This window comes from Bos indicus, chromosome 5, assembly GCF_029378745.1.
Source record: "Bos indicus isolate NIAB-ARS_2022 breed Sahiwal x Tharparkar chromosome 5, NIAB-ARS_B.indTharparkar_mat_pri_1.0, whole genome shotgun sequence".
NCBI lineage: Eukaryota > Metazoa > Chordata > Mammalia > Artiodactyla > Bovidae > Bos > Bos indicus.
Genome location: NC_091764.1, coordinates 113968148 through 114202925, shown reverse-complemented (window position 1 = coordinate 114202925; position 234778 = coordinate 113968148). Strand labels below are relative to the sequence as shown.

General features: G+C 49.5%; 4 protein-coding genes, 2 long non-coding RNA genes, 1 other non-coding gene and 1 pseudogene across 9 annotated transcripts; 5 read left to right on the top strand and 3 right to left on the bottom strand.

Moving 5' to 3' along the window:
• The first annotated feature begins 12186 nt into the window (after positions 1 to 12186).
• LOC139183264 (histone deacetylase complex subunit SAP18 pseudogene) lies at positions 12187 to 13123 on the top strand (annotated as a pseudogene).
• A 1249-nt stretch (positions 13124 to 14372) lies between these two features.
• Positions 14373 to 64417, top strand: ARFGAP3 (ARF GTPase activating protein 3). Of its 2 annotated transcripts, XR_011566886.1 has the most exons (17): positions 14373 to 14547; positions 22789 to 22907; positions 28260 to 28332; positions 31041 to 31172; positions 32763 to 32846; positions 34113 to 34197; positions 36312 to 36374; positions 37683 to 37729; positions 38229 to 38371; positions 44612 to 44740; positions 45708 to 45830; positions 52279 to 52410; positions 56136 to 56259; positions 57239 to 57329; positions 61995 to 62116; positions 63309 to 63612; positions 63650 to 64417. XR_011566886.1 is itself a non-coding variant. In XM_070790531.1 (16 exons), the coding sequence occupies exons 1-16, from the start codon at positions 14479 to 14481 to the stop codon at positions 63324 to 63326; spliced, it is 1554 nt and encodes a 517-aa protein (XP_070646632.1). In that variant the 5' UTR covers positions 14373 to 14478; the 3' UTR covers positions 63327 to 64417. The 2 variants fall into 2 exon arrangements, 1 of the variants encoding a protein (XP_070646632.1); XM_070790531.1 differs by having other exon boundaries at positions 63309 to 64417.
• A 44821-nt stretch (positions 64418 to 109238) lies between these two features.
• LOC139183263 (uncharacterized) lies at positions 109239 to 124740 on the bottom strand. The gene is made up of 2 exons (XR_011566885.1): positions 124537 to 124740; positions 109239 to 110546 (listed from the first exon to the last, which is right to left on the bottom strand). It is a non-coding gene; the product is annotated as an uncharacterized lncRNA (long non-coding RNA).
• A4GALT (alpha 1,4-galactosyltransferase (P1PK blood group)) lies at positions 122730 to 146020 on the top strand. The gene is made up of 4 exons (XM_019961932.2): positions 122730 to 122818; positions 128032 to 128109; positions 143079 to 143153; positions 144676 to 146020. Exons 2-4 carry the CDS (start codon positions 128036 to 128038, stop codon positions 145781 to 145783), a joined length of 1257 nt encoding a protein of 418 aa, XP_019817491.2. The 5' UTR covers positions 122730 to 122818; positions 128032 to 128035; the 3' UTR covers positions 145784 to 146020.
• A 3695-nt stretch (positions 146021 to 149715) lies between these two features.
• On the bottom strand, positions 149716 to 164132 carry LOC109559886 (uncharacterized). The gene is made up of 3 exons (XR_002180855.2): positions 163970 to 164132; positions 153404 to 153498; positions 149716 to 149954 (listed from the first exon to the last, which is right to left on the bottom strand). It is a non-coding gene; the product is annotated as an uncharacterized lncRNA (long non-coding RNA).
• Positions 164133 to 183009: 18877 nt separating this feature from the next.
• Positions 183010 to 207794, top strand: CYB5R3 (cytochrome b5 reductase 3). The gene is made up of 9 exons (XM_070790529.1): positions 183010 to 183162; positions 192526 to 192657; positions 196084 to 196156; positions 196525 to 196631; positions 198773 to 198902; positions 199353 to 199436; positions 199639 to 199724; positions 203121 to 203220; positions 206665 to 207794. Exons 1-9 carry the CDS (start codon positions 183142 to 183144, stop codon positions 206835 to 206837), a joined length of 906 nt encoding a protein of 301 aa, XP_070646630.1. The 5' UTR covers positions 183010 to 183141; the 3' UTR covers positions 206838 to 207794.
• Positions 207795 to 210699: 2905 nt separating this feature from the next.
• On the bottom strand, positions 210700 to 210849 carry LOC139183379 (U12 minor spliceosomal RNA). Its single transcript, XR_011566970.1, has one exon. It is a non-coding gene; the product is annotated as a U12 minor spliceosomal RNA (small nuclear RNA).
• Positions 210850 to 211132: 283 nt separating this feature from the next.
• Positions 211133 to 234305, top strand: POLDIP3 (DNA polymerase delta interacting protein 3). Of its 2 annotated transcripts, XM_019961929.2 has the most exons (9): positions 211133 to 211290; positions 223331 to 223721; positions 224475 to 224561; positions 225522 to 225617; positions 227447 to 227626; positions 228217 to 228294; positions 229799 to 229928; positions 231000 to 231066; positions 232045 to 234305. In XM_019961929.2, the coding sequence occupies exons 1-9, from the start codon at positions 211232 to 211234 to the stop codon at positions 232220 to 232222; spliced, it is 1266 nt and encodes a 421-aa protein (XP_019817488.1). In that variant the 5' UTR covers positions 211133 to 211231; the 3' UTR covers positions 232223 to 234305. The 2 variants fall into 2 exon arrangements, with proteins under 2 accessions (XP_019817488.1, XP_019817489.1); XM_019961930.2 differs by lacking the exon at positions 224475 to 224561.
• The last annotated feature ends 473 nt before the right edge of the window (positions 234306 to 234778 follow it).

The window sequence follows — 234778 nt, the reverse complement described above, 5'->3', positions numbered from 1 at the left end:
GGTTTTCCCTCAGCCGAGCGGGCAGTGACCCCTGGGCTGACTTGTCTCTGGAGGGAGCGAGCAGAAGGGGTGGGGCCAGGCACAGCACCTTAATGGACAGACCTGGGGCTGCCTTTGTGGGGAGGCTGAGGCTGGGGAATAGAAGCTGCTGAGGTCTGAGGCTCATCCCCCGCCAGGCAGGGCCACTGCCAAGCACAGGGCCAGAGGACCCAGGCTGACCCCGCACTCCTGCGGGACAGGCAGCTTCTCAGCCTGCTGTTCGCAACCAGCCTGGGGCTAAACATGAATCAGCTACACACCAGGCCCTGTGCTGAGCACCCCTCCCTGCAAAGGACCTTAGAGACCTCCTCACGATGATGAGCCCCATTTTATAGACCAGAGAGCTTGAGTGGCTTGCATCACACCACACAGCAAGTCAGGGGCAGACGTGGGGTCCAAACTCCAGTGCCCGGCTCCAAAGGGCACTTGTTCTCAAACATCTAGAGGGCTTGTTGCAGCCTAGCTTGCCAGGCTACATTCCAGAGTTTCTGAGGCCCAGAGTCTGCATATCTAACAAGTCCCCAGGGGACGCTGACCTGGGGCCACACTCTGAGCAAGACAGAGCTGCCCTAAGTACCCGTATCTGTGCGCTCCGTGATTTGTTCACATGACCAGCAGATGCTCCTAAGCCAGCTCTAGGCCACAGGACCTGGGCCCTGGGGACCTAGAGATCAATCAGCCACAGTCCGGGCCAAGGAGGCAGGGACAGTATGGACAAAGAGAGCCAGGGAGGGGACTTCCCTGGTGGTCCAGCGGTTAAGGATCCGCCTTGCAATGCAGCAGATGTCGGTTTGACCCTTGGTTGGGGAACTAAGGGCTTCCCGGGTGGCTCAGCTGGTAAAGACTCCGCCTGTAATGCAGGAGACCTGGGTTCGATCCCTGGATTGGGAAGATCCCCTGAAGACGTGAAAGGCTACCCACTTCAGTATCCTGGCCTGGAGAATTCCAGGGACTGTATAGTCCATGGGATTGCAAAGAGTTGGACACGACTGAGCGATTTTCACTTTCACTTTGGGGAATTAAGATCCCATATACGGCGGGGCCACTGAGCACACGCACCACAACTACTGAGCCCAAGAGTCACAGCTGGAGAGTCCGTGCGCCCCAGTGAGAGACGCCCATGGTGCAGCCAAGACCCAAAGCAGCCAAAGAAACAAACAAGGAATCTTTTTTTTTTTATGTTAAAAATTGTTCTAAAAAAGAGAGCAAGCCCAGGGAGCAAGGGACACCAGGCCAGCGGGACCTCCCATCCCTGGCAAGGGGCAGGGAGGGCTCGGTGGCAGCTGGGTAGTGGAGAGAGAGGTGCCCCCCAGGGTCGATGGGCACCTTGCGTCTGCAGGCAAGTCCCTTCGTATCTCTGACCCTCAGTTTCCTCATCTGGAAAGTGGGGAAATGGTTCCCATCTTTTCTTTTTCATCATCATCTGGGGTCAACAGTGTTAAAGGGCTTGTTAAAATACACAGATATAAGGCACCACTTTATGAAAGTGGTCTCACCCCCAAATACCATCCCAACTCAAGTGGATAATAATCAAAGTATGCAGACCCCTGATGGAGATGCCAGATCCTCCCCAACCAGACGCTGGGCATGAATGCTTCCTCCAAGCCATATATTCATTCATATACGAAACTGTATATAAGAAGGCTGGACTTCCCACCCCAAAATCTGATAAAATATTTTTTTCTTCTCTGAAACTTGAAGTCTTACAAAGGTGAAAAGTTGAAGCCAGTGGTCAAGAGCATGGACTGTGAGGTCGTAGTCCCTGCACTCGAACTTGACTCTGATAGTGGGACCTTAATTAGTTATGTTACCTAGAACAAAATACTTAATTTCTCTGAGCCTTGGTTTGCTCGTCAATAAACGACAATCGTATTCTGGGGTTTTTGGTTACTTAAAATGGCAATAGTAAACGTTTGTGCTTCACTCCATGCCAGACCTTGTTCTAAGATTTTTGACATCTATTAACATTTAACACAGCAACACTCTGAACTACATAAATATTGTTATTCCTGTTTTCATAGGTGAGGAACCTGAAGCACAGAGAGGTTAGGTAACCCGCTCAAGGTGCAACAGCTAGGCTCAGACGTGGGTGGTGCAGTGCCGTCCCTGCCCACTAGGTGGCGCTGTTGGACTACGAGAGCGCCGGCCTCGGCCGGTGAGGGCGTGCCTGCCCCCAGGGCCGCTCAACCGCAGTTACCTACCAGGATGAGAGTCATCCCGAATCAGAGCCACCTGACCTGAGAGGACCCCCTATGTACTCTGGACACCACGCTGTCACTGCTGGCGTCAAGTTCATTGGTTCAGGGATGGCGCCTTACCTTCTCTCTAGCCCCAGTGCTTGTGGAACGAAACTGAAAGGAAACCAATCTATCTTGAACCATCCAATATAACACAGAGTACACTGTTTTAGACTTCTTCTTTGAATCCTCAGTGGGAAAGGCTAAGAAATGAATGAAGGAAGGAACAGATGAACTGCATAAATAACATCATTCTCTGGAGATTTCCCAGGTGATAGCTCAGTTGGTAAAGAATCTGCCTGCACTGCGGGAGACCTGGGTTCGATCCCTGGGTTGGGAAGATCCGCTGGAGATGGGATAGGCTACCCACTCCACTATTCTGGCCTGGAGCCAAGAGTTAGACACGAAGGAGTGACTTTCGCTTTCACCTTCCAGTGGCTAAGCTTCCACATTCCCAATGCAGAGAACATACGTTCAAGCCCTGGTCAGGGAACCAGATCCCATGTGCCGCAACTAAGACCCAGCACAGTCAAATACATAAATACTTTTTAAATTAAAGTAATACTAATAACATCACTATCTGAGGAAAGGATAACTAACACCTGGCTTGGTGAGCAGGCTACAGCCGTGACACGCAGTGCGGCAGCTGAAGGCCACAGAAACCCGAGTGCCTGGCCCAGAGGCCTGAGAACAGACAGCCCCCAGCTCGTGGCATTTGATCGACAAGGGGCACCTGACTGCACGCGAACCATGTGCAGCTTATCGGCCACTTCCCGGTCAAGATAGCCAGGCTGCTCCTGCCCCTCTACGAGGTTTTAAAATAACAATGTTGTCCTTGTAAAAGGAGCAAAGGTTCAGATGAAAATTTGGAAACTAAGCAAAAAATATCCAGAAAAACATTACAGGCCTAACATCCAGAGGTAATACCGCTGATATCCTGGTGCGTTTTTTCTAGTCTTTTCTCTGTACGCACACACACGCACCTGTTTCATTGTCCTTCCGTTAACGTGTGTGTGCTTTACAGAATTGGGATCGTACTCTACATGTGGTTTGGTACCCTGCTTCAATCTTTTAATATTTGATCATGAACTTTCCTCATGTCCCTAAATATACTTCCACTAAAAACTTGTTTGGGGATCCTCCCCAGTGGCTCAGCAGGTAAAGAATCCACTTGCAGTGCAGGAGACACAGGAGACGTGGGTTCCATCCCTGGGTTGGGAAGATCCCCTGGAGGAGGAAGTGGCAACCCTCTCCAGTATTCTTGCCTGGAGATTTCCATGGACAGAGGAGCCTGGTGGGCTATGGTCCGTGGGTCACAAAGAGTCAGACAAGACTGAGTGACTAACACAAAAACATGCTTCATGGCTGCGTGATATTTCCTGTGTTGTCGTTCAGTCACTCGGTCGTGTCCGACTCTCTGTGACCCCATGAACTGCAGCACGCCAGGTTTCTCTGTCCTTCACCAGCTCCCGGAGCTTTCTCAAACTCATGTCCATCGAGTCAGTGATGCCATCCAGGCATCTCGTCCTCTGTCATCCCCTTCTCCTGCCTTCAATCTTTCCCAGCATCAGGATATTTTCCAGTGAATCAGCTATTCGCTTCAGGTGGCCAAAGTATTGGAGTTTCAGCTTCAGCATCAGTCCTTCCAATGAATATTCAAGGTTGATTTCCTTTAGGATTTAGGATTGACTGGTTTGATCTCCCTGCAGTCCAAGGGACTCTCAAGAGTCTTCTTTCAGCAGCACAAAAGCATCAATTCTTCGGCTCTCAGCCTTCTTTATTTCATGTGTTATAAGTCCCATATCACTGAGCACTTCTTTCCCATTTTTTTTCCTTTTTTAAGGCATAATTTACACACAGTAAAATGCACTCTGTTTAGTGTATAATTTGACAAATTCATCTAGTCATGTAACCATCACCACAATCAAGACGTAGAACTGTCCCCTCACCCCTCAGATTTCTCCCTGCTCCACTGTAATCAACCCCTCCTTGTATTTCCAGCCCCTGGAAACCACTGATGTTTTATTTACATAGTTTTGACTTTTCCAGAACGTCATATGAATAGAATCATACAACATATAGCCTTTTGAGATTGTCTTATCTTTCACTTCACATGATTCATCTGAAATCCATCTGCATGGTTACATGGATCGATACTTTATTTCTACTTACTGTGAGCAGTTCCCATTGAGTGGATGTGCCATGGTTTGCCAGTCCAACTGAAGGATATTTGGCTGTTTCTCTAGTTTCTGATGATTACAAATAAATGTGTTATAAACGTTCATGTATAGGTTTGCAAGTATAGGTTTTTGTGTTAACGTAAGTTTTCATTTCACTTTTCAATTATTTTCTATAATATTGTAATGTTATAAATATTACAGTAATGAGGCTGTATATTGTCACCCTGCTTATTTAACTCGTATGCAGAATACATCATGTGGAATGCTGGGCTGGATGAAGCACATCTCAGATGTGCAGATGACACCACCCTTATGGCAGAAAGTGAAGAGGAACTGAAGAGCCTCTTGATGAAAGTGAAAGAGGAGAGTGAAAAAGCTGGCTTAAAACTCAACACTCAGACAACTAAGATCATGACATCCGGTCCTATCACTTCATGGCAAATAGATGGAGAAGCAATGGAAACAGTGACAGACTTTATTTTCTTGGGCTCTAAAATCACTGCAGGTGGTGATTGAAGCCATGAAATTAAAAGACGCTTACTCCTTGGAAGGAAAGTTATGACCAACTTAGACAGCATATTAAAAAGCAGAGACATTGCTTTGCCAACAAAGGTCCACCTAGTCAAAGCCATGGTTTTTCCAGTAGTCATGTATGGATGTGAGAGTTGGACTATAATGAGAGCTGAGCACCAAAGAATTGATGCTTTTAAACTGTGGTGTTGGAGAACTCTTGAGAGTCCCTTGGACTGCAAGGAGATCCAACCAGTCCATCCTAAAGGAAATCAGTCCTGAATATTCATTGGAAGGACTGATGTTAAAGCTGAAACTCCAATACTTTGGCTACCTGATGTGAAGAACTGACTCATTGGAAAAGACTCTGATGCTGGGAGGATTGGGGGCAGGAGGAGAAGGAGAGGACAGAGGATGAGATGATTGGATGGCATCACTGACTCGACAGACATGAGTTTGAGTAAGCTTCGGGAGTTGGTGATCGACAGGGAAGCCTGGTGTGCTACAGTCCATGGGGTCACACAGAGTCAGACACGACTGAGTGACTGAACTGACTGAGGATTTCAAATCATTTAACCCATTAAAGAGGTAATGGCATCAGCTTAAATTTTTATTTAAAAAAATAATCAATCAAGGGGAATCCCCTGGCAATCTATTCGATAGGAACCTGTGCTTCTACTGAAGACAGCACAGGTTCCATCCCTGATGTGGGAACTAAGATCCTGTAAGCTGTGCAGTGTGGCAAAAAAAAAAAAAAAAAACCCAAAAGGACACTTCTGTGAATTTCCAAAAGTGTGAAATCAAGAAGGACCCTACAGGGTCCTCCTGGGTACAAAAGCCCCTCCGTGTCCCCTGTTTCTTGTTTGTGAAAAACAAGTTTAGTTTCCCAGGACTTCCCTGAGTTCCAAAGACCAGACTCAAGCATTTAGTCATTAAGGAGATGAGGGAATGCAGAAACAAAGGAGAAGCAGTCAGAAAACTAACTCATCAATAAAGCAGAGACCTAGTTCCTCCTCACAACAATTATCATAACAATCTGATGCATATCTTTGAGTTGTTCTGCAGAAACTAAGACCTGGCCCCTCTCCCCACCCACCCCAGGTGGAGGATGTTGATGACATGCTGACCCCAGACTGGTTGGAAGAAGGTTCCTGAAACATCACCCTGTTAACTCACCACCAACCAATCAGAAGGAAGCCCATGAGCTGAAACCTTCACCTGAATGTTGTCTTTAAAACCTATTATTCCCCTGTTACTCTGCGACACAGGGAGCTAAACCCAGTGATCTGTGACAACTTAGAGGGGTGGGGTGGGGTGGTAGGTGGGAAGGAGGTTCAAGAGGGAGGGAAAGATTTGTATACCTACGATTGATTCATGTCGATGTACGGCAGAAACTAACACGATATTGTAAAGCAATGATCCTCCAATTAAAAATAAATGAGTTTATTAATTAAACAAACAAACATTCCCTGAAAGCCATTGAAGAGTCTGGGTCTTTGAGCATGAGCTGCCCATTCTCCTTGCTTGGTGCCTGCAATAAAGGCTGTGCTTTCCTTCACCACAGCCCAGTATCAGTTTGCCATGGCAGGCAAGCAGACTAAAGTCTCTTCAGTAACAAGTGCACTGCCTGAGCATATAGAGGTTGGTGGAAATCAGATAAGGCTGCTCCTGATTCCATGAAGTCATGTTCAAAAGTATCTGCCCTGTACAGAAATGGCATGTCGAAGAGCCAGTGTTCGCTTTGTAAAGAAAAAATACGCTGCCTGCCATTCCAGTGCTACAAGGCTCAAGCCAGTACCCACTGCGGTCACCCTCTGACAGTGCACTGAGGGGGATTCAGAATGGAGACCAGCAGAAAGCATGTGCTTTGGATACTGGCCCCTAGATAGTTAAGATACACAAGTAAGGAAACACTTCAGAGACTGCAGATTCTTGTGTCTTCCCATAAAGAGAAAAGTGCTAAAATCATTGAGATGTCTGTTATTTGTGATTTGCAATGATCTTTGGATGTTCAATGACCACTTTTTCCGGGAAAAAAAAAAAATCATATATATCCAGGCTCCTCCCTTACCTCTTTGAAACAGTACCTCAAGGTAATGTGAGAGGTTGTCTCCTGGGCTCCCGTCCTCAGTAAGGCACTGAACAAACGCCACTCGCAGCTCTTATGTTGTGCCTTTGTAAGTCAGCGATTTGTTCTCAGCACAAACGAAAGTCCACAGGGGCAATGATAAGGTCTGTGTTTATTCTCACTTTGTGATCCATCATATGACTGTCTAAGCATGTCTAGTTTTTCCTAGAGTGGCACTGGGCTTTCAGCAAGGTCCTGTTCAACGGAATAAACGGAATATTGGGTTGGCCAAAAAGCATGCATGCACGCTCATCCATGCCTGACTCTGCAACCTCAGGGATTGAACCCGCATCTTTTGTGTCTCCTGCATTGAGCAGGCAGATTCTTCACCAACTGTGCCACCTGGGAAGTTGAAGTTGAAGCCTAAGTCACTCAGCCATGTGCAACTCTTTGTGAGCCCATGGACTGTAGCCTGCCAGTCTCCTCTGTCCATGGGATTCTCCAGGCAAGAATACTAGAGTGCATAGCCATTCCCTTCTCCACAGGATCTTCCTGACCCAGGGATCGAACCTTTACCAACTACACCACCTGGAAAGCCCCTGGCCAAAAAGATCATTGGAGTTTTTCCATAAGATATTACCTGGCTACAGGTAACATGGCTGTTACGTTACCTGTGAGTAAACCAGATGTGAACATCTGGTATACCATGGCATACCAGGCTCTCTTCATAAAAGGTAGAGAGCAAGGACAGTACCCAGAAGGCAATGTGGACCTGTCTATTGACTGGGCCCTTCTATTTCTCTCAGATCTGAAGCAATGAATTTCTGCCTAGACTCTTTTGAGAGCAGGAGGACTTCCTATCCTCTTCAGGATTTGGGATTACTGAATTCGGCTTCTACCCCTGGCAGCCGTGGCTCTTTGCCTATAGCCCAAGGAAAACTGAATTTGATGCTTTTGCTTTCTAGGAGAGAAGGAAGTGGGTGGGCTTCTACGTCCATGCACCAAAAGTTGGATCCTTGCCCAGCAAGGGGTTTCTTTCCGTCTCTCTTGTCTCCATCTTTCTTGTGAAGAAAGACTTCTGATGGAGGTTTTATAGAAAAGACGTGAATGAAGACAGTAAGCTCTCTTTGTTTCTGAGGCCCCTAGCTATTCTAAACTGACATGCTAGTGCACGCTTGGCCTCGAAGAATTCATTAAACTTTTCACTGATTTCCTTTTGCCCACCTGTATGGCAGCCACCTCTTTCCCCTGTTCTTCGCCAAAGGTGACAGCATTCTGTGTTCCCTCTGTCTTGGGGAGGTGCGTCTCTCTTTGGAATTCTGTGTGCTTGCTTGCTTTGCAACCCTAGTTCTCTGATGGGCTCAAGTTATAATTTTAAACGTTATCCAGCTGTTTCTCATTATTATGCTGAATCACATTCTTCTCAGCTTTCTACATTCTAAGCCTTTTCCACACATCCTTACTGAATATATTCTGTGTGTCAGGCTTTGTTTTAGGTGCTGGGGATAGAAAGATAGACACAATACATCTGATCTCAAAAACTTACACTCAGTTGAGAGGAGTATGACATATTAAGGCATAAGGTGTAATAATGAATGAACACTTAAGCGGATGAGAAAAAACACTGATGATATTTTTTTTTCCCTTAGTCCTTTTATGCCTCAGTTAGTGTAGATACTGTCTACATTTCATTGTACATTTTTTTCTTCTCAGAGTAGACAATACCCTGAATCTGATACATAACTTGGTAAGAAGTTATTCTCATCAGAAAGGGTATTCTGTGTCGGGCCAAACCAGTACCTAAGGACACAAAGTTCAGGGGCTTCAGCAGTGTTGTTGTTCAGTTATTAAGTTGTGTCTGACTGGAGCCCGCCAGGTCCTCGGTCCATGGGATTCTCCAGTAAGAATCCTGGAGTGGGTTGCCATTTTCTCCTCCAGGAGATCTTCCCGACCCAGGGATCAAACTTGTCTCCTGCATTGACAGGCAGATTCTTTACCACTGAGCCACCAGGGAAGTAATACTTCGATTCAATACAAGGAAGAACTTTCAGTCAGAGCTGAAACTTACTGCAAAAGTAACTTACTGTTCTGGAAGGTGATATATTTCCCTTCCTTGGAATACTTCCAGCCCTGAAAGCTTCCAACTTCCCTGAGGGTATCTAACCAGACTGGCTGAGAGAACACACCTCACGGAGCCTCAAAAGCAGAAAGACAACTGCTCAAGCCTTTCCCTGGGTTCACTGGGAGGCTGCTTTCCTGCACTGCCCAGCACTGATTCCCCAGCCCTAACCCCATGGTAGGGAGGAGCATCCCAGCTTCAGAGAAGTGATCTGACCAAGATCGCAAAGCTGGGAGGGAGCTGGCTGAACCGGGCCTGGACTCCAAAACCTGTTATCTTTGTCCTGACCCGTGGGCGACACTTACCTAGTGGCTCCAACCCACTAAGCCAAAGAGATGCCCTTCCCCCAGCGCTTAAACCCTCCAGGTAGTAATGTCAGCCAAAGGGTAGGGAAAAGCCAGCTTCTCTTCTTGTCTGCTTTCATCATATAAGACCAATAAGCATCTTTTGCCTCAGGAGAATTGTTATCTCTCACTGATTTACCCTGACACGGAATAATGAACTGGTTCAAAATCAGGAAGGGAGTACAACAAGGCTGGATATTGTCACTCTGCTTATCCAACTTATCTGCAGAGTTCAGTTCAGTCACTCAGTCGTGTCCAACTCTTTACGACCCCATGTACTACCGCACACCAGGCTTCCCTGTCCGTCACCAACTCCTGGAGCTTGCTCAAACTCATGTCCATCGAGTCGGTGATGCCATCTAACCATCTCATCCTCTGTCCTCCCCTTCTCCTCCTGCCTTCAATCTTTCCCAGCATCAGGGTCTTTTCCAGTGAGTCAGTTCTTCGCATCAGGTGGCCAAAGTATTGGAGTTTCAGCTTCAGCATCAGTCCTTCCAATGAATATTCAGGACTGATTTCCGTTAGGATGGACTAGTTTGATCTCCTTGCAGTCCAAGGGACTCTCAAAAGTCTTCTCCAACACCACACTTCAAAAGCATCAATTCTTCAGCGCTCAGCTTTCTTTACATTCCAACTCTCACATCCGTACACGACTATACATGCAGAGTCAGTCAGTTCAGTTCAGTCGCTCAGTCGTGTCCAACTCTTTGCAACCCTATGAATCGCAGCACGCCAGGCCTCCCTGTCCATCACCAACTCCCAGAGTTCACTCAGACTCATGTCCATCGAGTCAGTGATGCCATCCAGCCATCTCATCCTCTGTCGTCCCCTTCTCCTCCTGCCCCCAATCCCTCCCAGCATCAGAGTCTTTTCCAATGAGTCAACTCTTTGCATGAGGTGGCCAAAGTACTGGAGTTTCAGCTTTAGCATCATTCCTTCCAAAGAAATCCCAGGGCTGATCTCCTTCACAATGGACTGGTTGGATCTCCTTGCAGTCCAAGGGACTTTTAAGAGTCTTCTCCAACAGCACAGTTCAAAAGCATCAATTCTTCGGCATTCAGCTTTCTTCACTGCCGGGGACCAGCCCCGGCTGATCCAGGGTATTCGAAGCGGGGACAGCGTCAGCGAGGATCAGGAAACAAGTGCTTAATTAAACGTTAATTAAGGATATAAAAAGTAATAGAATGAGGATAGCTCAGTGAGGAAATTCAGTGGAGAAAAGAGGCTGAGTAGCTTGGTTTACGCGGGAGACCAATAAAACTTCAAGACAAGAAGTTTGCACCACTTACGTAGGCCGCAGGCGTCCTTCCGTTCTCCCGAAGGAGAGGAGACACTGAGGCCTCCCCGGTCGGATCTTAGAAGCCCAGGCATAATTAGTAAGCATGGTGGGTTCTGCGCTCCAGATGGAAACTCAGCCGAAGTGAGAGACAGCGACATGGGGAGACCAAGTTTCGGTGAACAAGGCCCGCACTTTATTTTCCAAAGTAGTTTTTATACCTTAAGTTGTGCATAGAGGATAATGGGGGAAGGAGTAGAGTCATGCAAGGACAGCAGTTCCTGATCCTAATCAAAGCCAGACTTTCAAACTTATCATATACAAAAGTTCAGGTGATTTACATCATCTTCGGCCAGGAGGCCTGTTAACATTTTAAGAAACTTATCTTTCTCTAAAGGTGATTATTCCAAAGTCAGGAGCCACCCACCAAAAGCATTAGACAAAGTTGCATTCCTATAGGGCAAAGGTGTGGTGGGCTCAATCAAGAAAAGAATTAACTCAAGGGTCCAAGGTTACAAACATTAAAGCTACTACTTACACCAATTATATTAATCAATACACTGCCAGGGACACAGCAGGTAAGGGATATGGAGACTTAGCAGCAAACATTGGCCCAACAAGTGAAAAACCCTTCACCAATACAATTTCTAATCAATCTTTTAACTACTCAAAGGAATCTGTGTTTAGACAGTTTAGAACATCTCCCGCCTCTCACAGTTGGGAGGCTCTGAGCAATCACATGTGGCTGGAAAAACCTATTCAGGCAGGCTAGAGGATTTCCAAAGGAGTTTGTAGGTTGAAACACTGTCACACCCAGGAATTATTAACTGGAGCTGTAAGCTAACTCTTTTTTCAGAGAGAGGTAGTGGGGGACAGCCCCCCGTAAAGTCAGAGGTGTAGGTGAAAGCACAAAGCAGAAAGTAGGCAGACTCTGGTTTTGGGGGTAGATGCTCGAGAATTTCCAGGGGGACTCCTGAGGCTCGATCCCGCCTTTGCATATGCCGAGCCTCCTTCCTCATGACCTTTGTCATGGGCGGAGTTCCTCACGCTGGCTCCCGGCAGTGATAGAATTCCAGTTGAGCTATTCCAGATCCTGAAAGATGATGCTGTGGAAAGTGCTGCACTCAATACGCAATATGCACTCAATATGCAATATGCCGGCTCCCGGCACTTCACAGTCCAACTCTCACATCCATACGTGACCACTGGAAAAACCAGTGATGTACATGCAGAGTACATCATGTGAAATGCCAGGCTGGATAAAGCACAAACTGGAATCAAGATTGCCAGGAGAAATATGAATAACCTCAGATATTCAGATGACACCACCCTTATGGCAGAAAGTGAAGAGGAACTAAAAAGTCTCTTGATGAAAGTGAAAGAGAAGAGTGAAAAAGTTGGCTTAAAACTCAACATTCAGAAAACTAAGATCATGGCATCTGGTCCCATTACTTCATGGCAAATAGATTGGGAAAAATGGAAACAGTGACAGACCATTTTCTTGGGCTCCAAAATCACTGAGGATGGTGACTGCAGCCATGAAATTAAAAGATGCTTGCTCCTTGGAAGAGAAGCTATGACAAACACAGAGTATTAAAAAGCAGAGACAGGCTTTGTTCTCATGCTCGCTGCCGGGGTCGGAGGTCAGAGTGAGTGTCTCGCAGGCTGGAGAAGGAAGATGGTGGTGCAGTCGAGCGTTATGCAGGAGGAAATTAAGAAGGAGCCGGAGAAGCCCATCGATCAGAAGACCTGCCCGCTGCTCCTGTGCGTCTTCACCACCAACAACGGCCGCCACCACCGCATGGACGAGTTCTCCCGCAGAAACCTGCCGTCCAGCGAGCTGCAGATCTACACTTGGATGGATGCAACCTTAAAAGAATCGACTAGTTTAGTAAAAGAAGTCTATCCAGAAGCCAGAAAAAAAGGCACACACTTCAATTTTGCAATTGTTTTTACGGATCTTAAAAGGCCTGGCTATCGAGTAAAGGAGATTGGCAGCACCATGTCTGGGACAAAGGGGACTGATGACTCCACGACCCTGCAGTCGCAGAAGTTCCAAATAGGAGACTATCTGGACATAGTGGTCACTCCTCCAAATCAGGCACCACCTCCTTCAGGGCGCATGAGACCGCATTAAATTGTACTTGCTTTTTCTTGAATTTATTTTCCAGTCAGTTATATAAAATAAACTTTCACTTCTTCCTCCCCTCCTTATTGCCATTAAGCCTTTAAACTCTATAAACAAATTGTAATGCATCCATTTAGGAATTAGATTTGGCTTTGCTATGGTATATTAATAGAAAATCCAAATATTTCAAGTTCTTCTGTAAAATATGAGAAGTGCTCTTAGCATTCTATGTAAAACTGTATTGTTAAATATATGTTGCAATCATCCTGGAAAAAAAAAAAAGAGACATTACTTTCCCAACAAAGGTCTACACAGTCAAAGGTATGGTTTTTCCAATAGTCATGTATGGGTTTGAGAGTTGGACCATAAATAAGGCTGAATGCTGAAGAACTGATGCTTTCGAACTGTGGTGTTGAAGAAGACTCTTGAGAGTCCCTTGGACAGCAAGGAGATCAAACCAGTCAATCCTAAAGGAAATCAACACTGAATATTCATTAGAAGGACTGAAGCTCCAATACTTTGGCCACCTGATGAGAAGCGCTGACTCATTAGAAAAGACCCTGATGCTGGAAAAGATTGAAGGTAGGAGGAGAAGGGGGCAGCAGAGGATGAGATGGTTGCATGGCATCGCCAACTCAGTGGACATGAGTCTGAGCAAATTCCAGGAAAGCGTGAAGGACAGGGAAGCCTGCCCGTGCTGCAGTCCATGGGGTTGCAGAGAGTCGGACACGACTTAGCTACTGAACAATAACTGATATACCCAAAGTGAAGTCGCTCAGTCGTGTCCGACTTTTTGCGACCCCATGGACTGTAGCCTGCCAGGCTCCTCTGTCCATGGGATTTTCCAGGCAAGAGTACTGGAGGCAAGTGGCAAAGGAGAAAACTTGCAGGGCGAGGGCCTCCCTTCCGTCTCCCGATGCCCGAGGGCAGGATTTTCTCTAGTCGCCTTTTAACATAATTATTTTGCCCCAAGCTAAAGCTGAGGCCTGGGTGGGAAGCGTCCTGTGGCAAAACTGCTTTTCTTAAAGTATCAGTACCAGTTTCGCTACCGGACGTTTCCCACCCAGGCCTCAGCTTTAGCTTGGGGCAAAATAAATAAATATGTTAAAAGGCGACTAGAGAAAATCCTGCCCTCGGGCATCGGGAGACGGAAGGGAGGCCCTCGCCCTGCAAGTTTTCTCCTTTGCCACTTGGAGTGGCAGGTTCTGCCGCCTGACTGTGGCCGAGGAAGGAGTGCGTCATCCGAGGCGGTGGTGCCTCGGGCAGCCGTGAGCGCCCGCATAAACTCGGCCCAGGTCGGCCTGAGACAAGCACCGCCCAGAGACAAAACCAGGTAGGGCCCTGGAGGCTTGCGAGCTTCCCTGCGCATGCGCGTGCCGCTCCGGGGCGGGGCTTAAGCGAGCGGCGCGTGCGCTGCGGCGGTGGGCGGGGCCAGGGCGGGGCCGTCGAGAGGCGGGGTCTGATCTTCCCGGGCAGCCCCGCCCCTCGGTCGGCGTCTACCCCCGGGAGGCTGCAACCGCTGCAGCTCTGCCCTTCCCGGTTGGCGGGGCCAGCTGCGCCCCGGTTCTTGGGTGATCATGGGGGACCCCAGCAAGCAAGACATCCTGACCATCTTCAAGCGCCTCCGCTCGGTGCCCACCAACAAGGTAACGGCCGCCAGGAGTGTTCAGGCTCGCCTGGCATCCCTGCGGGATCCCGCGGGCGGCCCCTACGGCGCCAGTGGCCGCGGCCGCGGGGAGGAGGAGCCGGCCCGGCCTGTGTGACACGTCGCACTGTACGGCCGCAAAGGCTGGGCCTGGCCTGGGTCCCGTCGGTGCGCTGCCCTCCCCGCTTCAGCAAGGGAGAGGGGGGCAGGGGGCGCACGCTTAGGTCCAAGGCTGGGTGGACACCTGGGAAGTCCTGGGGGCGGGAGGCGGGAGCATCTGGGGGTCCCAGGGGCGTATGGGGCCTGGGAGCTTACGGGGAGGCAAAGGGGGCTTTGAGGGGGCTGCAGAGTGGACACTTGAGTTCCTGAGAGAACTAGGGGCGAGCTTGGGGACCTGAGAGAGGGCTGGAGGGGAGGGGGGCTCCCGCGATTGGGGGCGGACCCCGCAGGCCACCTGTGACCCAGCCAGGAAGCATGCACCGGGTCAGAAACTCCAGCTGGTAGCTCTGGGCAAGCTGAGCATGCCCCCTCCCCACCTTCGAGCTCACCTCTGAGTCTCCCCAGAGGCTCCAGTTGGAGGCTGGTTGGTGCTGTGTCCTTTGGTGGGAGCCTCAATCTCCGTGTCTCATGAAGCTGCTAAGTAGTTGCTGCTAAGTGACTTGGAGCTCTTAACTCTTGCTAAGAAAGCCCAGCACAGACCCTTTCCCTTCCTTCCCTTTGGGTGTCCTTGGAGATTGGGGTTTTCCTTTTTTTCTTCATCTCAGGGGCCGTTTCCCACCCCTATGACTCTTAGCACTTATTGCGACTGGCTAGAGATGGATGACACATCAGGCTAAAGTGATACCTCGGTGAGGATCACAGGTTGGCGTGGAACCTGGCCAGTGCAAAGGGCGGTCATGTCAGCATGGACTCTCCCCTCTTCTCCGTGACTGTTCTGCCTGGCCCCCACTGCCACCTCCAGAGTGAACAGCTGTTAAGCAGCATGGTCATGAGCCTCGACAGGGTGGCACAGAAAGTCCCAGAGTTTTACAACATGTAGATGTCTTTCAGTCCAGGTGGAGGGGAGCCAGTATTTTTACAGCCTGAGAGAAATACGAAAGGAAGCCATTTATTGGAGGTGGTATCTGATGAATGTAAGAAAGACTGGAGGAGAAAGGTTCCAGGAATTCTCCAGTGCCAATTTCTTTGCTGTTTTCTTGATTTTCAAATTTCCGTGAATCTGTTTATAAAGAGTGGTTGCTGTAAACTAGACGAGATAAGGATCTAGAGTTAGCAGAGTAGAAACCATATATTTTTGTCTGCTTTATCTCAGAAACACAACATATGTTCTCATTGACTGAACTCATCAACAGGAAGGTGCCCCTTTTAAATAAGAAGTCAGTGTCTTTATACCAAGAACACTTTTGAAGGACACGTGTGGGCTTGCCTATAAATTGTTGTCCAGACCCCATGACTTCCTGTCACTTTGGGCAGATTACTTGACCATTTTGTGTGCCTTTTTTCCTCATCTGAAAGTGGGGCATGAGCCGGGTCTAATTCAGAGAGTTATTGTGAGGATTAAATAAGAAAATCCAAGAAAAACCCTTAGAGTAGTACCTGTATATATTGGCCATTGATATATATCAGCTACTTTTGTTATTATTTAATTATGAACAACACACCTGTAAAAAATTTATATTCTGTAGTAGGGTTAATAAAAGTATTGAGCAAAATTAGTTTGTGGTAGTGTTCCACAGTATGATGCTATGTTCCTTGACTAAGACTTTTTATTTATTTGAGTGTTAGTAATAAACAGTGTCAGACTTTATGTTTTTGGGCTCCAAAATCACTGCAGATGGTGACTGCAGCCATGAAATTAAAAGACGCTTACTCCTTGGAAGAAAAGTTATGGCTAACCTAGATAGCATATTGAAAAGCAGAGACATTACTTTGCCAACAAATGTCCATCTAGTCAAGGCTATGGTTTTTCCAGTGGTCATGTATGGATGTGAGAGTGGGACTGTGAAGAAAGCTGAGCGCCGAAGAATTGATGCTTTTGAACTGTGGTGTTGGAGAAGACTCTTGAGAGTCCCTTGGACTGCAAGGAGATCCAACCAGTCCATTCTGAAGGAGATCAGCCCTGGGTGTTCTTTGGAAGGAATGATGCTAAAGCTGAAACTCCAGTACTTTGGCCACCTCATGCGAAGAGTTGACTCATTGGAAAAGACCCTGATGCTGGGAGGGATTGGGGGCAAGAGGAGAAGGGGACGACAGAGGATGAGATGGCTGGATTGCATCACTGACTCAGTGGATGTGAGTTTGAGTGAACTCCAGGAGTTGGTGATGGACAGGAAGGCCTGGTGTGCTGCGATTCACGGGGTCACAAAGAGTCGGACACGACTGAGTGACTGAACTGAACTGAACTGAATAAACCGTTGGGCTTCTCTTGTGGCTCAGCTGGTAAAGAATGCGCCTGCAATGCGGGAGACCTGGGTTCAATCCCTGGGTTGGGAAGATCCCCTGGAGAAGGGAAAGGCTACCCACTCCAGCATTCTGGCCTGGAGAATTCCATGGACTGTATAGACCACGGGGTGGCAAAGAGAATAAACCATAGGACTTCCCAGGTGGCGCTAGTGGTAAAGAACTACCTGCCAAGGCAGAAGACATAAAAGACGCAGTTTCCATCCCTGGGTCAGGAAGATCCCCTGGAGGAGAGCATGGCAACCCACTCCAGTGTTCTTGCCTGGAGAAGCCCATGGACAGAGGAGCCTGGTGGGCTATGGTCCATCGGGTTGCACAGAGTTGAACACAACTGAAGCGACTCAGCATGCACACACGCACAATAAACCTTTACCTAAGCAAAGATGGAAACTAGTTATAATGATGTGGAAGAATTAATAAGCATTTTTAAAATGAGAAGGTTAAAAAGAGCTCTACAGGAAAGGCACTTAAAAACACTTTGGTTTATTTTTAGAATGCGGCATCCAACTGCTCCCTCTCTGTGTATGGTGAATATTTACTCTGGATCAAAGGTTTGCCTCAAAGGGTCAGTTTTCTAGTTTGTGAAATCCTTCCCATCTCAGCTGTTCCTTGATGTTACATTGATTGTTTGAGTTATTCATTCAACAAATACCAGTTAAGCACCTGCAGTGTGCGTGCCGGGCACTGCAAAGCACTGAGGATGCGCCGACGGGAAAGGCACAGGTTGCTGCCTGTTTGGAGCTAGTGGCCCAGTGTCTAGAGGACAGATCAAGGGCTGCCTGGCCTGGAGAGAGGCAGCACAGTGAAGGGATGAAGACTGCGCTCGAGGGCAGACTGCCTGTCCGGGCTCTCATCCCTGGGATACTACTTCCTGGCTATGGCCCTTCACTTCATATTTCCTTAGTTTTCTCTAACATGGGGATAAGACTGGCTTTATAAACTTTGCAGGGAACTTGAAACATGCGAAGTGAACATGGAGGGCTCTTGTTGGAAAAGTATTAAGAATTTCAAGATGGCACAGCAGAGCATTAACCACTCATGGGCCCTTCTGCGTGCCATGCAGGGCCCCGTGTGAGTGAATGCATGGATCACACACACGCCCAGAAGCTGGCCCTGATGGGGATAAGAAAAGTGCCTTCTTATACAGTTGTTAGAAAGATTCCGTTGACCAGCAACAATGCCTGGCATGGAACGTATTAGCTGTGATTTCTATAGTAATTATTCTTCTCACACAAGGCAAAACGAACTGCTAGTCCAAAATTAGTTTTATTACCACGAAAGCTGATATTTTGTTTAGAAAACCACATGTCCACTTTGGTTTGTTACTGTTGTTCAGTCGCTAAGTCATGTCCAACTCTTTGTGACCCCATGGACTGCAGCACTCCAGGCTTCCCTGTCCTCCACCATCTCCCAGAGTTTGCTCAAATTCATGTCCGTTGAGTCAGTAGTGCCATTCAACTGTCCATCCTGTCGTCCCCTTCTCCTCCTGCCTTCGATCTTTCCCAGAATCAGGGTCTTTTCCAATGCGTTGGCTCTTTGCATCAGGTGGCCAAAGTATTGGAGCTTCAGCTTCAGCATCAAGTCCTTCCAATGAAAATTCAGGGTTGATTTCCTTTAGGATTGACCGGTCTGATCTCCTTGCTGTCCAAAGGACTCTCAAGAGTTTTCTCCAAGACCACAATTCAAAAGCATCGATTCTTTGGCATTTTGGTTTACGGTTGCATATCAAAGGACAGTGGAGTCCCCGTTCCAGCAGGAGAACCAAGGCAGCACTTGCGAGAGCCAGGCTGGGATTTCTAGCTGCCCTCTGACTTCAGCCTCCCTAGGTCACAGTCTTGGCTCAGGAGCTCTTCGACCACCTGTGTTTGCATTTGGTCCGTGCTTTGTATCAGGCTCAACGCTCAGAGCTCAGCTCAAGCGAGCAAGGCCCCAGCTCTCATGGAGCTACATTCTTAGTTGGTAGGTCAGAAAGATGCTGAGGCCTCTTGTTAGAAGCCCTGATGCTGTCTTTTCACAGCCAGCCTTGCAACTACCTTGGGAGTGGTTTTCGGCCTTGCCTGCTCTGGGCTGTGTGCTCCCAGCCTCTGGGTCCTCTCCCTGCACAGGGCCATTTCCCGCAGAGGCTTTTGCCACTTACTGCCCTTTTAGACTATTCTTGATGTCCCAAATGCCACTTGTACCCTGTCTAGAAAACTTTGCATCCTATCCTTGCGTTCTGAGGTTCAGCATTGTAACTGGTGCTGTCTTCCCCGCTAGGACTCCTAGACTGCTGTGAGCTTCACAGGCCACCTTTGTGCGTCACTCCACGTGTGCCGGGGGCTTCCCCATAGTGGCAGCTGTTGGCTGAGTGAATGAGGAATTACAGTGGCCTCTTGCAGGGGGATGGCACCTTTGGCAGAGTCAGTCCCACTGTATGGCAGCCCACTAGAGGGGATTCCTTACTCTAATGGCCGTTACCCTGGGGCATCTTCATTTTCATGTCCTGGGTGGTCCTGCTGCTGCTAAGTCGCTTCAGTTGTGTCCGACTCTGTACGAACCCATAGACGGCAGCCCACCAGGCTTCCCCGTCCCTGGGATTCTCCAGGCAAGAACACTGGAGTGGGTTGCCATTTCCTTCTCCAATGCATGAAAGTGAAAATTGAAAGTGAAGTTGCTCAGTCGTGTCCGACTCTTCGAGACCCCATGGACTGCAGCCCACCAGGCTCCTCCATCCATGGGATTCTCTAGGCAAAAGTACTGGAGTGGGGTGCCTTGCCTTCTCCATGGGTGGTCCTAGTGGTAAGGATTCTGCCTGCCAATGCTGGAGACATAGGAGACTTGAGTTTGATCCTTGGGTCAGGAAGATCCCCTGGAGGAGGGCCTGGCGGCCCACTCTGGTATTCCTGCCTGGAGAATCTCCATGGACAGAAGAGCCTGGCAGGCTCCAGTCCATGGGATCGCAAAGAGCCAGACAGGACTGAAGCGGCTTAACGTGCACGAGTTTGTCCTACATTAGTGGCCTGTTGGGGGGAAGGGGGAGGGACTCAGCAAGTGTTTGTGGACTCAATGCCACCGTCCATTTCTTAATACCTTAGGCTCTGCCGCGGCGTCTGGCATACAGCAGGCAATCAACAAACACCGAAGTGGATGACTGGTGTCTCTCATGTCAGCTGTTACCCTCCACCACTATTCCCATAGGCTTCATGTGAGCCTGTCACCCTGAAGGGCTTTGGAAAATCCACGTGTGTTTTCATGTATTGCCCTCAAGAGGCCAGAAGCCAGATCTGTCTTCTTGGTTAAAGTTGGACCAACCTTCACAGAGGGGGCTCTGCCTGACAAGCATATCTGAAATTTGGGAGCTTTTAAAAAAACCTCCTATTCATGGAGTTTTTACTGTTCTGTTGTTCTGGTTTTAATTCATTACAAATATTAATTCCATGACAAGCACTGTGTATTTTAGAATACTCTTATGTCTCATTATTAGATGAAGAATGTTTGACTCCAGTCAGTGTTGAGAGGGCTGGCAATAATTTTTGAGCTGGTGCTATTTTCTACAAATTGGTCATTTGATTAATATATTTACTGAATGCTTAGTGTGGGTATGTCACTATTTTTCAGGCTCAGTGGGAGATAAAAAAATACACAGAAAACATTGATTGAGCTCTCACCATTCTGGGCTGTGTGCTGATGAGGGAGGAGGGGTCCCTAGGACCCCGTAGGAGTGCCAGGCACCCTCTGTGCAGGAGGGGGCATGCTCCATGGGCGTGAGCTGTGTGTCTGTTATAAAAGTGGCCTGCAGAGAGTGGAGGGGGCGGAGGTGGTGAAGGACACAGCGTTCCACGCAGCGATAGCTCTCTGGATCAGTGTCCACTGCAGAACTCAGCATCTTAAAACAACAAGCACAACTTGTCTCACACAGCTTTTGAAGGCCAGGAAAATATGGGTTTCTTTTTTTCTTTCCTGGAAAACAATTCTATTATTAGTGGAATTCTTAACAGTCCTGTTGTTGCGACTCTAATCAGTAGTGTTAATTTCCATGACAAGCACTGTGTCTGTGCTCCTGTTATCAGATAAGGAATGTTGACTTGCGTCATCATTGAGGCTGGCAGGTTCAGGGCCTCTCACGAGGCTGCAGCCACTGAAGGCCGGGGCCTCTACTCCAGGCTCACCCACTTGGCGGGCAGCCGGCCTCCGCTTCCCACTGGCTGGCTGTTGGACTGAAGGCCTCGGTTCCTCCCCACGTGGGTCTCTCCACTAGGCTGCCCAGTGACCTCTGGACATGGCAGCTGCTGTCCCCCAGAGCCAGGGATCCAGGGGAGAGGGAGCTGGAGAGAGAAAGGAAGCCGCAGGGCCTTTTAGGACCGAACTGGGAAATGACGCAGTAGCATGTCATTTGCCGTATCATTGGTCACACAAGTCTCCTGAGCTGAGTGAGGCTGGAGATTACATGAGGGTTTAGGACCAGGATTTGGGATTCCCTGGTGGCTCAGATGGTAAAGCATCTGCCAAAGCATCTGCCCGCAATGCGAGAGACCTGGGTTCGATCCCTGGGTCAGAAAGATCCCCTGGAGAAGTGAAGTGAAGTGAAAGTCGCTCAGTCGTGTCTGACTGACTTTGCGATCCCATGGACTATATGGTCCATGGAATTCTCTAATCCAGAATACTGGAGTGAGTAGCCTTTCCCTTCTCCAGGGGATCTTCCCAACCCAGGGATTGAACCTAGGTCTCCCACATTGCAAATGGATTCTTTACCAGCTGAGCCACAAGGGAAGCCCCGCCCTGGAGAAGGAAATGGCAACCCACTCCAGTACTCTTGCCTAGAAAATTCCATGGATGGAGGAGGCCTGGTGGGCTACAGTCCATAGGGTTGCAAAGAGTCGGACACAACTGAGTGACTTCACTTCAGTTAGGACCAGGAGGGCAGGATCCCAGGGGCATCTTGGAGTCTGGCTACCACGCTCTCGGCCTCCTGTGGCTGAGGAGGAAAGAAACATGCATGAACGCCTGCCATCTAGTGGAGAGCAGGGGACCATAAGGCGTTGGGTGTTTCCCCAGGATGTTCCTGTCTAGCGTTTGTTCATGCGATGGGGCAGGAGCCCTGTTGACGCTTCGTGCATGCGTCATATTTGAGATGATAAACACATCTGAGTTCACTACACATACCGCCGAGTGTTATAATAACCTGTATGTGTGCTTCAACTCTTTGTGACCCAATGGACCGTAGTCCACCAGGCTCCTCTGTCCATGGGATTTTCCCAGCAAGAAATACCAGAGTGGGTTGCCATTTCCTCCTCCAGGGGATCTTCCCGACCCGGAGGTGGAATTCGTGTCTCCTGCATCTCCCACCCTACAGGCAGATGCTTTACCACTGAGCCACCAGGGACGTGTTATAATAGATATACAGTAATACGTAATTTATTATGTAATTAATGCATTGTATTAATATTTATATTTATATATAGTATGTGTAATATAATAATATCATAAATGAAGTAGAAATTTGAGCCTTTTTAAAAAAAATCGAGGTGAGATATTTTCTAATAGCCAGTTTGTTTATTTATTTATTTTTGGCTGTACCGCACTGCTTGTGGGGTCTTAGTTCTCTGACCAGGGCTTGAACCCAGGCCCCAGTAGTGAAAGCACTGAGTCCTTATCACTGCACCACCAAGGAATTCCCTCTAATAATCAGTTTAAATTGTGAGGCTTAAGCAGTTTTCAAGCCAAATCCTGTTATCGTCCTATAGGATGGCTGATCTGGCAAATAAGAATCAATTGGTGACTGAGTGTTGAACTTTTCTTTCAGGTGTGTTTTGACTGTGGTGCCAAGAACCCCAGCTGGGCCAGCATCACCTACGGGGTATTCCTGTGCATCGACTGCTCAGGGAGCCACCGGTCCCTGGGCGTCCACCTGAGTTTCATCCGGTAAGGCGGCCTCTCTCCTGGGGGGCGGGGGTGAGTACAACATTCCACGGGCCTCTCTCCCCATTTCCTTTATGTTTGCTTTGCCATCAAGTAACAAGAGAGTAGATTGAATCACGGAGATTTAAGTCTATGGGTAACTGAGTACACTGGGGAAATGCGTAATTTTCTATTCAGTTGCTGTTCTGTAGACCCCGGCCCAAGAGCCGAGGCAGTGGTGTTGAAGACACAGTCAGTGTCTAGGGTCTGAGGCAGCGTCTCAGGGTCTGGGGTCCTTTTCCTTTGCTGCTCTTGTTGAGTCTCTCAGTCGTGTCCGACTCTGCGACCCCACGGACTGCAGCACGCCAGGCCTCCCTGTCCTTCATCCTCTCCTGGAGTTTGCTCAAGCTCATGTCCATCGAGTCGGTGATACCATCCAACCATCTCATCCTCTGTTGCCCCACTTTCCTTTTTTGTCTTCTGATAATGAGCAGCACATGGGAGTCTTGCTCTGACCCCTCCTGGGAGAAGGGGGGTTCTGTCTGTCCATCACTCCTTCAGCTTTAGTTACTTAAGTCAGGGAGCACATAATTTCAGAGCATCTATCAGTTTCCCGTCTTGTCTTTTCTTTTTCCTTAGACGCAGGATATTTTTAACACACTCTCCGGTCCTCGTATCTTTTTTAAATGTGGAGGGATGTGGTTGCCAGGGCAAGTTTATCTGCGTGTACTTTTCCCCCCGGGTCGATTGTCACCAGGTAACACATGGTGACCTACTCTGCCCAGAGCTCGAGATGCCCAGACTCTGTGTGCAATTGGCTGTCTTCCTCTCTGCTCGGCCCTGCCCAGCGGAGCGGGCCCTCCCTTTTCCCCACCACCCAGCACACTGCCACTGTAAACCATCCCAGGAAACGAGGTGGCTTTCTGACGTGTCCCCAGCTGAGGGAAGGGCTGACTGAGAGCCTGATGAGACTGGGCAGCAGGGTCTCTTTGGGCTGTTGCAGGTTTAATCACCACCCTTGGAAAAGTTAGATAAATATAACCGGGTGAATCACAATGCTTGTACATGATTCAAAAACAGCCATTAAGGGAAAAAAAAAATCTCTGTATATATAACTGAGGGCAGCAGTCGAGGGTTTGGGCAGGAGAAAGTCAAGGATGATAAGGGTATTTAAGGATGTTTTTTTTCAGAGGTGGAGGGCTGCTCTTTAAACATTTTTCATTGATTTAAAAAAAAAATTACAAACATTAGTTCATTGGGGAAAAAGAATCCAAACAGTCCTAGGGTGGGAAGTGAAAGTCCCTCCTCTAGAACTCCCTTCCCTCTTTCTCTCCCTCTGCAAACCGGCCACACATCACATGCGTGCGCACACGCGCACACACACACACACACACACACACACACACACACACAAAGTCCCATTTCCTGGGCATGAACATATTAACAGTTTGGCATGGGTGGAATGTTTAATAAGAGCTGTGTTTTGGGTTTTTTTAAAGTAGAATTTCAAGTCAATACATTTGCAAAGGAAAAAATCATGAACTCTGGCTTTTGCCAAGCAAAAAGGGAAAGGGAGGTTAGGCATCTGCGGAAGTGGCCAACTGCTCCGGGAGCCACCAGCAGAATGGACCTGGCGGTGTGGCCCTGCCCCAGAGCTCTCCCCCCAGGGCCTGCGACACCAAGTCTCCCCGAGCTCCTCTCTGGCTCTGTTTCTTCTCTAGTTCACCATCAAGTGTTTGACAAGCCATGAGAGGTGCAGGGGGTCTCAGCCTTAAGTCCCCGTTGTTGGGCTGGGGCTACAAATACAACGTAAATAGTAAGATGGTCTGTACAGAGCACTGACAGAAACAGCGTCTCCTTCTGCTTGGAAAATTCGGCAAAGTTTAAGCAGAAGGTAGCAGTCGCAGCGAACTTCAAAGGCCTGGTCCAGTTTTGGTAACGGAGAGACAAGGAGGGCAGCACTCGGACAGTAAGAAAAAGTCTAGAGGGACTTCTCTGGTGGTCCGGCGGCCAAGACTGTGCTCCCAGTGCAGGGGGCCCAGGTTCAACCCCTGCCGGGAACTGGATCCCACAGGTCACAGCTAAGAGGCTTCCCTGGTGGCTCGGTGGTAAAGAATCGGCCTGCAATGCAGGAGACATGGGCTGGATCCCAGGGTCAGGAAGATCCTCTGGAGAAGAGAAATGGCAACCCACTGCAGTATTCTTGCCTGGGAAGTCCCACGGACAGGAGAGCCTGACCGGCTGCAGTTCATGGGGTCGCAAGAGTCGGATGTGAGTTAGCGACTAAATCACCACCGCCACCACTGCAACTAAGACCCATAGCAGCCAAATAAATAAGCAAAAGAAAAAGTGTAGAGACGGGAAAAAAGTGAAATGTCTGGTAGCTAGTTTTTAAAGCATAGGAAAATGAAGAGACGTTAGATTCAGAGGGGAAGGTCTCTGTGACCTTGGCAAGGTCTTGATTGACTGCCAGGCTGGGAGCTGAAACTTGATACTCCTGAGGCCCATGAGGGGTGCACTCGGGAGGGGAAGAGTGACGTGGGCCTGGGCACAGTGGGCGCCCCCGAGGTTCACGAGGCAGTGCTGGGTGGGCCCTGAGAGTGAGGATGCTGGAGCTTGGCTGCCGGGGGTCTGAATCCTGCTGCCATCCCTTACAAGCTCCGGGTGTGCTCCTTACCTCTCTGTGTCTCCATCTCCTTCCCTTGAAAGTGGAGACAAGAAGGCTTATAGTCTTCCTAGGGCTTTGGCAGGAGTGAGCAAATGAACTCGCAGGGATCCTGGCATGTGGCAAGCCGCCAGCTTGTTGACAGTGATCAGATCTGAATTATCTGGGTGCCGGCTTAGTGGACGCAAGAGGAGAACCTTTTTATGATGTTAGCTTAGAAAAGCAACACCTCTCATGACCTTGAATTAGCCCATCAAGCCAGTTATAAACAAATGGCTGCCTGAAAGCCGTTGCTGGGCTTGTCTGTGAGAGTCTAGATTACTAGTTATGGTGTAATTTACTCCACTTAAAATTTTTGATTCCATGATAACTTTGTCATGTTTATTTGTGAGATTCATTCTGATTTCATAAGGTTCTGAAATCCATTTAAATGCTCTACTTACAAAAAAAAAAAAAAAGAACACTGGCTACAGCAGGCATCAGTGAAGCTAATTCATGCAGTTTTTAAGGCAGTTATGTTGACATATGAGGATTACAGAAGTTGTGGGAAACCTGTTTTTTCACTGACCTGATTTGTTAACAGAAGCTATTTTGTTGAAGTGACACTAATTCTCCAACTTCTCTTGCTTTCCTTGCTTTCCTTTTTATTAGCACTGTCATAGACTCTTTTCCACTTCTCTTAATCTAAATTAAAGGTGAGATACAGCCTACAGGGAGTCATCTCCTCCTATAGGAATGGGAACCGACAAGCAGTTCGAGCGGCCTCTTAAGGTTGACTATATTCAGAGTCCAGTACCATCAACCTTTTATTTTGAAATTCCAATGTTAGCAGAGAAAATCTCTGTCAGGTCAGTTTAAACACAATCAATTCTTACTTTTATTTCTAAGAAATATAGATATAGAAATATTTGGCTTGGGGACTTCCCTGGTGGTTCAGTGGTTAAAACTCCGAGTTTCCAGTGCAAGGGGTGCGGGTTTGATTCCTGGTCCAGGAACTAAGATCCCACATGCTATGAGGTGCAGCAAAAAATAGATAAATAAAATACAAACACCTTTGTATAAAAAAAATGAAATACTTGGTGTTTTTTTTTTAAAGATAGTTTACGATTAAAAGTTGTGAGGCAGGTTAGCAAATCTGAGTACTTATAGCCTCAATTTTAGGACTTTTAAAAATATGTAAAGCGAGGTACCTATTATGTGCCTGTGCTAGGAGTTGAGAGAAAAATATGGGGTGTTCCTGTCCTCTGGAGCTTGCTGCTTATAACAGTGTGACAGAGTCACCACAGTGATGGTGGTGGTGATGGTGGTGCTGGTGATGGTGGTGCTCGTGATGCTGGTGGTGATGGTGATGATGGTGGTGGTGGTGACAGCGATGCTGTGACTATAATGATGGTGGCATGAGAATTTTAGCCATGTGGTATTGACCATGAGCCAGCACCTTTCCAATATTAGCTTATTTAATTTCTATAAGAGTGAAATAGATACTACTATAATTATCCCTACTGTACAGATGAGGAAAGTAAGATGCAGAGGTTGAGTGATTTCCCCAAGGCCATGCAGCTTGTAATGACAGAGTAGAGATTTGCACTTTAAAGCTCCCTCCAGAGGTTGTGCTGTTGACTGCCACCTTGCGTCCCAGGAGGTGGGGATGGCACCTAACTCAACCTGGGGGAATTCATGAAAATGTGGTGACTAAGCAAGATCTTTCAGAGAAAGAATTTCAGAACAATATACATAATTTAATCACCTTGCTTGGTATTCAGATTCCAAAGAAAGATTTTTTTTTGTCTTTATAAGAAATCTGTTTCTTATAAAGTAGGGTTTAATTTTTTACTTTTCATGTGTTACCATGAAGTCAGTTTGTCCTATGCATATTTAATAATAATATGTATTAGTATTAATCTTAAGGTAGCTATTGGCTTCAAAATAACATCCTAATATTTACAAAAGTTAAATGATACCAATAGGCAGAGAAATAAGAGAAACAGGGAAGGCAGCATAAAAGGATATTTTCTGATGAATATGGAGCTTCTTTTCTTTCTACCTTGCCCATTTAGTAAAGGATGGAGGTTCAACCTGTACCCGTTTCAAAATGCCCACGTTCCTTACCAGTTAGTGCGGGAAAAGCTGGTGTTGAATGTGGGGACGGCCTGTTTTTTGCTCATGTCTATGGATTCAATAGGAAGATTTCTCATATTGTCTACAGTGATCACTTGGTAAATTCTTATAGTTAGGGCCTATAGTTCCTGCTTTTGCCTTGCTCTTAGATTATAAACACGTCAGGTACAACGTACGGTGGCGATAGGAGGCACACAGTTTTCGCTTCAGCAACATTAAATCCTGGGTTTTCTCCCCTCCCTGATGGTCGTGATGTTGAGTGGGTCCCTTCTACTTGATAAGACTGTGAGCATCCTCCAGGCTGCTGTTAAGGGTCAAACTGGACAAATCAATAGCTGACCTGGAAAAACTCCAAACAGTACATCGCTTTTCCGAGCCTTGGCTTCTAGGAAGGGTGAGAGGGTCCCGAAGCAGCTTGTACCGACTGTCCTTCACCCGGGAGCCCCAGCATCCCAGAAGCATGTGTCACTGTTCACGGAAACTTAGACTTCTTCAGGGTCCTGCAGATTGAGGAAATCTTATCCTCAAGAGACAAGTGGCTTGATTCTGGGGACGAACAGTATTAACATTTCAAAATATTTTTTTTCATTTAGATCTACAGAGTTGGATTCTAACTGGTCTTGGTTTCAATTGCGATGCATGCAAGTTGGAGGAAATGCTAATGCAGTAAGTCCATCTTAGGTTTCTCGTTTTCTTCTTGTACACATGTGTGTTGCACTCGTAAAGAAGTCCAGCATTTGCATGCAAGAGTTCAGGAGGCTCTGCTGGACGGTGGGAAGACGTGGTGGGCTTATGAGCTGGATGACCCAGATGGCTTGTTTATCCAGAAATCTATTAGAAACCTGTGAAACAAGAAGCCCTGGGCTAGGATACAATGATGGACAAGATGACTGAGACTCCTCCCTTCCCGTCAGAGACAGAGAGCAAGTAAAGAAGTAAAAAGCCAAGAAAGTAACAGGTGGTAGTGCTTTGAAGAAAAAGAAAACAGGAGTGATGATGCAGAGGAACTGGGAGGCTTCTTTGTGATAATACAGTTTTTTAATATCTGAGGGTGTCTTTTGTACTCGGATGGAATGCTTCGAGGTTCTTTTATCTCAATTTTATTTATTAAATCTACAAATTAGAAAAAGCCATTTTCCAAATCTTCAAATATAGTACGTAAATATCATGTGTCAATTTATAAACTTAGTAATTTCTCTGTAAAAGTAGCTTTTGAAGTGTTCAATTAACTTGTAATAAAAGAGCAAGTTTCCTTAACCCCACTTACAAACCTAGCTAAGGATCCTCAAGCATTTTAAATTTCATTTACAAATTCAGTATATCTGATTTCTAAAACACTAAACTGGCAGCCTTACAAATCTAGCCAGCAAAATCTCCCTTTATATAAAATACCATTATATGTTTATAGCGGTATGCCAAAATGATATAGGTTGAGTAAGTAGAATTCCCTGAGACATACCATTAAATGTTCAAAGCATTAGAAATCAATAAATACAAATAAATGTATATGCATTTTTTTTTAGAAAGGGACTTCCCTGATGGTCCAGTGGCTAAGATTCCTTGCTCCTAATGCTGGGGGTCCCAGGTTTGATCACAGGTCCAGGAACTAGATCCCGCATGCTCCAGGGAAGCTCCCGTGTGCGGCAACTAAGTCCTGGTGTAGCCAAGTAAATAAATAAAAATATATACTCAAAGTATTAGAAATCAAATTGGTGTCCATTTCAAGTACAATTTATATTGAGCTTCAATTAAGTATTCAAAATTAAAATAGTAAATCTAAAAGAATAATTTTCAAAATACCGGTTTCCTTTGGATCAGTATCTCAGCCTTTTTCTTAATTACTGTTCCCTAAGCAGAAAAATGGAGAAGGCAATGGCACCCCACTCCAGTACTCTTGCCTGGAAAATCCCATGGATGGAGGAGCCTGGTAGGCTGCAGTCCATGGGGTCGTGAGGAGTCGGACACAACTGAAGCGACTTAGCAGCAGTAGCAGCAGCAGCAGCAAGCAGAAAAATGAAATTTAAATTCATCAGTTAGCTTGTTTTAAATTTAAATTGGATTTAGTTTTCCCTAGTGAGAGAAATTAAATACCAAGGACTATGATTTTTGACAGGTAGGGGTGATCTTTGGAAGGCTACAAAGTATGGTAATAACTAAGTTGGGTTTTTTTTTTTTTCAGTTTCCAAGAAACATTCCCCTGTTGAGAATGTAAGCCTTCAGTATTTCAAGCATGTGATTAGAAAACCATGCCCATGTTCATTATGTCCGCAAACTTGTTCTTCACGTTAATACTGTGGATTCGATAGTCTCTGTCCTTATTTCTTACTTCGTAAGGATGTAGGGTCCCCACCCAGCTCCAGAGAGCAGTTTCCTGTCCCAGCCAGCTGATGTGGGGGAGTGGAGCGGGCAGGTCAGTCGGTGGTCGCTCAGCTCAAGCAGAAGCTTGGGTGTGAATGCCAGCTCTGCGCCTTGCTAGTCTGTGTGACGCTGGGCAGCTCGTTGGACCTCTCTGCTTCTGGCTCGTCTGTAAACAGCATGTGTCTGAGAGTGTGACCATGAGGGTTTGATGCGATGGTATCCACCAAGAACTTAGACAGGACCCGGTACGTGTGGGTGCCCGTTGAATTCACAAAAGGATCACTCACACAGGCTTTTAAAACACCCGCTTTAATTAAGCTGTGAATGCTGTAATTCACATCTGTACAGAGATCCTTCAGAGGTGCTGCAAGCAGAGTCCTCTAACTGTCCAAGTACCTGCTTCATCACCTTGTCTGTGCTGTGGTCTCCACCCATGAGGAAATAGTGCTCAACAAGGAGAGGGTTAGCTTGGCTCTTACTTAACTGGTTTATCAGACATTCCAACTTAGGCGGCCCCCGTGGTTAGGATTCTGAGTGCTTCCTGCTATGGCCCAGGTTCAGTCCCTGGGTGGGGAACTGAGATCCTGCAAGCCACACGGCAGAGCCTAAACACATAAATAAATCATCTCATATAGATGCAAAGACAAGAAAGTTCCAACTTAGTAGGACTCTAAGCTAAGGTCGATTGCTCAAGTTAGACGCAGTCCTTAGTTGAAAGTGTGCACTCAGATAACGTTCAGAGCGATGGAGATGCTCCAGTGGAGCAGTGAGGGCCCAGTTATTTCATTCTGTGAGGCACGTCTCGTGTCTACTTTTACCAGAATATTAATGTTACGTCTGTGGAAGGTATTACTCCTTCTACAAGGAAAAATTTTATAAAAATCTTTCACGGTTTAAACTATTTTGGATTTCACTAGTATTTTCAAAAGGGCCCCTCATGGCGTGCAATAATGGTTTTGGTCACCCCGTTGGATTTAGCGGAGCCCTGCCGTTAACCCGAGTCCTCTCCTCCGCAGTCTTCCTTCTTCCATCAGCACGGGTGTGACACCAACGACACCAACGCCAAGTACAACAGCCGTGCCGCCCAGCTGTACCGGGAGAGGATCAAGGCGCTGGCCTCCCAGGCCACCCGGAAGCACGGCACTGACGTAAGCACGGGGGGCGGGTCTCCATCCTGCGAACGTTCGTTTCAACAGAAAAGCCCTTTATACCCCAAACCGCAGAACTTCCTGGCCAGATTCTCTTCCAAGGAAGCAGCATGGAGCGGGTTGTCATTATTCACCGTCCTGCTCAAAAACGTTGCCGTGAACACTACACAACAGTCCCGCAGCATCGCTTTTATTTGTCAGCTGATCAACACTGACCTCGTTTTACATGCTTTTTGTTGAAAGACACCTCTTTCAGGGAATTCCCTGGCTTTCGATTGTTCTTTATATCTATTTCTAATTATAAAAGTGTGCCAATCGACTTAGGAAGAAAATAATCCATAAAGTGAAAAGTTGAAAGCTGTTTAACATTATAAGAATTATATGTTCAAGATATAACAAATATTTATAAAAAAGAGCTAGCTGTATCATATGACCTAACATTTTTATATTATGACTAAATATATATGTTCATTATCTTCCCTTCCATCATGCCCCCTTTCCAGCATTTCCTAGCTCTAATAATTGGCATCATCATCATCTACCAGGTTGCCTAAGTCAGAAATGTGGGCATCATTCTTAATTATTACCACTTTGTTGGGCTTCTCTGTGGCTCAGCTGGTAAAGAATCCGCCCACCGTGTGGGAGACCTGGGTTCAATCCCTGGGTTGGGAAGATCCTCTGGAGAAGGGAAAGGCCACCCACTCCAGTATTCTGGCCTGGAGAATTCCATGGACTGTATAGGCCAGAGGGTTGCAAAGAGTCGGATACGACTGAGCAACTTTCACTTCACTTCCGTTAGTTGAGACTTCACCTTCCATTGCAGGGGAGGACGTGGGTTCAATCCCTGTTTGGGGAGTTAAGATCCCACATCCTTTGACCAAAACATGAAACAGAAGCAATATTGTAATCAGATTAAATAAAGACTTTAAAAATGGTCCACATTAAAAAAAAAAATTCTTAAAAAAATGAAGATAGCTTCTTACTGGATATTGTTGACGCATTGACTCTGAGCCCGTGGCCAAGGGCACTGTGGCTTGAGCTGAGTGAAGCTCATCTAACTGCGTCTCTGTGCTTAGTTACACGAGGTGGCACTTAGCACTGAGATCGGGGCATTGTAAATGACATACGCTAATGCAAAGCACAAAAGCATGTCAGTCAATAGACCGTGAAAAGCACCCGTGCTTGCAACTGGAGCTGAAACAGGGACCCGAGCATCGCACCGTGGCTGACACGTTCTCTGCATTTCTGCACGTGTTCAGGCAGGGCGGCAGATCTAGGGTCACAAGTTAATTGCAGAGTAGGCGAATTCACAAATGTGGAATCCACAAAGCATGGAACGTGCGCCTAGACGTGAAGTCCTCGATCTTCCCCTTTCAGAAATGGCTTGGGGAACTGCCTTTTGTCTTCCACGGGGCTTGGCAGCACAAGTTACTAAATCAGTGCATTGCTAAAATGTGCTCAGGAGCCCTGACTTTACAATACTGGAAAGTACGGATCTTTAGCGACAGGCCTCTGGAAAGGGAGGGAACTGTATTAAATAAACCCTCGAAAGCAGGTGAAGCGCTGAGCTGTGCATGTGTTCTGTTCCAGCTCTGGCTTGATAGCTGTGTGGTCCCGCCTTCGTCCCCGCCACCGAAGGAGGAAGATTTTTTTGCCTCTCATGCTTCTCCTGAGGTATGTGGTATGCTTTACATAGTTTTAAAGTGTGCTCCTCTGACATAAATTTTAAAGGGCACGTATTTAAAGTGTTTCAGTTAGGACAGCGTCTAAGCTGCTGTAACCAACAGCCCTGACACAGTCACTTACGGGAGAAATAAGTTTCCCAGCAGTAGTTCAGGGTCATCCAGGGCTGCTCATCTCGTTGTGTGGCTCCGCTCCAGTCCATGACCTTTCCCGGCCAGTGGGAGGAGGACAGACATCCACATCCAGGGAAGCAGTGCCCCGGCCTTTTACAGTCTATAGAGGTAGCATTGCTTCTGCTCACATCCTACCATCTAGAATTCAGTCCCACGCCCTGTACCCAGCTTCCTGGGAGGCAGAGGAGGTCTTACCAGGGGCCTGCCCAGTGCATTTCAGAGCTTTGCAATTGACAAAGAACAAAGACAGTTTGGGGAACCTCCCTGGCTGTCCAGTGGTTATAACTCTGCGCTTCCCATGGGGGGAGTGCAAGTTTGATCCCTGGTCAAGGAACTAAGATCCCACAAGCTGCACAGTGTAACCAAAAGAAAGAATGAAGACATTTGTTTAAACCCAGATTTGAAAAGGGATTTGAATCGCATTGCCCCTGTTAGCTGTGTACATAGAGCACCTCTCAAGGCTGTTGAGAGAATGAACATGTGATGGAGAACTAGCTGTAGGTCTGTGTGCACGTGTGGGTTGGTGTACACACAGAGGGTATATGACCTAGCTCTGTCCACTGTGAGGCCTAGAGACAGAGACGCCCCAGGGCGACAGGCACACCCCGCACCCACACCCTCATTTCTAAATGCTGTTCTCCAATAAGAGGAACCAGGGCTACCTTTGGAGAGGCGACCGATTCTAGGACTGGAGTTGCATGGGCAACCAGAGGTGCTGGAAGTAAGGGAGCGCTAGGAGGCCAGGGCGGGGGATTGGATGAGGATGTGGCTGGAGGTGGTCAGAGCTGGATCCATTTGAACAACAAAAGAAATAAGATAGTACTGAGCTGTAACACAAAGCACTGACCAATAGCCATGAGTCCGTTACTGATGTAAATGGATGATTGCCTAAAGGAATGGAGGGAAGGCACAGTCTTCCTTACAGAAAATTCTAAATCACACGTATACTTTCCACCCTTCAGGACGTGGGGCTTAACCCGCTCCCCCGGCATGTGGACCGGACTTGGTGACTTACTTTTTTTGAAGTTTGTTTTTTATGACTTTCCTTGCTTTGCTGTTCACGACTTTTCTCCCCTGGCTTCAGGTGAGCAGCACAGGGTGGGCATCAGCACAGCCAGAACCTTCTTTAACGCCGAGGAACGTGGACGCACCTGCAGCAAGCAGTGAAGGTAAGACTGAGACTCGTGTTGCAGTGCCGGCCCGTGTGCCCCGGGCCTCTGCAGAACTCCTAGAAAATGAGGCCCCTGCATTTACCAAGAATAGGGGAAGAGGCCCGTGGTCCAGTATAAAACGGGGAGAGAGGATTACTGAACATGGAGTATGTATGACCTCACTTTTGTAAAAAACAAGTAGCCAAATTCACATATTCAGTTAATACTAGAAAATGAAATTGCTAAAGGTTCGTCTAGTCAAGGCTATGGTTTTTCCTGTGGTCATGTATGGATGTGAAAGTTGGACTGTGAAGAAGGCTGAGCGCCGAAGAATGGATGCTTTTGAACTGTGGTGTTGGAGAAGACTCTTGAGAGTCCTTGGACTGCAAGGAGATCCAACCAGTCCATTCTGAAGGAGGTGAAACTTTGGCCACCTCATGCGAAGAGTTGACTCATTGGACAAGACTCTGATGCTGGGAGGGATTCGGGGCAGGAGGAGAAGGGGACGACATAGGATGAGATGGCTGGATGGCATCACTGACTCGATGGGCGTGAGTCTGAGTGAACTCTGGGAGTTGGTGATGGACAGGGAGGCCTGGCGTGCTGTGATTCATGGGGTCGCAAAGAGTCAGACACAACTGAGCGACTGAACTGAACTGAGGAGTTTTACTTTCAACTTGATACAATTTTGAAGTGACTGAACTTTTATCATGAGTATATGTTACTTTTATAATCAGAAAAGTGAAAGTAAAAGTCACTCAGTCATGTCCCACTCTTTACAACCCCATGGACTATACAGTCCATGGAATCCTCCAGACGAGAGTACTGGAGTGGGTAGCCGTTCCCTTCTCCAGGGGATCTTCCCAACCCAGGGATCGAACCCAGGTCTCCTGCGTTGCAGGCGAATTCTTTACCAGCTGAGCCACAAGGGAAGCCCAAGAATGCTGGGGTGGGTAGCCTAACCCTTCTCCAGAGGATCTTCCCAACCCAGGAATCAAACTGGAGTCTCCTGCATTGCAGGCGGATTCTTTACCAACTGAGCTATCTTTTAATCAAAAAAAAAAGATTCCAATTTAGAAAACTATGGGCTTCCCCAGTGGCTCAGCAGTAAAGAATCAACCTGCTATGCAGGAGACATGGAGACATGGGTTCAATCCCAGGATCAAGAAGATCCCTGGAGGAGAAAATGGCAACCCATTTCAGTATTCTTGACTGGAGAATCCCGTGGACAGAGGAGCCTGGTGGACTGGTCTATGGAGCTGCAAAGAGCTGGACACGACTGACGCAGCTGAGCACACGTGGACACGACTGACGCAGCTGAGCACACGTGCACATGTTCTGTCAATGGTTGGTGTCTAATAATTCACGTTTGGTGATTTTGTTTTAGGATTATATTTATTGTAAATCTACTTACATCCCTTGCTTATGTTTAAAAAAAACACCCGTGGATGAAAACATCAACATTTTCTGTTTTAAAATTGAGCATTTTTTGTAGCCAGAAAATTAGTGTAAATTAACAACAACAAGGAATCATTTTTCACCTAATCAGTGAACTGCTGGCGGGTGGGCCCCTCAGTCGTGCTGGTCTGTGAGAGTCAAGCCTGGAACTGCTTTAAGGAATTTAGTGTAACAGGAAGGACTAAAGAGTAAGCAACCTCAAGATCAGGTGATGGTCCTGAGAAGCCTTAATGGAATTCCTAACCAGGATCAGTGTTTTAAATCAACTAGAAAACTCAGCAGATTTCTTGGCAACTGAAAATTTAGGTTTTCTATCATTGATGTGATTCACATTAGACTTGCCAAATGTTAACATCTGTTGGGGTATAGTACACATATGTACTAGGTATCTCAGAACGGTTTACTTTAAAACACCAGACCATAAGGTAGGATTCCAGATTATAATGATTAGGGAGACCACTAACAAAGCAACTGGATACAAAATACACTTCTATTTTAATGGACTTTTAAATTAAAATTCTTAGAGTGATAAAATATGGAGCTAAAAAGAAAAGACAATCATTGATCTACCTGGATAAAATTTGTAGTACTGAACAAGTTGGATGTGTTACATATTCAAAAGCACATTTGATGAATCTGTTTTCTGCACTGATACCAATATTTTTAACTTTCAGGTGTACCAGAGCAAGGACCAAGTGTGGAAGGTCTTAATGTACCAACAAAGGCTGCTGTAGGTGGTATGTGTTACCCTGCAGTCTGCTTTAGAGGTTAATTAAGAAAAAATGAATCCTGTGTGTACATTGTGCCTAGAACTTTCCGTGTAATGAGATCTATTTAAACGAAAAGTGCTGTTCACTTTTGGCTGCTTGGTGGCTGGGAAACGCATTGGCCTGTGCACCTGGCCAAGGCTGCTCTTGATGCTTTTGGATTTGCTGGTTTATGTCCCGGCATAGGCAGAGGGCAGAGCAGCCACGTCAGTCCTGGTTACTCAAGAACTCTTAGCGTGTTCTTTCTGAGTTTATTGTAGGTGAACTTAATCTCTAAGTTTTCAGTATCAGGGAAATGTAATCTGAAATTAGTGCATATCACACTGCATTAATTGGAAAGCAACAGCTTTGGTGAAAAATAACCGAACTATTAGACATGTTCCAGGTATTTCCATCATGCATTAATAGAAGTGTGGGAAGCTGGAAGCAGGTTATATGACTACTCCAGTGCATATCTAAAAGAAAGTGAAGAAAAGGAGGATTTCCATGAATGTCTTTTTTTTGTACTCAAAATATAATAATGTTATTCTCCCATTAAGGACTAAAAATTTTTAATCTTTGTGGTTTTATGCTATCTTTTCCTGTTAAGTCACATTCTCATGTTTGTAAGAAAAAAAATAAGATTTTATTGTTATTGGGTCTCTTACACATAATTCTAAACAGAGTATATAATCTATGGTTAAAATTTACCCAGAAAACAATTTTTAAGAAACTGTATCTAAAAGCGTCATATATTTTTGTACAATTTAGTAAGTAATGCTACCAAAATTATAGAATGTTTTCTATTTCTGATTAGTTAGTGTGATAAAATCTGTACATAAATCAGGGTGGAAAAGCACTTCACTGGCTGCTTTAGTTGTATACATAATGCCTGGCTAACTTTATATTTTAAAACAATTTTGCAAGTTTTTGAAGAGTAGAGATTACTAGGCGAGTTTGTTCTAATATACAAAATGCTCCTGAAGACAGTGGTGAATGAGGCAAGCTCAGGCTGTTTATTTCTCTGCAATATGGTGTTTCCCCCACTCTCCCCAAAATACATATACTCTCTGAGTGTGGATGCAACCTGAAAACACTGAGGACTCTATTTTGGTGAAGCTCTGTTCATCGAAAACACATTGAGGTTCTTGAGCCTCTGGATGACGAACTAATGTGGAAAATGTGATCGTCCCTTAAATAATAAAATGCAGTATCTTAAGATTTTTTAAAAAATACACTAAAAATAGGAAAATTATGTATTTCCAGTGGTCTGACTTTCTACCTTTTGTCTTTTGACAGAGGTTTCTTCTATCATAAAAAAGAAACCAAATCAAGCTAAAAGAGGAGTGAGTATTACGTATAAACTGTCTGCTGATTGAGCTCTGAAATGGCTTATGGGCTTGAGGAAGCCCCCTTTGTCATTTTTGTTTCTATTGTTTTTGAGCCACAATCTGATAAATGTGGCTCTGATAAAAAGTTCGTTTTGTTCAATGGAGTGACGTTATACGCGGTGAAAATTTTCTGCAGTGAGTGTTTCACATTTCTCTGTCGGCGTTAAAGCTCTGAAAAAAAATCAGCCGAGACTCCCTGGGATCTCTGTCACACAGCGAGGCTGGGAGGGTTGTCAGCCCTGAATCCTGACCTCGTCACTTGCCAGCTGTGTGACCTTGGTCAAGTCTCTTTACTGACAAGAGCTCAGGTCCTCCTCCGTCACCTGGAGACGATGACCGCGCCGGCCTCACAGAGGCGTGAGGACTAAGTGATAACCCTCAGTAACTGCCAGCTGTCGTTGCAAATGTTTTCAAACAGTTTGGGTAAAACGTAATCTTCTACTGTATCCTCCAGCTTGGGGCCAAAAAAGGAAGTTTGGGAGCCCAGAAACTATCAAATACGTGTTTTAATGAAATTGAAAAGCAAGCCCAAGCCGTCGATAAAATGAATGCACAGGAAGACCTTCTGTCCCGGGCAGCACCTAAGGAAGAATCCATGTAAGTGTGATCAAATCATAATACGATTCTAGTGACGACAGTTATTAACTGGGCTTCCCAAGGTGGCACTAGGGGTAAAGAACCCGCCTGCCAATGCAGGATCCCTGGGTCAGGAAGATCCCCTGGAGGAGGGCATGCAACCCACTCCAGTATTCTTGCCTGGAGACTGTCCCATGGACAGAGGAGCCTGGCGGGCCACAGTCCATGGGGTCGCAAAGAGTCAGACAGGACTGAGGTGACTTAGCACGCATGTAACACGCAAAGCTGTTAACTAAGTGACTCAGATTTGCTTTCCAAATGCCATTTATTTTTACATCTGTGTGTGAGGAGGGAAATGCAAATTTTGGTTTTATGAGAGTTAATACCACACGGACGTGTAGATGAGAAGGAGAGAGACCAGTATTTAGGGAGGGCAGCCACCGTTTCCAGTTGAAGTTGTGTGGACAGGCTTTGGGTGGGGTCAACAAGAAGGGAAGGACAGAGATGTGTCAGGAGGTACTGCCACAGGAAAGACGCTCAGCGTCGTTAGTCATCAGGGAAAAGCCACAGGGAGACACCTCCTCACTCTCAGGGAGCTGTGATCAAGAAGAAGGAAAACAAGTGTTGGTGAGAATTAAGAAACTGGAGCCCTCATGCTTTGCTGGTGGCAAAGTTACCATATGACCCAGCAGTTCCACTCCACAGTATATTCTCAGAGAAAAGTAATGTATATGCCCACAAAGCCAGACAAAAACTTGTACACATGTTCATAGCAGTATTAATCCCTATAGCTGAAAAGTAGAAACAACCCAGATCTCTAGCAACTAGTGAACAGATGAACAAAATGTAGTGTCCATACAGCAGAATATTATTTAGCCATGAAAAGGGATAAGGTACTGGTACATGATGCAGCATGCACAAATCTTGAAAAATTTGTGCTGAGAAAGACACTGGCCACAAAAGACCACATATTTTATGATTGCTTAGATGTGGGCTGTCCAAATCAGGCAAATCAAGAGACAGAAGCGGACTGGTGGTTTCCAGGGGCAAGGGCAGAGGGGAGAATAGGGTGGACTGTGGCTGGGTGGGATTTCTTCTGGGGTGGTGAAAATGTTCTGGAATTAGTAGAGGTGATGGTGACAGCCTTGTGAATATGCTAAACTGAATTGTGCATTTTAAAAAGGTGAATTTTATGATACGTGAATTTTATCTCAGTAATGAAAATGGTGTTTATAACGTGAAGCCCCATTGGACCTGGCGACTAAATTCTAATTGTACGATGGAAGGTTTTGGGTATGGTGGTATCTCCGGAGGTATTGAGCCTGGATCTTGAAGAGGTCTCAGAGTCAGACTTGAGGGTGGTGGCAGAGAGAGGAAGGAAGAGCCTAGGAGGATGAGGAAGAGGGAATCCAGGCGGGGGCTCTGGGGTCCTGCCTGGATTGGAGACGTTGGAGTGATGGCGTGGGTTGCCCTGAAGTCAGACCAGCCGGGGGTTTTGCATCACATCTGAGGAGAGTGCCATGAAGCAGGGGTGTGTTTTGGAAAGTTCGTTTGGTCATGATATCCAGGGCCAAAAGAATGGGGGAAAAACTGGAAGCCAGGAGGCCAGACCAGGGACTTAAGTAGCTCCTTAAGGTTCTTGAGAGGATGTCATTGTGTTGACAACAGAAGGGACACACGGCTGTCTGGAAAGGCTGGTGACTGGGCATAAGGGTCCAGGTCATAAGGAGAGAAGAGAGGAAAGGTGTCTTGGATTCCCGTTCTGTACACGTGTGCGTTTTATTTATATGGTGTTTCTCTTGTTGTCATGAGTATCTCGTGTGTGTGTGTGTGTGTGTGTGTGTGTGTGTGTGTGTGTTAGTCACTCAGTCATGTCTGAGTCTTTGTGATCACATAGACTGTAGCCCACCAGGCTCCTCTGTCCGTGGGGACTCTCCAGGCAAGAACACTGGAGTGGGTTGCCACGCCCTCCTCCAGGGGATCTTCCCGACCCAGGGACTGAACCTGGGTCTCCCGCATTGCAGGCTGATTCTTTAGGATCTGAGCCACCAGGGAAGCCCCTATCTCTTTTAGCGTGGCTTCATTACTACAGGCTGTATAATGAAGAAAACACTGCTACTTACTTTACAAGATTGTTAGGGGATTCATTTAGTTAATGCTCAGTAGAGTGCATCGGACAGTGCCTGGTGCAAGGTAGGTGCTCAGTCAGTGTAGCTTCTTGCTATTCACGCTCACACTTTCCTCAGTGGGCTTCCTACCATAAGCCTGGATCATTTGAAACGGGTGGTTACTCCTCATTGTCATTCAACTCACAGCACCTAGGGGGCAGCACTAAACTGTTATTTAGGTTAAATATTTGCGATGTCAAAGAGGCTTCCCTGGTGGCTCAGATGGTAAAGAATCCGCCTGCAATGCGTGAGACCTGGGTTCAGTCTCTGGGTTGGGAAGACCCACTGGAGAAGGGCATGGCAACCCATTCTTGCCTGGAGAATCCCCCTAGCGGGTTACAGTCCATGGGGTCGCAAAGAGTCGGACATGACGGAGCGACTAAGCTCACAGCACACAAAGGTGGCTCAATAGTAAAGAATCTGCCTGCCAAAGTAGGAGGCACAGGAGACTCGGGTTTGATCCCTGGGTCAGGAAGATCCCCTGGAGGGGGGAAATGGAAACCCACTCCAGTATTCTTGTCTGGAAAATTCCATGGTCAGAGGAGCCTCATGGGCTACAGTCCATGGGGTCACAAAGAGTCAACACTACAGTTGGTTGTGATCCACACAGCCAAAAGCTTTAGCGTAGTCAGTGAAGCAGAAGTAGATGTTTTTCTGGAATTCTCTTGCTTTTTCTATGACCCAGTGGATGTTGGCAATTTGATTTCTGGTGTCTCTGCCTTTTCTAAATCCAGCTTAAACATCTGGAAGTTCTCCGTTCATGTGCTGTTGAAGCCTGGCTTGGAGAATTTTGAGCGTTACTTCGCTAGCATGTGAGATGAGTGCAATTGTGTGGTAGTTTGAGCATTCTTTGGCATTGCCTTTCTTTGGGATTGGAATGAAAACTGACCTTTTTCAGTCCTGAGGCCACTGCTGAGTTTTCCAAATTCGCTGGCATACTGAGTGATTTGAGATGCTCTGTGTAAGACTCACTCTGAGCTGTCACAGACTTCACTTTGATGTCTCTGACTTAGCTAGCTTTCTTGACACTGAGAAAGGGGGAAGGTTCAATCTGAGTGTGTTTAGGAGTGGACTCCATGCAGATCACTCGTGCGTGAGGTTTTCCCAGAGAACCAGTAAAATCCTCGCCTGATGAGAACAGGAGATGGGGAATCAGAAAGCAGCAATCTCCTCTCTGCAGGTCAGGGGGGACAGGGACTAGTGCGTTAATATTAGAGACAGCACCAGCCTTAATCAGGACTGCTCGATATAACTAAATGCAAACATGCAGATTGTGGGGTGTTTATGAACTGGTGTTTATGAACCCAATGAATCCCTTTGTTCAGAAGAGCTGCACTCCAGGCCCTGACCACCACCCTGCTGCTCAGACACATCACAGCTCAGTTTCACCAAACCAGTGCTGTGCCAGCTGTGAGAAAGTAGCCAGGCTTTGTTTGTTTGTTTACTTTTTAATATTTACTTATTTATTTGGGGCTTCCCTGGTGGCTCAGTGGTAAAGAATCTTCCTGCAATGCAGGAGATGCAGGTTCAGACCCTGGGTCTGGAAGATCGCCCGGAGAAGGAAATGGCAACCCACTCCAGTATTTTGCCTGGAAAATCCCATGGATAGAGGAGCCTGGTGGGCTATAGTCCATGGGGTTGCAAAACAGTTGAGACAACTTAGCGGCTAAACAACAATGTATTTATTTGTCTGCACTGGGTCTTAGCTGCGGCATGTGGGATCTTAGTTCCTCAACCAGAGATCGAGCCCAGGCCACCTGCATTAGGAGTGCAGAGTCTTAGCCGCTGGACCACCAGGGAAGTCCCCAAGAGTGCCCGCACTTTATGCTAGTCTTCTGCAACTTCATTTCTTAAAATGGCCGTACATAAAGTTAGTTCAATCAGCTGTCAGGAGCAGTATCGATTATTCCTGTGTGTTCTGAGTGTGAACTAAACTATCCGGGCCGCAGCCTCATCCTTACCAGGCATTTCGTCCTCAGAGAGGTCTGTGCGCACAGCTGGTAGGAGAGAGAGAGGAGCCAGGAGCTGCTCCTGGGCTCTCCCTGAGTCCTGAGGTCGTGGCCAGCCCTCCTCCATGCCGGTCCTGGAAGGGCTCCTCTAGGTCTGAGAAGCGGGGAGTCCCAGCTTCTTTGTTCTGTTAGTGCTTCCAGAGCCTGCATGCTGAAGTGCACGCTTTTAATGAGTGATAGCACCAGTTCCATGGCAGGTACCCCAAAAGAGAAAACTTCCCCATCTCATACTCTCTTGAAATTCTTCATCCCAATCCATTCATCTCCAGAAGACTGTTACCACAGTTATAGCTTTTTGTGATTTTAAACAGATCTACTGTTTTCTCCCCAAAATTATATTTGAAAGAAGATTGCTTATTTTCCTCCATCGAGTACAATTTGGCTGGGGGTGGGGGTGGGGGGGGAAACAGTAGATGTGTTACCATTCCCTGATCTGACGGAATAACAGTAGAGAAAGCAAATGGCCGCATTAAACCAGAATAGAGGGACTTCCCTGGTGGTCCAGTAGTTAAGACTCCAAGTTGCCAATGAAAGGGGCCTGAGTTCCATCCCTGGTCAGAGAACTAGATCTCACACGCCGCAACTAAGAATTCACATATGGCAACTGCGGATCCTGTGTGCCGCTACTAAGACCTGGCACCGCCAAATTAAATATAAAAAGAATGAAGGCATCCATTTCTTTAATGCCAGCTTGTGTTAAACAATGTTCTTGCTGTAAAGAAATGTCTAGCGGGAGCAGCATATGTACAAGCAACAAAAAAACCAGAATAGGAATCCTGCGTGACTCATTAAGAAGGGAAACAGCAAAAGCAAGATTATCTTCTCCTAGTAAGAAGTTCTGTTATCACTTCCTTTCACTACAGAGAAATGTATTTATATTATTAGGGAGTTTATATAGTACCTTTCTCATGAGGAATTTGTGACATTTTATATAATTTTCTGAAATGGACAGTATCTTAGAAATCTTGATAATGTAGGTATATCATTTTTCAAGTCCCTAAAATTTTGTTGCTATTTACTAATATGATAATATACTCTTGTGAATATAGGCCTGGTTTTCTTCATAAGAAAGTAAGTATATATAGCATTTTTGGAAACGTAGGAGTAGGGGACAGTGTTTCATTCCTCTCCCCTCCCTCCCCCCTGCTGGGTGCGTTATTTGTCACACGTATCTGTAGATGGGTGATGAGTATCTGGTGGTGCAGAGGAAACTGTTGACAGGAATGGCAGCTCCATTTTGAATTCTCTCAGAGCCTGGTTCCATAAAGAGACCTTGTGGGGGACTTCCCTAATGGTCCAGTGGCTGAGACTCCGTGTTCTCAATGCTAGGCAGCCTGGGTTCGATCCCTGGTCAGGAAACTAGATCCCACACGCCGCAGCTAGAGATCCTGTGTGCCGCAGCTAAGACCCATTGCAGCCAAATAAATAGTTTTTTAAAAAAGAGAGAGAAACCCTATGGGAAATTTTCTTGTAAACTGAAGAATTCTTTTGCAATGCACTAATGCCTTCTTAATGTATCTGTTAAGTCAAATATATTTATATATATATATGAAAAGTGAAAGTGTTAGTCACTCAGTCATGTCCAACTCTTTGCGACCCCATGGACTGTAGCCCGCCAGGCTCCTCTGTGCATGGAATTCTCCAGGCAAGAATATTGGAGTCATTCCCTATATATTTGGACTTCCCTGGTAGCTCAGCCAGTAAAGAATCCGCCTGCAATGCTGGAGGCCTGGGTTTGATCCCTGGGTTGGGAAGATCCCCTGGAAGAGGGCATGGCAACCCACTCCAGTATTCTTGCCTGGAGAATCCCATGGACAGAGGAGTCTGGTGGGCTGCTGTCCATGGGTTGCACAGAGTCGGACACAACTGAATTGACTTAGCAGCAGCAATAGCGGCATGCACCTTTTCTTGAGCATCTACTCAAAAGAAATCTTTATGCAAAAAATGCCAGCTTGCCTTTATAATCATTAATCATGGAAAGCTGCAGCAAGCTAACAGCATGTGACATGTTTAACACTGTTGGTATTTTAACTTAAGAGCACAGAATTAGCGCTAAGTTAAGGAGCATTCGGTTTTCCTGGCAGCGTTTCATCATTACGATTAGCCTATAAAGATCTTGAAATTCAGATGAAGAAAGATGAAAAGATGAACATGAGTGGCAAGAAAAAGGCAGAATCAGAGAGACTTGGCATGGGATTCGGAAATAGCAGAAGGTAAGACTCTGCTTTCTTGGATTTCACAATTTAAGCTAATTTGCTAGTCACACGTGGACTTCCCTTGTTAATTTCCATTTCAGGAATGTCTTCTCCTTGTTCACGTCCTTCAGTTGTTGTGGTCTAATACAGTCGGCCCTCAGCGCTCTCTGTCTAGGGGTTCTGCCTTTGCAGACTCAACCAATCTGGGATTTGAATATACTGGGATAGGGAGAATTCCAGAAAGTTCCAGGAAGCAAAACAAAATTTTCTGCATGTACTATACTTAAGGACAATGATTTACATTGTTTTTACAATTATTTATATAGCATTTCTGTGGGATCAGCAAAGAGACACAACTTAGCAACTAAATACCAACAGGTGTAGCGCTTACATTGAGTTTGGTGTTATTAGTAACTAGAAATGATTTAAAATACAAAGGAATAGTAAGGATTTTTTGCAGGGGTGAAGTAGAGAAGGATAGCTTCCTTACTTTGCCAAGCAAAGGGGAACACGTCGGGCCTCTGCCTTGAAACATTATGTGTCCCTGAGGATTTATGTGTCCCTGAGGATTGTGTGTCGGGCCTCTGCCTTGAAACATTATGTGTCCCTGAGGATTGTTTTTGTTGGCTGGGGTCATGGAACCAGTCCCCCTCAGATACCAAGGGACAGCTGTGTTTACGACACTACAGAAAATTCCAAATTTGATTATTAGATTAAATGAAATAGGTCTGATTGTCATTAAGTGGATGCCATAAACATAACTTTCATATGTGACTGTATTTTCTATAATTAGTTACAGCCCCCACTAAGGTCCAGTATTTTTTAGCACTTGTACCACAAAAATATTTTTCTATTGTTCATGTTTGTAACCCCACAAATAAAGTATATTTTTGTTGAGAGTATAAATTAAAGGCATTCTTTGATGAACACACGTATCTTCATGAACTAATATTTTTTTTTCCATCTTATTCTCTATTTTCTAAAGTGGTATTTCACATTCAGTGACTTCAGACATGCAGACCATTGAACAGGAAACACCAATCACAGCGAAACCGAGAAAAAAGTATGGTGATGACAGTGATGACTCGTATTTTACATCCAGCTCCAGGTAACCTGTTAAAAATCATCCTGAAAGTATTGTTTTGAAAAGATCAATACAGACTTACTAGTTTTAGGGGTTTTTACATTAGGAGCAAATACAATTAAGTTTTCTTCATTGTTTTTCTTCAGCTTCAGCTGGAGTCAAGGATGTCCTTTGGGAAAAAATTGGGGTGCCCTTCTTTAGTGGATGATATTTGCTAACATTGAAATATTTGAAAATAAAATCAGCAGCCAGGAATTAAAATCAGAGGTGGGAAAGTTGTATTTATCTAAAATGTGAAATTGGAGAAATACACAAAACCCCAAAGATATATGTTAAGTCGTTTAGTCTTATTCCAACAGTTGGAATATTTCCCAGCTGCGCCTTTCGCAGATTCTTTTGTTTTCATACCACTGGCTTCTGGAGTCCCCGATTGGCAGGATATAGAATTTTAAATGAATGCTATTTGTGTGTGTTTATGTATGAATGAAAAACACTGTTGCCGTCTGAGGGGTTCCCAGGATAAAGCCTAGGCCCCATCCTTCAGCCCTCACCCTCCGACAAGGACAGGTTACCTAACTCCAGTGTGAAGCGACCGTGGAGAGGCCGAGGTTCAGGTTCAAGCCGCCCGCAGAGACCAAGAACAAGTTTAACTTGAATTGACTCACTCTGTGCGGTTCCTCCAAGAACCTGATCAGCACCAGGGCGGGGGAGGCCTGCTGAACAGCCACCAGGTAAACCAGGGGCGTCAGGAAGTGGGCACTGGCTGGGACGCGGGCGGCCTGGACGTGGGTCCTGGCCCCACCACTTAATGACCGTGTGACCTTGGCTGCCCGTCCAGCCTCCCGTGCCGCCGCCTCTTATCTGTGAGGGAGTGACACCAGCAGTGGCAGCCTCTCAGCGTGGCGTGAGGGCTTAATGAATGAACACACACGGGGCATTGTGGCTTCACTGTTATTCACGTCATGTTTAGCTGTTATTTTTATATAGAAACTCAGTTCAGGAGACTCAGTTCAAGTGACTCAATCTGAATGCTTAATTACTATTGTCGTGCACTTAAGTTAACCATGTGGAGGGCCACCTTCAGGTGTGGGCTTTGGGAAGGTCGACCGTGTGCCCGTCAGTGTGGGCAGTCCTTACAGGAGGCCCCCTCACTCACATCTCAGAGGGCATCACTGTCGACTGGCAATTACACAGCTTAGAAGCAGTTGCATATGCATAACAGATAGACATGTATGTTAACTAATTAGGCTCTAATTCTGAAATTCTGTATTTTCCTATCAAAGTTCACAGGTAAGGAATTATAACACAGAGAACTGTCTTTAAATCATTCAGTTAGCGTCACTTCAAATTGCTTCAAGTCCAGATTTTTACCAGAAAAAAAGTAGTTTAGAGGTGTTCCCCATCAGTGCTTTCACAGACAGGGTGATTTTGTGTTTGCCTCTCAGGCTTTCCTGGGAGCTCAGTTGGTAAAGAATCTGCCTGCAATGCAGAAGACCCCGGTTCGATTCCTGGGTCGGGAAGACCAGCTGGAAAAGGGATAGGCTACCCACTCCAGTATTCTTGGGCTTCCCTTGTGGCTCAGTTGGTAAAGAATCCGCCTGCAAAGTGGGAAACCTGGGTTCGATCCCTGGATTGGGAGGATCCCCTGGAGAAGGGAAAGGCTACCCACTCCAGTATCCTGGCCTAGAGAATTCCATGGGCTGCATAGTCCGTGGGGTCACAAAGAGTCAGACATGACTCAGTGACTTTCACTTTCACTTTTCCTGTGAGTAACCTGTATTTCAGGTTAATTGGAGGTAACTCCCAAATCATGCCTTTTTAAAATAATTAATTAATTAATTTGGCAGTGCCAGGTCTTAGCTGCAGCCTGCAGGATCTTTTATTAATAGGTGTGGCATGCGGGATCTAGTTCCCCAAGCAGGGATCTAACCCAGGCCCCCTGCACTGGGATTGCGGAGTCTTAGCCACTGGACCGCCAGGGCAGCCCCCCAAATCATGCCTTTTAAAATACTTAAATACATTTTCTACAAGATAGAATGAAACCTCTAGCTTGATTTGAAGGCTGCCTACGTGTCAGATCACTTTAGATGAGGGAGTACATCTGTGTTGGGGAAACTCCCGGTGGTGCAGGGTCTACGCTCACCCACGTGGCTTCTCCACAAAAGCCTGTTTGATTCTTTCACTGCTCATTATAGCTCCTGCAGAGACTGTAGGGTTTCCAGCTCCACCAGTGGCGCGGAGTTGGAAGGAGAGGGGGCTGCGACTGAGGATGCCCCCTGGGAAGCTGTTGGGGAGCCTCGCCCACCCCAGGCCACTGCCTGGCTCCTTCCTGGGGGGCTCCATCCACCTGTCAGGAGCTTCAGGAATCCCGTCAGCCTTTCTCTCCGCAAGCTTAGTCCTGAGAGTCAGCCCGAAAGGCCTCCGTTTCTACAGAGCAGTTATTTACGGTTTGAAACCGGGGAGCAGATGGTGTTTTTATATTGACCACACTGGCTGGATTCCTGCCAGAGACCTCGGTGTTGTTTGTCTTCACCTGCAGCTTGGCTGATGGGAACGTCAAAGCTGGTCCTCCTCGGTCATAACCACTGCAGGTAGAACAATCCTTACTTTGGCAGATGAAGCCGGGTAAACATGGCCTCTGGGAAAGCGGGCGTTTCCATGAAGAGCTCTCACTGCTTCCAAATTATTCATTACCCCATTAGAACTTGAATACTATTGAATTATAAAAGAGTGCTGTTTCTATTAAAAATGAGTCCAGCCGTATCTTTGGGCTTTTTTTTTTTTTTTGAGTTCCATTATTTCCAGGATATAAACAATGTAATTATATACTGAGTACAAAATAATGAAACTAGAACAATTAGTTCAGCCTTACAAAGCCAGCGTGGCCTTCAGTGGAAGAGGCAGCTGTCTACAGCTGCCTATCCTAAATTGAGTAAGGATCCAACCAATGTCTCCTACATCGCAGGTTCTCTCCCACTAGTGCCCCCGGGGAAGCCTATGTAAGGAATGTTTTCAGGTTGAGTGAAACCAGAGTGAGAGGGAGAAAAACATAAGTGAAAAGCATTAAGAATTGGGATCTAGAAGTCAAAACATTAGAAAATCAATAAAAGCAATTCCCTGGCGAGCCAGTGGTTAGGACTCAGTGCTTTCACTGCCGTGGCCCTGGATTCAGTCCTTGGCTGGGGAACTGAGATCCCGTAAGTCATGTGGCCAAAAAAAAAAAAAAAGTCAATCAGGCCTTGGGGATCCGGGGGGACTTGCGTTTCTGAGGAAGCTGTGGGAAGCAGGTAGCAACTTGCTGGGGGAGGATGGGGTGACAGAACCCACACTGTGCCCTGGGTCAGAGCTCAGGGAGCCTCACTGGTGAACCGTGGGAAGAGCCCCCACCACCCTCCCTGCCCCCCACCCCCTCCCTAGCTTGGAGAACACAGTAGAACATGTAGATCCAGTGGCTGATCAGCAGGGAGCTAGCAGAATGGCTTTCTCTCTCCTTCTGATTCTTGAATTATCCAGCCATTAAAAACAAAAAAAATCTGATGCCCCTATATTCCAGGATAAGCACTTTGGCTTACATGGATGAAGAATGTTTCCTTAGAGTGACACTAAATTCAAAAAACCCCAAGTCCCAGTACCTAAGACTTGTGAAGGGCCTGGAAGTTCTACCCACCGCCATTCAGTCCTCACCCCCACCCCCAAGCCCAGAGCCTCTGGGGGACCATGCAGCCCCTCGGCATTCCTCGTCCTTCAGTCCCAGGGCCGCTCCCTGAGAAACACTGCCTTGGGCATCCACGTTGTCGCCCTGGGTTTCTGAGCTCAGATCGGGTTTCTGAGCTCAGATCGGCCAGCCCCATCCGGGCAGGGACTGAGCATGTCTCCTCCCTCCACCAGGGCCTGGTCCCTCACAGATGCTTATTAAGTAGTTTTAAATTCCTGATTGGATCAGTCTTCATTCTTTCACTGGGACCCTCACAAATATGTCCTTGAACATTTGGAGGGCTTCCCTGGTGGCTCAGAGGTTAAAGCGTCTGCCTGGAATGCGGGAGACGCGGGTTACATCCCTGGGTTGGGAAGATCCCCTGGAGAAGGAAATGGCAACCCACTCCAGTACTCTTGCCTGGAGAATCCCATGGAGGGAGGAGCCTAGTGGGCTACAGTCCAGGGGATTGCAAAGAGTCGGACGCGACTGAGCGACTTCACTTTTCCAGGTGAGGAGGGGTTGGTTGTTCCTGTTCCTCCGAGCAGAGCCTGCTCAGCTTCTAGCTGAAATCCAGATACACTTTGAACACAGCAGGTTTTCCTTCCTGGAGAGAGAAGGCTGGTGTAACAAGATTTGTTGTTAATGACCTCCTTGCCAGAGAATGCGGAAACCACGTTTGGAAATTCTGCTTTTTTTTTTCAATCATTCATATAAGGCCATACCAACTGCTTCAAACAGCAGATTTATCCACCCTCCTTTTGTTGTTATTGTTGTTTGTTTGTTCGTTTCCTGCAAGGAAAAAAGAGTACATTCAGTTTTATTCCACCACCACCCTCCCATCTTAGCTCATCTCTGGATGACTCCTCATGCCCTCGGAGTTTGGCCCTCACTTGCCTCCCATGCGCGCTTCTGTTCTTACCCTCCAGAAACATCTTGGCAACATCTCTAAAGTCTCTGCATCCTCCTTCATCCTCCTTCCTTTCCTGAGACCTAAGCATTAGAATCTGCATCTCTCTTCTGAACTTCTTGAACCACCTTTATGAGGAGTGCGGGTCTGGCTGGGCTTTTTTCCATCCTAAGCTGTCACTAATTCTGAGATGGCCCAGTCACTTCTGAGTACGTCTCTGGCACATCCCCTCACCAGTCTATTTCTGTCCTGTCCCAGGCAGAGCCTGCTGCTCTCCGTCAAAGATCTTTCTCCCCCGACATAGGACCTGAATCTGCCATTGAGTTTTGCTCTCTGAGCCACTCCCTGCTCAATGATGATCAGCTAACGAGAGTGTAAACTGACCCAGCAGGCCAGCGTCCCCTTTGAGACGCTTACCAAGTCCACTTCCGGCTCCAGTCTGAAAGAGCATCTGCGTGATGGTCCGGTGATCAACAATCGTAGCTCTGCATCTGACTCCAGAATGAGGCCAATTAGCATCACTTATGCCATGAAATTAAAAGATGCTTACTCCTTGGAAGGAAAGTTATGACCAACCTAGATAGCATATTAAAAAGCAGAAACATTACTTTGCCAACAAAGGTCCGTCTAGTCAAGACTATGGTTTTTCCAGTGGTCATGTATGGATGTGAGAGTTGGACTGTGAAGAAGGCTGAGCGCCGAAGAATTGATGCTTTTGAACTGTGGTGTTGGAGAAGACTCCTGAGAGTCCCTTGGACTGCAAGGAGATCCAATCAGTCCATCCTAAAGGAGATCAGTCATGGGTGTTCATTGGAAGGACTGATGCTGAAGCTGAAACTCCAATACTTTGGCCACCTCATGCAAAGAGTTGACTCATTGGAAAAGACTCTGATGCTGGGAGGGATTGGGGGCAGAAGGAAAAGGGGACGACAGAGGATGAGATGGCTGGATGGCATCACCGACTCGATGGACATGAGTCTGAGTGAACTCCGGGAGTTGGTGATGGACAGGGAGGCCTGGCGTGCTTCGATTCATGGGGTCGCAAAGAGTCGGACACGACTGAGTGACTGAACTGACTGACTAATACTAAGTGGTGATTTCTGTTAGGAGTGATGTCTTATCCAGGGCTCACATGGCAGGGTTACCAACAAGGGACTCCTAGAATGGGGTCAGTTCTCCAGGTCCTGAAGCATTGATGGTGGTTTACTTGCTAAATCATGTCCAACTCTTTATAACCCCATGGACTATAGCCTGCCAGGCTCCTCTTTCCATGGGGTTTTCCAAGCAAGAATACTGGAGTGGGTCACTGTTTCCTTCTCCAGATCTTCTCCACCCAGGGATTGAACCTGGGTCTCCTGCATTGCAGGCAGATTCTTTACCTACTGAACCACCAGGGAAACCCTCCTGAAGCATCATGCATGACCAGCCTATAGTCAGGTAACCCTCAAGGATGTCCTGGGCTGTTGGGATAGGCTAGGTTATGCTGCAGTGATAAATACCAACCGCCGCCCCCCTCAACCCCAGATCTTAAGGGTTTAGCGCAGTGATGGTTTATTTCTTTGTTCACTGAAGTCAGCTAAGGATATAGATGATCTGTCCTTCTGGTGGCACCTTGATTGTCCAGCTGGATGGTGGTGTCACCTGTCTGAAGCTACAGCACCTGGAAAACACGACCCCTTCCACTCGGGAGGGAAGAGAGGACTGGGCACCCGAAAGGCCTTGGGAGTGATTCGCCTCGTGTCTGCTCCTGTTGCACACGGCCGCCCCCAGCTTCAAGGGGGGGGTCTGGGAAGTGCAGTCCCCATGTACCCAATGTGAGTGGACATCAGTAAGGTCCTCCAAAGTCTCTTCTGCTCTCTCCCATACAGGTTCTTTGACGAGCCCATGGAGCTGAGGAGCAGTTCTTTCTCTAGCTGGGATGACAGTTCAGATTCCTATTGGAAGAAAGAGACCATCAAAGACACTGACCCAATTCCGAAAAACACAGGCTATACAGACAGGTACGGACCCCAGAGGGGTGGGACTGTAAACTGTGACTCGACATGCGTCTCCAGGGACATTCTCTAACCCTAGTAAATGAATGTGTTGTACTATTTCAAGAATATTCTTTGTATCCTGGTCTGTCTCCTGAACTTACAGCTTTGCCTTTCCCAGAAGGTCGTCTCCTGGAGTTGAGCAGTACCTGGCTTTGTTAGACTTCTTTAACAGTCCATAGCGCGCTTGAGACTCGTGTGTGTTGCTGTGTTCACCCCTCTTTATCATTGAGTCTGTTTATCCATTTACCTGTCGAAGAACTGTCTCCAGCTTCTGGTGATCATGAATGAAGGGCTGAATGACGTGTCGTCTAAACCAGGGAAGTGCTGGGAGTGTAGGGGGACAGTCCTAGCACGCTGGGACAATAAGTGTGGCCTGGCATTGTCCTCGGTGACTGGGATGTACTGCCGCCCTGCTCATTTGTATCCTGTGCAGCATGGAGCGGTGCTTTGTGTGTGTCACAGCGTACTCAGTATTTACTGATTGATCCGTGGAACTGAAGTCAAATTACAGGCCTATTTTAAGGAGCAGAATTCCTTCAAATGTTGTGTGGTTTGGATATTTATTCATTTTTTTCTAAATAGAATTTACAGGCTTTTTAAAGTGGCCTAAAATCCCTTTACAGAATTACTGCTGTTGGCTTTTTAAAAAGTAAAATGGCATGTGCTTACATTATACATGAGAAATACATTTGCCTTACCTCAAATTAGTTTAACCTATTTTGGCTGTTTTTGTTCTTTGTGCTGAGCACACTTCAGATCTACTGTCTTCCCACAGTTCAAGTAACACTACAGGTTATTAACTAGTCAGGATGTTGGGTCCCCAGAACTTACTCTTCTTATTGTAAATGATGAAGAGTTTGTACCCTCTGACCAGCGTCTACCCATTTCCCCCACCTCCTTGGAAACCACTGTTCTAGTTTCTGTTTCTTTGAGTTCAACCTTTTTTTAAAAAATTTTAGATTCTACCCACAAGTGAGAACATGCAGTATCTGTCTTTCTCTGTCTGACTTCGTGTAATGTCCCCCAGGTTCATCCCTACTGTCGTTTAGTGGCAGGATTTCCTTCTGTTTTATAGCAGAATGTTATCCCATTGTGTGTGTGGGATAATATTTTCTCTAGCCATTCACCCACTGACAAATACGCAGATTGTTTCCACGACTTGACTGCTCTGGAAACCTTGGCCATGAACATGGGCTGCAGAGATCTCTTCATGCTACCGACTTTGTTTCCTTCAGATTTATACCCAGAAGTGGGAGCAGATGGCAGTTCCAATTTTAACTTTCTGATGAACTTCTGTGCTGTTTCCGTGTGGCTGTGCTGATCTCCTTTCCCACCATTGCTGTACCAAGTTTCCCTGTTCTCCAGTCTTTACCAGCGCCTATCTCATATCTTCTTGACAATGGCTGTTCTAACAGGTGTGAGGTTTTGATTTGCCTTTCCCTGATGATTACTGATGTTGATCACCCCTCATACACCTGTTGGCATTAAACTTCCTTCTTAGTATTGCTTTTGCTGTATCCCATAAGTGTTCCCATTTTCATTTGTTTCAAGATATTCTTTCCTTCTTTTTTTTTAAATTGAAGTACAGTTGATTTATGATGTGGTGTTAGTTTCTGGTGTACACCAAAGTGATTCAGATACACACACACACATATATAGTTGTTGTTGTTGAGTCACTCTGTTGTGTCTAAGTCTTTGCGACCCCATGGGCTGCAGTACATCAGGCCTCCCTGTCCATCACCAACTCCCGGAGCTTGCTCAAACTCATGTCCATTGAGTTGGTGATGCCATCCAATCATCTTGTCATCTGTCATCCCCTTCTCCTTCTGCCTTCAATCTTTCCCAGAATCAGGGTCTTTTCCAATGAGTCAGTTCTTTGCATCAGGTGGCCAAATTATTGGAGCTTCAGCTTCAGCATCAGTCCTTCCAGTGAATATTCAGGGATGATTTCTTTTAGGATTGACTGGTTTGATCTCCTCTCAGTCCAAGGGACTCTCCAACTCAACAGTTCAAAAGCATCAATTCTTCGGCGCACAGCTTTAATTCTCACATCCGTATGTGACTGCTGGAAAAACCATAGCCTTTGACTCTACGGACCTTTGTTAGTAAAGTAAGGTCTCTGATTTTTAATATGCTGTCTAGGTTGGTCTTAGCTTTTCTTCCAAGAAGCAAGTGTCTTTTAATTTCATGGCTGCAATCACCATCCGCAGTGATTTTATAGCCCAAGAAAATAAAGTCTGTCACTGTTTCCACTGTTTCCCCATCTATTTCCCATGAAGTGATGGGACCAGATGCTATGATCTTAGTTTTCTGAGTGTTGAGCTTTAAGCCAGCTTTTTCACTCTCCTCTTTCACTTTCATCAAGAGGCTCTTTAGTTCCTCTTCACTTTCTGCCATAGGGTGGTGTCATCTGCATATCTGAGGTTATTGTTATTTCCCACCTCCCCCCGCCACTCCCCCACCCACCCACCCAAACCCCGGCAGTCTTGATTCCAGCTTGTGCTTGAAGCTAGAAGGTTGATCAGCTTCCTTAAAGCAATTATTTTGAATTCTTTGTCAGGAAATTATTTGGGGTCGGTTACTAGGAAATTACTGTTTCCCCTTGTGGTATCACATTTCGTGTTCCTTGGAGTCGTGCTGCAGTCTTTGCATTTGAAGGAGGAATCACGTCTTCCAGTCTTTCCTGCTCAGCTTTGGATGAGAAATGCCATCAACTGTCCGCCCTGCTGGAGACTCTGGGGTGTTCTCAGGCCTTTTCTATGGATGCACTCTCTCCTCCCCGCTTACCCCTTTTGGGGGGTGAAGTCTTAAGATGGCCTGTCTTCTCTCCGTCCCACACACAGGGATGAGAGCCTCCTGCTTGCTTCCCCTAGGATGGTGCCCTGGAAGGTTGAAGTCAGTGTACTTTTCTGCCAGCCCAGAGTCAGGCACACTTACCAGGGTGTGTGCAGGAGGGAGGGTTCATGGGTCAGCCCTGGCGGCCCCATGGGCCACTGGGGGCTCCACAGGCAAAGTGCACCCAGTGGTTTGTGAGCAGGCCTGCCGTGGAGCCCAGGAAGTGGTTAGTAGAATCCGCATGCCTTTGAGTTCTCAGCCCTGGCAGCCCCTCCCAGCGCCTCAGCCAGGTAGATCCCCTCACTGTTCCGGGTGGATGAGGAAGCCCTAGGCATCCTTGGAAACCGGGCACCCTGCCACCCGCCTCGCGCCTTTCCCCCTGGCAGGCCGAGTGGACCCCACCTGGCCCTGAGCAGCGCTGCCTGGGAGGAGGAATAGCGTGAGCAAGTGAAACTCTTCCTCTTACCTCTTCGGTGCAACCAGTCTTGGATTCTTTTTGCTCCAACAGCGTGTTGGAACCTCGCTGCTGGACTCCTGGACTCCCACAAAGGCATGCTCATCTGTGGGTGATTGTCAGAACCAGTATTCTCAGGAATTCCCTGGTGATCCAGTGGTTAGGATTCTGCACTTTCATTGCTGAGGGTGTGGGTTCAATCCCTGGTTGGGGAACTAGATCTCGCACGCTGCACCTAAGACCTGGTGCAGCCAAATAAATAAAAACAAAAATCAACCAAATTACACACACACACACACACACACACACACACACCAGTGTTCTCTGGGGGATAATGTGAAAAACTCCTGCTCCACCACCTTGCTGACGTCATTCCTGCCTTGGCTGTTTCTAACTGCAGACCTACCACTCGCCGCAAGCCAGACTCTGAGCCAGCTGAAAATACAGATGAGGCCCAGAAGAAGTTTGGCAACGTCAAAGCCATTTCTTCAGATATGTACTTTGGAAGGCAAGCCAAAGCTGATGTAAGTGTCCAGAGAGGTTCTGTGTGGTCCCCACAGAGCAGAAAGCAAGCCAGGGGCATGGAAGGAGTGGGAGGAGGTACTGGGTACTAAGTGAGATGGACTCAGGCTGCAAGGTTCCCCTGTCCCCAGGGCAGGACTCGAACCCACGTCCTTCTGCCTAGTGGTCCCACTTGGCTGCTCCAGCTAGAAGAGTGATGGAAAGGTAGGGCCTGTGTTATATTTCCTCTTATTCCTTTCCCAGTGCTTTGAATAGCTGTCCATTCAATATCTTTTGAATAAATTTCAGGAATTTTTGATACACCTGTAATGTCCTTAGTAGTTTTCTTAACCATAGCTAAATGTAGTATATAGCTGTTTCTCGAAGGTAGGTATATTTATTTTCAGAAGAGAGATTGTTGCCTCTTTTCTCAGAGATATTAATGAGCTTATCTCAGTGGAGTCTGGCTAAACAGTAAGACTCAAATGGAAATGGGGAGCCTGAAATGTCCCTTCTCCTTGTGGAGTAGTTGTGTGCTTACATGAAATTCTTAGCGATGCGGGTTATCACTAGGCTTCTTGCATAACGCAGAGAATTATTTCCTGAGGTGTACTGAGTTTATTTTGTAGCAATAGAAATTCCACCAGCATTTTGAGAGTATTTAGACCCGACATCTGGTTGTTCTCCACCCCCTAAATGTGGCCTTGTCTTAAAGTAGACAGCACTCAAGTTCAGTCAGCGAATAACAGAAGGCTGTCGGGAGAGAGGCTCGTGGAGCGGCCTTTCCTGGCAGCTGGGTGGCGGCAGCACCGAGACAGAGCCGTCACTGTCACCCTCCCTCTGGGCCCCCCCACTGACCGACCTTGGCCATGGCTTTGGGCATTTATCTGTCTACTTGTGACTGCGGAACCCCAGCGCCGTGATAGCTCCTCAGTGATCCTTTCTGCAGAATTGCTCATGATTTTGGAGCCTGATTTTCCTTTTCTTGCTGCTCTCCTCTAGTACGAAGCCAGGGCTCGGCTGGAGAGGCTTTCGGCAAGTTCTTCCATCAGCTCAGCTGACCTGTTCGATGAGCAGAGGAAGCAGACGGCAGGTAATAGGCAGGGCAGGCGGGTGGGAGATGAGGCTGGTCTCCATCGCGCCTCCATCTTCTCTGCATAGGACTTCTTACCTTTCCAAGACTGTTGGCAGCCGTTATTTGATGCTCCCAGGGCTTCCCAGGTGGCGCAGTTGTAAAGAACCTGCCTGCCGATGTAGGAGATGCAAGAGATGTCATGGGTTCAATCCCTGGGTCAGGAAAATCCCCTGGAGTGGATCCAATCCACTCCAGTATTCTTGCCTGGGAAATCTCATGGACAGAGGAGCCTGGCAGGCTGTGGGAGTCTCAGGAAGTCAGACACGACTAAGGGACTGAGCACGCGCGCGTGCACACACACACACACACACACACGGCCCCTATCAGTGAGGCAGAGCAGAAGTTGTTGTTCCAGGCTTTGCATGTGAAGAGGTCAGGTCATGACATTTAAGCAACCTCCCCAAAGTTACCTGCAGTTTCAGGAAGTTGTCTTCCTGAAGTGTTGTCATGGCAGCAGGGGGTGTGGGGGGATGGGTGGGTTTCCTAGCATAGTGTGAACATGAGATCTAGTTTGTATGGTGTTACAGCCTTGGAGGGGACAGCCCTGGGCTCTTGTGTGACGTGACCCACTCCCTAACTGTGAATCCTGGAGTATTTCAGGTTGCCTTCGGCCTCAGTCTCCTCCTCTGTAAAGTGGGTGGGTAATACCTGCCTCACAAGCATGTACTGGGGCATAAGTGGGGTACTTTTTATCAAGTGCCCCCTAAGCACTGGGACAGATATCAATGGGAGCCCCCTGGGATCTGGACACGGCAGACCCCCAGGGGCCCCTCCCAGGCCCCAGGAGTAGGCAGGGCAGATGGAACAGGTGACTCCACCAGCCTCGGCCTTCCCTGGAGACAGATGGACTTTGGAACCAGGGAGGTGGAGAGGAGGGTCCAGACCCAGATGAGGAGATGTCTGGGCACCCCAGGTAGTGAGCCTCAGTGCACAGGCCCGTCACGAACATTGAGAAGCATGTGCCTCTGCTTGGGCCTCTGACCCTGAGCTGTCAGTCTGCTCCAGTCCTGCTCAGTCAGGCCTTGGGGGCAGGGAAAGGGCCAGTGTCCCTCTTGAGTCACAGCCAACCTTCCAGGGGCAGGGTCCTCTGAGGTCCTTTCAGGAGCCCATTCATCAGCAGGAACGCCCAGGGGAGGGGGCTCTCCAAGGCCTTCAGGGCCCAGCACTGCCTGCACCCTCGTTTCCAGCCCTGGAGGAGCTGGGCGCGGGCAGGGAGGGACCCACACGGGCGGCCCTGCAGCCATAGAGAAGGCCATGGGGGGAGAAGGCCATGGCCGGAGACCCCAGTACCTCGGACCTTCTGCGATGGGGTTTGGGGGGCGTATCAAGAGCCACTGTGGCCCTCTGGGTGCAGCGGGCACTGCCAGGCTGCTGTGCTATGGCGAGAGGGGAGAGAGGGTTCTAGCTGTCCCCCAAGTCTACCCCCCAAGCACCGACCCGGAAACAGGCAGAGCAGGGCCGCCCTCTGGCCTCCAGCAGGAGAAGCTGCGTTCTCATCTGTGAACTTCCGGTGTCCCGGCCTCTCTTCCGGGAGATTTCCTTGTGTGGCCGCCCCACCCGCCGGCAGAGGGGTGCTCGGCTGACCCATGGGTCAGGCCTGCCTCCTTGCAGGCGCCCTGGCACGGAGGTAGGGCAGCCAGAGAACCTATCAGGTTTGAAAATCACCCCCAGCTGTATGTGTTTTTGTAATTTTAGTTACTGGAAGTCTCACTCTGAAACATTGTTTGTTAAAAAAAAAAAAAAGCCTTCAGAGATCAAATGAGCAGCCTTTTCCAGTTGTTGAAGGCGGGCTCTGGCCAGCCTATGTTTACCTTCCTGTCCCCTTTCAGAGAACAAAGGTCCATTAATTTTCTTGGCCCTTGTGGATCCAAGACAACTCCCGCGCTGAGGACTCGAAGTCACCATGGGGGTGCCCTGGGGTTATGCAAGGCCGCCCAGGGACCCCATCCCCTCCCCAGTGGCCAAGGGCCTACTCCCCTCTCCATTTCAGATCCCCCAGATGGTTCAGACCACGAATCCCCTCTCATCTCTGCATCTCTCATCAGATGCCTTTAATAACTGCTCTAAATGGGAGCTCATTGAACAACTCTCATTAAATATTTACCCGTTTATTTAGAGTGCATTTCAACAAAGGGCAAACGCTGGTTTTAAGAGCGTGTTCTGTGCTCCTTATCTTAGACTGTTTCCCCGTCTATGAAGTATCAGCACACGGGGTGGGTCACAGTCACCTTTATAATCTCTTCAGCGTTCAGGGAAAGACAGTTCCAGACTGGAAATGCCTCCTTGTGAAGCAAAAATACTTCCTGGGGGTGTGGCTTAACCCTGGCATTTGCAGGGGCACCATTCCCTTCCAGGATCTTGGAGGGACTGGCTGAGGAACACACACAAGCAGCCACGGTGGTCACTCTAGAGCAGGGTCAGCCGGGGCCCGCCATCCCCGGGCACTGCCTCGGAGGTCGCCGCTCAGCACACGGATGACAGAGCAGAGGTGGCTCTGTGAGAGCAGTGCTGGAACAAAAGAAACTGCAAACCCAGCCTGCCCCTCTAGGGTATTTCTTTCCAGAAATGATTCCCATCATCTGAGTCTGAATAGGGCCCCGTGGGACTGCCAGGGCACTGCGGACCCTGTGTCCAGGCTCTGTGCGCACTTGCCCGGCATCACAGGGGGACCCCCAGCGTGTTTGCCCTTGCCCCGGATCTTGAGGTTCCTGCAAGGCCCCTCAGCCACCCTCCCCTGTCCTGGCTCTGGCTCACCGAGCCCAGGAACCTGGCCTCTTGGGGTCTGCCAGCCTCCAAAGCACGGACCTCAGTTGGCCGTCGGGAGGTTTTGCTTGGCGACTTGCTGAACGTGTGTGTCACACGTCACAGCTGTGCGGTGGGGTCACTGGCAAGTTCAGCTGCACAAACTGGAGTCGCGCCAGCCTGAGCGAAGGGAAGTCCGTGCACCCAAGGGGCTCTGGTTCCAGCTTAAACCTCCCACCTTGGCCTTGCCCTCCCCTTTAAATGCTGCTGAGTAGGAAACTTGTAACTGGAGGCTCTGGTGCCAAGGTCACCTCCGCTGACCTCTGGAAAGCGGCTGTGACTTGGGCCCTTTGGGCTCCAGGTCTTGCACGAGCTCTTTGCTTCTCCTAAGACTCATCCCACAGGCTGACAGCCCTGCCGTGCTGGGTTTCGAACCCAAGTCCTGCCCCTGGGCTAGGCTGCCGCTCTGTCATCGGCAAGTAAAGTGAGTGCAAGTCGCTCAGTCGTGTCCAGCTGTTTGCGACCCCATGGACTATACAGTCCATGGAATTCTCCAGGCCAGAATATTGGAGTGGGTAGCCTTTCCCTTCTCCAGGGGATCTTCCCAACCCAAGGATCGAACCCAGGTCTCCCGCATTGTGGGCAGATTCTTTACTAGCTGAGCCACATGGGAAGACATGGCAAAGGGCCACCAAATTTTAAAAAATCACCTGGAGGCAGAGAGGGGGAGGTGGCCGCCCCTGGGCCCATCCCCCAGTGGTCAGTGTGGGAGCAGTACTGTGGGAAACACAGGGTCTCTCCCGGTGGCCCCTGTGCTGGAGGTAAACGTGTATCTTCCATTTAGTTCCTGGCAAGATACCTGGCTTCTGCTTAAGGGGCAGGCGGGTGTAGACGGGTCACATGTGGAGCCAAGGGCAGCTGGGCTGGCTCCCTGGGGGACCCCAGGTTTGGGGTCACTCAGTCTCTGAGCCCCTCCAGCGCCCGATCTCAACTGAGTGGCAAGAGCACGCCACCAAAGCCTACTTGTTGGCTCGGAGACCCTTGATGGCTGATGACTCGGACGTGCGTCACTTGGGCTGGTGGCCACGTGTGCGTGTCTGTGCTGGGACGAACCAAAACCTAGGCAGCAGAGAGACCCAGCTGACCCGGGCCTCAGTGAAGGTGAGGGGTCAGCCTCTGCCTGGGAGCTGGCCATCAGGAGCCTTCCCCGTCTGGCAGCCTCCTTTTGTTGCTCTGAGACAGGCTTCCTCCTCCTCCTCCTTGAGGGGTGGGTGGGAGGGGGGCAGCCCTTGCCACAGACAGCTAGAGCAGCTCACTGTCCCACCAGTAACCCCAGAGCAAGCAGACGGTCCCCTCCCTTGAGTAGATGGGAATCCCTCTGATTGGCCAGGTCTGGGTCACGTATCCACCGTAGTTTCGGGAGGGATCAGGGGAGAGACCTCGCAAAGAAGGGAGGAGGGCTTTCACCAGAGGGGGAACTGATGCTGAGCCCGAAAAACCTACTGATGTCCGCCCATCTGCCACGTACCGAGTTCTTACCTGTCAGATCTTGTGTTAAGTGCCTGGAGGAAACGGGGGCCCAGAGAGGCTAAGGAATCTCTCCAAAGACACACAGCTTGGAAGTGTCAGTGCCAGTATTTGAGCCCCTAATGGTCCTAAGACCTAATGCCACATCCTCTCTCACTGTGGGGTCTTGCAGCTGGTTCATGGTGGGGCTGGCACTGAAACCCATCCCCGGGTCCTGTCCCTTAACCACAGCTGCTGCCCGTGGGCATTGGGGGCGGGGGGCGCATCCCCCAAGCTCTCCAGTCCCTGGACGCTGGCTGCACTGTTGCTGCGGTGGAGTGACGAGTGACAAGCCACCATCTGCTCTGTGTGCAGGAAGCTACAACCTCACCAGTGTGCTGCCCACAGCTCCCGACATGGCCCAGTTCAAGCAGGGAGTGAGGTCGGTTGCCGGAAAGCTCTCCGTCTTTGCTAACGGAGTCATGACTTCCATTCAGGTCAGTGAGATGGGGACTGCGGTAACTGAGTTTGGTGGTGGGTTCGTAATTTCGAAAATGAGATTTGGACCACTCTTTAATTGCTAGAAAATTAGGTTTTATATTCTCGATTTATGTGTTTGCTACAGTGTAACCCAGGACATCATGAAAACCAGAACTTGTAATTTCATATTTGTTTAAATTTTCTAGTTTATGACTCCAGAGGAATTGTTACAGGAATTGTCATGATCATTACTACTTTTCTCTTATGTTAAAAAACAAAAATAAATAAGAACAAAGTTAAAAATTGCCCATAACCCCACCCACCTCCCAAGGAAAACGTTCATTAATATTTTGGTTTATTCTAATTCTAGATTTCTATGCATACCTGTTTAAAAACGTTAAAGGATTATATTGTATATGTGATTTTATATCCTCTTTTTCTTCCTGATGTTTTGTTATGAGCATTTGCATGTAATTCAAAATTCTTTGGAAGCTATTCAGTACATTCTGTTGAGCAAAAATGCATGTAATTTATTTAACTATTCCCCAAGTTGAGCATTTAGATTGTGTGTTTCAATCTTTTAAACGAGGCGAGGGTGGAACACACTTGTGTATAACACTTGAAGGCCAGCTCTAATTATCTGAAGGCTATTCCGTGAACCTTCCTGCTTACATCAAGTTATTTTAGGACACTCATGAACGGGAAACGCAGCCACAGAGAGCAGGACCTGATAGGCGTGAACTGATGCCTCTAAGGGGGGGTCTTCCAGGTGGGGAGGCACCCCTGCTATGGAAGCTTCCTCCGCCCTGGGCCAGCAGCTGCTGTCGGCACAAGCTTGGGTTAGAATTCCCAGAGCTCTTACATGTCCCTTAGGTCAGCCGGGCCCACCTCAGTCCTTCCAAGGAAGTGACATCCCTCTTTATAGATGATCATCCCCATTTTGTAGATGAAGAAACAGAGGCACAGAGGTTAAGCTGCTCCTGGTGAGACCACTCAGCTGACCCAGAATTTCGGGGTTCAGACTCCACGTGTGTGCCTCTGTCCCCCCGCGCGGCCTCGCGCCCCTCACGGCCCCTCCCGCCGCCCAGGGGCTCCGGTTCCCGCTTCCTCGGCCGCGGGCCCCTGTCACCGAGGCATCTGTTTCGCTGATACTGAGAATGCGGAGCCGATGCCGACGCCGATGGACTCCCGTGTTGGTTTTCTCTGCAGGATCGCTACGGTTCCTAACACTGATGTTTTCGGTGCGTGTTTCCTGGAGAAATTCCTCTTTTCGTGAACCAGTGACCACATCACAGGCTGCAGTGAAGACCAGCTGGCTTTGGGCAGATTGTTTTGCTACTTTTTCTCGTGGTATATATGTATTCATGGCTGATTTTTAATATTTCTTTTGAGAAATTCTCATTTTTGATATAGTAGAAGCTTCATTGTAATTTCGGTTTTGTGTTACTTCTGTCTGGCACATCCATGCACATCCCTGCTTTATTTCCTTGGACTCTGGTTCTAAGAGCAGGAGGTCTGGAGTCGAGGGACTCTGGTTCTAAGAGCAGGAGGTCTGGAGTCGAGGGCTCCTCGGCCTCTCTTCACTGGGGGAGGGGAGGGTGTCTCACTGCGGTGAGACTCATGGGCTAAAGGCTGCCCGAATCAGCTGATATGAGAAGGGCCTGGAGAAACAAAACTTACAACACACACTTCATTAAAAAGGGAACAAAGAATAAAAATAAAAGACCAAAAATAGCTGGTGTCTAATTTGATAGATTGATTCATCGATACTTCCACATCTTAAGGTAATTTCAAATAATGTCTGAAGACGTCTGTCCCTTTGAAATTGTTTGTTTTATATGATCTATAAATTTAAAAATAATTTTCAGTGAGTGCTTTTAACAGCCCAAGCTTCTGCGTTGCCAAGCAAATTAATCTTTTGACAAGGTGTCACTGTTTGAATTTATGAGAAATGGAAGATGAGAACTCCCTAAGTGCATTTATAAATCAATATGGTATACAGAAGTAAAAAATGAATAAGGTGAGAAGATACACCCACAGAAAATATTTCAGTTTATGGGGAAACAGTAGTTGTAATTGGATAGTTTTCTTAATATTTTTTATCTTAATTTTGGTTTTCAAAAAATGACAGAATGTGTACAAATGAATGAAAAATAATTTGGCTGTGTTTTAGACAGCATTAGAATATATTGTTCAGCACAGTAAAATATATTCGAAATTTGATGAACCAGATATGTGGTTTCAACTGAGTATTTTGTGAATTTTTCTTAAAAGCTCAAATTTGTAGACTTCTGAATATAATAAACAGTTGCAGCAGATTGCGTTCCCTACTTTTTGTTTTTTTACAAAAGTTTTTGTGATGAGTCTAGAGTCAGGGCTCGTGGTATAACATTAGTGTGCATTTGATTAGGATGTAATTCCAGATGGATCTGTTTTTCCTGTGTGGGTCTGGGGCTACCCTGGGGGCTCAGATGGTATAGAATCTGCCTGCAATGTGGAAGACCTGGGTTCGATCCCTGGGTTGGGAAGATCCCCTGGAGAAGGGAATGGCTGCCCACTCCAGTAGTCTGGCCTGGAGATTTCCATGGACAGAGGAGCCTGGTGGGCTACAGTCCATGGGGTCGCAAAGAGTCGGACACAACTGAGCAGCTTTCACTTTCTTGACTTTCTTGACTTGACTGGGGCCCAAGGTGTGCCTTCCCTGCACTGGGGTGTTGTCCAGAGTGCAGGAGCAGGGCAGGAGCCCTTGTTGAAAGCGAGGGTGTGCAGAGTGGCGCTTTCAAGCCCAAGGCGCTGCCCTAACAAGGTGCTGCCCTAACACAGTGCCACAGCCAGGGCGGCTTAGACAACAGAGTGTACTTTCTCACACTTCTGAAAGCGAGACGTGGAGGATCAAGGTGGCGTCGTGGGTGGGCTTGTAGACGGCTGCACCCCCCGCTCCCACCGCCCCACTCTGCTGTCTCTCCCTCTTATTATAATGCACCAGTCCTATTATAAAGGGACTTGCGCCATTATAATAAGGATCTGGGCCCCTTTAAGCTTAATTGCCTCCTTAAAGGCCCCACCTCCGAATGCAGTCATGTTAAACTCTAGGGAGACACAGTTCAGTCCGTAACAGTTCATGAGATGCTCCCACACTGGGTCAACCCTCTCCAGGCCAGGGCCAGGGCTCAAACACCTCCAGGAGACCCTCCGAACAGATTATGGTCCCATTTTACAGAGGAGGCGAATGAGACTTAGCAGAAGGGCCTCCCTCGACTCTGGCCATGCTTCTCCCCGTCACTGACCCTCTGCACGTGGAAGGGCCCGGGACTGCAGGGCCAGGCTGGAGGAGCCCCCTCTGGTGGGCTCACCCCACCCCACCCCACCTCACCCCAGCATGTGTGTGTGTCTGTGTGTGTGTGTGCGCGAGAGACACTTGAGTTTGTGTTCCTTGTCCACTTACCCTTGGGACTTGGTGTTTTGTTTTGGAATCAGTTTGCATGAGTGCCTCAAATAGTAAAGATGTGAGTTAATAATTGTTCTAACAAATCACATTTGGGATCTATTGATTAAAAAAAAAATGGTGCTATGACGACCCAGGGACCCGGAGGAAACTGGCTAAGACCGGTCTGAAGGGTCAAGCAGTGGGGCTTTGGAAAAGGTGTTTATTATGCTTTTGCTCCTGAGAGCAAAGCCTGTGAGGACCAGGTATTTCTGTGAAACAGAAAACAAAGGAGGCATGTGGGGACGGGAAGTGGGGAGTGTTTTACCAGAACAGGTTCTCTTTGAAAATGCAGTACTTTTTGATCACTTCGAGAGCTATTGGAAATGTAGGTATATGGATGTGGACGGTGAGACCACGGGGCTCGGCGGGGGCGGAGGGTGCTGGGTGATGCTGGGGGCCAAGCAGAGCCGACTTGAAGGCCTTAGATGGATGCCAGGACTTGGGCTGAAACCTGCCCACCCCCACTTGCACATGGGCAGTTTGAGGGTCTAGGACACCTGTGTCCTTACCTCTGGATGCTCAGCCTGAACACCTAGTGCAAATATGACCCTGCCCCAAAATCCTGGGGCGGCACCTCGGGATCCTGGGTCTCCTTGCTGGCCCCTTCCATCTGTCAGTGCCTCTGCCTGGACCTCCACTCTGCAGGATGCTTTTCTGACGTGGGTGGGCCTCCTGGGTGCTGGCCAGGGAGCCCCTCACTCCCACCTCCTGCCCACCCCATCAGGTCGCTTCCCTTCTCAATGACCCTGACCTCCCTTCTAAAAATTGCAGGGACTTCCCTGGTGGTCCAACGGCTAAGCCTGCACTCCCAATGCAGGGGACCCGGTTGGATCCCTGGTTAGGGAACTAGATCCCATGTGCCACCGCGAAGACTGAAGAGCCTGTGTGCCGCAGCCAAGACAGTGCAGCCAAATAAATATTTAAAAAAATAAAAATAAAACTTGCAGCCCACTGCCAGGCACTTCTGTGCCCCAGTCCTGCTCTCCTTTTGCTTTCCCCAGGGTCCTGCCCGAGGCCCCACCCAGCTCCTGCTTCAGTGGCTTCTCCTGTCATCCCAGAGGTGCTTCTGTGCTCAGGATGTGGGGTCACTGACCTCCCTCCCAGACCCAAAAACTGCCCTGCTCTCCTGGTGGTGCGCTCAGACACCCTTGTTTGCACTGAGTCACGTGATCCATTTACAAAGGCACCTGTGCTTTCTCCCGTCCCCTCCATCCCAGGCCCGTTTTCCTCTGTTTGTAGTTCTTATCATCTGCTTGCCAGGTCCTTTGTCTCACGAAAACAAGAGCACAGTGGCAGGAACGCCAGCTGTGGGCCTGGCACAGACAGATGGATGGACAGACAGAAGGAGACACCAGGGTCCCTCTTGTGCAGGTCCCTCTCCAGGAACCGAGGTGCGGGGTCCTGGAGCCCCTCTGCCTGCTGAGTGTCCCAGCTTCACCCTGAGGCTTGGTGCCCCCTCCCTGCACCTGATCACCCACCTCCTACCCCATCCAGCCCTGCCGCCTGCCCCAGACTTGACCTTGGTCGCCTGAGCCCCCAGTGCCTCTCTCACAGCCTCTGATCCTCCTACCTGCTGGTGAGCAGTGCCCATGTCTCACCACACACCTCAGGCGTGGGCGCTGGCCTCCCTAGGGGCTGTACCCCGGGCAGGTGCCGGTGGCCTGGAAAGGCCGGGAAGAGAGACAGAGCTAAGGCCTGCAAGGGGCCACTGAGTCCAGGACTCAAGAGGAGCAGAAAGGAGCTGTGGAAGGTGTGGACTGGGAGGACAGGAGCCCCTCTGCGTGAGCGGGCAGCTGGAGGAGGGGTCCCCAGGCTTCAGAGTCCCCCCAGGCTGGAGACAGCAGCCGTGCGTGGGGCTCAGGCACCCGGTCATCACTGCCGGGCATTCAAGTCCAGCTCTGGAGGTTCCTGTGGAACGTCCAGAACGCCCTTCCCTCAAACACATTCCCCCGAGACCTCACACGTGCAGGCAGCCTCTTCCTTGGCCTCCCCACCTCACCCCTTCCTGGTCCTCCAAGGACCACCGGGGCCTTAGGGAGAGCAGCACCCGCCAGGCCCCTGCCCAGTGACTCAGGCCACCCTTTGGCCCCCACCTTCAGCATGCGAAGAGCCGGTGGGCCTGCAGAGGCTTCTTCCTGGGTGTTCCCCCCGACACAGCCTCCCACCCTGAGGCCCTGCTGTCTCCAGTTTCAGGGGGATGCTGCAGCCCAGGATCCCTCCTATGCAGCCCCCACACGCAGAGGGGCTCCTGTCCGCCCAGCCCACAGCCTCTACAGCTGCTTTCTGCTCCTCTGAGTCCTGGACGCAGAGTGGCCCACAGACCCTGCAGGTCTCCTCCCCGTCAGCCCTTTGCGGGCCCCAGGGCTGCCAGGCTCGTCTCTCCTCCAGGCCTTTCCCCAGAGGTCGTTTCTGCCAGGAAGGAGCCCTCACGGGTGGTGGTTGAGAGCTAGTTCAGGGCTATGAGGGGCGATGACAGTCTCATGGCGTCGTTGTGGAAATGGGGAGAGGAGGGGACTTCCCTGGTGGCCCAGTGGCTAAGACTGCTTTCTCAGTGCAGGAGGCCAGGGTTCAAACCCTTGTCCGGGAACTTAAATCCCACATGCTGCAACTAAAGATCCAGGGCAGACAAATAATGCTTGTTTTTTTTTTTTTAAGTAAAAGAGCAGGGTCCATCATCTCACAGGGGATGAAGGGAACCATGGGAAGGGCAGGAGGTGCCTAGTGGGGCCCCCGGCACACCGCAGGCCTGGGGCTTGGGCCTTCGAGTGAGGCAGGGTGAGGCCCCCTGCAGGCAGGCTTTCACAGAGAGAGCACAGAGGCAGGCAGTGTCAGCTCACACAGGTAAATGGAGGGGTGCCAGCCTGGGGCCCCACGTTCAGGGCGGCCTCGCTGTAGCGGTCTCACTGAAGCTTCTGCATGTGCTCTCAATACACCCCCGTACGACCATCCTCCAGCAGGCTCCCTGCGGCTGTCCTGTCCCCTTCCTGGCCTCTGTCCTGCTCATCTGAGGCTCCAGAGGGGAGGTCCTGAGAAGCCCAACCTGGCTTCAGTGCAGTCAGTGTAGGGGAAGAAAAATTCTTTTTCCTTCTACCCTCCTAGGTTCGCTGGCCCAGGCCCTGTAAAATTAGAGTAACTAAAGGCAGACTAACATGAGAAAAACAAACAAGTACTGACATGTACATTGCGCATACGCATGGGAGCAGGTGTGGTTAGAACCGGGCTTCTGTAGCATCTTAACAAAAGTATACTAAATCCTCAGAGAAGTGACAAGACAAAGGAAGGGGAGGACTTCCCTGGTGGTCCAGTGGTTTAAAATCCACCCACCAGTGCAGGGGGGACACGGGTTCGATCCCTGGTCGTGGAAGATGCCACATGCCTTGGAGCAACTAAATCCGTTTGCCACAACTATGGAGCCTATAGTTCCAAGTCTATGCCCCAACCAGTAGCGCTGAAGAAGCTGAAGTTGAACGGTTAACCAGTAATCCAAGTAATCCAACCAGTAATCCAAGTAATCCAACCAGGAATCCAAGTCTATGCCCCAACCAGTAACGCTGAAGAAGCTGAAGTTGAACGGTTAACCAGTAAAGCTGAAGTTGAACGGTTAACCAGTAATCCAAGTAATCCAACCAGTAATCCAAGTCTATGCCCCAACCAGTAACGCTGAAGAAGCTGAAGTTGAACGGTTAACCAGTAAAGCTGAAGTTGAACGGTTCTATGAAGACCTACAAGACCTTTTAGAACTAACACCCAAAACAGATGTCCTTTTCATTATAGAGGACTGGAATGCAAAAGTAGGAACTCAAGAAACACTTGGAGTAACAGGCAAATTTGGCCTTGGAATATGGAATGAAGCAGGGCAAAGGCTAATAGAGTTTTGCCAAGAGAACGCACTGGTCATAGCAAACACACTCTTCCAAGAACACAAGAGAAGACTCTACACATGGACATCACCAGAAGGTCAACACCGATATCAGATTGATTATATTCTTTGCAGCCAAAGATGGAAAAGCTCTATACAGTCAGCAAAAACAAGACCAGGAGCTGACTGTGGCTCAGACCATGAACTCCTTATTGCCAAATTCAGACTTAAATTGAAGAAAGTAGGGAAAACCACTAGACCATTCAAGTATGACCTAAATCAAATCCCTTATGATTATACAGTGGAAGTGAGAAATAGACTTAAGGGACTAGATCTGATAGACAGAGTGCCTGATGAACTATGGATGGAGGTTCCTGACATTGTATAGGAGACAGGGATCAAGACCATCCCCATAGAAAAGAAATGCAAAAAAGCAAAATGGCTGTCTGGGGAGACCTTACAAATAGCTGTGAGAAGAAGAGAAGAGAAAAGCAAAGGAGAAAAGGAAAGATATAAGCGTCTGAATGCAGAGTTCCAAAGAATAGCAAAGAGAGATAAGAAAGCCTTCCTCAGTGATCAATGCAAAAAAATAGAGGAAAACAACAGAATGGGAAAGACTAGAGATCTCTTCAAGAAAATTAGAGATACCAAGGGAGCATTTCATGCAAAGCTGGGCTTGATAAAGGACAGAAATGGTATGGACCTAACAGAAGCAGAAGATATTAAGAAGAGGTGGCAAGAATACACAGAAGAACTGTACAAAAAAGATCTTCACGACCCAGATAATCACGATGGTGTGATCACTGACCTAGAGCCAGACATCCTGGAATGTGAAGTCAAGTGGGCCTTAGAAAGCATCACTACGAACAAAGCTAATGGAGGTGATGGAATTCCAGTTGAGCTCTTTCAAATCCTGAAAGATGATGCTGTGAAAGTGCTGCACTCAATATGCCAGCAAATTTGGAAAACTCAGCATTGGCCACAGGACTGGAAAAGGTCAGTTTTCATTCCAATCCCAAAGAAGAGCAGTGCTAAAGAATGCTCAAACCACCACAGAATTGCACTCATCTCACACGCTAGTAAAGTAATGCTCAAAATTCTCCAAGCCAGGCTTCAGCAATACGTGAACCATGAACTTCCTGATGTTTAAGCTGGTTTTTGAAAAGGCAGAGGAACCAGAGATCAAATTGCCAACATCTGCTGGATCATGGAAAAAGCAAGAGAGTTCCAGAAGAACATCTATTTCTGCTTTATTGACTATGCCAAAGCCTTTGACTGTGTGGATCACAATAAACTGTGGAAAATTCTGAAAGAGATGGGAATACCAGACCACCTGACGTGCCTCTTGAGAAATCTGTATGCAGGTCAGGAAGCAACAGTTAGAACTGGACATGGAACAACAGACTGGTTCCAAATAGGAAAAGGAGTACATCAAGGCTGTATATTGTCACCCTGCTTATTTATCTTCTATGCAGAGTACATCATGAGAAACGCTGGACTGGAAGAAATACAAACTGGAATCAAGATTGCCAGGAGAAATCTCAATAACCTCAGATATGCAGATGACACCACCCTTATGGCAGAAAGTGAAGAGGAACTAAAAAGCCTCTTGATGAAAGTGAAAGTAGAGAGTGAAAAAGTTGGCTTAAAGCTCAACATTCAGAAAATGAAGATCTTGACATCTGGTCCCATCATTTCATGGCAAATAGATGGGGAAACAGTGGAAACAGTGTCAGACTTTATATTTTGGGGCTCAAAAATCACTGCAGATGGTGATTGCAGCCATGAAATTAAAAGACGCTTACTCCTTGGAAGGAAAGTTATGACCAAACTAGAAAGCATATTAAAAAGCAGAGACATTACTTTGCCAACAAAGGTCCGTCTAGTCAAGGCTATGGTTTTTCCAGTGGTCATGTATGGATGTGAGAGTTGGATTGTGAAGAAAGCTGAGCACTAAAGAATTGATGGTTTTGAACTGTGGTGTTGGAGAAGACTCTTGAAAGTCCCTTGGACTGCAAGGAGATCCAACCAGTCCATTCTAAAGGAGATCAGCCCTGGAATTTCTTTGGAAGGAATGATGCTAAAGCTGAAACTCCAGTACTTTGGCCACCTGCAGCGAAGAGCTGACTCATTGGAAAAGACTGATGCTGGGAGGGATTCGGGGCAGGAGGAGAAGGGGACGACAGAGGATGAGATGGCTGGATGGCATCACCGACTCGATGGATGTGAGTTTGAGTGAACTCTGGGAGTTGGTGATGGACAGGGAGGCCTGGAGTGCTGCAATTCATGGGGTCGCAAAGAGTCGGAGACGACTGAGCGACTGAACTGAACTGAACTGAACTGAAGCAGAATTAAAATATTTATCTTTTCTTTTGATCTGCTCCCTGAAAACATTGGAAACTCATAGGTTCCCAGCAGCTCTATCAGATAAAATATTTATCAGGAAAACTACCTCCGAACAGGGCTTCCCCAATAGGCTCAGTGGTAAAGAGTCCTCCTGCCAATTCAGGAGACCCGGGTTTGATCCCTGGTCCAGGAAGATCCTCTGAAGAAGGAAATGGCCCTACTCCAGTACTCTTGCCTGGAAAATCCCATGGATGGAGGAGCCTGGTAGGCTGCAGTCCATGGTGTCACTAAGAGTTGGACATGACTGAGCAACTTCACTCTCACTTTTCACTTTCATGCATTGGAGAAGGAAATGACAACCCACTCCAGTGTTCTTGCCTGGAGAATCCCAGGGATGGGGGAGCCCGGTGGGCTGCCGTCTACGGGGTCACACAGAGTCCGACACGACTGAAGCGACTTAGCAGCAGCAGCAGCAGGGTAATTTTAGAGAAAAAAGATTATATTTCAATGATTGTTAAAGCCCACCTTTGTTAATGGAAGTGGAAGTGAAAGTCACTTAGTCATGTCTGACTCTTTGTGACCCCATGGATTACACAGTCCATGGAATTCTGCAGGCCTGAATACTGGAGTGGGTAGGTGTTCCCTTCTCCAGGGGCTCTTCCCAACCCAGGGACTGAACCCAGGTCTCCCTCATTGCGGGCTGATTTTTTTTACCAGCTGAGCCACCAGGGAAGCTCATCCTTTATTAATGGTGGTCTGTATATACTAAGTCTCACCTCCCGGATAGTTCCTTGCTGTTACATTACCTTAATATAAAGTTTAACTGGATTATTAAACGGAGACTCAAAGTTTCTGAAACTTATCTCAGTAATATATCTTTGGGTGAAGATCAGATGTCCCATGACCAGCAACCAGGGGATTATACATACTGGAAAAGACATAATTTAAAGGACTGTCTCCAACCTAAAAGGAAGGATCCTTATCAGATACTCTTGACTACTCATGAACTGCAAAATTGAAGGGAATTGACTATTAGGTTAATTACCACTTACAAAGGGCCTCCACACTAGACTGGTCTATACAGAGCATGTCTAACCTCAAACTCACCTTAAAACAATCCCAAGGGCTTTCCTGGTGACTCAGTGGTAAAGAATTCGTCTGCCAGTGCAGGAGACAGAGGTTCGATTCCTGATCCCGAAAGATTCCACATGCCATGGAGCAACTAAACCCACACACCACAACCGCTGGCCAGTGCTCTAGAACCCGGGAGCCACAACGACTGAGTCCACATGCCCTGGGGCCCCTGTCGCTAGAGAAGCCACCGCAACGAGGGGACCGCACACCACAGCTAGAGCAAAGCCCAAGTGCCGCAGCGAAGACCCAGCACAACCAGTAAACAAATAAAATTATTAAAAAACAGTGCTCAGAGGAGAAACTGCATTCACAGTAGGGAGAGCAGACATCAGAAGTAGACAGCTAACCTAAGATCTCACATAGCCCTGTATAATGCTTTCTTGACTTCTTGGACCTTTGCATATGAATCAATGTTTTTCTGTCACGAGCATGATCCTATACAAGTTTTAAAAATCAATCCAATTGCTGTGTTTGTGGCCAATTACCTGTGTCTAGTACTTCTGGATTACCTCGGTGGGTTTCTCCACTCCAAGGGTATAACTGGGAGGTCCTTAGAAAATTTATTCTAAAAGAAAGAAATTGTAGTCCTGTTTAGGCTACTACTGGTATCTTAGATGGGATCCCCTCAAATTGCCAACTAATAATACCTGCTCTGACCCTGGCCGTAAATATGAATTTTCCTCTAAAGTTACTCAAGCTTAATTAGAGCAACAAGCCAAATTTCAGCCAAGGAATAAAACTTCCTACAATTAGGGGATAGATTTAGGTGGTCAACACTAGGCTATGGTCATTTAAGTTGTTTTTTTTTTTTAATATTTATTTATTTGGCTGCACCAGGTCTTAGTTTAGGCACACAGGATCTTTGTCGTGGTGCCCAGGCTTCACTCTAGTTATGGCACATGGACTTTGTTGCCCCACGGCCAGTGGGATCTTAGTTCCCGGACCGGGGATCGAACCCACGTTCTCTGCATAGTAAGGAGGATTCTTAACCACTGGACCACCGGGGAAGTCCCAGTCATTTGTTTTAAGCCGCTCCCCTCTCTTTATCTTAGGAACAATTAAATTATGCTAAGGACAACTATTCTAGTAACTCTAGAAAAGTGGATTGGGAGCCTTACGGACAGTGCCAATGTATAATTTCCCTGAAAGATAAGGATTTGGACAGAACAGATGTAGTCCGGCCACGTGAGGATGTACTGGGCTGCACCTGAAGGAAGTTCTCGGCTTAATTCTTACGACATTGATAATACTGCTACCTATATTATTTGTATTTTGCCTGTTTCACAAGATTGCTGTTTCTTGCATTACCAAATGTGTGACTGAGTCTCTGACAAAAGTATATAGCTTTACATGAGATCAAAGATTGTAACAGTGTAATTCTAGATATAGGAAGATGTAACAAGAGTAACCTTCACAAGACGAGCAGAAACTTTCTGCAGAAAAATAAATGTGCTTGGGCTAAGATGTTTTTCTAAAAGCATGATTTCAAATAGTAATTTAATTGCCCATTAATAAAGAAAGAAGTAAGCTATGAGTTATGATTTATGTATCTAATGGAATATTTCAAGCGTTTAGTGGATTTAATGACTCGGTATTCTGGAACCTGTTGTATGACACTATCCGATAGATGAAATACACAGGCTCTATATATTTAGATGAGGCACAATTGGTGTGATTATGGTTATTTAATTTTTGGTCTCTTTGTGTAAAAACAAATGTGCTGGAGGGCTTCCCTGGTGGTCCAGTGGCTAAGACTGCACTCCCAACGCAGGGGCCCCCGTTTGATCCTCGTTCAGGGAACTAGATCCCACATGTCAGAACTGAGAGTTTGCATGCCTCAATTAAAGACCCACACACCACAGGGAAGATTGAAGATCCCACGTGCTGCGACTAAGACCTAGTTAGGCTCTGTTGCAACAAAATCATTAATTAATTAAAAATTAAAGACGTAAAATAATTGCTTGATCGCATGTGTTCCCCTCTCACCAAAATCACTTATATACTGACCTTACCCACTACCTCTTTGGAACAGTTTCTCAGAGCTATCCAAAATGCTGTCCCCCCCAAGCTAGAGTCCTCATTTTGTCCCAAATAAAATGTAACTCTTAGGGCTTCCTGGTGGTCCAGTGGCTAAGATTCTGCACTCTCAGTGCAGAGGGCCCAGGTTTGAGCCCTGCTCAGGGAAATAGATCCCACATGCTGCAACTGAGACCTGGAATAGCCAAATAAATAAATAAACATTTTTTTTAAAAAAAGAATATAGGGTATAAATGTAAAACAAACAAACGGTTAACTCTCAACGCTCACGTTGTGTGTGTGTGTGTGTATGTGTATGTGTGTGTTTCCAGTCAACAGCCTCTGGGAAGGACTGGGGTCTCTGGGGACTCAAAGTCACGAAGCCCTGTCCCTGGGGCCCCATGCCTGACAGCCCTTGAAAAGACACACCTGCGTTGGAGTTAATCGGATGCATGGGTTTTTCTTTCTGTCTTGAGCTGCCCACAGCAGGAGCCGGGGCACCACCTACAGAGACTTCCCAGGCTCTTCTGTTCAGTTCGGTCGCTCAGTCCTGTCCAACTCTTTGTGACCCCAAGGACTGCAGCACACCAGGCTTCTCTGTCCATCACCAACTCCCGGAGTTTACTCAAACTCATGTCCATCGAGTTGATGATGCCATCCAACCATCTCATCCTCTGTCGTCCCCTTCTCCTCTCACCTTCCCAGGCTCTGGCAGGCGAGAAACAAACTCAAGGACAAGAAAGGGCTCGAGCTGCCAGGATGTGGGGCCAAGACTGAGTCCAACTGCACTTGACTCCCCAACAGAGGCCTGGCTTCTGTTCTCTGGTGGCCAGCCCTTCCCCCACGAGTCTTCCCTAGAAGACTCAGCATCAGCACAGCTCTAGCTATCAGAGCGGGAGGGCCACCAGTGCTGGAAGGAGCACTGCAGTCTCCCTGGGTGGAGCCAACACCCCCAAACTGGATTCCACTGAAGACACAACCAAGCCAAAGATCTGGTGAAGGAAGGATGTGTTATTCATATTTGCAACAAGTATGAAAAACCCAGGATCTCTCCCAAAGCAGTGTCTCCTCAAACAGCAAAACTGGGGAACTTTTAAGCTAAGTTGCAGGGACATGTTCATGACGTGGGTTTGGTGGGTATATGCATATTCATGGAGGGGCTTGAGCAAAGAGTTCAGCCTAGAATCGGGACAAAGGTCAACAGAGTCCAAGCTTTAACAGAGTCAGAAAAAGTCAACATCATCATTCCTTAGGTTCCAGTTGATCTGGTAGTTGATTTCTTGAGGGTGATTGGATCCACAGCTTAAGAAAGTGTTTCAGGCTAATCTTTATATTGAAACAGAACTTATTACCTTTATACAACTGACCTATTTCCTCTGCTACTGTTACTTCTGTGGGCTTCCCTGGTGGGCTCAGACGGTAAAGAATCTGCCTACAGTGCAGGGGATCTGGGTTGGATCACTGGGTTGGGAAGATCCCCTAAAGAAGGGAATGGCTGCCCACTCCAGTTCCCTCCAGTATTCTTGCCTGGAGAATTCCATGGACCTGGTGAGTTACAGCCCACAGGGTCTCAAAGAGTGGGGCACGACTGAGCGACGAACACTACTTTACTTTTGCTTTTTCCTGGTATTACTTCTGTCTGACGAGGGTCACTTGTTCCTGCTTTCTTTTGTTCATTCCCTTATGGAGCCAGCTTCCACTTTAAGACTATCATTACTGGACCTGATCAAGGGCAAGCGCTGCAGCCAAGCTTAGATCACAAAACAGCTCAAGCATAAGATGGCTTCTCTTCTGCCAGCAAAGCCAGGCCTGGTTCTCTTCCTCCGGGAACCCTCTACGCTGCGGCTCACAGAGCCTCCCAAGTTCCTCCAGGTTTGAGTACGATGGGGACCCCAGGGACCTTTTGCAGAACCACAGAGGGTCACTGTGAGCACTCTGGGTTTGTGCAGACAGATTGCTGCCTGTGGACACAGGCAGTGAGTTTGAGACAGGGCTTGGTGAGGTTGTGGGCTGGGGACTGCGGGTGTCGGAACGAGAAAGAGAAGAGGAAGTTGGAGACGTGCTGGGGGGCATCTCACTTTGTGACTCTCCTGCAAAACCAACAGCATTCACCAAAGTGTTTGCTTTGTTAACAGGGTTGGGGAGGAAGATTGCGATGAATGCTGAGTGACCCGCAGGTGGGGTGAGTGAGAACAGAGGATGTCAGAGGGTCCTGTGAGAGCCCACGGAAGGGGTGGGCAGTGAAACCTCAGCACCAGCAGCATATCCTCCCCAGGTCACCCTCCACGCGGCTCCATCCTCTTTGATCACAGATGGCTTGTTCACTAGATAGGAGTAAGACGCCCAAAGGCTCCGAACACTGCATCTCCTTCTACAGGACTGGCTCCAGGCTGGAATAAGCTCCCAGGAAAGGGCTCTGATTGGCTTTTCTCTGGTCAGGACCAGCCTTCTTGACCCATCAGGGGCAGCCTGAGGGTAGTCCCAGAAGAACTAGGGCTCAGATGCGAACCAGAGAGTCTGATGGGAGGGGTACATGACACAGCTAGTAAATGGTGGAGCTGGGATTAGAACCCAGGTCTTGGGGTGCCAAAACCTGGGCCCAACGCCTTGCACCAGGGGCTCATCATTTTTTTTTTTTTTTTCAGGGGCTCATCTTTACGGCCGCCCTCTTGCAGTGCTGCACACCTTCATGATAGATAGTAAGGCTCTGAAGGCAGAGACCAAGTTTCTCCCATCGTCAGAGCACAGCGTTTCTCCAAGTTGAATCTGGGAAGATCGCTGGTTGCTCATCCAGGGATTTGGGTGGGGGTGGGAGGAGTTTGTGCTGATAGAAAAGAGAGCAATGAATTCATTTGTTACATAAATTTCACAAATGTGTGAGGCTGGGTTGTTGGCACTCCTAACCCCAGTACCTTAGAATGAGACTGTAATGCAAGACAGGGTGTTGAACGAGGTGGTTAAATTAAATGAAGCCATGGGGTGTGCCCTAATCCAGTATGACCAGTGTCTTTACAAGAGGAGGAGATTAGGACTCAAAGAGGAGATTCAGTTCAATTCAGTTCAGTTCAGTCGCTCAGTCGTATCCAACTCTTTGCGACCCCATGGACTGCAGCACACCAGGCCTCCCTGTCCAACACCAACTCCCGGAGTTTACTCAGACTCATGTCCATTGTGTCCGCGATGCCATCCAACCATCTCATCCTCTGTCGTCCCCTCCTCCTCCCACCTTCAATCTTTCCCAGCATCAAGGTCTTTTCAAATGAGTCAGTTCTTCGCTTCAGGTGGCCCAGATTAGGACACAGTTAGACACAATGATGACTCTCCCCATGTTCTTTCTTTTTTCTTTTAAAATTATTTATTTATTTTTGGCTGCACTGGGCCTCAGGCTTTCTCCATTTGCAGTGATCAGGGGCTACTCTCTACTTGCGAGTACATGGGCTTCTCACTGCTCTTGTTGGAGAGCGCAGGCAGTAGGGTGCACGGGCTCAGGAGTCAGAGTACGGCCTTGGTTGCCCTGCTGTGTGTGGAATCTTCCCGGATCAGGGATCAAACCCGTGTCCCCTGCATTGGCAGGTGGTTCTTAACCACTGGACCACCAGGGAAGTCCTCCCCATTTCTTAACCATCATCATGACCTCAAAGGTTGCACATGAGCCACGAGGACAGTCCAAGGCAGATCACCTCGGGTGACACATTTTCATATCATTTACCTGTTAGAGTTCACATGTGTTAAATTTGCGTTTTCTTTGTTACCATGGCATTGCATTGTAGCCCCCCAACTCAGAGCTGGAATCCATGACTCAAAGCGACTCATTAAGGCATAAGTGTGGGGCACCCCACTCCAGTACTCTTGCCTGGAAAATCCCATGGGCGGAGGAGCCTGGTAGGTTGCAGTCCATGGGGTCGCTAAGAGTCGGACACAACTGAGCAACTTCCCTTTCACTTTTCACTTTCATGCATTGGAAAAGGAAATGGCAACCCACTCCAGTGTTCTTGCCTGGAGAATCCCAGGGACTGGGGAGCCTGGTGGGCTGCTGTCTATGGGGTCGCACAGAGTGGGACACGACTGAAGCGACTTAGCAGCAGCAGCAGCAGTGGGGCTGCAAGGAGATATGTAAACATGCAGAATGATGTTGTAAACATAAATATGGGAGCAGGTGGTGGTGCTGGTTTAGTCACTAAGTCGTGTTCGACTCTTGCAACCCTCATGGACTGTAGCTTGCCAGGCTCCTCTGTCTATGGGATTCTCCAGGCAAGAATACTGGAGTGGGCTGCCATTTCCTTCTCCATGGGATCTTCCCAGCCCAGGAATCAAACCTGGGTCTCCTGCATTGCAGGCAGGTTCTTTACCCACTGAGCTACGAGGGAGGCCCTCACGGGAGCAAGAGAGCAACGCAGATGCAGAGAGTGGATCTGCCCGTTCCCGACCAGCAACTCTGCAGGTGTGATGTCACCACAAAGAAGCTGGAAAAGGACGAGCAAGAAGGCATGACCCTGAGGGCCTGACATGGTTCCATTGGCTCCATCTAGCCATGGCTCCAGTGCAGTGACTGATGCAACTTTGCCAGTCAGTGGGGCGAGAGCTCCTTTTCAGAGAGAACATCACAGCATCACTAGGTAAAACCACAGGTTATTTCTGGAACAAGAAAAATAATTCTTTCAAGCAGAAAACTGACTTTTTTTTTTTTTTTGCATACCACGCAGCATGTTGGAACTTCCCTGACCAGGGATCATGACCCCAGCAGTGGAAGCACAGAGTTTCAACCACTGGACCACCAGGGAAGCCCCAAAATGTTTAATTTTGACACTAAAGGCAGGAAAGATCTCCAAACCATAGAGACATCATTCAACACTCCCTTCCTTCCAAGAAGAAAAGAGAAGCAGGTCACATTGCTGCTGAGAAGGTAGCCCGCTTTAGGTTGAATTGTCCCCACCCACCTCAAAAGTGGTAAGTTGAATTCCTAACCCCAGTACCTTAGTATGAGATTGTAATGTGAGACAGGGTGTTGAACGAGGTGATTAAGTTAAATGAAGTCATGGGGCGCACCCTAATCCGATATGACCTGTTGTCCTTACAAGAAGAGGAGATTAGGGCACAGACAGGCACAGAGGGAGACCAGAAGGGTGGCTGTCTGCCAGCCAAGGAGAGAGGCCTCAGGAGAAACCACCCTTGCCAACACATTGATCTTCAACTCCTGGCCTCTAGCACTGTAGGAATATAAATTTCTGGGACTTCCCTGGTGGTCCAGTGGTTAAGAACCTGCTTTCCAATGCAGGGGACACGGGCTCAAACCTGGCCCAGGAACTAAGATCCCAGATGTCACGGAACAACTGAGCAAGTGTGCTGTAACTAGTGAGCCCCTGCACCACAGCTAGAGAAGCCTGTGTGCAGCAACGAAAGATCGTACATGCCACAAAGGCTCCATGCAGCCAAAAATAGGCAAGTCTTTTTTTAAAAAAAAGAATATAAATTTCTGTTGTTTAAGCTTCCTGTTTTATGGTATCTTGCTTAGGCAGCCCCAGGACATGAGTATACTGCCCAAGACATTGTGGTCAGAAAGTACAATATGCAGTTGGCAGGATGGCTTGATCAACAGACCAGGTTGGCAGTCAGAGAATAGAAGCTGCACACCAGCATGTAGGCAGGTTTCATACCAGGGTGAAACCCACATGAAGAGACTTGTAGCTATTTTTGATGTTCGAACAAAACCGTTGATGTCTTTCTCCAGGCAATCCGTGCCTGAGGAAGAATGCTCATTCATTCTTTGTCCTGTTTATCAGTGAAAATCCAAGCTCGAGAGAAGAGATGCTGTGTGGTATTGTGCGTGTGTGTGTGTGTGTGTGTGACCACCCTATCACCCCATTGCTTTTTGAACATGGAGAGGAAAAGCGTATTGATGTCACTTTTGAGCGAACACCGATGTATGCGTGGCATCCATGCGGTAGCAGAGTTTGTCCACAAATGCCTCTCCGCCCTTTCCATCACTCAGAGACCTACTGGGGGTCAACAGAGTGTTCCTTGCTTTGATTTGGTGAAGAATGAGATGGGGAACATTAAGAATGAAATCTAATTCAGTTCTCAACTTAGTAAAGAGAGAAAAAAAAAATTATATGCTGAGGTTGCTAACATCTCCAGTGTGAAAAAAGTCTACTACACATGAAATTGCAAAGAAGGAAAAAGACATTTGTGTTAGTTTTGCTGTCCCACCTCAAACTGCAAAATGTATGCCCACAGTGCATGCACGCTTAGTTAGGCTGGAAAAGGCACTACATTTGTACAACCAGGTATTTTGAGAGAGACCACAGTCACATAAGTTTTACTGCAGAATATTGTTATAATTGTTCTCTTTTAGTAGTATTGTTGTTAAACTCTTACTCTGCTCAATTCATAACTTATGACAGGTGTGTACGTATGGATAGGGAAAAACACAGCATACATATTCTTACTTTCTGTGGTTTTGAAACAGCAGGGAAAGGGGCAGGGCACAACCTTCAAAAGAATGACGTGGCCCAAGGACATGACAAAAACTGACGTAGAACCAAATAGGTCCAAGATGGCAGATGAATCAACTTCCACCAGACCTTGAACGTCATTATATATTCATTGCAACACACTCTTGTTCAGTCACTAAGTTATATCCGATTCTTTGTGACCCCATGAACTGCAGCACATCATGCTTCCCTGTCCTTCACCATCTCCTGGAGTTTGCTCAACTCATGTCCACTGAGTCAGTGATGCCATCCAACCATCTCATCTTCTGTCTCCCCCTTCTCCTTCTGCCCTCAATCTTTTTCAGCATCAGGGTCTTTCCCAGTGAGTTGGCTCTCATCAGGTAACCAATGTACTGGAGCTTCATCTTCAGCATCAATCCTTCCAATGAATATTCAGGGTTGATTTCCTTTAAAATTGACTGGTTTGATCTCCTTGCAGTCCAAGGGATTCTCAAGAGTCTTCTCCAGCACCACAGTTCGAAGGCATCAATTCTTCAGCACTCAGTCTTCTTTATGGTCCAACTCTCACATCCATACATGACTACTGGAAAAACCATAGCTTTGACTATATGGACCTCTGTTGGCAAAGAAATGGCTCTGCTTTGAATATGCTGTCTAGGTTTGTCATAGCTTTCCTTCCAAGGAATCAGCATCTTTTAATTTCATGGCTGCAGTCACCATCCACAGTGATTTTGGATTTATTTGCCCAAGCAAATAAAATCGGCCACCCTTTCCACTTTTTCCCCATCTATTTGCCATGAAATGATGAGACCAGTTGTCATGGTCTTTGTTTTTTGAATATTGAGTTTTAAACCAGCTTTTTCACTCTCCTCTTTCACCTCATCAAGAGGCTCTTTAATTCCTCTTCACCTTCCGTCATTGGAGTGGTATCTGCATGTTTGAGGTTGTTGATATTACTCCCGGCAATATTGATTCCAGCTTGTGAGTCTTCCAGCCCAGCATTTTGCATAATGTACTCTGTGTATAAGTTAAATAAGCAGGGTGGCAATATACAGCCTGGACTTATTCCTTTCCTGATTTGGGACCAGTCTGTTGTTCTATGTCCAGTTCTAACTGTTGCTTCTTGTCCTGCATACAGGTTTCTCAGGGGACAGGTAAGGTGGTCTGATATTCTCGCCTCTTTAAGAGTTTTTTCCACACATTAGCAAGCTTAATACACACCCACAGGTACTATGACAGCTCCAAGGCCAATCTTAAGGGTCAAAAAGTGGGTGATGGTCCAACTCCAAGAAATCCCCAGCCCTTTCATAAGTATATGGAACTCTCCCACTTATTAGCCTATGAAATTATTCTATAAAATTACCCACTCCTATAAAAACTGAAAGGCTTCCCAAGTGGCTCAGTGGTAAAGAACCCACCTGCCAAGCAGAAGGTGCAATTTTGACCCCTGCAGTAAGATCCCCTGGAGAAGGAAATAGCAACCACTCCAGTATTCTTGCCTGGGAAATCCTGTGGACAGAGGAGCCTGGTGGGCTACAGTCCATGAGGGTTGTGAAAGAGTCAGACGCGACTTACCACCTAAATAACAACTCAATTAGGCTATGAAAAAAACTGACAACCCCCATATCTTGTGGCTGCCCTCTTCTGGGATGGCCCACACTCTGTCTGCGGAGTGTGTTTCTCTCTAAATAAATCCACTTCTTACCTGTTGCTTTGCTTCTCACTGAATTCTTTCTGCAGTGAAACATCAAGAACCTGAACCTCATTAAGGCCGGAGACCAGCTGTGATCTCAGCTAAAAGACCACAATTGCGAGTCCCGACCTGAGTTGCACAGTTTCGGCCTCAGGGACTCACTGGGGCTTGTGGAAATGCAATCCCATGGATAAGGGGGACTAGTGCAGTAGAAACAAAATAAATAAGCATTTCAGCTCACATTTAGCAAAGCCTCCCTTCCTGTGTGCCGCACACTGTCTTACGCACCTTCCATTTCACACTCTAAGCCTTACACTGAGTTCTGAGGCAGATACTCTTATCTGGATTTCCGGGACAGGATGCAAAGGCCACAGAGGTACACAGTGAAGTGGGGACCAGGACAGCACCCTGCCTGTCCGGCTCCACCAGCAGGAGTGAGACCTCTTCCTTTTGTTCATTGAGCCGAGGATTAAGTCAATGACGCGTCAAGAGCTGTCTCTAAATATGCTGTCAGAATTTGCACAATCTTCGCTGAAGCCAAATGCCAGCAGAGAGACATTTGCCAGAGACCTCCCAGGTCCAGAGGGTAATGTGTCACCAATGTGTCTGGGGACTCGCTGCAGCCTCCAGGGGAAAGATCCCCAGTTTCTGAGCCCAGATTTGACCTGAATGCCCAGATGGCTCTGTATGAAATGTTCAAACAGAGGGCCCTGTGTGAAATCTACAGGGCAGGTCTCCAAGGAGGACAAGCAGGAGACTCTCAGGGATGGGGCTGACACTGCTGCCCACAGGCAGATTTGCTTCTTCCTGGGGGAAACCCCAGTTTGGCTCTTCAGGCCTTTTGATTGGTAGGATCAGCCCCACCCACTTTATACAAGATAATCTCCTTTATAGAAAGTTAACTGATCACTGACATTAATCATAATCTGCAAAATACCTTCATAGCAGCACCTGGATTAGTATTTGATCGGATAACTGGGTTCTGTAGCCTGGCCACGTGGACATAAAACTGAGCACCACAGGTCGCAGTCAATCCCAATGGGCTGTGTGTGCTCAGATGCTCAGTCCTGTCCGGTTCTTTGTGACCCCATCCTCTGTCCACGGGATGCTCCCATAAAACCAGCACCAGAAAGCCTGCTTGGCCCCTTCCGCAGTGGCTGTCTCCCATCGTGAGGTCTTCTCAGACTCCCATCAGCATTGCCGGCTTTGTTCTTTCCTGTGTGTCTAGTTCTTCTCAGTCAATATTGTCTCGGTGGGTGGGCTCTGTCCACATTGCTGTGGTGATGCTGTGACTTGCTCATTGGCAGTGCGGTCTGTCCTTCCATTCTGTGGATACACCACAGGTGTGTATCCGTTCTCTTGCTGAGACTTTGGGGTGGTTTCTGATTTAGGGTTATTATGAACGAAGCTGCTATGAACACTCAGGTGCAAGATTTGGGGGCAACACCTGTGCGCTTTGTGTTGTATGTGCTCAGGGAAGGAATTGCTAGGACGTGTGTCTTCGGAAGATATCGTCAAAAGGTTTTCCAAAGAGGCTGTAACCAAGAGCACAGGTACCCGCAGTGGGATCACATTCCCTCCACCATCTCGCCGGCAGTGAGGGGTGCCTGTCGCTTCAGGAGCCCTGCTGGCGGCGGCTGGCCTTTAATCTCCTTCCCTGGTGACTAACACACCTGTGTGTCTACGCTTTTATTACTGACCATTTCCAGATCCTCTTCTGTGAAGTCATTCATTCCTGTTTGGATCCTCTTTATCATATCAATGTATAGGAATTTCCTATATATTCTAGATACAAACCTTTGTTATAAATTTATATTTCAAATGTCTTTATATAAATATAAATTTATATTTCAAATGTCTTTCAAAGGTAACTCTGTGGGTTACCTTTTTCTCTTTCTTGTGTACTCAATTTTTCAGTCATGTCCAACTCTTTGCAACCCCATGGGTTACATATAGCCTACCAGGTTCTGTCCGTGGGATTTCCCAGACAAGAATACTGGAGTGGGTTTCTATTTCCTCCTCTAGGGGATATTCCTGACCAAGGGATCTTGCATCTCCTGCCTTCACAGGTGGATTCTTTACCACTAACACCACCTGGGAAGCTCCTTTCTCTCTCTTAATGAATAGAGAACACTAAAATTCTTAATTTTAGTCTTGCCTAACCTTTCAATCTTTTCCTTTATGGTCAGCACAGTTTGTATCCCCTTTAAGAAGGTTTTGCATAACCCAATGAAAATATTCCCTTGTTTTCTTTTAGAAGCTTTGTTTGTCTTTCTCACTGTTTGATTCTCAGTACCCTGAGAAATATATTTGTATTGTGTGGGTGTTACCAAATTCATGTTTGGTTGCTCCTCTCTCAATAATCCAATACTGGGGACTGCCTTAGTGGTCCAACAGATAAGAATCCACTTACCAAGGCAGGGGACATGGGTTCAATCCCTGGTCAAGGAAGATCCCACATGCTTTGGAACAACAACTGAAGCCCATGCATAGAACCTGTACTCTGTGCCAATAAGAAGCTTCACATTGCAATGAAGCATAGCCTAAGCCTGTTACAACTACAGAAACCCTGAGTGCATCAGTGAAGACCCATCATAGCCAAAAATAGAAATAAATAAATAAATGAAAAAAATTTTAAATTCTGTATAAAAAAAAAACAATCCAATCCTGAGAGACAAGTGTTAGGTAAAAGGAAAGACAGCTTTATCGAGGAACCTGGCAATCCTGGGGAGAATGTGGACTCGTGCCCCAAAGAACCAACTTCCTGTTGCTGATCAAGGGACAAGTTTTTAAAGGGGAATTTCTGGGGTGCTTAGGTGGGGGAGGGGGGGTGGGTATGTACAGAACAGCACAGTCAGCTCTGACAATCATCTTGAAATCAGCTATGTGGTGTCTGACCAGCATCATCTTGATTGTTTTAAGTACAGTTAATCTTTGGTTCCAAGGTCAGTTTGTTCCCATTTCCTTGAGGCCAGCTCCCTGAACTGTGTAAGATGGAACACAATATGTCATGGCTACAATCTGGTCATCGTGTAGTTAACTTCTTCCACTTGGTGAGGGTTTCAGTACCTGCAAAACAGCTCAAAGGACACCCCAGAATATTATCTATAGTCCTTGAAGGAAAACTAAAGCTCCTTGACTTTGTTTAAAGACTAACTTACTATTTGTCTTGTTTGACTATTTCCCTTTGCTTCTGTGTTTTTCTCCTTTTTCTGATTAAATGTATTATCTGACTAAGATTTTTCTACATACAAAAGGCAGGCAGAGGACATGAAGGCAGGGGCTGGACTGGGGAAGGGGGCATTTTATGCTGGGGAGGCACCATAGGGTCTTGCTCCATTACATTGGGAATGGGGTAGAAATTCAGTTACATCCATACGGATATCCCACTGACTTAACACCATTTATTAGAGACGTGTGTTGTTGTGTGTGGCTGGCACTGCTCGGGCTGTGTGCTCGCCTTCCTATTAAAAGCTCACCTTGCCTATGGCCGACTACCGTCCCCGTTCCGCAGGGGAGAAGACTGAGGCTCAGGAGCCCAGGGGCCTGCCCACAGCACACAGGTGGTGCCCACACAGCAGAGCCAGAATTCAAATCCAGACAGATTCAGCTCTAAGGCTGTTTTGAAGGAAAATGGTGGCAATAGTGATTGATGATGGTGATGACAATGCTGAGCCTTTGGGGTGACTACAGTTCAGGGCATCCTGCATCCAGAGAGGGGCTGTGACTCTGGTCCATTGTTGCTGGTTGGCCCCAGCTGGAGGAGAGGGTCTCGGACGAAAGGACAAGCCCACCTGAGGAAGGGGTGTACTCCAGGATGGCTGTAGCTGAGACATTCCTGGGGCTTCCTGGAGGAGATGTAGACAGGGTTTGGGGTGGGATGTGGGGACAGAATCTTCCTGGAACTCACCCAGAACACAGACAGTACTTCGGAAATTGCAGGAGTCTGCCTCTTCGAGTTCTTCCTCTCACTCAGAAATCACATCAGGCCAGGAAAACCTAGTGATGGATTGTGGGGACCTAATTGGGATTTAATCTGCTGGCCTTGTCCATTTGGAGAGGGTGGAGCAGCGAGGAAATCTGCCAGACCTGGAGCCAGATGCCGGGATAATTTGGTTAGCGCCAAGGCTGTGTGGACAGATGGCCTGACAAGTGTCCTGGGAGGACCGAGGGAGGGAGGCACGGGCCACAGAGGCACAAACTCTCATGGCAAGGGAGTCATGAGATCCGCTTCCATGGTGCCCCCGTCCCCAGCACAGGCATGCAGGTAGCCAACTCTTCACCCTGAACTTGGGAGGGAAGGATGAGTTTTATTTCTGGTTTGACAATGAAGAATCTGAGGCTCCAAGTGGTCCACAGTCTCCTGGAGGATGAACAGCTGAGGGATGAGACGCCCGGACAAGCCCAGGGTAGGGAGGACCATGGTGGGTGATGAGGAATCTGCCAGGGCTGCCAGCCCCTTCCTCCTCTGGCCTAGAGGGACAGAGGGGCCCTAGCATTTCTGCTCTCCCTCTCTCCCTTTGCCCTCACGCCCCACCCAGAGGACCCAGGACAGGTTCAGGCACAGGGAACCTGCCTCTCAATGCTGCCTGAGTACAGGGCATGCCTGTCACCCCCTCCCACGTGTATTTGTGATTCTGGGGACAATTTATTTTACTTTAAATTTTTATTTATTTATTTTTGGCTGCGCTGGATCCTGGTTGCTGCGCATGGGCTTTCTCTAGTTGTAGCAAGCGGGGGCTGCTCTGATTGAGGTGCACAGGCTTCTCATTGCAGAGGCTTCTCCTGTCGCACAGCATAAGCTCTGGGTGCAGGAGCTTCTGTGGCTGTGGCACACGGACTTAGTCACCCCACAGCGTGTGGAATCTTCCCAGACCAGGGATTGAACCCGTGTCCCCTGCACGGGCAGTTGGATTCTTTACCACTGGATCACCAGGGAAGTCCCCGGGGACAATTTAAAGTCCTCTCTTTGTTCCTATATTGTTGCCACAACTGTCTAGCTTTTGGGGGAGCTATTTTTAAGCTGGTTAAGGGACAGAGTAGCCTGGTGTGCTGCAGTCCATGGGGTTGCAAAGAGTCAGACACAACTTAGGGACGGAACAACAAGGGACTTTTTCTTTCTTTCTTTTTTTGGCCATGCCTCAGAGTTAGCCGGATCTCGGTTTCCTGACCAGGGACTGAACCCAGGCCGCAGCACTGAAAGCCCAGAATCCTAACCACGAGGCCACTAGGGGACTCCCTAGGGGTCTGTTTTTATATCCTGTTTTGTTTTATTTCAACTGACAGGTCAAAGCACCTCTGAGTGTGGTAGTCAGAGAATCAGATGTGACCTGGGGCAGCCTAATTCTGTGGACGGAGGAGACAGTGGCGGCCCCGCGGAGCTGTGGGCTCTGTGTGAGGCCCCCCACAAAGACTAACGGGGTTCTGAGCCCGGACAGCAGGCCTGGGGCCAGCGGTGCCCATGGCTGGCCTGGTCCCCACTCTCCACTCCTGCTGGCTTCACCCTTTGGGAGGCCCCACCCCCATGGGAGCAGTTTCCTAATATGAGTGCTGGCTGTGGGGGATCTGGTCTCAGTCCTGCGGAATCTGGGCCCCACTGCACAAGGAAGAAGGTGAAGAAGCAGCTCTGGCCCTTGGCTTTCTCAGAGCCCTGGGCCCAAAGCCTGACTCAGCCCCAGTTGCTAGCCCCCCTTTCTCTTCCTCATCTGCAGCCTGGAGACCGTTGTCCGGTCCCACCTCCTGAGGCTCTGTGAGGGCAAAGCGACCTGGTCATCATGCTCCCTCATCCGGTATGTTCTTGATTTTGCCTCCCGGAGACTCATTTGTTTGGAAAACAGAGGCCCAGAAGGCCTTGGAGCCCAGCCACCTGACCTGAAGAGCCGACTCATTGGACAAGCCCCTGATGCTGGGAAAGAGTGAAGGCAAAAGGAGAAGGGGGCGGCAGAGGATGAGATGGTGAGATAGTATTACTGAGTATTCGAATTTGAGTGAACTCAGGGAGATAGTGCAGGACAGAGGAGTCTGGCGGCTGCAGTCCACAGAATCACAAAGTTGGACATGACTGAGCGACTGCACAACAGTTAAGAATCTGGCTGACGGCAGAACTCTCGGGGCTGTAGTTGGTAGTGATGACATGAAATTCTTATTTTATGGCAAAAGGAGACACATTTAAACATAAACATTTTCTTTGCCCATTTGGACTTCCTCCCTCCCATTCAGTGTATGTTCTGCGTCCACCTTAACCAGGCCTTCTTAGTATCGAGATAGCATTCCTTCTTAATCTCACTAAAGGTCACAGCTCCCTTGGAGATAACCTTTCTTCTTAATCTCCTAAGAGGCCACAGTGACCCAGGACTCACATTTGCTTTCCACATGTAGACCTAGATTAAGCAAACAGTCAACACGTCATCTGACGTATAACCCTCTTTGTCTCAAACATGTGTATCACTGTGCTTTGACCTCTAAGGGGAAGAACAGTCCTCAGAGCTTTTTGTAAGATGTTTCCTGTGTTATAATCCTCTGCATGTGTGTGTGTGTATATGTGCCCGCGTGCTCATTTGCTCAGTCATGTCCGACTCTTTGAGACCCCATGGAATGTAGCCCGACAGGCTCCTCTGTCCATGGGATTTCCCAGGCAAGAACACTGGAGTGGGTTACCATTTCCTACTCCAGCAGATCTTCACGGACCCAGGGATCAAACCAGCATCTCCTGCATTAACAGGCAGGTTTTTTTTACCACTGTGCCACCTAGGAAGCTCTAAAATCTTCAGGTTGCCTCCAATAACCTTTTCCATTTCTTTCTTCGATGGACTATTGATTGATTTTTCATCAACAATAGTGATGAAGGACCTGGGTCTGGGCAGAGGCCATTGGTCACCGGCCACCCACAGGCCTAGCCTCAGGGCGCCCAAGAGGGGCTTGGCTGGGCCTGTGCCTAGCCTTTGACAGGAGCAGTCAAGCACCTGGAGAAACCAGCCTGCAAGATGGGACATGCTGGGGACTCACTGGTCATCCAAAGAGAGGGGAAGGGGCAGGGACCTCGGTGCCCAGGACACTCACCATCACTCCTGGTCCCCACATCACCTCCATATGAGGGACCCGGATATAACACCTGTGGGGACACTTGGGTTGTCCCTGTGGGCTGTCACCCAGCATCTGAGCCTTACAAGATGCTCCCTTCTTATGTTTTCCTTTAGATTTTTTTTTCCCCACTGTGCCACGCAGCATATGGGATCTTAGTTCCCTGACTAGGGATTGTACCTGCATCCCCTGCATTGGAGTCTTAACCACTGGGCCACCAGGGAAGTCCCAGATCCCATCTTGTTAGGAACAATTACTATGAGGTACATATGCTCGAAGGGCTTCCCAGGTGGTTCAGTGGTAAAGAACCCGCCTGCCAATGCAGGAGATACAAGAGATGTGGATTCGATCCCTGGGTTGGGAAGATCCCCTGCAAAAGGAAATGGCAACCCACTCCAGTATTCTTGTCTGGGAAACCCCATGGACAGAGGAGCCTGTAGGGCTGCAGTCCATATGGCTGCAGAGAGTCAGACACAACTTCGTGACTAAAAAACAAGGAAGCAAGGAAACCACACAAGCTCTGCCTGGTGCTGAGTTCCTGCTGTGAGCAGGCACTCCATCCACCCTGAGAACGTGCTGTGCAGCAGTCATTATGCTTATTTCTGCTTCAGAGAGCTGAAGTGATCCACCCGAGGTCCCACAGGGAAGGCCGGGGCCCCGGGGACACTGGAAGGGGACCCAGGCCAGACATTCCTCCCACAGCCAAGCCCCAGCGTATGAGAACTCAGGACAGCGCAGGGCAGGTAGGGAGATGCTTTGAGCCCCACAGGAGGCAGCTCTTTCTTCCACTCCCACTGACGAATCCAAACCTCCCTCCAGGGTGAGCCGTACCCTGCAGCCACCAAGGCCAGTAGTGGGGCAGGGAACCTCATTCCATCTTCAAGAGGAAAATGCTGAGGTCCAGAGTGGGCAAGGGGCTTGGCCAGGACCACAAAGACTCCGCGGCAGGACTTGGACCCAGGCCTCCTGAGGCTGAGGATGGAGAAGCTGTAGGAGTGGGCCCAGCCAGGCCTGGGGACCAGGCAGTGATGCAAGAGCATTCCTACCTGGACTGAGGGGTGGTAAGGGGCAGGCACCTGGCCCACGAGGCTCTCAGGAGAGGATGGAGCTGGGGGAGCAGAGAGTGACCCCGGAAGACTCTGAGATCGCGTTCTGCCCAGCCGTGAAGCCAGGGGAGCGGGCTGTCACCAAAAGAACAGCATGTTGTGTTCAGGGGCCATGGGAGCTCAGAGGAGGTATCTGAAGTTTGCAGTCTTGAAACTGTGTAACTCAGATTGGGACTTGAACCCACAGTCTTTTAACTGAGACCGCATACCTGGTTTCAGGGCTTCAGGAAGCTCAGGTTCTTGACGTCTCATCACAGAAAGAATTCAGTGAAAGACAAAGCGATAGGAAAGAAGTAGATTTATTTAAAGAGACGCACACTCCACAGACAGAGTGAGAGTGGCCCTGGGGAATGGGGTTGTCGGTTTTTATTTTGTTGTTGCTGTTCAGTCGCTAAGTCATGTCTGACTCTTTGTGACCCCATGGACTGCAGCACACCAGGCTTCCCTGTCTTCACTATCCTCAGAGTTTGCTCAAATTCACGTCCATTGAGTTGGTGATGCCACTGCTGACTAAAAAGATGCACAACTTGAGAGTTTCAAGTTAAGCTCTATTTGGGGCCAAATAAGGACTGCTCCACAATCACTGCAGATGGTGACTGCAGCCATGAAATTCAAAGACGCTTACTCCTTGGAAGGAAAGTTATGTCCAACCTAGACAGCATATTCAAAAGCAGAGACATTACTTTGCCAACAAAGGTCCATCTAGTCAAGGCTATGGTTTTTTCCTGTGGTCATGTATGGATGTGAGAGTTGGACTGTGAAGAAGGCTGAGCTCCGAAGAATTGATGCTTTTGAAGTGTGGTGTTGGAGAAGACTCTTGAGAGTCCCTTGGACTGCAAGGAGATCCAACCAGTCCATTCTGAAGGAGATCAGCCCTGGGATTTCTTTGGAAGTAATGATGCTAAAGCTGAAACTCCAGTACTTTGGCCACCTCATGCAAAGAGTTGACTCATTGGAAAAGACTCTGATGCTGGGAGGGATTGGGGGCAGGAAGAGAAGGGGACGACAGAGGATGAGATGGCTGGAAGACATCACCGACTGGATGGACGTGAGTCTGAGTGAACTCCAGGAGTTTGTGATGGACAGGGAGGCCTGGCATGCTGCGATTCATGGGGTCGCAAAGAGTCGGACACGACTGAGTGACTGAACTGAACTGAACTGAAGGACTGCAGTCCGGGAGACAGCACCTCAGAGAGCTCTAAGATACTGCTCCAAAGAGGCAGCGGCGGAAGGTCAAGATAGAAGGTTTTGATGAAGGGAGAGTTCAATGCAATCAAGCACTCACTTTACGAAAGGTGTGCTGCTAGTCATGAGGAGCTGATGTCACCACGAAGGGATTTAGTGCTCGTCTAGATGGAAGAGATACAAGGATTAGGATCATGAAACCAGTTCCTGAAAGTATCTAACTATATAAAGACCTGTTCCACCAGATTCCCCTCAAGGAGAGTTGAAGGTTGGCAACTGCCGAAGCCCAGGGTTCAGTCTCCAAGGAGGCAGATGACAGTTGCCCTTGTTGTTATTCAGCCTCTGGCAAATGCTCTTGGCAAGTGCCAATTTACAGTTGACAGCTAAGAGGACAGCCCCAGAGCGGGAAAACCAAGGCCAGGGTCCTCCAGAACTGCCCACCGTAGTTGGTATTTATGATGTGAGCACCAGATCATTTGAAACTCAGAAGGAAGGAAATCATTTGAGGGAGAAAAAAGCAAAAAGAGGGCGGTGAGAACAGGAAATGGTAAGGTGTCTTACTTAGATTTGTAGCTGTTACAAAGCTATATGGTGTTGGGAAAAGTGTAAGCATAGTTTGTCTGACCCTATTGTTTGTAACCGTTTTATGTTTGTGTTTCTGTCCATTGTTCAGAAGATCGGCTTGTTGGATATTTTTTGGGTATCTTTGTGGTCTTGCTTTAGACCAAAGCCCCTTAGAACTCTATTTGGCTATTCAAGTTTCTAATGGAACCTTGGCAAAACGATTGAATGTTTTGCCTTACTGAAAGGGAATTGGCAAATGGAGAGAATTGAAGAAAAGTTAAACTTTGATATATGCATTTGTGAATGCCTTCACAGCAAAGTTAAAACTTTGAATTATTTGAATATTTATATTGGTTATTTGTTGTTTGGGAATATAACTGAGTATGTTGGGGTTTTTTTCCCCTTTGACATTATTGTTGGTAAGATGAGGCGTGTTGAAGATGTTGCTTTGTTTAAACATCTGTTTATCTCCATGTTCAGACATCAGGTTCTTACAGGAAGAGGCTATTAATGTGGAGAGGGAACTGATGGTTTGACTTTAGGTGTGGAACTCTGAAATAACAGCGATTAGGAAAGGCCCTTAGTTGTAGTTGTAGTCGGTATGACTTCAGTTGTAGATATATCATCTGAAGAATTTGTGGGTAGTAGTCTCCTGTTAGGAGTTTGAATCTAATGTAATCATTTTATTAAATTTAAGTGTTGTTTTAGCTCTAGGGTGACATTCAGCAGAGTCAGTCACGATGGCTGTTATTGGAGGTTGGCCATAGTGAAGGTTTCCTAGGGAGTCACCAGGTGGTTTGATCTGCCCCCACTTGTTAGATACAGTACTTCCCTGTGTGTGATCACATTTTCAGAACACTCTTCCTCACTCTATGAGTGCTTGCTTTGAGCCGCAGTAGCAAACCCAGTATCACAGCTCCTGCCTTGAGCTTTTAACTCTGGCTTTGATGCGTCTTTACTCAGTGTGCAGAGAAGCCAATGGCACCCAACTCCAGTACTCTTGCCTGGAAAATCCCATGGACAGAGGAACCTGGTAGGCTGCAGTCCATGGGGTCGCTAAGAGTCGGACATGACTGAGCGACTTCACTTTCACTTTTCACTTTCATGCATTGGAGAAGGAAATGGCACCCCACTCCAGTGTCTTTGCCTGGAGAATCCCAGGGACTGCGGAGCCTGGGGGGCTGCCGTCTATGGGGTCACACAGAGTTGGACACGACTGAAGTGACTTAGCATAGCATAGCATACACTCCAGACAGAGTGTGGCCATCTCTGAAGGTGGAGCAACCCCAGGGTATGGGGTTGTCAGTTCTTATTTTGTTGCTGTTGTTCAGTCGCTCAGTCCTGTCCGACTCTGTGACCTCGTGGACAGCAGCACACCAGGCTCCTCTGTCCTTCGCCATCTCCCAGAGTTTGTTCAAATTCATGTCTATCAAGTTGGTGATGCCATCCAACCATCTCATCCTCTGTTGCCCTCTTCTTCTTCTGCCTTTAATCTTTCCCAGAATCCCGGTCTTTTCCAATAGTCAGCTCTTCACACCAGGCGACCAAAGTATTGGAGCTTCAGCTTTAGCAACAGTCTTTCCAATGAATATTCACAGTTAATTTCCGTAAGGATTAACTGGTTTGATCTCCTTGCTGTCCAAGGGACTCTCAGGAGTCTTTTGAACCCCACAGTTCAAAAGCATCAATTCTTCAGCACTCAGCTTTCTTTATGGTCCAATGCTCACATCCATACATGACTACTAGAAAACCATAGCTTTGACTATATGGACCTTTCCTGGCAAAGTGATGTTTCTGCTTTTTAATATGCTGTCTAGGTTTTTCATAGTTTTCCCTTTCAAGGAGCAAACATCTTTTAACTTCATGACTGCACTGATTTTGGAGCCCAAGAATATAAAATCTGACACTGCTTCCACGTTTTCCCCTTCTGTTTGCCATGAAGTGATAGGACTGGATGCCTTGATCTTATTTTTTTATACTGTCAGTTTTTATAGAAGTGGGTAATTATACTGGCAGAAAAGTGGGAGGAGTATTGCAGTTATTTTGGGAAAGGGGTGAGGATTTCCAAGAATTGGGTCACTGCCCACCTTTTGTTCTTGAAACTGTAGTGGCACATTTGGGTATTTCATTTAGCCTACTGATGTGTTGAAAGAAGAAAGTAAGAGTGTTTGTTAGTCACTCAGTGGTGTCCGACTCTTTGTGACCACATGGACTGTAGCCCACCAGGCTCCTCTGTCCATGGAATTCTCCAGGCAAGAATATTGGAGCGGGTTGCCATTTCCTTCTCCAGATCTTCCTGACTCGGGGATTGAACCCGGGTCTCCCGTGTTGCAGGCAGACTCTTCACCAACTGAGCCACCAGGTCTGGTGGAAGTCAACCTATCAACCACACTGGACCCATTTGGTTCTAATCAGTCTCCGTTGTATCCTTGGGCTATGCCATTCTTTTAAATGTTGTGCCCTGCCCCCTTCCCTCCTATTTCAATTTTGTAAAAGTGAAACTGAGTGGAGCCCTATGGGGCTGCCAGGCACAGAGGCCTTTTTTGTCCCCCATTTCTTGCAGACAAGACTCCAGTCTCCATGCTATTTCCTGAGTTCCCAAAGGCAGATTCAAACAGTTGATAATTAAGGGAGGAGTAACCCAGAAACCTCCTGAGTCCAGACCAAAGAAACCAGAGAAGCTCATCAAGATAAGCTGAAGGACTTCACTGGTGATCCAGTGGTTAAGACTCCATGCTTCCACTGAGGGAATGTGGGTTTGATCCCTGGTCAGGGAACTAAACTCCCCAAATGTAGCCTGGCCAAACTAAGATTAAAAAAAGATTACCTGAGACCTGAAACAAGATTAAAGGAGGACAGAGCCTAATCTTATCAGCAACCCCACCCTTGAGCCATTGCCATAAAACTTCTCACCAAACTCTAGTGGGTTGGGACATTCAGTTTCAAAGGCAGGAGCCCACAGGGTCCCCCTTTTCCTGACAAAGCAATAAAGCTATCTTTTTCTACTTCACCCAAAACTTTGAGATTCAATTCAGCACCAGTGTACAGAGAAGTTGAGCTTTCAGCATCAAAAACATATCAAGGTTTAGGGGCTTTCCTAGGTGGCTCAGTGGCAAAGAATCTGCCTTCCTGACACAGGAGACACTGGTCCAGGAAGATCCCAAATGCCTCGGAGCAACTAAGCCCATAAGCCATGACTACTAAGCCTGTCGGGAAGACCCCCTGGAGAAGGAAAACAGCAACCTACTCCAGTAGTCTTGCCTGGAGAATCCTGTGGACAGAGGAGTCTGGCAGGCTACAATCCATGGGGTCACAAGAGTCAGACATGACTTAGTGACTAAACCACCCCTGAGCCTGTGCTCTAGAGTCTGGGAGCTGCGAATCAGGAGTCCAAGCACCACGACTATTGAAGCCCGCATGCCCTACAGCCTGTGCTCCCCAACAAGAAGAGCCACCACAGTGAGAACCCTGCAGAGAGTAGCCCCTGCTTGCTGCAACTGGAAAAAAGCCTTCAAAGCAACAAAGATCCAGCACAACCAAAAATAATTGATAAATAAAATTATTTCTAAAAATACCTAGGTTTAGATTATTTTTATTTATTCTGCTTGATATATGCTGAGATTCCCGTATTTGTAGATCCATGACTTGCATCATTTCTGGAATATTCTCAGCCATTATCTCTTCTTTGGCTGCCCCCACCCTCTAGGACTCAGGTTAAATCTGCTCTCTGTCTTTTTGCTTCTGTCTCTCTGTGCTGCGTCCTGAACAGTGTCTTCATATCCAGCAAATTTTTCTCTGCGTCTAATGTGCTGTTTAAGCTCCTCCACATTGAGAATTTAATTTAAAATTTTTTTAAGGTTTGCATGGTCTATTTGGCTTAATTTTAAATCAGCTGGACTGCTTTGGATGGTCTCTTGTTCCCTGCTCACTATTTTTGCTCCATCTTCTCTATCTCTAAACATTAGAAATAAATAAATAAATAAACATTAGTTTTATAGTCTGAATCTGATATCCACTAACCATAGTCGTTGATTTGGGGGGAATTATGACTACATTGGAGAAGGCAATGGCACCCCACTCCAGTACTCTTGCCTGGAAAATCCCATGGACGGAGGAGGCTGGTAGGCTGCAGTCCATGGGGTCGCTAAGAGTCAGACACGACTGAGCGACTTCACTTTCACTTTTCACTTTCATGCATTGGAGAAGGAAATGGCAACCCACTCCAGTGTTCTTGTCTGGAGAATCCCAGGGACGGGGGAGCCTGATGGGCTGCCGTCTATGGGGTCACACAGAGTCGGACACGACTGAAGTGACTTAGCAGCATGGCTACATTTCTCACTTATTATTTCAGTTCTCAATGGTAACAGTGACAGACCTTATTTTCTTGGGTTCCAAAATCACTGCAGATGGTGACTATACCCGTGAAATTAAAAGACGCTTGCTCCTTGGAAGAAAAGGTATGATCAACCTAGATAGCATATTGAAAAGAAGAGACATTACTTTGCCAACAAAGGTCCGTCTAGTCAAAGCTATGGTTTTTCCAGTGGTCATGTATGGATTTGAGAGTTGGACTGTGAAGAAGGCTGAGTGCCAAAGAATTGATGCTTTTGAACTGTGGTGTTGGAGAAGACTCTTGAGAGTCCCTAGGTCTGCAAGGATATCCAACCAGTCAATCTTAAAGGAAATCAACCCTGAGTATTCATTGGAAAGACTGATGCTGAAGCTGAAGTTCCAATACTTTGGCCACCTGATGCAAAGAACTGACTCCTTAGAAAAGACCCTGATGCTAGTAAAGATTGAAGGCAGGAGGAGAAGGGGACAACAGAGGACGAGATGATTGGATGGCATCACTGACTCAGTGGACATGAGTTTGAGCAAGCTCTGGGAGATAGTGAAGGACAGAGAAGCCTGGCATGCTGCAGCCCATGGAGTTGCAAAGAGTTGGACACGACTGAGTGACTGAACATTTCAGTTCTCAGAGTGTGTGCGTGTGTGTGTGGTTTAAAGTCACATGTTGTTGAACTTAATCTGGAAATCCAGAGAGCTCACACTGGGACTTTTCCCTCTAAAGAGGACGTGTGCCTGCTTCTGCCAGGAGCCGGGTTCTTGGATCGTCACTAACCTGGGACTTCAGTGCCCTTTGAAAAGCCCAGCTTTAAGGGCCTTTGTTGCTGTTGATTTTTTGTTTTTTTTTTTTTTTTTAAACTGTTTGTTTATTTTTGGCTGTGCTGGGTCTTCATTGCTGCGTGGGCTTTTTCTCTAGCTGCAGCAAGTGGGCTTCTCATTGCAGGGGCTTCTCTTGCTGTGGACAACAGGCTCTAGGACCCAGGGCTTCAGTAGTTGTGGCGTATAGACTTAGTTGCTCTGAGGCTCATGGGATCTTCCCCTACCAGAGATCTTTCTGGGGGAGCAAACAAAGACCAAATGACAGAAAGAAGAGGGGCCCCAAGAGTGGAGGGGCCAGGTGGGTCTCCAGCCAGGCTGTTTCCCGGGGCCAGGCCTGAGCCTGGCTCCAGATGTCTGCCCCCCACCTCACCAGGGGCTTCCTACCCCAGCCTCTGGGGGTCTGTATCAGTCAAGGGGCCCCAGTGCCCTCCCCAATCCCTGTGGAACCCCAGTAGGAGAAGTGAGAGGCAGCAGGTCAGGGGGCAGAGCTGGAGTTCCCTGGAGGCACTGACATAACCAAAAATGAGTGTCTGTCCTCTGAGAGGTTGGTCAGCAGCCTGGGACTGAGGTCATTCTGGCCCCAGCACCATCTGAGGGTCCCTGCCCGAGACCCTTACGGCTTTTCCACTTCCTGCCACACTAGATGGTCACTGATGGGGAGGGTCTTCCCAGAAGGAGGGGACACTCTGATCAGCCATCGTGTGTCCAAACCACAGACAACTGGCCAGGAGGACCAGTCAGGACCTGCATCGGGGATTTTGCAAACTGGAGCCAAGGAAGAGAATGCAATGTTTCCCTGGGGCAAGAAATGTCCCAGGTGGAAATGGAAGCCTTTGGCAGGGCCGTTTCTGACCACATGAAAGGACTTGATCTACAGGACGGGGAGTGTGGGGTGGGGGATGAGAGAAAAGTCAGAGGGGTGGGGGGAGAGCCCTCTGCTCCTGATGGGCAGGGGGTGGCATGGGGCGGCACGTGAGCCCCAGGCTCAGGGCATTTTTGCCTTCCCCAAGATTTGTTTTTGTTTTGTTTTGTTTTGTTTTGTTTTATGAAAGTGATTTTTATTATCTTGGCAGTGGTGTCCTATTATAGGTAATTACAGATATAGAATTTTTAAAATTTGGTATATCAAACAAATGCTATGTCCCCACAAATCTATTTCGTTACAACCAAGTATTATAGTTGCTGTGTACAGATGGAAAGCATACATGATAAATTACAAAAGCAAGAAAAGGTTAAATAAGAGGTTATCCTTGAAAAGATTTGGTTTTGAAGGGGTTCAGAACATGCTACCCCCAAATACACTGCTTTGGAACATTGATTACTCTGAGCTGAAGATATTTGAGAAATAGAAGATGCAGGAAGGGCTCTCCCCTTCCCACCTAAAGGCAAGTCACACATTTCCCAAGAGAAGCGTGCCCTTCTGCACCAGGAAGAGAGCATCTTGTCACCAGAGACTGGGTGGAGAGAAGAGAGGGGGGTAATGCTGAAAGGGATCTGTACAAGCAAGCTGCTAAAACTATCCTGATTTTCTATTAGTTTCTCCCACGTATTTCCTAGTCACTGACCCACAGTTTACTGCCCCAGCCCCAGCCCCTTCATCCCATCACATCTCCATAAAGTTCATGTAAAAAGATATATAAGCTTTGGGACCTAAGATCTTCCTGGGGTCATCATTTTCCTTTTGAAAACTCCTGTGAACATGTAAAAATATTAAACAAAGCATGAGTGCTTCTCTCCTATTGATCTGCCATTGGTCAGTTTAATTCTCAGGCCAGCCACAGAGCCTAAGAGGGAACCAAGATATTTTTCCTTCCCTACAATTTGGAATCTTCTACCTACTCCATTGGTTTTCCCGGTGAGTCAGCGGCAAAGAATCTGCCTGCCAAGCAGGGGACTCGGGCTCAATCTCTTGGTCGAGAAGATCTCCTGAAGATGGAAATGGCAACCCACTCCAATATTCTGGCTGGGAAAACCCACGGACAGAGGATCCCAGTGGGCTACAGTCTACAGGGTCGCAAAGAGTGGGACACAACTTAGCAACTAAACAACAGCACAGTAACCTATTCCACCAGCCAACAAAGCCCCTGTGTCTATGGGAATGTGAATTGGGTTTCTGACACTTAGAACCCAAAAATCAACCTGAAAACAAACCAAAGAAACAAAGCTTGCTCATCCCCTTCTGGCTCCAGGTCATCCCTACTCCCCTTTGCTAGCCACACTTTTCAGGAGAGCTGTGGTCTACACTTCCTGTCCCCTCTTCCTCCCTCCAGCCTCTCATCTTGGGTCCCATGCTTCTGGGATCCCTCCTGGACCCCTGTAGGGTCCGATGCTGCCCACAGCCTCCTTGCCGCCTCTTTTCCGCAGACCTCTCCCCTGGTCTGTTTCTGCATCACAGGAGGGCTGTCAGCTCCCCCAGCCTGGCCTGGCCCGGAATGTTGCAGGGCCCTGGAGCTCAGTCCAACCTCTCATCTTCACAGGGAGAACTGCTCCACACCATTTCCAGGGCAACAGCATCCCCACGTCCTTGTCTCCAGCCCAGTGACTCTGCTGACCTCCGTGGACCTCTCCCACAGGAGGTACCCCAGGTGTGACATGTCAAGACCGAGCTCATTCCTTCCCCAGAGCCCTGCCTCCGGGCCTCTGGACTGGCTGTCCCCTCTGCCAGGCGCATCCTTGCCACTCTGGCCCCTCAAGATGAAACGCCTTTCATGCTTCGAAACCGGTCCTAGAGGAAAGATGGTCACTCCTTCCTTTGTTATCGTTCGGATTTCAGCATTGCTGGAATTCACCAACTCAGGCCAGGCTTTTGTGGGAGCTGGAGAAGCCGAGTGCAGGGAGTGGCAGGAACCCCGCAGACCTGAGTCAGTCACACCCCATCCCCACCTCCATCCTGGGACAGTCTGTAGCGCGGGGACAGTGACCTCCAGCTCACCTGCCTCCTGGGCTGACCTGCAGGTCAGGTGAGAGGTAAGACTCCATCATTTCATAGGAGCAGCGTGGTTTCTCTTTCTTGGACACCTTCAAGTGAAGCGAAGTCGTTCAGTCATGTCTGACTCTTTGCAACCCCATGGACTGTAGCCTACCAGGCTCCTCTGCCCATGGGATTTTCCAGGCAAGAGTACTGGAGTGGGTTGCCATTTCTTTCTCCAGTTGGACACTGTAACGGGGGTCAAAACCAAACCACTTAGAGGTAAAAAGGCACTTTGAGCTGAGATTTTTGGAGAAGCCTCACTTCATTTATTCACTCATTCATTCATTTATTATTCGGTCATCCAACACTGCCTGAGTGTCCAGCACCTTCCAGGCCCTGGGTTTGAATGAAGCCTGGGCCTGCCCTCCAGAAGCCCTTGGTCAGTGGGGCCAAGAGGGAGAAAAGCGGACTAAATCCCTACCCTGTCACCAGGCCGAGTTGGGGCAGGTAGAGGCCAGGCAGGGCAGAGAACAAAAACCCCCAGGCATCCCAAGAACTTGGGTGCTGGCCCACTGCCATCCGCATATTGGGAGGCAGAGCCGGAACACAGAGCCAAGCTTCACCTCCTGACCCAGAGCTGCCCGAGGCAGGGGCCTCCTCAGCACTGTCCAGCAGCGGCCCATCTCCTGGGGCCAGGAGCTCTCTAGGCAGAAGAGGATCACGAGGCTACAAGGCCTCAAGGTTACAGCAGAAGAGGATTCAAGCTTCCGGGACCCATCTGATGGGGAAGCATCCACACCAGGCAGCAGCCAGGACAGGGTAAGGGTGGAAGCTGCCAGTCCCGTGTGTTGCCCACTACCCTCCTCGGACAGAGCAAACAGGTGCCCCAGGAATGGGCCCCATCCTCATCTCTATTTCTGGGGTGGCCAAGGTCATCGTGAGCTGAGGGCAGGCTTTTGAGACCAGAGTTCATGCATGGGCACTCAGTCACTTCAGTCATGTCTGACACTTTGTGACCCTACAGACTGTAGCCTGCCAGGCTCCTCTGTCCATGGCAATTCTCCAGGCAAAAATGCTGAAGTGGGTTGCCATGCCCTTGTCTAGGGGATCTTTCCGACCCAGGGATCAAACCCACATCTCCTGCGTCTCCTGCATTGCAGGTGGATTCTTTGCCCACTGAGCCACCTCGGAAGCCCCAGGCCAGAGCCCAGCATTGCCCAGTGCCAGGCCGCTGATGCCGGTACGAACCAAAAGATCCTCCCCAGGGCTTCTCAAAGTCGGCTTCTCAGATCAGCAGCAGCAGCACCTCCTGTGGGAAATGCAGGTACTCAGGCCCCACCCCAGACCTGTCAGAAACTCCAGGGATGGAGTCCAGCCACCTGTGTTGTTACAAGCCCACCCAGGGATCCTGGTGCCCTCTCGTCCTAGAGTCCACAGGACTGTCCATGGAGATGGTAATCAATGTCTGGCATGTGCTGGGTGCTCTGCCTGCGTTATCTCAGACAACTCCTCCGACAACACACGCAGAGGGGCCGTGTGTGGCCTCCAGCATGGCCCGCAGAGGCTGGGGAGAGTCACGTAGTCAGCCCAGGGCTGTGTGATCACTCAAGTCAGGTGGCTGGTGGCTTCAACTACCAGACCAAACTCTGTGCAGGACTCAACATGCACGCAGCAATGGGCAGGCTTGCAAAGGCCCTTTGCATGCCTCTGCTGCTGTTCCCAACACCTCTAGGTGCTCCAGCGAGGCAGACACCTCTATGCTCTGCTGGGTTGGTTAACAAATTAGTCCTAACTAGGGGCTGCTAAGCAAACTCAAAAAAGGAAGGCAGATAAATTTGGTACTGTATCTGGTACACTGTGCAATCTCAAAACCACAGAATGATCTCTGTTCGTTCCCAAGGCAAACCATTCGATATGACAGTAATCCAAGCCTATGCCCCAACCAGTAACGCTGAAGAAGCTGAAGTTGAACAGTTCTATGAAGACCTACAAGACCTTTTAGAACTAACACCCAAAAAAGACGTCCTTTCCATTATAGGGGTCTGCAATGCAAAAGTAGGAAGTCAAGAAACACCTGGAGTAACAGGCAAATTTGGCCTTGGAATACGGAATGAAGCAGGGCAAAGGCTAATAGAGTTTTGCCAAGAGGATGCACTCGTCATAGCAAACACCCTCTTCCAACAACACAAGAGAAGACTCTATACATGGACATCACCAGATGGTCAACAGCGAAATCAGATTGATTATGTTCTTTGCAGCCAAAGATGGAGAAGCTCTATACAGTCAGCAAAAGCAAGACTGGGAGCTGATTGTGGCTCAGATCATGAACTCCTTATTGCCAAATTCAGACTTAAATTGAAGAAAGTAGGGAAAACCACTAGACCATTCAGGTATTACCTAAATCAATCCCTTATGATTATACAGTGGAAGTGAGAAATAGATTTAAGGGACTAGATCTGATAGACAGAGTGCCTGATGAACTACGGACAGAGGTTCATGACATTGTACAGCAGACAGGGCTCAAGACCATCCCCATGGAAAAGAAATGCAAAATAGCAAAATGGCTGTCTGGGGAGGCCTTACAAATAGCTGTGAAAAGAAGAGAAGTGAAAAGCAAAGGATAAAAGGAAAGATATAAGCATCTGAATGCAGAGTTCCAAAGAATAGCAAGGAGAGATAAGAAAGCCTTCCTCACTGATCAATGCAAAGAAATAGAGGAAAACAACAGAATGGGAAAGACTAGAGATCTCTTCAAGAAAATTAGAGATACCAAGGGAGCATTTCATGCAAAGCTGGGCTCGATAAAGGACAGAAATGGTATGGACCTAACAGAAGCAGAAGATATTAAGAAGAGGTGGCAAGAATACACAGAAGAACTGTACAAAAAAGATCTTCACGACCAAGATAATCACGATGGTGTGATCAATCACCTAGAGCCAGACATCCTGGAATGTAAAGTCAAGTGGGCCTTAGAAAGCATCACTACGAACAAAGCTAATGGAGGTGATGGAATTCCAGTTGAGCTCTTTCAAATCCTGAAAGATGATGCTGTGAAAGTGCTGCACTCCATATGCCAGCAAATTTGGAAAACTCAGCAGTGGCCACAGGGTTGGAAAAGGTCAGTTTTCATTGCAATCCCAAAGAAAGGCAATGCCAAAGAATGCTCAAACCACCGCAGAATTGCACTCATCTCACATGCTAGTAAAGTAATGCTCAAAATTCTGCAAGCCAGGCTTCAGCAATACGTGAACCATGAACTTCCTGATGTTCAAGCTGGTTTTAGAAAAGGCAGAGGAACCAGAGATCAAATTGCCAACATCCGCTGGATCATGGAAAAAGCAAGAGAGTTCCAGAAAAACATCTATTTCTCCTTTATTGACTATGCCAAAACCTTTGACTGTGTGGATCACAATAAACTGTGGAAAATTCTGAAAGAGATGGGAATACCAGACCACCTGACCTGCCTCTTGAGAAACCTATACGCAGGTCAGGAAGCAACAGTTAGAACTGGGCATGGAACAACAGACTGGTTCCAAACAGGAAAAGGAGTACGTCAAGGCTGTATATTGTCACCCTGCTTATTTAACTTCTATGCAGAGTACATCATGAGAAATGCTGGGCTGGAAGAAGCACAAGCTGGAATCAAGATTGCTGGGAGAAATATCAATAACCTCAGATATGCAGATGATACCACCCTTATGGCAGAAAGTGAAGAGGAACTAAAAAGCCTCTTGATGAAAGTGAAAGTAGAGAGTGAAAAAGTTGGCTTAAAGCTCAACATTCAGAAAACGAAGATCATGGCATCTGGTCCCATCACTTCATGGGAAATAGATGGGGAAACAGTGGCTGACTTTCTTTTTCTGGGCTCCAAAATCACTGCAGATGGTGATTGCAGCCATGAAATTAAAAGTCGCTTACTCCTTGGAAGGAAAGTTATGACCAACCTAGGTAGCATATTGAAAAGCAGAGACATTACTTTGCCAACAAAGGTCCATCTAGTCAAGACTATGGTTTTTCCAGTGGTCATGTATGGATGTGAGAGTTGGACTGTGAAGAAAGCTGAGTGCCGAAAAATTGATGCTTTTGAACTGTGGTGTTGGAGAAGACTCTTGAGAGTCCCTTGGACTGCAAGGAGGTCCAACCGGTCCATCCTAAAGGAAATCAGTCCTGGGTGTTCTTTGGAAGGAATGATGCTAAAGCTGAAACTCCAATACTTTGGCCACCTGCAGCGAAGAGTTGACTCATTGGAAAAGACCCTGATGCTGGGAGAGATTGGGGGCAGGAGGAGAAGGGGACGACAGAGGATGAGATGGCTGGATGGCATCACCGACTCAATGGACATGAGTTTGAGTGAACTCCGGGAGTTGGTGATGGACAGGGAGGCAATTCATGGGGTCGCAAAGAGTCAGACACGACTGAGCGGCTGAAATGAACTGAACTGAACTGGTACACTGACCTCAACATGTCCAGCAATTTCTTTGAGGTTCAATTTCTTTATCTGTAAAACAAGATGCTAATCCTTCCTACACAGCCTGGCAGCGAGGTTGAGATCTTATGTTGAAGAACCACCTCTCCCTTCTTACAAATCTCAACCAAAATGACAGAAAACAGAAGTTTTTAGAGGCGTTAATTCTCAAGGACAGAAGGGAAAATAGGAAAGAGATGGTGATAACACTTTGGAAGCTGAATGGCAGATAGATGAGAGGAACTCATCGAACAGACCCAGAGAAGATGAACCCTAAGCGGATGTGGCCAGGTCCAGAAGCTGCAGAATCCAGAGAGATTGACACCTCAGAAAAAACTTAGGGGACAGTGGTTGGATGTCCACTTGACAAGGAGTTGTGGGGATTTCTCTCTCTAGCTCTGATAGGGAAGTTTACAGAGCATCAGTGATACTACCAAGATCTGTGATCTGGAAAAGCCGGATGTAATGCCCAGTCAAACAACAGAACCACAAAAGCAATGTGTTTGAAGGCATTAAAAGCTTTGGAAGAAATCAAGTTTAAGGGGGACTTCCCTGGCAGTCCAGGGGGTAAGATTTTGTCTTCCAGTGCAAGGGGCTCAGGTTCAGTTCCTGGCCAGGGAGCGAAGATCCTGCATGCTCTTAGGTGCAGGGGAACCACCTCCGAGAGAAGCTTTGCCCTCTGGCCATCTGCTCATTTGGGAGTCTGGCTAGAAGCTGGGAATTGGGACAGCTGGAACAGACGGCCTCGGCAGAGGGCTACAGAGAAGACAGCAAAGCTTCTGACCATCTTGTGAGGCTGGTGAGCAAAACTTAGAGCCACAAGGGCTAGGATCTCAGAGAGAAGGGAAGGATAGAGAACTGAGCCCAACATCCCCTATCTCCCCCAAATATTTGCAGAATTCTGCATACAGGATATGAGGTGGAGAACCTCTGATAAACAGAGCAGAGGTTGGGTAGGCAGGGGAAAGGAGACTGGGTATTGGGGGGGAGTAAGGAAGAGAGCTAAATCCTCAGCTTCCAAAAGTTATCTGTAACTTAAAAAATGGCAGTATTTATTTATAATTTTAAGTTATAAGGGATGTATCAGTTAGAAAGACCTTTGCCTTTAAAAAAAAACTGTAACAACAAAATCATAAACGCTAATTTCAAAGGCTTAAACTGTTTCTCTTTCTTTCTCTGCTCCATATAACAAGAATTACGGAAGTATGTAGCTGCTAGGATTAGTTTAGAGGCTCGATGCTGTGACAGCCAATGTCTTGAGATTCTCCTTGCCCTTTAAGCTTGATACCTCGAGTTACAAAATGACAGGTGCAGCTCCAGCCACCACATCCATATTCCAGCAGGAAGAAAGGAGAGAGGTAACATCTGTATCAGGAAATAAACCATCTTTTCAGGAACGTCATGGCAGACTTCTCTCTGTGTCTGCTGGCCACTTGCCCACCCTAGCTGGAGTGCTGTGAAAGAAAAGAGAGTTAGAAATGGGAGTTGGGTGGGCTGGCCACAGTATTTACCACAGAGCCACAGAGATAAATACCAAAGGAAACAGTTGAAAATGTCTGCTTCTGGGGAGCGACTACAGATGACTGGTGTTTTAAATTATAAGTCTTATAGGACTAGTTTCCTTTAAGCTATGTATACATGTAACTTATGTATGTAACATGTAACTTAAAAAATGAAAATTAAATTTCACAAAAGAAAGGGCACACACGCACACATGCACACACACAAAAGAAAGAGTAAATTGTGTCCTGGGAAAAACTGATGCAGAATTCTCATCTTACTAAAGTTACTGAAGTTTAATAAAAGAATTCTTTGAACATCCTGGCAAAAGGCTAATGTCATCCATAAGGATGACCTCAGAATTCTCCATAGCAACATCTGGTGCTGGAGTGAGCTGACGCTGTCCTCCAGGAAAGAAAGCAGGATCCAATAATATTATAGCCAGCCTGAGTGATTTAAAGTGTAAAGGCCATGGACACATATTCTGAAGCATGCTAGAATGCAAGGAATATGGTTTCCATGGTCTCTTCTTGTGTGAGTGTGTATGTTGTTTATTGAAGTAAAGTTGATTTACAATGTTGGGTCAGTCTCTGCCGTACAGCAAATTGACTCAGTTATACACATATATAGATTCTTCTTAAATATTTTTTTCCATTATGATATATCCCAGGAGATTTGATATAGTTCCCTGGGCTATATCGCAGGACCTTGTTGTTTATCCATTCTAAATGTAATAGCTTGCATCCACCAACCCCAAACTCCAGGTCCATCCCTCTCCCTCCCCCCTTCCCCGTGGCAACCACACATCTGATCTCTATGTTGCTGTTGTTATTAAGTCACTAAGTTGTGTCTGACTCTTTGCGACCCCATGGACTGTGGCATGCCAGGCTCCTCTGCCCTCCACTACCTCCTGGAGTTTGCTCAAATTCAAGCCTATGGAGTCAGTGATGCTATCTCACCACCTCATCCTCTGCCACCCCCTTCTCCTTCTGCCTGATCTCTATGAGTGTGGGTCTGTTTCTGTTTTGTAGGCACGTTCGTTTGTGCCGTGTTTTAGATTCTACCTATAAGCGATATCATGCGGTATTTGTCTTTCTCTTTCTGACTTAGTTCACTTAGTACGGTAATCTCTAGTGGCATCCACGTTTGTGCAAATGGCATTATTTCTTCTTTTTTGTCTTGATGATTCAGTGTTCCATTGTATGCATGTACCACATCTTCTTTATCCGTTCCCCCAACGATGGACATTTGAGTTGCTCGCATGTCTTGGCTGTTGTGAATAGTACTGCTGTGAGCCTGGAGGTGTGTGCATCTTTTTGGATTACAGTTTTAATTCTGTGTAATACATACATGTCCCAGTATATGCCCAGGGGTGGAGTTGCTGGATCATATGACAATTCCATTTTTAGTTTTCTGCGGAACCTCCATATTGTTTTCCATAGTGGCTGCAACAACTCACATTCCCACCGAGAGTATAGGAGCATTTCCTCTTTTCCACACCCTCTCCAACATTTGTTATATGTAGACTTTTTAGTGATGGCCATTCTTTTTCATTTTTAACTTTTTATTCTGTATTGGGACATAGTCGATTAACAATGTCGTGATAGTTCTAGGTGAACAGCAAGGGGACTCAGCCATACAAGGATGGCCATGCTGACCAGTGTGAGCTGGCACCTCACTGTGGTTGTCATTTGCATTTCTCTAATAATTAGTGATACTGAGCATCTTTTCATGTGTGTCTTCTTTGGAGAAATGTCCATTAAAGTCTTCTACCCACTTTTCAATTGAATTGGTTGGTTTCTTTTGTTATTATTGTTGAGTTGTATGAGTGGACTGCATATTTTGGAGATTAAGCCCTTGTTAGTCACATCATTGGAAAAGACCCTGATGCTGGGAGGGATTGGGGGCAGGAGGAGAAGGGGACGACAGAGGATGAGATGGCTGGATGGCATCACCGACTCGATGGACGTGAGTTTGAGTGAACTCCGGGAGTTGGTGATGGACAGGGAGGCCTGGCATGCTGCGATTCATGGGGTCGCAAAGAGTCGGACATGACTGAGATACTGAACTGAACTGAACTGAGTCACATCATTTGCAAATGTTTTCTCCCATTTCTTTCCTTTTCTTTTTTTTTTTTTTTTTTATGGTTTCCTTTGCTGCTCAAAAGCTTGTAAGTTTACTTAGATCCCATTTGTTTATTTTTGGTTTTATTTCCATTGCCTTGGGGGACAGTAAATCACATCCCTCAAAGGTCCTTTCAGAAAAGTTTAAACAATACTCGAGGGAAACGAGGCCTTCTCCGATGACTCGGCAGTTGATATCCTCCTGCAATGCAGGAGATGCAGGTTCGATCCCAGGGTTGGGAAGATCCCCTGGAGAGGGAAATGGAAACCCACTCCACTATTCTTGCTTGGAGAATCCTATGGACAGAAGAGCCTGACGGGCTGCAGTCCATGAGGTCGCTTAAGAGTTGGACATGACTAAGCAGATGACCGGAGAAGGCAATGGCACCCCACTCCAGTACTCTTGCCTGGAAAATCCCATGGACAGAGGAGCCTGGTAGGCTGCAGTCCATGGGGTCGCTAGGAGTCAGACATGACTGAGCGACTTCACTTTGACTTTTCACTTTCATGCATTGGAGAAGGAAACGGCAACCCACTCCAGTGTTCTTGTCTGGAGAATCCCAGGGACGGGGGAGCCTGGTGGGCTGCCGTCTACGGGGTCGCAGAGAGTCGGACACGACTGAATCGACTCGGCGGTGGCGGCGGCAGCGGCATAGTCCTCCCGTGTAATTTCGCTGTGCTTTGTTGCTCAGTCGTATCCAACTCTTTGCGACCCCAAGGACGATAGCCCGCCAGGCTCCTCTGTCCATGGAGATTCTTCAGGCAAGAGTTACTGGGTTACTTGTCCACAACTGCTGCTCTTTCTTTGACTGAGTATGTAGAGCACTTGGGTCTCATCGCTTCTCTGGGCCTTTTTGCTGTGAGGGCTCCCACTTCTATGTAAATAAAACTCGTCTGCTTTGCTACTGTTACTGTTTTATGTCAGTTCAGCTGGCAACCTTAAGAGGGTAGATGGGCCATTCTTACTTTCCCTACACTACAGACGGAATGTATTTCAACATGGCTCGTGTATTTCAGAATGTGTTTCAAAATGGTTGGTTTCCTCTCTCCCTACCCAAAGCGCCGTGTGAGTTCCTTTGAGTCTTTAACTCCCAGGCTCGGCTACGCTGAGCTGCCTGCAGTGTAATTGTCTGGCTCCAGCTGCGGGCTTCTGTTCAGATACAGCTGTGATCCTCTGTATCCACCTCTCCCTCCGGTTTTCAGGCTGCTGCTTTGCCCTGCGACCTCAGTTCTCTGACGGATCTGAGAAGAGTTACTGATTTTCAGCTTGTTCAGATATTTCTTCTTATTGTGAGAATGGGAATGATGACTTCCAAGTTCTTTACATGCTTGACCCCCAAACTGGAAGTTCTCATTATTTCTAAGAGAGAAAAAAAAAAAAACAAGTTACCACCCTGATGGCAAACATCTGGCAACTCTCCTGACGGACCTTGAACCTGATGTCCCTTAGGGTTAGGCCCAGATGTCCATCACTCTAAGCCAGTGACCTCTGACAGCCCAGACCCATGCGTGGGGCTCTACACCAATGTTCTTCTGCCTTTGCCCCCCACCTGGATGGCACCGGTGCCTCAAACACGCCTCACACACGCGTTAACTCAAATTCACCAGCTCTCTCCCCCAAACTAATCCACAGCTCGGGATTCCTGTCTCAAGCAGCCGGCACAAATCCCAGCTTCCTTTTGGATGCTCGTCTCTCCCCACCCCCACAGTACCTGTGAGCCACCGGGTTTCATGGAGTTTGCAGAGGCTGGTTCGCCCCCAGCCACCCCCAGGTGGCTCTCTTAGAGTCCTCAACACCTCTTCAGTGGGTCGTCTCAGACACCTCCTCATCGACCCCTCTCAGACATCCTCTACTGCTACTCACTGCTCCCTTCAGAGAGGGGAGATTTTCAGGGTAGATCTGCCCCCCAAAATGTTCAGTGGGTGCCTCTCCTGCCTGCGCACAGCCAGTGGCCTCCAAGTGTATGCGGGATGAGCTCTGTTTCTCCTGGCTGGCCACACAAGGTCAGGTGACCCTTGCACCTGCTCGGTCCTCCCACCAGAATCCCTTCTGCACTCCCAGCATTCTTCTCCTCTGAAACCTCTTACTTCCTTTCTAGGATAGACCAAGGGTTCTTGCTCACTTTTGAGTGAGCTGTAAGCAGAAGGCAGGTCGAATGTTCCAGATGAAGCTAACATTCACCCACCTCTCCCCCCACTCATTCTGCCAGGGTCAGCTAGGAAGTTGTCTCCTCCAGGAGGCTGTCTCCATCTCCCAGACCTGGGTGAGCTGCAGCCGCGTGTTAACCACTTGCTCTGCAGGGAGTGCTGATTTGCAGCGTTTGCCAATTTCCGTGGTGTAAATATTCCCAGCATAGCCAATTTCACGCTACCAATGTGGTGTCACTGAACTTGAGCTGGGAAGAGATGCTGACATCCGTCAGCTCAAGCTCGTACCAGGTGGATAAGCCTCTTGGGGGTTCACATCACACCTTGTATAACCCTCCATCAAAGTAGGGCTCACCGGCTTCCCCAGTGGCTCAGTGGTAAAGAATCCTCCTGCAGTGTAGGAGACCCTGGTTCCATCCCTGGGTTGGGAAGATCCCCTGGAGGAAGGTATGACAACCCACTTGTTTTCTTGCCTGGAGAATCCCACGGACAGAGGACCCTCGCAGGTTACAGTTCATAGGGTCGCAAAGAGTCAGACACGGCTGAGCAAATGAACATACATGCGTGCTAAGTCGCTCAGTCGTGTCCGACTCTTTGCAACCCTGTGGAAAGGTTGTCGATGGGATTCTCTGTCGATGGGATTCTCCAGGCAGGAATACACACACACACACACACACACACACACACAAAGTATGGCTCACAAGAAAATGCTCAAAAACAAAAACTCTGGTGGTCCAACAGAAGGACAGGTCGAAAGGCTTAGCTCTAATCCCCACTCAATGCCTTCCTGGCTGTGTGACCAGAGGTAAGTGACCAAGCCTCTCTGAGCCTCAGATTTGTTGTCTATAAAATGGACAACATAACATGCTCTTCCTAAACCTGTATAGAAATTAAATGAATGTAAACACGTAAAATCCTAAGAAGTTAGAGGGTCAGTCGAGGAATAGGGAGGGACATTCAGGGGGTGACGCCCTGCAGGAGAGCAGAGAAGCAGGATGTACTATCTTAGTTGGAGCCGACCTGGGAACCCTGGGTGGGAAGGCAGTGGGGAAGCCTGGGAGGGTGGTCTTTGGAGGGCAGTGTAAAGGGGCTGGGATTCATCCTCAGCCCTGGGAGCTTTGGGAAGCTCAGAAGAAAATTAAATCGGCCGTCTTAGAAGCAGGAGACCATTCGGGAGCTGCAGGTGGGCGAGGGGCACGGGGCTGGCCAGGCCAAGGCCCTTTCAGAGGTTGGGGTAAATGCCATGAGAGGGAAAGGGGTTGAGGCCGCTGCGCTTTTTCTTCTCCGGAAATGGGGTAAAGGCCTCGCACATCTTAGTTATCAAGTTCAGGAGGCAAGAGGCTCACTAAGCATCATGGGAAATTCCCCTACCCAGCCAGGAATAGGAGAAGAACCCTGTCCTAGGGAAGATCATTTGATGAAAGAACCCAGATGACTGCATTTGTCCTGGAGACCTTAACTGGGTCAGAAGAACTCTCCACCCTGGGCCCTCCATGGCCCTCTGCCTACACTCTTTGGCAAGACTCAAAACCCCTGTGTAACCCGGGACCTTGTTAGTCAAAGAATAGGTCTGGAATCACTAGCAGCAGCAGCAGTACCTGGGAGCCTCTTAGAAATGCAGAGTCACAGGCCCCAACTCAGACCTGTAGCACCAAAATTTGCATTTTAACCTGTCCCCAGGAACTGGTGTGCTCAGCGAAGTTTGAGAAGGGCTGGCATAGGCTCCGAATGGCAGGACCTGGTCCATCTTGTGTTTCTAGGACCTTAAACACTGTGAGGGCTCACAGAGTACTGAGGGATGGACTGACAGCTGTCTGAGGGCTGTTGTAGGGGGACAGAAAGGAGAAGGCTTGTTTGAAAGAGTGAGAAGGTGAGTTCAGCGAGACTGAGTGAGAGACGAGGGCCCAGGGGGTTGATGCTGCCTTTTCACGAGGCTGACCAAGCGGATGCTCTGAGTACCTACAACTCCTTTGCGGTCTGAACAAGGTTTCAGCTTTGGAAGGAGGCCAGGGTGAGATGGAGGTCCGGCCACAGCTGTAGGAGACACCTGGCCAATGCGCAAGGCCAAGGGAGAAGGGGCCAGAAAAGGGCCCAGGGGCTCCGGTGTGTGGCAGGGGTAGATTGAGAAAGAAAAGTCCACCAGAAGATGACCAGTCCAAGGGGCAGGAGGCCAAGGGTACAGAAAATTCATGGTCAGCTATCAAATGCCACCAGGAGAATCAGAGAGGCAGCCTATAAACCACCCACTGCATTTATTGATGCAATTGTTGCTATCAAGACGTCTCATTCCCCAGATCTAGGCAGACGTGAAAGCTCTTCTATCTCACAAATAAAATTTAAAAATCCAATTTTTCTTGGGTATCAAATATGATTACAAACTCGAGTAAGTAACCCTCTGTCGATTTAAAGTGCAATTACACAATTTTTTATGGCTGCATCCAAGAACAACACTGTTATAACAATTATACTTAAAACTCTTGTAAAATGTCAAGACCACGAGCATCATTTCCATCCTGGCTTTTATTTCTTCCTAGGGATTTTGCCATACTTGTGGTTTCTCTCCAGGGCTTTGTTGATGAAATCTGGATACCCTCTCATGTTTGTGATAATCTTCCAAAACTAACTGAGGTCACTGTACCCAGATGTTTGACCTTGGTCTTTGGCTGGGACACTAGGGCTTGACTGCCTTTCCTGGAGAGTGTGCATGTGTGTGTGTGTGTGTGTGTGTGTGTGTTTGTGTTCAGTTGCCAAGTCATGTACGACTCTTTGCGACCCCATGGACTGCAATATGCCAGCCCTCCCTGTCCCTTACCATCTCCTGGAGTTTGCCCAAGTTCATGTCCATTGAGTTGGTGATGTCATCCAATCATCTCATCCTCTGTCGCCCTCTTCTCCTTCTGCCATCAATCTTTCCCAGTATCAGGGTCTTTTCTAATGAGTTGGCTGTTTGCAATAGGTGGCCAAAGTATCGGAGCTTCAGCTTCAGCATCAGCCCTTTCAATGAGTACTGAGGGTTGATTTCCTTTAGGATCAGCTGGTTTGATCTCCTTGCTGCCCAAGGGACTCTCGAGAATCTTCTCTAGAATTCAAAAGCGTCAATTCTTCTCCTCAGAGTGACACTTGGCTAATTAATCATTGTGGATATTTTCTGTGAACCTTTCTTTCCCGGGGCAACTGAGACTGACCCCATGTTGTGAACCTAAAGGAGCCTCACCTGTCTGAGGTTCTGTGCGGTCACATGAGTTACCCCTGTTTCTGTGGTACAGTTCCTGCCTCCCCTACTCCTTCAAGATAATTACAATTACCTTGTAATTGCACATACAAAGTAAACATATCTCTCCAATTAGTTAACACTAATAAAAGAAAGAAGATACACAAAGTAACACATCCCAACTTAATAAGCTCCATAAAAATCCAAACAAGTCATACAGCAGTGTTACAGTCATGTTTCACTTTAAAGTGTCATTATAGTCCTGGCTTTTCAAGGAGTGAATTTATTCAAATTAACTATAATTATTTCCATTAACAACTTTGATGCCTGTATTGCTATGGGTTGACTAGCATTGGGGGAGACTTCTAATTGTTCCCTCATCTTTCCGTTGCTTCCCTAATATTTCTGAGAGTGGCCTTCCTTCCTGCCACAACAGGGCATTCTGGATCATTAATATATACATATATATATGTATATATTTATTTATTTGGGCTTCGCTTGTGGCTCAGCTGGTAAAAAATCCTCCTGCAATGCATGAGACCTGGGTTCAATCAATGGGTTGGGAATATCCCCTGGAGAAGGAAAAGGCTACCCACTCCAGTATTCTGGCCTAGAGAATTCCATGGACTGTATAGTCCATGGGGTTGCAAAGGGTCGGACATGACTGAGTGACTTTCACTTTCATATATTTATTTATGTTCCAAGGAATCCATTTTCCTTTGGTGGAGAAGGTCTTAGAAACCAAAGTCTCACCATTGGGGTGCCCCCTGAGACTTGGGGGTGGCAGACCAGAGGCTACTGTGGCTTTTGGGTCATTCTTGTCAGAAATAAGCCTGGAAATATTTTTTAATTTTGAGATCTAATTTGACAGTCAATTCTTTCAGCTTGTTGTTTTGTGAACAAAAGTTAAGGATACTGTTGTTGATCCTATCTTGATGGGACTGGGCTACAAGCAGGAACCTCCATCCTTAGTAGGAATTCAGTTCAGTTCAGTCGCTCAGTTGTGTCCGACTCTTTGCAACCCCATGAATCACAGCACGCCAGGCCTCCCTGTCCATCACCAACTCCCGGAGTCTACTTAAATTCATGTCCATCGAGTCGGTGATGCCATCCAGCCATCTCACCCTCTGTTGTCCCCTTCTCCTCCTGCCCCCAATCCCTCCCAGCATCAGAGTCTTTTCCAATGAGTCAACTCTTCACATGAGGTGGCCAAAGTATTAGAGTTTCAGCTTTAGCATCAGTCCTTCCAATGAACACCCAGGACTGATCTCCTTTAGAATGGACTGGTTGGATCTCCTTGCAGTCCAAGGGACTCTCAAGAGTCTTCTCCAACACCACAGTTCAAAAGCATCAATTCTTCAGCGCTCAGCTTTCTTCACAGTCCAACTCTCACATCCATACATGACCACTGGAAAAACCACAGCTTTGACTAGACAGACCTTTGTTGGCAAAGTAATGTCTCGGCTTTTGAATATGCTATCTAGGTTGGTCATAACTTTCCTTCCAAGGAGTAAGTGTCTTTTAATTTCATGGCTGCAGTCACCATCTGCAGTGATTTTGGAGCCCAGAAAAAGAAAGTCTGACACTGTTTCCCCATCTATTTCCCATGAAGTGATGGGACCAGATGCCATGATCTTCGTTTTCTGAATGTTGAGCTTTAAGCCAACTTTTTCACTCTCTACTTTCACTTTCATCAAGAGGCTTTTTACTACCTCTTCACTTTCTGCCATAAGGGTGGTGTCATCTGCATATCTGAGGTTATTGATATTTCTCCCAGCAATCTTGATTCTAGCTTGTGCTTCTTCCAGCCCAGCGTTTCTCATGATGTACTCTGCATAGAAGTTAAATAAGCAGGGTGACAACATACAGCCTTGACATACTCCTTTTCCTATTTGGAGCCAGTCTGTTGTTCCATGTCCAGTTCTCATTGTTCCTTCCTGACCTGCATACAGGTTTCTCAAGAGGCAGGTCAGGTGGTCTGGTATTCCAATCTCTTTCAGAATTATCCACAGTTTATTGTGATCCACAGAGTCAAAGGCTTTGGCATAGTCAATAAAGCAGAAATAGATGTTTTTCTGGAACTCTCTTGCTTTTTTGATGATCCAGCGGATGTTGGCCGTTTGATCTCTGGTTCCTCTGCCTTTTCAAAAACCAGCTTGAACCTCTGGAAGTTCACAGTTCACATATTGCTGAAGCCTGGCTTGGAGATTTTGACCATTATTTTACTAGCGTGTGAGATGAGAGCAATTGTGCGGTAGTTTGAGCATTCTTTGGCATTGCCTTTCTTTGGGATTGCAATGAAAACTTTTCCAGTTCTGTGGCCACTGCTGAGTTTTCCAAATTTGCTGGCATATTGAGTGCAGCACTTTCAAAGCATCATCTTGTAGGATTTGAAATAGCTCCACTGGAATTTCATCACCTCCACTAGCTTTGTTCGTAGTGATGCTTTCTAAGGCCCACTTGACTTCACATTCCAGGATGTCTGGCTCTAGGTGAGTGATCACACCATCATGATTATCTGGGTCATGAAAATTTTTTTTGTACAGTTTTTCTATGTATTCTTGCTACCTCTTCTTAATATCTTCTGCTTCTGTAGGTCCATACCATTTCTGTCCTTTATCGAGCCCATCTTTGCATGAAATGCTCCCTTGGTATCTCTAATTTTCTTGAAGAGATCTCTAGTCTTTCCCATTCTGTTGTTTTCCTCTATTTCTTTGCATTGATCGGTGAGGAAGGCTTTCTTATCTCTCCTTGCTATTCTTTGGAACTCCGCATTCAGATGCTTATATCTTTCCTTTTCTCCTTTGCTTTTCGCTTCTCTTCTCTTCTTTTGTTTTTACTTTTATTTGCATTTATTTTTTGCGGCATTTATTCCCGGCCGTAAGTGTTTGTTTCTTCAGTTTCTTCTGGGATGTCTTTTTCTTCTGTGCAACCTCCTCTTCTGGTTTAGGAACAATCTGTTCTTTTTCAGGAAGGATCATCTCAATGTGGCAGGGAGAGCTCCTGTAGGGGTTAATCCGACCATGAGCTCTGTAAGTCCTGCGCCGCATCCTGGGGGCTTTGTTCACTTGGATGTGCTCAATGACCAGAGAATCTACATCTAAGCCCTTAAGTTCAGCATTACTCTCTGCATTTTTGAGCATGCGTAGTAAAAATTCAGCACTCTTTTTGAGCCACCGACCCTGCGTCCAGCCCCGCTGTTTGGCCTGTGCACACCCACCAACTCCACCGTTGTAGCGACAGAATGGCACACATTGCTTCTTTAAAGTGGCATCCTTCGGATACTTGGTGGCTTTTCGGATATGCCTACCCTTTATGGCCTGGGCAGTTTCACGAGTGTTCTTAAAGTGAACACGAAGATTTAAACCTCTGGATTTGCATGATTTTGTGGGGTTTTCTGGATCAAGTGAATAGCGCACCATTTTTAGGGGTCACCTCAGGCCGCTTACCGGAAAAGGCTGCTTTTCTTCTTCTCACAGCTATTTGTAAGGCCTTCCCAGACAGCCATTTTGCTTTTTTGCATTTCTTTTCCATGGGGATGGTCTTGAGCCCTGTCTGCTGTACAATGTCATGAACCTCTGTCCGTAGTTCATCAGGCACTCTGTCTATCAGATCTAGTCCCTTAAATCTATTTCTCACTTCCACTGTATAATCATAAGGGATTTGATTTAGGTCATACCTGAATGGTCTAGTGGTTTTCCCTACTTTCTTCAATTTAAGTCTGAATTTGGCAATAAGGAGTTCATGATCTGAGCCACAGTCAGCTCCTGGTCTTGTTTTTGCTGACTGTATAGAGCTTCTCCATCTTTGGCTCCAAAGGATATAATCAATCTGATTTCGGTGTTGACCATCTGGTGATGTCCATGTGTAGAGTCTTCTCTTGTGTTGTTGGAAGAGGGTGTTTGTTATGACCAGTGAATTTTCTTGGCAAAACTCTATTAGCCTTTGCCCTGCTTCATTCCGTACTCCAAGGCCAAATTTGTCTGTTACTCCAGGTGTTTCTCAACTTCCTACTTTTGCATTCCAGTCCCCTGTAATGAAAAGGACATCTTTTTTGGGTGTTAGTTCTAAAAGGTTTTGTAGGTCTTCATAGAACCGTTCTACTTCAGCTTCTTCAGCGTTACTGGTTGGGGCATAGGCTTGGATTACTGTCATATAGAATGGTTTGCCTTGGAAACAAACAGAGATCATTCTGTCATTTTTGAGATTGCATCCAAGTACTGCATTTTGGACTCTTTTGTTGACTATGATGGCTACTCCATTTCTTCTAAGGAATTCCTGTCCACAGTAGTAGACATAATGGTCATCTGAGTTAAATTCACCCTTTCCAGTCCATTTTAGTTCACTGATTCCTAGAATGTCGACGTTCACTCTTGACATCTCCTGTTTGACCACTTCCAATTTGCCTTGATTCATGGACCTGACATTCCAGGTTCCTATGCAATACTGCTCTTTACAGCATCGGACCTTGCTTCTATCACCAGCCACATCCACATCTGGGTATTGTTTTTGCTTTGGCTCCATCCCTTCATTCTTTCTGGAGTTATTTCTCCACTGATCTCCAGTAGCATATTGGGCACCTACTGACCTGGGGAGTTCCTCTTTCAGTATCCTATCATTTTGCCTTTTCATACTGTTCATGGGGTTCTCAAGGCAAGAATACTGAAGTGGTTTTCCATTCCCTTCTCCAGTGGACCACATTCTGTCAGTAGGAGAGGAAGCAGAAAACAAGCAAGGGAGACTGGGAAGGGCAGGATCAGAAACAGCACGTGGAGGTGACTCTGGACAAACCTGGTTGGAGGCGGCAGAGAACTGGAGGTAATGGGGTAAGGGGCGGGGGCAGACTTGGCTTTTTGTTTTCTTGTCCTTTTTATTAAAATGGGAGAGGCTCCAGGTGGAGCGGAATGTGCTGCAATTAAGAGCTCTCCTAATTGAGAGCTGTATCAGTTAGGATTCTTCTGTGTTCAAGTGGGAAAGAATCCAGCCCATCTGGCTAAACCAAGCTGTATAAAGGGGAAGCCGAGGGCCAATCAGATCGAGCCCTGAAGGACGCAGAGGCTTCAGGGATGTTCCCCGGCCTGTGTCTAGCCTCCCTGGGGATGGGCTCTGTTCTGAGATGGACCCTCCCTTCTTGTGGTGGCCAGGCAGCAGCACAGCTGTGGTCTCCCCACTCCTTCTCCAGAAGAAAGAGAGTACACCCCACACCCACACAGAAGAAAGGATACCCTTCTCTCCCAGACTTCAACAAAAGCCCCTGGGGGGCCAGGCTGTACTTCTCAGGTAGCACTTTATAGATGGGTAAACTGTAGCCAGCCCTCTCAAACTCCCCCAACAGCTGCCCCAGCAGCCAGGTCAGATCAAATGAGAAGAGACTTGGCCTTCGAGGCCACTGAGGACTTGGGATCTGGCAAACTCAAATTCTAGTCTCTGTCCACCTTAATATGCTCTGTGAGCTTGGGCTGGCTTCCACCTCGACCTCAGCGTTCTCCTCTATAAGATGAGGGGGGTGATGACGGCATGATCTCAGAGGGCTGTTGTTCAATTAGTCAAGCTGCAAGGCGGTAGATTCCCTGGGGACATCTGAGCACAGCACTGGAGATGGCTTCCAGGAGAAAGCCATTGCCTTCTCGAGTCTGGATTTTTTTTTTTTAATTCTCTGCTAAGGTCCAGGTCCAGAGTTGGTGTCTACTAGGTGCTGGCCTGCCTTCACCGCCTTTCTACACCTTGTGAACCTCATTTTTTCACAGGAAGAGGCCAGGAAGTGGCTCAGCCCTTAGACAGGCGATGGGACCCCAAGAGCCTTAGAACACTGTTATTCTCATGTTTAAGCTAGTGATAGAAAGCATTGGCACCCCACTCCAGTACTCTTGCCTGGAAGATCCCATGGATGAAGGAGCCTGGTAGGCTGCAGTCCATGGGATCGCTGAGGGTCGGACATGACTGAGCGACTTCACTTTCACTTTTCACTTTCATGCGTTGGAGGAGGAAATGGCAACCCACCCCAGTGTTCTTGCCTGGAGAATCCCAGGGACTGGGGAGCCTGGTGGGCTGCCGTCTATGGGGTCGCACAGAGTCGGACACGACTGAAGCGATTTAGCAGCAGCAGCAGTGGTGCTCCACCTAGGGCAGTAACATAAAGTTTCCTTTTAAAATACGTTTATTAGAATCAAAAGGGGCTTTCCAGGTGGCGCTAATGGTAAAGAACTTGCAGGAGACATAAGAAACACAGCAGATTCTATCCTTGGTTCAGGAAGATCCCCTGGAGGAGGGCATGGCCACCCACTCCAGTATTCTTGCCTGGAGAATCCCCATGGACAGAGGAGCCTGGCGGCTATAGTCCATGGGGTTGCAAAGAGTCAGACACAACTGAAGCAACTCAGCACACACACAAAGCCAACATAAAGGAAAAGTATTATAATAGCAGCGGTGAGGGGGTACAGGTTGATCCATTCCACAGACATTTGCTGAGTTGCCCAGTTACTGTTCCAGACACCGTTTCAGGAGGAAATCACAGCAGGGAACAAGTATAATAAGTCAGCAGGAACCCCCTGCCCTGGGAACTCACATTCTAGGGCACGGGGTTGGCAATAAAATAAGTGCAGGAGAGAAACAGGAAACAAGTGTCACACGGTGGTGATGCTGATATGTGTGGTGGGGGGGAGTCAAGGAAGAAGGCAGTGGGGAGTGCAAGATAGGTGTGTCTGGAGGTCAAGGAAGTCTCACAAAGGAGCTGAACACGAAGCTTGAACATGGAGAGAAGTAGCTGCAAGGATATGTGGTCAAGGCTGTTCCAGGCAGAGGAGTGGCAATAGCAAAGGCCCTGGAGGGGAGAGAGCCAGCAGGGAGGCAAGTGTGGCTAACCCGACCCATGGAGAGGAAGGGGATGTGGCTAGAGGACAGGGGTAAGGTGCTTCTTCGGAGTTCAGTGAGGAGCCTGAGGTGGACTGAATTCACTGGAGGGAGTGGGACAGAGGAGAGATGTGAGCTGGATCTGGTTCTGCCATCATCCCTCTGGCTGCTGTTTGGACAGGGTCTGGGGGAGGCAGGTATAGGAGTGTGAAGAGGCCCCTGCACTGGGCCTGGGGAGGGGCAGGTGGCTTGGACAAGAGGGTGGGGCGAGAATGTCAGCTTCTGGGTGTGTTTTCAAGGTGGAGCCCATGGGATTCGCTATTGAGTGGATGTGGGGTGTGTGGTGGTGGGCAGAGCGAGGAAGCCAGGTTTTTTTTGCCAGTTGTTTTGTTGTTCAGTTGCTCAGTCGTGTCCGATTCTTTGCGACCCCATGGACTGCATGCATCCCTATCCTTCTCCATCTCCTGGAGCCGGAGTACCTAGAAAATGGGCTTCCCAGGTGGCTCAGGGGTAAAGAATCCTCCTGTCAATGCTGGAGATGTGGGTTCAATCCCTGGGTTGGGAAGATACTCTGGAGAGGGAAATGGCAACCCACTCCAGTATTCTTGCCTGGAGAATCCCATAGACAGAGGAGCTTGGTGGGCTCCAGTCCACTGGGTCACTCAAGAGTTGGACAGAACTTAGCGATTAGACAACCGCCACCTAGAAAATGGAGTTTTCATTAACTGAGAGGAAGATGCAGGATGCCAACTCTGGGGAAAGAAGACAGGGACGTGGGATGGAGCAAGATAAGGGAGGTCTCCAGCACATGGATCTTTGAGCTTCGGAAGAGGGCCAGGCCGCCGGGCGTCCGTCCTCAGCAGCTAGAAGCCGCTGGTTGGGGTGACATTTAGAAGCTGGGGGCTGCTACAGAGGAGAATGGGGGTCACCGAGGAGGAGGAGGACAACCAGGCAAGTGTGGTGTTAGGGCAGCCAAGAGAAGAGGGTGCATCAGAGAAGAGGGAGTGGGCAGCAGGGACAAATCCTGCTGGAGGGACCACACGGCGGAGGAAGGGGGTACAGAGGCAACAGGCAGGCCCGAGTCCAAATGCCGCTACTGCCCTTGCCCAGCTGCTTGACGTGGAAGTCACCGCTCTGAGCCTCGTTTGGCTCATCTGTTAAATGGGGGAAAGGCAGGGAGGCACGGGGAGTGCTCCATACCTGTGGGCCCGCGGGCTGATGGGGGTCCAGCCCCGGGCGCTGGGAGCGGTGTGGACTCGCAGGACCCCCTCGGGGCGGGGCGGGGCGGGGCAGCGCTGACGCAGCCCCGGGACTGAGGAGCGGCGCTCCTCCCGCAGGCCTCCCTGCCCTGCCCGTCCGCCGCCTGCCGCCCGCCGGGCCCGCGGGGCCGCGTTGTCCGCCGGCCGGAGCCGCAGGAGCCAGAGGTACGAGTGGCTGGGCTCCGGGGCACTGACCGGGGGCCACTCCGGGCCCGGGCGGGGAGGCGCGCTCCGAGAGAAGGAAGGGGTAGGGGCTGCGGAGGGTTCGGCCGCCGCCCGCCGGGACCACCTGTTCGGGAGGGTCGCTCTCGTGCACACCGACTGTGCGCGCTGGTTCCCGACCGCCGCCTCCGCCCCAGAGGCACCCGAAGTTGAGCGCGGCGGCTGGGCTGGGAGCCCAGCCCGAGAAGGGAGCGCGCGCCCCGCCCGGGAGCCCTCCAGGCAGCGCCTCCCGGGCCGTGGTCCCCGCGGCAGGAGCAAAGTGGCCGTGGGGGCGAGAAGCCCGGGTCCGAGGGCCGGCTCCCCTGGCCCGCGCTGTGCCCTTGGGCGAGCCGCGCCGCTCTGCCTGGGGGCGTGTAAAAGTCCCGGAGGCCTCGCCGCCCGCCGCGATCGCCCTTGGCCCCGAGGGGCGCCGCTGGGGAGAGGGGTCAAGGGGAACGGCCAGCTGCGGGGCAGGGAGTAGTGGGGCGGGGGGTAGTCTGCCGGGGGATGAGAGGCGTCCCCCTGGGCCTTTGAGGATGCTGAGGCTTTGGACGGCGAAGGGGGGAAGGGCTCTCTCCAGATGGAGGGACCACCCGGGTCGGAACTGGGAAGTGGGGAGAGCAGGGTCTAAGCGCTCCGTCCTGGGGATCCGGATCCGCAAACCACCCCCTCTTTCCGGCGTGCTTCTCTCCTCCAGATGGGAAACGTCGAGTCCCAGTGGGAGCTGTGGTGCCCTGGCAGAGGCTCTTTCCGGGAATGTCCAGTCTCAGTCCACGCCCCTGGGCTCTAGCCGAGTCCCCGGCCTCAGTTTCCGCTTCTGACACGTGCGGGGCAGAGGTTCCCACCTCCCGGCCGGACGCAGCCGAGCCCCCAGCTCTGAGAGGGTTAGGACCTCCCCTGACCTCGCTGCCCTCTCTCTGGAGGACACCCTTTTGGTCTCCGCCAAATACGGAGTGAGCGACGGCTCCGTGGTGGCCCTTTGGGGGTCTCTGGGCTCCTTCGTGCCCTCCTCCATCAAACCCCCCGGGGCACCTGGTGTGCTACCCCTCTGGCACCCCCTCCAGCCCCACCCCAGCTGCCCAAGGACTCTGCCTTTGTTACCACCTCCCCAAGATGGGGGAATCACCCTGCCCAGAGGGACAAAGCAGGACCCAGGCTGGCGGCGACTGTCCCCTCCTGCTCGCATCCCTGTTCCCACAGCCAAAGAGCCCAGCAGCCAAATCAGGCCCAAATAAAAAAGGAGAGTCAAGATGGAACCTTCTCAGTTGCTCCTTTTCCTTCCAAGCCTGTTTCCAGTGCCCCTCATGCCTGTCCCTGCTTGTCCACTGTGGCCGCCCCGTACACCGAAGTGGAAATTCTTTACCATTTTGTTTTGCTTCCTTGTACCCGTTGAAGCCCTAGAGCTGCCTAGGCTAGTGGACTTGCTCCTGCTGTGTGCGAGGGCTGGCAGCGTCTTTCAAAGTGAATTGTGCTTGGTTGCTCATCCAGATCCCAATTCTTTGAGACCACCATGGACTGTAGCCCACCAGGCTCCTCTGTCCGTGGGGATTCTCCAGAAAGAATACTGGAGTGGGTAGCCTGTCCCTCTCCAGGGGAACTTCCCAACCCAGGAACTGAACCAGGGTCTCCTGCATTGCAGGCTGATTCTTTATCAGCTGAGCTGCCTTGGGAAAGTGACTTACTTGGAACTTAAGGAAGTTGTGACACACCGCATCATCAAGTTGGCCCCCTTCAGCCCCTTCCATGGGGCCATGGAGGTCCAGCTCTTCAGGGACCCAGGGCAGCAGAGAATGCTGTTCCCTGTGGGTCTGAGTTGGTACCAGGGCAGAGTGAGACAAGGTGGCTGCCAGGGGCATTTGTAACCAGATGGGAAGAGGAGTGGATGAGAAAAGGGGAGCTTAATCTGTGAAAATAGCTCTTCCCCGCCCCGAACCCCTCCCCCTCACCCCACCAGCTGCTGCACCTCCCGGCGGGGATGGTTCCACCTTCAATCTGGCCACCAAAGCTGTGCTCATTACTATGCTCAGAGGTGCGCCCTTACCTCCTGTTGACTGACCTGCCCTGCATTCTGTTGCCTTCCTCCTCCTCTCCAGATTGGAAGCTCCTGGAGGGAGGAAACTTGCAAGCCTGACATAGTAGGTGTTTACTGCCTTTTGCTTGAATGAATGAACTGAAAGTAGGGGGGGGAATTCCATATTCACATCACTTGGAGATATGCTGTGCTTAGTCACTCAGTCATGTCCGACTCTGTGACCCCATGGACCATATATACGCCAAGCTCCTCTGTCCATGGGGATTCTCCAGACAAGAATACTGGAGTGGGTTGCCATGCCCTCCTCCAGGAGATCTTCCAACCCAGGGATCGAACGACCATCTGAGCCACCAGTTATCACCTGGATATAACTATTGTTAAAATTTGCCAGACTTTTTAAAAAACACATTGGTACATATTTGAATGGGCTTCCCTGGTAGCTCAGTGATAAAGAATCTGCCTGACAATGCAGGAGACTCAGGCTCCATCCCTGGGTCAGGAACATCCCCTGGAGAAGGAAATGGCAATGCACTCCAGTACTCTTGCCTGGGAAATCCCACAGACAGGGGAGCCTGGTGGGCTACAGTTTATGGGGTAGTAAAGAATCAGACACGACTGAGCGACTAAACAACATATTTGGATACCTTGTTTATACAAACGTTGCAAATTCCTCGTCTTCCTCTAATTCTTTTTTCATATTTTTCAATGCTTAGACATTGTGACTTCATATTTAGTCAATGAGTTTCATTTGACATTTAGGTTTTGTTGGGTGTTTTTTTAATATTTGGCTCTTTTAGATTGTGTTACATTGAGTTCATAGATAAATTTATGCATTGCCAGATATTTTTTTCTGGAGAGGGAATTACCTGGTAGTCAGCGTCGCATCAGCTGGCTCTCCAGAGGAACTGTGCCGTTGTGTACTTCCTTAGGCTGTGAACGTGCATTTCCTGTTATTTCCTGGAAATGAAATTACTGGGGTCAAAGAGTATGAACATCTAGTATCTTTGGGTGATTCCTGCTCACTTGTTTGAGTTCATCAGTGAGACGTTTGCCCCTTGTCTGGTCTCTTGGTGGCAAAGATCTTCTCCCAGGTTATGACTAGCTATTACTATTTTTGCTGCTGATGGTGTGTGTATTTGAGCAACACATTTAAAATTTTTATTTTACTGTATCTGTGCTTTTGGATAAGGGAGACTTGGCTGCATTTATAAGCTGATGGGAAAGAGCCAGGCGAGGGAGTGGCTGAAGTCCCTGAAGAGGGAGGGGCAGGTCAGGAGATGAAGTCCCAGAGGATGCTGGAGGCGGGAGAGGGCTGGAACTGGTCCAGAGGGGGGCCTTCTGAGCGGGTGAGGACAGGGGGTGCGAGGGAGGGGCTGGGAGGGCATCTTATGAATCGGCTTTGATCTTCCCAGAGAAGAAAGTAAAAAAAGCATCATCGGCGGGTTCTGGACCTGAGGCCCCCAGCACCCTATGCTGTTTGCCAACCTCATTTCCCTTGAGTCCTCCTTGTTTCCCTGGGAGGTAGGAGGTGTTATCACCCCCATCGACATTGAGGGAGGAGAAGTGCCTTGAAGAATTCCCCCTGCACTCACCACCTGCCCTTGAGAGTCCTCCCCGAGCCTCCATCTCTAGTAGCTAGCGAGAAACAGTTCCCATCTTCCTGTGTCTAGAGCTTGGTGAGTGAGCATCCCTTCCTCTCCTGCCTGCCTCTGTTTGTCTTCCCTCTGGACAGACCCCAGTGGAGCCAGGAGCTTCCAGTTCTGCAGAGCTGGCCACAGGGACTAGGAGGGCCCCTTCCACTCCGGGCAGTGCCCCAAACTCTCCTCTCACCCAGCAGGAACCAGGTGCTGCAGGGGCAGCAGGGCCTTCTGGATATCACACCTGTGCAGAGTCTGAGTTGCTGGGTAGACGTGAAGGTAAAACAGAAAAGTAGTCCTTACAGTCCATGAACAGCTTGATTTCAAAGTGCAGACACCATCGTCCCAGATGCAGCTATGGAGCCCAGAGACACCCCCACCCCACCCTGGGTGTCTGTAGTCATCAGTTGCTTTTTTCCAGAAGCTTCCAAGGCAATCTCCTGATTTGATGGCGGGCTACTGTCTCAGACAGTAAAGAATCCGCCTTCAGTGCAGGAGACCTGGGTTCGATCCCTGAATCCAGAATATCCCCTGGAAAAGGGCATGGCAGCCCACTCCAGTATCCTTGCCTGGAGAATCCCATGGACAGAGGAGCCTGGTGGGCTACAGTCTATGAGGTTGCAAAGAGTCGGACACGACCAACACTTTCACTTTTCTTCCCATTGATCAAGCCCCCACCTGATTCCAGGGCTTTTGTTAACCTGATCTTTTTTTTAAACCCCATCAGCCCTCTTGAGCTGTCAGTCCCATCGTACAGATGAGGACCTGAATGTCAGCTGCCTCCTCTTGACCACAGCAAGATCTGAGCCCCTGGCCACAGTGCAGTCCCAGCTTAATGGGACTGGGCTACAGACAGAGTTATTTCACCTGGTAGAGGGTGTTTGAGTCCCAGCTGGGCCTAGGTTTCCAATCTTAAACTGTAATCGATGATAAGAGGACCTGCCTCACGCAACTACTGGGAAGATTACGTGAGTTACTGAAGGAAAAACCACTCTAACCGGTGGCTGTGCATGGTAAGCCCTCAGGAAATATACACCATTGTTATTATTAAACCACATAGCTCCATTCCTGACGGGGAGCTTTTAATAAATGCTAACTCGGCCACACCCGTCTCTCTTCTGATGAGAGGATGGGAAGGAGGACCAGCCGTGACACTGGAGAGAACTTGGACTTTTTAAGTTCTTGAGACCAGTGATGACCTGTATCGAGAACAGATTGGCATTTCCTTTGACCTAAGCAGTTCATTTCTAGGAAGGGTCCTGCAGAAGTAATTAAGGACGTGTTGAGAGATCTAAGTGCTAAGATACCACAGTGTTGTCTGTAAAAGCAAAAAGAAGCCACATTTCCAGCAGTCAAAGTGCAAAGTGAAAGTCGCTCAGTTGAGCCTGACTTTCTGCAACCCCATAGTCCATGGAATTCTCCAGGCCAGATTACTGGAGTGGGTAGTGTTTCTCTTCTCCAGGGGATCTTCCCAACCCAGAGATCTAACCTGGGTCTGTGCATTGCAGGTGGATGCTTTACCAGCAGAGCCACAGGGGGCTCAGCCACAGAGGGGCTCACAGGGGGAAGCCCCTCCAGCAGTCAAGGTGGGTAACCCTGGAGAGGTAGGGTGTGGAGCTGTGTCTACTGACATAATAGAGGAACAGCGTGTATTTCCAAAGGGTTTAATTGAGGTAGAATTTACAGCCCATTGCGTGCGTCCAGCTTGATGAGTTTTAGGAAATGGGTCTGGTTGTGTAACCACCACCACCTGGTTTTAGGAGACAGGGGCCCCGCATATTTTTAAGTGAAAAATAAAACAAGGTGTAGAACAGTGTGGGTAAGGATCACTTTCTGTGCACCTCCTGGACACAGCCTGCGTAAACACTGCTCCGTGTGAGTGGAGGCGGCAGAAAAGGACTGGAACGCATATGCCAAAATGCTGACGTGCCACATACCCTCACCTCAAACCTTCAAGATAAAGAGCAAAGCAAGAGCTGTTCACTGAGAGTGGTGACTGGACGTCCCCTCCTCTGCCCCCCAGGCATGCACGCGCACACACACACATACACACACATCCCTCTAGAAAAACTGGGAGCCCCACCAACCATGATCCCACTGTTGGCTAAGTGTCTGTGTATACTCGCTGTGGAAACACAGAGGCAATACTCAAAGGTATGAAGAAAACCATGACAGTATTTTGATGGATTCTTGGCAAATGGCAGCTAGTCTTCCCCACGATGATTGAGAGGTTGCTGGGTCGGGAAGGTGGAGGGACATTTTGGGAAGAAGGAAGAGCTTGTTTCAGAAACTTGGTGTTCCCAGAGCCTGGTGCCTTGAGCAATAGAGAAGAGCTGGGTTTTCTTGCATGTTTTTAACCATCATTTTCAAAGGCATTGAGGATATATTGGGATGGCTGTCCTGTATCCCTCACCACTGTCAGGCATCACGCACTTATCGTGCACCTGCTGTATGCCAGGCCCTCCAGGATTTAATATCAGGCTGAGTGGGCAGCATCTGGCTTGGTGCCCACTTTCCTGCAATCCCAGTTCACTCCAAGACCAAATTCACCCCGGTGGTTCCCCCATAGGACTTGCTCAGGGGCTCTGAAGGTCTGCCAGGGGTCTGGGCTATGGGGGAGCACAGGGTTTGTGGTGAGTGCTGTTCACACTCCTTTGGAAGGTAGCCACGAGCTCCTCCTGGTGTGGATGTGTGCAGAAATGGGGGCCCAGCCACAGTAAGCGCCAATGTCTGGGTGGCTTCCTAGGTGAGGAGAGACGGGGGCACACATACCTGGGTGGTGCCTATCCCACCTCCCCGCTTCACTAGCCCAGCAGCCCCTTTGCTCTGCACCTGAGTTTTTCATTTGTAAGAGGGGCCACTGCGGTGGACATGGAGACCCAGGGCACGTGGTGTTCAGTGGGGTGCCTGGTAGGCGGTGTGTTCCAGACAGATGGCGAAACTTCCTTCGTACCTTTTCTGCTCAGGAAGTTCCTGGGCAGGGGAGCATGGAGGGATGTTTTGGGAAGAGGAAAGAGTGGGTTTCAGAAGCTTGGAATTTCCAGAGCCTGGTGGCTTGAGCAATAGGGCAGACGTCAGCTCGGCTAGTCTGGAGGTCATGCGCCCGAGCGGGCAGGGCTGGGGAGGCAGAGCTTGCAGGATCCCAGCACTGTGGGGTCTGCGGGCTTGTGTGGGGCTGCAGCGGGAGGCGGCCACGGGAGGTGGCTGGGATGGAGAGAGCTGGGCTGGGCTGGGCTGGGGAGAGGGAAAGAGGGGTAGAGGGGAAATCTGTTTAGCGGAGCTGTGTCCCCACTTCCCTCTCTCTACCTCCCTCTCCCCGGATCATCACAATAGCCCTGTGACACATTCCTGTTGCTACACATCCCCTGTGATTTAGACTCAAAAAGCAGCCAGATCTTAAAGATTTATTTAAGACATCAGTCACACTAGGGAATTTCCTGGCAGTCCAGTGCTTAGGATTTGGGGCTCTCACTGCCAAGGTGGGGAGCTAGGATTCCACAAGCCACACAGGGTGACCCCCCCAAAAAGTCAAGCTATAACCCTTTCCTCTTCAACATTGCCCAATGGCACCCCCTGCCAATCAGTTGTCAAGTCCTCCCTGTGGCCCTCAAGCCTGCTCCCCACCCCAGCCCAGTGTCCCCTCTATCTCTCTGGCCTCTCCTGGTACTTTGGTGACTCCACGGTCAGTCCCTGAGGCACACATGCCTCAGGGCCTTTGCACTCGCTGACTTTCTTCCCTGGGCACCCTTTCCCCAGAAATCCATCCAGCTGGTGCCTCACCTCCTTCTGGCATCTGCACACATGTCAGCTTTTCAAGAGAAGCCAACCATAACCATCCTGCACCCCACCCCTGGTCCTCCCAGTCCAGGGTCTCTAAGAGCAGATGTCTGGGTGTCCAGATCCGTGGTGAGTTACCATTCCCTGCACTGAGCAGAAGGTGACTTCACCCTGATCCTGAGAGCTGGAGCCCAGGCTCTACTGCAGAGTGACCCTGGGGGGCCGGGATGGCCTCAGGGAAGAAAAAAGCCTCTGAGACTTTCAGATGCAGACATACCTGAGAGTAGATCCTGGCGCCACCCCCCTCGACCCCTCCCCCCGACAGGTACTAGCCATGTAGTGTTGGGAAGGTCACCTTTCTCTCCTGGGACAGGTGCATACTCAGGCACTTGAATATGAAGGGACACGGCATGCAACCATATTTTGTGCCCTTGGATGGTGAGGCGGGATACGTCAATTACACATCCTGACCGTTGTCCTCTGCGGGCTCAGGGTTTGCCGGTTTGCAGATGCCACTCCCCTAGATTAGTTGCTCATTTGATCCTGGCTTTCTGGGCAGTTTAGGGATCATTCATGCATTCTTTCAGAAAATATGCATTAAGCACCTTTGATGTGCTAGGGTCTGTGCGGGCCATGTGATGAGTCAGAGTGGCCTTGTTCCTGGCCCCCTGGGAGCGGACATTGTTTTCCAAGATATCAGGGTCACTGTGTGCTTAACCAGTTCCTTCAAGGAAGACCTTCGGTTGTTTCTAATCACTTGCGGTTGCAAACAAACTTGTGACTGGTACAAATATCACTTATCTGTAGGATAAATTCACAGAGTGGGACTGCGAGGCGAAAGGGTACGTGAATGTGTAATTTTGATGGATGTTGGTCCCTTACCCTCCACCCCTACCAGCACTGTATGGATGCCTGTTTCCTCAGAGCCTTGCCTGAAGGATGTGTTGTGGGAGTTTTAGATTCCTGCAAATCTGATGGGTGAGAGATGCTATCTGACTGTTTTGACCTGCATTTTTCTTACTTACGAAAAGCTCCCCCATCTTGCTTATCTGTTTAAGCATCAGCGTGTGTGTGGGGGTGGGTGTGTGTGATGTGACCTTGGCTCAGTTTCTTTTGGATTGTTCGTTTTTCCCCTTGATTTGTGGGATTGCTTTCTAAGTTAGAAAAATGAGATGTCTGGCATCTGAGAGAAACAAAAGCCATCCCAAGCTGTCACTTGTGTTTTTTACTTTCTCGGTATTTGGCGAAAGGTTGCAGGGAAATTTTTTCTTTTCATGACTTCTAGATTTCATGCATAATTAAGAAAACCGTCCCAACTCTGTTTATTAAGGAATTCACTTGTGTTTTGTCTGAAACATTTATTATTACATTTGGGATTTATCCTAGGCATATTCTGAGATATCAACTCATCTGGTTCTTTTTCCCTGCTGGCTTCCCTGCTTGCCCAACAGCTGTGTTAAAAGGTCCATTTTTACTGACGCATTTGTAGATGCTGCCTGTGTTGGATATGCAAATACCATACTCTTTCTGTGCTTTGTTTCATTCCCCTATTTACATGCAAAAACTAGGTTCTTTTAGTTATTGGTGCTTCATCTGTCAGTCTCTGAAAGACCAGTCCTTCTTCATGTCTTCCTTTCCTCAGAGTTTTCCTGTAGGTTTTTTGCTTACTTTTCTTTGTTCAATTTTATTTTATTTCTCTATTTGGCTGTGCTGAGTCTTCGTTTCTCTAGTTGCAGCGAGTGGGGCCTACTCTCTAGTTGCTGGGCTCAGGCTTCTCATTGCAGTGGCTTCTCCTGTTGCAGAGCACAGGCTCTAGGTACATGGGCTTCAGAAGTTGTGGCTCACGGGCTTAGTTGCCCTGTGGTATGTGATCTTCCCAGGCCAGGGACTGAATCTATGTCCCCTACAAGAGCAGGCAGATTCTTTACCACTGTACCACCAGGGACGTCCCTTGCTTATTTTTTGATAAACTTTAGAATCAGTTTGTTGAACTGCAGAACCGAGTGCAGTTTATCCATCGGCTAAGATAACATCGACATCTTTAAAAAGCTGAATCTTCTGTCCAAAAACATGGTGCAAGTTTCCACTTGTTCACGTGTACTTTGTACTGTCAGCGGCTTTAAATTGTTGTTCACATGAATGTTGAACACCTTTTGTTAAGTGTAACCCTAAGTATTGTGACGGTGGTTGTGAGTAGGAGTCTCTTCATTGTATCTTCTGCTTCTAGCTGCTTTTTTATATTTGTGTATGTGTCTGTTTCCTATCACCTTATGGTATTTCTTTATTAGCAGGAGTTTTTCAACAGTTTCTCTTGACTTTTCTAGGTATATAGTAGTATTGTATAAAAACAGCAGTAATTTTAGCTTTTTCTATTTGAGGTTTGGTGAGGGGGTTGGTTTGCCCCCTGTTTGTATCATAGCTTCACTGGTAGCTCAGACAGTAAAGAATCTGCCTGCAATGTCAGAGACCCAGGTTCGATCCCTGGGTCAGGAAGATCTCCTGGAAAAGGGCATAGCAACCCACTCTAGTATTCTTGCCTGCAGTATTCCATGGACAGAGGAGCCTGGCGGGCTGCAGTCCATGGGGTGGCAAAGAGTTGGACACAACTGAGCAACTTCCACTTTCATTCAGTTTTTATAGCTCTAATTTCTCTCTCTTGTTGAGTTGCTTTGATGAACACCTCCAGTGCCTGTGAGGGTGCTGGACACTTTGTCCTTTTCCTATCTTCAGCTAGAGTTACCTCTAGCTGAGTGTTCACACTCCTGTATGTATGTATGAAGCTGAGTGTTCACACTCCTGTATGAAGCTGGCTCTTGGCTTTGATGTTGATATACATAATTTTCTTAAGGAAGTATCCACTGATTCCTAATTTATGCAGGAAGTATTGGAAACCCTGTCAAATTACTTTAGCATTTCTGGGGGATAGTATGGTTTTTCTCCTTAGATCTATGAATATGGTGAATTATATTAAAGACATCCTAATATTGAACCATCCTTGAATTCCAAGAATAAAACCCACTTGGTTTGGTTTTGTTTTGTTATGGCACGTGGGATCTAGTTCCCTGACCAGGGATTGACCCAGGGCCCCCTGCGTTTGGAGTGTGGAGTCTTAGCCACTAGACCACCTAGGAAGTCCCAACCCACATGGTTTTGATTTTTCATTGTTTTGATGTGCTGTTGAATTCTGTCTGCTTTTTTTATTTAGGATTTTTACAGTAGTATTCATAAGTGATATTGGTCAGTAGAGTGTCTTGTGCAATCTTTGTCAGGTTTTGATGTCTATATTATACTAATTTAAATTCTTTATACTTAACTTAGACTTCTCTGGTGGCTCAGTCAGTAAAGAATCCATCCATCTGGCAATGCAGGAGACCTGGATTCAATCCCTGGGTCAGGAAGGTACCCTGGAGAAGGAAGTGACAATCGACTCCAGGATTCTTGCCTGGAAAATCCCGTGGATGGAGGAGCCTGGCGGGCTACAGTCCATGGGATTGCAAGACTCCGATATGATTTAGTGAATAAACCACCATACTTAAAATTTTTAAAAGTGTTCTTTCTTATATTTTACTATTTAACACCTTTAAAAGCATTGAGATCTTCTGTTACGTAAATTCGTAAAATTCCTCTCTAAAAATGTCTTGTTCCTTTGTTTCTTAATGATCTTGTATAATTCTATTTCTTATGTAAAAGTTGGCCTGTCTAGACTGACTGTTCTGGGAGCAGTCTTGATTTATTACATTTGTCTAGAAATTACTTTTTTCAGGTTTCAGATGTTATTTGCAAAGCACTATCTTACGATTAAAAAAAAAAAAGTTTTCCTCTGCTTCTTTGGTTCCTTTGCCATTTGGCATGACTTAGTTTGCACTGGGTGCTCACTCATCTCCTCAGTTCTCTTGTCTTCTTAATTAGGTTAATTGTGATTTATATATTTCATTGAATTTTTTCCCAAAGAGCCTGTTTTTTGGCCTTATGTCTTAGTTCTACTGCTTATCTGCTTCCTGACTTTTTTCTACTGTAATTTTTCTTTCCTTAGTCTTCTTGTTTATTTTCTAACATTTTAAGGAAATGTTTAGGTTCTTTTTCTCCCATTTTTCGCCTGCTGCTTGCTTTCTTCTTATCGGCCCTGTGTTACTTGTCACATGATTGGAGGCTATAAACATTCTTCTGATAAATCTGCAGCTGTGTCTTGTAGATTCAGATTCTTGGTATCTTGATATGGTTGTTTTCTAGAAATGCCACAGATCCCGTTTGTACTTCCCTTTTGGCTCAAGAATTGTCCAAGAGAGAGGTTTTGTTTTTAAAAAAAAGTTCCTAACTTTCACGTTAATTTCTCATCACACACTGCTTTGCATTTATAAAATGTATTTTTTATGTTTATGGGTTTTGTTGAGGTTTTCAGTTTTCATAAATGTTCTCTTGAAAGTGAATTATTTATTATTAGGATCAAGAATTTGATATAGAGTAGTACTTCTTGATTATTTTGTAGATCTGAATTATTTTGTGTTTGATCTACTTGTTTCTTGGACTCAGAAAGGTGAATTACAGTCTGTTACTAGTGTGTTGCCGTCTGTTTATCCTGACATCCCTGTAATTTCTTCTGAAAATTGCTGCAGTATGTTTGACGCCTTGTGGATTATACCAGTTAGCACTATAAGTGGCCTTTCTTTGGTTCATTTAGAGATTCCTGGCTTTAACTGCCATTGTCAGATACTAAGATTATGGCTTCAGCTTTGTTTTTGTTTGTATGTGTCTTTAAACGTTTGCTCATTCTTTTACTTTTAACCTTCTAAATCACTTTTTTGATGTATGTCTCTCAAACACAAGATAGAGTTGGAATTTGCTTGGATCTAAACTAAAAAAACCTTTTCCTTTGTATAGATAAGTTAAATCTGTTTATATTTATTGATATGGCTTAGGTCTATGATCTTCCCAGTCATGCTGTGTCCATATGTATGCATGCCTTTGTGCTTGCGGGAGGGCTACATTCCTTTTTGTATATAATATATACACATATGTATTTACTTGTTTGGCCCTACTGGGTCTTAGTTGCATGTGAGATCCTTCGTTGCAGCATGTGGGATCTTTCGTTGTGACATGTGGGATCTTTCGTTGTGACATGTGGGATCTAGTTCCCTAACCAGGGACTGAACCCAGGCCCCCTGCCTTGGGAGCACAGTCTTAGCCACTGGACCGCCAGGGAAGCCCCTGGGAGGGCTATATTCTGATGAAAACAAACAAACAACCCAAAACAAAAAATAGGAATCTTTCTGATATTTGGGAAAGCTTGTAATTTGTTCGAGTGGCTCCATTTTTTTATATTTATCCTTCATATAATCCTCTTAGTCCCTTCTGTCTTTAGATGGTGTCTATTGTTTCTCTTCTATGAATAACAATACATTTAACTTGCTTCTTCTCCATCCTCCCCTTTCTCTAGTCACTACTCATTTCAGCCGATACTGTGCTGAGTAAGGCGTATGTTGTTTCCATCCAGTGCTTCTGGAAGCTCTCAGTCAGGCAGTGTTCCTGACATTTGCCACTTCCTGCTCATTCGGTGACAGGACCACCTGAAGAGATGTCCGCAGCTCGGAAAAAACCTCTTGAGGCACGAGTGAAGCGCTCTGAAGAAGTGTTGTGCCGCCCACAGTTGATGGAAAGTGTGAGCCAAAGATTAATATATGGTTGCCCCTTAGTATCCATGCAGGGAGCCCCAGCAGCTACCAAAATGCTCCCCCACTCAAGTTCAATCATGTAAATTGGACCTGATGCTGCCGTGTGGGAAAGCACAGACAGTGACACTGAGGTGAAATCGTTCAGAAGAATCGGGTTTTACGTGTGTGAACTTCCAGTAACGCCTTACTCAATTTATTTCACTTATATTCCTTCCTATGGAATTCCTTCCTTCATACCATTCCTTCCTTCCTTCCATCCTATGTATACACAGATGTGATAGGTGATTTAAAAATCTAACTTAAAAAAAAAAAATTCTTGCAAAAGAAAAATCCTACATAATAAGAAAGCAGAGTGGTTTTGCTTAATTGGCAGCGTTTTTATTTTTTAGTGGTTCATGACGGTTCATCTTATTAGATGCAATAACATTGGGTAGTATTATCCTTCTGTGTATCACCTTTGCACTCTAAATATGCTCAAACTTTTACCGCTTTAGTTTTTACCCCCTAGCAGTTAGAGATGAGGCAACCAGAACTTGTTCTACTTTCCACCTTCCTTTTGCCTGTCCTACCAATTTTTTTTTACATTCTTACATCGTCTGACTAGACACCACTGTCGTTCCATCCTGGCATCCTTATTCCTGCCTTTTGGGGGGATGGAGAGGAGCTGAAGTTAAATATATTCAGTGCTGTTACTAAAGTTAGCCCAGTCACCATTCGGTTTGCTGTGCTTATTACTCATAATACATTATTGCCCAAGTCCTTATACTTTGAAACTTGGTGTGTAACCTTTATATTTAAAGAACAGCTTGGCTATACACTCAACCCTCCAAATCTCTGGGTTCCACATCCACACATTCAACCAACTGTGGGTCTAAATTCTTAAAAGGAAAAAAATTCCAGAACATTCCAAAAAGGAAAACCTGACTGTGCTGCACACTTGCAACTATTAATGTAGCATTTACATTACTGAGCGACTGACACTTTTACTTTTCACTTTATATTGGGTATAATAGATAATCTAGAGATGATTTAGAGAATTTAGGAAATGTGTCTAGCTTATATGCAAATACTACACCATTTTATGTCATGGACTTGAGCATCTGTGGATTTTGGTGGCTGTGGGAGTCCTGGAACCACTTCCCTTCGTGGATATGAAGGGATGACATATATTACTTTTTGGCTCACAATTTCTTTCCTGGAGGATCCTGTAGATGTTGCTCCACTATCTGTCATTGAGTGTCTGCTGAGAAATCTGATACCAGCCTGACTCTGTTTCCTTCATAGGTCTTTCTGTGTGCATGATCCGTCACTCAATCGTGTCTGACTCTTTGTGACCCTACGGGACTATATCCCACCAGGCTCCTCTGTCCCTGGGATTCTCCAGGCAAGAATACTGGAGTGGGTAGCCATTCCCTCCTGCAGGGGGTTTTACCAACCCAGAGTTCGAACCTGGGTCTCCTATGTTGCAGGCAGATTCTTTACCATCTGAGCCACAGGTAGCTGCCCAAAGATTTATTCTTGTGTCTTTATAAAGTTCATTCATTTTGCTAGAAAATGTCTTGAGACTTACCATTCTGGGTCACTGATCTCCAGTACTACATGGAGTACTGTTTCGATTCATGAAATGAAATCTTCCCTTATTTCAGAAAAGTTTTCCTGAATTATAATTTTAAATGTTTCTTCTGGTCCATTGTTTTCATCTTCTTCTTTAGAAACCCTAGTTATGCATTTGTTGTATCTCCTTTACATCTTTTCTCCATCTTCTTGAATTCTTTCATCTCTTTATTTCTATCTGGTTTTGTTCCCTTTTCTCATTTTAAGCCCTGTGCCTCTTACTGTACTTCATGTCTGCTCTCCCTGGGTTTCGTGTAGTTTGGCCTTCATTTCTGAAATGTTTTTGTCTTTTTCTTCTAGTTCTTTCCTGAGGTCTATCAGTTCTCACCTGTTGTCTTCATATCTTTTTCAAGAACTTCCCCAGTTCTTGTATTTCTGCTTTCTGGTCTTCCTTCAAGTGGGAACTACTTTTTTCTCAGGGTTTTTTATTTTAATTGTTTTCAGTTCATGCTGCCATTTTGGATTAGAATTTTTGTTTGTTTTGTGGCGATATTTTTATAGTGACTCATCTTTTTACATAAGGGAACACCAGTGTTCCTTTCCCTCTTCATTCACGTAGCATCTTTGGATGGATGTTGTGTTTATGCCTTTAACAATTTTTTTTTTCCCTCTATTTGAATTAGCAGAATTTTCCTGGACCAGCAACTAACAGGAGGTTTTGATGGAAATTGGGAGAGAGGCCAGGATCGTTCTCTAGATTTCTCTACTGAAAGACTCCTTCTGTTTTTACAGGAATGGATTGTTCCTTTAATATACGATCTTCCTCTGCAGCTTCCCTTCTGTTGCCTCTCAGAACCCAGCCTGATTCAAGAGGCCACCACCTCCAACCTTGAACCCTCCTGGTTCATTAAGCCCTTGGCTCCTGTCTTATTTGTCTTCCTTTTTTTAATTTGTTTATTTTTTGGTCACACCGCATGGCATGTGGGATCTTAGTTCCCCAACCAGAGATCACACCCATGACCCCTGCATTGAAAGCAGAGTCTTAACTACTGGACCAACGGGGCGGCCCTCGTCTTCCTTTTAGAAGTGGCGATTGCTATGACCCAGCACTACTGGGCACCCCCGGTACCACTCTCCTCCCCACCCCCACTGCCATATCTGCTGGTCTCGGGTGCCTTGTGCAACACTTACATGTGACTTGGAGTTTATGAGTTTGTCCTGCTCCTGGTTTCTTTCCCTAATGCTGTAGCTTGTGGTTTATTTTTTTCCTTTCCCTCATGGCTCAGTCTGACATCAGTAGAAGAGGGAAGACTCAGAACTAAGAATGTGCCTCGTTCCTCTTGGAAACAGAGGGCTCCTCCTCCTATTTTCCCATCTGTCATAACCCCCCAAGAGCAAGACGCTGCCTGCTGGAGTCTGGCTTCAGGAATTTCTGTCCTCGGAACAATTTAGGGGCTTTGGAGGGGGAACACTTTGTAACCTCGGCTCTGAAAACAGCCACTTGTACCAGGATCACTGCCTTTTAGTATCTGTCAGTCTTACTTCTTGAGTAGAAATCATTTATGCCCTGAAAGAGTGGGGATGGGGTCTGCGGGAGGACCGGACAGCAGATCCTCCAAGTAGGGTTTGGAAGCTGGAGATATTGATTTTTCACACCAAGGAGGGTCTGAATTCTAAGACCAAAAGCCCACCCCCCTCAATTTTATTAATGTAAAGGGCATGGGGGCAGGCCCAGGCCCAAGGTCACAGAGCCAATCAGTGGTGGAACAGAAGCTGTCAGCAGGGACCTGGGTTTGAATTCTATACTCCATTTCCTAGCTGGGTGACCTGCCCCGGGATCCCTCGGTGTATAGCCTCCATATCTGCTCAGCCATTAACTTATCAGGGAGGTAGATCAGCACAGGCCCCGTGTTCCCACAGTTAGAACTTTCGGTCAGTCCGGCTCTCCCCTCCCCATGGTGCAGGAGGAACCTGACGCCCAACAAAGGAAGGGGAGTTGCCTAAAGTCACAGAGCAATTCGAGCGGGGCTGGGCAGACCTGCACGCACCCTCCCGCCCCAGTGCCTCTAGAATGGCCCCTTGGACAAGTCCCTTTCATTTTCTGAGGGTTAAACAGGGGAGCGGGTGCAGGAATGAGCTGGAATGACCCTACAGCCCTCACTGGGGATCAGGCTGAACTGAGAAACACGCTGGCCCCTGGTCTTAGGGTGACCTGTCGGGGACTTCCCTGGTGGTCCAGTGGCTAAGACTCCACATTCCCGATGCAGGGAATGTGGAGAGGGGCCCAGGTTTGATCCCTGGTCATAGAACTAGAGCTCACAGGCCACAGCGAAGATCAAAGACCCCACGTGCTGAGACCGAGACCCAGCACAGCCAAATGAATAAATGAATAAAATAAATTAATAAAAAGAAGAGAGGACTTCCCTGGCAGTCCGGTGGTTAAGACTCTGCACTTCCACTGCAGGTGGCTCAGGTCCGATCCCTGGTTGGGGAACTAAGATCCCGCAGGCCATGCGGCAAGGCCAAAACAAAGTATTTAAAAAATTTTAAATCATTCTTTTTAAATTAAGTGACTGTCACAGAAGTGGAGGACAGGTAGTCGCTTGCATCTGCTGAGTCCAGAGCTGCGTCCTGGCTCCCAGGGCCAGTGGGAGGGAAACACTGGAGAAATTGCAACCCTGATGTCTAGTTGCATGTGGGCTGGTGTGAGAGCCGAGTTCTAGTCCTGCCTCGACTGTGATTCTCTGCGTGGGACTGAGCATCACTAAGCCTCCATTTCAACCCCTCTTGTGTGAGGGGCTGGGTGAGTCGCCTCTAGTTTGGGACAGTCGGTGGCTCCTAAGCCCAGTAAGTGCCAGAGAGCTCCCATCCCGCATTTACCAGGTCTTGTCCTCATCTTCCCCCGATGAGCAAGCCACCAGCATCCATGGCGCCTTCCGCACTCTGGGAGCAGAGTGTGGGGCCATCACTGTGGCTGGCGAGCACTGCACAGCCAGTGCCCAGACCCGAATCCCGTGTCCACCCCCAGAGTTGGGAGTGGAGTCTGTGGGGCAGGGGCGGTTCCCCAAAGGAAATCGGGGTGCAGTTATCAGAAGTGGGAATGGATGCTGGACCACCCAGACCAGCAGACGGCCACCCTGTCTCCCCTGGGGACCCCAGTTATACATGACTTATAACCCTTTTCTCTGCCATGGGCTGGACGCCAGCCCAGCGAGGGTCAGAGGTGGAGACTCCCTACTAGGGGGCAGAGATGGGTGTAGGCCATGGTCAGGGGTGATGAGCACCAGGTCCCAGAGCCTTTTCTAGACATATGAGCCTGATGCCATGCTCCTGAGGTAGGAGCCACAGAGCTGGTGCTAAGGGCCAGCTCAGATGGGGACTGGTCGGACCTTCAGCCTTCTGTCTCTGCCAGCCCTGCACTTCTTACCCTTCCTTCCTCCCTGAGCTGGACCACAGTGGGTCTTGATGATGGAGAGCCACAGAAGGACTTAGAGCTGGGGCATGACTGCAGTTAAGTGCTAACGGGGAATATCTCCCCAGGGCAGGGCTGGAGGTGGCGGCCGGGAGACAGGAGAAGGTGGCAGGAACGCGCCAGGCAGGACTGACAAAGGCCAGGACTTGGGCTGTGAGGCTCTCCCGGGGACTGGAGAGTGCTTTGGGCCTGAGGTCACACGGCTACTGGGCTGTGGCCAGCTTCGCGTCATAAACGGTTTCCATTCCCGAGTCTTGGGCTCCGGCACCAAATACGGTACTGCTGCTCGAGTCTGGCTCCTCAGCCACAGCCAGCACATCCTGCCTCCTCGACAGGCTCCTATCCCCACCCCGAAAACACACCCCATGGGAGAGCCAGGACCCTCTGGGCCCCCACACAGCCCCGACCTCGCTCCATCCGCCGCCCGTCTGTGTGCACTCAGCAGTGTGGTTCACAGAGGATTAAAAATACTCAGGACCAAAATAGCCTCTCTCCCTGTAGGGGAAAACCAGGGCCCGGGAACACAAGGTTACGGGTTGACATCAACGGCTCCGCCACTCACAGCCCAGCTGGGGGATCCCAGGCAGCTCTCTCTGACCCCCCAGTTTCCTCCCCTCATGTGCTCACTGACTATTTCCTCACTTGTTGATTTGCTAACTCATTCATCTGTTGATTCATTCATTCACTGATCACTCATTGATTGGCCCCTTCATTCACTCGCTTGCTCTTTTACATAGGTACACACCCACACGCTGAGTCACTCACTTACTCAGTATTTATTTATTACATACCAAGACCCAGGCAGTATTCTAGACACTAAAAAAATAAATAAACCTACACCAGACATACGAAAATACCTGTCCTCATAGGGGTTATGTTCCAAATAAATAACCAAACTGACAAGTACACAAAAGTACCGTATATTAGAATAAGTACTAGGGAGAACAGACCAGAGGAGGAGGCTGTGGGGTCGGGGGGAAGCTGGGATCGTAGAGGGGCCAGGGCGGCGGGGAGGACGTGGGAAGATGAAGGAGCCAGCCCTGTGAACATCTGCAGGAGAGCATTCCGAGCAGAGGGAATAGCAGGTGCGGAGGCCCAGAGTCAGCAGTGTGGGGGGATGGGTTTGAGGAAGAACCAGGAAGCCAGGTGGTGATGGGGAGAGAAGCGGGTGTGAGGTCTGGGTTGGGGGACGTGCCACCCCCTCATGAACTAGGCCTCCCACCTTACTCATCATCTGAGCAGAGAAGCAGCCTGGCCACACTTGTGTTTTTAAATCGTCCCCCTGGCTGTTGCCTGGAAAATCCCATGGACAGAGGAGCATGCTGCTGCTGCTGCTGCTGCTGCTAAGTCACTTCAGTCATGTCCAACTCTGTGCGACCCCATAGACGGCAGCCCACCAGGCTCCACCGTCCCTGGGATTCTCCAGGCAAGAACACTGGAGTGGGTTGCCATTTCCTTCTCCAATGCATGAATCTGAAAAGTGAAAGTGAAGTCACCCAGTCAAGTCCGACTCTTAGCAACCCTATGGACTGCAGCCTTCCAGGCTCCTCCATCCATAGGATTTTCCAGGCAAGAGTACTGGAGTGGGGTGCCATTGCCTTCTCTGACAGAGGAGCATAGTAGCTTACAATCCAGGGGGTTGCAAGAGTCGGACACGACTTCACTTTCTTTCTTTTCTTATCTGGCTGTTGAGTGAGTGAATCAGCCCATGAGTCCGTTTCCTGTGTGACTTCTGTGTACCCGACGCTGAGCCGGGCCCTGGGGAGAGAGGTGTGCAGGTCTCCTCCACGCTCATGGCTGACTCCCTTCTCATCAAGTGTCACCTCCTCCAGGAAGCCGCCTGCTCCCGCTCCGCTGTCAGTTCCGCCATCATTGGGTTCATTGCCTCTCTCCACGTGATCTCCCCTTGAAGCCGAGCACTCCTCCACGGTAGAGCTACACCTAACTCTTCTCTTCTCCCCAGCATGTTCCCCCAGGGGCCAAGCGAGTGGAGGACCGAATGAACAAGTGAGCTGCAGGCCCGGCCTGCCTGGCCCCTGTGGCTGGGAACCAGCCTCACTCTGTCTCTCGCCATCTTTTGCAGATGGATTTGCGGGCATGGAGAGCATGGGGAAGGACCCGGTTCCTGCTGGCAGAGAAGGCTGGCTGCTGACCCAGGGTGTGTCTCCAGGAGGCCGGCCAGGCTGCCCGGTTCCCCATCTCGCCACCATGGGCCGCCCAGGCTGGTCAGTTTCCAGCCCATGCCATAGCCGTGGTTCCTGGCCTCAGCCTTGGGGAGGGACGGGCCCCACTGGGCAAGTCACAGCCTCCTGGGACCCCGCTGTGACCACAAGACCCCTCTGTCCTGGGGAAGGGTTGACGGTGGCTCCCCAGGTTGCACCCAGTGCCCTGCCGCTTGCACCCAAGCTTCCTGGCCTCTAAAGTGGAAACTACACAACTGCGCCCTGGCGTTACTGAGGCCTGGATGGATGTGGATTCAGGACAGTAAGCGCTGGCCAGGATTCTGTTCATAGGACTGTCCGGGTCGACATGTACCGAGTCCCCAGGCACCAGCACATTCACATGGCCGCGCCATCTCTCTGCAGGGCAGCATGTCTCAGTGGTGAGAGCACAGACCTGGAGCCAGGTGGATTGGGTTCAAACCCCCTGCCCTGCTACCGGCCAAGCAGAGGACTCTGCATGAGTTACCGGACTTCTCTGTGCCTCAGTGTTCTCACCATGTAAAAGAAGGATGATTCCCGCCCCGCAGGGTAGCCGTGTTTAATGACTTAATATGTTTGAAGTGCTGAGAAGGCCCCCTGACATGTGCATGGTGGGCAGTCAGTATTCGCTGAGTGAATGAATATAATCCTTGCTCCAGTGTGACCGTCCTGCAGCTGGTTCAGGCAGACACAGGTCCCATGTGTCCCAGGATTCACACGATCCCACTGCAAGCCTCTCTTTTTCCTCCCAGCCTCCTGCAAGACACCCAGGAATGTTCCTCCTGCCGGCCAGCCACAGCCTGGGCATCAAGAGAGAGTGAGGGTCCGAGGGCAGCGGTGCTAGTTAGGTGACAGAGTGACAGCTTATATAGCACAACCTCCCTGTCCCCCTCCCTCCAGGTGAGGGCTGGGAAAGCCAGGGGCCCAGGAGACTCTGTCATGCCCACTCCAAGGGCTTGGGGACCCAGCAAGCATGCCCACGTGCCTAGAGTCCGCCTGTCCTGCCTCTGAGTGAGCTTGCATGCCGGCATCTAGCCCCCCAGGCCTCCTGCTGAAAGTCCCTGTGGCTGCGGGCAGCCCTTCCTCTTAGACCAAATCCAGGCCCAGCTGGTGGAACCGAATGGGGCTGAGAGATGCCTGCATTGGGTCTCAAAACAGAGGCTGGCAGTTCAAAGGGGACAGACCTTGCAGAGAGAGGCCAGAGCCTGCGCTGGGCCCATGCTGGCCTCACATTGTGGGTGGCACTGGCCCAGCCCTTGGGGAACTCACCAGTATATCAGAGTGGAAGGGCCTCTGCCCAGATCTCAGCCCATGGCCTGCTGCTCCCACTGTACAGCCGAGGTCAGACAGGGGGCCCTGAGCATCTGGCCAGCCCGTGGGGTCTGGAAGTCCGGGTCAGCCATGGCTGGTGTCTGTGGGCAGTGTTCTTGGGTCGGGGAAGCCAGCAGGCTGCCTGAGTGTGGTGCTCATCTCTTACAGACCAGCCGATTCCTGCTGGAGGCTCCTGACATCTGGGGAGATGACTTCGGCGCCCCCCGACTGCCTGCTGCGGCTGCTCCGGGACACCCCGAGGCAGCGGGTCTGCACCCTGTTCATCATTGGCTTCAAGCTCACCTTCTTCGTCTCCGTCATGGTCTACTGGCACGTCGTGGGAGAGCCGGGGGGCCAAGGACAACTCTCTAACCTGCCTGTGGACGTCCCCTGCCCCCACATGGTCCCCCCGACCCCCCCGCCCTCCGGCATCCCGCCTCCAGGCAACATCTTCTTCCTGGAGACCTCTGACCGGACGAACCCCAACTTCCTGTTCATGTGCTCCGTGGAGTCAGCTGCCAGGGCGCACCCCGAGTCCCCAGTGGTGGTCCTGATGAAGGGACTGCCTGGCGGGAACGCCTCCCGCCCGCGGCACCTGGGCCTCTCGCTCCTGGGCTGCTTCCCCAACGTCCAGATGCGCCCCCTGGACCTGGGGGAGCTCTTCCGGGACACGCCCCTGGCCGCCTGGTACGCGGCTGTGCAGCGGCGCTGGGAGCCCTACCTCCTGCCGGTGCTCTCGGACGCCTCCAGGATCGCGCTGCTGTGGAAGTTCGGCGGCATCTACCTGGACACGGACTTCATCGTCCTCAAGGACCTGAGGAACCTGACCAACGCGCTGGGCACCCAGTCGCGCTACGTCCTCAACGGCGCCTTCCTGGCCTTCGAGCAGCACCACGAGTTCATGGCGCAGTGCATGCGTGACTTCGTGACCCACTACAACGGCTGGATCTGGGGTCACCAGGGCCCGCAGCTGCTCACGCGGGTCTTCAAGAAATGGTGCTCCATCCGCAGCCTGAGCGAGAGCCGCGCCTGCCGCGGCGTCACCACACTGCCCCCCGAGGCCTTCTACCCTATCCCCTGGCAGAACTGGAAGAAGTACTTCGAAGACATCAGCCCCCAGGAGCTGACCCGGCTACTCAATGCCACCTTCGCGGTCCACGTGTGGAACAAGAAGAGCCAGGGCACACGCTTTGAGGCCACATCCAAGGCCCTGCTGGCCCAGCTCCATGCCCGCTACTGCCCCACGACGCACAAGGCCATGAAGATGTACTTGTGAGGGGGCCTGCCAGCTCACCTCCCTGCACCTGGCAGAGAGGAGCTCTGGGGCCCGCCTTCCAAGGGGAGGTGAGATGGGAGGGCTGGAGACGGGGAGGCTGGGCCGCTGCAGCCCCAGGGTCTGGGGCAGGTGGTGGGGAGGACGGGGAACTGTTGGCCAGAGAGCTGTTACTGGAGGGTGCGCTGCGGCCCCTGGGGCCTGCTCTGGTGAGCCAGAGCCCTGGGCCCATGTACCGTCACAGGGTTGAGACAACCAGGGGTGGGGGAAGCGTCTCCAGACAGAATGAGCTGGAGTGGGCCGGGTGAGCACACCTGGGTCTTGTTCACAATGGGCAAGCCCGGTGGATATGAAAGCACCTTGCAGGGTGGCAGGCTAGGCTGAAGTGCCCACGAGGTCGGGGTGGGGCGGGGGGAGCACGGAGAAGCGGGTAGGAAGGACGGGGAGGAGGCAGCTGGTAGCGGGGCTGGGCAGCAGACCCAGCTTCAAGAGCCCATGGGGTGGGGTGCTTTGGGGTTTGGTTTCTTTTTTCCGGGGTGGGTGGGCAGCCGGCAGAGTTGGCCTGGGGAGCTCTTGGGGAAAGCCCTGCTTGCCCACCCCGTCCTTTCTCCCAGAGACGTTGCAGGAGTGACTCGGGCCAGCTGCCCACCCAGGGGCAAGGGGCCTGGAGTCCTTTTGGCTCAGGAAAAGCATTTTAAAGAAAACACCCCCTACCCTGCCCGCAGTAAACAAATAAAGTGAGTCACCCACATCCAGCGCTTTCTGGTGGCTGAAATGCATTCATTCGCATCGCTCTTGTGAGCCCCACCCTGCAGCTGCGGGCAGGCATCTGGGCGGGCGTTGGTGGTGACTCGCCTGAGCGTACACAGCCTGCCTTGGTCATAGGGGTCCGGGGGCCTGGCTGCTGGGTGGGCTCCGGGCCTGGGTGCTGAGAGTGACTGCGGTGGGCAAGGGGAGGAGCCTGTCTTCCCACCTCATTTTTCAAGGCTCAGACAGCCTCGGTTGGGTCCCCCCAGCACCCCCACCTCCACCCCATAATCAGCCTGATTCTGTTCTGGCCTGAACTGAGCCAGATGAGGAACCCACCACCCGGGCATGTGCCTCCTAGGTTAGAGGAGCCCCAGGGAGAGACGTGCGAGGCCTATGGGTTCCTTCCTGGCTCACGCTGGCTGGCTGGCTGAGAACCTTGGAGAGACTGCAGTGCCATGCTGGCAGCTCCAGGGATGGGCCAGAGGAAAATCTCGCAGGGTGAGGCCCCAGCTGGTTTGTATTGAGGAAGAAGGCTTCCTGTGAGAGCTGGGCCTTCCAGCAGGCTGGAGAAGCCTTCCCTGTAGGACAGAGGACTGGAGATACTGTCAGGAACTCGGGCTCAGCAGGCTGCTCTTTGGCAGCCAAAGCAGAGGTGTTTAGAGGCCTCTGGATCCTGCCAGTAGAAGATCGTGGGCAGCCTGGTAAGGAGGTGAGGTCCCTGGCTCTAGGGGTAATCAAGAGCAGGTGATGTTTTTTTATTAAAACAATGGATGTATGAGGTAGTTCTCCAGCAACAGCATCATCTCACCTGTTTTTAAAATCTTTTGAAAATGAGTAGATTTTACTTTTAATAGTACAGCCTGAGGTGAGAGCTTGCTTGCCCTCGTCATCACCTGTGGGTGCAACACCCACAGTCCAGAGCCCTTCCTGGGCCCCTGGGCCTGGACTGGATTCCAGAGAGATCCTCTGCTTCCTTCTGCCCATCCCAAGTTCACCATCGCCTGAAATCGGCAGCGTCAGTTTGCTGACCCTGTCAGAACCTTTGTTGGGCATTCGCTCTTAAATTCTCAGAAAGGAGAAGGAAGGGAGGGGTGGGCTCCCGTGGAAGGCCGCCCTGGCGACAGTAATCAGATCCTAGGAATCCTGTTGTTTGTTTCTGGCCGATGTTTTTACAGATAATTTTGTCTGGGGGAGATGACATCCCTCCACTGGGGGGCAGTGTGTGGTCCAGCAGGGGCCCGAGTCAGGTTTCCTGTCAACTGTTTAATGAACCCTCCAAGCAAACCAGTCACAGGCAAGCAATGAGGTAGCATTTCCAGCAGCTCTGGGGTAGGGGAATAATTCCCCCTTGCTGCTGTATCAATATTCGACTAGTTTAAACATTCAATTGGAATGTCCTCTATCTGAGAAAAAAGATGGATAATTTAGGACTCTGTTCCTAGAAGTCTGGTTTCATGGTTTACTTGTTCCTAAATTTCTGTTTGTCCTAAAGTGAACCAGCCAGAGCAAGGCATGCTGGGAAGTCTGCTGTGGACCAGCTAGTGCAAGGCATGCTGGGAAGTCTGCTGTGAGGTGGACAGGGCCGGACAGGCCTTCAGGACCTGACAGTGGACAGAAGACTCAAGTGCAATCTAGGCTCTGCAGTGGGGGTCGGGGAGGTCATCCCCTTCCCTGGGCTGGGAGCAGAAGCAGGAGGGAAAGGTGGTAGGTGAGACTGCTGGGATGTCGGGAGGAGGCACCCTCAAACAGGAAGACATTCCTTGCAGATGTAGTCCACCACCAACAAAAACTGGAACTCAGCACCAGCACCCACCAACTTCCAAGGAAGAAAGATCAGAGAGGAGGTCCTGGCTGCTAGAAACAACGCAGGTGGCTGAAATCAGGAGGGCACTTTTTTTTTTGCACGGTGTTTATTTATTTGTTTGTTTGGCTGCATTAGGTCTTAGTTGCAACACGAGACATCTTCGTTGTATCGTGTGGGATCTTTCTCTGCAACACACAGACTCTCTAGTTGTGGTACAGGGGCTTAGCTGCTCCAAGGCATATGGGATCTTAGTTCCCCGACCAGGGATCAAACCCAAATGCCTTGCATTGCTAGGTGGATTCTTAACCACTGGACCACCAGGTAAGTCCCAAGAGGGCATTTATTATCCCACATGATATATTGGCTAAGGTACTTGAGAAGCTACTGTAACAAAAAGACCCCAAAATAAAGTCACTTAAATAAAGTAAAAGATTGTTTCTCTCTCAAATCATTGCTCCAAGGTGAGTGTGCCAAGGCCGATGGGGCTTCCAAAAGACTACATGTATGCTAAGTCGCTTCAGTCAATGTCTGACTCTGCGTCCCCATGGACTGTAGCCCACCAGGCTCTTCTGTCCATGGGATTATCCAGGCAAGAGTAGTGGAGTGGGTTGCCATTTCCTCCTCCAGGAGATCTTCTCGACCCAGGGGTCAAACCTGTGATTCCTGCATTGCAGGCAGATTCTTTACCACTGAGGCTCCAAAGGACTCTAGCTGTTGCAATTTTCCAGCTAGTGGGAACAAGGGAAGAGAGTGCCCAAGGCAAATGTCTTTTTTTTTAAACTATAGTTGGTTTACAATGCTGTGTTACTTTCTGCCTGCTAAGTCTATTCAGTGGTGTCTGATTCTTTGCAACCCTACGGACTGTAGTCCTCCAAGTTCCTCTGTCCATGGGATTCTCCAGGCAAGAATACTGGAGTGGGTTGCCATTTCCTCCTCCAGTGGATCTTCCTGACCCAGGAATCAAACCTGCATCTCTTATGTCTCCTGCACTGGCAGGCGGATTCTTCACCACTAGAGCCATGTGGGAAGTGTTAGTTTTACTGCACAGCAAAGTGAATGAGTTGTATACATAAGCATGAAAAGTGAAAGTGATTCTTTACTGTCTGAACCACGAGGGAAACCCACATTATACATATATCCACTCTTTTTTAGATTCTTTTCCCATGTAGGTCATTACAGATTATTGAGTAGAGTACAATAGGTCCTTATCAGTTGTCTATTTTATATATAGTAGTGTGAAGGCAAACATCCTTAAGGAAATAATACAGAAATTGTAGGAATCACTTCTGTGTATGTCCCATCGGCCTGGACTTAGTCACATGACCACACCCAACTGCCAAGGATGCTAGAAAGGGTAGTTTGCAACTGGGGCTCCCAGATGTCCAACTAAAACTCAATACGTTTTATTACTAGAAGGATGACAGGAAGAATGGTCACGAGAGGACAGTTAACAATGTCAACCACAAGCAACAAGGAGTCTGGTGATAGGGTTTCTCCAAGGTTGATTAATTCAGTAGCTCACCAATGTCTTCATGTCTTCAAGGATCCAGTATAGTCTCAGGCTTGTTCCCTCATGGTCTCAAGATGGCTGCCACTACTCCAGCATCACACCCTTAGGCACTAAAGCAAAAAGGCAGAAAAGAGAATGTCAGAAATCCCGTTCTCCAACTGACTTCCTCTAACTCTCCTTGGCCAGAATAGCATTACGTGTCCATTCCTGCTCCAATTATTAGCAGAGGGAGTGGAATGACCAAAATTGACCTATAAGACCTGTTGAGAATCACCCTCAGGGCATGTGATATTTCTACTTCTAATCATTTCTAAGAATGTAGAGGACAACTTAACTAAAGGAAAAGCTGAACTGTGATGCAGTCCCTTTACAAGGCTCAGGCAACACCCTGATGCTGAGATGGACTTGCAGAGCTGTCCTGAGCTGGGGCAAGTTTCTAGGTCCTTAGGGTCCACATTGATCTGTCACTGGAGACAGGCTGTCCCTGAAGAAATGACCTGGGATAAGCTAGTTTCTTCAGTCCAGGCAAATGAGCTCTTCTGGTGTTTCTGCCTCAGGAGCTTGGAGGAAGGATCTCGTTGACTCAGCCCCAGGCCTCTGAAGATGGGCCGCCAGTCAGCTGAGGCCAGAGTCTCTGAGGAGGTGGGATGCAGAGTTTGGAGAAAAATCTACAACTGGGACTAAGCGTCACTGCTGCCTGAAGAGCCCAGAAATAAACCCTTATACTTATGCTCAATTACTTTTACATGGGTATCAAGACAATTCAATGGGGGAAAATAGTTTTCTCAACATGTGGTGCTAGAAAACCTCCCCACACACATCATATTTGAAAACCAATTCAAAATGTATTGTCATGTAAGGGTTAAAACTATAAGACTCAGAAGAAAACATAGGATTTAATCCTTACCAGTTTGGATTAAGCAGTGGTTTAAATATGACACTAAAAGCACAAGTGACTAAAGAAAAAAATAGTTAAATTGGGCTTCATTAAAATTAAATTTGTTCTTATGTTTCAAAAGGACACCATCAATGAAGGGAAAAGACCAAACTCCCTGGCGGTCCAGTGGTTAGTCAGGACTCTGCACTTTCACTGCTGAGGTCCCTGGTCAAGGAACTAAGATCCCACAAGCTGCCTGGTGCAGCAAAAAAAAAAAAAAAAAGAGAGAACCCACAGAATGGAATAATTTATTTTTTCAGTGGACGGGGGCAGGGCTTGTAGGTTCCTACTGCATGGCTTGTAGGATCTTAGCTCCTCGGCCAGGGATGGAGCTCTGTGCCCTGTGCGGTGGAAGCACAAGCACTGGACCAGCATGGAATTCCCTGGAATCGATTATGAATTTTTATCAATCATATATCTGATAGGGCACTTGTATCTGGAATATATAAAGAATTCTCACAACTAAAAAGCAACAATAAAAAGCAATTAAAAATGGATAATGGAATTAAAACATTTCTCCAAGGAAGATATACAATGACCGAAAAGTACATAAAAAGACGTTCAACGTCATTAATCATTTGGGGAATGGAACCAAAGCCACAGTGAGATACCAGCTTCACACCCACTTCAGTTCAGTTCAGTCGCTCAGTTGTGTCCGACTCTTTGTGACCCTGTGAACCGCAGCACGCCGGGTCTCCGTGTCAATCACCAACTCCCGGAGTCCACCTAAATCCATGTCCATTGAGTCGGTGATGCCATTCAACCATCTCATCCTCTGTCGTCCCCTTCTCCTGCCCTCAATCTTTCCCAGCATCTGGTCACCTGATGTGAAGAACTGACTCATTAGAAAAGACCCTAAGTATTGGAGTTTCAGTTTCGACATCAGTCTTTCCAATGAACACCCAGGACTGATCTCCTTCAGAATGGACTGGTTGGATCTCCTTGCAGTCCAAGGGACTCTCAAGAATCTTCTCCAACACCACAGTTCAAAAACATCAATTCTTCAGTGCTCAGCTTTCTTCACAGTCCAACTCTCACATCCATACATGACCATTGGAAAAACCATAGCCTTGACTAGACAGACCTTTGTTGACAAAGTAATGTCTCTGCTTTTTAATATGCTTTCTAGGTTGGTCATAACCTTCCTTCCAAGAAGTAAGCATCTTTTAATTTCATGGCTGAAGTCACCATCTGCAGTGATTTTGGAGACCAGAAAAAGAAAGTCTGACACTGTTTCCACTGTTTCCCCATCTATTTCCCATGAAGTGGTGGGACCGGATGCCATGATCTTCGTTTTCTGAATGTTGAGCTTTAAGCCAACTTTTTCACTCCTCCTCTTCCACTTTCATCAAGAGGCTCTTTAGTTCCTCTTCACTTTCTGCCATAAGGGTGGTGTCATCTGCATATCTGAGGTTATTGATATTTCTCCTGGCAATCTTGATTCCACCTTGTGTTTCCTCCAGCCCAGCGTTTCTCCTGATGTACTCTGCATAGAAGTTAAATAAGCAGGGGAACAATATACAGCCTTGACGAACTCCTTTTCCTATTTGGAACCAGTCTGTTGTTCCATGTCCAGTTCTCACTGTTGCTTCCTGACCTGCATATAGGTTTCTCAAGAGGCAGGTCAGGTGGTCTGGTATTTCCATCTCTTTCAGAATTTTCCACAGTTTATTGTGATCCACACAGTCAAAGGCTTTGGCATACTCAATAAAGCAGAAATAGATGTTTTTCTAGAAACCCCCTAGGATGGCTATAATCAGAGAGATGAGACAATGACAAGTGTCAGAGAGATGTCATACATGGCTGGGGGACATAAAACGGTGTAGCCACTTTGGAAAACAGTTGGGAAATTCCCCAAAAAGCTAAGCATGGAGGCACCTCATGACCCAGAAACTCCCTTTACCTGCATATACCCAAGAGAGCTGAAAACATGTATCCACACAAAAACACGTATATGAGTGTTCTTTTTTTTGGCTGTGCCGGATCTTAGTTGCAGCACATGGGATCTAGTTCCCCAACCAGACATATAACCCAGGCCTCAGGCATTGGGAGCACAGTCTTAGCCACTGGATCACCAGGGAAGTCCCACATACATGACTGTTTATAGCAGTATCATCATTATAGCCAAAGGTGATAACAAGCCAAATATCCACCAACTGATGAATGGGTAGGTCCATACAATGGAATATTATCCTGCAATAAAACGGAAGGAAGTACTGCCACATGATATAACACAGATGAACTTTGAAAACATGAGGAGTGAAAAGAGCCAGACAGAAAAGGCTTTAGAATCGTTATGAATAGATTCATACGATTCTAATAGAATCATATGATACTATTTATATAGAATGTACCAAATAGGCAAATCCATAGAGACAGAAAATAGATTAGTGGTTGCCAGGGGCTGGAGGGAGTAAGGAAGGAAAGTGATTGCTAATAGAAAGAGTGGTTCTTTTTGGAATGATGAAAATGTTCTAAAATTAGTAATGATGGCTGCCTAATTCTGTGAATATACTGTAAAAAAGAAAAAACAATGGGGCAAATGCTAAGGTAATAATAATACTATTTTTAGATATATAATTTATGTTTTATATGTTATATATATTTACTTTATCTGTTTACCTTGGTCTCAGGGATGAGAGTAGCAAGGCCTTGTGGCAGTCCCAGCTTCCAATTTAGTGAAACCATTGATCTGTCCACTGTTGGAAACACTCCCCCTGCAAGTTGTAGGAAAAGCAAACAAAAATTCTGTGAGCGATTGCCGGGTATAGTCATGATTCCTGACTGTGTGTTTTGTTACAGGATATGTTGGTCTCTGATTCACAGACAGTGTAGCCTCTAAAGTCAGGACCCCGTTTTTCAGGGGTTGCTTCCCAACTTGTCATCCCTTGAATCTTCATGGTATGGGTCATGCCCCACTCTCTTTGACCAGCTGTTTCTTTTATATTTTAAAAAAATTTTTTATTTATTTATTTTTGGCCATGCTGGGTCTTTGCTGCTGTGCTCGGGCTTTCTCTGGCTGCAGAGAGTGGGGTCTTCTTATTGCAGAGGCTTCTCTTGCTGCAGAGCACGGGCTCTAGAGCATGCAGGCATCAGGAGAACATGGCATACGGGTTTAGCTGCCCCTGGGATGTGGGATCTTCCTGAACAGGGATCGAACCTGTGTTCCCTGCATTGGCAGCTGTATTCTTAGCCACTGGATCACCAGGGAAGTCCCGAACCAGCTGTTTCTGAGTGGCAAAGTATCTTAGAGACAATAGGTTACTAAGGGCCCCGTCCTCCCTGGCTTGTAGATGAAGCATGCCCAGTCTTTCTCACCCAACTATCAAGCAGGACAGGGGCAGGGGAGCAGCAGCTGTGACCCCAGCTTGCTTTAAAGTCATGAGTGAGACGGGAACCCCATCCCCACCTCACTCCCACCCCCACCCCAGCTGAAATGTTTAGGAAGAGTTCATTTTACTGGAAAGGAAACAAGGATTGAATAGTGATGGCTGAGAGAGAGAGAATTTTACCATCAAGATCCTGCAAGATAATATTCAAAATGGAAATGATGATGAACCAAAACAATGTGAATGGACTGAAAAATTATTGTTGTTGTTCGGTTGCTGAGTCGTGATGAGTCTTTTGCAACCCCATGGACTGACGCCCACCAGGCAAGCTCCTCTGTCCATGGGATTTTCCAGGCAAGAATACGGGAGTGGGTTGCCATTTCCTTCTCCAAGGGATCTTCCTGACCCAGGGATTGAACTCGAATCTCCTGCATTGGCAGGTGGGTTCTTTACCACTGAGCCACCTGGGAAGCCTGTACCAAACATCACCGAACTTTATACTTAAAAATGCCTGAGAGGGGACTTCCCTGGTGGTCCAGCTGTCAAGACTCCACGCTTCCAATGCAGAGGGAATGGGTTCAATCCTTGGTCCAACTAAGACCCCATATGCCTTGCGGCCAAAAAAAAATTATTTTTAAATGTAAAAACATACATTATATGTTATGCATATTTTACCGCAATTAAGTTTTTAGAAATGATAATAAAAAAGGTGATGGGAAGTGTGAGGCCAGGTCAGGAATTTGAAAGCCATCCAACAGATATGTGTCAAGGCTGACTTGTGCTTAAAGGCCAGAAGTCCCAAACCAGAAGGTCCTCAAACTTCAGGGAAATCGAAACAGCTCACTATTTGCCTTTAGCAATTCACTGTTTTTAAAGCAGCATGGAACTCTCTCATGACAAAACTTTCTTGGTCTGAAAGACCACAGCTGACTCCAGTGAATAACTGTCTGTTTAACCAGGGGCGGGGGAAGGAAGGATGATGACAATGATAATGGTATGATTGATGATGGTAGTGGCAGTGGCTGCTAACATTTTCCAGCCCTTGTTCTCAGCCAAGCACTATCATGGCATGCTAAGTCACTTCAGTTGTGTCTGACTCTGCAATTTATGGACTGTAGCCCTCTAGGCTCCCCTGTCCATGCGATTCTCCACGCAAGAATACCAGAGTGGGTTGCCATGCCCTCCTCCAGGGGATCTTCCCAAGCCAGGGATCAAACCCGCCGTCTCTTACGTTTCCTGCACTGGCAGCAGCTTCTTTACCACTAGCGCCACCTAGGCACTTCTTATACGCTAACTCATGTACTCCACATTCAGCCTTTGAGGAAGGGTGTATGTTGACCCCACTTCGCAAGATCTGGAAACACCTTCTAAATCGGGATGATTCATTTGTAGTCAATGTCATTTTGACATTCGTCTTTCCACTTCCGTGTTTGGCCAGTCTGACTCCTGATGAAGCATGTGAGGTGAGTCCCCCTGGATAAGATCAGAGAAAGGCCAGCATGGGGACTGTGCCCCTGGAACCAGCTACCTGGCTTCCCTGCCCTCAGACCTCTGTTCTCAGCCAATGCTGCCGTCACCCTCTCTTCCATTTCTGCCTCTGCCTTAGCCTCACCATGCTGGGGCTCCAGGCTCCATCTCCTGGCAACCCCACCTCCCCTTTCACATCTGCATTCGTCTCCCCCAACCCCTGAGCCTCCCCATTCTGTTCCCTGTCCCAGGAAAGTCCCCACCTAACCAGAAACCTAAGAGAAGCCAAATAAACCTGACTATTTCTTCACCAGGAAACTCTACATCCTAGCCATACTGGAAAAACAAACTTTTTTTTTTTTTTTTTAATCAGAGTTCATGAAACCTCCAATTACTTTGCAATGTTTTGGCAGAGAAAAAAACAAACAAAAACCAGCATTTCACAAAATAGATTTCTGGCTATTGCAAAATGATCATCAACTGTCCCTACTTCCCAGAGAGACTGAAAGGAAAATTCATTTGCAAACAGCTTCTTACTTTCCATTTGGGTTTTAAATATATTCCAACCCCTAGTTCAATTACAGAAGGTCAGAACCGAGGTTGAGAGAAAATATTCACACAAAGAAAAGGAAGACAAGATCAGCATCCAGTCCAGAGCCAAGAAACTGCTGGAAGCCTTCAGCCCAGCCCAACCCTTTCTCATCAAAAAGCCACAGAATTTCAAGACTGAAAGTTACTGTAGACCTATTGGCCCAGCTGTTACATCCCTGGACAAGCATTTTCCCTTCCATTTGGATTGTCTATAAATTACCATGATTTGATATGTGAAAAAAAAAACACTGGCGTTAACAATGGCTTAAAGAAGGTAAACTCTTGAGAAACCCTTAGACAGCAAGGAGATCAAACCAGTCCATCCTAGAGGAAATCAACCCTGTATATTCATTGGAAGAATTGATGCTGAAGTGGAAGCTCCAATACTTTGGCCACCTGATGTGAAGAGCTGACTCACTGGAAAAGACCCTGATGCTTGGAAAGATTGAGGGCAGGAGGAGAAGGGGACGACAGAGGATGAGATGGTTAGATGGCGTCACTGACTCAATGGACATGAGTCTGAGTACACTCTGGAAGATGGCGAAGGACAGGGAAGCCTGGCATGGTGCAGTCCACAGGGTCGCAAAGAGCTGGACACAACTGAGTGATTGAACAACAAAAGAAGGCAGATTTTTTTCTCTTAGGTAAGAGGCCAGAGGTGGGAAGTTAGGGCTCAAGGATTTACCCACTCCCCAAATTCATTCAAACGGCCCAGGCTTTGGCTACTCTGTCCATTCACACTCAGTTTTCATCTCGCGGTCCAAAGCAGTTGCTCCAGCTCCTGCCATTGCACCCATACTCAGCCAGCAGACCTGACCCAGAGATCACTCTCATCACTTCTGCTCTCAAGGGGAACTGGGGGAAAAAAACCCAAAAACAGTTGTTAGTTGGGAAGCCAGGTGCCCAACCAAAAAATCTGTTGCTATATAAGAGAGAAGTGGGTATTAGGGAGGAACTGGCCATGTCTGCCACAGAGGGCTCCTACGGAAAAATGCAAGTCATTTTATGACACAAATGTCCAGAATTCATTGTGCTGAAGCATGAAGAATGTCACATTTTGTTTTATTTGGAACTCGCTAGCATCTTGGGCACAGTTCCACTTTGTTGTTAATGCCAAAATCACATCTCAAGAAAAAAATGTAATGGCTTTTGGACTTGGCTGTTGGTGGACTCTGGACTGCTTCGGATTGATTCTGCGCTCTCCTCTCACAAGGCAAATGGCTTTGGGCAAGTTACCTACCTGCTCGTGACTCAGTTTCCTCATCTGTAAAATCAGAGATGTGGTAGTCTCCAAAGATGACCCCAAACAGTCCCAGCCCCCAATACACACAGGCCCCTCCTCCATCAAGACCTGAAGCTTACATCTAACCGTTGAGTCTGGATGGGACCAGGACCCAGCAGAAGCTCTGGGCGTGCCACTCTGGGCCTGACGTTTAAGAAAACAGGCAGTTTCTACTTCTTCCCTCTTGTACCTGAATGCCATGCTGTGAGGAAGCCTAAGCAGCTGCCTGGACAGGCCCGCACGGATGATAACTAGGCTCCTAGCTCATCCAACAGTCTCCACTGAGCTCCCAGCCTCGTGAGGGAGCCCTGTGGGAAGGGGATTTTCTGGGCTATCCCTGTTGATGCCATGTAGAGCTGAGGGATGATCCTGCCGAGTCTATGAAATTGCAAACTGTGAGCAAGAAATGATTGCTCTTTTAAGCTGCTAAATTTGGGGTGGTTTTTAATGCAGCAACAGATGTTGTTGTTTAAGCACTAAGCTGTGTCTGCCTCTCTCGTGACCCCATGGACTGTAGCCCGCCAGGCTCCTCTGTCCATGGGATTTTCCAGGCAAGGATACGGAAGTGGGTTGCCATTTCCTTATCCAGGGCATCTTCCTGACCTAGGGATCAAATCCCCATCTCCTGCGTTGTAGGCAGATTCTTTACCACTGAGCCACCAGTGAAACACACAGCAATAGATGACCAGAAGGCAAATTGATATGTACAACTAGGATGCTGTTGAAATAAAAACTTTAAACATGTGGCACTGGTTTGGGAACCAGATGGTAGGAAGGGCCTCGAGGAAACCGTTAGTGAAGCTTAAAGAACCGTGAGGAGATTGCTATTGGATGCTGAAGAAAATAGGACCCCAAGAAAAACAAACATCATATATTAACACATACATGTGGAATCTAGAAAAAGGATGTAGATGAACTTATTTGCAAAGCAGAAACAGAGGCATAGACATAGAGAACAAACATATGGACACCAAGAGGAAAGGGAGTGGGGGAAAGAATTGAGAGCTTGGGGCTGACATATATACAATAGTATAAAACAGTAAGAACGGCCTGTGCAGCCTGGGGAACTCTACTCGGGCTCTGTGGTGAGCCCTTCCTAAACGGGAAGGAAATAAAAAAAACAGGATATAAGTATAATATGCAGAGCTGTACAGCAGAAGCTAACACATTGTAAAGCAACTATAATCCAATAAAAATAAAAATTAATTAACTGAAAATAAAATCTGAAGGAAAAACTAGGACCCCAGTAGGTAGCCAAGGTTGGATAAAAGCAGACACTTGTGAGTAGAGTGAGTAGGTGGCCTCAGTTTCCTCATCTGTGGAATGGTGGTAATATAGCCGTCTTCCTCCCAGAGTGGTCGAAGGAATGGATGAGTTACGGTATGTGCACAGTGTCAGGCAAATAGCAAACATTCTCCTTTCATCATCAGCCGAACCATCTAATGAACAGATGAATGGGATTCATTGTAAAACCATAAGGTAGACAGAAAAGGCTATAATTAACCTCATTTTACAGATGAGAAAATTGAAGCTCAGAGGTATTAAAAAGGTTGCCAGAGACAGAATGGGTACAATTATTCTCATTTTACAGGTGAGGAAACTGAGGCTCAGGAAGTTAAGTAACAAACTCAAGGTCAAAGGCAGTGTCAAAGGCAGGCCCAGGCTTTCTCTCTGTCCTCAGTCACATCCCCCTCTTTAGGATTCTGCCCCAACCCAGCAGGATTTCACAGAAGGCACAGGTGGCCGCTGTCACCAATGGCCAGGAGGACAAGTGGCCTGAGATGATGGGAGGTTCTGCAGTAGCTTGAACCTTCTGGCTCAGGTCTCACCTGTTCAAGTGTTGCAGTGAGTCCCCTGGGAAATGTTGGTTCAGGAACGCCCCACCCTCCCAGTGGGCTCGGCACCTGCGCCTGCCTAGGAGGATGGAGGTGGGGGTAGAGGGGGAGTGCGGGGGCAGGGGGGAAGGCTGGACTTGGAGACCCTCAGGACCTCACCCCCAGCTGGCTGGTGCACCATTATTGGGTCCTTTGGGTTTAAGGTGCTATATGGCTGGAATTTCGTCAAGAAACAGAAATTGCCTGGAAGGGAGTGTTAAAAGTTCCTAATGGGTAGCAGACAGCAAGGGCTGGGTGTCTTTTCTGGATTTTTTAGTCAAAGGATGTAGTCTGTTTGGAAGGAAGGGAAGTGGAAAGGCACGGAAGAAAAGTCCAGAGTGTGGAAGTCAGAGGCGGGGTGGACTGGCACCTACGGGAGGTTTTGGGGCGGGCGGGGGGAGATTGCAATTCGGAAAGGCTCACGCGGATGAAGAACGTTCTTTGTGCCCGGCTCTGAGCTACCTGAACCCGCCAGGTGGGGACGCCCAGCGGCGAGCCGTCCACAGGTCCCGCCCCGCGGACCCCAGCGCGGCCTCCGTGCAAGCTCTCCATCCCACCGACCTCCGGAGAACCAGGGGCGCAGAACTAGGGGGACCCGGCTAGACGAGCTGAGCGCAGCGGGTCAATAAACCGGAGAAAGGCCGACGCGGGAAGGAGCTGGAGGGGGACAGGACGAGGATTTTTGTCCTGAGCGCCGGGGGGCTCAGTGCTGCCTCCTGGGAGGCAGATGAGGGGTTTCGGAGGCGCCCGGGGACACCCGCCGCCTCCTGGGGAGTCTGCGGGCGCCCTCGACGACGGCCGCGGGGCGGGGGACGCAGGCCTCGGCAGGAGGACCCCTGCCCCTCATCGGCGCCCCAGCCAGCCTCTCCCGCCCTGGCTTAGGGCCCCCCGACCCCCAGATCTCGCAACCTCAGGGCTGTTCCCCCGGCCTGGAACCCTTCCTCCACGTATTTAACCCGCGTCCTGCCAGGCCTCCCCAGCAGCCCCCTTGGCCGTGCACCCCTCCCGGGGACAGTTTCCCCAGAGCCCCACAGCCCTCGGGTCCAGCGTCCTCTCCCCTCCCCATCGAGAGGTCTGCAGGCTCCGACAGACAGACCCTGAACGAACCGGAACAGCTGGAGCGGCGGGGACCTGGGGCGCGGCGGGTCAGCCCCATCCCCCCTATGGACCCCCCCACCCCCCGCCCGCCCCCAGGGGCGGCCACGTGGGTGGAGGCAGAGACCGCAGGCCCGTGTGGCCGCAGGGAGCCCTTTCCTGGCCCGAGGCCGCCCCCTGCAGGCCAGAGCCTCCCAGCGAGCACGTTCCCTAGCTCGAAGCGCCCCTAAGTCTGATCACTGGCCGGGTGCGCCCCTGAGAGCCCCCCGCCCAACCTCTTCCCAGAATCCACGACTGTAGGTCTTGAATCAGACCGGGCGCCTCCTGGTGAACACTGGAGAAGGAGCGGCCGGGAAGGCAGATCTGAATCCTCCAAGACCCGGCCTTTTGTCTCTGACCGCCCCCCCACTCCCCTGGGTGACAAGCGCACACTCTGGGCACCCACGACAGGCGCTCACACACATTCACCTGTGCCTGCTCAAGCACGCGTCCACAGCGCCCTATCTGGAAGTATGGCCCACCCTTCTGCCCACCTCACCTCGCCTGGGTCATCCCCAGATGGTGGTCCCCAGGCCTTGCCTCCCCCCTCAATCCTTCTTGCTGCTCAGGTTAGCTGCAGGGCAGGGGTGCGCGCCTGCTCAGTCCCTCTGTCCTGTCTGACCCCAGGGACTGTAGCCCACCAGGCTCCTCTAACCAGGGGATTTCCCAGACAAAGATACTGGAGTGGGTTGCCCTTTCCCCCTCCAGGGGAATCTTCCTGACCCAGGGATATAATCAGTCTCCTGTATCTCCTGCATTGGCAGGTTCTTTATCCCTGAGCCACCTGGGAAGTGAGGGCAGGGGTAGTATTGGTATTTCCCAGAATCCTCCAGGGATGCCCACCTTGCAGACTAGGCCCTTCCACTGCCTACTCACACATAACCCACTCATGAGCCAGGCCCCTGGCAACAGACTAGGGAATAAGTTAGCACTGCTCTAAGAGTGGGGTTGATAATGACTAGCGTGACTGCTCCCTCGTCCCTGGCATTCTCCAGGCAAGAATCCAGTGTTCTTGCTGGAGAATCCCAGGGACGGGGGAGCCTGGTGGGCTGCCGTCCATGGGGTCACACAGAGTCGGACACAACTAAAGTGACTTAGCAGCAGCCGCAGCATGACTGCACCTTAACTCAGCGAGAGGGGCTATGTTGGGTGGAATTTTAGGTCATGTGACAGACTGTGGTGGACTCAGTAATGTCCCCCAACCTCTTTATTGACTAATTCATCATCTTTCCTCCTCGATTTGAAATGCCACCTGTATCCTTTGGTCTGTTTCTGGACTCTCAAATGGTTCCATTGATGTCCACTCTGCACTGGACAGGGTTTCCCAGGTGGCGCTAGTTGTAAAGAACCCACCTGCAATGCAGGGGACATAATGAGAGGCAGGTTCGATCCCTGGGTTGGGAAGATCCCCTGGAGGAGGACATGGCAACCCACTCCAGTGTTCTTGCCTAAAGAATCCCAGGGATAGAAGAACGTGGAGGGCTACAGTCCATAGGGTTGCAAAGAGTCGGACACGACTGAGTGACTGAGCACACACACACACACATAAACACAATTTACAAGAGTCCACACTTGGTGTTGCACAGTGCTGAGCTAGACAAATGCGTGTCAGGGGTCCACCATTACGGAATCACACAGAACACGTTCACTGCTCTGAACATCCACTGTTCATCCTTCTCCCTGCTCCCCTAAGACCCTAGGCGTTGATCTTTTTACTCTCTGTGTAGTTTTGCCTTTTCCAGAATGTCATATAGCTGCAATCATACAGTAAATAGCCTTTCCAGACTGACTTCTTTAACTAATTGATAGTTTGAAGTTACTCGACATCTTTTTTGCGGCCTGATACCAAAATTTCATTTTAGTGCTGAATAATATTCCGCTTTATGGATGTATATTTCACTACCATTCACCTATGGAAGGACGTCATGGCTGCTTTTTAGGTTTCAACAATTATGAAAACATTATGAAATTAACAATTTAATATTAATAAATTATGGAATCATAAAACTGCTATAAATATCCATGTACAGGTGTTTGTGTGGACATAAGTTTTCAAGTCCTTTGAGTAAAACCTTGGCCTGTGATCGCTGGGGCTGCTTTGCATTCCCTCCAGCAATGAACGAGACTTCCTGTTGCTCCACCTCCACATCTGTGTTTGGAGCTGTGGGTTTTGTTTTGTTTTTCTGTTTTCTTGGATCTTAGCCATTTGGATTTTAATAGGTATGTAGTGGTATCTCACTATTTTAATTTGCAATTGCCTAAACTGAGGGACTGAACTGAATATGCATTATATTGGCCATCTTTTCCTATGCTTACTTGCTATATGTGTATCGTCTTTGGTGAGGTGTCTGCCTAGATCTTTAAACCATTTTAAACTGGGTCATTCTTTTTTTTTTTCTCATTGCTGAGTTAGAAGCGTTCTTTGTATATTTCGCATATAAGTTATCAGATATGTTTTTCAAATATTTTCTCCCAGTGTCTGACTTGTCTGTTCATTCCCTTGATGGAGTTCTACTTTAAAAAGCCCGTGGTGGCTCAGTGGTACAGAACTGGCCTGTCCACGCAGGAGACACGGGTTCAGTTTCTGATCTGGGAAGACTGCAAATGCCGTGGAGCAACTAAGCCCGTGTGCCACAGCCGTTCAGCCTGTGCTCTCGAGCCCAGGGGCTGCAACGACCGAGGCCACACGCCCTAGAGCCCCGCTCCACAAGAAAAGCCACCACAGTGAGAAGCCTGAGCACCTCAAAGAAGGGTGGCCCCCACTCGCCACAACTAGAGAAAACCCATGCACAGCAACAAACACCCACCACAGCAAAAAAAAAAATCTTAAAAAAACCAAAAATGCAGACACTTCCCTGGTGATCGAGTGGCTAAGACTCCATGCTCCCAATGCTGCCTGAGTTCAGTCGCTGATCAGGGAACCAGATCGCATATGCCAAAACTAAGGCCCAGTGCAGCCAAATAAATAAACATTAAAGAAAAAATAAGCCCATTGTTGGCCCTGCCTCTGCCTTAGCCTCTAATCCAGCTTCTATCAGTAGTAAGGATATATTGATCCCTGACTTCCTTGTCTTCTTCTCAGTGGATCTGAACCTTTGCAGGAGAAAAGGGTCGCTGTGTTAAGCCCCTACTTCCACAAGTGTTGTAATGAAGACCGAATGCTTTTGTCTTTATAAAGCGGTTGGAACAGGGCCTGAAACATATTAAGTGCTCAATTGCTGTGGAAAATTATAATAACAAGCATTGCATCTTTTAACAGCGAATAGAGTCAGTCCTTCCCTTCCTCATTACTCTTCCTTTTCAGAATTTTCCTAGCTGTTTTCACACATTTACTCTTCTAGATGAGTCATTTGACTAATTTTTAAATATCCTATTTGGATTTTTTAAATGAGTAAGTGATTCAAGAAAAAAAAAAGGGCATTTTAATGATGTTGATTAGATTTCTCATTCAAGAATAAAGCCTGTCTTTTTACTTAAGTCTTTCTTCACATAGGACTTACACAATCCTTACCTGGGGTTATCCACGGGGGTGGTGGTGAAGGAGGAAACAGAACAGGCTCCCTCTTGAAAGCAGGACTCCATCTTGGGCTGGACTGTGGACTCTGAGCTATATGCCCAGTATCCGTGGAAACGACTTATCAACCGGAAAACCAGACCCCGCCTCTGCCCCCCAACATGGAAGAGCCCCAGGGCTCATACCTAGACTCTCTGTCTCCTATAAGAATACCCTAATCATCTGTGTAACCTAATAGAATCATACATTCTATTATGGTTATTGGGGTATGACCACAGGCCTATTGATAATTGTCCACTGTTAACTACCTAGGCTTAAGGCATATGAATCATGGATTAACTTTGTATCTTTCTTTTCTTTTGTTCAGACTAGTTTCAGGGAATTTGGGGAGGTGGGTTTGGGCACATACACTTAGGGTATATAAGGTTTTTACAAAAACTGGTCGGGGTCCTTGGCTAAGAGGAGACTCTGCCTTGGGCCTGCCAGTGTAATAAACTGCACTCCGCTATCTGCATTGTCCTTCTGAGTGAGTTTGTTTCCCGGAACATATGGCTACAACAGTGTCAGGGGTGTTAGTATTCCAGCCTTCTGCAGACTTTCTGGGACCTGAAAGGTCACATTTGTCATCCTGTCCACAGGCGGGTAGGGATAGCCAATTAGCTGATGACCTCCTGGGATTGAATCCCACTTTACAAGTGACAGAACTGAGAATTCCAGTGGCCTGCCTAAGACCCAGAGCAGGTAAGAGGTGGAGGGATTCAGAGGGGTTGCCTGTAGCTGTTCCACGTGGAAAGGGAGGGCAATGCTGGTTTCCTGACCTTATTTCAGGATTTTCTGTCATTCTCATATTGTCCACCTGGGGGCGCCAGATAACAAGGTTGTGAAAGCAGCTTGCAGAGAGCTCTAGGGCCCCCTGTTCCCTCTTGCTTCTGCTCACCAGCTCCTCCTCCACGCAGGCCCAGGGGCCTGGAGAGACACCCCAGGTGACATCTTTTGCCCGCCCTCCCCAGCCCTGAGTGCGAGAGACCTGGCCTGTGCTGATCAAGGTCACACATCAAGACGCGGGCGGTCTGGCCCCATCACTGGCCTCTCACCGGGCCAGCCAGGCCCTGGGCCCTGCCCCCTCACCTCCTGATCACCAGAACTCCTTTTTCCTCTCCCCTTTTCTCCTCCATCTCCTTCTCCATCTTTGCCTTAAATCCGAGGCCCCACACAGGTGACCTCCAGGGCCTGCCTGGCCTTCCCTCCTCCTTGGTGCCCACCCCCGCCATTTCCTTCTGTCACACCTGTTTCTGGGCCTGCACCCCATCCCTGCAGCTCCCGAAGGCAGGCCTGCAGGGGCCTCCATGCAGTGTGCAGGGCACACCAACAGCAGGAGGTCCCCTGGGGTAGAGAAGTGTTTCCGGACAGGACAGGGCTCTGCAGGACCAAACCTCAGAGGGGCTGCCCTGGGGTCCTCTGCCCCTGGCATTCCCAGCAGGGTTGGACTGTGGGACTTGACTTTCTATTAACCAGACCCCAAGCAACTGACCAACCAGAGCGGCCAGGTCTTAGTCTACAGAGAGGACACCCGTTAGTTTACACAGAGGGACTCACCTGAGTGTGGGCATGTCCCACTGGGGCCAGGGGGTCCTTGAGTCAGAATCTAAACTGTATATTAAAAAGCAGAGACATCACTTTGCTAACAAAGGTCCGTATAATCAAAGCTATGGTTTTTCCAGTAGTCATGTACGGAGGTGAGAGTTGGACCATAAAGAAAGCTGAGCGCTGAAGAATTGATGCTTTTGAACTGTGGTGTTGGAGAAGACTCTTGAGAGTCTCTTGGACTGCAAGGAGATCCAACCAGTCCATCCTAAAGGAGATCAGTCCTGGGTATTCATTGGAAGGACTGATGTGGAAGCTGAAACTCCAATACTTTGGCCACCTGATGCGAAGAGCTGACTCATTGGAAAAGACCTTGATGATGGGAAAGATTGAGGGCAGGAGGAGAAGGAACTGACAGGGGATGAGATGGTTGGATGGCATCACCGACTCAATGGACATGAGTTTGAGCCAACTCCGGGAGTTGGTGATGGACAGGGAGGCCTGGCGTGCTGCATCCACGGGGTCACAAAGAGTCGGACACGACTGAGCGACTGAACAGCAACAAGGGGTGGCAGGCATTCACTAACGTGGACTGTCATGGGGAGAAAGCGCCTACCTTTTCAAGTCTCTTTCCCACCTTCTGTGGAGAAGAGAGCTCAGTTCAGGGCGAGGACACCTGGCCGCCTCTGAGCACCTTCTGTCCAGAGGACAGCGAGCCCCCATGGGGCCTCTGGTCATCCCAGCACACAGCTAGAATGTGTTCCCATAATCTCCACTGTGCTTATCTTTATGGTTACTTTCTATTTCTGACGAGGGATCCTTGTCCTCTACTAGTGATGACATAGTTTCTTTTTTAAGGAAAAAATCAGTCAGTTCAGTTGCTCACTCGTGTCCGACTCTTTGCGACCCCATGAACCACAGCACGCCAGGCCTCCCTGTCTATCACAACTCCCAGAGTCCACCCAAACCCACATACATCGAGTCGATGATGCCATCCAACCATCTCATCCTCTGTCATCTCCTTCTCCTCCTGCCCTCAATCTTTCCCAGCATCAGAGTCTTTTCCAATGAGTCAGCTCTTCGCATAAAGTGGCCAAAGTATTGGAGTTTCAGCTTTAGCATCATTCCTTCCAATGAACATCCAGGACTGATCTCCTTTAGAATGGACTGGTTGGATCTCCTTGCAGTCCAAGGGACTCTCAAGAGTCTTCTCCAACACCACAGTTCAAAGGCATCAATTCTTCAGCGCTCAGCTTTCTTTATAGTCCAACTCTCACATCCATACATGACCACTGGGAAAACCATAGCTTTGATTATATGGACCTTTGTTGACAAAGTAATGTCTCTGCTTTTTTTAACATGCTGTCTAGGTTGGTCATAACTTTCCTTCCAAGGAGTAAGTGTCTTTTAATTTCATGGCTGCAATCACCATCTGCAGTGATTTTGGAGTCCCCAAAAATAAAGTCTGACACTGTTTCCACTGTTTCCCCATCTATATCCCATGAAGGAAAAAAGCGAATGGATTTAAGGACTTAACAGAGGAGGTGGGGCTCAGGGGAGCAAGCCTGTCACCACCCCTGGGACGGCTGGCATTTGGGAAATGCAAGGCGTGCTCTTCTGAGCCTCCCAACCACCAGGTAGCTGGTATTGCCCCCTGCACAGATGAGGAAACTGAGGCCAGGAGCAGGGAAGTGACCATGAAAGTGAAAGCCCTTTGGGTGGGAATGTGCTTCCCTGGCCTCTCAGAGCCTGGGCCCCTTCTCATGGGGCCAGGAGCCTACACCTTGGCTGATACCTGGGCTTGGGGGCTGGGATGGCAAAGCCCTGGGGCGTCGAGGGCCTGAGGAGCAGTTCTGTTACCAAAGCGCTGGGCTCCTGAGAGGTACCCCCTGGTGGAGGAGGGAGCACAGACCCACAGGAGGGGTGTGTCCCACAGGGGATGTGTGTGTGTCATTGTCTCCACGCTGCAGCAGGGGAAACGGACTCCAGCCTGGCCATGCGGCCAGTGCATGGAGGGGGCGGGCCTTGAACCGGGGTCTGTTGGACGCCAGACCTGAGTTCTTCCCTGTGCCCAAGTCCCAGCTGTACTGAGGCTCTGAATCCTGGAGACCATGTCCTGGGGCACCTACACCCCTGGGGTCTCTCTGGACTCATTTCTAAATTTTTTCTAAATTTTATTTCGTTATTTATTTATTTTTGGTTGGGCTGCGCACGGGCTTTCTCTAGTTGTGGCGAGTGGGGTCTGCTCTTCATTGCGGTGCACGGGCTTCTCAAAACGGTGGCCTGGGCTCCAGGTTTAGCAGGCTTCAGTAGCTGCAGCGCTTGGGCTCAGTAGTTGTGGCACACAGGCTTAGTTAGGTGGGATCCTCCCAGACCAGGAATCGAACCCGTGCCCTCTGCACTGGCAGGCAGATTCTTAACCACTGGACCACCAGGAAAGCCTGGACTCATTTCTTTATGCCCTGCTTGTCCCCACGAGCTTGGGGCCAGACCCAGAAGCATAAAAGAGCCCCGACAGCCAGTCCACACACCAGCCGTGGGGCCACTTCTGCCCTGCTGTGGGCATGTCATGGCCCCCGGGAAACGGGGCTGTTAACTCTGTCTGTAGCCCACCCAGGGCTGCAGTGTGGGCCCAGGGGCGTGGCAGGCAAGCTGAGACTGAAACCCGGCCTTCACCGAGCTCCTCCCCTCTCCCGGACCCTGGGTCTCTCCCGTCCATCTCCCCACACAGCATGCCATCATGTGCTCAGGCTCCCTCTTCTCCCTGGTGGGACGGCGATGGTCAGTTAGTGAAGGAGCTCATGGACTCAGAGGCGCATGCGTGCCTCAAGCAGCTTGCCTTAACTGCTGTGAGTGGACATTTCCTCGGAATTTGCTGATGAGGACCCCAGACGTCTCTGGAGGTTGAAGCTGCTGCCTGGAGACAGGATCTTGCTTTTGCCCTAACCCACCCTCACCAGGTGGGGCTTCCCTGGTGACTCCATGGTCAAGAATCTGCCTGCCAGTGGAGGAGATGCGGGTTCAATCCCTGGGTCAGGAAAGTCCCCTGGAGAAGGAAACGATAACCCATTCCAGTATTCTTGTCTGGGAAATCCCACGGACAGAGGTGCCTGGCGGGCTATAGTCCATGGGGCTGCAAAAGGGTCAGACACGACTGAGCAACTATACAATAACCCCCACCAGGCAATATCTGGGACTTTCAGGCTCGGCTCCCAGGGAGAGCTCGAATCTTCAGAGATTTGAGAAGCCATCCAAGTGCAGAATTAAGCAGTCACTTCACCCACCTAATTTGCAGGGTTTTGGGGGTTTTTGGCTGCACCATGCAGCATGCAGTATCTTCATTCCCCAAGCAGGGTTCGAACCCAGGCCCTCTGCAGTGGAAGCATGGAGTCTTAACCACCAGGCCAGGAGGGAGGTTCCCGTCCTGCAGAAACTTTTTAAGCAAGTTGTCTTTATCAAGCTTTTCCATGGGATTCAAGTTTGTTTCCACAGAAACCCCCACAATTCTGTTAGCCCTCAAGTCTCAGCAGCTTGTGTAACACTGAATTTCTTGAAAGGTTACAGTAGAAAGGACGCAACAGGCACAAACCGGTTTGGGGACAAACATCCTGGAGCTGGCTCAGCTGGGGGTGACCTGGGGAGGCGCACAGCAAGGCTCCTGCAGGCTTGGAGGGACAGGTTTGTCAGAGAAGCGAGCAGGTTGGGCCTGTTTCGTGTTGGCTCTTCAAGCCCAGATACCCTGATAGTCCCCACTCCTTTTCTATGGGCCAAGTGAGCCCTCCAGTACCCCCCGACCCCTACACACACCAGGGCATCCACCCCACCGGAGCTGGGACTCATCCTTGTGGCTGCCACATTCTTATCGCACATCTGGTGAACAAAACTTCTGGGAATTGATAAGACGCCCCCTCACTGCCCCCCGTTCATTTCTTTAAAACTAAGGTCAGGACTGGGTGAAGCCAGAGAGGCTGTCTCCTCAGGCCCCAAAATGAAGGGGTGCACAAAAGCAGTGATTAAGACAACCCAGTTAACAGTGGGCAATTCCCTGTAGCTCACGTGGTAAAGAATCTGCCTGCAGTGCAAGAGACCCAGGTTCAGTCCCTGGGCTGGGAAGATTCTCTGGAGAAGGAAATGGCAACCCACTCCAGTATTCTTGTCCGGAGAATCCCATGGAGAGAGGAGCCTGGCGGGCTATAGTCTGTGGGGTTGCAAAGAGTCGAACACGACTGAGAAACTGACACCACCTAAAGCTCAACATTCAGAAAACGAAGATCATGGCATCCGGTCCCATCACTTCATGGGAAATAGATGGGGAAACAGTGGAAATAGTGTCAGACTTTCTTTTCCTGGGCTCCAAAATCACTACAGATGGTGACTGCAGCCATGAAATTAAAAGACGCTTACTTCTTGGAAGGAAAGTTATGACCAACCTAGATAGCATATTCAAAAGCAGAGAGGTTACTTTGCCAACAAAGGTCCGTCTAGTCAAGGCTATGGTTTTTCCAGTGGTCATGTATGGATGTGAGAGTGGGACTGTGAAGACAGCTGAGCGCCGAAGAATTGATGCTTTTGAACTGTGGTGTTGGAGAAGACTCTTGAGAGTCCCTTGGACTGCAAGGAGATCCAACTAGTCCATTCTGAAGGAGATCAGCCCTGGGATTTCTTTGGAAGGAATGATGCTAAAGCTGAAACTCCAGTACTTTGGCCACCTCATGCGAAGAGTTGACTCATTGGAAAAGACTCTGATGCTGGGAGGGATTAGGGGCAAGAGGAGAAGGGGACGACAGAGGATGAGATGGCTGGAAGGCATCACTGACTCGATGGACGTGAGTCTCAGTGAACTCCGGGAGTTGGTGATGGACAGGGAGGCCTGGAGTGCTGCGACTCATGGGGTCGCAAAGAGTCGGACGTGACTGAGCGACTGATCTGATCTGATAGGGTCTGAATGGACATTTCTCTGAGGTACACAGAAGTCCAACAAACATATAAAAAGATGCCCTTGAGACCATCAGCTCTTAGGGAAATACAAGTCAATACCCCATCATACCCACTAGCATGGCTATAATTGAAAAGACAGATGATAACAAGCATTGGTGAGAACATGGAAAAATTGGAACCCTCCTACACTGCTGGTGCTTATGGAAAATGGTGCAGCTGCTTTAGCAAACTGGTGGTTCCTCAGTAAGATACACATAGAATTATATGAGCCAGGAACTCCAGTCCTTGGTATGCCACCAGGGGAAATGAAAACATGCCCGCATAAAAATTTGTACACAAATCTGTACACAGATGCTGTTCATAGTAGCATTACTCATAATAGCCAATAAGTGGAAAACAGCCTGCTGCTGCTGAGTCACTTCAGTCATGTCCGACTCTGTGCGACCCCACAGACGGCAGCCCACCAGGATGCTCCGTCCCTGGGATTCTCCGGGCAAGAATATTGGAGTGGGTTGCCATTTCTTTCTCCAATGCACAAAAGTGAAAAGTGAAAGTGAGGTCTCTCAGTCATGTCCAATCCTTAGCGACCCAATGGACTGCAGCCTTCCAGGCTCCTCCATCATGGGACTCTGCAGGCAAGAGTACTGGAGTGGGGTGCCATTGCCTTCTCCAGAAAACAGCCTAAATATCCATAAATAGATGGATGGATAAATAAAGTATTTATCCATACAATGGAGTATCACGCAGCCAGATCTTGGCTTCTAATGCCATTCTCCAATAAAAGGAACCTGGTCTCCTTGGAGAAATGCCTGATCCTAGAACTAGGGCAGGGATTATACAGAATGTCTGGGCTTGTCTGGGCTTCCTGTGTAGCTCCTGTGTCGGTAAACCATCTGCCCGCAATGCGGGAGACCTGGGTTCAATTCTTGGGTAGGGAGGTTCCCCTGGAGAAGGAAATGGCAACTCACTCTGGTATTCTTGCCTGGAGAATGCCATGGACAGAGGAGCCTGGCAGGCTACATTTCATGGGATTGCAAGAGTCAGACACGCCTCAGCACTGAATTTCTTCTTTCTTATACAGAATGAGCCTGGAGCACTTTGTAATGCCAGAAACTACGGAAAGACTCACACACATACACAGATGTATACTGTGTTAAAGGGACACGGACCAACTAACTGAAAGAGCTCCCAGTAAGCAAAGGTTGAACAATCTGAAAGAAGATAAGAAAGGAAGAAAGGGAGGGAGGAAGTTTCAGATGAGGAATTGGGTGGGAAGAGCCTCGGTCGCCAGTCCTCGGAGGCTGCTGGTCACGTGTCTTCACAAATCAGCATGGGGGGCTGAAACCGAGCAGCTCTTTGCTTCTTCACCACCCTCGTGTGCCCAAGAGGCTTCTCTGGGGAGACTGCCTGGGCCCCAGTGGCCCATGTAACCGGGAGGACCCCTGCACTATGGCAATATAGCCCACCGGGAAGCAGGCGCAGTCAGAACCGTCTTGTCTTGCTGTGCAGGAACCCAGTGGAAGCGGGAGTGGACACCTAGCTCGACACCCAGTGTGGTCGCTCACCAAGCCCTGGGTCCCAGCGTGGGGCCGAGGTGGGGGTCTCTCCCAGAGAGGTGCCTTTCCCTAACTCACACAGGGCGTCCCATGGGCCAGCACTCGTGCTGGACGCAGACCCCTCGCCCTTCGCCTCTCCCCTCTTGGTGCAGCCCTGGGTCCATCTCTGCAGGCAGGGCTGGGAGTCTTCCCTCCTCCATGTGTCCTTAAGGAGCCCTGTGCATGCCGGCAACCCTCCCCCTGGCCCAGACTGCTGGCTTTCCGCTCTCCCGGCCTTTCTGCTGGGGCAGTGAGCACATGGAAAGGGAAGGAGAAAAATGCAGGGGAAATGAGAGAAAGCAGAGCCCAATCGACGTCTCGGGTCCTGTTTCTCCACACAGGCAAAGTGCCTGGCACCGGGGGCTGGCCCCCTTCCCCCTTGGTTTGCACGAAATCACAGTGGTCTTTGGTTTTTTAGTTTATTGATTGATTGTATTTGGCTGTGCTGGGTCTTTGCTGTTGTGTGTGGTCAGTCTCTAGTTGCGGCAAGCAGGGGCTACTCCACGCTGCAGTCTTCAGGCTTCTCATTCTGATGGCTTCTCTTGTTTCTGATCCTGGGATGTAGGTGCATAGGCTTCAGGAGTTGTGGCACATGGGCTTAGCATATGGGATCTTCGCGGATCAGAGATCAAACCCATGTCTCTTGCACTGGCAGTGGGTTCTTTACCGCTGAGCCACCAGGGAAGCCCAACAACAATAGTCTTTTAATTTGCTTACGGATGTGAAATTTGAGCAGGGCTTGTGGGGGGTGGCTCATCTGCTCCACAAGGTGTCAGCTGGGGTGCTTAATGGGGTGGGGGTTGGGGGGCGGGGGCTGGAGGTCCTGCTTCCAGGATGACACACTCACACGGCTGGCAAATTGGCAAATCGCTGTTGACTGTTGGCTGGGGAGCTCAGCTGAGCCGAGAGTCAGACCTCAGTTCTTCTCCACATGGACCTCTCTATGGACTGCTTGGGCTTCCTCACAGCAGGGAGGCTGGGTTTCAAGAGCTAGCTCCTGAGGGGTGGAGGAGGGGGGGAATACGTTGGAAGATTGGGACTGACAGAAACACACGATTATATATAAAATTTATAATTAATCAGGACCTACTGTATAACATAGGGAACTCAGTACTCTGTAATAGTCTACATAGGAAAAGAATCTAAAAAAAAGTGAACATACGTGTGCGCGTAACAGATTCACTTTGCTGTACGCCTGAAACGAACAGAAGGCTGTCCGTCAACTATACCCGATAAGAATCTGAAAAGAGAGCAAGCATCCCGAGAGACGGGAAGTGGAAGCCACCAATCTCTTACGGTCTGGCCCCCACCAAAACGGCAGCATGTCACTCAGTCAACAGAGCTTCTGTTGGTCAAGAAGTCACAGAACCCAGATTCAAGGGGAGGGGACACACACTCCCATGTATCAGCGGATGGAAAGTCAAGAATTTACAGATACGTTTTAAAACTGCTTTAGGGTTGCCATGAGGATTAAGTCAAATCATGTAATCACGGTCTCAAAAGACCACTCCATGGATGACATTAAATACAAAGAAGGGGGGAAAAAGACCTTTATAGGGAGAAGCCTGGCAGACGTGGCTGGGCCAAGTGATCAAAGGTGGCCTTACAGTCAAGAAACAAACTCACATAATTGCTGCTTCCTAAAGGAGCCAAGCGCCCCTGGCCGCCTCAGGGCCTTTGCACTTGCTGTTTTCACTGTGTGGCATGCTCTTTCCCCCGTTATCCACAGGGCTTGCTTGTTGAATTCCTGCAGGTCTCTGCTTTAATAGCATCACCTCTAGAAGGCCTCCCTGGCTCCTAAATAAAACAGCAACTCCCCCGCTACTACCTGTGTCCCTGTGACTCTGGTCTGCTGTTCCTTTTCCCAGTGAAGTCACATGTCTATTTTTAAAACTTATTTTTTATTTACTCTCCACCTACCCCCAATGCCAGCTCTTCCAAGGCACTTTTGTCTGTCTTGTTCACTGCTCCAGCACCTAGAATAGTGCCTGGAACAGAGAAGGGACTCAGTAAAGATACGGGGAATGAGGGAATTCCTGGTGGTCCAGTGGCCCAAAAGCTCCATGCTTTTGCTGCCGAAGGCCCGGGTTCAATCTCTGATCGGGAACTAAGATCCTGTAAGCCATACAGCATAGCTCCCCCCACCCAAAAAAAGATATGAGAAATGAATGAATGAATGTCACCTCCTTGATGAGGTCTCCCTTGATTTCACTTATAAGTGAAAGACCCAGACCCGGGGTTCCTCCCCACTGTCCTCAGCTCGGGCCTTCTGTGTGTCTCTGGGGACGAAGCCTCATTCAGGTGTGATTCCTCAGCCTAGCGTTCAGCATAACATAAACACACAGGTAATGATGCTTCTAGTTTCCACCTGTCCATAGAGCTGGTTTTGTAATGCAGGTTGACACCTGACGTCTCGATTCATCTTTCCCATAGACTTTTGAGATGGGTGTGTCATCCCTGTTTACAGTTATGGCTTGGAGAGGGCTGCTGACTGGCTCAAGATCAGACAGCTGATTAGGAGCTGAGCCATGCCTAGAACCCATCTCCCGCTTCCCTGGAAGCAAAGAGTATGGAAATTACACCGTGGGAGCACCTCGGGAGGATCTTAGAATCAGCTGCACCAGAGGTTGTGACCCCAGCATCTGCAAGGCCTGTAGCTGGGAGCTGGTGTGGCAAGAGCCTCAGATTTGTCACAATAAGCCAGAAATCCTAACTTGGCAATTGACTCAAATGAAGCTTAAACCCAGAACAGACTCTGACGTGGGCAGGATGCCGACCTTCGGCCAACAATTTGTCACCTTTGCTCTATCGGATTCTGCTAGATTCTAGATAATCCCTCACTTTATAGCCGATAAAACTGAGGCCCAGAAAGGAGAGGAATTTGCCCAAGGTCACACAGCAAGAATCAAGATTTGAAAATCTCTGTTCCGGAGAAGGCAAGCTTTGGAGGAAGTGACACAGACCCCCTCAACCCCTAGTCAGTCTCTGACCTTCTCTGGAAGGTGGCTCAGGCCAGCAGGGAGTAGGAAAACACACGCCTGATTCCAGGGGCAGGAGGCTGTGGGAAGAGCTGAGTTTCAGAAGCCAAGAGACTTGGGTTCAAACTCCATTCCCAGCCCTCGCCAGCCTTGTGACTGGGCCAGGCTCTTCCCTCTCCGAGCCACGGCCTCTCCTCTGTAAGATGGAGACCAGATGCCCTGATGACTCACTCTCAGGCTTGCTGGCCCAGAGGCGCTGACCAGATGCCACTGGCTCCATGGGGTTTGGGATCCTGCCGGCCGGGCCTGTGCTGTGAATACCTCTGGAGAACTTGGCGCGGTTGCTACAGCACACGCAGGGCACCAGTTCCTGTTGCATCAATGCTCCGGCTCCGCTGGCACGGGGACTGCACCAGAGCAGACCGTGTGGCTTCCAGAAAGGCCTCTGCGGGACAGGCTTGGTGACACCAGAGCCGCCCTCCGGTCCCAGCGCCCCCTCCCTGCTGAAGCCAGTTTGCAGCCTGAACAGGTGCTTAATTCTACCAGTTAGCCTCAGTCACTGGCTAAAAAGCGATTCCAGTCCCTGCTGCTCCTTCCATCTTTTAGACTGAGCGACTGAGCACGCACGTTGTCTTCGGATTGCAAAATGCGCAAGGAGATTAATAACATCAGCTCCCAACATATCATCTCACCAGTCTCTCCAGGCACTCACTCTGAGTGCAGGTAGGCGGGTGGTGAGAATGGTTCTGGTTGCATCCCCTCCTGCCTCCAGGAGCCAGGAGACACAGCCCTCCTCTCCCAGGGCCCTTAGGTCCAGCCAGCTCCTCCCATAGCAGAAATGTGGCGGGGGAACACTTTGGGCAGAAATGCCTCCTGGGCAGTCACTCCACAGTCCACCACCCGCCCTAGCTCTGTGCCCCTCCTTCCCTGCTGCAGGGCCACTCTCTCCTCCTTCTGAACTTCAGATTCTGGTCTCCACTGCCTCTCAGATTTTCCCCACCCCCTCCCAAAGTCCCCCCGAAACTTGCCCCCTCGCATGCCAGGCCAGAAGCCTCCTGCCTACTCGCCCCAGCTGGGGGACCCCGGGCCCCATCAGTCCTGCCTCCTGAATGCTCTCTGCATCCGCTGACCACTGGCCTGAGCCTCACAGCATGTCGCCGGCCACCACAGTCTCCCCCGACTGGTCCCTGGCCTTTAGTTTTGCTCCCCTCTGCCCATGCTCCATAGTCAGAGAACTTTCTAGAACTGTTTGGCAATGGACCTCCAAGGTGTCATCCTTTCTTTCAAAGCTGTAGGCTACTATCAGAAGCGCAGCTCAGCCCAGCATTCAAGGCCCCCACTGACTTTACCTGCCTCATTTCCTACACGTGGTAACAAGTGCTATACATTTTTTAAATTTACGTATTTATTTTACCAAAATTTATGAGATCACCCTCTGCCCCTTTGGAAAATGCTTTCTTTTTTTTTTTTTTTAAAAAAAAGGAAAACAAATTTATCTGGCTTCCTTGGGTCTTAGTTACAGCAGGTGGGATCTTTCACTGCAGCGTGTGGACTGAGCAGCTGTGGCACGCAGGCTTGCTCCTTCACAGCATGCGGAATCTTAGTTCCCCGACCAGGGCCTGAACCTGCGTCCCCTGCATTTCAAGGCAGATTCCTAATCACTGGGCCGCTGGGGAGGTTCCTAAAAGTGCTTTTGACTCTGACTTCTTCCTGGTGATATTCTTTCTTTCTTTTTAAACTGAGGTATAGTTGCTTTACAATGTTGTATTAGTTTCTCCTGTGTAACTGAGTGAGTGAGCTCTAAGTGCCACACATTATTTATTAATGTGGCCATTTCACCCAGCATGTGAAACCTTACTTCCCCAACCAGGGGTCAACCCATGCCCCCTGCAGTGGAAGCCTGGAGTTTTAACCACTGGACCATATGGGAAGTCCCATATGGGCCATACATTTAATTCCCCATACCCGGGTGAAAAAATTATTCACTGTTCCTCTGAAATTAAATTTGAACTGTGTCCCATATTTTACCTGGCAACCCTAATGTTAGTCCAAACACCCTGGACATCTTGAGGTTTTAGTTTAATTTTTTAAAATATAGGTATGTTTAAGTGCATAGGTATATATACGTATGTTTAAGGATTCCCAGGTGGTGGTAGTGGTAAAGAACCCACCTGCCAATGCAGGAGACATAAGAGACTCGGGTTTGATCTCTGGGTTGGGAAGATCCCCTGGAGGAGGAAATGGCAACCCACTCCAGTATTCTTACCTGGGGAATCCCATGGATAGAGGAGCCTGGTGGGCTGCAGTCCACGGGGTCTCAAACGAGTCAGACACGACAGCGACTTTCACTTCATGTATAAGTGCAATATCTTGGAATACTTGAACCAAAAAATGACTCATCCTTTAACTGAAATTCAAATCTAATTGGCAGTCCTGAAATTTTATCTGCCAAATCTAACAACCTAGGTCCTACATAGGTAACAGAGACCAGGGGGGCTGGCAGGGGTTGGATAGTCCCAACCTGGACCCTGATGCTCTGCCCCACAGCTGGCCTGGAAGCCTCCTTTCCAGACTCCTGCCCTGGTCCATGGAACGGACAGGAGCCCAGAGACGCCTTGGGAGGAATTAATCCACAGCTTCCCCCTTCTCTCCTCTCTCTGGACCTAGTTTCCTCCTATATAAAAGGTTCCTCCTAAACAAAAAGAAACTCAGGGTTTCTCTGCCCTGTTCCCCCGCCTCTCCCAGGGATCTGAGACTTGAGTAGACAGGGGATTCTCATCCTACCCTGAAGGCAAACAGGCTTGTGAGAGTTTCTGTTCTTTGACTCACTGAAGGGCCTTGAGGAATGACTAAGACAAAGGTGCTTTTTTTCCCCCCGCAAAGTACCTTGTAAACCTGGCTTCCTGGCTCAGTGGTCAAGAATCCATATGCCAAGCAGGAGTCGTGGGTTCGATCCGTGGGTAGGGAAGATCCCCTAGAGGAGGAAATGGCAACCCACTCCAGTATTCTTGCCTGGAGAATCCCATGGGCAGAGAAGCCTGATGGGCTACAGTCCATGGGGTCAAAAAGAGTCGGACATGATTTAGCGACTAAACGACAACCTTGTAAACCAATTAAACCACCTTAATGAGAATTGTTTCAGACAAAGATCATCAACGGATGCTAAAACCATTAGATGAAAGTTTGTTGAGAATTAGGACATTCACACGGTATCAAAGGAAAAGTAACTTTTACAATAGGGAGACCAGGCAGGCGCCAGCAGACCCGTCACCTGCCCTGTGATCCAATCTGTCCACTGATTAAAGGAGACTAAAGATACCTGCCAAATAAACTTGCCAAACCTGATCTGGGATTAGGGCCTGGGCCAGAAAAAACAATGGCTAGAAAGGACATTATGGAGCAACTGGGACGAGTGGAATGTAGACTGGAGATAAGATAACTGTGCTGTTTCAGTGTTACATTCCCTGAATTTGATGCTTGCATAGTGGTATGTAGGAGAATGGCCTCATTCTTGGGAGATGCATGGTGAACGGTTCAGAGGTGAAGGGCCATTTGTCTGCAACTAACTTTCCATGGTTCAGCCAAAGCAAACAGATAGATAGGGAAGAAAGAAGGAAGACGTCAAATGATGTTGTTGTTGTCATTCAGTCGCTAAGCTGTGCCCAACTGTTTTGGACCCTGTGAGCTGTAGCACACCAGGCTCCTCTGTCCGCCACTATCTCCCAGGGTTCGCTCAAATTCATATCCATTGAGTCAGTGATGGCATCCAACCATCTTATCTGTCACGCCTTTCTTTTCCTGCCCTCAGTCTTTCTCAGCATCAGGATCTTTTCCACTGAGTCAGATCTTCGAATCAAGTGGCCAAAGTATTGGACTTTCAGCTTCAGCATCAGTCCTTCCAATGAACATTCAGGGTTGATTTCCTTTAGAGTGGACTGGTGTGATCTCCTTGCAGTCCAAGGGACCCCCAAGAGTCTTCTCCAGCACCACAATTTGAAAGCATCGATTCTTTGGCGGTCAGTCTTCTTTACGGACCAACTCTCACATCCATACGTGACCACTGGAAAAAACAGTTGGTGAATCAGACAGTTCATCATACTGTTCTTGCAACTTCTCTGTACACTGGACATTTTCCCAAATACAAAGCCTGAAGAAGGACTTCCCTGGTGGCCCAATGGTTAAGGATCTGCCTGCCGACACAGGGGACAGGGGTTTGATCCCTGGTCCGGGAAGATTCCACGTGTCCCGGGGCAACTAGGCCAGCGTGTCACAACTACTGAAGCCAGCTTTCCCTTTGTGCTCCGCAGCAAGAGAAGCTGCTGCAGTGAAAAGCCTGCACACCACAGCGAACAGTAGCTCCCACTCACCTCAGCTAGACAAAGACCCAGTGCAGCCAAAACAAATAAATAAAACAAGATTTTTTAAAGCCTGAAGGAACGCCCACACAGAATATAATATCAGAAGTGGCCCTTTCCCAGAGAGAGAAAGGTCTTGGCCTGTGGTCACGTAGCGAATTGGCTGCTGAACCCGCCCCGCTGGGTCTGAGTCCCCAGAGTAAGGATGGGCCACCTAATCAATGTCACCCCTCGTTCTTCTCATCGCTCCTTCTCACTTGCCAACATTCTGTCACTGAGGCCACCCTACAGTCAAGCAAGAGGTGAACAGCCCCTTCGGAGTTTGGGGAGAAATTTACCCTGTAATCCTACAAAGAAACTGGGCCACAAGTCCCGCCTGCGAGGCCAGGCCTGGCATGCGGGTTACTTTCTAGAGAAGCCTTCAGATGTAAGCAGAAGTGAAATCCCCTTTTGCACTTTACAAATATAAGTGTGTCAGCGGGGTGAGGTGTAAACACAACAGGTTTTCCTGTGGTGAGAGTAAAATGCTTCAGTAATTTATATTGATTGTTATCTGGTTAGATGACATCACTGACTCAATGGATATAGGTTTGGGTGAACTCCGGGAGTTGGTAATGGACAGGGAGGCCTGGTGTGCTGTGGTTCATGGGGTCGCAAAGAGTCAGACACGACTGAGCAACTGAACTGAACTGATTGTGTAAATTTTATATTCAAAACAATTATGAAAAGGCTCAAAAAGATAAACAGGAAAAGAAATGGGCAGTTAATATGACCTTAAGAGAGGCAACAACAGCAACGATAACTTTAAGAGAAAAGCTATTTCCTTTTTGAGTCTACAAGTGCATATAGTAATTGAAGTGAGAATATAAGACAGAAAAAGAGATTCAATCTTAATTGTAATTCTGTAGGATTTTTGTTGTTGTTGGACTAGTGTCTATAGCTTTGATCTAAATAGGATTTAAGATTTGTTGATTTAATGCCATTTAGGTGATGAGTCTTTAGAAGAAAAGCCCTGTGGGAATTCTTCATGGCTTGTGAGAGAATGATTAAAAGGAGAAAGCCAACTTCAGATCAGATCAGTCGCTCAGTTGTGTCCGACTCTTTGCAACCCCATGAATCGCAGCACGCCAGGCCTCCCTGTCCATCACCAACTCCCAGAGTTCACTGAGACTCACATCCATCGAGTCAGTGATGCCATCCAGCCATCTCATCCTCTGTCGTCCCCTTCTCCTCCTGCCCCCAATCCCTCCCAGCATCAGAGTCTTTTCCAATGAGTCAACTCTTCGCATGAGGTGGCCAAAGTACTGGAGTTTCAGCTTTAGCATCATTCCTTTCAAAGAAATCCCAGGGCTGATCTCCTTCAGAATGGACTGGTTAGATCTCCTTGCAGTCCAAGGGACTCTCAAGAGTCTTCTCCAGCACCACAGTTCAAAAGCATCAATTCTTCGGTGCTCAGCCTTCTTCACAATCCAACTCTCACATCCATACATGACCACAGGAAAAACCATACCCTCGACTAGCAGAGGTTGGGGGTGTGACCTGCTGCTCTCCTGGCCTCCGTAGAAGGTGGCTCTGGAGAGGGTACCTGTGCCGTGGGTAGCCTAGGAAGCACCTAGCACTGGGAACTTAGCGGCTGCACACGCTGATGTCAAGCTTTCCTATTTGTAATATGAAAACTGTGATTGTTAAAACTGAAAGAACTCCTAACTGATCTGCGGTGACATTCACCCTCATGTTCTACGGCAAGAGGCCTCTCTCCCCATCCTTCTCTCCATGCTGTGCCCAGTGTTCCCTTCTTCAAAATGATTGACTCATTCATTTATTTATTTTTGACTGTGCTGGGTCTTTGTTGCTGAATGCCGGCTTTCTCTGTTTGCGGGTGGTGTGGGTTTCTCACTGCAGTGGCTTCTCTTGTGGAGTACGGACTCTGGGCGTGTGGGCTTCAGTCGTTGCAGCACGCAGCCTCAGTAGTTGTAGCTCATGGGCTTGGTTGCTCCATCACATTATGGAATCTTCCCAGATCAGGGATTGAACCCGTGTACCCTGCATTGGCAGCCGAACTCCTAACCACTGGACCACCAGGGAAGTCCCAGTTTTCCCTTTCAAAACCAGCTGGTCACTCCCCCACCTGCCAAAATCCTCCAGTTAGTTAGTTAGTTAGTATTAGTTGCCCAGTCATGTCCGATTCTGTGTGATCCCATGGACTGTAACCCGCCAGGCTCCTCTGTCCATGGGATTTCCCAGGCAGGAATGCTGGAGTGGGTTGCCATTTCCTCCTCCAAAATCTTCCAGAGCTCCCCACAACCCCCTACATCCCAGTTCCCTCCACCTGGGTCCCCACATTGCTTCACCCTGACCTCACATCACACCAGTGGGAGGGACCTGGAGGTCCCACTGTATCAGCCCCTCTGGTCTTGCTGACCCTGCATCTGTCCACCTCTTCCCCAGGCTCTGCCCAGCTCCTTCTGCCAGGAAGGCCCACCTGTCCTCTGCCTGGGCAGCTCCACACTGCAGGAGCACACTGCCTGCCACAGGCTGCTGACCACAGTACCAGGAGCTCACGTTCCAGTCCAAGACCATTCCAGAAGAGCAAGGCTAGACAGCCCCGTGGGGCCAGCGTGGGTTTATCCAGAACCGGTGCCCACTACCTGTTTTTAAGTCACTCATTCAACAAGTATTTATTGAGCACCAACTATATGCGACTGGGCTTCCTAGGTGGCTCAGACGGTAAAGAATCTGCCTGCGATGTGGGAGACGTGGGTTCGATCCCTGGGTTAGGAAGATCCCCTGGAAAAGGGAATGGCTACCCAGTCCAGCGTTCTTGCCTGGAGAATCCCTATGGACAGAGGAGCCTGGCGTGCTACAGTCCATGGAGGGTCACAAAGAGTCCGACAGGACTGAGCGACTAACACAACCCTTTCACTTTTTTTCTGCCTGCCCCCCGCCTTCGCTACCATGTGCTCTGTGCTAGGCTCCAGGCATGCAGGCAGCCCAGAGTTCACTGTGATGGGGCAGGACAAGGGGCAGGCCACCCTTGAGGAAACACACAGGATGACTTCAGCTCAATGCTAAGTGCTGGGAAGACCACCAGGGGCGGCCTGAAGGGGGCGGGAGGGTCAGGGCAGGTCTTACTGAGGAGAGAACATCTGACCTGATGCCCAAGCAATAAGGCGGCACTGACCCTGAGGCAAGTGGGGATGGTCTTCCAGGGAGAGGGCAAGGCCTGGAGGTTGGGAGCCGGCCAGTTTGAGGAACGAGAAGGCCCAGGGGAGGCTCAGGGGCGCGATCAGAAGTCAGACCAAGCGGGGGCCTCCTCCTGCCAGCCTGGGAAGCCACAGAGTTTCCGGATTTTATTTTAGAGCCCAACAGTGGGGGGGGAGGGGGGCGGGGGGCGCCATCTTCTCCCCTTAGGGGACGGCCAACGAGGCCCAGAGACGCCAGCGTCCCACTGGAGGCCACACAGCGGGTCGGTGGGTGGGCTTTGGGGCGGGGGGCGGTAGCCAACAGCGCCGGCGGCCACGCGTTCCGCCGGCCCCTCTCCGGGTACCTTCTGGCGGCTGACGGAAGCGGGCGGGGCGGGGCCTGGAGGCCGGCCTCCCGCCCCCCGCGCGCCGCCACTGGGCCGGGCTCGGCGCGCCCCTCCTCCCGGCTGACGCGGCCGCGGGCGGGCCCGGAGCGCGGCGGTGTCGGCGGCGGAGCGAGCGCAGCGCGGCGCCAACATGGGGGCCCAGCTGAGCACGGTAGGCGGGGAGCGCGGCGCCGGCCGCCGCGGGCCGGGGGGCATCGCTGCGGACCGGAGCCGCGGGGGCCGGGCCTCCATCTCGGGCAGCGCCGACTGCGGCCGGCCTCGGGGGCGGGGCGGGGGGGCCCGGCTCGGACGTGGGACGCAGGACCCCACCCGGCCCCGCCCTGCCCGCCGCGCCCCGGCCGTCCCCTGGCGGCCGTGACTCAGGCACCGGGCTCCTGCCCTCCGGCCCGGCCCTCCCGGCCGAGGGGCGTCGCCCGGAGCCGGGGTTAGGGTGGCGGGGGTGGCCGAGCCTTCCGGGGGAGCCCCGCCCCTCTGCCCGGCCCAGGAGTGCGGGTGTGCGCGCCAGGGATGGGCGAGTGCAGGGTGGGGGCGGTGAAGGAGACTGGTGACCCCGCGTGTGAGTTCATGCGTGTGAACACGTGTGAAGTGTGAACGGGCGCTTCTGTGCGAGTGTGAGATGTGTGTGTGACCGGGGTGTGGGTGTGACGTGTGCATGTGCAACCGTGTGTTTAGGGGTGTGTTTAGGTTTTAGGGACGGTGAGTGTGCAGCTGTGCGGGAGTGTGAACAGGTGCGTACCTGCGAGTGTGTGCGTGTGGAGTGGGTGTGTGTGTGTGCACACGTGCAATGTTGCTGGATCACGGAGTGTTTTTTTTTTTAACCACCCACCACCCCTGAGCCCTGTTCTGGGCTGCATGCTGGGCTCTAGTTTCTTTTAACCCATGAAACTGGCGAGGCCCCATTTTACAGACGAAGAAGATGCCGCCGGGGCCTTGGCCACCTGCCCGGCTGGCCGAGTCTGAACTCCAGGGCCGCAAAGTCCACTGTCACACTGGCATGTGGCCGGCCCAGGGCCGCCTCCTTTGGGCTTCCTCAGAAGCCGCAGTGGGGGTGGGTGGCCTGTGTTTCCCCTCCAGGCTGTGGCCAGGTCCGCCCCCCACACTCTGGTCCCTGGGGTCCGCTGGGGTCCTCTGGGAGCAGGAGGCCCAGAGCCTCTTGCCTGGCCTCCTCCCCGCCTCGCCCTCCAGCTCTCTGTGGCCCCCCCTTGGGTAGGAGGCAGAAAGCCCCTGGCCTGGCCAGTTTGCTCTGGGTGAGCGGCCCAGCCTGGGACTCAGGGCCCTTCAGACCGAGGGGCAGCTTTACTCAGGGCAAGCCTGGGGGCATCGCCCCAGCTCCGTGGAACGTCCTGACCGTGTTCCCAGAAATTGTCTTCCTTCCTTACCGCTCAGCCTTCTACCCCCCAGGCCAGACACCCCCCACCCCTTGCTGTTTTCCCACAGGGCTCCTCACCTTCTAGCCATCCACGTTGCCTGGATTTGTCTCTGTGTCCCTTCGATGAGCTTCCCTGGTGGCTCAGACAGTAAAGAATCCACCTGCAATGCAGGAGACCTGGGTTCCATCCCTGGGTCCGGAACATCCTCTGGAGGAGGGAATGGCAACCCACTCCAGTATTCTGGCCTGGAGAATCCCATGGACAGAGAAGCCTGGTGGGCTGCAGTCCACGGGGTCGCACAGAGTCAGACACGACTGAGTGACTAAGCACGCACCCTGGGATGTGGCTGCTCAGTATTTTTACTGAGTAGCCAAGGACCCCCTGTAGCCCCTCCGTGAGGGACAGAGCCCCATCTGAGCGTCAGGAGACCTGTCCCAACTCCTGAGCCTCCTCTGTCCAAGGGGTGGTGGATGGTCCCTTCCTCGTGGGCCCTGCTGGGGTCCCCGCTTGGCCCAGAATACCCGGAGCAGACCCCAGCCCTGCCTCCGGGCACAGAGGCTCCACGCAGTCTGCTGGAGGCCCGCTCGGGCTTGGGGCGCCAGACTTTTTATCTGGGACGTGCAGGCCCTGCAAGAGGCCTCCTCCCACTCACGGAAGAGGGGTTAGCTCTGGACTCTGCCAGCCACCGGTGGGTACACGCTGGGGGGTTTAGCCGGCCAGCCCCAACCCTGATTCCCCTGCCCCCAGCACAGATGTGAGCGCTCAGTGGATCCGGACAGGCCGCCACCACAGGTAGAGTCCAAGGCTTTCTCTTGCCCCCAGCAGCCCTGTGCCTAGTCTGTGGTCCCAAACCCCCTGCCCCTGGGCAGCAGGGCTGGGTCTCCCTTGCAGAGGGCGGATCAGCTCTGCACCCGCCCCTCCTCCTGGGTTCCCTTCACCCCAAGCCTGGGGCCAGGAGCCCTTCGCTGCAGGACTTCCTCTGCACCCTCCCACTTCCTGAGAAGGGGGCTATGAGGGAGGTGGACGCTCAGATCCCAGCCGGATAGCTGGCGGGCAGGCAGCAGGCAGGTAAGCCTCAGCACAGGGGGCTGGCACCTGGGGAGGAACACGCCTGCCAGGTGGAGGTCCTGGCAGGTCCCTTTGCCCGCTGAGACCTGACCTGGGTAGAGAGGATGGCAGGGTCCCAGGGTCGGGGGGGAGGAGGGGGTGGAATTCCAGGGGGTGAGCAGCTGGCAGGGTGCCGCATGGGGTGGCAGGGCTACCCCGCCTCTCTGCTCTGTTGGGCAGGCTGGGGGCTCCCTGGAGACACCCTGGTGCCCCATTTTCCTCTCCCCATCCTATGTTATCAGAGGCAGGGAAAGGCAGGTGGGTTCCGTCGGGGGCAGAGTGTAACCTTTGAGGCACCAGGTCAAGGCCTGGGAGGCAGCTGTCCCCTAGCCCCCGGGGTGGCCGGGGGGAGGTGGTGTGTGTATATGCGTGTGCGCACATGTGTGTGCAGTGCACTGAGGAGCTGGGGTGGGGCCTTAGCCTCGTCCATCCTGTTTACTCTGCCCACTGTTTGCAAGGGTGGCAGGGCGTCCCAACCCCTTGTGGGTCTGGTAAAGCCTCCAGTTTCCCAGAGACAAAGCTTTGACCTTTCCACTGCACTCTTTTCTCTGCCAACTGTGCCCACTGGGCTTTGTGTCCTGAAGGACCAACTGACAGTGAGAGTCTGCCCACAGCTGCCACTTGGAAAGGAATTTGTGCAAAGCCCACCCCTGCTCTCTTCAGTGGCCACACTGTCCACGGGGGCAGAGTTGTGGTCGCGGGGCTCAGTGCGCAGACCGAACTGGCTGCCAGTTCTCACCCTGCCTCAGTGTCCTCACTGAAGTAGGGTGGCCGTAGTGCCCGCGTGCTGGGCTCGAGGACCTGTGCTCACGCGGAGCAGCCGGGCAGAGGGACTGGAGGAAAGGCCGCTTATGTTTACCCATCAGTCCCAGGCCAGCTCCTTCCAGCAGCGGCTCCAGCCCCATGTCTGGGAGGCAGGTGTGTCCGCCAGGAATTCAGGATCCACCCATCTGGCCAATGCCTGGTGGAGGGCCGATTCCTGCCCTCCCTCTGGGGGCATCTGGTCTCTTGTCCTGGTTACTGAAACATTCGTATAAAGTAAGAGAAGTCAGAGAGACTGTGGGGTAGCCGCTGGTGCTTGTCCCCATGTGAATTAATCCACAGATATTTACCAAGTCTCTGCTCTGACTGCTGGAGATGAGACACCAGGGCCCTCGCCTCTCTGTGTCTGCCATTCTGCATTGTGATCGCGCGTGGGGAGCTGGCCCAGGCGTGTGAGCCCCAGGCTGGCATCCAGGGCATACGGAGCTGGTGCCTGGAATGTGCAAGTTCTGTGCGAGGGCCAAGGTCAGTGTTGAGGGCTCGCCTTCAGAGCTGTTGACGAATGAGCCTTTTTCACGGCTCAGCACCTACCCTGGGTTGGCATTTGGGGCAGGTGAAAGATTGGAGGAGAGAGACAGGGGATCCGGAGCGCAGACTCTACTCTGGGCCTTGCCAAGCCAATGAGGAAGGCAGCTGGCCCGTCACCCACGGCTGAGGGTCAGTGAGGAAACGCAGAGGAAGGTGCTTTGCAGACTGCACATCGAACTGCAGGTCAGGGGTGTATGTGAGTCGCTCAGTCGTGTCTGACTCTTTGTGACCCCATGGTCTGTAGCCCGCCAGGCTCCTCTGGTCCATGGAATTCTATAGGCAAGAATACTGGAGTGGGTTGCCATTTCCTTCTCCAGGGATCTTCCCAAACCAGGGATCGAACCCGGGTCCCCTGCATCACTGGCAGATCCTTTACCTGCCAGCCAGGGGTCTTAGTTATCAAACCTGGCTGTGCATGCACTGAAACAGCTGTGCTGGGAGGAAGGAAAACTCCAGGGAGCACAGCTCCACTTGGCTCTTAATGTCATTTAAGTTTATTTCCAGGGCTGCCGACAATAGTGATTTCCTGCAAATGTAACTTGGCTCAATTTTTTTCCTAAACAATGTTCCCGGTGGATATGCCTTCCCTGATAGACGTGGAAGGGGCCTGGAGCAGAGGAATCATCAGAGTGCCCCACCCTCATCCCCAGGGAGTTGGCAGAGGGCAATGGGGGCTCTGGAAGTCTGCTAAGGGCTTGATTAGCCAGGGAGGGGCCTGGCAGGTGAGATTTGAGGTTTGAGCTGGGCTCTTGGAAGCTAAATAGGAAAGGAATGTGCTGGTTGGATGAGGGAAGGGTGTGCAGAGGCCTGAAGCAAAAAAGGCTGGTGACAGGATGGTAGGGACCTTGAGCGTAGGCAGTGGGGAGCCACGTGGTAGGTGTTTGGGGGACGGGGGGAGCGGCCTGTTGCTTTGGGCTGCTGGGGCCTGGCTGCGGGAGGTGGGAGATGGGATTTCGGTGGAGCCAGGGATTTGGGCTGTGGGCTCCAGGGCATCTGTCTTGGGAGGCACCTCCAGAAGAACCAGACTACACAGGACTGGGTTTCATGGCCTTGGGCAAGTCACTTAACCTGTCTGAAAAATGGGGACAGCAGTCTCACTCGTTTTGAGCGTGGTCCCTTGAGGACAGACTTTGCTTATCCTTGACTGGATGATAGTCACGGTGCTGCAGCCTGGGATTGAAGTGAGGATTAGCTCAGAGGATTCACCGCCCACTCGTGGAGCAGTGCCAGCTCGGGGCCACGTGTGCTTTTGGGCCATGTGTGCGCATGGCCTTTTCCAGCCTTGATGCCCTCCCCGGCCTTAGGTGGGACCTTCCTGAGGAAGGTGCAGCCTGGAGAGGTGAAGATTCTCTCCTGAAGTCCTGAGCTGGGTCTCAGCCCCGGGTCTCCTGACCCTGGAGTCCTGGGCTGCCAACGGGCCTTTTTTCAATATTTATTTTATTCATTTATTTATTTGGCTGTGTCTGGTCTTAGTTGTGGCACATGGGATCTAGTTCCCCGACCAGGGATTGAACCTGGACCCCCAGCGTTGGGACCGAGGAGTCTTAGCCACTGGACCGCCAGGGAAGTCCCCCCAATGGGCCCTAAATAAAATTCAGGGTGGGAGAAATAGCACATGGTGGTCAGGACATGGTAGGTGGTAGGTAAATGAGCAGGAGACCAGAGACCCTTTGTGAGGACTGTGCAGGCCAGGGGTTGGGGGGTGTGTGCTGGGGTGTGTGCTGGGGCCAGCTCCCTCGGGCCTTCCCTTTACACCCACTGATACAGACCAGGGGCCCCGTGGGATGAGGCCTTGGTTGCACGCAGCCTGGAGGCCCTGTCTGCCGGAGAGGCACGAGGCACTGTCGATGGTGTTCTGAGCCCCACAAAAGGCCTGTAACCAAAGCTGCAGCTGGGCAACTTGAAGCTGCTGGGCCGGTTTGGGGGGCAGGGCCAGGCCTGGTGTGGAATCCTGGTGCCTGTGTTCTTGCTTCGCTTGTGATGGGGGCCCCATGAGGGTGGTAGAGAAAGCTCCTGTGTGTGTGTGTGTGTGTGTGTGTGTGCGTGCACACACGCACATGTGCCCACACTCCCCAGGTTATAGTCCGTGACCTCAGCCCCCTACCTCATCTCATGTCCCAGCTCCCCTGGGTGGTAGGCCAGTCAGTGGCCCTGACCTTCTTTCCATAGATAAGAACACCAAGGCTCAGAGAGGCCTCAGGTACTGGCAGGGCTTCCAGGGAGGGAGGGAGCATTGAGACTGGGCCTAGAGAGGGGAAGATCTTGTCAAGAGGTCTGCAGAGGAAGCAGAGAGGCCTCCCTGCAGGCAAGGAACTTGGCTCTGAGCTTCCTGGCAGCCAAGGAAAAGGGGGAACTTGCGCGGAAGAATATGCACGGTTGTCTACCGTGAGAACCAAGCTCAGGGAGGTACCCTAGGGAGGCCGAGTGAACAAGCTCTGAGACCGTTTCCTTGAGAACCAGTGTTTGGGGAGAACTTTGGGTTCTTGACCTCGCTGTTTGAACTGCTAGTGTGGACTGCCTTCTTCACTTTTAATTTTGAAATAATTTCAACCTTCCAGTAAGTTTGGAAGAGTGCATAAAAGAGCGCTTATATACTCTTCACCAAAATATACCAGATGTTAACATTGGTTGTATTTATCTTATTATTGTATGTGTGTATTTGTAACCGATTGAGAGTAAATGACATTATGTTAATTCTTTGCTTCTAAATACTTGTGTCTGTCTCTTAAGAACAAGGACTTGCTTTTGCATAACTGCAAGATGGTGATCAAATCGGAAACATACAGTGCTATTGTCTAATCCATGGGCCTTGATGCATGTTCTGCCAGTTGTCTCAGGATTGTCCTTTACAGCTGTGTTCTCTTCCCCCCCGGCCCAGAATCAAATTCAAAACTGCCCGTTGCATTTTTTCTGCAGTTTTTCTGTCCCTTTGGCCTCTGTACAGTAAGTCTCCTCCATACGAACCTTGTCCCTATTCCTCAGGGGAAGTGGCGGTTTTCCCAGCGACTCAGAACACAGAAACACAGGGGTATAGAGCTCATCCCTTACCCACGAACCTGTAAGTTGCAGACTTTCAAAGATGCGAACGTGTGTTCCATCCGCGTGAGGCGTGAATGAGAGCACACTGTCTTGCTTGCCCTCCGTCTCCTCTGCTGGCGGTGCTTCAGCTCCACCGTTTCCCACCTCTTCTCCCGCCTCCAGTCCGTGACTCTTCTTGTCGGTTGACTCAGTGCCAGGCCCTGTGTGCCAGCTGTTGTACTGGAACACTGTATTTATCAAGGCGCTCTCCTGTAAGATTTTAAGTGTTGTCTTTATTTTTTGTTTGTGTATCATTTGTGCGAGAAGTATTATAAGCCCAGTACAGTACCGTACAACATAGCCGATTGTGCGAGCTGGGTGCCTGTGTCAGACTTTCGAACAAATTGGACTTCACAAAAGCGCTCACGGGACGGAACTTGTTCGTCGGTAGGGGACTTCCCTGTCTTCATTTCCTCTGACTGCATATAAATTGTCACAAACTAGGTGGCACAAAGCAATGGAAATTCCTTCTCCCACACTCTGGAGGCCTGAAGTCTGAAATCGGGGTACTGGCAGGGCACGCTCTGGAGGTCGAGGGGAGGGTCCTTTGCTCTTTCATGCAGCCCTCTCCCCTGAATCTTCTCTCTCTGAGAAGGACGCTTGTCATGGGATTTGGGGCCTGCTGGCAGAATCCAAGAGGATCTCAAGTCCAGGTTTTTTCCTCCCGGTTAATTTATTTCAGCAGCACTGGGTCTTCATGCTGTGAGAGCTTTCTCTTGTCGCGGCGAGCGGGGGCTACTCTTCGCTAGGGTGCCCGGTTTCTCACGCGGCGGCTTCTCTCATTGTGGAGACGGGCGCTTGGGGTGTGTGTTTCCATAGTTGCAGTGCGGGGACTCCAGGAGGTGCGACATGTGGGATCTTAGTTCCCCGACCAGGGATTGAACCCCTGTCCCCTGCATCGGCAGGCGGATTCTCATCCACTGTACCACCAGGGAAGTCTTCCTTGGTTTAACTACAGCTGCAAAACCCCTTTTTCCATCCCCACGATCTGGGTGGACAGGTCTTTTGGGGGCCACCCTGCAACCCACCAGAGCCTCCTTTAATCTGGAACCCGTTCCTCAGCCTTCGTTTCTCGTGGCCTTGATATTTTTGAAGAGTCGTGCCAGTGGTCCCAGAGGACGGCCCCTCGGTGTTTCCTCGTGTTGGAGGTGGGTCCCAAAGAAGGCACGGGGCAGTGCCGGCCCCTCTCGCTCCATGTCAGGCGTTGTCTGGTGAGCCTGGCCCCTTTCCTATGCTGCTCGCTGGTCAAGGTGGGGTCTGCCAGGTTCTCTACTGCAGGGTTGGTCTGAGCGGTCTTGAGGCTGTTCTTGTCTTCTCCTTGGGTCTCGCTTGTGGTCTAGTTTGTGGAAGCTGCCCAGGACGCGACTTCCAGATGGCCCAGGGTAGCCGCTGCACCCATGTACGCGCCCAGTGAGGTCACAGGCCTGCTGGGGGACAGCCTGGGTTAGCCGCTTTCCATGGCTGAGTTCCGTCTTGACAACCAGGAAGTGTGTTTTCTGATCCCCATTTCACCGACAGAAGCAGGGCAGAGAGGCTCAGTGGTTTTGCTTCCCAGGGACAAACACAGCTAGAAAGAGCAGCAGGCTAGTTGTCTTTCTTTGCAAGGATGTCCTCCCCAGGTAAAACCTAAGCAGTTTTATCTGCCCATGTGATTTGTGTTTTCTCTGTCTTCAAAGTATCCAGACCACCTCTAAGGGTCTTTGTGAGGCTGAGAGCACGGGGCAGGGGTGCAGGGGGCTGGCGAGGAAGAGCCCCTTAGAGCCACATAGCAGGTTGAGCGTGATGTTGAGGGCGAGGACTGATGTTATAAGAGCGTGGCTGGGGAGGCAGGTGGACTAAGGCTTGAATTCCAGCCCCCCACCTGCCAGCTGTGTGCCTTTGGGTGAGTTGCTTCGCCTCCCTGAGCCGTTCCCTTGTCTGTAAAGCGGCAGTGACGTCAGCACCTTCTTCAGGGTCGTCGTGAGGTTAACCCCCGTGTGGGGCTCGGCACGGTGCAGAGAGCTTCGGGGGACCTTGCAGATCACCTTTGTCCAGTTCAGTTCAGAGGAGGGGAAAGGACTCGACCAGGGTCACCCAGCCAGCAAGGAGCAGAGCTTCCCAGCGTCCAGCTCAGTGCCCTGGCTGCCCCTCACACCTGAAAGCAGAACCCCAGGGCTCAGGGGTTTGTCTGTAGAGAGCTAGGACTTGACATCACTTAATGCAGGGAGATTGACTCAAGGAGGGAGGAAGGGAGCACAGATACACAGTACTCAAGGTTAAGCACAGGTGCTTGGGAACTTTGTTCTGAGCTTCCTGGCAGCCATAGTGAAAAGGGGCTACATGCTCAGTTTCATAGCTTTCTTTGTCCCTGTTCCTCAGGGGAAATGGAGCTTTTCCAGTGACGTAGTAACACCCTGATGGGTTTCATGAGTTTGAGTTTTGTATTAATAGCGTCTCCCAGCTGGCACCAAGATGGAACCAGGGTGGGGATGGTGACGAAGTGGGGAGAGGGTGTTCCTGGCAGAGGAGTGGTCCAGAGCTGTGGACCAACTGGTGTGTTTGGGGGAAGGGCAGGGGGCAGACCCTCCCCGGGGCCAAGCTGACCTCTTGGGTCTGCCCTGTCGTTTCAGTTGGGCCACGTGGTCCTCTCCCCAGTCTGGTTCCTGTACAGCCTGATCATGAAGCTGTTCCAGCGCTCCACCCCGGCCATCACGCTCGAGAATCCAGACATCAAGTACCCGCTGCGGCTGATTGACAAGGAGGTCAGTGCAGGGCCTGAGGGGTCCTGGGGCACGGGCACCTCTCTCTCCTTCTCGGCATCAGAGCATTTCATGGGCATCTACTGTGTACTTAGGGCATGGACCCTCATGAAGTAGATCCTATTATTTGCCCATTTTACAGATGGGGAAAGTGAGGTGATGTCCATTTCTAAGGTCTTCCCAGGTGGAGCTAGTGGTAAAGAACCTGCCTGCCAATATAGGAGACATAAGAGATGTGGGTTCAGTCCCCTGGAGGAGGTCCTGGCATCCGACTCCAGTATTCTTGCTTGGAGAATCCCATGGACAGAGAAACCTGGCGGGCTGCAGTCCATGGAGTCACAAAGAGTCGGACATGACTGAAGCGACTTGGCATGCATGCATGCATATCCATTTCTAAGGCTACCAGTAAATTACTGAGGGATTTGAACCCTCAGAGCAGGTTCTCTGAGCCACACTTACTATCCCACAGAAAATCAGAGTAGGAGGGATGCTGTAAGGATTTTTGGGTCCAGATACCCATTTAACAGATGTGAAAACAGAGGGCAAGAGAGGATTAACTCGGGTCACATTGTGAGTTAGGGGTTGGGTTAGGACTCAGGCCTAGGCCTCGTGGTCATCCAAGGTGCTGCATCCCAGGGCCCCTTCCTTAAAGACAAGGTCTCCTCCCCTCTCCTTCCCTCACTCCCAGGCCCACCCACTCAGGGCCCCTAGAGTCCTGATTCCCTGCATGTTCCCGTGATCTCGACTGTGGCTGGGTCTGCACCTCCGGCAGGCTCACTCCTGCCCTTCCCCTCTTGCCCTTCCCCCCTTTTTCAAACCTCCGATCGTAGTTTTGATTTAAAACCATCCTCTCCCCATCTTTGCCCAGCCGCCCACCCTGTAGGGCCGCCTCCCTCCTCACCATCAAAGCCTCCCCCATGCTATTTCTGGCCACAGGCAGCTGCCTCAGAAGGGGTGTGGCAGGGAGGAACTGAGTCATGGGGCAGAGAAAGCCAGTCACCTGCTGCAAGCCTGAATCCCAGGCTCTGGTCTGTGCCCCGGGCTCCATGTTAGAGCTGGAGCGCCTGTGACCGTAATTGTACCAGGAGTTCTTCTTAGAAGTCGAAAACAAGAAAGAGGCCAAAAAAAAAAAAAAGACCACTTCCCAGATGAGACCAGACTTATCCTTTCAATATATCCTGTACAGTTTCTTCCTACTAAAATGAAATCACAACGTTTTGAATCCTTTTCCTTTCATAAAGTTCTTTTTCCTTGTTTTTTTTTTTACCACATGGCTTGTGGGATCTTAGTTCCCGGACCAGGGATTGAACCCCAGCCACGGCAGTGAAAGCCCAGAATTCTAACCCCTAGGCCACCAGGGAATGCCCTTGTTACTGTTCTTTAATTCCAGAAGTAGTGTATGATTTACATGTGCTCACTGTAAAAATTGTACTTTTGTAAAAACACATATTTATACGTGCCCTGTTGTCAAGGTGTGAATGTTCCCCTTCCCTGCACCATGACCCCTGTGCAAGAGGGTCCCATTCACGGGTCATCACGAGCCTTTCCTGGTGTCACATTGGTTACGTACATGACGTGTGGACGTTCAGATGTGTGTATACTTAGTTTCTCTAATAACCTGATATTTTTACCTGGCTGTACAACATGGACTTCCTTGGTGGCTCAGACAGTAAAGAATCCGCCTGCAATGCAGGAGATGCAGGTTAGATCGCTGGGTCGGGAAGATCCCCTGGAGGAGGAAATGGCAACCCACTCCAGTATTCTTGCCTGGAGAATCCCCATGGACAGAGGAGCCTGGTGGGCTACAGTGCAGAGTCAGACGCGACTGAGCGACTAACACTTTCACTTTCACACACAGCACAGACGCCTTTTCATGTCTAACCCAAAGCTGATTCATTCTGATTGACAGCTCTCTGGTATTTTGTCACAGGGATGTCCGCAGTGGACCCTCCAGGCCCCTTTGATTGAGCAGGTGGCGAGTGTCCTAGCAGTTACCCTCCCCCATTGTAGCCTCCTGGTGGCTTTGCAGGGTCAGCAGGTGGGCTTGCTCTGGCTACTTGCTATGGCACAAGGCAGGGTCCCAGCTGCCCGCCCTTCCCCTCTCCGAACGGGACTGGACCAGGTGCTGGGCAGGGTCGCCCTGAGCCCTTAGAGTCTCCTGCTCAGCTTGTCATGGCCAGCGGCTTCCTGGAAGCAGCGGCGTGCCACGCCCTCTCAGACGTTAGCCTGGTGACTCTTGCTGTCCTGGGCTAGAGGCTGTCGAACACAGTAGTCATCAGGGTCTTTGCCTCATTTCTGCTCTTCCTCCAAAAACGTCTGGCATGTGGATTTCTGACCTCGAACCCTAGGACTGCTTGATAATCCTGGAATCCACTTGCAGGAGGCCTTGGGCCTCTGTTTGCAGCTGGACTGTGGGGCAGAGAGACCCACCGGCCTCCAACAAGCCCTGCATCCTGAGTGGAGGCTGGGTGCCGTCTTTCCTGAGGTCCAGGCCTCCTGCCCCAGCTCGCTCACTCCAGTGATGCTCTGGCCCTTTGGAGGTCTCTTGACCCTCCCTGGGTGGTGGCACCGTCCCACTGGGCCTTGCCTCCTGTGAGCACGAGCACAAGTGCTGGGCTGCTGGCTGCCTGTCTTTCCAGTGGCCCCTCCACAGCCACCGCCCTGCAGCGCCTGGTGCAGGGGAGACCCCCAGGGGCCTTCTGGAGCCCAGTCAGAAGGACCGGGTTCACGTCCTAGCTCTGACACTGTGGGACACTTGCCTCCCTGGCCTCTGTTAAGACCAGCCCCCATCCTCAGCCCAGCCTTGGTCCTAAGCCGCCTCTGCCCCGCCCTGGAGCGGAAATGGCCTTTGCCCGTTGACCATGCCCTGGGTGCGCATGGCCATGTCCACCTCCCAGGCAGTGAGGCTGCCATGCCTCCTGCCCTGTGTAGCCCTGTCACAGTCATGCCATCCTGCCTTTTGGGGGCTTTTAGTTTAGTGGCTTCTAGAACCCCTCTCTCAAGTCCCAGCCCCAAGACTCACAGGAGCCTTGTCTCAGCCCTCCCCACTCTGTGGTCAGCCTCCAGGCTCTTCCTGCCACCCCAGGACAGGACACATCTCAAGCTATGGCAGAGGTGGTTCCTTCCCTCCTGCCCCTGGAAGCCCTGGAATTTTCTGGGCCATTTGGCAGCCTCCTTTTGGGATCTGGAGCTTGCTTCCTGCCCCAGCCACCTTGCTCTGTGGCCCTGGGCGGGTCACTGCCCTTCTCTGGGCCAACAAGAACAGAACACGTGCAGTGTGTGGCTGACCTCTGTGCCCTCACATACACACGTGTGTGCAGGGCATGTGCCACCTGTCAGTGTCATCTCTGGTGCTGGGGCAGGGTGGGGGCTCTGGGTCCTGTGGCCCCTCTGCCCTGGGTGTCGTCCAGCAGCTCAGCCTCCTTGCAGGTCATCAGCCATGACACGCGGCGGTTCCGCTTTGCACTGCCGTCGCCTGAGCACATCCTGGGCCTCCCTGTCGGTGAGTACAGCCCCGGCCCAGCCCACACGGAGCCAGCGCTGGGAAAGGGAGGTGGGGGGGCGGGGGAGTTTACATCTCAGTGAGAGCAGGGAGGGCTTCAAGGAGGAGGTATCAGCCATCCCAGGCCTTCGAGGATGAGTGTCACAGTGAGAGGGCAGAATGCTCCAGTGTCCCTGGCAGTGGCCCCAGCACGAGCAAAGGCAGAGAGCTGGGATGTGATGGAAGTCCCTGGGGTGGGGGGCGGTGAAGGGTACAGCAGGAGCCGGGGTCTGTTCAGGCTGTGGTGGGACGCAGGGAAGTGGGTTGACAAGATCCAGGGGACGCTGCGGGATGGTCCCGGGCCCAGACTCACCCCCGCCATCCTGCAGGCCAGCACATCTACCTCTCGGCTCGAATCGATGGGAACCTGGTTATTCGGCCCTACACGCCCGTCTCCAGCGATGACGACAAGGGCTTTGTGGACCTGGTCATCAAGGTGAGGCCTTGGGGCCACAGCTGGGTGGGGCGGGGGTGACCACATCGCAGCCCAGGCCTCCCCGGGGCCCACGTGCCCCAGAATCTGGCCTCTGAAGGCCCTGTGCTCTCTGAGCCTGGTCTCGGAGTGAGGGGCACCCTGTGGTTCTTAGCACAAGCCGAGCATGGGGGTCTCAGCAGAGGGCAGGGGGTGGGATTCAGGCTCAGTGTCTTCAAACCAGGACAGATGGTCTGCCGGAGAGGAAGCAGGCAGGCCCACCAGCTCACGCAGGGCCCGTCTTCCACTCGCAGACGGGGGAGGCCCGGGGAGCTGGGCGCCCGCTCACCCTTGAGAAGCACCCCACAGGCCCTCTGGGGGTGCAGTGTGGGGCTCATGGGTCCTTGTGTGGGCACTGGGGTGAGGGGCTCTCTGGGATCCCCCACCAGTCAGGGGGTGGGTGCACCCCACGGGGAAGACAGAGCCATTAGAAGCAACAGACCAGAGAGACACAGACAAGCCAGAAAGGATCTTAAAAAACAAGACGCTGAGCAGAAGGAGAAGTGACACTCTAACCCAGTACATTTTTGTGAAAATTAGAAACACAGGCTTTACAGCAGTGAGTCACTTTCTCTGATTACACACCCAAAAAGTGGGAACCTGCCAGAGCTGGTGGTGGGTGTGGGGTGTTAGACACCTTCCCCAGTCAAGGCCCAAACCACAACCCCCAGCCACAGCCACCCTGGCTCAGCATCCCCCTGGGGACCAGGCTTACTGTCCCAATGCTGCTGTGCGGGCCCCAGGCCCCCTCACTGGACCCCAGGATGGGGGATGGGGCAGAAACAGACCCCCGCTGGGCCGCAGCTTCAGCCCCGGGGGTTTCAGGGTCCCGGGCTGGGCGCTGGGTCTGTGAGGGCAGGAAGGGAGCTGGCCTGGCAGTCCTGGCTCTGGCCTGGGTCCCTTCTTTGCTCAGTGTCACTCAGGCCACACGCTGGGTGCCCAGCCCATCCGGCCTTGGGAGCCTGTTTTTGGCTGGAGAGTGGACACTGAACAGGTGGGCACACGCAGGTCAGTGTTTGTTCTGGGGACAGACACTGGAGCTGGGGCGGGGTGGTGACAGCTGTGCCCCCCACCTCGTCCCTCTGAGCAGGCAACTGTGAGGCGAGTAGGTGGAGATGGAGGGAGAGGACCCTCCCAGTGCAGAGGCCCTGGGGCCAGGAGGAGGCTTGAGGACTTGAGGGCCGAGAAGGGGAGAAGTCAGTGGGGCTGGGCAGAGCCTTGGAGGCCCTGCAGGGAGGGGCGCTTTGTCCAGAAGGAACGGGAAGGTGGTGAGGGTTCATGCATCTCTTCTTGCTGAACTCACCCCAGCCGGATGTGGAGGAGGTGTTGGGGCAGGGGGATTCAAGTAGAGGATGAAACGCTCACGAGGACCAGGTCCTTCCTGGCTTGGAGACCTCGTGGCCCCCTTGGTTCACCCTGGCTAAAGGTCAGAGCGCTGGCCTGGCACAGAGTGAGCTCTGCCCACTCTCCTCCCCGGCCCCAGACACACAGACATGTCGGCTGTCTTGCAGCCACGAGTTCTCCCCTCCACACCCCAGAGGCTCCAAGCCCTGTGAGGCCCCTGGCCTTGGCACACCCTGCCCTGCCCCCTCTCTGCCCACTCCTGCTTGCCCTTCAAGGCCCAGCACAGATGCCGCTCTGTCCTGGAGCTCCTCCTCTGTCTGCCCGTCTCTTTTTCGAGGGTTGTAGCTGCATCCCTTTTTCCCAAAGCTGAAATCCCAAAGGGCACAGAAAAGGGAGTTGTTCCAAGAGTGATGTTTTCATGGCAGCACAAAGCAGAAAGAACTGAACAGCCACCAGCAGGGCCCGCACTGGGCTGACAGCCGTGGGAATCTCCTGCCGGGAGGGGTCACAGACATGGGTCTTGGCAGAACATTACACTTCAGGCCCTCGGGTCGGCTGCCGTGGACACCAGGCTGGTGCTTTGCCCTCCAAGGGGACGTTACGGGGAAGGCAGGCCCCCGGGGGGGACGGGGCACAGACAGGTAAATTCTGATGGGTGGGAGGAGCCCCGAGTGAGCAGGCCGCACGCAGCCGCAGAAGATCCCGGAGCTCACCCTGGCAGCCTGGGAACGGGGGCTGAGGATGGTGCGTGTGTCTCTCAGGTTTACTTCAAAGACACCCATCCCAAGTTTCCCGCTGGAGGGAAGATGTCCCAGTACCTGGAAAGCATGAAGATTGGCGACACCATTGAGTTCCGGGGCCCCAACGGGCTGCTGGTCTACCAGGGCAAAGGTGACCTGGGCTGGACTCCCCAGGGGCCCGGCGGGTGCGGAGGATGTTGGTACAGGTCCCGCCCCTGCTGCTGCCTGGAAGGGTGACTCCTGTAGGGCAGGCCACCTCCTCTCCGGGGCCTCATTTCCCCAGCTGTTAGGGATCAAGGTGGCCGGTGCAGGGGTTGTAGATCAGCCTTGGGGGGCACATCCAGCCCACAGAGTAGCTCTGTCAGGCTGAAAGCAAACCAGGGGAGGGCTGAGCTGGGGCCCTGTTTCTCCAGCCTCCTGCTGCTCTTGGCATTTGAGCTGGCCCTAGTCCCCCCGCTTCCCATCCCCTTCACCTGACTGGCTGGGGGGGTAAGGTGGTCGCCACACCCAAACCCTTGAGATGGGGCAGGATCTCCAGCCCGTCTGACCCCCAAGCATGGTGTGTTTGAGAACTGGGTCTCACCCCGTCTGCTCTCCCCAGGAAAGTTTGCCATCCGTCCAGACAAGAAGTCCGACCCTGTCATCAAGACGGTGAAATCTGTGGGCATGATTGCAGGAGGAACGGGTATGTGGACCTAGATCCCTGCCTGAGTCCCTGGTGGGCGGAGTTGTTGAGTCGGGGGCAGGGTGTGGGACACCACACAGGTTACGAGCGCCCGGGAGCTGCATGAGGTCAGGGTTGTCCTGGCACCTCCCCGGGCATCTGCCTGGTGCTGTATGTATGCAGCAGGCACTCACACAGCGTGTGGGGGTGGCTCATTTTGCAGGCATCACCCCAATGCTTCAGGTGATCCGCGCCATCATGAAGGACCCTGATGACCACACCGTGTGCCACCTGCTCTTTGCCAACCAGGTCAGTGGGTGGTCCTTAGGTCTGTATGCCCGAGGGTAGGGTGCTGGGTAGGCACTGCTCAGGGGTCTGCAAGGCACTGTGGAGATGCTCACGATGGCTGGAAGGTGTGTTGAGTGTTTTGTGCACAGCAGCCTTGCAGCAGCTGGTGAGGTTGGGCAGAGCTAGAGCGTCTGACCCGAGCAGGGCTGCTTGGTTGGGGGGGTAAGGCCCCTGGAGCACCCCCACACCGAGACTGGCTCCCCTGGCCGCTTCCTCGGCACCTCAGCACTCTCTCTACCGCACGTGGAATTTGGGACCCACCAGGGACGTGGGAAGAGCCTGAGGGTGCGTCTGCACAGATGAGGTGCAGAGGACGCACCCGCACGAGGTCCCTGAGCTGGGGGTGTTGGGATCGGGTTTGGACCTGGGCTGTCTGGCTCCCGAGCACATGTCCTCCTCCCCACGCCTGCCGCTTGCCTGCCCACCCTGGCCTGCTGTGTGGCCTTGGACAGGTCATTCTCCCTCTCTGGGCTTCCCTGTCTCCCTGAGGAATGAGCCGATAAAGCCCGGTCATCACGAGGATCTCTCCAGGCTCAGCGTTTCATGACTGAATATGTGGATTTTGTAGTGAGGCCCCTTTGTGGGGAGGCTCAGACGGGACACCCCTTGCCTGTGTGGGGGCGCGTGCACCAGGCCCCCCACACCTCTCAGATACGGTTCAGGTCAGCCTGCCCTGGGTCCGTCTGGCCCAGGCTCTGCCCCGTCCATCTGCGAGGACGCTGAGCCCAGAGGGGAAAGGTTGGCCTGATGTCCCTGGACTCCCACACAGCTGCAGAAAACTGCCCTGAGGTCAACCAGCGCGGCCTTGACCAGGCCCAGGGGTGGGTGGACAGAGCCAGAAACGCCAGGCTGGCCGGTGGGGTGAGCGGGTGGGCTGCACTCGGCTTGGTGGTGCTGGGCAGTCTCCGTGGAGGCCTTCCGTCACCTGAAACGGCGTCATTTTGCCCGTCGGTGGGGGCAGTGGCTTCTGTCATCTGTTTCTGTATTTAGTCAGTGTGGTGTCACAAGTCACGTAGCCTCTGAAAGTTCCGCTCCACGCTTGTGAGGGAGCGAGAGTGAAAAAAGTGCAAAAAAAAAAAAAATGTATTGTGTGAAAATTGTTCTGACCTCAGGGTCCCGCTGGAGGGTCTCAGGGACCCTGGGGTCCGCAGGGAACCCCACAGGGGGAACCACGGCTTTGCTCCAGTCGGGCTGTTGCCTCTCCCTCCTTCCCCGTGTGCCGTGCATGCTTGGCTTGGACGGGGGCCGCAGCTGCTTCAATTCCCCATCTGCAGTGTAGGGTAACGGGGGCCCACCTCTCAGGACCCGTGTGAGGACTGAGGTGGCCTGGGACAGGAGCGCTTAACATCGCAGATGCGTGCGTTCTTCCTGGAGGCACCGGGTGGCCGGGAGTGGAGGCCGGTGGGGACCCAGGACGAGGAGGGAAGCCCCGCTTTCAGAAGGGCGTCAGGGAGACAATAAACAGCAGGGCAGCCTGGTTCTTGGGCAGGGAGACTGATGTTCTGAAGGCATCGGTTCTTCAGAAAGTAATACTCAGAAGTCCCAGTAGGATCATTTTTTTCCTTTTATGATATGACAAAATGATGCACTGTGGCCTGGAAGACAAAGTATACATGGGCAGCCAAGAAAATTTTGAAAAAGAAGAGAGACAAGGAAGAATACTAAGAAGTGTCAGTGATGAAAATAGCGCGGCTCTGGAGCCGCACGTGAGACCTGGGTTTACTGGACTAGCTGTGTTTCTGGGTAACACAGCGGGAAGTCTGGACTGTGCTGGAACATGCTAGATATGTGGCTGTTTACACTGAGGCTAGTTAAGATGAAATAAAATGAAAAGCTCCCTTTCCCAGTCTCACTAGGCACATGTTGTTGGTTCCATAGTCTCCTGTGACCAGTGGTTAGTTTCCCTCTTGGATAACACAGATCTAGAACATTCCCATCATTATAGAAGGCTCGGTTGAACAGCCCTAACCTAGAAGCAGACCTGAGTGTAAATGAGACTCTATATCTGATGCAGGTGACATGTCAAACCTGAGGAGATGAAAAGGAGTGTTGGGTTAGTTGCTGTGCACTTGGGAAAAGTGAAGTAGGTCCATACCTTACCTTATAGAAAAATGAAGTATGGGTTAAGGATATATGTGTGAAAAAGTGAAGCTTTAAAAGTAGAGGGCGAGCCTTTTTAAATACAAGAAGTATTACTGAATGAGTGAACAAAGATGGTCAGGCTAAGCAAGACACTGGAGGAGAGCCCGTCAAAGACTGATGGAGTCATCTGCTTAAAAATGAAAAGCTCCTCTGGGGAAAAAGTTCGCAAAGAGTCGGACACGACTGAGCGACTGAACTGAACTGAACTGATAAATAAGGTAGAAAGATAAACAACTGAGGATGAGACACATAATGTATCATCAATAAAAATATCCTTCATATAAAAAGTTTTTACAAACTAGTAAGAAAAAAATATGAGCAGACCAGTGACAAGCTTACTAATAATAAAAGATAAAACACAAGCTTTATTTTCCATCAATCTGATTGGCAAAGCGTAAATGAGTATTACCTAGTCCTGGTAGAGGTGTAGAGGGGTGAGTACCCCAGGACTCCCTGCTGGCGTGTGTGTTGGTTGTAACCTACGTGGGGAATAAAGCAGCGGCTTGTATTGAAGGCCCTAACTATGTGGAGTTGTCTGCCCTGGACTCCACTTCCTCAAGTTGATCCTAAGGAATTGACAGGGCTCTGAGGGTGGTCAGAGAGGTGTTCACAAAGGAGGATGTTCAGAGGATTTCCATGCCTCTCGTTGCCTGCCTGTCCCAGCGGGGGGCTCAGGAGAGGTCAGTGAGCGGGTGACCTTTGCTGGTTGACGGTGCTCTTTGTCCCTAGTTTCACAACAGTCCTATGAGTCAGTCGTGCCCTCACTGACCGGAGGAGCCAGATCTGAGTGACCTGCAAACATTCCAGGCAAATCTATGCTTAGGAATGGAAAGAGGGAACGTTTCTGGAGTAGATTGCTAACACTCCCTGGGGGTCTAGGAAGACTTCCTGGAGGAGGTGAAACAAGCTGAACTCTACAGGGTCGCGTGGGGCTGGCTGAGTGAAGTCAGCAGGGTGAAGGTGGGGAGCTGCACGCCAAGCAGAGGGATTGGCGTGGGCAAGGTTGCGGGTTGTGTGATGTGGGGAGCTGCATCTATATTCCCTAAATTATGGACCTATTGATACATCCTGAGATGCCAGAGCATAAAAAGACTTGGACTTGCCCTGGAAGCTTTGCCAAGCGTGTGGCCCACGGGTGGGCGGGATGACCAGGGTCTCCAAGGGCAGTCCCTGTCGCTATCCCTCCTGACCACTGGGCCCTGTCCGCTCCCCCAGACCGAGAAGGACATCCTGCTGCGGCCCGAGCTGGAGGAACTGAGGAACGAGCACTCTGCGCGCTTCAAGCTCTGGTACACGGTGGACAAAGCCCCTGAAGGTGAGTGTGCCTGGGCGGGTGGGCACGCTGGCCCATGCGTGCCTGTGCTGCAAGCCCTCTGCCAGGTGGAGCCTTCTGTCCACGAGGTCTCCCTTGGTCCAGCTCACGGTGGTCCTGTGAGAGGAGGGCAGTGAGGAAAGAGGGATCAGAGAGGGGAGGTAAGTGCCCCACAGTGCACAGCGAGAAAAGCCCAGAGCTGGGACTTGAACTCTTGTCCGCCTCTTATGGAGCCCTAGGCCTACCCCTGCCTGCACTGCTGGACATAGAAGACCGGCGTTCTCCCCTCGAGCTGGGGCCAGTGCTGGGGGCGACGGGTGATCGTTTCCACAGTGCAGTCACCAGCCCTGGGGGTCGGGCTGCACTGATGTACAGTTCCCTTCACTCTGCCTGTCCAGGTGTTTGGGCTGTTTGCCAAGGACTCATAGGAGGCAGGGACTGAAGGCTGCCCCAAAACTCGAAACAAGGCTGTCCTCTGGGAGCTAGACCCTGCTCCAGTCTCCTGCCAGCAAAAGGCCTGGCCGCACTGTTAGTTGGAGAAGGGCATGGCAACCCACTCCAGTATTCTTACCTGGAGAACCCCATGGACAGAGGAGCCTTGCCTGGACTACAGTCCATGGGGTCGCAAAGAGTCAACAGAAAAAGACACGACTGAAGTGACTTAGCATGCATAGCATGCATGCAAGCACTGTTGTGGACACCGCCCTCTGGTGGTGGCACCTGGCAATGCCGAGACCAAAGTGCCTCCTCCTAGGAACTGTTTTAAGAGGAACCAAGTAACATGGCCCAGGAAGAGATACAGTTAGGTAGTTTTCTGGTATTTTACAGTTACGTTTATTATTACCCTGACCACGATTCGAGAGTAGCTGGAGGACTGCTGTACCATCAGGTATAAACTGGAAAAGGCCGATGTTGAACAAGAACAGGGTACCAGGCCAGCGTGGTGATTGTGGAGCTAGAGGGGCTGAGGGAGGGGCCCGCTGACCACGTTTCCGCCACAGTCTCTTCAGTATACACACAAGAGAAATACTTGCCTAAAAAAAAATCTTGTAAAACAGATGTATCTTATACACCTGTACATTTCATATACTAGCAAATAGGGTTTAATCCCATGAAGTTTTTTACAAAGTACTTGGAGATCCGTTAATAAAATGTGATCTACCTGCCTATGTCCTGCCCCATTCCAGGGGGATTTTAGGCAGCTTATAGAGACTTACGGAGTGAGTCAGAGTGAAAGAAAAACACGGGCAGGCCCATAAAATAGAATCTAGAGTGAGGTTTGTACAGGAGCGTGGGCTGTGGTGCACCCTCCCAGCAGCCAATGTGAAAGGGGAGGTGTGGTCAGTGACTAAGCACAGTGCCGGTGAGGTAGAATATACCCCACTGCTCAGCACAGAGGAGGCTTCCTCATCCAGGACCAGCTGAGACCGACTTATCCCCCTCCCTCAGGGGACACCCCCCGTCCCTCCACCACCCCACCCCCGCCGTGGAGTGTACAGGGCATGACACAGGGAGCAGTGTCCATTTAGACAAGATCCCTCGGTGACCTCCGCGTGACCTTGGACTTCCGCAGCTGCGTTTCTATTGGTGTCAAAGGCTTTAGTGAGGTTCTTCCAAATTGTGAAGGACAGAGAGAAGCCAGATAATTGGGTGTTTGGAGCCAGAGGGACTCAGGGTGCAGGCCTGGTGGAGCCCTGCTCGTCTGATAGATGCAGTGATGCTCTGTCTGCTGCTCACGCTGCCTCGTGGCCCTCAGTTTACTGTTTCACCGGAGCAAAGCCAGAGGGCTGGCCTGGGTAAGCCCCCCACTCACTGGCCGGGGCTCAGGCTGGCCTGGGGTCAGGCGCCCACCATGGGATCAGGAGGTGGTTGATGGTAGCTTTTCAGAGGGGAGGGAGCAGGCAGCGGGTGGTGGGCATCAGGCAAGTCCCTCTGTTTGTCCCTCCGGGGTTGAGATCCTGCTGAGCTGCTCGGCACGGGTCATTTGAGAGCCTAGCATGTGCCCTCAGTCCCTAAGCAGTGTTTGTCCCGACTGACCGTTGAAGAACTGCGGAGCAAGGTGAGCTTCAGACCGGGTTGCTTCTCACGCGTCTGCAAAAGGGAGTCACGTTGTTGGGCAGTACAGGTGATGGGGGCAAGGAGCCATGTGCCAGGACTGGCTGGTCCCCATCCCTGAGCAGCCCCCATCAGCGGGTCAGTCCTGAGGGTCCGTGTGGGACTAGAGTCCTGCCAGCCCCGGGGCGTCAGGTTCTCACCATGGGCACCTGCAGTCACTGGGAGGAATAAAAGGCAGCTCTGGATCTCAGGTGAAACCTGGAGACACAACTGCGCGTGTGCATGTGCAAGACAGGGAGGCAAGCAGGACTTTGAGGAGGCTGCTGTTTTGAGGATCCTGCATCTGGAACCTCGGCCTGTGTCCTGGCCTCACTGTTTTCTGGCTCATTTCAGTTCAGTTGCTCAGTCGTGTCCGACTCTTTGTGACCCCATGGACTGCAGCACGCCAGGCCTCCCTGTCCATCACCAGCTCCCGGAGTTTACTCAAACTCATGTCCATTGAGTCAGTGATGCCATCCAACCATCTCATCCTCTGTCGTCCCCTTCTCCTCCCGCCTTCAATCTTTCCCAGCATCAGGGTCTTTTCCAGTGTGTCAGTTCTTCACATCAGGTGGCCAAAGTACTGGAGTTTCAGCTTTAGCATCAGTCCTTCCAAAGAATATTCAGGACTGATTTCCTTTAGGATGGACTGGTTGGATCTGCTTGCAGTCCAAGAGACTCTCAAGAGTTTCCTCCAACACCACAATTCAAAAGCATCTAATGCTTATTTGGGACACATTCCTTTGTTCATTATTTATTGAGCAACTACTCTGTGCTCGGCTGTCTAGGCACTGGGACTACAGCTGTGGACTAGAGATGGCTCCTTGTGGGCCAGCGCCCCATGGAGGGAAGAGTCAGGCAGTAGGCACGGGGCTGGTAGGTAGCAAGAAGAGGGGTGGGGGGTAGGCAGCATCACCCTGACCAGCCTGGCACTGAGCACTGGCTGGGGGGCCTCTGGGACCTGGGGTTAATGTCCCAGCCCTGTCCATGCCTCACTGTGTGACCTGAGACAATTCTGGGTCCTCTGGGCCTCAGTTTCCACACCTGTAAAATGGCATCAGTAAGCCCCGCCCTGTCCATCCACGAGGGTCACACAAGAGGCCAGTAGAAGTGAAAGGCTTTGCAAACTGTAAAGTATGGTTAGGGAACCTTGACAGGCTTGCATTTGTGAGCCAGGTGAGCCAGGCAAGGGGGCAGGGGATCAGAGCCAAGGTCTGCTCCATTCTTCCGTGTTTGTTGAAAGAAAGGAGGAATTCACAGGCACAGCAGCTTCGTCATAGAGGAGGGGGCGGTGGGCAGTTGGTGGTCAGTCACACGGCCACCCTCAGGCTCACCTGGTCTCCCGTCCTGCAGCCTGGGACTACAGCCAGGGCTTCGTGAACGAGGAGATGATCCGGGACCACCTGCCGCCCCCAGAGGAGGAACCGCTGGTGCTGATGTGTGGACCCCCACCCATGATCCAGTACGCCTGCCTGCCCAACCTGGACCGCGTGGGCCACCCCAAGGAGCGCTGCTTCGCCTTCTGATGGACGGGCCCTGCTGCCCGCTTTCACTGTACCCTGGCCACACCCACCCCTCCTGCCGCTGTTCATTAACACCACCCGCCCCGCGTCTCCAGCTGCGGCCGGGTTCAGCCTGGCCTGCCCGTGCCTGGGAGGTCACCCCGCTGGGCTGGCCCCTGAGGGGCCCCTTTGGGAGCAGGTGTCTGTTACAGGTGGGCTGCTGTTGGCCACCTTTAAGACAGATTCCTGTCTAGGCCTCGCCGGAGATGTTCCTTCCCTCTCCGCCCCCTCCAGCATACACACTACTGGGTGGAGGCTGCCAGCACCATGCTCCCCAACCTCCCCAGAGCATCCCACACCCTGGAAATTAGCAGAAATGTACAGGCAACCCTTAGCTACAGGCCGCAGGCCCTCACCCCAGCTGCAGACCATCGCCTGCCGCCCCTGCCTGCTTCAGGGCCACGGCCAGGCTTCCACAGCTGACACTACATGGTAGCTGACACCAGTAAGTTCCCATGGCAGGGGCTGCTGGGGTGAGAGGTTGGCCAAACCACCCAGAGCCCAGCAGGTCCAGTCAGCAGGGAGGTGGGCTTGTCCCTGGGGCTGGTGTGGGAGGAGGGGGCTGGCCGAGGGCCCTTCCAGCTGGCACATGGGCTCTCCCAAAGCTTCAGCAAAAACACCCAAACATTCGGGCAGCTTTGGAAGTTCCAAGCAGTCCACCTCCCATCGACTGCCTTAGCGTCCCGGGCAGCCAGCCCTGATGGCAGAGCTGAGATGGTGTGCGTTTTATTCATCCGTCCCAGAGCACCCGTGCTGCCCCTGCCCCAGGTCAGGGAGATTTCGAGTAGAGCCCCTTGTTGGAAGGACATTCACAGTGGCCTCGACGTTGCCTTAGACACAGCGTGTTAGCCTCTTGCATATCGGCTTTTTCAGAGTCATTTATGAGCAAACAACATTGAAGTAAAACTTTGCTAGTTTGAACCCTTTGGAACTCCTGGAGGCTCTGTGACCTGCGTTGTTGGGGCAGGAGGGGGAAAGGGGCTGTGCAAGACCTGGCATTTATTTCTGAGGTTTGTTTGGGGAACTCCCTGGCTGTTCTTCCACTCCGTGCTTCCACTGCAGGGGGCACGGGTTCTGTTCCTGGTCAGGGAACTAAGATCCCACAGGTTCTGCAGCACGGCCAAAGAAAAAAAGAGAAAATTTGTGGAGAGTACAGAAAAATAGACACAGGAAAAGATATATATATGCAGTAAAAATAAAAACTATACCCAGGAAAATAGCGGGCATCCAGAGGCAAACACTTACAACTGAGATGAAACCACACGGTCCGCTGTGCGGCCGCAGCTCGCCTTAATGGCAGGTATGCTTTCCCTCTGTGGTTAGAAACGCCATAAGCCTGATGGATCATGGCTTTTTATGTAGCAGATCCCTGCTGTTGGACAGTAAGGCTGTCTCCAGTTTGCGGATTTTGTAAATCACAGTGGCTATCTTCAGCCTCCTCTCTGGTGGTTTCTTTTAGGATAGATTCCTGGAAAACAGTGTGGCCCCTGGGAGTTAAGCATCCCTCACACCCAGTCTTGCACAGATCATCTCTGCTGTGTCAGAAGGTGTGCCCAGTCCTAACTTCAGACAACCCCATGTGACCCAGTCTTTTCCACTGTATGCTCTCTGGACACCCTGAAAGAAGTAGGAAGAAGTTAGTAGCCCCCCTCTCCCACAGAGAGACTGAGGCTGAGGGCAGTGAGTGGTTTTCAGGGTGTGTGTGGGGGGGCTGCCCCAAGGTGAGGCAGGTGTCACCTTGTCCTGTGGAGGCTACAGGTAGAGAAGGGGGTTCCTTCATTCAGGGTCCAGGTAAAGAATGCCTGCAATGCAGGAGACCTGGATTTGATCCCTGGGTCAGGAAGATCCCCTGGAGAAGGGCATGGCAACTCACTCCACTATTCTTGCCTGGAGAATCCCATGGACAGAGGAGACTGGTGGGCTACAGTCCATGGGGTTGCAAAGAGTCCGACCAGATTCAGCAACTTCCACTTTAGGTGGCTCAGAGGTTAAAGTGTCTGCCTCCGATGCAGGAGACCCCGGTTCGATCCCTGGGTCGGGAAGATTCCCTGGAGAAGGAAAGGGCAACCCACTCCAGTATTCTTGCCTGGAGAATCTCATGGAAGGAGGAGCCTGGTAGGCTACAGTCCACGGGGTCACTAAGAGTCGGACACGACTGAGCGACTTAACTTTCACTTACTCTCCTGAAGTGAATTCACAGGTGATAGATATCACCTACCCATACAGAACTTTTAGGAAGTCAATGCAAAGCTCCAACTATACTATAAAAGCAAAAAAAAAAAAAAAAAAAAAGTAAAGGGGGCGATCCAGTAGGTTAAGACTTAGTGCTTTCACTGCAGCGGGTAGAGTTTCATCTCTGGTCGGGGAACGAAGATCTCATATGCCGTTGGGCCATAAAAAAAAAAAAACAAGGAATGTATAAAGTGATGCACATTTCAGCATGTCAGTGCTGGGCGCAGGCCCCGGAGGAAGCACCGGCCTGTGCCCAGACACGCTCCGCCCGGTGCAGTCTCGCCTTCCGGGCACTGCCTCCCCGGTGCGGTTCTCCCTGGCCCGGGCACAATCCTTGCTTAGTCTCCAAGCAGGACCCAGTACCTTTGGCTACAGCGCAGCTGCACTGCTGGTAATCCATGTGTGTTCTCACCGGGCAAAAAGTCCTGTGTATTCGTACAAGAAACGGAACGAAACCCCTGCCCAGAGAATCGTAACCCGCACCTCCAGCTCCGGGACGTCTCGGGCGTAGGAGGGCCAGCGGGACGCCCCACCCCGTGCACCCTTCACGTGACCGGATCCCCGCTGCCCGGGCCGCCAAGTGCGACCCCAGAGTTACGAAATCTTCCTAGTGGAGGGCCATCCCGCTCACTGTCAGATATGGTATCAGTTAAGGACCCTACTCTAGTGGTAGTTTAGGGGGCCGGCACCCAGTCTCGGCAGTGCAGAGGCGACCTGGATTTCCCCCCTCCGTCTGGAGCCCAATCTCAGACCCCCTCCGGCTTCAGCAGCTCGTTTTTCCAGAGACCTTCCGACGCCGGATTTTTTTATTGTGTTGCGCTGCTCTGTCAAGAGTAACTAACTCCACTCGCGGGACTTAGAAAAGAATAACAGTAGTGACTCATAGGGCACTCAGTCCGTGCCTGGCACTGTGCTCAAGGCATTGCCTGTATTTTCCATTGATTGTGTGTGTTAATGTCTCAGTCGTGTCCGACTCTGCGACTCCATGGACTGAGGCCCACCAGCTCCTCTGTCCTTGGGATTCTCCGGGCAATAATACTGGAGTGGGTTGCCATGCCCTCCCCTTCCTCCAGGGGAGCTTCCCAACCCAGAGACTGAACCCGCGTCTCCGGCATTATACGCACATTCTTTACCATCTGAACCACAAGGGACCCGGGTTTCATTAACTGCTCAGATACGATTGACTACCCATCTCATGCCAGGGTCAGTGTAGGCGGTTCAACTAAAATGCAATTCCACATGTTGCACCCTTAGATCGCAAAAAGCCTGTGCTGTTTGCCCCACTTTCACAATACACACCAGGAAAACACAGGCACACACATACACAGGAAGGAAAAACGGCTGGCTTTTGAAGGTTATTCAGCTTGGAAATACGACACGTGACAGCGGGAACTGCTTGAGCCGGTGTGCTATATTCAAACACAAACAGCTAACGTTAAAAATATTAGCCGCTCACACAATGCCCTTTAAAAAACAGGAACAAATTGTTCACTACAAACTTAATCCACAACAAACCCACTGCCAATGATTAGTTTTTAATTTAATCCCGTGCATACACACCCAAACAATTCTATTTTTTAAAATATAAGTGGGACGGGCAGATCGCAACTCCCAGGCATCCCGCAAAGTAGGCGGGTCACCTTAGGGGCAACCTTTACCCGCTCAAAAATTCGTCTCACATTAGCAGTGAGGATTCGGGCGTCACCCCGAATCGTTATTTTCCTTACTCATAAGTTTAAGGCATAAAGACGTTCCTGGCTTACTTCCTAGGTAATGAATCCCATTCTCATTTGCAATACGGTGAGTATAAAAGTGGAACGTTAAAGCCCTTACTTTGTTCGTTGAAGGTTGCCTTATTCATTTCATTGTTTTATGTCGCTTTTCATTTTACTATTTTTCAGTTGCGAGAGAGGGGGAAAGGTAGGACCACAATATGCAGATAAGCAACCGGCTCGCAAAGGTTCACGGGGAGAGCCCCGCCCCTTCCGGTTCCTTTCTCCGTCTGAACTGTCGCGAGAGTTCATCTGGCGAACGCCGGAAGCCGCTAGTCGCTCCACAGCGACCTTAGGGGCGGGCTCGGAGGCTGAGGGAACCTAAGCTGCTCTCGGCTCGTTCGGCGGTGCAAGATGGCCGACATCTCTCTGGACGAGCTCATCCGAAAGCGAGGAGCTGCATCGAAGGGGCGGTGAGTGGCCTTTTCTCCCTTCGGGTTTCAGGGTCCTCGTCCTAGCGGGGCTTGGGGCGGAGAGGGGAGCGGCCCGGGAGCGACGCGGAGGGCCAGTCTGCGCCCGCCCCCTCCCTCAGCCGCGCTCCTCATTGGCCCGGCCGCCGCCGCCGCCGCGGGCCAGGTCGCCCGGCCGCCCACTGGCTGTGGGCGCCGTCGCTCCGGCTGGCCGGAGGAGGCTGGTGCGGCTGGCGCCGAGGAAGGGGCAGGCCTGCTGGGCTTGTGCGAGCGGCCCGCCGGGGGCGGAGCTGCGGGCGCGGACGGGACTCGCTGCCCCGCGGCCCGCCTGGCGTCCGGAGGGTCTCCCCGGCGCAGCCCCTCCTCCTCTGAGGAGACGGGCGCGGCGCCGAGGTCTCAGCGCGGCCTTCGAGTTAGGACTCCTGGAGTTTCTCGGGGAAGTGACTTGCTAAGACTCTCCGGGTCTGTTCCTGCCGAAACCGCGACCCAAAGTCAGCCCTTTAAAATTTCCCAATCCTTCTCCCGGTTCCCCGCTCTTCACACTCGCGGCCCTTTGTGAGGCGTTTCAGGCTCTCGGGGGCGCTTTGCCGCCGGTGCGCGGTCCTGTCAGCCAGCTATTAATGTTTTCCAAATGAGGGGCTTGAGGTGGAATTTGCCCGCGGCCGAGGAGAGCTCAGAGCGGGGCCGGGCGCGCTCTGAGAGTTGGCCTCAGGCTTGGGCGAGACAAACTGGCGGGACGGGGCGGCAGGCCGGCCGTTTCTTGATGACTCGCAGAGAACCCCTGTTCTGTGTCGGGGTGAAGAGTCGCGGAGCTGGTTTGCCGTTCCGTGACCCAAACTTCCTCTGGACCCTCAAAATATTGGTAGTCATTTCCAGACTCTATAGGGGCTCCAGTTCATCTGTGTGAAAGAGATGGGAAACCTGGGCCAGTGGTTTTCTAGCACACGTTAGATTAGTTCACATGTCCTTGCGGAGAAGCCAGGCTGTAAAGAAGGATGTTGTTTTCTCCCGCAGTCGTTCACTCGGCAGATGTTTATTAATACTGCCTTGTGTGGTGGCTCGAAGATGGATTCTTTTCACTGTGTGAAAAGTATCCCTCACCCTCAACCTGTACACACAGATCCGCCACAACTGCTCCCGCCCCCGCCTCATTCCCCAGCCAGCCCTTCACGAGGTTTCTGGTTCATAATGGGCACGCAGCGTTAATTTTCTCTATCTTTGTTGTGGTTGTGTTGTGTGCTCAGTCGTGTGCGATTCTTGGCGACCCCACAGGACTGTAGCCGGCCAGGCTCCTCTGGTCCATGGGATTTTCCAGGCAAGAATATTGGTTTGTGTTGCTACTTCCTCCTCCAGGGGTTCTTCCCCACCCAGGGATCGAACTAGCATTTCTTGTGGCTTCTGCATCAGCCAGCAGGTTCTTTACCACTGCGCCACCTGGGAAGCCCTCTTTCAGGTCTACCCTCTAGTAACTGGCGGGGAATTGGTACTGGGTCCTCTGGTCACGTCTGAGCCCATCCAGGTTTCACAGAGTTGCTGAACAGTTGCTGGGGCAGCCAGCTTCCCACTACCTGGGCTTCCTGCAGGCACTCCCTTAGTTCCCGACTGCAGGCAGTCTGTACCTGCGGTTGATGTTGATGTGTGCAGTGTCTTGTGTTGGGCCTTGAATGGGACTGCAGGGAAGGGAGGATGTGTGGATCCACCACAAGAGCAGAGACTGCAGCCAGGCAGACCTGGTCCCTTGGCGGGCCCCATTGTGGGGTTCTGTGCTTTTGTGGCCTGATGACCTCTGATTTAGGCATTTTGCTCGTTTGTAATAATGGTTCCAGGTAGGTGGTTGAGAAGATTAAATATGAGGATGTAAGAGTGTATGTTTTAAACTGTACCAGATAGTAAGTGTTCAGTAGATGGCTTTAAAGGAATAGAAGCCCAAATCCCTCCTTTAGGGGACATAATAAGTAAGCATTGGGGTCCTAGAGTCAGACTGCCAAGTTTCAATCCCACTTGCCATATGAAACTTACTTAACCATGCCATGCCTCTCTTTTTTATCTGTAAAACGTGGGTAATATTTACTGGGTATTGTCAGGACTAAATGAATTAATGTATCTAAAGTACCTCAGAAAGCATCTAGTGGGTACTAAGTGCCCAGTAGATGTTAGCTCTCATCATTATTGTTAATGAAGGCTTTTAAGGAAAGAAGTAATATCCAGTCTTCAGTGTGAGAATATTGTGTTGCTATTTTGTAAAAATTGAATTGTGGGAAATGCAGGCAAAGAGACAGTGTGAAAGAAACTGGACCACATGCTGGGTTTGGATTAAACCTACTGGAAACTCCATTGTGCTCGCACAGCCAACAGAGAAAAACTAGATCGGGGGTGAGGGGGTTAGGGTTCTTGTCAAGAACTGTGAAAGGTCTGAACAGATGGTATTTCCTACAGTAAATAAATACTGTTCTACTTGCTTCTTAGAAGAAATCTCTTTACTGGCACCTTGGTGTAGTATAGGGATGTCACAGAGACAACTTTGTGCTTAATAATTTAGGAAGAGCCTATGACCATCTCAGAAAACTTCTTTTCTTAAAGGAAATAGCAAAGGACTGAGCCTCTGCAAGTGTAAATAACCCCTTCTCAAAAGTCGTGGAATGTGCTTTGTTCTTTAGAACAGCTATTCTGTTTTGTCTTAATTGTACTGTGTAAGTCAAGAAAGGTGTCATTACCATCATTATTATTTGGCCCTCAATTAATCATCAGAAAGTTCTTTGATTAACATGAGATTCAAGAAAGTGGGGAATTATTTTATGATACTTCATCCAGGCTGTGGTGAGGTGCTGTCCTTCCCCCAACACAGCATGTCTCTATTGGTTTCAGTTGTTCAAGACCCATAGATGAGTCTCCTCAGGTAGCACTGGGCACCAGCTGCAGTGTGGGCCTGCCTCTCTTGTCAGTTTCTTCCTTTGGATGTAATTGGTTAGTCAAGTCACCCTCCTCTTTGGTTTGCTTAGTTCAACTGTCAGAGGATAGCTGTCACTGCTTCCATGCAGGTAGATGATGACCGGCAGTCTTAGTGGGGAAGTTGGGCCTAGAGTGTGCTGGAGGTGAGTGGCTCTGAGCTAGATACAAATATGGAGAATCCTTGGAGCTGTGGGGAGAGGAGGTTAGGGAATTTTCCAGTTGAAACCAGGGCTCTGCTCCCATACTCTCTGCTGGTTTCCTATTGAAATAAGGTAAAAGAAATTAGACCTAAAACAAAGAGGAGGGAAATGAGTTGTTACATTAGCTTGGAAGAGAAGAACTATAATTTAAAATGAAACATCGGCACAAAGGTAAGGGGATCCTGTCTTGTTTTTCCTTGTGTCTCTAAAGCACATAGTTCAGAATTAACCCTCAGTAATTGTTAGAACTAAACTCTATTTTCTAAGATGACCTCAACACACACATTCTAACCCAGAGACCCCATGGGTTAAAATCCACTTTGAACAATTCAGGGTCCCTCCATATCCTTTGGACTGGACATCTGTCCAGAGCCAGGGGCCACTGTGCCCTCCACAGGCAGATCCAAGAGGGTGAGGCATTCTTAGCCCCAGACAGACCTTCCCTGATCATGTGTCTGCCAGGTTCCAGTGGAGGAGGGGTGCTGGGGGAGAGGGCTTAGGCTCCAGTAAGTGTCTGCTCTCTTGCCCATACTGCTCTTCCTAGGACCTGGTAGAGTACCTGGTGAGCGCCTGGAAGCAGTGCACAGTTGCACTGTTACAGGTATCATGAGGCAGGGCAGTAAAAACACTCCTCTCTCTCCCTCCCAAATGTTTACTGGGGCCAAAAACCCAGAATGTGTTCAGGAACATCAGATAGTCTGCAGTGGGAAGGGAGGCTGCAGTCTGTGGGAGACAGACTGGGGGTTCCACTGAGGGGTTGCACTTTTTTTAGGGAGTCCTTAGCAGTTATTGGAGCCAGGAGGGGAACAGAATTGGCTCAATGTTTTAGAGACCTGCTCCTAGCAGGAACGTTTACTTGAAAAGTTCCTGATGACTAATGCCTGCCATATAAGCAGTACCGCTGCCTGCTGGGATGAATAGCTGTCTTCTCACGCAGGGAGAGGAGCAGTGATTAGAAAAATCCTGAACACTGAAACCCCCCTAAAGCTGCTCATGAAAGGAGTTGAGAAGTGATGTAACCAGGGAACCGAATATATGTAATTGAGGGAAAGTAGCTTATTTAGGCTCCTACATCCACAACTGTATCACCTCCCTCCTGAAAATTTACCTTTTGTGCTCTTCAAGTAGATAAAAATAGCAGCATGGGCCATCACGGTGGCATTTCTTGCCAGACAAGGAGTATGGTGTATGGGTCTCTGGTGAGCCCACCATCCTTAGTGTGTGTGTGTTCACCCTCTGGTCACTAGAGGGTGCACTCTGTCCCTGGATGTAACTGGTGTTCTCATTTTTTTTCTTAGTTTGAGGACAGTATTCACCCTTCCTTAACTTTTCTAGTCTTGTTCGTTGTTTTTGACCCATGCTTGATTTATTGGTATTTTAACTAGGTGTGGTGGTGGTGGTGGTGGTTTTGTTGCTAAGTTGTGTCCAATTCTTGGGACCCCATGGACTGTAGCCCACCAGGCTCCTCTGTCCATTGGATTTCCCAGGCAAGAATACTGGAGTGGGTTGCCATTTCCTTTTCCAGGGGACCCAGGGATCAAATTAGCATCTCCTGCATTGTAGGTGGATTCTTTACCGACTGAGCCACCAGAGAAACCCTTAATTAGGTATCAGATCAGTCGCTCTGTCGTGTCCGACTCCTTGCGACCCCATGAATCGCAGCACGCCAGGCCTCCCTGTCCATCACCAACTCCCAGAGTTCACTCAGACTCACGTCCATCGAGTCAGTGATGCCATCCAGCCATCTCATCCTCTGTCGTCCCCTTCTCCTCTTGCCCCCAGTCCCTCCCAGCATCAGAGTCTTTTCCAATGAGTCAACTCTTCGCATGAGGTGGCCAAAGTACTGGAGTTTCAGCTTTAGCATCATCCCTTCCAAAGAAATCCCAGGGCTGATCTCCTTCAGAATGGACTGGTTGGATCTCCTTGCAGTCCAAGGGACTCTCAAGAGTCTTCTCCAACACCACAGTTCAAAAGCATCAATTCTTCGGTGCTCAGCCTTCTTCACAGTCCAACTCTCACATCCATACGTGACCACAGGAAAAACCATAGCCTTGACTAGACGAACCTTTGTTGGCAAAGTAATGTCTCTGCTTTTGAATGTACTATCTAGGTTGGTCATAACTTTCCTTCCAAGGAGTAAGTGTCTTTTAATTTCATGGCTGCAGTCACCATCTGTAGTGATTTTGGAGCCCAGAAAAAGAAAGTCTGACACTGTTTCCCCATCTATTTCCCATGAAGTGGTGGGACCGGATGCCATGATCTTCGTTTTCTGAATGTTGAGCTTTAAGCCAACTTTTTCATTCTCCACTTTCACTTTCTTCAAGAGGCTTTTGAGTTCCTCTTCACTTTCTGCCATAAGGGTGGTGTCATCTGCATATCTGAGGTTATTGAGATTTCTCCCGGCAATCTTGATTCCAGTTTGTGTTTCTTCCAGTCCAGCATTTCTCATGATGTACTCTGCATGTAAATTAAATAAACAGGGTGACAATATACAGCCTTGACGAACTCCTTTTCCTATTTGGAACCAGTCTGTTGTTCCATGTCCAGTTCTAACTGTTACTTCCTGACCTGCATACAGATTTCTCAAGAGGCAGGTCAGGTGGTCTGGTATTTCCATCTCTTTCAGAATTTTCCACAGTTTATTGTGATCCACACAGTCAAAGGCTTTGGCATAGTCAATAAAGCAGAAATAGATGTTTTTCCTGGAACTCTCTTGCTTTTTCTATGATCCATCAGATGTTGGCAATTTGATCTCTGGTTCCTCTGCCTTTTCTAAAACCAGCTTGAACATCAGGAAGTTCATGGTTCACATATTGCTGAAGCCTGGCTTGGAGAATTTTGAGCATTACTTTACTAGCGTGTGAGATGAGTGCAATTGTGTGGTAGTTTGAGCATTCTTTGGCATTGCCTTTCTTTGGGATTGCAATGAAAACTGACCTTTTCCAGTTCTGTGGCCACTGCTGAGTTTTCCAAATTTGCTGGCATATTGAGTGCAGCACTTTAACAGTATCATCTTTCAGGATTTGGAATAGCTCAACTGGAATTCCATCACCTCCACTAGCTTTGTTCGTAGTGATGCTTTCTAAGGCCCACTGGACTTCACATTCCAGGATGTCTGGCTCTAGGTCAGTGATCACACCATCGTGATTATCTGGGTCGTAAAGATCTTTTTTGTACGGTTCTTCTGTGTATTCTTGCCATCTCTTCTTAATATCTTCTGCTTCTGTTAGGTCCATACCATTTCTGTCCTTTATTGAGGTCATCTTTGCATGAAATGTTCCTTTGGTATGTCTGATTTTCTTGAAGAGATCCCTAGTCTTTCCCATTCTGTTGTTTTTAAAGCTCAAATCACATTATAGCTCTATAATTTGAAATAGTTACTCTCCTTGAATTTGTTTCCCCATCTATAAAATGTGGATAATCTAATTCTCAGAGTTGTGAGGGTTAAAGGAGGTGAGGCAAAGTTTATGGATCTGCAGTTAAGTGCTCAAAATGATTCGTTGAGAGTGCTTCCATTGTAAAATCTTTTCATAAACCGTAGTAGCCAGTTGCCCCTTATTTGGCCATGGTAGACATTGCTTATCAAGCACAAACTCCTGTGAATTCTCAGTACTGACATTTCAAACAGCCATTACAGTTTATCAGAGAAGGGAAATTGTTAAGGAATATGAGTAAATTAAGGTTGCAGAGACCTAATCTCCCTTGCTCCTCCTACTGCAAAGGTTTACTGTTCAGACCCAGTTGGAATGAACCAGAAAACTTTGAATCTGCCCCTTTCCTCATCTTTTGTCCAGGGATATGAATTTTGTTTTCAAGAATCTCATTGTTTCTTTAATTATTCAAAATAGTTGCTTTCAACAGCTTTTTCTTTTCCTTTGTTTCTTTTTTTTGGTAGTAATGTTTAATTGATTGGTGAAATTGGGTAACTAGATTTTTTGAAAGCATAATTTATGCCACGGGGTCTAGATTTGCCCAGTTTTATGGTGTGGTAAGATCATTTGGCCACCTGATGGAAAGAACTGACTCATTGAAAAAGACCCTGATGAAAAAAAAAAGAAAAGAAAAAGACCCTGATGCTGGGAAAGATTGAAGGCAGGAGGAGAAGGGGACAGCAGAGGGTGAGATGGTTGGATGGCATCACCAACTTGATGGACCTGAGTTTGAGCAAGCTCCAGGAGCTGGTGATGGACAGGAAGGCCTGGCGTGCTGCAGTCTATGCGGTCGCAGAGTGGGACGTGACTGAGCAACTGAACTGAACTGAAGATCATGGTGTATTACATGATAAGATCACCGCACCTCCTATAGTTATAAATATCAGGAGCCTGTGGTAGGGGTACCCTGGTGATGAGAGAAGACAGATGAAGATAGGAGATCTTCATTCAGGACCTGCTCACATTTGTATGTGGATGTGTCTGACCCCTCCTGTGTGGTGGACCTGGTTATCAGTGATGCCTTCGTTGTCAGCGTTTATGTAGCTTGGTTCCCTTTGTAATGTCCACTCAGTCAGAGACCAGCTGCTTTCTCTTCTAGAAGGCCTTTCCTGAAGTGCCTGCAGTTCAACAAGACCCTTGTGGGTCCACTTTTTGGGTAAGGACCAGAGGGGCCCCTGTGCCATGGCTCTGTGGGTGCCCTCTCTCAGCTGGGAGAGCAATTGGTGGCCAGGATCCTAGGGCACAGTTGAGGACTGCCTTTGCAGAGGCAGTCTTCTCTAGGAGAAGCCCTTCCAGGGCAGCCATCCTTTCTCCCATCTTAACTCCCCTGAGGCTTGGAGTAGGAAAGAGGGAAGCTTGAAATCTGTTATTGGAAAGACTGTGCTCTTTGATTTGGTTTCTCCCCTATAAGGTGGACCTGATGGCAGGTAATCTCAGAGATGGTGAGCCTAAAAGGAGAAGATAAGATAGAAGCCCTGTGGATCCCTGACAGAGCTCTTAGAGCCTTTGTCGTTCCCCTGGGGCATTATTGATGTGGAGGAGGAGACACAGGATCTACCCTCAGAAGCTCTTAGTCATGTGGGAGATGCAGGCTTGTAAAAATCTTTGTGATGCTGCATGGTAAGTGCTTTGATAGAAGCTTTGTCCAGTGTTTTGAGGGCTCCAAGAGCAAAGAAGCTGCAAGCTGTGGGCTGTTGGGGGTCCTTTCCATATTTGGAAAAGGTCCGTCTAGTCAAGGCTATGGTTTTTCCAGTGGTCATGTATGGATGTGAGAGTTGGACTGTGAAGAAAGCTGAGCGCCAAAGAATTGATGCTTTTGAACTGTGGTGTTAGAGAAGACTCTTGAGAGTCCCTTGGTCTGCAAGGAGATCCAACCAGTCCATCCTAAAGGAGATCAGTCCTGGGTGTTCTTTGGAAGGACTGATGCTAAAGCTGAAACTCCAGTACTTTGGCCACCTCATGTGAAGAGTTGACTCAATTGGAAAAGACTCTGATGCTGGGAGGGGCTGGGGGCAGGAGGAGAAGGGGACGCCAGAGGATGAGATGGCTGGATGGCATAATGGACTCAATGGACATGAGTTTCGGTGAACTCCAGGAGTTGGTGACGGACAGGGAAGCCTGGCGTGCTGCGATTCACGGGGTCGCAAAGAGTTGGACACAACTGAGCGACTGAACTGAACTGAGGATGTCCTTTGACACTACTCTTTCCAGAAATCTTGGAAGGCTGCCCATAGCCCACAGACCTTGGCCCTTCCTCTCCTAGAGTGGGAGCATGCTGATTATTTGTTGATCTGTATGTCCCATCTGCTCCACCCCACCCCATAGTTTGGCATCCCGTTCCTCACTGTGCTCCTTTTGGTACCCAAGGCCTCTGCCTTCAGAGGGTTCCAGTGCTTGACGAGTGAGGAATTTCATCTGGAATGCTTTCCACTAACTCGGGTTTCATCTGGATGTGCATGTAAATGTTGATCCAAATCTTTTTCTCATGTTTTATGAGTAGACTTTCAGTAGTAGACCCTGGTCTGAACCGACAACCTGTTGCTTTTCTTTGATGGGCATCATCAACAGATACAGGGAGTTGAAAGCATTTTAAAAAACACCAAACAAATCTCAGTGGAGGCCTTACCTGCCATTTGGTCCTGGGGACAGGGCTTTGTTACAGAGTTTCTCCATAAATACCAAGGGCCCCTCTGTAGCTACAGTTTTCTGTGCTTACCACAGAGCATAGCCTCACTATTTCCCATGGCTTCACAGGCTACAAAGCCTAGGGTAGCCCAGTTCAGGGACGAATAGATGCTCCTGCTGCACACAGCTGTTTCCCTCTCCCTGACGGTGCTTACTGGTCTCCCTAAACACCTCATTCCTTTGGGCCTTGCTTTTTCTAGCACCTCAGTCTCCCAGAGACTACATGGGAAAACAGAGCAGGGATGCACAAGCAGTCCCACCCACCTTCAGCCTAATCTGATCGATTCTGTAAATGACCCCTTCCACTCTCCCACCTGTTTTTTGTGTAAACCCACTGGAAAGTACTTAAATCCTAAAGTAATTTGTCGATTTTCAAAGTAAAATGGTACTGTGCATCACTGCTTTAGGTCTGGCTCTGGCCTGTTAGAAGCAGCAGGTATTTTTCCGCTGTGCTTGGATAACAAGATGAAGGTCCAGATTTTCTTTTACTGGTGCTAGGAAGACTCACCTTTGGGTGTGCTTCTGCTCTTAGCAGAAGAGCTGAGAAAGTCTCGCTCCAGCTTCCAGCTGAGGAAGCATGAGGCAGTAGGAGAACCCAGAGGCTTGCCGGTGATGAAGAATGCCTCCTGGGAGGCTTGGGCTGTGATGTGGGACATGATGCAGGAACTTGTTTATTCAGCAGTTTTGCCTTAAACTCCAGGCCAGAGAGTCTCAGCACTGCTATCCTCCAGGATCACCTGTGGAGTGAAAAATGCATATGCCCAGGCCTTTACACAAATTTTGGACTCAGTAGCTCTGGAGTAGGGTTTGGAGAGCTGTATCTTTTTGTTTTCTTTCTTGCCTTTATTTTTTTAAAGAGAGAGCTGTATTTTTAAGAAGCTCCTTAGATGTTTCTGATACTGAGCCAGGTCTGAGCAACATTTACAAAGCACGGGGCTCTGAAACAGGAGTGATCCCCATCTGCCCCTTCCCTCCCAGTCCAAGGTGGGGAAAGAAAAGAACAACACAAACAGTCGTGATAATAGGCACAAAGGAGGGCTGTCTTGGAAGGATCAGAGAAGGTTTCCCAAGAAGGAGATGTTGCTTTGGGAGTCTGTGTCCCCAGGCAGGGCACCTGCCACAGGAGGAGTGTATGTGTGGCTGGAGGCTTGTGGTGGTGTGGGCAGGTGGGGTGAAGCAGAAGCCCGCAGACCCCCTGGAGGACTTTAAGGATTGTACTTGAAGGGCTCTTCTGTTTACTCTAAAGTCATTGAAGAGCCAACAAAGGAGCCCCAGAAGAGAATGGGGCTTATTTAATGGAGTTTTGTTCCTTTCCAATTTTAAGTTTCTGAACTTCATGTTTTTGTTGTGTCAGAGTGTAATAAATATATATTTGGTCTTTGTCCCTGGCATACAGTTTCTAAAACCCTTGGAATTTCCTGAGTGGTAAGGGCGTTAGGAGCATCTTTTGTTCTAATGAGGCAGCTCTCAGTGGGCCCCTGGATTGCTTCAGGACAGAGGCTGGCCTCCAGAAAGATGGAGGCCTGCTTAGCTTGTTGAAACTTGCAACTCCACCCCCACTCTCTGCCCTGGACCTCCAGGGAGAAAAGAGGATCTAGAGATTAAGCGATTATCATCTGTGGCCAGTGATTTAATCAATTATGCTAGGTAATAGAACCTCCATAGTCACCCTTATACAGTTGAGTTTGAAGAAATTTTGGGTTGATGAACATATCCATGTGCCAGGAGGGTGGTGTTACCATACCCTTTCTCCATACAGTGCCTTATACATCTCTTCTATTTGGCTGTTCTTGAGTTGTATCGTTTGTAATAAATTGGTAATAATAATAAGTAAAGTGTTTTCCAGAGTCCTGTGAGCTACCCTAGCAAATTATCTAACTTCAGGGGAGGGTCCTGTGAACCCTCCATTTTATAACCTTTGTCAAATGAACAGGAAGCCTAGGACTTGAAATTGTTCTCTGAAGTGAGGGCAGTTTTGTGGGACTGAGCCTTTAACCAGTGGAGTCTGTGCCAGCTCTAGGTAGGTAGTGTCAAAATTGGGCTGTCAGACACCCAGTTTGTATCTCGAGAGTTGGAGAATTTGTTGGCATGTGGAAAAATCCTACACATTTGAAGTCACAGTGTTATGAATAGAAACAGTTCAGGCAGTGGTTATTTTTCTTTTCTTCCAAGTCTTTATGTTTTTATTAGACCTCAGACTCCGAGACAGACCCATGTGTTGACTTTCTTGGTCCCAGCCCATTGGGGGTGTCTACCTGCCCTGGAGACATGAGACTGTCATAGGCCAGCTGGGCGCCCTTTGTTGATCATTGAACCTCTCTAAGCCTGTGTCTTCCACTGTAAAATGGGCATAATACTGCTTGCTTCACAGGGTGTTGAGAGGGCTGATGGAGAACAAGGAATGAAAGAATTTTGGAAACTAAAGTTAGTCTTTCGCTGTGTGGGTTTACGATATCTGGGAAATATTCTTATTTCATTTGGTATTGTTTAGAGGTTATTATCCATGATAGTGTCTCAAAACACCTGGTCTGGGGTGCAAAGCAGTCTTGCCTAATGATAGAAACCACCAGGCCCTTCTCCCTTTGTTTACCATGCAGACTTAAAAGGCATAAAACTGTGAAAGAAGTCTCTGTATAGACTGAATTGTTTCCTCTAAGAGGAAGCAGCTTTCTGGTTTCTCCAGGACCTCCTTTGTTCCCAGTATTACCACGACTCTACTACTACCACAGGCTACTGTTGATATCCAGATCTTCTTAATATTGCAGTTTTTATTTGCAGGCTCAATGCCAGACCAGGAGTGGGAGGTGTCCGATCGCGTGTTGGGATCCAACAGAGCCTTCTTAGCCAGCCAGCACGCACAGCCACCTTCCAGCAGAGGTTTGATGCCCGGCAGAAAATTGGCCTCTCAGATGCCCGCCTCAAGCTGGGAGTCAAGGATGCCCGGGAAAAGCTTTTGCAGAAAGATGCTCGGTTCCGGATCAAAGGGAAAGTGCAGGATGCCAGAGAGATGCTGAACTCGCGCAAGCAGCAGAGCACAGTGCCCCAGAAGCCCCACCAGGTTGCTGATGCCCGGGAGAAAATCAGCTTGAAGCGGAATTCCCCTGCTGCCTTCATGAGCCCACCCATTGGGACAGTGACCCCTGCTCTGAAGCTCACTAAAACCATCCAGGTAGGTTGAGACTCCTGCCAAAAACTCCTCGAAACCAGTAACAACTGTGGAATCAGGCAGAGACCAGGTGTGTTTAAGCAAAATGACAGTCCCCCCAACTGTTTGAAGAGTAACTATATGTGGAGGCAAGATATCATCTCAGTTTTGTGTAAAAGAAAATGGGTGGGGTGGTGGTGGGGATTTGTCCAGAGAAATTAAGTGACTTTCCAGGTGAAATAGTGGTAGAGGGAAGAGAGGAGAGGACAGACTAGTTGAGCTAGTGCTGTGTGCAGACACTGAATATTTATTCCTCATGCAACCCCAGTTATTACCACAGTTTATCAAAGGAGAATCTAAGTCTCAAAGATGTGAATCTTTGTGCACAGTTACACAGCTGGTCAGTGGACGCATCAGGATAGAAGCCCTGTCAGACCTGGCTCTTAGTGCAGAGTCCTGGCCACCTGCAGAGCCACTGCCCCAAAGGGAATAGAAACAGTATCATTTAATCTTCACAGCAACTTTGGTAATAGGAACTACTGAAGCAGTGAACATTTATTAAGCCAGGTTCATTGAGGCCTGCAGGTACATTGTTACATGATCTCTGGGATGATGAGTCTTCCTGTCGCTTTCCTGCTTTGCGAATGAGGCACTCTGTAGGACCTTTTACTACAGACCAAAACTGAATGCCCACCATATTAAAGTTCATTTATCCCCTACTTGTAGAGAACGCATGTAGGCCAAGTGGGATGAATTATGACCACTGGGTGTTTCTAGGTTCCACAGCAGAAGGCCATGGCACCAATTCATGCTCATCCTGCTGGAATGAGGATCAATGTCGTCAATAACCACCAGGCCAAACAGGTGGAGTGTGTGTGTGTGTGTGTGTGAGAGAGAGAGAGAGAGAGACTGCCCACAAGTGTGTGTTTTGATGTGATCTTCCAAGTGGATTAACTGAGGCCTGGCCCAGGGTTCCAATTTGAAGAGTTGGAGGTTGACACTTTGCAGTTTATGAGTTTTGAGAAGAAATTTCTTGAATGCATAGAAGCAGAGAGGCATGTTGAAAATCTTTTTATTTTTTTAAAGTAAAAGTAGTGTGTGCTTACTATAGAAAATTAGCAAAACAGAAAGATTGGGGGGGATGGGGGTAGTTCTTATACTATGGCTCTCCATAGTGAGCCCCTGTTGAAATTCTGCCCTGAATTCTTCCTGTGTTTTTCTTGTTTGTGTGTGTGTATATGTGAGAGAGATTATTATTTATTTAATGCATAGCTGTAGTTGTGATTATGTTATTATCCAGTTTCATATTGTTCTGTTTCACTTTATAACTCAAGCATTTTTCTGTGGTTCACATTTACTGTAAACATTTTAATAACTGCTTGATCCATTGAGTAGACATTTAGTTGACTTCAACCATTTTCCTGTAATTTTCACTGTTAGACATCCTTCTATGAACATCTTGGAGGATAAAGCTCTTTCTACAGTTTGAGTTTATTTCTATAGACCAGATTACCCGGCACAGACTTTCTAAGCCAAAGGATATAAACAGGCATTTTAGGGATCCTTAATAGATATTGCCCACTTGTAGAAAGGTACTTCTGATGTACCTGAAATTTCACAGCTTTTTCATTTGGCTCTTACGGGCAGGGAGCCTGCCAGAACTGAGCCCCAGTCACCCAGGCCAGTTTGCCCAGGCACTCCACATGTACATACTTCTCCCTACGCCTTGCTTAATTACTCCAGCTCTCATCTCCCTGCTGTCCTTATTCCAAATGTCTGCTGAGAGCCTGCATGCTACATTAGCATGTATTTTTTTATTTTCAGAATTTATACGACCTGGATGATGATGACGATGTTATAGCTCCCATTCCTACTAAACAGATGAAATTTGCAGCCTCAGGCAGCTTTCTCCACCACATGGTATGTCATCTTACATTCTTCTTAACACTCTGTGTGTGTCTGATCAGGTGCATGGGAGATGTGGTGGAGAGTAGGATCTTTCAATTCAGAGATATTTCCTTATTTGGGTCCTAAGATTATTAGAACCGGAACTAATCCAGCCCCTGGTTTTTATAAATACTGAGGCTTAGCATGTCAGCGGACTTGTTCAAGATCCAACAGACAGTGAAGTGCAGACTTGAGTTCCCAACTGCTGTGTTTGGAGACTTCAGGGGAAATGTGAGTGATCCCACAGGACAGAATCACATTTTATTTCCTTTAGGGCAGGACATTCTGCTGGTTCCCTTCCTTCCGTGGTCATCAGCTCTGGCCCCATCCTTGAGTCTGGATTCCATTGGTTGATGTGTTAGCAAGAATAAACTGAACCTTTCCTGAAAGCTCCACCAGGTGCCGCCTGCGTGGAGGGAAAGTTTGATGGATGTTCTGCCATGCAGAGAAGGAAAGAAAGCGGTATATCTGGGAACATCAGGGAGCTCTGCACTGCTTGGCTCAGTGCATGGAACCAAATCACACATAGGAGGCGAGAGGGTACCCACGCTAAAGACATGGGTACCCATGCCTTTATTTGGTCTTCAGGCACCCAAAGACTCAGTTTTAGTCACTGCACTGAATATGTGGACCAATTTCTTGGTTACCCTTGAAGCTCTTAACTTTGAAATGTGAAGCTGAATGATGCCAGTTTGTTACAAAGGGGCTGAGCCTTTCTAGTCATTAGAGTGTTTGTGTCTGTTACCAGGGCGGCTGTCAGCTAACTGTTAGTTAGTGGCTAACCCTAATTGGAAAAATCTGTTTATATTAACTTACTTAAAAATGAGTTCCCTCTCTCCCCACCCTGTGAGATGGGTACTGTTACTACCCCTATTATATGGACTAGGAGTTAGACACAGAGAGGTTAAATAAATCTGCTCAGCTTGTAAGTAGTGGATCTAGGATTTAAGCCTCAGCAATCTGGCTCCCAGGCCACATTTTAACCACTGCACTCTGCTGGCTCTTGAAACTCAGGAAACAGCTTGAGAAGTGTGGGATCCACACTGAGTCACCTGGGTTGGGAGAAGCTGGTGAATTAACTCTGTTCCATCATCTGTCTCTCTGGCTGCTGCATTCCTCCTTTCTCCATGAATCAATGCCTGGTAGACTGTCCTCAGTCAGCAAGACCACTAACCGCTTCTGCCTCACACATTTTTTTTCTCCAGATACATTAAAACCAGGCACTTCGCTGGTTTATATTTCTAAAGGATCACTTCCCCAGTTAAGGGTAGCAGGGGAGGGAGGGAGGGAACGGTTTCTGCTGATTTGCACGTGCTGACTCTGCTAGCCTGCACCTGACCATCTGGGAGCTGCAAAGGTGAGCTACTTGTGGTTCCTCTATATGACTAGAACAGGTACCAAAAAGCGGGGGTCTGGGCCTTCTTCAGAGTAACTTCCTAGTCCCAGCCAGCCCATGGTGATAGAAGCATATCTGGGAATGAACTTGACTCCAAGCTTTTGGACTCTAACTCCATATTGTAGGTTTTTATCAAATCTAAATGGTATGACTGAGCTGTGGCTTCTGTTCGGGAACTGCCTGGATGCTTCTTGCCAAGGGCTCCCTACATTGGAACGTGGCTTCTGTGAGCACGTGTGCAGTCTACTTTTTTCTCCTCCTGTCCCTTCCCTGGCAGCTGGTATCTTTCTGGCTTTAGATCAGTAATGGAACTGGGGAGGTAGGAGGCCTTGAGATTGGGGGTCGTCAGTCACCTAGGGTATCTGGGTCCCTGGCTTCTCAGATTGCTGTCTGCCTCTTTGTTTAGGCCGGGGTGAGCAGTTCCAAGCTGTCCATGTCCAAGGCCCTTCCTCTCACCAAAGTGGTTCAGAATGATGCGTACACTGCTCCTGCTCTCTCCTCCTCTGTTCGGACAAAAGCCTTGACCAACATGTCCCGGACGTTGGTGAACAAGGAGGAGCCCCCCAAAGAGCTGCCGCCTGCAGAGGTAAGGTGAAGGCGAAGGAGAAGTGTTCCTCACACTAGTCAAGAGTTAACCTGAGCTGGGTGGGCAGTGTGCATCTCGTTGGGTCCTCATAGTGCCTCTGGGAGGTAGGTGTTGCCACCTCTGTCTTACAAATGAGCAAACCAAGATCCAGTAGACCCCGCCCTCAGAGAGCCCACAGGCAAGCCAGTAGGGAAACAGAGCTGCAGATAGAGCACTGTGTCTGCCACAGCACAGGGCTGCCAGGAGCACCGATGAAAGAGCCTCTCATTCCACCGGGGATACAGGAAGGCTTTAAGGAGAAAGTGCCATTTGAGCCGGATGGTTCTTGAAACACGAGTGGCATTCTGTGCAGAGGTTCAGGCCTGGAAGGGCCTGGAATATTTGGGAAACATGAGAAGTTCCATTCCTTAGCATAAGTTGACTGGGACATGATTAGAGGGGCCCAGCTGTGGTAGGAAACTCTCCATAGAGGTTTCCTCTGGGCCTTCCTGGTCGTTTGCTGAAATGAGTTCTGCCGTTTGAGCACAGCTGTTGTCTGGTAACGTTCTGTTCTCTGGTAACTTCTGGTAACGTTCTTCTATCTGTGGCAGCCTGTCCTCAGCCCTTTGGAAGGCACCAAGATGACCGTGAATAATCTGCACCCTCGAGTCACCGAGGAGGACATTGTTGTGAGTACTGTGGCCTGCCAGAATTTCAGATCTCAAGCCACTTCTGTTCCAAGGGTCCCCAAGACCACCCCCAGGTTAGCTGATTGTCTAAGAGGACTCACAGGGCTTAGCATAGAGTTGTGTCCAGGCTGAGATGCATTACAGGATGCAAAGCAAAATCAGCAGAGGGAGACAACTTGTGGAGGAAAAGCTAGAGGATAGCAGACTCAAACTTCTGGAGTCCTCTCCTAGGGGAGTCACACAGGATGCACTTACTCCCCCAGCAGTCAGTTGTAAAGACCAGGGAAGCTCATTAGAGACTCAGTCCCCAGAGTTTTTCTCAGGGACTAATCACATATGCACGGTCTGCCTGCCACATACCAAAATTCCAGACACAGAAGGAAATCAAGTGTTTGGCAGGAAGCACATTGTTGGCACAATTTAGTTGCAAGTTGCCACTCTTACCAGTTATGGTGATGAGCGCCCTCCCAGAATCCAAGATCCCAAACGTGAGCTAAGGGTCAGCTTTGGAAGCAGGACTTCCAAAGGAGAACAGGCAGGCCAGATATGTTAACCCTTTTTCCTCATAGCCTGTAAACCAGAGCCAGAGGAATTCCCTGGTGGCCAGTGGTTAGGACTCGGCATTTTCACTGCTGGGGCCTGGGTTCAATCCCTGCTTGGAGAACTAAGATCCCACATACTGCACAGCATGGCCTAAAGTAGATCTTTAAAAACAATAATAATAAAATTAGGATCACACTTAGTATTCAGTTTTGTGTCTTGGTTTTGATATGTACCATTTTCCCTTTTATTGTTGGAAATCTTTTCAACGACGTTTTCACAGATCTTCCCTTTGTCCTCATTACAACCTTGTGAAGGCAGTTGCAGGTGAAGAAATGGTGTGGTTGTTAGTTAGCCTTTGCAGTCTGTGTCCATACTGTGTTCCCTCTCTGACTTCAGTCTCTTCATCTGAGAAGTGAGGGATGGGAGTAAAGGATGATGACGACACGTGTACAAAGCACTGCCTTGAAAATGGTTTCAGTTGAAACCCCTCAATCTTGCCAACCAGGATAATTGGTCACCCTGCATTGAACTGCGGAATTTTGTTTCTGATTCCCGGGTGATATATTAACCACTCTTTGTCCATCCATGTGGACATCCACTGGAGTCCTACATGTCCATCCATTTTCATGACACAGCACTCTTGACAGAAATACCATATTCCATAACTATTACCCTTGTTGAGGAAGTGGGCACTGAGGCAGGAGGACTTTGGGGGTGACTTGGAGTCATAGGGATCACAAGGCCCAGCACAACTCGTCCATCTGGCCCCAGATTGAGGCTTCTGGATGTCCCAGGAATACTACCTGACATGGAGCCTTCCTGAAATCTTGGCTGCTTGGCATGTTCAATCAGAGTGAAGCCACCTGTCAACCCAGAGCCCTGTCTGAAATGTGTGAATTGCAGGCAGGGAGAACAACAACCTGAAATTCTTTCCCAACCCAAGCCCTCTTGCTTTTCATAGGAGCTTTTTTGTGTTTGTGGAGCCCTGAAGCGTGCTCGGCTGGTCCATCCTGGGGTAGCAGAGGTGGTGTTTGTAAAGAAGGACGATGCCATCACCGCGTATAAGAAGTACAACAACCGGTGTCTGGATGGTAAGTCAGAGAAAGCAGCCTCCTCACCTCGATGCTCCTCGCCGCTCACAGCAGGCCTTCGGGGGAAGCCTTCCTCTGGGACGAGTGGGTGGACATCTACCTAGTGCTTTAAACTCTCCAGGGCCTCCTGTGTACTAAGAATAAGCAGTGATGTTTTGTTTTCAATTGAAGTGTGGTTGATTTACAATGTTGTGTTAGTTCAGATATACAGCACAGTGATTCAGTTATATATATCTTCTTTTTCAGATTCTTATCCCTTAAAGGTCATTACAAAATACTGAGAATAGTTCCCTGTGCTATACTATGCAGTAGATCCCTTGTTGGTTATCGCAGCCTTTGCCTTTTGATTGTATTATTTAATCCATTTACATACATTTTATGTGGCCTTTTTGCATTGTATAAATATTTTTTAGTGTAGCATTTTAGTTCCTTTAATGATTTTTTCCACTATATTTTTTGAGTCACTTTCTTTTCTTAATAGTTGCTCAAGGATTTATAGTATATATTGTAGGTTATCAGAGTCTATTTCACATTAATATTAATGTAGCCACAATGAAATTTAGAAATGTTACTCCAATAAGGCTCTATTCCCACTTTCCCCTTTTTTTGTGCTGTTATTGTTATACTTACTACATAAAATGCAAAGTGGGAGTCTGGTACTTGTAAGGTTAATCTTTCATGGACAAAGTAGAAATCTGAACATACGCTTTCAAATTTTTTTTCACTTAATTTTGTACCATAAGCATTTCCCCTTTCTACTTGCTTCACAACCAGTCTGGGTTGTTACATGCTGTGTGTACTTTCTCCCTTACTTTGATTCTGATCTCCTCCTGCACAAAGCAGGGTCTGTTGCCAGTTTGCTTCTTGACACTGTCATTACCGAAGTTTCATGGACCTCATAATCCTCATAGTCTCTGGGCTTTGCTGACACCTGACAGCCCCAGCCTTAGCTGTGAAGCCAGAGCTGCCAGCGGTGGGTGCTTTGACTCCTGATAACAAAAGTGGCAGTCCCTGTCCTTCCATGAGGAGCTGAGGGCTCATGACAGAGCTTTTTCTTTCTTGGTTTTTCAGGGCAACCAATGAAGTGCAACCTCCACATGAATGGGAACGTTATCACCTCAGACCAGCCCATCCTGCTGTAAGTTCCAAAGGCAGAGGTGCTGGGGACCATGTGGGGCTTTTCTGCTTGCTTACTGGGCATGATCATCTCTCTGTTCTGAGGAGACACATGCTTGCATCACAGCTCCATTCCATTTCCTCTGCTCTGAGAGCAGCCAGCCGACTAGGAGGCTTAAATTTGTACAGAGTGGGTTGTTATATCATTTCTACAGGAGATTGACCCCACAGGGGCTAACTTAACTTCATTCCCTGCCTTATAATTTAGAAAGTGGAGAGCAGGCTGGTTGTGTCTCTGTTTGCATGATTGGGTGTGCATCTTCAGATGAGCAGAAAACCCCCCTCCTCATGATTGACTCTGATGGGGATTGTGCTGGGTGCTCCGCCTTATTTTGTTACACACCCAGTGTACATGCCTGGCCCAGGACTGAGGACTTTTTGAAGCCTGAGATGCAGAAAATGTCTAGATTGATATGTAAAAGGAGGTCCTTTTGAGGAGGAGACAGAGACCCAGGGAGAATATTAGGCTTGCCAACATGGGTGTAGTGAGGGGCAGGCCTGTAATAGACTTTGAAATTTAGAAAGACTGCAGTTTGAATCCTGGATATTGAATTGTGTGATTTAGATGAGTTTCTTAAACTGTGTTCCAGGATTAAGTTGTATTCTGAAAAATGTGGGTTTTATGACCTAGTGGATTTGGGAACCACTGAGCTAGACCCAGTTAAATCTACTGGGCTTCTCAAAATGTGTGATAAGCTGATGTGTGTTTGGCTATCCTTGAGGCTTAAACTTAAAAAAAAACCCCAGATCTTAGCAGGCTGCATCTCAACTTTCTTAGCAAATTTAAAGAATGGTAGGTTTGCTATAAGAAATAGGTAAAAGGGTATGGAAAGCATTATGTTTGGTGCCTAGCTTATAACAGATCTCCAGCTAATGGTGGGACCCTTCTCCACTGAAGGGGAACCTGACGAAGATTTTGACTCTTCTCTGCTCTCTACAGACGGCTGAGTGATAGCCCCTCAGTGAAAAAGGAGAGTGAGCTGCCTCGCAGAGTGAATTCTGCCCCCTCATCCAACCCTCCAGCCGAAGTAGATCCTGACACCATCCTGAAGGCGCTTTTCAAGTCATCGGGGGCCTCTGTGACCACACAGCCCACAGAATTCAAAATCAAACTTTGAGCGGGGGAGCGAGACAGCCAGAAGCGGGGGCGGAGGAGGGTGGCTCTGTTTCCTTAAACGAAAGTTGTGACCAATGGGCCGTTGGCTGGGGGCCCCCTCGTGCAGGAAGAGTCACCGGGGGTAGAAAGCCTCCTCGCTGGACGGCAGCCGCCTTTCTGTGTTGTGTTCTGCCTGTGCTCTTCTATGTGCTCACATTTCCTGTAGTGCGTTTCTTCTCTCTCCACCTCATCACCAGGGTAGACTTGTGTTGTTCAGAGTGTTTCTCCCTAAACTCAGCCCCAAATAGATTTTTTAAAATCTGAAAATGGTGCCCTAAATTCTCTGAGTGGCCTTCTTGTGGCCCCATAGAACTCGGGGCAGGGGCTATTTGAAGGATACTGCTTTCTTCAGGGTGAGGGTTTGACTCCCCTTTCTCTTTTTAAAACTTTTCAAACAAAGTAGGGAATGGAAGCCCCTGCCATCCTAATAGGAACCACATCAGCTCAAAAGCTCTGCCACTCACTCTCCTGGTCAGTGGAGATGGCCTAGGTGGGGATCAAGTCACGGGCTCCTTGTCCTCTCCCCGCAGTTGGCTCCAGACCAGTGCTTTCTGGAGAGAGCCCTGTGGTAAGGGCAGGGTGAGGCTACTGCTCTGCCAGGAAGAGTGTACCCTAGCTCTTGGTTTGGGGGACCCTACTGTCTCAGTCAACCCAGAATAAATTCTCAAGCTTACATTTCCCCTTCCCCTGAGTTGTGCCGAGTGGCCCAGCCCAGCTCTCTTGGCCTTCTGAGTGTCACTGCTGGGCAGGGCTGCCTTGTTAGCCCCCCCATTTCTCACCCAGCCTAGCACTCATCACACTTGGTTTTGGTACAAATGCCAGCTCTCTGCTAGTTGGGTTTTCAAAGGGTCTGCCTCCTGTTCTATGACACTGAGGACCTTGGGGTTGTTTGAATAGGGATGTTGGCTTGCTCCAAGATGTTTTTTCCCTGGCCTCAGGTTCATGCAATAGTCAGGGATGCTGAGAGGTGGCAGATATTCAGCAGCCACCAGAGGGCACTGTCTCCACTACTATGAGTGACCCATCCATCCATCCTGACCAGAGGGGCATTTTCCTGCCTTGACTGAGGTGGGAGGGGAACAGGGGGCGGTGGGGAGGGAGTTGAGAGAGCGGAGCAGCCTTTGCAGGCAAGTGGACAGGTTGTCCCCTCAGCATGCTTCCAGGCATTGGGGGCACAACTCTAGAACCAAAGGGGAAGCCCTGAATACACCAGAACAGCATTACTCCAGGGGTGTTCATCCTCAGTTTCTTGCTGGTTTGTTGGGACTGTAGAGGGAATCCAGCCTAGCAGAGCTGGCAAGTCTTGGGGAGCAAGATTCTGTAAGTAAATAGTGTAAAAGGCACAAGCCTAGAAAGTGTAGGGGGGACCTGAGACAGAGTCTTTGATGACCTACTTGGGGCCAGTCCAGCGAAGAAAAACCTGGAAACTCAAATTTCCACAGAGTTAGATCAAGCAGCAAGGACCCAGGTGTGAACTCAGCTCAGTCCTCCAGCTCTGAGGTTGCCCAGGCTTGGGAAGTCCAGGGAATGTGCCTGATGGTGGTCCACTTTCCAGTACTTTGAAGAAGGCTGCTTTTGTTCTCTTCTCCCTCTTTGAATGGGTGCAAACTGAGTTCTCTTCATCAGCTAGAAGACATTCCTCCTACACTTTCCCCTTCTTGACCCCAGAGAGTGTCCATAAGACACTAGGAGCTGGCTTCTCAGGTCTGGAGACAGACAGATCACTGCTTGGACTCTGCGTTCAGTAGGGAAGGTAACTACCCTGCCTGTATGCCTTTATCTTCCCACCGGCCCTCTGGACCTTGTCCTCTGGGTGGCTGTGTGGTCCACTGCAGGGTAGAGTCTGTTCTCCCCCGTTCTACAGGCAGGTGTCATCGTGGGAAACAGAAGAGAAGGTGGTAGGCCAGTCCTTGTGTCCCTCTCCACCTCGCACTCCCCTACATTCCCCGTCTTGTCTCTTTTTTTTTTCCAAAAGGAGAGGCATTAAGGGATGGAGGAGACTATGTGTTACTTACCCATTTCTGAATAAACGTTTGTTATTCCTACTTTTGAGCTGTCATTTCTTAAAAGATTACGTTAAGGGGCTTCTTGGAATTTGGCACCAGAAAACAAGAGATTTGCCTCTGCTTTGCTGCTCACCAGCTATGACCTTCAGACAGTTCCTCACAGGACTCTTTGAATTTTGGTCTTCACAGTTGAGAGAATATGAGCATGAATGTCTGAGAAGGACCTAGCACAGAAACTCGGTACCTCCTGGGCCTAAAGTGCCTCACGAGTATAAGCATGGTCAACTCGAACATAGGTCTATTCATAGGGAACAGGGGAGTCGCTGCCTTGAAGTTACACTTACGGGTAAAATTTACCTCTTAGATCAACTGCATACTAGAAAAAAGTTAGTTGGTAGGTTTTTTGATTTTGTGATAAAATATAAAATTTATCATGTTAACTGTCTTAAGTGTAACTCAGTGGTATTAAATACATTCACAAGAGTTGTACTACCATCACTACCATCCATCTC

Excerpts from the sequence above, each read along its gene's own strand:
- A4GALT (XM_019961932.2), top strand. The coding sequence starts at position 128,036 with ATGCTTTACCAGCAGAGCCACAGGGGGCTCAGCCACAGAGGGGCTCAC. Across the intron at positions 128,110-143,078 it reads AAGCCCCTCCAGCAGTCAAG|ATGGATTTGCGGGCATGGAG; the intron begins GTGGGTAACCCT and ends CATCTTTTGCAG. Across the intron at positions 143,154-144,675 it reads AGGCTGGCTGCTGACCCAGG|ACCAGCCGATTCCTGCTGGA; the intron begins GTGTGTCTCCAG and ends CATCTCTTACAG.
- ARFGAP3 (XM_070790531.1), top strand. The coding sequence starts at position 14,479 with ATGGGGGACCCCAGCAAGCAAGACATCCTGACCATCTTCAAGCGCCTC. Across the intron at positions 31,173-32,762 it reads CCCGGAAGCACGGCACTGAC|CTCTGGCTTGATAGCTGTGT; the intron begins GTAAGCACGGGG and ends GTTCTGTTCCAG. Across the intron at positions 44,741-45,707 it reads GGATTCGGAAATAGCAGAAG|TGGTATTTCACATTCAGTGA; the intron begins GTAAGACTCTGC and ends TATTTTCTAAAG.
- POLDIP3 (XM_019961929.2), top strand. The coding sequence starts at position 211,232 with ATGGCCGACATCTCTCTGGACGAGCTCATCCGAAAGCGAGGAGCTGCA. Across the intron at positions 223,722-224,474 it reads AGCTCACTAAAACCATCCAG|GTTCCACAGCAGAAGGCCAT; the intron begins GTAGGTTGAGAC and ends GGGTGTTTCTAG. Across the intron at positions 229,929-230,999 it reads CAACAACCGGTGTCTGGATG|GGCAACCAATGAAGTGCAAC; the intron begins GTAAGTCAGAGA and ends TTGGTTTTTCAG.
- CYB5R3 (XM_070790529.1), top strand. The coding sequence starts at position 183,142 with ATGGGGGCCCAGCTGAGCACG. Across the intron at positions 196,157-196,524 it reads CATCCTGGGCCTCCCTGTCG|GCCAGCACATCTACCTCTCG; the intron begins GTGAGTACAGCC and ends GCCATCCTGCAG. Across the intron at positions 196,632-198,772 it reads TTGTGGACCTGGTCATCAAG|GTTTACTTCAAAGACACCCA; the intron begins GTGAGGCCTTGG and ends TGTGTCTCTCAG.